The sequence below is a fragment of the Pseudorasbora parva genome, chromosome 4, assembly GCF_024679245.1.
Source record: "Pseudorasbora parva isolate DD20220531a chromosome 4, ASM2467924v1, whole genome shotgun sequence".
Lineage (NCBI taxonomy): Eukaryota > Metazoa > Chordata > Actinopteri > Cypriniformes > Gobionidae > Pseudorasbora > Pseudorasbora parva.
This window is the reverse complement of record NC_090175.1, coordinates 11,373,062-11,661,419: the sequence shown is the minus strand read 5'-3', so window position 1 is coordinate 11,661,419 and position 288,358 is coordinate 11,373,062. Positions and strand designations below refer to the sequence as shown.

The 288,358-nt window shown below is 38.4% G+C and overlaps 9 protein-coding genes and 3 long non-coding RNA genes across 21 annotated transcripts in view; 5 read left to right on the top strand and 7 right to left on the bottom strand.

The window, feature by feature from the left end:
• Positions 1-38,766: 38,766 nt before the first annotated feature.
• On the bottom strand, positions 38,767-41,898 carry LOC137073904 (uncharacterized). Of its 2 annotated transcripts, none has more exons than XR_010904819.1 (4): positions 41,761-41,898; positions 39,645-39,794; positions 39,211-39,310; positions 38,767-38,914 (listed from the first exon to the last, which is right to left on the bottom strand). It is a non-coding gene; the product is annotated as an uncharacterized lncRNA (long non-coding RNA). The 2 variants fall into 2 exon arrangements; XR_010904818.1 differs by having other exon boundaries at positions 39,246-39,310.
• On the top strand, positions 41,389-44,404 carry dand5 (DAN domain family, member 5). The gene is made up of 2 exons (XM_067442613.1): positions 41,389-42,017; positions 43,490-44,404. The coding sequence occupies exons 1-2, from the start codon at positions 41,538-41,540 to the stop codon at positions 43,760-43,762; spliced, it is 753 nt and encodes a 250-aa protein (XP_067298714.1). The 5' UTR covers positions 41,389-41,537; the 3' UTR covers positions 43,763-44,404.
• A 16,701-nt stretch (positions 44,405-61,105) lies between these two features.
• On the bottom strand, positions 61,106-79,183 carry LOC137072898 (uncharacterized). The gene is made up of 3 exons (XR_010904702.1): positions 79,045-79,183; positions 72,389-72,466; positions 61,106-61,770 (listed from the first exon to the last, which is right to left on the bottom strand). It is a non-coding gene; the product is annotated as an uncharacterized lncRNA (long non-coding RNA).
• LOC137072893 (nuclear factor 1 X-type-like) lies at positions 78,233-209,182 on the top strand. Of its 8 annotated transcripts, none has more exons than XM_067440888.1 (14): positions 78,246-79,449; positions 88,363-88,446; positions 134,053-134,584; positions 181,487-181,549; positions 182,945-183,019; positions 183,815-183,935; positions 184,063-184,098; positions 184,221-184,348; positions 185,975-186,055; positions 188,458-188,589; positions 193,266-193,435; positions 194,686-194,842; positions 199,822-199,913; positions 207,394-209,182. In XM_067440888.1, the coding sequence occupies exons 1-14, from the start codon at positions 79,447-79,449 to the stop codon at positions 207,406-207,408; spliced, it is 1,689 nt and encodes a 562-aa protein (XP_067296989.1). In that variant the 5' UTR covers positions 78,246-79,446; the 3' UTR covers positions 207,409-209,182. The 8 variants fall into 8 exon arrangements, with proteins under 8 accessions (XP_067296992.1, XP_067296995.1, XP_067296989.1 ...); XM_067440887.1 differs by having other exon boundaries at positions 199,819-199,913; XM_067440891.1 differs by lacking the exon at positions 188,458-188,589 and having other exon boundaries at positions 78,233-79,449; positions 199,819-199,913.
• A 5,137-nt stretch (positions 209,183-214,319) lies between these two features.
• Positions 214,320-221,365, bottom strand: rad23aa (RAD23 homolog A, nucleotide excision repair protein a). The gene is made up of 9 exons (XM_067440896.1): positions 221,105-221,365; positions 220,472-220,633; positions 220,195-220,382; positions 219,145-219,191; positions 218,865-218,992; positions 218,686-218,761; positions 216,734-216,864; positions 216,493-216,660; positions 214,320-215,952 (listed from the first exon to the last, which is right to left on the bottom strand). The coding sequence occupies exons 1-9, from the start codon at positions 221,168-221,170 to the stop codon at positions 215,839-215,841; spliced, it is 1,080 nt and encodes a 359-aa protein (XP_067296997.1). The 5' UTR covers positions 221,171-221,365; the 3' UTR covers positions 214,320-215,838.
• A 226-nt stretch (positions 221,366-221,591) lies between these two features.
• On the top strand, positions 221,592-226,164 carry rnf11a (ring finger protein 11a). The gene is made up of 3 exons (XM_067440898.1): positions 221,592-222,078; positions 224,006-224,175; positions 224,264-226,164. The coding sequence occupies exons 1-3, from the start codon at positions 221,980-221,982 to the stop codon at positions 224,433-224,435; spliced, it is 441 nt and encodes a 146-aa protein (XP_067296999.1). The 5' UTR covers positions 221,592-221,979; the 3' UTR covers positions 224,436-226,164.
• Positions 226,165-226,494: 330 nt separating this feature from the next.
• get3 (guided entry of tail-anchored proteins factor 3, ATPase) lies at positions 226,495-234,372 on the top strand. The gene is made up of 7 exons (XM_067440897.1): positions 226,495-226,678; positions 227,407-227,554; positions 228,295-228,443; positions 230,088-230,238; positions 230,674-230,781; positions 230,872-231,069; positions 232,817-234,372. The coding sequence occupies exons 1-7, from the start codon at positions 226,536-226,538 to the stop codon at positions 232,943-232,945; spliced, it is 1,026 nt and encodes a 341-aa protein (XP_067296998.1). The 5' UTR covers positions 226,495-226,535; the 3' UTR covers positions 232,946-234,372.
• Positions 234,373-241,468: 7,096 nt separating this feature from the next.
• On the top strand, positions 241,469-255,142 carry best2 (bestrophin 2). The gene is made up of 10 exons (XM_067440904.1): positions 241,469-241,884; positions 246,090-246,295; positions 246,380-246,474; positions 247,776-248,009; positions 250,718-250,872; positions 250,979-251,056; positions 251,135-251,287; positions 251,471-251,551; positions 251,638-251,792; positions 254,170-255,142. Exons 2-10 carry the CDS (start codon positions 246,144-246,146, stop codon positions 254,873-254,875), a joined length of 1,809 nt encoding a protein of 602 aa, XP_067297005.1. The 5' UTR covers positions 241,469-241,884; positions 246,090-246,143; the 3' UTR covers positions 254,876-255,142.
• Positions 255,143-255,529: 387 nt separating this feature from the next.
• On the bottom strand, positions 255,530-258,874 carry LOC137072907 (uncharacterized). Its single transcript, XR_010904704.1, has 3 exons — positions 258,752-258,874; positions 257,700-257,826; positions 255,530-257,358 (listed from the first exon to the last, which is right to left on the bottom strand). It is a non-coding gene; the product is annotated as an uncharacterized lncRNA (long non-coding RNA).
• A 1,703-nt stretch (positions 258,875-260,577) lies between these two features.
• Positions 260,578-278,338, bottom strand: rab3da (RAB3D, member RAS oncogene family, a). Its single transcript, XM_067440886.1, has 5 exons — positions 278,074-278,338; positions 275,862-276,098; positions 265,595-265,713; positions 264,270-264,394; positions 260,578-262,222 (listed from the first exon to the last, which is right to left on the bottom strand). The coding sequence occupies exons 2-5, from the start codon at positions 276,096-276,098 to the stop codon at positions 262,035-262,037; spliced, it is 669 nt and encodes a 222-aa protein (XP_067296987.1). The 5' UTR covers positions 278,074-278,338; the 3' UTR covers positions 260,578-262,034.
• A 1,438-nt stretch (positions 278,339-279,776) lies between these two features.
• On the bottom strand, positions 279,777-284,803 carry pld6 (phospholipase D family, member 6). 2 transcript variants are annotated; one of them, XM_067442611.1, is made up of 4 exons: positions 284,567-284,803; positions 283,616-283,794; positions 283,309-283,532; positions 279,777-280,537 (listed from the first exon to the last, which is right to left on the bottom strand). In XM_067442611.1, exons 1-4 carry the CDS (start codon positions 284,603-284,605, stop codon positions 280,284-280,286), a joined length of 696 nt encoding a protein of 231 aa, XP_067298712.1. In that variant the 5' UTR covers positions 284,606-284,803; the 3' UTR covers positions 279,777-280,283. The 2 variants fall into 2 exon arrangements, with proteins under 2 accessions (XP_067298712.1, XP_067298713.1); XM_067442612.1 differs by lacking the exon at positions 284,567-284,803 and adding an exon at positions 284,424-284,535.
• A 2,109-nt stretch (positions 284,804-286,912) lies between these two features.
• Positions 286,913-288,358, bottom strand: part of cnn1a (calponin 1, basic, smooth muscle, a) — a 9,895-nt gene continuing 8,449 nt past the window's right edge. Inside the window, exons 7-8 of the mRNA XM_067442609.1 lie at positions 287,288-287,434; positions 286,913-287,155 (exon numbers count right to left, since the gene is read on the bottom strand). Of these exons, the coding sequence (XP_067298710.1) occupies positions 286,943-287,155; positions 287,288-287,434 (360 nt within the window). The 3' untranslated portion in view covers positions 286,913-286,942. The remainder of the gene's footprint in view (positions 287,156-287,287; positions 287,435-288,358) is intronic.

Sequence of the window (288,358 nt, the reverse complement as noted above, 5' to 3'; positions counted from 1 at the left end):
CATGAGATTTTCTGTCCAATCAAATGCTCTCTAGAATCTGAAGCTCCGCCCCCTGCATTATAAACAGACGCTGCAGCTAAAATCAGTCTTCCACACGTTTCCACACTTTTGGAATCACCTTTTTCACACGTTTACTATTTTCTACATGGTGAATGGCACACAGTGCACTATAATGGGGATAGGGAATGATTCAGATAGTGTAAATATGCTTTCCATTGGGGTGAATGAGGCCTGGTTTCATGTTAGTGTCATGCGAAACGGCACAGCGTCACTCTGCTCCGGTCCAGAGACACGATAGCACAGAGCGGATCAAAAGATTGAGTCAGCACAGACCAGAAAACATAAAAAGAGATATGTTTTTAAAGAGATATGGAGGAGATGATGTTGAGAAAAGGTTTAGAGATTAGGAGGAAACCGCGGCTTTAACGAGCTCAGCGGCTCTGGCCGAGCTGTGGTATAAACTAAACGCTATTGGCTATTTTAAAAAAAAAGGGGAGGGGCTGTTTGATACGTCTCGCCCACTCTTATTTCCCTTTTTGTTATTTTAAAGAGAAGCTATTATTAGTGTGTTTGGTTGCTGTTTGAGCATAAAAAAGGTCTGCAAAGTTACAAAACACAAAGTCACTCTGATGGGAGTCATTCTCTATATCGGGTGCACGCTGTTTCTGAACTCCCTGAAACGCCTCTGTTGGAGTCTTGCATTTTTTTACCAGTAACGAACACGTCCTTATCAAAGATTGTAAATAAAAAATATGGACGTGGTGTCTGTGACGTCACTCATAGGATTTCCGAAAAGCCGTTCTGAAGCTTAAAGTAGAGACGAGCTGGACGTCGCCATCTTGTGAGCGAGTCAAAATGGCCAAAAGGGCGGGATTTGGGCAGAGCTGAGGTGACGCAATAGGCTTGTTCAACTTCACCCAGCGATGCGCAGACCGATCAGCGGCGGACTTAAAGCAGTGCATGCCGGTTAGAAATTTTGTCCGACTTGAGACAGCGCCGACAGCATGTGACTGTGACATATGTCAACCAAGTACCGCGAGAACGATTCGAGAGCAGCCGGCTGATGCAGCCGCTGCAGATTCTCAAGGGGGACTGCAGGAGGCTGCACAAGCTCTGATGACCACACAGCTGATCCACGATTGGCCGATTCGCTGTATAACAGTGATCACGTGCGTTTCGTGTTTATTCTAAAAACGTATGTCACGCTAATGCTCACAAATCATTTATTTATAACAGTAAAACCTCTTTTCATGTAGTCGCGATGTTATATTGTCATGTTTATCAAACTAAAACTGATCAAAACCATTGACACCACTTCATTGATAGTGTAGGTTTATATGTTGAACTTTAATCTTGTCCAAATAGACGCTTTATTAATCAGTATATAAAGTTTTGGATGAATATATCATTTGAAACATCTGTGTATTTGAGAAATATTGCATTTATTTAACTTTAGCTGTGATAAAGTTTGCAAACGCAGTGCAAGCGTCACCACGGGAGGTAGAAAGTGTCCGACTTCACGTCTCCGTTTACAGCTCCTCCCCGCCTGCCCTCGGCTACTCTCGCCGATCGCATGCATCCAGCCGCAGCCGATGTCGAACACACCTAATGACTACGGCAGATAAATGGCTATCCACCTGCCACTCAAAGTAACCACGGCCTTAATTATGCAGAACTTTAAGGCTTTATATAACGTAAATGAATGAGTTATAAAAAAAATCACCCCCTCACAGTTGTCATGAAGGTCAAAATTAGCTGTATGGGCCAAAACCACAATTTGTACCAGGCTGTAAACATGTTTTTTTTTTTCTGCTGTAAAGTTGGGAATTTTATTATGGGGCTCAATGAGATTCTGCTCCCTTCTGGAGCCTGTCCTTAGTGGCCAGTTGAGGAATTGCAGTTTAAATTACTTGCGTATTTGCTTCAAGAGAGATCGCGGGAGGTTGCCGCTTGGTCATAATATTCTTTATTCCTGCCCAAGGCATAGGCGAATAAAGGGTTGAGGCGTGGTTGAGTTAGTTGGTGTGTTAAACTTGCGGTTATGTTAAGGGGCGGGACATTTCCTGCACATGCTGGTAACGATTGTCCAATCATAACACACTGTTTCAGCCGACCAATCAGAGTACATTGCGCTTTTTGCAAGGAGGCGCTTCATAGAGACAGGAACTAAACTGAGCGCTACTGACAGACTGGGAAGAAAGGAGCCGCAAGAATGGAGAATATGTGAAAAATAAATGTTTTTTTGAACGTTGAATTATGAAAAATCTTTTAGAATATCCCGAAAACAATATCAATACTTTATAAAAGGGTATAATCGGTCCTCTATTAATATGTTTCGGTCAGAGGTTTTAATTTGTAATTGTCATGTGTTTAGAAAAAAAATCTTAATTTTAGGAATTGTATGTGTTTTAAAAAAATGAGAAATCAAAAGGGCTTTGGGTTCACTTCCAGCAGTACATGAAGTTTATCACTGCTGTGTTTGCCTGTCTGTATGTTGTTTGGGAAAATGGAGACGTCGAACAATTATGGTCGAATTTGAGTGAACAAACACGGGCTTGAGAGCGACCTCTGCGTGCTCCCTCCACAGACATGGTAAAGTCGACGTAAGACTCATCCCTACATAATTCATCCTTGAGACTGGAAGACAAACCGACAGTGACAGTGAGCAATTGTTTAGAGCACAGTCGTGCTATGTTTGTGACCAACAACATGCCTACAGCATCTGACAAGCGCTGGCAACACGCCTTATAGAGAATGACAGACGGCACAAAAAACCTCCGACTCTTCACTACGTCAGTCTGCGTGTCACCACCACCTCCTTAATGAAGGGTACATAGCAGTTCTGACAGCCTGCTGGGTGATGTTTACAACCTTTAAAATGGTAATTTCTTCCATCGTTTTGTTAACCCTTGTAATTACCTCTAACCAGTTGGGTACTATTGTCTTGTCGAGGCTTGCAATTTTAGTCTCTGGAAAGCCTGTGGTGGAAAACTGAGGTAGATCTTATTTTTCCCAAACTGAGGATGTAGTCTAGAACAATCTTTCCACCATTTTCTGTGTACTTTAAAAGTAGTTTTTAACCCTCTCAGCCTGAAGTATATGAAACAGGATGTTTGTTTCTCCAGACGCCTTCCTTATCTTATACATTTATCCGGCAAGGATGCAATAAATTAATGAAAACTCATAGTTACGACATTAATAATGTGACAGAAGATTTATATTTCAAATGCCGTTCTATTCATTTCAAATGCCGTTCTGAAAAAATGTATCACGGTTTCTACAAAAATATTACTCTGCAAAATCATTGATGATTATATTATACACTGTAATTTTTTTTGTTGGTTCAACTTAGAGAAGTAAGTAACCTGGTTGCCTTAAAATTGTAAGTTTATTAAAATAAAAAATTTGAGTTGATACAATGAAGGAAATTGTTTTAATACATAGAAACTCAAAATATTATTGTATCTGAACCACAAAATGTGATAAATCATGAAAATTGCACTATTTGGCATGTTTCACTGCGTCATCACAAATAAAACACACACAATTACCCAATATGCTTACAAAACCGTTTAATAATATTTGAATAAAGGTTGTCGATTCTCAAAAATGATCATTGTATTAACTCAAAATTTTAATTTCAGTGAACTCAAAATTTTAAGGCAACCAGGTAACTTATTTTTAAAATATTGTTTTACAGTGTACATATAATCTTGAGTCCATTTGATGTAAAACATAAATTCAATAATAAATCCATTTTAAATGGCATTATTATCTGGTTTATCTTTATAAGAAAAGAATGAAAATACATAGATGCTATGATATTTTTGTAATTTGTCACAAACACATTGTGTGGGGAACACATATTCTGTATTATTGTGTTGTACAGTTGTGTAGCATCCATTCAGCTAAAACATATTTACAAATAGTTTAAGACAACCCAATGAACGGACATAAACGTCTGTTCCTCACAACCTCGTTTTAATTTGCCTAAATGAAATGACATTCTCCCTGATTGGATCCATGAAGGCTTGGCACGTTTGACTCGAGCAGTAATTTACAGCAGTAATGTTAGGTCGGCGATGTTGTGACTCAATCATTTTCTCAACCCCCACCACCCTTGTCTCAAAGGTTTTGACGGGAAACGGGCGTGTTTTTATTTGCCTTTTTTTGGCTATATGAAGAGCAGAGCTGGGTTAGCCAGTTTAGTAGATGTTTGTCTGTAGACGTCTCTGGGTCCGTGTCTAATTTTCACTGCTGGCCTGTAGAGAGCTGGACTGGGTGTGCACAAAGTGTCCCTTTGTTCCTCAGTTTCTTTTGGGATTTATGTGTAAAGTAGTATTTCGTCAAGATGGAAAAATAAGAGCGCATTCAAGACCAGATTAATGTTTTGCAAGTTTTGAGTTGAATTCCCATTAATCATTGCCAAACTACTTTTCATGGCAGCTGCTTCCTTACCCTGTAACTCACATTTTAAATAGGTGACTGTCAATAAATAACTTATTAGTGGTGTTTGGATAATTATTATTGCTCGTACTTAGGGTTGAGGATTTAAACAAGAAACTTTATATGTAAAAGTCAAATGTAAAAATGGCATATACTGGGTTTGTGACTAACTATGAAGGCAAACTGCTATGAAGTAGGGTTATCAAATGTACCGGTATACCAATGCTCTTGTTTGTGTGTGTTTGAGTGGTCTCTGACCCTCAAAGGTTTCTATTTACAGTGTGTTTTTACAAGCGTTGAGAATTGTAACCAATCACCATCATAGGCTTATCTGTTGAGCACATGAACGCAGTGGCCAATCAGAGGGGCTAGTAGCAAGTTAGTCAGAATCCACTTAAAGGCACAGTATGTAAGATATTTATATTAAAAACCACTGGAAAAGTGTTCAATATTTTGTTGACTTGTGTACTTACATTATCCCAAATGTTTCCAATAATTTGTAAATCCAGAGAAATAACCCATTATAACCAGGACATGGCCCGTGTCCGTGTCGCCTTTCAATGACATCAAACCAGCGTTACCCTCGATTTCCTGTTTTCTTTTGTAGAGACGTATCATTGTTATACAGCTTAACACAGTCATTATTATTGTACTTGTACATTACTTGGTTTCTTGGTTTACCATGAGTACCATGTTTTACCATGCCTAATATCCATCTAGCTCTCTGCAGTGCGAACAAGTGTGTCGCTGTCGAACTACTGCACAGAGTAGCATTACAACAAAACTTTCAACATACTCAAATATATCTAGTATGATAAAACAGTGCTGTGTTACCTCACATATGCATGAGTGGTAGTGTTGTCTGCGGCATAATAAAAGCTCCGCTGCTCTCGGGTCGTGTGAAGACTACAACTCTTTTTTTGAATAAGCGACCTCTAGCGGCGAAAATTACATATTGTGCCTTTAAAACTGCAAAACACGTTTTATTTTGTTCAACACAAGCTGAATGTTTGATTCCTTTCATTATAACCAACAAAGTGCGAAAGTGCAAAGCATTTCACGCATGATACGGCATTTTACAAACACAGTGCTCAAGTTAAAAGAACTTTAAAAAAATGCATCTCAAGACCCTGCGCCTTTTTCCGTTCCACTGACCTGTGTCTGTATGAACCGGCCCTATAGAGGGAGAGCTATTTTCTTACTTTATTACCCATTCACAATCTGAGAACAGTTTATGCAGTTTACAGTTTATAAAGTTGTTTTTCATGCTGCTAAGTACATTGCAAAGTTTCTGGATTGACAACCATATTGCAATGAATGACCAAGAGAGGGGAAATGACATTGATGTCAATGAAGGCCTTTCTGAGCCATTCAGCAAAAGTATCTTCATTTGTGTTCCTCCGGAGGTCTTACGGGTGTTGAACGACATTAAGGTAAGTAATTAATGAGAGAATTTTCATTTTGGGGGAACTAACCCTTTAAGACAGCCATAGTAGTTATTTCAGAGTACTGTAAAATTACTACACTGTAAAAAAACATTTGTTGGTTTTTGTTGGTTTAACTTAAAAAAGTAAGTAACCTGGTTGCCTTAAAATTGAGTTTACTGAAATAAAAAATTTGAGTTGATACAATGAAGGAAATTTGTTTAATAAATAGAAACTCGAAATATTATTGTTTCTGAACCACATAAAAAAATTGATAAATCATGAAAATAGCACAATTTGGCATGTTTCACTGCGTCATCACAAATAAAACACACACAATTACCCACTATGCTTACAAAATCTTTTAATAATATTTTAATAAAGGTTGTCGAATCTCAAAAATGTTCAATGTATTCAAAATTCACTGAGCTCAAAATTTTAAGGCAACCAGGTAACTTTATTTCTAAATATTTTTTTATTGGGGGACGATACAAAGTGGGACAAAATTAAGTACTTGTTTTTAAAAACAAAATTGATACAGAGAACTGCAAGGTTTTACTTGGGACCAAGTCTGACTACTGACTACTGTGACAACCCAAAAATGTATTACTAATAGATCCGCATGTATAGCATAGAGACGTCAAGCGTTACGGTGAAACCAGATCGCTCATTAGAACGCAATAATTACACTTTTCCAGCCACATTGAATTGGATGAAATGAGTGTTTGTTTATGCAGGTTGCATGGTGTGTTTGTGAAACTGGAAGGGATTTGGTATATGGCAACTTTTTATCCCAGTAATGACATCATTTCTGGGGCAGTGTGATGATTATGACGGGCTTTAATAATTATAGACAATAATCTTCTCTTATGCTTCATCATTCTCTTAAGATTAGATGGTACTGTATGTTCATTAATAATTGTACTGATAATAGTAGTAATAATAATACAATTTATTATTATTATTATTACAAAATAAAATCTAAAACAATATTACGATTACACTGTAAAACTAAAAATCTATTAATTTAAGAAAATAATAATAATAGTAATTTTACAGTACTCTGAAATAACTACTAATATTTATGGATGTCTTAGGCCCCGATCACACAGAACGCGTTTTTGCAGCGAGAGGCGCCTTTTTTGAATGGATTTCGGTTGGCAGAGAGCGTTATACGCGCTGCTTTTGCGCTCCGGGCGCCTCGCGTTTTAACCGCCTGCTGCACCTCGCGTTTTTGAAGGAGCACTCTGAGCGCATGAAGTTGAAAAAAAGTCAACTCTGAGCGGAAAAGCGCCCGACGTCATCACGTTTATTTTCTGTTGCCCAATCGAATGAATGGAGAGGTGATCTTCCGTTGTAGTGACCGTTACATTGATTAGATTGACAGGACAGCTGATTCGGGGGTTTCCTAGCAACATTAAAAAAAAACTGCAGCGCACTGCTCTTTTCTGAATGAAAAAACGCCAACCAAAAAGGCAGTGCAGTGTGCCCCACGTTTTCGAACATGAAAAACGCGTTCGGTGTGATCAGGGCCTTAAAGGGTTAGTTCACCCAAAAATTAAAATTCTCTCATTAGGGTAAGTAATTAATGTCGTTCAACACCCGTAAGACCTCCAGAGGAACACAAATGAAGATATTTTTGTTGAATGGCTCAGAAAGGCCTTCATTGACACCAATGTCATTTCCTCTCTCAAGACCCATAAAGGCACTGAAGACGTGGTTACAAAAGTAGTTTTTTTGCGCACAAAAAATATTCTCATGACTTCATAAAATGATTATAGAGTCGCTGTAGTGAGACAGTTCTCAGGTCTTGAGAGAGGAAATGACATTGGTGTCAATGAAGGCCTTTCTGAGCCATCGGATTTCAACACTAATATCTTCATCTGTGTCTGAAGATGAACGGAGGTCTGACGGGTGTCCAACGACATGAGGGTGAGGAATTAATGACAGAATTTTCATTTTTGGGTGAACTAACCCTTTAATCTCTTGATTTTCAAACATTAATCTATCAATCTTTATGAATGTTATTAGTGTCCCAAATTCAGAGCAGATGCTGAGATGACCCATCTTGAAAGTAAGGCATTATTCATGCACACAAGATCTTACTGAGGCCTTGGGGATTGCTTAAATCTTTAATCCTATATGAGCAACAGCAGAAGTGAAGTCAGAAAGTATGTGACTGGTTTCTCTGACCTCTGGATCATCTCCTGGATGTGTCCGTGACCCCTCGTTGCCTTTCCCAATGTTTGTATTTCTCAAATCTCACCTCCTGTCGGGCCAGACAATGGCGTTTTCAGGGAAGAGAGTTCTTCTCTCCTGCTCCTTCTGAGGAAATGTTTATGTTGTGTCTTGCTCTTGCATGGGGTTTTCCAGTCTAGATGGGCTATTTCGGTCAGATAAACAGTGAGGTGTGGGTGGGATCGCTGGAGAGTAGCACCCACGCGCACGGCCTAGGGAGGTGAGGGAACAACATCAGGACATGAACCAACATGGGTGAGACATTACAGAATGTGCAAAAATAGACACGTTTCCATTCCACCTCAAGGTGCCCTCAGGCCGGAAATTACCGGATAGACTCTCCAAGGACACCGCCAGATGAAACAATACAGCAGAGAATGGGAGGATAAAAGAAACCCAGACAGGTTAATACCAACTTTTTACCTTTTAAAAAAAAAAAAAAAATACAGCTCTTAAACGTCTTTGTATTGTTACAATGTTTGTAAGGCCTGTATGTAAATGTTTACAATGTTTACTTTTTCTCCATGTTTCTTGGACTGAGAAATTCATGTTTATTTGAAAGCTCCAGGGCTTTCATGAAAACTACAGGTTATACTTCCGCATTTTTGTCAGACAGTCAGATCGGCTGAGGGCTATCAACAGAAGAGTTATTATAAAGGGTAGGTTTATCACTGAAAATTACATCATATTAAATCTACTCTTTAAAAAGCATAACTGGCAGAATGACAGATGTTTCTGTTCTCCCTGCATTTGGCCTAAACACACTGTGTTTGTGGGCATCCAGTTTGATACAAACAGAGGTTTTTCATATTGTCCGTTGCGGTTTTCTCTCAGTATGTACAGTTCTTTGCAGCTTTTAGCCACCTTTATACACTGAGCTGTATCCTTCACTGGAAACCAAAAGACTGCTAAAATGGCTAAACGTTCACCCTTTCAATTCTTGCACCCAGCAACATACTATACAAACAAGTCGACATACTATTATGACTAAAAGTTTGCTGAGGAGTATTTCCTTCTAAAGCAAGCCGCTTTTTGTTAAGTGTATCCATAGCAGGCTGGTGGGAGTGGCCTTAGATGGTAACATGCCCAGTGCATTATGGGTGATGAAGTTTTCCTACCTACAGTGCCCTCTGTTAATACTGGCACCCTTGGTATGAGAAAAGCTGGCTGAAAAAATAAATCTGCATTTTTTTTTATCCTTATGATCTTTTATTCAAAAAAAAATTCTAACCTTTCATTGACGTAAAACAATTGAAAGTGTGGGGGGGGGGGGGGGGGGGAATCACATTATGAAATACATGTTTTTCTCAAATGCATGTTGGCCACAATTATTTGTACCCCTAGATTTTTTTATGAGTATATCTGTTTATATAAAAATATAAAAAATATAAACGTAAAAAATGTTTATTCCCATTCATATTTACATTTTTTGTCCAGCCATGACCATAATCATTCACCACAATGTGTAAAACTAAAGGATAAAGTTCTGATGTGCAGCAAAAGATTCTTGAGCTTCACAAAATAAAAAATAGCTAAAGCATTGAAAATCTCCATTTCCACCATCAGGGCAAAAATGAGAAGATCCAATGAACTAAAGATGTTACGAATCTGCTTGAAAGAAGACGCGTGTCTTGTCCTAATGCACGAGAGAAGGAGAGTTGAGTGGACAAAGACTCTCCAATGATCACAGATGGAGAACTGCAGAGATTAGTTGAGTTTTAGGGTCAGAAAGCCATACATTTTTTTGATCAAACAGCCCCTACATCACCACATGTTGTTTGGGAGGGTTTCAAGAAAAATCATCCTTGCTCATCCAAAAATAAACTCCAGCATATTCATTTGTCAGACACGACTGGAACTTCAAACGGGACCGGATTCTGTGGTCAGATGAAACTAAATAGGGCTTTTTGGCAGCAAACCCACCAAATGGGTTTGTACCCACATTTGGATCTTTAATGTTGCGGGCCTATTTTTTTGCTGGAGGTCCTGGACATCTTGTTCAGACGCATGGTATCATGGATTCAAGCAAATATAAACAGATAAAAAAATCAAACCTGACGGCCCCTGCTAGAAATCTTATGGTTTGATCGTCCTTCAGGACAACAATCCTAAACACACATCAAAATCAACACAAAAATGTGTCACTGAGCAAAAAAAGAAGCTTCTGCGATGACCGTCCCAGAGTCTCTGCGGAGATTTTGTATGGAGGAATGGTCTCAGATCTCTGGTCAGATGTTCTCCAAACTCATCATGCGCTATAGGAGAAGACTCAGAGCTGTTATCTTGGCCAAAAAACGTGAACCAGAGAAAAACATTTATTTCATTATGAGATTTTCTCCCCTGTTCTAATTGTTTTACTTCATTGAAAGGTTAAAATGTTAGCTTTTTTAATGAATGAAATATCAAAAGGATAAACATTGTTGAATAACTTTCACAGCCGCCTTTGCTCATAATTATTAAAGGTGCCAATATTAGTGGAGGGCTCTGTATCTGGAAGGGAAGACTTCGAGCAGTCTTTTTTCTCTAGCACTGATTTTTTGTTTTGCCTTCTGTATAGGCAGCCATGTTTTATTGAAAGCCCATTTACCCAACTATAATGTAGAAAAACTAATACTTTTAAAAAGATTTTGCATTGTTCAATTACATACTGACATTGTAACAATACAAAGCTGGTTGAAAATCTGCAAGCTTCTCCTTTAAATGTTCATTAAGTAGGAAAATATGCTGTAGTTTTTTAATTTAGAAAAATGACCTCATTAACTTTAAGTGCTTTAAGTTACCTTTTAATTACATTTAATTGAATTGAATTTTCTCAAATATGTTCTTATACCCGATTAATTTAAACTGCCACCTTTTAGAAAGTTGATGAAACCAAAATGTGTTAATTTGAGTTATGTGGTGTTTTTAACAACTCCATTTAAGTGGCAATTATGTTTCCAACCAGAAATGTAGTCTATGTATCTAAACAAAAGTCAGTGTAATGTTATAATCTGAGTTATTATTTTGTTTTTACAGTGACTTCAATAGAAACCTGTTGGAGGCGTCTGAGTGCATCCGTGACCGTCAGCGCCTTCTTTAGAGGTGTTTACACGCGGGATTATGGTTTTATCCCTGCATGTGATGATGAGCATTATGAACGTGTCATGATTTATCAATCTAATGTCTCAATCTCTTTCTCTGGCTCGGTGTGTCTTGCACACTCCTGAAGGACGGCCAGCCTGAGGAATGCTGGTGTGGCTGTCTGCCGTCGCTCCACTCGGACGCTTCGAGTGTGTGTGTGTGTGTGTGTGTGAGAGAGAGAGAGAGAGAGAGTGCGTGGATTTCTGTTTTGCACCACTGGACAGCACTGTACTGTATGTCTGAGCTTCACAGCCCAGAAACACACCTGCTTATCCATTATAACACGCATGTATGGGGGCAGCAACACTGAGCTGAATTATGAGGCTGTTGTAGAGCTGCTTATCTGAATGACATTCATTTCATGATTGAAGCATATTATTGTCCTGTTTGAGCCGGATCTCACGAAAATGCGTATAAATAGTACGAGTTTGCAATCTCGTGGAATGTATACGGCAAAATGAGTTTTGGCGTGCGTATGGTACGCGGTTTTTCGCGTGCATATGAGACGCACTTTATGGCGTATTATACATATGAACCCCCCACCCCACCACCCTAAACCTACCCAAGAGCGTGTCATATGCACGCCATAAAGTGCGTCTCATATGCACGCAAAAAACCGCGTACCATACGCACGCCAAAACTCATTTTGGCGTATACATTCCACGAGATTGCAAACTCGTACTATTTATACGCATGACCATTCAGGTCTCCAATTGAAAATGTTCTAGTGACTGATCACATTTACATTGTTCAGTTAGCCAAATCGAATTTCTGTGAATTAAATTGCTAGCCTAGAAATCTAGATGCACCCTAGCGGCAGCAAATTTAATCTGCCGAGTGTCATCTAGCAACTCTTAATACCCTTCTGAGCTGTATTCCCCTAACCCTTGCCGGGCCAATCACATCGTGTATAGAGTCGGTGGGCGGGGCCATAATGACGACGGCCGAGTTGCGTTTGCGTGCTTCTAGTTAACACAGAAACTGGCGAACGGCGGCGGTCTTTTGAATCAGCTTTGACCGCGACTCTGGAAGACTTGGAGTTAAGCTTTTCTCTGAGAAAAGAACAAAGAACGGCACTGAAGTCATTCTTAAAAAGGGAAGATGTGTTCAGAGTTTAGCCGACCGGATACGGCGACTGTTTAATCAGTCAGCGAGCTCTGGTTGGTGTAGCGCTATCCAATCGCGTGCGGAGGGAGTTTGAAAGACAACCGTTTATCCCGCCCCTCGGATTGAGCTGTCAATGGTGAGTTTCCAGACCAAACATCTTGATGTGGGTCTGGCTTGTCAGGCTATTAAATTGCATCAATTTGGGCCAACTTAAATATTTAAATTCATCAGTCACTAGAACATTTTCAATTGGAGACATTTTTTTAAATGTTTGTTTTATAGTGTCTGATCTGTATTGTATCAAACACTATATAAATAAATGTGACTTGACTCAGACTAGGGTCAAATATTGACCAATATTTTTATTTATTTTTTAATAAAATGTGTATTTATTTTATTTCATTTCATTACGTTTTTTTTTTTTTATATCCGATCATTTATATTTCATTATTTACATGTATTTTTATTTTTTATATAGCACAGCATTTATATTTTTAATTTCATTATTTACAGCACCTTTTGTATTTAAGTTTATTAGATTTGACTGAACCACTGACAACATTGGACAACACAATGTGTTTTATACGGCTAGAAAAAAAACCATATCAGTCCAATTAATAAAAAAGTCAGACACGTTAGATGTGTGCTTGTGTATTTGGGTCTTCCTGAGAGTGCCAGTGTGTGTGCATCTCTGTGTGTGTGTGTGTGTGTGTGTGTGTGTGTGTGTGTGTGTGTGTGTGTGTGTGTGTGTGTGTGTGTGTGTGGTAAAGTTTAACAAGGTCACCATTTTACTGACTCAGGAATTATAAAATGACACACCCTATTACTGACAAGACAATGATGCTTCAAGCCTTTCATCTCACACACACGCACACGCACACGCACACACACTTCCTGACATCTTTGAAGACTCAGCACAGTGTTTGATTGGTATTCAGTCCCTCAGTAGAGCACCGCCTGCGAGGTCTTCAAGCTTACAGACCCGAGCATCCTCACATCGTGTCTATTTTCATATTCAGTATATAAATATATCTGATGTTCATCTGCAAGGCAGCACTGTATTGATATGGCTCAAACTTTCTTTAGATACGTTTTCTTCAGCAGTAGATTTAGGCTTATCTGCTTAAATAAGTCAGGTCAAACCTTATCTTATCTATTTTTGTGAATGTTATAGTTTTAAAGAATTTGAAGGTAAAAGTCTTCCTCTGACTTGCTTTATTAAATGTTCAGTGTGAGAGAATGTACACTGAAACTGCTCGAAGGCAAGGTTATGTGTTTGATTCCCAGGAATGCAATAACTGATAATAATAAAGTACCTTAATGCAATGTAAGTTTCTTTAGATTACTAAAGACATGTTTAAAGGTGCACTATGTAAAAAAATTTCAGTAAAATATCCAAAACCAAGGTTATATATTTTGTTCAGTTGAGTAGGCTACTCACAATATCTCAACTGTTTCCAACTATTTGTAAATTGTGAGAAAATTGCCATTTTAACCAAGGAGCCGGGACATCTGAGGGAGTCGCCTGTCAATGGCGTCGTATCTGTATCTGCGTTACCCTTGATGTACACTTTTATTCTGCAGAAACGCTTTACTCTTAAGCCTAGTTGCACGATTTTCAAACTCGTCGGGTCACTGCTCTTTTCACACTGCATGACTATCTGGGGTATCATTCAGTCACTGCTGTGTTCACACTGCACGATGGTTTGACGACAGAGGAGTTCACACTGCATGACTGAACAGGAGGAAGAGTCCCCGACAACTCTCTCTCTCTCCGGTGCGCAAACTACGTTTCCCAACTACACGTGCGATGTGACAAGTAAACAATTCGGGATCACACGTGCGTCAGACCGGAGTTATCGCGCGAGACTTGGAATTGTTATTAAAAACTGCATAAAGTTTGCATGTGTGCTGATTTGTGGAGAAAAAGAAAACAATAATTTTGTAATGTGCTGCTGCTGTGGCTGGATGTGCAAATGTTTGGCCTTTGTTTCTGTTTGATAGAATTGTAAATATATCTATTAAAATACTGATATTCTGCTCTAGAACTCCTCCCTGAACCTCCCGCTGCCCTGTATCTCACTCTTTCATTGGCTGTCGGTCATCGGCGATGTCATTTTTAGTCAGAACGCTGTTCACACAGCAGGAGTTTCAATCACCGACAGCTCCAGATATTTAGCATGCCAAATATCTCGCCGGTGTCGGCGACTCGTCGGCGATTCTCTCTGATCGTGTCTTTAATTATTCACACTGCGTGATTGTCACTCACGTGCACGAGCACCGATTAGCCTATGATCTCGGGCATTTGTCGGCGATTTCGCAAAACCTGTCGGCGACTCAAAATCGGGGCAAAAATCGGGCAGTGTGAACTAGGCTTAAGGCAGTGTGAACAAGAGTCACAGTAGCTGCTGAGCGAACACACAGAATAACGTCATAACATCATTTATTACACGGCTCTGTGAAATACTTGATTCTGATTGGTCAATCGCGCATTCCAGGGGTACATTATTCCCAGATAACACCCGCCATCCGGGTACTACGAGTTATCTTGACCGGTACTACTTCTATCTTGTGGCTTAAACAGCCATGGGTTACAATGGAAGACTTCAAGGCAGGTTTTCTTTATAAAGTTTTAAATATAGATATTTTTCTTACACAAACGCATCGATTCGAATCAGAAGGCCTCTATTAACCCATCGGAGTCGTGTGGAGCACGTTATTTGTTGGACAGCTGCATTTTTTATGGACTTCAAAAACAACTACAACTACTGTTTAGATTAACGTTAGCCTGAACTTTTTAAATACAACTCCAATTGTATTTGTCTGAAAGAAGAATGTCATCTACACCTATGATAACTTGAGGGTGAGAAAACCATAAGCTTGGTTTCATTTTTGGGTGAACTAACCCTTTCAGCATTCATTTTCAACATTTAGCAGCAGTAGATAAAGGCTTAAAGCAGTTTGGAACTGTTCTTTGCGGAAGCTTTGTGTAAGAGCTAATAAAATAGTTAATCTCAAGACAATATTTTGTGTCTAATTTATTTGAGACTAGTAGCTGTGTAATAAGCGGGAGAATGTACACCCAGCCGGTTGTTATCGCAGAATAAACCCAGATGGAGTGATCAGGACCCTGACGCGAAGCGGAGGGTGTATTAATCTCTTACTTAATACACACTTAAATGAATCTAATGTGATGAACAGAGCTGTGTTACCTCACACTCATGACCGGAAAAGCGTAAATGGCGCCGGCGACTTTGGCATAATAAAAGTCCCGCTGCTTGCGAGGCGTGTGTCGTTCATCTCATTAACAATCGCTCCAGCGGCCGTGCTCAGCTCCTCAACACTCGGTCCTGCTCTGCTTCACTACAGTAACGTTAATAATCACATCCATCAACATGATTTCTGCCCGAGTCCTATCCCGATGCTTTTCCACCCGCTGTGAGGTGAAGACCACACGTCCAAAGATTCTGCGCTCAAACTTATCGTCATCAAACTACGCCTTTGTTTTAAATAGGCGACCACTATAGTGTGCTACATAGTGCAGTTTTAAGTGTCAATAGTGTTAAAAATATTTAAATGTTTGCCATTCAAAATCTAATTGCCTTCAGACCAGAGTCCTTATATATGTAGCTATGTTGTATTTTTGTATTATTTATTTATTTATTTATTTGTTTATTTGTTTGTTTGTTTGTTTGTTTGTTTGTTTGTTTGTTTGTTTATTTATTTATTTATTTATTTATTTATTTATTTATTTATTTATTTATTTATTTATTTATTTATTTATTTATTTATTTATTTATTTATTTATTTATTTATTTATTTATTTATTTATTTATTTATTTATTTATTTATTTATTTATTTATTTATTTATTTATTTATTTATTTATTTATTTATTTATTTATTTATTTATTTATTTATTTATTTATTTATTTATTTATTTATTTATTTATTTATTTATTTATTTATATTGCGGGGTTAATAGATTAATAATCTTATTGTCTTCAGACCAGAGTCAAATTGTTTTGTTTTGTTCTTTTTTTTTGTTCCACAGTTGCCTTTTCTAAGAAATGTAAAAATTAAAAATTTAAGTTTCTAAATAAGTGATTTCTTTCTGATTCAACATTTTATTTACACACAGCCAAAGCCTAAAAACGAAAGGGATAGTTCATTCTGTCATTAATTACTCACACTCATGTTGTTCCAAACCTGTAAGACTTTCATTCATCTTCAAAACACAAGATCTTTTAATGAAATCTGAGGGCTTTCTGTCCCTCTATCGACAGTCTCTACCACTTTAACGCTTCAAAAAGTTCAGAAAGAGATCGATCCATATGAATTTAGCGGTTTAGTCCAAATTTACAGAAAAGACACGATCGCTTTATATGATGAACAGATGGATTTAGGCATTAGTTTTATGATCTCTTTATGAAGTTTTTAAAGTGTCAAAGTGGTTGCGTACACTGCAAAAAAATGCTTTTCTTACTTAATATTTTTGTCTTGTTTCTAGTCCAAACATCTAAAAATTCTTAAGACAAGATGATTTTGCTTACCCCACTGGCAGATTATTTAGCTTATTTTAAGCAAAAAAACTCTCTTAATTTTTAGTTATTTTTTCCCAAAACAAGACAATAATTTGTCTAGTAAATGTTTCTTAATGTCTTGCAGGTTTGGAACAACAAAAGAGTGAGTAACTAATGACACAAGTTTCATTTTTACTTGAACTAAGCTTAGCACTGTTTTCAAAGCCATTGCTGGTTGTGGTGCTTTGGGTTGGCATTGTTTTCATATGTGTAATAAACTTGACTGATGTTGGCACCATGTGATTCCTCTGTCACACATCCTCAGTTAAACATTGGCCGTGTGCGTCTCCACCAAGGACAGCTCAGTTTGACACAAGAGGTGCGACCCAGACGTGATTGGCCAAGTCACATGTCCCACTGAAGCTCTGAAGCTCAGGTCAAGTCAAATCTGACAAAAGCTTTATGGGGTTGGGTTGAAACGAGCGAGCACTGTACACAACAGATGCTCATTAAAAAAAATCACAGTAAGCCATTGTATGCTGCATTTAATTGTTCAGCGATTAAATGCTAAATGTTTAATCTCTGATGGGCGGGAGGAAAATATATAACACGTTTTGTTCATTTTTGGTTCAAGCCACACCTGCGGATTGCTAAATAATGGAGATTAATTACAAACAAATATTTAATCATTTCAAAGAATCAAAAGACAAAGCAGAAATCTACCAAACAATCTGTTTCATTTCTAACTTCTCTCCTTGTTTGGCGTGTACATCTTTCCAGAATTGTGTTTGCTTTGTATCTTTTATAGTCCTCTTTATCTCACACGCCGGGGTTATTCTTAACACAGTTTGGACGCTGCATACATACAATATTGTGAAAGTTGCTTATACAAGTCATTTTTCATTGAAAATGTTCTTTAGGTTTATACATTCAACTTAAGTAGAGCTAATTTAAGTATGGAAACAATATCTTGTATTTCTAATGTCACACAGATACTATTTATCTAACAGTGTAAATGTTTTTTCATAGATAAAAATTGACAGATGGATTTTAGGAAAGGTGGGCCCCTTAATGGTTCTTCATATTTGGGGGTCCTTAAAACCCCTGATTTAAGTTATACATGAAGATTATTATTCACCAAGACTGCAAGTGCAGGCAGATTATATCACATTGAGTCGGTGCTCATCCAAACGCTGCCGGTTCAAGTCGGATCCTCTTTTCGTAACAGGATAACAGGAGAAAACCCTATTCATCTCTAATGTACATGAGAATATGAACTCAAGACAATTCACATGTAAATTTCATAATTTTTCTCACCGAAAGCGTGATTCATCTGTGACTCGTTTTCAATCAGAGTGACTTGAGTCGCACTCTCTGGTCAGGACAGGTGACAACAAGTTCAAAAAAGCCCCCCCATCAGATATCCTGTTTCATTTATGAATGTAAATCTTATTGGATTTTTTCCCCCGTTTCAGAGTAACCTTTTGATAAACCTCTGAAGGAACGGTTCGTCTGATTAATAAATAATAATCATTTAAAAACTGAAATGGTGTCCAAATGACCACAGTGATTTTTCAAATATAATTTAAACATGGAAATAAATAAAACAAACTCTGTTCACTGATGTTCAGTTAGCTGGTAATTCAGTGTTATTTTCATAATAAAATAAGTTAAAGTGTCATTTTAAAATCGAGAATGGATTTTAATTGGTGTAGGTGAACGGAGAAGTGTGTGAGAAGAACAAAGAGGCCGTAGACGTTTAGTGTTAATGACATTGATGAGGCCGGACGGCTCACACAATCTTACACACAACTGCTGAATCAGTGCTAGTGTCTCTGACCAGAGACCGCGAGGGACACACACACACTCTCTCAGACATATCTCCAGATTCATTGACTCCTTTTTATAGTAAAGTATAACCACAGAAATTTGATTTGTTCAAACTCAATTTTTTGCAGTTGAGAAAATGTCAATCGAATACTAATAAACTTGACTGATGTTGGCGCCATGTGATTCCTCTATCACACATCCTCAGTTGAACATTGGCAAGGTCTTGTAACAAGTTGAAGGATTATATATATATATAATGCTAATTTTATATATGAGCAATTTGCTCATATTTATAAATTGAACAATTTTTATATTTTAACAATGTATATACACTCTAAAAAATGCTGGGTTAAAAACAACCCAAGTTGGGTTGAAAATGCACCAACCCAACAATTGGGTTGTTTTAACCCAATGGTTGAGTTGTTCTTACCCAGCAATTGGGTTGTCTTAAGCAACATTTAACCCAACCACTGGGTTAAAACAACTCAACCATTGGGTTAAAACAACTCAACCATTGGGTTAAAACAACTCAACCACTGGGTTAAAACAACTCAACCATTGGGTTAAAACAACCCAATTGTTGGGTTGGTGCATTTTCAACCCAACTTGGGTTGTTTTTAACCCAGCATTTTTTAGAGTGTATTGAGCAATCTGAGCTCCAGTCTTGTACTCTCTGGAGACTGGAGCTCAGATTGCTCAATATAAAAATTGTTAAAATAGCCAGCCTTCGCTCCTCACGTGCATCAATGAGCCTCGGCCGCCCATGACCCTGTGGCCGGTTCTCCTCTGTTCCTCTTGGAGCACTTTTGATAGACACTGACCACTGCAGACCGGGAACAGCCCACAAGAGCTGCAGTTTTGGAGATGCTCTGACCCAGTCGTCCAGCCATCACAATTTGGCCCTTGTCAAACTCGCTCAAATCCTTACGCTTGCCCATTTAACTCATCACATCAACAAAATACTAATTTGCATCATAAAGTGATGAAGAGATAATCTGTGTTATTCATTTCACCTTATGTGTGTTATATATATATATATATATATATATATATATATATATATATATATATATATATATATATATATATATATATATACAATATACTGTAAAAAATCTTTTATAAAAAAAGTTACCTGGTTGCCTTAATTTTGAGTTACTACAATGAACATTTTTTGAGATTCGACAACCTTTATTCAAATATTATTAAAAGATTTTGTAAGCATATTGGGTAATTGTGTGTGTTTTATTTGTGATGACGCAGTGAAACATGCCAAATTGTGCCGTTTTCATGATTTATCACATTTTTGATGTGGTTCATATACAATAATATTTTGAGTTTCTATTTATTAAACAAATTTCCTTCATTCTATCAACTCAAGTTTTTTAATTTAAATAAACTCAACATTTTAAGGCAACTAGGTTACTTACTTTTTTAAGTTAAACCAACAAAAACCAAAAATATTTTTTTACAGTGTATTTATATATATATATATATATATATATATATATATATATATATATATATATATATATATATATATATATATATATATATATATATATATATATATATACACAGACCAGTCAGGGTGCCCATGCTGACCCCTGTCCACTGCCGAAAGTGCCGACCAGTTCTGATGCTTCAAGTCTGGACTTGTGTATGGATCCTTTCCTTACGCTGTTAGGTTACTCACACACTGACGTTATTGATTACAAGGCAGTTTGTGATGTCAGAAACACTTACAATTTCAAACCGTTTTCGAGCGTTTTTGTTTTCGGTTCACTGCAGTTTTAAAGAGAAAATACACAACAATGGTGGTGACTTTGCACATGGTTTGTCTTAAAACATATTTAAAAAAAAATACACATAGACATATAAACCACAAAAAAACACAGGTGGAAACTTGTCAGCACAGATGTCCCCTCTCGTTCCACTTGTGTAATTGATGAATCTCCACAGGATATTGTGCCACTTAAACATTTTGCGTTAAAGTTATAAGCAGGAAACAGTGGGTGTTTGGGCATGTCGGACAGGTTCAACCTTCATACCTGTGTAGGTGTGATCTTTTTAATTGTTCCCACTGCAGTTTAACTGGTTCAGTTAGAAAAGCCAGGAGTATGTTATGAAAATAACTTAATTTCGTGGAATTCCAAACATTTGCTTTCTCAAAACAGAGATCGTAGAAAATAAACCGTCTTTCCTGGAATCTGCTCACATCTGAAGAACATCACTGACACAATCACGATCTAGAGCTGAACAGAAACTAGACAACAATTTACATTTCTGTGCTGCCACACTGTAGAAAAATTGTTGTTTTTTGTTGGTTTAACTTAAAAAAGTAAGTAACCTCGTTGCCTTAAAATTTTGAGTTTATTGAAATAAAAAATTTGAGTTGATACAATGAAGGAAATTGGTTTAATAAACAGAAACTCAAAATATTATTGTATCTGAACCACATAAAAAATTTGATAAATCATGAAAACGGCACAATTTGGCATGTTTCACTGCGTCATCAGAAATAACACACACAATTACCCAATATGCTTACAAACTCTTTTAATAATATTTTAATGAAGGTTGTCGAATCTCAAAAAATGTTCACTGTATTAACTCAAAATGTTAATTTCAATGAACTCTAAATTAAGGCAACCAGGTAACTTATTTTTCTAAATATTTTTTTACAGTGCATTTGCCCCAATAGAAAAACAAAAATCCACAATTTTGACACAAAACAATTCCCAAAAGAGTATAAAAATATCAAACAATTTATTACGTTGGTGTGCCTTCTCTTTGTCTGCTATAGTTTGATCCAGTTTTTGATTATTATTTCGTTGACCTGTTGTCTCATTCTTATCTCATTAGTGACTGTGTATTTATACTCCCTGTTCTGTCCAGTTTTTTGTTCTGTCTATGTCAGACACGAGGTGTGTTAATCTGTTTCCATGAGGTTTTCCTCGGCCTGTTCTGTGAGTTTTAGATTATCTTCTCCTGCTTTGTGTGCTTAATTCTGAGCAACCACCCGTGACAGTTGGTCAGAGGAAGAAAAAGGTCAAACTTGCCATCACTCCCTCAGCTAAACACTTACACAACAGCATTAACCAGTTCTCTGTAATTCAACAAGTTTCAATAGCCGTTCCATCTCTATTGTGACGTATATCCGAGTGAAGCGGCTTCTTGAACAAGAACGAGTGTAGGGCGGGACTTCATTTTGTCCATCGGTAATTGATGGGATGGTCGTGGGTTTGCTATTGGTCGATCTCATGTGAGTGTCAGTTTTCCCCACCCTCATCATTGGAGAAGAATAGAGCGGAAAGAGGGAGGGGAAGTTATTTTTGTTAAAGTTTATGAGGCACTTGCATAAAAGAGAAAATATTGGATGTATTTATAACGCTATACTTTTTGTTTTATTACCTAAATTCACAATGAAATCAAAATGGACAATTCTTTTTTTCTCTCTTTTTTATTTAATACTGCAGTACAACACCTACATTTTCCAGTTGGCCCATTCAATTGGGTCTAAAATAGCAAATTACTAGCTTTATATATATATATATTCAGCACTAAAGAAAATCTTAATAAATCAAATAATATGAATGCACTTCATATATATATTAATGTGATCAGTCACTAGAAAATGTTCAATTGGGGCCTGAATTTTTTTTACAGTGTATCCTCCATCTAAAATAGCAAATGAATAGCTTTATCGTGTTAATAAGGACTGATCTTTGGGATGCCAAGGTGGGATGTCATGTCCTCCTGGGGCCTTTTATAGGCGAGGTCATGTGATGCAGTGCTCCGGGGACGCCCGTGGGTGTGTGTGTGTGTGTGTGTGCGAGGAGGATGCTGGGCCACTGCTGTCAGTTCACATCACCACACCGCTCCGGACACATGGGACGGGGGGATGCTGAGCCTGCGGTTCCCCAGCTGCAGTGAGGGGCCTCTGGGGCGCAGAGCGGCTCATGCCCCCCTCTGGAAGCCTCGGGGCTGGATGACTAGGAAACATCTTGCAGTGTCTCTTCGTATCTTGATTCTTCTTCGGTGGTGTTTGTGGTGAAAAGAGTGCTGTGTACTGACATTTTTACACAGCAATATTTGGAAAACGATCATATCATTGCCATATGTTCTGGCTCACTTTTTTCCCTTCACAGCAAAAAAAGTATATTTGTTTTATTTTCCTGTTAAAATATCTCGAAATCCTTAAAAAAATTTTTTTTGCTACAATGTTGTAGTCTTTGATTTTTTAGATGTTTTCACCAGGACACAAGTGTTATTAAACTTATTAATGAGTGATTTGTAGTGCAGGTGATATGACAAAAACAAAAAACAAACAAAAAAAAACATGTAAAATATTTACTGTGTTTTGTTGAAGCACTATGAACAGATATTTGGTAGAAAATAAATAAACATATTACAATTAAAAATGCACAAAATTCTGTATAACATCAATGCAATAGGCTACTAATATTATATTATAAATTGTAAAAATGCAAAAAAGTTAAAAATACAATAAATACTGTGTGGAACAGATATTTTCTTGAAAAAATACACAAAATTCAACGCAACACACTAATATTATACTGATTTAAAAAATAATCGAATAAAAAAAATAAAGTTATTCTGAATTATAATAATAATGTTGAAACCCTGGTTCCACACAACAGTGTGGCCTTCTGTCGCCCACGCTCTTCAACATACAGCGAATCATGAGCGAGGCTCTAGAGGACCTCATTTTGGAGGAAGAAACATCATAATCTCCAATGTGCAGACGACACTGATGGACTATAGTTGGTAGTGAAGCTGAGCTGGCCGCCCTAAAATGAAGCATCTTTTAGATTTGGCATGGGGATAAGCGCTGAAAAGACGAAGGTAATGACAAATAGGGACAAGTTTGAAGTCAGACGACAGGACCTGATGGAAACTGTGAGTCATTTCAAATAATATGGGGTCAAAACAGCAAGAACTTTTAGGAAGAACAGCGCAAACAACATCACCTATGTCAAAACTGAGGCCTGTATGGAGATACAATAATATTAGCTCTCCAAGTTCCAATATGCCTATGAGTCCTGAAAAAAAGGAAACCGTGAGAAACATCATTAGGCGTGAAATAGGCAAGTACGAAGACCTCCTGGAATGGTACGGACATTTACAGTTTTTGGAAGTGAAAAACAAGTCGTTGTAATTTACAATGAAAAAACGTAAATTGACATTCCCAGAATTCCCTGCATGACACTTCCCATTTGATGTATTTTACTATTTCAATAGGTTTGTTAGTTAATAAAATACGGTTATTTACTGTAAATTTAACAAAATTGTGTAACACCTAATATGTCGCTACCATATTTGTTTTACTGTAAAGTTCTGGCAACCACAGCTGCCGGTTATTTACTGTAAATATAACAAAATTGTGTAAAACCTAATATGTCGCTACCGTATTTGTTTTAGGGTAAAGTTCTGGCAACCACCACTGCTGGTTATTTACTGTAAATTTTACAGTGAATTTTTTTTTTTTACAGTGATGTTCAACAGAGCAGCGACCCGACCACGCCAGGTCGTGGGACTGATGATGATGATTATATCGTACCTTTTGAATAACTAAATACATTTTTTAAATACAATAAATAATGTTCCAATTTTGATGGCAGCGGATCTGTCACTGTTTAGACCTCGCTTATCTCAGGATTGTTTCTCTCACAGAGAGTTTGGCCAAGAAGGGCATCAGCAGCCGAATGAAAACAAACATAAACACTGAAACGGATTCTATGATTTAACGACTTGCTTACACAAGTCACAACTGAATCCCATTACCTCAGTCTCGGCTGAACTTCTGGTTACAAACATAAGCACAATCCAGTTTTAGCCGGCTAAAGTTACAAAACGTATTAACACATTATATTTCTGCAGAAATGATCCCGGCATTATCCAGTAAGATCTGCGTTTGATCCATCAAGCTGCCCGCAGCCCTCACATGGCTCGCATGCAACAAATGACGCTCTGCGTGGCATGCTTATTTAATCCTGCCAATCACATGATGTGGCCATTAGCTTTGATCTCATATATATATATATATATATATATATATATATATACTGAAACTAAAACCAAAATCATATTTAATGGACACTTTAGCCCTTCTCTTAGAAAAAACTAAGCACAAATATGGATGCGAATCCTGCTGTCAGGGTTATGTCTGTTTAGTTTCATTGTGTTATGGTTTGGTTCCTTGTGTTCCTTGGTCATAGTTTCTGATTAATCCCGCACCTGTTTCTGTTCTGGTAAATGAACTCTCCCAAGGCCTCGGGGTTGGTACACAGGACGATGCAGGAAAACGTTTTCCTTTGCGTACAGACGACAAGTCGAACAAATACACATAGACAATAACAGTATCATGTTTAAAAACCTGCAGTTTGAAACCTGTTGAAAAAGGTGCCATTTAAACAGCCCCTAAGTTTCCCTGGTTCTTTGTCCGGTATTGTCTATGGTTTAACATGCTTGTGTTCTCCTGAATTTTATTTTTTAAATAGGATTCATTATTAAAGACTGTTTATTTCTTTGAATGCGTTGAATGACCAAACATGTGACACCTGCACTCAGGGACGAATTTTCATCATTTCAAATAAAATGCTTTCTACATTTAATGTTTACACCTTCATCAAAAGTGACTTGCATTGTTTTCAAGGTATACATTTTTCATCAGCCCATACAAACCAATGACCTTGCCGTTGTTTTAGCTGCAATATGTTTGATTTGGAAAACGTTTTAACTAACGACAACAACTGGAAAATCATGGTCAATGACGTAAACTAAAGCCTAAAGAGTGCTGCAGGGATGAGATATTTCTGAGATATATATACAGGTCCTTCTCAAAAAATTAGCATACTGTGATAAAGTTCATTCTTTTGCATAATGTAATGATAAAAATTGAACTTTAATATATTTTAGATTCATTGCACACCAACTGAAATATTTCAGGTGTTTTATTGTTTTAATACTGTTAACGGTTCTCTAAACGAGCGATTAATCTAATCATCTGAATCAACTAATTAACTCTAAACACCTGCAAAAGATTCCTGAAAACTCCCAGCCTGGTTCATTACTCAAAACCGCAATCATGGGAAATACTGCCGACCTGACTGCTGTCCAGAAGGCCATCATTGACACCCTCAAGCGAGAGGGGAAGACACAGAAAGAAATTTCTGAACGAATAGGCTGTTCCCAGAGTGCTGTATCAAGGCACCTCAGTGGGAAGTCTGTGGAAAGGAAAAAGTGTGGCAAAAAACGCTGCACAACGAGAAGAGGTGAGCGGACCCTGAGGAAGATTGTGGAGAAGGACCGATTCCAGACCTTGGGGGACCTGCGGGAGCAGTGGACTGAGTCTGGAGTAGAAACATCCAGAGCCACCGTGCACAGGCGTGTGCAGGAAATGGGCTACAGGCGCCGCATTCCCCAGGTCAAGACACTTTTGGGCTACAGAGAAGCAGCACTGGACTGTTGCTCAAATTTTGCATGTCATTCGGAAATCAAGATGCCAGAGTCTGGAGGAAGACTGGGGAGAAGGGAATGCCAAAATGCCTGAAGTCCAGTGTCAAGTACCCACAGTCAGTGATGGTCTGGGGTGCCATGTCAGCTGCTGGTGTTGGTCCACTGTGTTTTATCAAGGGCAGGGTCAATGCAGCTATCAGGAGATTTTGGAGCACTTCATGCTTCCATCTGCTGAAAAGCTTTATGGAGATGAAGATTTCATTTTTCAGCACGACCTGGCACCTGCTCACAGTGCCAAAACCACTGGTAAATGGTTTACTGACCATGGTATTACTGTGCTCAATTGGCCTGCCAACTCTCCTGACCTGAACCCCATAGAGAATCTGTGGGATATTGTGAAGAGAAAGTTGAGAGACTCAAGACCCAACACTCTGGATGAGCTTAAGGCCGCTATCGAATCATCCTGGGCCTCCATAACACCTCAGCAGTGCCACAGGCTGATCGCCTCCATGCCACGCCGCACTGAAGCAGTCATTTCTGCAAAAGGATTCCCGACCAAGTATTGAGTGCATAACTGACCATAATTATTTGAAGGTTGACTTTTTTTTAATTAAAGACACTTTTCTTTTATTGGTCGGATGAAATATGCTAATTTCTTTAGATTTTTGGGTTTTCATGAGCTGTATGCCAAAATCATCAGTATTAAAACAATAAAAGACCTGAAATATTTCAGTTGGTGTTTAATGAATCTAAAATATATGAAAATTTAATTTTTATCATTACATTATGGAAAATAATGAACTTTTATCACATTTGCTAATTTTTTGTGAAGGACCTGTATATATATTATATGTAAGATGCACATAGAGAGCATGCTAATTTGCATCTTAAGTCCCTAGAAAGGCTTTTACAGAAAAAGCTCTTGCCCTTGTGTGGTTCTGCGGTAGTCACCCATAACCTGCTGTACTCCTGGTGGTTCAACTATTATCATTCATCAACTCTTTATCAGTTAATATAGAACCAGTGGTGCCTCATTGTGCAAACATGTAAAAAATGTAAACAATTTAAAACTACATTCACGTTTAAAGTGACACAAAGTGACGACTCCATTTGCTTCTTTAAAATTGCGCTCTTAAAAATGAAGGTTATTGGCATCAATGGTTCCACGAAGAACCTTTAACATCCATAGAACCATACAGTTAAATAAAAGGTTCTTTAGTGGAAAACTCATTACACACAAAAAAACTAAAACTAAAAAATCATTCTTATATGGCATCACTGCAAAAAACAAACAAACAAACAAAAAAATACCTTTTGAAACCTTTATTTTTAAGAGTGTGTTTTAGATGAAGTGTCTTTAGCAGATGACAGCAGATGTGTAAACTACTATTTCATATGCATAATCTTCAACATCTAGGCAACAATGAGGCAAATCATTTAGAAACAAACTAAAAAGCAACGGGCCTAATACTGAGCCTTGAGGTACGCCCATTTCAAGATATTATATATCTTAAGCCCAGTTCAAGATATTTTATGTTTTATCCTACAACATAAAATATCTGTCTTACAAAAAAATAAATATTATATCTTGAAAACTGGTTGCTACAACAGCGGTTATCAGGGACATTCACTGTCGAACAGGAAAACTCACTAGTCTGCTATCACAGTTCAAAAGAGGAAGTTTGGGTTTATTTGTGAAGATTACAATGATGAACAGGACATCTAAGAATCATAAACTTTTGCTGATCAAAGAACTTATTTTCTGCATAAATCCAAAAGCCAATGGAAAATCCTATTGGGTATTTGTCGAGGGAACCAGAGTGATACGAACTTCTGGGTGGGCCTACAAAAATAGGTCATCACTGCAGCGCACTCTTGGCTTTTTGGGTCCTTCGATATGTCCCCTTCCTAACTGCCAGCTTCAATGTCCATATAAGAAGGAAAGGAAAAAGCCATTTCATTTCAACAAAACTCAGTTCTTTAAAGGTGCACTATGCAACTTTCCGTCCACTGGAGGGCGCCTATTCACAACAAAGGAGTAGTTTGATGACGCAAAGTGTGAGCGCAGCATCTTGGGACATGTGGTCTTCACCTCACAGCCGGTGGAAAATAGGACTCGGGCAGAAATCACGTTCATGCATGCGGTTATTAACGTTACTGTAGTGAAGCAGAGCAGGACCGAGTGTTGTGGAGCTGAGCACGGCCGCTGGAGTGATTGTTAAACAAATACCCGCCTCGCGAACACCGGGACTTTTATTATGAAGCGTCGGGACACAGTCACCGGGCGCCTATTCTGATCCGCTCTTCCGGTTATGATTATGCAGCTCTGTTTATCATATTAGATACATTTAAGTGTGTTGAAAATGATGTTATGACGTTACTCCGTGCGTTCACTTGTTCACACTGAGAGTAAAGCGCTCCTGCCAAATAAAACCCGAAACCGAGGGTAGCGCAGATATGACGCGATTGACAGGCGACTCCCTCAAACGCTATACTGAAACGTCCCGGTCCTTAGTTAAAATCGCAATTTTCTCACAATTTACAAATAGTTGAAAACATTTGGGATATTTTAGGTACTCAACTGAACAAAATATATAACACTGGCCTAGTGGTTTTTGGATATTTTACTGCAAAAATACTACATAGTGCACCTTTAATTAAGTTAGTTCTTCGAATTAATGTGATCACTAACTAATCAGTTGTCATCCAGTGTTTTGGCTTGCTGGTCCAACAAACCTACAAACAAGATCTTGTTGGTCTTACTCAATGCTGTCGACGGTGGTGATGATGAATGGATAACGTGCTTTACAGTATTTGCGTGTGTTACGGCTGCCCGGAGGGCGAAATTGTTCCGCGAATGGAGGTTCGAATAACTTGCAGCACATACACATATGAATCAATGTGGGGGGAGGGGTTCTTTTCCAATTTATTGCTCTCGCCAATCTAGTTTCAGTGCTCTTATGACCTCATGTCTAGGAAAGGGTTGTTGTTTTCTGCTGTCTGCCTCTCTCTCTCTCTCTCTCTCTCTCTCTCTCTCTCTCTCTCTCTCTCTCTCTCTCTCTCCCTCTCTCTCTCTCTCTCTCTCTCTCTCTCTCACACACACACACACACACACACACACACATAGATCTAATCTTACGGTCATGTGTCATGTACGGTAATACGTGGGCATGTTGGCACACTTCCAGACTGCTTGTTTTATTTTTATGCATTCTACCAGTCAAACATCTGGACACGCCTCCTTTATATTTTTTATTTTATTTTCTACATTTTAGTGGACTACAAATGGTAGAGTTATTGGTAGAGTAATTTCAGTTATTTAGAGGCCAAAAATATTATACAAATGAAAATGCATATTCTTCTTTGTACATTTTTTAAAAAGTATTATTATTTTTTTTAATGTTTTTTTAAAATAATCATATGTACACTACCATTCAAAAAATTGGGGTCTGTAAGATTTTTTTGAACACTTAAAATTTTAAACATTATTAAAAAAAATTAAATAATAGTTTTTTTAAATAATGGTAAAGTTTTCTATTTAAATATATTTTAATTTGTAATGTATTCTTGTGATTGTGATATGCTGATTTGCTGTTCAAGAAACATTTATGATTATTATCAATGTTGAAAAAAAGTTGTGCTGCTTCATTTCTAATATGAATATAAAGTTATAAAGGACAGACTGCATTTGAAATAACACTTCTGACAATTTAAAAGAGTGAAAAAAGAGCCCGAACAGCATCTCAAACAATTTTAAGACTACAAAAAAACTGGTGCTGTATGTCATATATGTTTATATGACTGCACATCGTTGTAAGCGCACGCCTACTCCCTCTTTGTTTTCTGTTTTGACAGTAGTGTTGACAGTAAGCTGTCAGTAAACAGAGTAGGCGATGAACAGAAAGTAATTTGTTCGACAATGAATCCTTTTGAGTGTCAGTAGGAATTACAGCCAGACTCAACCGGTGTAAAAGTGTGAGTGCGAGTAACAAACAATGATCTGTCGGAAAACTTGATTCTGATTGGCTGGAAGGTGTGCAGTTATGAAACTGTTTAAAGCACAGGTAGTTCCAAGTCAGTTGAATCATCATTTTTAATGCGCTGTTTACTCTTTGAAACACACACACACACACACACACACACGTATACGTCACTCAGAGGTCGCGCTGCGCACACACAGAAACATTCAGGAGCAGACACCTGTTATCAACGCTGCCCCTCAACTTTTATTAATAAAATAGCTTCACTACTGAATCATTACATTATATTTCTAAGCAACGAGGGGTTATACATCACTGTTTTGCAGATTAATTGTTAATAGAGAGAGAGAGAGAGAGAGAGAGAGAGAGAGAGAGAGAGAGAGAGAGAGAGAGAGAGAGAGAGAGAGAGAGAGAGAGACGCTGCTAAACAGACTCCGATTCAACTCCGATTCTCTCTCTCTCTCTCTCTCTCTCTCTCTCTCTAAGTTGCCAAAGCTGGAAAATGGTCATGGTATAAGAGGAACATAGAAAACACCCAACAGATCCGTTCTAATGACTAGACTTTCTTCCCCAAGAACAAGAAAGCACTGAGACTTGTCAGATGCTGAAGTCTACATTAAATCAAAACTGAGACTGTTTACTTTAATCTTTTAAGTCTAGTTATGCCCATTAAACAGTTTTCTTTTTTGGTTCGGTAAGGGTTGTGGTGGTATCTAGTAAAGTCTGGTTTAGAAAACATCAGTTCACAATGTTTTTATAGTGCTGGATGAGTTATTTGTGACCTATCCATCCATACATATCCATCATATTTTCCGAATATAAACTGATTGTCTGTCTTTGCATTAGTTATGATGTTGCTCGATCATCTGTCTCTAAATTAATTGCCCAAAAAACTCGATTCTGGAATTCTCAGTCAGTTTTCCCACATTTGTTGTCTGGGAAACAGGAATATGGTGGAGAGGTCAAAGGTTAGGCATGCTGAGGGAGGGAGTGACACTCCACCTCAAAACCACATTGACACTTACTGAAAATTTTGCACAATTCTGCCTCCTCCCTGTATTGTCTATAAAAGAGACACAGAGAGAAGTACCACTTTTATTTTCAGGAAGGAAGCACATCTGTGGAACTGTAACAGAGACAGAAAAGCGGAATCTGTCAGGAACACTTAAATATAGATGCCCTTCGTTCCCAAAACACGCACATACGCCCACGTCTATGCCGCTTCTACAAAACATCAGTCTCCTAGAAATTACACAAATAAAGCACTACAACGACTACTGTGATTACATCAGTGCAAGACCTCAGCAATTAAATATGAGATCTCTGTAGATCATAATACATAATCATCATCAATCTTACAATATTTTTTTAAGTGGGTTGCACAAAAAAACTATCAAAAGTGCTCCAAGGAAGGAACAGTGTTGAACCGGCCACAGGGTCATGGGCGGCCGAGGCTCATTGATGCATGTGAGGAGCGAAGGCTGGCCTGTGTGGTCCGATCAAACAGACAAGCTACTGGAGCTCAAATTAATGCTGGTTCTGATCGAAAGGTGTCAGAATACACAGAGCATCTCAGTTTGTTGCGTATGGGGCTGCATAGGAGGACCAGTCAGGGTGCCCACGCTGACCCCTGACCCCGCCGAAAGCCCCAACAGTGGCACGTGAGGCTCAGAACTGGACCACGGGGCAACGGAAGAAGGCGGCCTGGTCTGAGGAATCACGTTTTCTTTTACATTACGTGGATGGCCGGGTGTGTGTGTCGCTTACCTGGGGAACACATCGCCCCAGGATGCACTTTGGGAAGAAGGCGAGCCGGCGGAGGCAGTGTGATGCTTAGGGCAATGTTCTGCTGGGAAACCTTGGGTCCTGCCATCCATGTGGATGTTACTTTGACACGCTCCACCTACCTAAGCATTGTTGCAGACCATGTGCAGCCTTTCATGGAAACGGTGTTCCTGGTGGCTGTGGCTCTTCCAGCAGATAATGCTCCTGTCACAAAGCACAAATGCTTCAGAAATGGTTTGTGGAGCACAATAACGAGTTTGAGGTGTGACTTGTCCTCCAAATTCCCCAGATCTCAATCCAATCGAGCATCTGTGGGATGTGCTGAACAAACAAGGCCCCACCTTACAGGACTTAAACTCGCAACTTACAGGACTTAAAGGATCTGCTGCTAACATCTTGGTTCCAGAGACCACAGCACACCTTCAGGGGTCTAGTGGAGTCCAGGCCTCGACGGGTCAGGGCTATTTTGGCTGCTAAAGGGAAACCAACACAATATTAGATCATAATGTTATGCCTGATCGGTGTACATAAAAATTATTACTTTTATTCAGCAAGGATGCGTTAAAGTGACAGTAAAGACATTTATAATGTCACAAAAGATTTTATTTTTCAATTTAAATTTAAACTAAATGCCATTCAACTTTCTATTTATTCAAAAACGGTCTCACTGTTTCCACAAAAATATAAAGTAGTTTTCAACATATAATACAGCTTTGATCACAGGAATAAATTACATTTTAAAATAAATTCAAATATACACTCTCAGAAAAAAAGGTACAGTTCTGTCACTGGGGCGGTCCCCGGCCTAAGGTACAAAAGTGAAAAGGTACATCTTTGTACCTTACTAACCCCTAAATGGCACATATTATTACCTTAAAGGTGCCAGAATGAGTTGAAGCTATGTTAAATTGTTCTCTGATATCTACATAGAGGGTATTTGGCTTATTTAAGGGCAAAAATGTCCAGATACGGTTTTACAGGTCCATTTACAACCCTATAAATTGTCCCTAGGATGTAATGCTCTGTTTTTGCCTTATTTGGAAGAGTCATAGAGTCAAGAGTCTGGAATATTTCACAATATTCGTGTTTTACTGTATTATTGGTGAAATAAATGCAGCTTTGGTGAGTATAACACACGTCATCTAACAACATTAATACATCTTAGCCACCCCAAACATTTTGAATGGTAGTTTATCTTAAGTTTATTACAATATACGCACATTTTTCAGTGATTAAGCTCATATAGTAGCACTTTGTATACATTAAACTATTTTTAGCAAAGAATTTCTATATTGAGGAAATGAATTTACTTTTTGAACTGTAGCACCAAATGATTAATCTCTCACCATCATTCACTCATTAACCATTTCAGTCATATCCAACAATTTTATGGGCCACCATGTGGGATTTTCTTGGTGATAATTCTCATAACTTACCATAACATGGTTTGGGATTCACATTTACACCTATGGACATTTTTTTTTTCTTAAAGTCACCTATACTGTATGTTTTTGGTTTGGGGTGGCAGACACAGCCAACATGTTCTCCGCGCACAGAGGTGCACACCATTATAGTGCATATCAAAATAGTTTTATATTGATGTGGTCATGCCAGACCTCACAATTTCCACATAGATGTTCTTTGTTGAATCACATCAAAGTGAGCCGCCCTACACCGTAGAGCCAGGAGACATGCCACCACAGAATTTCCCACTCCTGCGTGTAAAGAGTCAGACGTCTAATGGCTTGTTGTGTCTGAGTCCATCCGATAGACAGTTACAGTCTGTTTACTCTAAAGCACTGATAAGAGCATCCAGACGGCAAAAATTAGCCTGTACTTAAGAGCGTATTGATAAGAGAAAAACTGAGACAGGGTAAAAAAGTTGAAGGGGTGAGTGTGTGTGTTTGAGCATGTATTTGTGAAATATGAGGACACAAATGTGTATAATGACATGGGTATGACAGGTATTACAAGGAGAGGGTGACTTATGAGGACATTGGCCATGTCCCCACTTTTCAAAATGCTTATAAATCACACAGGATGAGTTTTTTTGAGAAAGTAAAAATGCAGAATGTTTCCTGTGATGGGTAGGTTTAGGGGTAGGGGCAGTGTAAGGGGATAGAAAATACGGTTTGTACGGTATAAAAACCGTTACGCCTATTGAATGTCCCCATATGTCACAAGAACAAACGTGTGTGTGTGTGCGTGTGTGAAAGCAAATACTTGGCTGAAATTAAAGCTGCGAGTTTTTTGAAGTAATTGCTGACTGACTGACTGACAGACAGACAGGTACACAAAGAGTCAGCGTTGTTCGGGGTTGTTTGCAGACAAACAGGTGTCGTTTCGACTAGACACCTTGCAGGCTGTCTAGTCTGCCGGGGCTGGGCGACAGTTAAACACAACAGTGGAGAGAAAGTGTAATGCTCAAGTCCACATACAAAGACACACCCACGGCCACATCCACACACAGACACACGCACATTCACTCCAAAACACCCGTCCACAGGAAAACATCGGTAATTGTGCATGTAAACAGTTCAATAATAGAAATGAAGAAGTGGCAGTGTTTCTGTGTGAAAAAGAGATACGGGTATGATGTTTACTTGCACGAAAACCACTCTTAAATCACTGTGTGGAAACAATGATGTGTGTTTATGTAGGATTATGTGAGTTGCTGCTTTATAATGGCTAGCTTGGCGCAACACCACACACAGATTAAAGACAACAGTGGAAAAAAAAAAACTTACATTTCTGTAGAAACAAAGGGGGGTGAGAGACCTTCACATGGGGTCCTTCCTCACTAATGAAACTAATGATTTCTGAAACAGCAAAACCACACACAGGCTTATGGGTAATTCTCACATTGCTCACATGCGCTGTGTAAGCCATCAGGTATGTAACTGTTTGGTGTGACTGAACCAATGCATCTCTGTGGTGGTGAGCAAATGTAGTAATTCAGTCATTTTTTCCCCATTCTTTTTCGTCTAGGGCTCCGTAGGCCATTTATTTCTATTTTTGTTTTTAACAAGAAGAAAAAAGATATCATCACTCATGTGCTGTTTTCATTGATTTGGGCTTGCAATTAAATGTATAATACTAGTAAAGAACATATAAGTAATGCTTCAGTCATTCACAGTCATTATAAAATGGTTAGTTCCAGGCCTTGATACTGATTGGTCAATAGTTTTTCTCAAAATAAAAAGGTTTTCTAAAACCCGTAGCAACATAAACATACGTTTGATTTTATCGCTATTATTATCATGTGAGAGAGAGATTGAGTGACCAAGTTTATTTGCTGCATTCAAGATTTAGCATATTCCTTAAGGTCATGTTTTATAAGTAAAGGCTTTCTGTGTCCTTAAAGTGACAGTGCTCATTTGTCAGTTGTGTCTTGTTCACACAAGTTTTAGTCTTTAAATATGAAAGTCTTTGCTAATGAGTGATTTGCTCATTAAGACAGTCTTTGCCACCTTCTAATGCGATGAACTTTTATATACACCGATCAGGCATAATATTATGATCTAATATTGTGTTGGTTTCCCTTTTGCTGCCAAAACAGCCCAGACCCGTCGAGACTCCACTAGACCCCTGAAGGTGTGCTGTGGTATCTGGCACCAAGATGTTAGCAGAGGATCCTTTAAGTCCTTTAAGTTGCGAGGTGGGGCATTGTTTGTTCAGCGCATCCCGCAGATGCTCGATTGGATTGAGATCTGGGGAATTTGGAGGACAAGTCACACCTCAAACTCATTATTGTGCTCCTCAAACCATTCCTGAAGCATTTGTGCTTTGTGGCAGGAGCATTATCTGCTGAAAGAGCCACAGCAACAGGAACACCGTTTCCATGAAAGGCTGCACATGGTCTGCAACAATGCTTAGGTAGGTGGAGCGTGTCAAAGTAACATCCACATGGATGGCAGGACCCAAGGTTTCCCAGAAGAACATTGCCCAAAGCATCACACTGCCTCCGCCGGCTCGCCTTCTTCCCAGAGTGCATCCTGGGGCGATGTGTTCCCCAGGTAAGTGATGCACACACACCCGGCCATCCACGAGATGCAAAAGAAAACGTGATTCATCCGACCAGGCCACCCTCTTCCATTTCTCCGTGATCTCACGCGACACGGTTGGGGCTTTCGGCGGGGTCAGGGGTCAGCATGGGCACCCTGACTGCTCTGTAACTATGCCGCCCCAAACACATCAAACTGAGATGCTCTGTGAATTCTGACACCTTTCTATCAGAACCAGCTTTTACTTCTAAAACAATTTGATCGGACCACACGAGCCAGCCTTCACTCCCCATGTGCATCAATGAGCCTTGGCCGCCCATGACTCTGTGGCCGGTTCTCCACTGTTCCTTTCTTGGACCACTTTTGATAGATAGGTTTTATAAACAGTTAAGGGGTTTATAACCCCCCCTACCCCCCCCCCCCCCCCAAATTCACTGTAAACAATGGCTTCTCAGGACTTATTGCTTTCACAGTGAGGAAAATGGTGGGATTATGAGAAGACCTTTCAAAACTTTATTTTTGTCTTGTCTATTAAACCAAACGTGTTTCTTTTTTCAATTCAAATTCCAAAAGGTGTACAAAGATAAAATTATATGTTACTTTCAGTCCAATTTGAACTTCAGACGTTTCGCGTTTCTTCTCGGCTTAGCAGCGGACCCTTGTGGTGACTCTTTGTAAGTGCTCGTCCTTATTTTTACCTTAAATATATATATTTTTTAAATCGGCTAAATATATATTGAACAGATATTTCTTAATACAGCTCTCAATGAAACTTAATCTAATTCACAGTAAGAATATTTGCAGACCACAAATTTTGGTTGAGACGTCTAGTAACTAATCTACTCATCTCCAAAAGCTTTTACTCATTTGAAAACACTCACTGACTCACTGAATAAAAAAAGTGTTCTTGTATGTTCTAGATGCAGAAATAGGCTGCTGGTCATGTGAAAGTTTGATTACCACAGATAAAGACAGCGGCGTTTTGTGTTTTGGTTTGTTGACAAACGGGGCTGAAGATTTGAGTAGATTTTCACTAATGATTATGTTTTTAAGCAAATATTAAAATAATAATAATCACAGAAGAGACTGAATGAAGTCTCTTCAAATGTCCCACATAAGATGAGTTCCAAGAAATGTGTCTGTAAGCCTCACCTCATTTCCCCTCATGTGACAGTATACACACACATACACAAATACTCAATCGTGTGCACTAAGTGGTTTGTGGTCAGCAGTTGATAAATAAATATGTTGCAGTCTTCAGATGAGCAGGGGAGAGTTGCATACGCCTCACACGCATACTTTACTGGCATGAAAAAATCCATTCCTAAGAACACCCTGTTTTTGTTCTCATCTTTCCTGTGAAGTTCTTAGAATTGCCAAACCAGCCGCAAACAGGCCTACAACTTTCACACCGTTCACCACCTCTAATAAAGAGCATTTGACCTCAAGCCCATTTCCTGCTGTGCAAATTGTAATAATTATTTTATATTTTCGGTGGCCTGGACATGGGAATAGTGTTTATGAATGTTGTGCAGTGCTGACATATACACTGTAAAAAAAAAATGTTGTTTTTTGTTGGTTTAACTTTTAAAAAAAAGTAAGTAACCTGGTTGCCTTAAATTTTTGAGTTTGTTGAAATTAAAAATTTAAGTTGATACAATGAAGGAAATTTGTTTAATAAGTAGAAACTCAAAATATTTTTGTATCTGAACCACATAAAAAATTTGATAAATCATGAAAATTGCACTATTTGTCATGTTTCACTGCATCATCAGAAATAAAACGCACACAATTACCCAATATGCTTACAAAATCTTTTATTAATATTTTAATAAAGGTTGTCGAATCTCAAAAAAATGTTCATTGTATTAACTCAAAATTTTAATTTCAATGAACTCAAAATTTTAAGGCAACCAGGTGACTTATTTTCTATTAATTTTTTACAGTGTAGAAGAACCATTTTTGATTCCCTTTCAGAACAGTTCTTAAAGGGATAAATCCCCCAAAAATGAAAATGTGATGTTTGTCTGCTTACCCAGGGGATCCAAGATGTTTGTTTCTTCAGTAGAACACAAATGAAGATTTTTAACTCAACCGTTGTTCGTATAATGCATGTCAATGGGGTGTATTTCTATGAGAGTAAAAAACACAGACATACAAATCCATATTAAACCCTGCGGCTCGTGGCGACACATTGATGTCTCAAGACACGAAACGATCGGTTTCTGCGAAAAACTGAACAGTATTTGTTATTTTTTTACCTCATATCAGACGAATCTCATCTATTACCCAGCACCATTACTTCCGCCGAAGGTCAAAAAACTGGCGCGATCATAGATGTATTTACATAGATGCCTCATTCGACCGTAAAGGCACTAATGAGGAATCTATAAATATGTCTATGATCACATCTGTATTTTGACCGAAGTAATGGCGAATGGGAATACAAGATGAGATTCGCCTGATATGAGGTAAAAAATACCATACTGTTGAGTTTCTTGCAGAAAGCAATCGTTTCGTGTCTTAATGTGTCATCAATGTGTCGTCACGAGCAGCAGGGTTTAATATAGATTCATATGTCTGTGTTTTTTACTCTCATATTACACCCCATTAACATGAATTATACGAGCAACGGTTAAAAATCTTCATTTGTGTTCTACTGAAGAAAAAAACATCTTGGATGCCCTGGGGGTCAGCAGATAAACATCAAATTTTCATTTTTGTGTGAACTATCCCTTTAAGAGAACCATTGTTTCTGAGTGTGAAGAGCATTTAAATAATCCAAAGAACATTTAATGGAAAGATTCCATGGATGTTAACTTGCCAGTATAGGACCTTTATTTTTAAGAGTGCATGTGTTTTCACGTGTTTGCGTTGTGGTGTGTGTATGTGCTCTGGTCAGCATCTCTTCTCTTCTGTTCTCTAAATCCTCCTCTGTGTTTCTCTCTCTCCAGCACAATACCAGCACCAGTTGCCCTGCAGGGTCACATACACATAAAAAAGGGTTTTACTCGATGGATACGGGACAATGTGCTCAGGGGAACAGAGAACACAGGAGACGAGAACAGTGTGGTGAGTGAAGAGAAAAATCTATACTGATTGATATAAGCTATACATTATAATGCAAGAATGTGCACAGTCCCAAGCCTATCTAATATCCTCAGCAGGTACGACAGGGAAAAAAAGGTTAATGTTGGTTGCAAAAGTTTTTCTATATGGCTTAAATGACAGAAAAATGCATTTTCCCTTGTAGATAAGCCAAGGACATTTACCTCTTGTTCTGAATAAATGAATAAATGACCAGGACCTCAGCTTTTGGTGACTGTATTTTTCTGTTTAAGGTCACTGGCTCCACCTTGAGGCATCCTGTAACTGCAATAGAAAAGTAGTATGGCATCCAAACTGAGTATAAGGGAATCCGAGTGAGTTGCATGCATGGATAGATAAAACATGTCCAAATAATAAATTCAGACAAAATTAAAAGAGCACACTTCTCTTTTTCCAGATCTCAGAGACCAAAGTCGGATGTCAGCCGACATCACAAGGATGAAAATTATATAACAAATGCATGGCATAGTATGGTCAGTGTGTGTGTGTGTGTGTGTGTGTGTGTGTGTGTGTGTGTGTGTGTGTGTGTGTGTGTGTGTGTGTGTGTGTGTGTGTGTGTGTGTGTGTGTGTGTGTGTGTGTGTGTGATCCGCATCAACCTTTTGGCCTTGTCATTCTCAGACCGCAGCGCTCCATCAGATATCAGAGGCTGAAGCTTCTGGAGATCTCATCCATCCTCAGTCCTTCCTGGCTCAACAGAGAGAGTCTGCGTCACTCAGGAGGACCCGTCTCTGCAAGGACAAACCAATCTAAGAAGAAAAAAAGGACAAACCAATCTAAGAAGAAGAAAAAAAGGACAAACCAATCTAAGAAGAAGAAAAAAAGGACAAACCAATCTAAGAAAGGAACTTTGTTCCAAATTAGGAGGCATATTGGGAATTGAAGCGACCCATAGTCACTGGCTCCCCCTGCTGGATACTGAATGTGTATGCATGCGCAATTATGCACAGGTCTGGATGTCAAAATCTTGATATAAAGGTGCTCGAGACAGTTAATGGTCTTCTGAACTTTTATTTTAAGCACATTTTCAGAAACTCACTAAAAGAATGTATGCACGCACTCTCTGACCAAAAACAAAGTTTTGCCAGATGTAGTGTAGCCTATTATTTTTCATATATAAATTGAAACCTGTATTTTTGTTTATTTGTCATAATAATAAATGTAAAAGGTTATAACTTTTTTTCGTTCACTTTTTTAAACTTTTGCTCTTCAGCAGCAATTGTCTCTAAAAAGAGACTAACCTTAAGTCTGCGCTTCAAAGCATTCAATGTTTATGACAGTTTTAGTTGGAAATGCCATTTCAGGTCCATGCTCAATAAACAAACAAACAAACAAACAAATGAATAAATGAATAAATAAATAAATAAATAAATGAATGAATGAATGAATGAATGAATGAATGAATGAATGAATAAATAAATAAATAAATAAATAAATAAATAAATAAATAAATAAATAAATAGGCTACTGGATAAATCTGAATTAGGCCTAGTAGTAACATAAAATCCCCTAAAATAGGGCTTAAAAAGGGCTTATAAGATATTGTATAGAAAAAAAAATAGAATATATATATATATATATTTCACATATAATGAAACTAATCGTTTCATTGAAATAATAAAAGAAAAAAATCGGTCTTTTTGGACCGACATGCGAACAGAGGGTTAAAATAAAGCTCCTGCTTGTTCCCTTGGGAAAGTTTTTTCCAACGGGATTATTTAAGGTCGTAGATTATGATTCAGACTATACTTGTCATACAGTGTCACTTAAGGTAGGAAACACTTAACACCTGAGCTCAACATCTGACAGATTGAACTTCAGGTGAGCAAAGCCTTCAGAAGCCGTGAGAAAGAAACCTTTTTATTAGCCATAAACACATAAGAAAGTGATTATTGTGGTTAATCGTTTTTCATTGTGAAATGAATAACAAAAAGTCTTCCTGTTTTACAATAGAAATAAATCATGTCTTGGACATTTATGGACATTTATATGTGATTTTTCTGTTCCTTTTAAAACGATAAAAAAATGTCACTTTGGTTAAAAAACAGCATCTATTGATGCAACTGAAAGTGTTAAATAATGAGCAAAATAAAAATGTACTGCTAAATGTGAAAATCACACAATGGCAGCATTTCCTCAGCTCCTCAGGCGTGATATGAAGAGATGAGATGAAAGGTGCACTTGTCACAACCTCCCGAAAACACACCTGTCCCTCACAGCCATTATCTGAGCCTTCCTGCCTCAGTACAATAGCTTTACTCGCACTAATAATAAAGCAATGATGGCCAGGCATGAAAGAACCCGCTGAGAGTATAAAGGGTCAGCTCTGGCCTTATGTCCACAACGACAGCAAGGTGACCCTACGGAACCTTGAACCGCGAGATTATTCAAAAAGCGAGTTTTTCTTGAGCTAAATCGATTTGAGGTCAACCTTGTAGGCTACCAACTAGGGTACAATATTATATTATTCTGCAAAAAAACAAAACAAAAAAATGACCAGCTTTTTTATCCTGTTGTCAGTGGTCACTTTGGCCGGCGCTTTCCCTCGCAGCGCCTTTCAGCGGGACTTTCTCCGACATCACATCGCGAAAGATTTCGAGTCCTCCGCGAATGGACCGGACGAACCGATTCGGGGATCTGTCAGAGTTGTCAAACTGAGCCCTCATTTTCTGCGACGGGCCGCCGCCGGTAGTCATGTGCCGTCCAAAAACTCACCGAGTCGAGGCGCGTTTCCCGCTTTCTTGGCCCTCGGACGTCCTGGTCAGTCAGGCCTGGCCCATAACAAACCTGCGGCCCTGCTTCCTCCTCCGGTGAGCGCGAGCAGCACCGGCGCGGACGCGAGGAGGAAACTGGGGATCGAGATGTGGCAGAAAGTGACGCACAAAGGCGAGCGAAGCAAAGAGGCCGTGGCGCTGCGCGTCAACCCCAAAGACATGACCAAACAGAGCTGTGGCACGGTGCCCTTCACACAGGTGAGTTCAGGACTGCGCGGGGAAATGCTTTTGACAACAACGTCAGACACAGTTTTATTTTTAAGTGATTTTACATGCGTGACATGAAATGGGCCTGTGTGACGTCATATACACTCAGAAAAAAGGTACAGTTCTGTCACTGGGGCGGTAGGCCTAGGGTATACAAAAGTGAAAAGGTAGGCATCATCTTTGTACCTTACTCACCCCTAAATGGTAGCCTACATAAAAGGTAGGCCTACATATCAGTAGGCTACTTTAAGAGTGCGTATTAGTAGCCTAGTAGGCTACCTTTCCCGTTTTGTACATTAGGGTAGCCTAGCCTACCGCCACAGTGACAGCAATGTACTTTTTTTCTGATAGTGTGGGCTTAAAAAATAAAAACGTAGGCTAATAGGTAATTTTCTGCCAGTAGCCTACATTATCCAGTAATTTTACGGAAATTTCCGGTAACCCTTAAAACACAAACTAATGCAATGTGTAATTTCTACAGGTAAAACGTCTGTGAAAAAAAACAAAAAAAAACAAAACGGAACAAAAACAATTCCTTCATATTTTAGTAGCCTACATTGTGCCCTATTTTTACAATTTTGTATTGCATTTTAAATGTTGGTTTAATGTTTTCATTTTATCTCTGTAAAGCACTTTGAGGCAAAGGCTTGTGCTATTTAAATAAAGATGCTTGATTGCTTGCTACATATAAAAATAAACGTTATGGGTCTCAGGATATAACCTATATTTTTCAACCACAAAAAATAGCTAGGCCTATATGGTATACAACACAGTACTAGTTCAATGTAATTGCTGTCTTCAAGATTTAAGTAAAACAAAAGTAGGCTAGTGTAAAAGTGACAACATGCACATGTGTGACCATTTTGATTTATATTTCTGATAAAGAAATGTGAAATCTCTGATAGCCTACTGTTAAAATACGAATACATTTTTAGACAACAGGGGATAGGCTATAGATAATTTATGAATATGCTATATATATATATATATATATATATATATATATATATATATATATATATATATATATATATATATATATATATATATGTGTGCAAGGTCCAATTAATAAACATTAAGAATGACCATTGATCACACTTTACAGACTAATTGCACAGTTTTAAATTCAAACCTAAAATGCAATTTAGCTTGACAGCACAATGCGTTGTACTGAAGAGAAAATAATAATTTAGGCTATTCATACGAACGACATGACAGTGGGTAGTAATAATAATAATAATAACCTTTATCAACGTACAAATCATTATTAATAAACTTGGCTGAATCTTTTTGACTTCAGTCAATCTTAATCTTGATTTTTAGTTGTTTTAGCTTTTTTTTTTTTTGTCGAATTTTAATGCTTACTTTGTCTTATTTTAAATAATGTGAAGTCACCTCGAGGCCCCCATATGGGCCCCTTGAGAAATGTGTATTACATGTTTGTTTGTATGCACCGTTCGCAGCGCATAACGGAGGACGGCTGTGAGACGGTGACCGTTCACAATCACCTCTGCTTCGGTCAGTGCAGCTCCATGTTCGTCCCGTCCAGCGGAGAGGCTCGTGCACAAGGAGCGCCGTGCACGCGCTGCGGCCCCTCCAAATCGCGCTCTGTGCTCGTGCCGCTGCGCTGCGGGAAAGAGGTGCGGGAGAGGCGCGTCATGGTGGTCGAGGAGTGCAAATGCGAAACCAGCAGCGAAGAGGTCAAAGTGCAGAACACAGAAAAGTTTCATTTATAACCGACACGTTTTCATTTTAAACATGTATTATAATATTAGTACGCTCACCAATGGTGTGTGTGTGTGTGTGTGTGTGTGTGTGTGTGTGTGTGTGTGTGTGTGTGTGTGTGTGTGTGTGTGTGTGTGTGTGTGTGTGTGTGTGTTTGAGGAGTATTCCATAAATGTGAGAGATTTGTGTTGTTGTGTGTCTGATAAGTGTTCAACACGAGCCCCTGTGACTGCAGGGAAATGTTTCTGTAAACTACCGTCTGATATTCAGCGGTATATCTTTGTGTTAACTGTAATGACGATGCTGTTCATCATTTAATTTTTTTTAAAGGATGCAGCGAATTTATGGCTGTGTAATGTCACATTTTTACCAGTATGTGTCGCTGTTGCATGCCAATTAATTCAGCAATGCATTTCACTTTAGTTCAACCTGCTATACATAAAGAATAGAGTGAAATGGGGTAAATTGGACCATTTATGACATTGAGATGACTGTCAAAGGTGGCACAGTTTACTTGAATATAACAAATATAGAAGTTATTTGTTGTTATTTTTTATTTAAGTGGCAATATAAATTTCATAGAAAATAACAGTTTTGCATTGGCTAATAAAAAAAATATGTGAAATCAATAAAACAACTGAAAGAAAAACCCATATCAGCCTGCATGTCTTTTTGTTTAAATGTCTCCTAATGCTTTACAAGCAAAAACATTCAACTAATGTATGAACATTGTTCTCATAAAGAGACATTTATTGCTGATTAATAGCCTATATATTATTTTATAAAATTCAGCGTTGTCACCATTGGAATAAATTACATTTTATAATATAAATGATTCATTATAATAATATTTCACAATATTACAGTTTCGTATTGGTCAGACACTGCAAACCAGAATAAGTTGGCAAAACTAAAATAAAAAAAAGGAAAAAAATTTTTTTTTTGAGGCATTCAGTTAAATTAAAAAAAACGTCAGTTAAGAAATTCAGTTAATTGAAAATTACCATCGCACACGTGTTGGTAATAGATAGATAGGAAAGAGGATAAACAAATCTCAAAATCTCAAAAATAAAAGGATGAGATATTCATCATTGAGCGTGATTATAATCAATGGTTCCCTGAAATGATGGGCCATGTTATCTTTTTAAATATGATGGAGTTTGAGAAATACATGCCTGATGGAGGTCATGAGACCAAACGTAATAAAAAGTTTTGGATATTTTCTGTAGCGTTGATAGTGTGCAGCTTTTATTTTTAAGTTAAGAAATTCAATGTTTAAGTAAACAGAACTGGCAGATTTTTCTGTTGTACTCATGCATTTTAATTTCTTGGCTTGACATATATTTCACTTAAAATAAATCTTAATTTAAAAAAAAGTGGAAACGTGGCTAGCTTTAATAGCTAATTCAATAAATGATAACTTGTTGATTATTAAAACACAATGCTTCGATCGCATTAACAAAGCAATTATATAACAATTTAATGTTAGCATTATTATTACTCTCCTTTTCCAGTGTCATGGCAAAGCATGCTGGGATATAGAAATCTCAGCCTAGTTTCAGTTTATTTTAAGTTTATCTAAATTAAAAGAAACTAGTTTATACAACTCAATACAATGAAACAGTTCAGATTACTTAAAATGCTTCAGTGAATTCAAAACAAGAAGATTGTATATACTCATAAAAGTTAATTTTAAGAAATAATGTTTAATGTAAAGGAGTTCACCCAAAAATGAAAATGAACCCATGATTTACTTGCCCTCAAGTCAGGTGTGAAGACGTTCTTCTAGAGTGAATACTGTAAAGTGGGACACTTTCTAATACTTTACCTTCTGCATCATTTTTTATTATGATCCAAATGTCTTAGCCCCTCATATGAAACTATTTTGAATAGCTTAAGAGCTCTACTATACTATACAATAAAAAAGAAAATAACGTTAACCACAGAATGGGTGACTCTTCCTTAACCACACATTGACCCCAGGCCACATTTTTCCAGGCGTTACTGTCAAACTGGGACACCTTTATTGGCAAAATATGTGATGTGTCATAGCCATAGATTTTTTTTTTAATTATCACATACTTGCTTATGATGATCTCAGTGTTGATTTTTATTAATGGAAGCATATACATGTAAATATGTAAATTATAAGGCTTAACTGAAGCTTAAGCTTAACTGTCCCACTTTACCCATTGTCCCACTTTACCAGTATTCAACCTATACAATCAGTGTTGTATATATAAAAAAACACAATTAATATATATGTATATATAATTGTGTGTATATTTTGGCTAATCCAAGCACTATATTGGCAGTGAATGGCTGTTTTGAAGTTTCCTTTTTGGGTGAAGTATCCCTTTAAGTTTACCCTACTCAAAGCAAATCATTTTGAGCATCAGGGTTTACAGTGCATGGGGAGCTGAATAAGAGATTATTAAAAGTATCTTAATGATTCCATATTTCCATATATCCTGGAAATTAATTAATTAAAGGGTGCTACATCTAAGCGGGTAGATTTTAGAAAATAATATGTATTGATCTTCATTTTGCTAGTGTAAACGATCATATAGGCTAAGCAAGAACCTAATTCGCTGGATTAATTAGACTATCGTTTAACATCAAAATGCACTCGAGGTGTTTTTAGCCACTAATCAGTCTTTTCAGTAGTGTGGGAATCCCCATCTCTCCTATAGGACAGCTGCACTTAAGTCCGGAACGCGTCAGGGAAAAATAAAAGTTGTATTCATTACAACGATTTTCTGGCACCTGGCTGGAAGAAAAGGTCGAGTTTACTCATCCTATACGAAAAATCGCCCGGGGGAGAACAAGGGGGTGCTTCTTTACATCGGCTTGGCAGTCTGTCAAAACCGCTTCTTACTAAAATTTGCATTGCGCGCGAGATGCAGCTCACGAGCCTCCTCCTCCCCTCCACCAACTCTCGTGTGTTGTGTGGATTTTACTCGCATTTCTTATTTGTGCAATGTTAAGGGGATGAATAAAGTAAATCAATAATTTATTTTAAACCAAAGTGGTTCCATAACAGATGTGGAGCTTTTAATATAAGTCGCGAAACACTTTAGTTGCATCGAGGGCGCCGTTGCCATGGCAGAACTGCACGAGGCGGGGGCTTTCCCCCCCCTCTTCCTCTTATTTGTGCTCGCGCTTCACTCGTGCCAACAACCAGAGCTATGGGAAATATAACCACCGTCAGTATGCTCGTTAAAAGGTAGACAATGACAGCAACGCGAGCTGCTAAGTAAAGAGAAATGCGACATTAAAACTGCATTAGAGGAAAGCTGCGTGTGGATAGTGCAATCGCGAGACTGTGCAGACAACGCGTCGCGCGGGATTTGTTCACAGCAACTAGGGAAATTTTGTTGAAGCATTACAGCGACAACTTTATTTTATTTTTTATGTTTATTATTTGCATGCATATGTTTGAAAAAAAAAACAACTAGTAGCATAGGCTACAACTTGTCACTCAGCCCATCTTATTATGTCTGTTAAAGCCTGGTTTAATATGCAATCTCCCCACACGTGCCCAGCATTGCATATCTCCTGAGAGTGGACCAGTTGGACCTTTGCATATTAAACCTTCTTAATAATGTGGCACTGATTGAGGTCTTTGAAATGCGGACATGGGTCTGAAGCTGGTCCATGGGTGGATGGTGGATGGGTTGGACCTGACAGCTCTGAGTATGGTGATAGGGCTGCGTTCCTGCATGCCTCAGGGTCTTTAGTGTGAAATGCCAGGGTAAACTTAGAGATGGTGCGATTGCAATGACATGGATGTGGGCACGGGTGCCCAGGAGCAGCTGGGCAAGGTTGGCACATGATTGCCATTGGGAGTTTGTGCCGCAGGGCACCGCCAGCTTCCAGTGCTTCAGTTGTATCCTACAATTCTCCATTACAATTGTACATTAAGTTTCCTTCACTTCACGTCCAACTCGCAATATCAACAAAGCCCAGAGCAGCTGTAGGCCCATATAAAGCACACGCCTGCTGATGTGTGTCTTCATAAAAAGCAAAAAATGAACATTTGAAAAGCATTACTTTCATTTTCTAGAATATTCTGGTCTGCTTTTTTCACACTTTTACATAGTTTCTTTTTATAGCTTTATTATTGTATGTAAATCATTCTGAATAGGATTTGGTGGTGCAAAGTGCAAAGCATGCAGGGTTTTGTGCAGTGCTCATGGTATGTTTTTATAGCAAACTGCTCCTGGTATTAAAAGAAATTGAAGAAATGTGGATGAGAACAAATAATGCCATTGTTTTTTTTTCCGTTTCTTTTTCTTTCAGTGGAACACAAAAGGAATTGTTTTTTTTATGTATCTGGTTAAGCTCCAAAAATACACTAATAAAAAACACTGTAAAAGTATCATAAGGTATAGTAGTCTATGTCAGGGGTCTTCCGTCTTTTAGATGCCAGGGAATATACGCATCCCTTTGTCAGGGACACCCACTGTAAAAAATTATTGTTGGTTTTTGTTGGTTTAACTTAAAAAAGTAAGTAACCTCGTTGCCTTAAAATTTTGAGTTTAGTGAAATTAAAAATTTGAGTTGATACAATGAAGGAAATTTGTTTAATAAATAGAAACTCAAAATATTATTGTATCTGAACCACATAAAAAATGTGATAAATCATGAAAATTGCACTATTTGGCATGTTTCACTGCGTCATCAGAAATAAAACACACACAATTATCCAATACGCTTACAAAATCTTTTATTAATATTTTAATAAAGGTTGTCGAATCTTAAAAAATGTTCATTGTATTAACTCAAAATTTTAATTTCAATGAACTCAAAATTTTAAGGCAACCAGGTAACTTTTTTTCTAAATAACTTTTTACAGTGCATCCTAAAATGTACACTGTAAAAAATGTTCAATAAGTTATGACAATATATGTTTTTACATTGTTTTAACTCATCAAAGTAAGTTAAGAATTTTTTTAACTTGTTTTTATTAGTTATACAAGATGTAACTCATTTTTTAAAGTCAGTTTAACATAATTTAAGTGGAAATAACTTAAAAACATCCAAGTCGACTTAAAAACATTAAAAACATCCAAGTCGACTTAAAAACATTAAAAACATACAAGTCGATTATACTGCAAAAGTTCAAAATTAGCCTTTTTTTACAGTGTACTCTGATAAAAAATATTTTTACAGCTTGTTCTAATTGCTTAGTTAAAATGAGCTAAAGCAACACAATTGCTATACATTTTGTCCTAACGTAATTTGATTGTGTTCAATCCACTTAAATATAAGTCACACTGAAGGCAAACTCAACCCATTTGTGTTTTGTTATATGAATGATTTGTGTTGCATTAACTGAAACTGGGCGGGGCTTGTTAGTTCCCAGCATGCTGTGCATATGGCTAAACCAAGAGAGAGTAAAAGTGTTATTTTATATATTTTTGAGCAAGATGAGAAAGGGGGAGACTTGATTGTGTTTAATATTCAATTATGTAGGAATTATTAGAACAATTTTAATTACAATGGGTTACGAGTTTGGAGAAGAGTGGAGCATTTGCTTAGGCTAAAACAACTAATGTCATTATGGTTTTGTTGAGGGAGCTTTTATTACTTAGCATTTAAGATGCTAATGAGTTATTGAGCTACATGTTTGTTTTTATAATTCAGTTGTGTAACATTAAAATATAAAATATTGTAAGAATGAATATGTGATTTTGAATGCCTGAATCATAAATCAATTTGAAACGACTTAATTGGATCACTTAAAATGTATTCATTCCATGATGTTGAAGTTACATGAACAAATTATGTTTGTTTAACTTAATTGATTCATGTGGGACCGACGTACAAAATTAAATTATGTAAATCCAGCACACTTTTTTCCAGTGTATAAGGCACCTGTCTTTTATAAACACTCAATTTAAATATAAATTGTAAATCTAAAATCAGTTTCAGTTAAATTGTTATATATTTTGTTCTAATCAATGTAGCAATGTATTATTGTATTATTGATTTCTTGTTTATTTATTTAATTATTATAAAATATTAATATTTTGATTTATTATCAACATAATTGTTTATTTAATTTAATCTAATTTAATGTATTTAGCCTAATAGATTAATAACAAACTAATATATTTTTTATTTTAATCTAAATTTTGTTCTAGATTTTTCCACGGACTCGCTGTCACTCTGATCTAGGTGACCATACATGTTTTCTAAAGCCAATATAATAAAAAAAAATCTATTTTATGTGGCATAATTTTAACTCAAGCACTTAAAAGCATTTTTAATAAAATAAAATACACAGAGTCAGGTTCAGGAATATAAATCTTTCATGTGAACTGCAGTTTATGTTCATTTATAGAATACTTTTGAACTTTAAAGCCCCACTTGGCTACTTTTGCTCTCGGGGTCCCCCTACAGTTTGGAAAAAATAATGTCCTCAAATACTGTCGTAAGAGCTGTCCTCCTACAACAGGGGATGCCATCGCGCATGCATTTGTTGACATGACAGCCCTGATAGCCCTGAACTAGTGATGCGCGGTTCTTCTCATAACCCGCGGACCCCGTATGTCTATTTAATGGTCGCGGGTGCGCGGCGGGTTGTAAAAATATATACAGTGGTGCGGTGCGGCCAAATAACTTCATAAAAGCGTCCCGCGGGTCGGTGCAGCAGTTCCCCTGAACACTGCAGAAGGAGTTCGAGTTCTTCTGGCGTCGCGTGTGAAATGTCTTCATCCCAGGTAACGTTACAGTCAGTGGCATATGCTCCAGCATGTCATATGAATATAATTTCATGGGTTTTTTTTTTTTCAAACGCCAAATAATCACGATGCTCACGTTTACAAGCCAGCGTCATTATAGTAGTCTATTGGTTACCGTTTTACAGAATCTATATGATACTTCAGTTCAATGTTTGAGTGGTAGCTCACCGTAACAAGCATGACAGCATCGGTCGGGCACGCCTCCTTCAGCTCACGCCAACGAGCAAACCCTGGTCACATTTTGATCCTCGTCCTGCCTTTAATCCCATCATTTTTTCATTTCCTCTTATTGCTTTCCTCCAACAAAACCTTTTCTTTCTTATTTGTCTCTGCTGCTTCAGACATGACTATATTATCCGACGAACAAAGTTGGGCTCGCACGTCCGAATGTAAGGAAGTGTGTGTGTTGGTGGAAGTGACGTATATGCCGTAAAGCAGTCGAGTTTTGTAGTTCTTTTCTTTTTCTCGGGTTACTACCCGAAACCCGAAGTTTAAAAGTACGATTAAAAACGATACAGACCCCATCAGGCTATGGCAGACGTGTCATTCAACCTATTGTAAGTCGATTTATCATCACAAGAGTCTTAAAAAATATATTATGAAGGTTGAAAAGTTACCTAGTGCTGCTTTAAAGTTTATTTCTATTTCAATCTCATAGATGCACAAATGCATGTGCTTTCCTGTCCTGTTCTTTGACCTGTGGGATGTGTAAACATATTAATTAGACATTATAGATTAAAGCATGTGAGATGCAGGTGATGTCACATAACAACTCTAATTGCATTAATTAGGGTAATTAAGGCTAGACATTTGGCGAAAGCATCTTGTGTAGCCCTGCCTGATGTCATATTTTCCTGTCGTGCCATGTTTCAGAGCTCAGCGTCCATGTGTGCCGGTGTCTGCTGGCATCAGGATAACTGTGTTCATTTACCCTGAGAGAGCAGGAGACATAAGCTCTGTTCCAGCGCCTAGTGAGCGGCCTACGAAGACATCGTGTGTGCATTCCCAACACGAAAAGCTGTTCCAAAAGGTAGGTAGTGTAATCCTGCTGCCTTCTTAAAATCACCATGAATCAAAATGGACAAGTCTTGTTCTGTTTTGTAGTATTATTGTAGTATAACATTTTTTAGTATTTATTTTAAAAGGGGTGGTTCTGTGTTTTTTTTTTCTAGGCTTGGTTGTGTTTATGGGGCGCAGTATAACATGTCTTAATACTTTTTTTTTTAAACGCCGTATTCTCCCTTTATTCCCCACCGCTGTCTCCACTGTCCCCTGAACGGCTCGTCTGCTTCCTGCTTCTATGAAGCCCATTCCTCTGAAAAACGCAATGGTCTTAGATTGGTTAGATGGCCAAATGTAGTTTCCTGTATTTTTATTGGCTGAAGTGACAAGCACAGGTTGTCCGGAAACGCCGCGCCCCTCACCATTACGGGCTGAAGTCACGTCTGCGGAGACTAGCGAGGGTTAATGATGTCACCAACCCAGGAAGAAGCTTGTTGTAGTCCAAACCGGCCGTTTTTGTAGGCAATAAACTGCCGTAACTTTAAAAGACAATATCTCCGTTTGCATTGAACTTTCAGCGCTGTAGCTTTGCAGACACTGTTTATGCTCAAGCAGCAACATTACACACTCACTAAAGTTACAAAAGCGGAATCGCATGCAACCACTCCTTTAAAGGATATATTTGTGCACATAATGCTTTTAAAACTCAGGTTCCCTTGTAATCCTTCATCAATATATCTTGATAAAAATAACCCTCCCTCTTGCATCGACATCTCTTCTCTTCTCTGATGATGCGTTTACTGCCGTGAGGGCGGGGCAACCTGTCACTCATATGAGATCCACCAATAGCAAACCACGACCATCCAATCATTTCGCAAAGGACAAAATCATGCCCCGCCCTACATTTGTTCTTATTCCAGAAGCAGTTTCACTTGAATATACAACACAACAGGGGAAAAAAGACTATCGCAACTTCCATTTCATGCTGGCTTTTATGTATTCTTCAAAGGTAGGGTGATCCCATAATGCATTGCGATGAGCACAGAGAAAAATAAATAAAAAAATGATTGAATGAACAAAGTCCCTTTAAGACAAGTCATTTCACTGTGTGGTCATCTCTGAAACCCCTCTGGGCATAAAAGTGCAGCTCCTTTCTCATTGAATGTGAAAATGGTTGGAAATAAATGGTTTCTCCAAAACTGTTCGCCAAACTTATGATTAAATTTCATATTTACAAATCACCAATGAAATCTGACAACAGATGACGACAAAAAAAACGGTGTTTTAAAAGCTAATGTGCAATCCTAAACAACAGTGCCTGTTTCTATAGCAACTGATGCATGGGATGACTTTACTGATCAACTATTGGCTCTCTCATTCAGAAGGCGGGGCTTATATGCCACATTGGGGGTTGCACTTTCTCCCTTTCATAAGTAATAAGAGTGCACCATCTATCATGCTTATAACTAAACAATAAATATCTATTTTCTTTTAATATTTGAGTGTGTATATTTATGCTTAATAGAGAATTGCACATACAAACGGAAAACTGTATTCAAATCAGTTGTGATAAAATGTAGGAAGTAAACGGCAAGGCATTTTATAGGTTTGGGGACAGAGGCATATAAATGGACAGAAAAATATTTAGATTCTGGAGAGAAAAACTAGAGAAAGACAGTGGAGAAAGGATGAATTTCTTCCAGGAATGTATGCCAGGATTTAATGGGGAGAAGCTCATTATTTGTCTTTTCCCCAGCTTTCGAAACACATGGCTTTTGAGTGCACGAGGGGAAAGAGGAAGAGGAAATGGAGTTTTCTTTAAGAATTCATCACTCTCGGAGATGCAGGAAGTGCCCGCGGGAGCCATTTTGTTTCCCTAACTGTGCTGAGCGGAGTGCAGCGAAGAGAGAAAATCTGGGCACAGATGAGCAGGCGTGCTTTCTGAATGTCCCTGCGACTCCAGAGAGTCTCTAATTGATTTGGGACTTCACTTAGAGAGCGGTAGTGAGAGACACACCCGCAAGCTTTTAAACGTCTTCCGTTAAACATAACACGGATGCCGTGCAAAACTTTTTGAAAAGAGCTGTGAGTGTTTCAGTGTTACACTAACAAGCTACTCTGACTGCAGTAACCTTGTCGTCACTCTTAAAAACAAATAACTTAAAATCAAACAGAAAAATCTCTCTGAGAGATGAAGTGATAGAACTGGATGCTGTTTTGCTACCAGACAGAAAATAAAAGGTCTAAATGTTTGAAATGAAATGTTCGAGAGAGATTCTGGCCTGGGCTATTGCTGGATTTCATCCGCCCGCTGTGCCTCTCTCTGCTGGCCAGGCTAGAGTAATCGCTCCACCAGCCTTGCACTGTCTGCATGAAGATAAATGAGACAATTAGAGCTTCTCTGTTATCAATTACACATCCAGGACGGCTGTTTTACATCAAACACTGCAATTGCGATTCACCGCGAATCCAGATTCTTTTGTTCAGACTCCCATCGGGCACCGATCTAAACTGAGAATGCCAGTTTTAGGTAAATTGTTTTTTTGGACATTGTTATTGTATTTTCAGGGCCAATTTCAGATGTTTCAGGGTTTTTTGTGCTTTTGCTACTGCGATTGTCTAGAATTCAAACTCGCACACACACATGCACACAGAGAGTGTATACAGAAGTAGGAGAGGGGTCTCGGGCTAGAATTTAGGGGGTGCAGGTGGCGCTAAGCCGGTATATGGGCTCTGCCCGCTGTCCCTGCATGATGCCAGCGCACTTGCACACATACACACACATACACAGATGATGCCAATACCATCTGTCATCGGTGAGAACATCTGCAGCTCAAGGTGCCCTTGTCACCCATAGTTAAAGTAACGAGAGGGAGAGAGAAAATACAACTACAGATCTTATTAGGATCAACCAAAATGCAACTCAGCTGAAATAAACCTGCATCATGTTTTGGGAATTTCCATTTTCTTTTTTTGTGTTTACTGCGGGTATCAATTGCACCAATTCAACCCTGGTACATGTTATTGTAAGAAACATGACCAAACTAAATATTTTATTTTTTATGAATTATCCAAACAAAACTAAATGTCCCATACTAGGAAGCTTCTGAAAGCTTTTAAACGAATGTCACAAATTTTTCTAACAGGCTTTATAATATATGAAAATACACTCGCCTAAAGGATTATTAGGAACACCATACTAATACTGTGTTTGACCCCCTTTCGCCGTCAGAACGGCCTTAATTCTACGTGGCATTGATTCAACAAGGTGCTGAAAGCATTCTTTAGAAATGTTGGCCCATATTGATAGGATAGCATCTTGCAGTTGATGGAGATTTGTGGGATGCACATCCAGGGCACGAAGCTCCAGTTCCACCACATCCCAAAGATGCTCTATTGGGTTGAGATCTGGTGACTGTGGCGGCCATTTTAGTACAGTGAACTCTTGTCATGTTCAAGACACCAATTCGAAATGATTCGAGCTTTGTGACATGGTGCATTATCATGCTGGAAGTAGTCATCAGAGGATGGGTAGATGGTGGTCATAAAGGGATGGACATGGTCAGAAACAATGCTCAGGTAGGCCGTGGCATTTAACCGATGCCCAATTGGCACTAAGCGGCCTAAAGTGTGCCAAGAAAACATCCCCCACACCATTACACCACCACCACCCCCGTACAGTGGTAACAAGGCATGATGGATCCATGTTCTCATTCTGTTTACGCCAAATTCTGACTCTACCATCTGAATGTCTCAACAGAAATCGAGACTCATCAGACCAGGCAACATTTTTACAGTCTTCAACTGTCCAGTTTTGGTGAGCTTGTGCAAATTGTCGCCTCTTTTTCCTATTTGTAGTGGAGATGAGTGGTACCCGGTGGGGTCTTCTGCTGTTGTAGCCCATCCGCCTCAAGGTTGTGTGTGTTGTGGCTTCACAAATGCTTTGCTGCATACCTTGGTTGTAACAATAATAATGCGTTCGATTTATATAGCGCTTTTCAAGGCACTCAAAGCGCTTTACATAGAAGGGGGAATCTCCTCAATCACCACCAATGTGCAGCATCCACCTGGATGATGCGACGGCAGCCATATTGCGCCAGAACGCTCACCACACACCAGCTTATGGTGGAGAGGAGACCGAGTGATGAAGCCAATCAAGAGTGGTTATTTCAGTCAAAGTTGCTCTTCTATCAGCTTGAATCAGTCGGCCCATTCTCCTCTGACCTCGAGCATCAACAAGGCATTTTCGCCCACAGGACTGCCGCATACTGGATATTTTTCCCTTTTCACACCATACTTTCTAAACCCTAGAAATGGTTGTGTGTGAAAATCCCAGTAACTGAGCAGATTGTGAAATACTCAGACCGGCTCGTCTGGCACCAACAACCATGCCACGCTCAAAATTGCTTAAATCACCTTTCTTTCCCATTCTGACATTCAGTTTGGAGTTCAGGAGATTGTCTTGACCAGGACCACACCCCTAAATGCATTTAAGCAACTGCCATGTGATTGGTTGATCAGATAATTGCATTTATGAGAAATTGAACAGGTGTTCCTAATAAATAATGAAATAGATAAATAATCCTTTAGGTGAGTGTAGTAGGCTATTTTCGAGCCGTGACCGTGGGAGCAGGAACGTGTGATGTAGCCATGCACACTTAGACTGCCTCATTCTATTGTTTAATTGCTGAGGAGGACACTAGCCTACAAGGACTGGACTGGGAAGGACGCAGTCTCGGCATTTGCAGCCTTTGAGTGTTTCTCAGTTTGAGTTTTTCAGTTTGAGAAACACCCTTAGAGCAGTCGGGACGGATTTCCCGGGAAACTTCTTTCTTCAGAGATTAGTCTGTGCCTGTCATGATCGTAAATAAAGGTCACCTTTTACAGCGCATTTATGGTGTGGAGGAAGGTGTGGTAGTTGATTGAATATTATATATATATAAAGTGTGAGCTCACATACACTCTTAAAAAGAAATGTTCTTAAATATTTCTTTGGTGGGGTGTATGGTTCCATGAAGAACCTCTACAATATCCAAAGAACCTTTCCGTTGCACAAAGGTTCTTTGTAGTGCAGAAAGTTTCTTTAGATAATAGTTCTTTAAAGAACCTTTCACAAAATGGTTCTTTGGGGAACCAAAAATGGTTATTTTATGGCATCCCTGTGAAAACCCCTTTTTGGTTCTTCCTGGCACCTTTATTTTTAAGGGTGTAGGGCAGGCTAATTACCAAAACTATATGTTCCCCATAAGTAACTCTTTTCATGCTTTAACCACCAGAGGGCCGAACAGCTTTAAGCAATTAATACCTATAAATGTTATTATTAAAAAAATAAGATGAAAAAATGTTTTGTTTAATATAGCTCACTACTGGGGACAATTGATCTAATCAAAACAACAAAAATCATATGTAGCCTATTTTTCCTTTTAGACATACTTTAGCGTCTTTTTGATGGTTCTTTTAGATTATTTGTTCTGTTCTTTTTTTCTTTTCTTTTTTATAAACACAGATGGTTTCTTTTTCATCTTTCTATCTCACACACTGCTTCCCATCATATGACAGGTGCAGAACACACACACACACACACACACACACACACACACACACACACACACACACACACACACACACACACACACACACTATCAATGACATCCGTCTCCTGAGAATGACAGTAGTCAGGGGCATTAAGAGTCTGCCAGGCTGAGTTTGGCTCTGTAGTTTGAGTCTTTTGATAGAAACACCTGCAAGATGGCTGAGTTTATCTGTCTTTAATGCCTCTCCTGTCTTTGGCAGGGACTCTATAACACTTTGGAGACAAGAAAAACAGACGAGAGGGGGGTTTCTCTTATTCTGCTAAAGGTTAAGTGATCACGAACCGTGTGTGTGACAGGGTGTTTTAAGCCTGAATGCATCCACTCTCATATGTGCACCTCCTGATTAAGTGTGTACATGTTTTTGATATGTGTATGAAAGTGTGTGTGAGGCAGATGGCTGGGTAGCTCTGCCAGTCTATCAAATATATTCAGTGTTGGGTTCCATCTGTGACCCTGCATGCCAAAACCTGGCCTGACCCTAAATCTGTCTAGGTATAAACAAATATAGAAATGGCAATTATATATATATATATATATATATATATATATATATATATATATATATATATATATATATATATATATATATATATATATATATATATATAGGTTATATTTGTTTATGCCTAGACAGATTTAGGGTATTCATATATTATATTATATATAAGATATATAAGAATTATATAAGAAGAAGTTATATTAAGATAACTTATACTATTTCTTCATAAATGTTTCCCCCTAATAGGGTTCACCTTATTTTTACCTATTATTTTTATTATTATTATTATTATTATTATTATTATTATTATTATTATTATTATTATTATTATTTATTTTTTGTTCTGGACCCAGACTTTCAATCGTAAACTATACAAATCTATATAAAAATTGCATTAGGCTACATGTTTAAATATGACAATATTTATTTGTTTATATTTTTAAATTATTCACTTCAATTTTCAAATTTTCAATTGTCTTAATTTCCACCACATTGAATATTTTTTTTTTATTTTTTTTTATTTTTTTATATTTTGTTGGTGTTCTTTTTTATTAAGAAAAAAATGAATTGAACTGAAAATGTGTCTGGATTGAAACTATGTGTGAAGAAAACGAAAACAAACACTGTAAATATCACAAATAGCCTCTTTTTTTTACTGTGCATAATTTCCAGTCAAACTGTAGCCCAATTGTGCTAAATTATGAAAATAGGTTGAAAATATTAGCTATATAATTTGTAGGCCTATTTCCACATAGAAAAGGGTCAAAGAAACAAGTAAATATGAAACAAATCACTTGCTAACAGTATGATTCCTGACATGGAGGACTTTTAATTCTGAAGGTTATAAGCACATTACACGACGATATAGAAAAATAACAACATGTGTGAATAAAGTGTCACGTGACTGCGTCCTTTTCCGCGCGCCAGAGTTGCAGGTTGAGTCAACAGGTTCACCGGTAAGTGTTGAACTTTATTAGTCCATATTGCTCGCTTATATGCATTGTTTCCCCCGCAGTGCATCCTATCTGAGATCTGGCTAATGTCTACACTTTGTTGTTCACCTTTGTCGCTTTAATTCTGTTGCTGTTGTTGTGGAAAAAGCTCAAATGTGAGAACTGCTTGCAGTCAGGCTTCCTGACGATATCTAATCGATCAAAACTTTGTGCATCCTGTCTGGAAGAAGCTTTAACTTTTAAAATTGAATACCCTCTAACCTTTCTGTAATTAAAAGTTATGTACGAAACAAATAGAAGCTATCCCATGAATTATTATAGCCGAAAGCACCGAGTGTTGTATTAAATCCTTAAATACACTAGAGGGCGGCAGAGGCTATTTTGAAAATTAGGCGAAACATAACCTCTTCTCAATATATGATACTCCGACAAGTGTGCTTGCTTATTTTGTGTGAACAGATATGAGTACTTGTGAGCGACAGTTTTTATATCTATAATAGGCTATTTCACGATAGATTTGAGAATCGTGTTTTTACTGATGTCAACCGGTTCGTGTGAAGGGTTGGGTTCAGAGATGGGCATCAGCGAATAGAATCACCCTCCACTCTATAAAATTAGCATATATGAAACGTCATCACTAATATAATGAATTGTAATGAGTTTGGAGAGACCCAGTAGCTACTGTATGCATAAAAATAATCAATTTAAAACATTTACAATGTTCATGTTGTTAAGACACTGCAGGCAGATTCAAACTTTTTTAAATTGACATGTAAGGCAAGGCACGTCTATTTGTATAAATAAAATAAAATAAAATTATCAGATACACAAAAGTGGTCTGAAATAAAAATAAAACATCCATCAGTTTACAGTCTACATACATGTACCATCTTAATTAGAAGATGGTAAAATAGTTTCTCTTTGCAATAATTTTTTTGACCTCTGCAAATAAACAGAGAAAAGTGCACTCAAGCATGCTGTGTTGGTTCAATCCAACTCAAATATCAACAAACTCAACCGTTGGGGTTAAAATATTAATGATTTGTTTGTCCATATTTGACCCAAACATGGGTTGAAAGAAACAACTCAGTATTTTTTTTTTTTTTTTTAGAGTTAACAATATTCGATAAATAATTTAAAAGCATGTTGACAGAACACGAGCAGTGTGTTTTAGGTGAAAATGTTTATGGAAGTAGAAGAAATCTTGATATAACCCTGTAAAAGTTTAACAGTAAATGCAGACTAAGGTTTCTTTTTTTCAACATTCTGGGCATCTAGAGTGCCTGAGACTTAAAGGAACCTGGCATCGGTTTTTACAACACACACACACACACACACACACACACACACACACACACACACACACACACACACACACACACACACACACACACACACACACACACACACACACACAAACAATAGTTTGCTTTATAAGGTGCCCACCGATACCATGGCAACCCCCATGTTCTCAGCGAGAAAGGATACCGTATGCCAAATAAATGCCATGGTAACTTAAAAAAGAACAACATGTTGCCCGGCAACCTTTGAAAGTTATTAAGGGAAATAAGTGGGTACAGAGAAATTGATAGGGTGTTAAAAAGAGTCGGGGAGGGGGACGAGAAACAAACAGAGAAAGAAATCGGACATTTTAGTGTATCCTTTTTTGGGGGGCCAAATTAAAATCAGACCATGATTTAAATTTGTGAGGACACAATTACTCATTTGTGGTAATCAGCAAAGTTATTGTATGGGTATACATGTTTTGTCTGAGTTCGTAGCAGAGGCTCTCAGAGGTCTTGTCACTGCATATTTTGCTGAAATGTGCAATCAGGTGTTTTTGATGCATTGTAACACCTTGCTTAAAATCAGCTATATTTCATGTTAAGCAATTATTGTTGGTTTAACTTAAAAAAAAATTAAGTAACCTGACAAAAGAAAATGTGTTATAGTACGTGTGATATTATAAAGATATAAAACTCAGTCATTTGGCTTTCAGATGTCATTATAAGAAATCAGTCATTTTATTAAAGTAGTTTGAAAATAAAGATACAAACCATTTCAATATGTGTTTGAGTTCGTATTTTAGAACGATTTCCATTTTAATTTCCACGAAAGGATTTTTTTTTTTAATGATTATTTTTATTTTGTTGGTGTTCAAGGAAAAAACAGTGTCCGTGTGTTGAAACACACGATGGGTGAAGAAATCAAAGATAAATAAGGTAAATATCACAGATGAACATCATTTTTATTGTGTATAATTGAAACATTTCCTTTGGATTAATTAACAGCAGCCTTTTCTCTACACAATGTTCAATCAGACCATTTTCCGTTCATATAGAAGTTAATTTAGAGCTTTTAACAGTACAAGTTTGGAGATAGTAAGATTTTAATAAATAAAAAAAGAAATGAATACACTAAAAATGCTGGGTTAAACACAACCCAAGTTAGTTTAAAAATGGACAAACCCAGCGAATGGGTTGTTGAAGCATTTAACCCAACCGCTGGGTTAAAACATCCCAATTACTGTTGTTTTTTTGTTTTTTACCCGACTTGGGTTGTGTTTAACCCAGCATTTTATAAAGTGTACTTTTATTTAGCAACAGGGGCATTACATCGATTAATAATATGCATAACGTTACAAAATATTTATATTTTAAATACGTTAAGAATCCTGTAAAAAAAAAAATCTAACAAAAATATTGCGCAGCACAACTGTTTTCAACACTAATAATAGTCCTAAATGTTTTTTCATCATATCAGAATGATTTCTGAAGGATCGTGTGACACTGAAGACTGGAGGAATGATGCTGAAAATACAGATTTAATCACAGGAATAAATGACATTTTTAACATATATTACAATAGAAAACAGGTATTTTATATTGTAATAATATTTCACAATTTTTGTGATAATTTTTTTTATATTGTAATAATATTTCACAATTTTTTTGATAATTTTTCATCAAGCAGAAGAGATAAAAAAGTTTTTAAAAAATTCAAACCTTTTTAAAAAGTAAATAAATAAAAAATAGTAGATATGTTGTTGATGAATGTTTTCCCCCTTGTATTCACGTGGTGTTGTTCTGCTGACTGTAACTCTCACCCGTTGGTTAACTTTGTTCTTGTTCTTGCACTGATGTGCTTGGCCAACTCGTTCTTCCCGAAGCAGCAGTGAAGAAAGTGCATTTGTTGTGGTGTGATGATTGCTCGAGCTGATCGCTGGGGGAGCAATTTGAGCAGTAAGACAAAACCACAGCATGCTAATAAGAATGTAATTCCAACAAGACAGTAGATAAACACAATAAAGGGACTGTAATGTTTTGTTGGTAGGATTAGACAGTGTGCATTTCCAAAACTATATGTTTGTGTCTCTCTCTCTCTTTCTGTGTGTGTGTGTGTGTGTGTGTGTGTGTGCCTGTTGTTGTAGCTTTCCATATAGCCTGGAGTGATGTGGGCCTGGTGCCCGATCTCAGCTCTCTGTGTGTGTGTGTGTGTGTGTGTGTGTGTGTGTGTGTGTGTGTGTGTCCGTTGAGGCGCAGGCAGATTAGACCAGGAATTGCTGCCACAAAAGCGCCCTGTCTAGTGCTCTTTAATTCCTCTAAATTAGCACCTCGCGCCAGGCACTTTACACACTCGCACACACACACTGAGGCAGTGCCATGCTTTTAACTGCCTTGCTAATCACAGCGTCAACTAATAGTCTTTCTCTCACACTTTCCTCGCTCGCACACACACACACGCACACACACAGACAGACCCTCTCACACGTTTTCACTAACTCTTGGCGTCAGGAGTTTTGTTCGTCCTGTGAGACGCGGCTCTCAGTTAGCAGCTAATGTGAAGCTGATAGCGCCGGACGCTCTAATGCCCTTTAATTCACTTACCAGCGCTGAACCAACACAATACCTCTGCAACTACAACCAACCAAAGTCTCAGATCACTTTGTGTTAGGTGTCGATAAAAATGCGTCCTGCTGCAGGCGGGGTGTGAATCACTGCAGAGGCCGGTTTGGTGAATTTGGTTGTTTGTACTAATACTTGCAGGCCAGAGAGGGTACGTCCTGCTCAGCCACCGTCTGTGTCTGTCTGTCTGTCTGTCTGTCTGTCTGTCTGTCTGTCTGTCTGTCTGTCTGTCTGTCTGTCTGTCTGTCTATCTATCTATCTATCTATCTATCTATCTATCTATCTATCTATCTATCTATCTATCTATCTATCTATCTATCTATCTATCTATCTATCTATCTATCTATCTGTGTCTGATCTTTGATCTGATCTATTGTTTTGTCTGTCTGTCTGTCTCTCATTGATTTGATCTATTGTCTGTCATTGATTTGATCTATTGTCTGTCATTGATCTGATCTATTGTTTTGTCTGTCTGTCTGTCTGTCATTGATCTGATCTATTGTCTGTCTGTCTGTCCACCTATCTATCTATCTATCTATCTATCTATCTATCTATCTATCTATCTATCTATCTATCTATCTATCTATCTATCTATCTATCTATCTATCTATCTATCTATCTATCTATCTATCTATCTATCTATCTATCTATCTATCTATCTATCTGTCTGTCTGTCTTTCATTGATCTGATCTATCGTTTTGTCTGTCTGTCTGTCTGTCTGTCATTGATCTGATCTATCGTTTTGTCTGTCTGTCTGTCTTTGATCTGATCTATCGTTTTGTCTGTCTGTGTCCGTCCATCTATCTATCTATCTATCTATCTATCTATCTATCTATCTATCTATCTATCTATCTATCTATCTATCTATCTATCTATCTATCTATCTATCTATCTATCTATCTATCTATCTATCTATCTATCTGTCTGTCTGTCTGTCTGTCATTGATCTGATCTATCGTTTTGTCTGTCTGTCTGTCTGTCTGTCCGTCCGTCCGTCCGTCTGTCTGTAGTTGGTGCAGATGCTGAATATCCGCCAGTGTTTTTGCAGGGATCTAGATCAGTTGTTCAAGATGAATGTCCATGGACATACAATTAGAAACTGGAAAAACATGTATATCTCAAATTGTTTAGAAGAATAAGCAAAACCACATTTTATGTGCAAGGATCATCTTGTAGATAAATACATGCAGATATTTAAAAATGCCGTCAGGATAATATTATGTTTCTTTGAGTTCTTTATACCAACAGTTGGTGTGGATGCAGAGGTTTTAAGCACTGCCGCTTCAGTCTCAAATGTCACGTGTTGTTGGAGGTTTGTGCAGGGGTGTAACCTGTCCTTTACAGCCTCAGACTTGTTGCTGTGTGTGGTGTTATGGTGCATACATTTATTATATGTATAGTTCATATAGCTCTGCAGGTGCATGGCTCTTCCAAAGTCATGGATTGGATTCCCAGAAAACACAATCTGACAACATGCATGCCTTGAATCCATTGATGGTCGCACCTGCCATGTGAATAAATGTTTCTGTTTGCTTACTTTGAGTCTCAAATGTTTTTTAATTAAGTAAAAATTATTGTTGCTATTATCACCAGTAGTAATTCTGTGGAATTGCAAGACATTGTTGGTCATTTGACCTCAACATGGTGACCCCATGTAAGTTTTTTTATGCATTTGGGATGCAGATGCTTTTATGCAAAGCAACATGCATTGCATTTAAAATATATTTGACAATTTGATTATTTTTTAATGAGGAATAAGACAAAAAGGCACATTTAACTTCCTAAGTAATATTTGTGTGTGTGTGTGTGTGTGTGTGTGTGTGTGTGTGTGTGTGTGTAGCAGGCTGCATGCAGAGATCTATTCACTAATCCCCACTGTCCTCTGCATCTGCACACACACACACACACACACACACACACACACACACACACACACACACACACACACACACACACACACACACATACAGACAGTGTGCTATCTGGGGCAGCAGAAGGTCTGGGCATGAGTTTTGCACTGTTGGCATCACAGCCTGGGCACTGGCACTCATGAGACTGAGAGAAAGCTGGGTGTGGTGTGTGTGTGTCTTAGTATACTAATGAAATTAAGGGAGGTGGCAAGGAAAGAGACAAGATATATATACTATACCTAGCATATACATACTAAAGCACAGTTCATGACAAGTGGCTGGGACGAGAGTAAGATTGTAAAGGGATTGATTAGCTGGTTGAGGGACAGTAATACAACAGCACCAATCATTTCTGTCACAGTTCGACTGGTATTTGTAATCTCTCCCTATCTAAGAGGGCAGATGCCCAGGTCATCCGGCAACAGCTGGCTCTCCATGTGCTGTGACCAAGTGTTGGAGGGTCCGTTTGTGTGTGTGTTTTCAGCAAGTCATCATAAATATTCATTGTCTCATTGAAATTTTATTGCCAAATGATTCTCACTAATGCCAAAGAATTAACACTCCGTTGTTTTTGTCCTCATGCTCTCCTCTGTAGCTCTTTTTTATTTCTATTATAACAAAGCTTTTTATGCATCACTATTATAAATTTAACTATATATGATAATTACATAAGCTGAATATTCAACTGGATTGCATATATCAATATTTGGTGAGAAAAGCCATCAGTAGAGACGGTAGAGACTAAAGTGCAAAATAAAAACGCATCGGACGTCAATTATTATTTTTATTGTGGCGTGAGCACACAATAAATGAGGTTTTTAGATGTATTTTATATAGTGTAATATTCTACTTTATTAGGGTATTGTTATTGTCCTAGATTATAAAGAGCCTTTGTATAGCCAAAATTTGATTCAGTACAGCTCCAGTTTGATTAAAGTCCAGAAAAACGATCATTTCTCAACATTCTTTCTAATGGTACGTGACGTTTCAGACATCTTGGAAGATTTATTTTCCTTTGACTCTCGCTGTCAAGAATTCATAAAGTAGAACTCAATACAGTGATGCTGATGTAACAGGTATGACTCCTTCTGAAAGTCTGATCGATATGAATCACTTCAATCAGGGCCAGATGGTGAACTGAAAAGAAAACAGCTGAAGCTCACAGAACAGAGATGAGAAACGGAGTAAGAACCCGAGAGAAGACAACAGAATCGAAACCTGTAAAAGACAGATGGGGAGAGAGAACAGAAAGGCAAAACAAAAGATGTAAAGGCCAAGAATGATAAGAGAAGAGAGACAGGTAGAATAAGAAAGACAAAGAAAAACAGGCGGTGAAGACCAATTCATCAGGCTTGAATGAAACAGGACGTCATCCAAAAATTGAAGAAGTGTTTCGAACAAAAGCCTCCCAGTCAGGAGTCGCAAACTCAACAAAACCTTAGCTATAAAATGGCTTTATTAAACGAATTCACACCAAGTCCTGCGCTTCAAAGCTTCAGTCAGCCAAGAGTAAAACAGCCGTGTGTACACTGTGTGCCCTTGAGTCAAATCTGAATAATGGCTGATGAATAATAGTTGAAAGTAAAACAGAAAGACATTGGGACAAAACAGATCTTCTTTGTCAACGTCTTTTTGTTTGTTTGTAATTGGAATTGTTTTATTCGTCTGAGGCTTTTGAATAGATTTCAGACCACATTCAGGTTTCAAAGAAACTTTTTAATGTCATTTTTTTTTCACCATTTAAAATAGCTGTGGTGTTAAGTTAGACAAAACCAAACATGTTTGTAATTGGTCTTTCTTTTATGTGTATTATAACATTGTATGTGTGAATGAGACTCTCACTTCGATTCATCTTTCTAGAGTCCTTCCAATCCCTACATAAATCTGACCCCAGAATACATTACACACACCACAGCACTGTGGCCGTCCCGCATCCAGAGATCCTGTTTCACACGCCAACGAGCCCCTAGCATCTGCCCGAATGCCCTCGGGCTCGGCTCCGAAACGCCCCAAAGAGCCAAAGTCAGCGCCCTCGACTTTTCTACTGCGACCGGATCGGTGGCGTCCACCCAGGAGTCCGACCTCTGAGGCTTCCAGAAATGAGGACGCATGAGACAATGAGGACGCGTGTTATCGGCAAACAATTGGTTTGTTGGTCAACCCCGTGCGATTAGACCAGAAGGAGGCAGGAAAATTTATAAGCACTGAGACACTTAAAAAAATTCATTTAACTGTCCGCAGTGGCGTACAATGGTTAGCTGTGTTTGGCTGCTGTGCTTTCGCTGTAAGTAAAGGACACGAGTTAGCCTGTCGCCTGAAGAGCAGCCAGGCATGTGCAGTGACCCTAGGCGGATATCCGGCCAAACGCCACGGGCAGTGTGCTCAGCTGATAAGGTCACTTTGCGGTGATCCAGTACAACAGAACATGATTTGGCTTTTAAGGAACGTCGTTTATGTGGAGTTGCTGGTGGTCCAGGCATACCTAATCACAGACAGGCCTCGGGTGAAGATTGAACTTTACCATGATTACAGTGGGAGATGTATGAGATGCACCTGGTCTTCAGCTGGTTGAAGATCTTCCCCTGCGGTGATAGAGGCCAACTCAGAATTCAGCACGACCCCGGTTACCTCCACAAAAACCCAAAAGGCTTTTTCCACTAGCTTTTGGATTATTGCGGAAAATAAGCTCTGTGATCAGCAAAAGTTAATGACTCTTAGACACAATTTTCATCATGACAATCTTTACGACTTTAATGAAATTTGAAGCCTAAATATACAATTGGCAAAAGTAAAAAGTTGAAAGTACACTTTCAGAAAAAAAGGTACATTTCTGTCACTGGGGTGGTACCCTAATGTACAAAACCAAAAAGGTACTACTATGTACCTTTAAGGTACTATTACACACTCCTAAAGTACAGATATGTACCTTTAAGGTACTATTACACACTCCTAAAGTACTGATATGTACCTTTAAGGTACTATTACACACTCCTAAAGTACTGATATGTACCTTTAAGGTACTATTACACACTCCTAAAGTACAGATATGTACCTTTAAGGTACTATTACACACTCCTAAAGTACTGATATGTACCTTTAAGGTACTATTACACACCCCTAAAGTACAGATATGTACCTTTAAGGTACTATTACACACTCCTAAAGTACAGATATGTACCTTTAAGGTACTATTACACACTCCTAAAGTACAGATATGTACCTTTAAGGTACTATTACACACTCCTAAAGTACAGATATGTACCTTTAAGGTACTATTACACACTCCTAAAGTACAGATATGTACCTTTAAGGTACTAATACACACTCCTAAAGTACTGATATGTACCTTTAAGGTACTATTACACACTCCTAAAGTACAGATATGTACCTTTAAGGTACTAATACACACTCCTAAAGTACTGATATGTACCTTTAAGGTACTAATACACACTCTTAAAGTACTGATATGTACCTTTAAGGTACTAACATGTACCTTTTAGGGGTGAGTAAGGTACAAAGATGGACCTTTTCCCTTTTGTACCTTAGGGTACCACCCAAGTGACAGCACTGTACCTTTTTGAGAGTGTATAGCATGGCTTCAACGTAATCATCATTAAACTTTTCAGTTTTAATTTTTAAAAAAAAGTTTTCAATGAAAGTGTGAGATGGAATAGTTTGCAAGACCACGATTATAAACAATGAGGCTAGATGTGAAAGCGGACAAGTGAGTAGAGGAGTTTACCCGTTTAACGCTTAATATCCCTGTCAAACTCTGTCTACTCTTTAGACACTTATTAACAACTGCCTTTCTCAAGACAAGTAAAAGCCTTAAAAAAATGACTGATGTATTTTATGCCATAGAATAAAACACAAGAATATATTGAGCGTGTGTTCACCATAGACCTTACTTCAGGCATTTAACCAAAATCCCATTGGCCTCAAGATGAAGAATGCTAGTTTCCAGGTTTTTCTTTTTATCTGCTCTTTTATGAGTACTGTGAACTCAGACATACTGTTTTTTTAACCTATAGTAGGGAAGTATGTGATTTCACAGTCATCTCTGCAGCATTAGATAGCGTTACACGTCAACTTTTCGACACCAGATGCTCAGTTAAGGTTAGATGAATGCAAAAACTAAGTGCACTACAGTGCTATACAATTTAATAGTGAAAACTGTTCAACAATAATAATGTCCTTGTTGTTCATAGGGGATTATTTCACTATTTGCTTACGTAATTGCACAGGAACATGGACACTGCAATGGAAAGTCTGACCTGAAATTTGAAACAACAAATTGAAACATTATTTTCAGAGGGTTTTTCTGAGGCCCTCGTAGAGGTGTTTGTAGGAAAATTTGCCCTGTGGTTAAAGCAGACTGTGTGGGAAACAGACGTGTTAAAGCAAAGAGAGATTATTAAATGAAGGGATGTGTGTGAGTAAGTAGGAAAAAAATGTTTAATGTCTTTGTGGCTATGAAAGAAATAGGAAGAGATTTGGACACAAATTTCGGCCATTGGATCAACAAGAGCATTGATATATTTTGGGAGCTGGGCTTGACATTCCCACACCCAAAGTGCGCGCACATAAAGCTGCCTCTCAGGGCTGAATTTAGTTATTTTTCGCTGCTTAAACAGTCAAATAAACATAATGTCAAATCAGTCAGTTATGTTTTAAGTCTAAACAGTTGAGAAAGAAAACGCATGTGTAACGGTATAATGGGTAAGTTCGTCAGCTCTTAAAGTGACAGCAGCCTAATATACCTGCTGCCAAATTATGAGATAATATAGAAAAATATTTATATGGCAGTTTTTCCCCATGGCATTAATGTCAAAATTGTGGCTATACACTGTAAAAGATTTTTGTTGGTTTAACTCAAAAAAGTAAGTAACCTGGTTGCCTTAATTTTGAAAATAAAAAATTTGAGTTGACACAATGAAGGAAATGTGTTTAATAAATAGAAACTCAAAATATTATTGTATCTGAACCACATAAAAAAATTGATAAATTATGAAAACAGCACTATTTGGCATGTTTCACTGCGTCATCACAAATAAAACGCAATTACCCAATATGCTTACAAAATCTTTTAATAATATTTTAATAAAGGTTGTCGAGTTTAAAAAATGTTCATTGTATTAACTCAAAATTTTAATTTCAATGAACTCTAAAGTCACAGCATTGAACCTTTTATTCTTCATCATAATCCTTCTTTGACATATAGGCTAATACTGGAAGAGACTTCCTTTTTTTTTTGTGGCGTTTGACTAAAAAACAGTCGCCATGTCAGTGTGCACGTTGAGGCTCGGGTCACGTACGCCAAAAGCACTGTCTTCCAGATTGTTGTAGAAAAGGATTCTGCATAAAGATATGTTATCCGCACCGAAACGGCCTCACTGTGGTCTGTGGCTTTGCCAGAGTCTGTGGGCTGACGGGCAAATCTACAGCTATCAGACCACGGGGCCTGTGGTGGTTAACTGGAGATAAATGAACCGCTCACCACACCCCTCACTAAACTACCACACACACTGCTGCCGGTCATCTGAGCTGATGATGCTTTGAGGAGAAAATTCAGGCGAAACTATAAGTGCAATTCTTTTTTAAAGGTTTATTGTGCCTTGAGGACAAAATATTAGTAATATGATGTGGTTGAATCCATTGCTGAGTCCTGAATTAAACTATAAACTGATGTTGATATAGCAGGATGTGTGTGAGTGACATGTCCAGCAGGGAATTATAATCGAATGTGCCAGAGCTGTCTTAAATCCATTTGCACTTTCTCAAAATGTTCCCTTTTAGATGAGAAAATGTTAAGAGCAGCAGTCGAAGCCAAGACTTGCATTCTTGCCACTTTGTTGCTTGGGAGTAACTGTGTTTTTCTTGTTTTTTTTCTGGCTCGCCCTCTCTCTTTTCCGGCTACTATTTCTCTTCAAAGTGAACAGCAGAAGAACCGTTACAGAATACCAAGAAAAGAAGTGGCAGGAAAAAAAAAAAAAACGAGAGAATGTTTTGTAATTCAAAACTACATTTAGAGAGCCAGATTAAAACAAGAGAAGAGGCTCATATGGCAGTTTTCCTCTATCTGTCACAAACTGAAAAAAAAGGTCACACATCAGGAGCCAGCAGATGAAGTCATGTAGTAATTTTACAGCCATTACAGCCCAAGTTAGGTTGAAAATTAACAAACATGCAATGGGGTTGTTTTAGCCCAGACCCCAGAGGTTTGGGTTGTTTTAGCCCAGACCCCAGAGGTTTGGGTTGTTTTAGCCCAGAGGTTTGGGTTGTTTTAACCCAGAGGTTTGGGTTGTTTTAGCCCAGACCCCAGAGGTTTGGGTTGTTTTAGCCCAGAGGTTTGGGTTGTTTTAACCCAGAGGTTTGGGTTGTTTTAGCCCAGAGGTTTGGGTTGTTTTAACCCAGAGGTTTGGGTTGTTTTAGCCCAAAGGTTTGGGTTGTTTTAGCCCAGACCCCAGAGGTTTGGGTTGTTTTAGCCCAGAGGTTTGGGTTGTTTTAACCCAGAGGTTGGGTTGTTTTAGCCCAGAGGTTTGGGTTGTTTTAGCCCAGAGGTTTGGGTTGTTTTAACCCAGAGGTTGGGTTGTTTTAGCCCAGAGGTTTGGGTTGTTTTAGCCCAGAGGTTTGGGTTGTTTTAGCCCAGAGGTTTGGGTTGTTTTAGCCCAGAGGTTTGGGTTGTTTTAGCCCAGAGGTTTGGGTTGTTTTAACCCAGAGGTTTGGGTTGTTTTAGCCCAGAGGTTTGGGTTGTTTTAGCCCAGACCCCAGAGGTTTGGGTTGTTTTAGCCCAGACCCCAGAGGTTTGGGTTGTTTTAGCCCAGAGGTTTGGGTTGTTTTAGCCCAGAGGTTTGGGTTGTTTTAGCCCAGAGGTTTGAGTTGTTTTAACCCAGAGGTTTGAGTTGTTTTAACCCAGAGGTTTGGGTTGTTTTAACCCAGAGGTTTGGGTTGTTTTAGCCCAGAGGTTTGGGTTGTTTTAGCCCAGAGGTTTGGGTTGTTTTAGCCCAGAGGTTTGGGTTGTTTTAACCCAGAGGTTTGGGTTGTTTTAGCCCAAAGGTTTGGGTTGTTTTAGCCCAGAGGTTTGGGTTGTTTTAGCCCAGACCCCAGAGGTTTGGGTTGTTTTAGCCCAGACCCCAGAGGTTTGGGTTGTTTTAGCCCAGAGGTTTGGGTTGTTTTAGCCCAGAGGTTTGGGTTGTTTTAGCCCAGAGGTTTGAGTTGTTTTAACCCAGAGGTTTGAGTTGTTTTAACCCAGAGGTTTGGGTTGTTTTAGCCCAGAGGTTTGGGTTGTTTTAACCCAGCGGTTGGGTTATTTTAAGCAAACATAAACATAACCCATAATTATTATTATTAGAAACAACCGAATTCCTGGGTTAAAACAACCCAATCGCTGTGTTTGTATATAATTAGATAATTAAAAAGAGAAGTAATAATATGTAAAAACAATTTCCTCACTTTAAGAAATCTGACACAGATGAAAATAATAATTTATAATGTTTTATATTTTTAATTATTAATAATGTATTATTTTAATGTTTATGATCTGTTCTCTGGATTATACACACAAACAAAAATTCTGTGTTGTTTCCACCCATGTTTGGGTCAAATATGGTGGGTTTTTCCACATTTGCCCCATTGGTCGAAACAAATTTTGTGTGTAATTATAATTTTGTAAATAAAAAGTGATCAGGAGCAGAAATCTCTGCATAATCACGTTTTCTTTTGGAATTTCTTATTTTTTGTGTAGTTCTGTACATTGGAGTGTTTATGTTGCATGTATTTGTTACACTGATAGGTGACAATGTGTTTTTAATATTGAAGATAACATCAGTCTTCAGATGCTATAACAAACAGAATGTAATGGGTTAATAGGTTGTATATAATGTAATTTAATGACGTGTGTGTGTGTGTGTGTGTGTGTGTGTGTGTGTGTGTGTGTGTGTGTGTGTGTGTGTGTGTGTGTGTGTGTGTGTGTGTGTGTGTGTGTGTGTGTGTGTGTGTGTGTGTGCAGTTACACTTGTTCATACCTGAGCGCATCTCAGTGACTCCTAATTTTTGATAAATCAAGGATGGCCCACTTAACCAGACCAGCTGGCCCATTGTACCTGAAAAGAAGTGTCAAGAGTGCATGATCTCAGAAAATGTTTCTTGTTATGTAGGCTACCTTTAAACAACACATTATATCAACTGTATTCAAACTGAACTATTATAGCTGGACCTTAAATTTTAAAAAAGCAATAAAGGGGGAAAAAGTGTCCCACTTTTCCTGCATGCATTCACGCATAAATACTGTTCCACTCAGTCAGGTCAGATGCACAGTCAGTAGCCTACAGGTTTCCACAGCAGTGTTTTCAACTGTAGTTTATTACAGCTGATGTCTTGTCTTCTGTCAGCTATTAAAACAGCGTGGTACAGCCTACGCTGCATTGCGGTCACATTAAGAGGTCCTGTGGCGAGCAGGGTAGCGCTTGACTCTCATTAACTTTAACCGGGATTTCAGTGATGCTGAACCTGCACCGGTCTCGCTCTCGCTCGCGCTGTGCGAGCGCAATTAACGGCCAGTTCGATTCGCTCCAAACGCGACCTGGAGCGCATTATTCGATCGTTAAAGCGAGGTTTACTGCGGGTTCTAATGGTTCCGTGTGAACAACAGCCAATGGGGAAGATTTCTCACAGGAGCTGCAGTGAGAAGTTTTGCTTTGAGCTCCGTCAGTCACTCGCATCGGCATAACCGTTCCACAGATCTCGATTACAAGCTGATAAAGACGCTTTTGGATGATCAAAGCAGGCTGGAGTATATCCTCGGTAGCTGTGTGTGTTCATTTTACACGTCCTCGTAGTTAGCTGAAAGTAATTATTTAGGCGAATTCAACGTTTAAACCCCCCAAACGACACAATTATCATTGGCCTGTGTAAGAGAATATTTTCCAGGAGATTCGATGGTTGCAGAACTGTGCATGCGTGTCGTTTTATTGGATTGTTATAATAAATGCAGATAGCCTAATTATGATGGGTACATGGAATACCCAGTATAACATAGTCTACCATATTTTATTATAGCAAGATAAAGCACTGTTTTTGTTGAAAATGCTTTTTTTTTATTGGTCACGTGAATTCATAATTTCACATGTATTATGAACAAAAAAAATGAATGAAATTAAATTTAAGTAATTTTGGTAAAATACATTGATTCATAAAATGCAAAAAAAATTTTTTAGCCTATTGGATTTATTCAATTGATTAAATTGTTCTTTCTTCAATAATAATAATAATAATAATAATAATAATAATAATAATAATAATAATAATGATAAATATAGCTGCAAGCAGCCATTATCGGGGCCAAGCGCAAAGAAGAAGACAAGACATGCCAGCATGGCTGGAAGTCTCAAGCCAACTGCAACAATGAGCCATTAAGGACCTATTAAGTTGATTTTAGACAAAATAGCAGTCAAATTTTAAATACAGTCAATAATAATCGTTTAATGGTTTATCACTTTCGACCAATAGGTGTCACTGTTACGAAACTGATGTGGTTTAGTCAGATTGAGATGACAATGACACATGCAAAGTTTGGTGTCAATATGTCAAAGCATTGCAGAGATACAGCCTCAAGAGTAATTTTTGCATCATGGCTCAACTCTGTTGCAGTGGTATATGAAAACTGTTTTGTCTATCAATCCGAAATCCATAACTATTTGTCAGCATGGTCTGAAGACGATACGGATCAATTTTGGTGAAAATCTGACAAACGGTCTAGGATGAGTTTGAAAAAGTAGGTTTTTAACAAATAACAAGACGGAGGACAGATAGGTTTGCAAAATATGGCACAATTGGTATCCATGTTCTCGGCATGAGCCATTGACTGTATTATGACCAGTTTCATTACAATGGGTTAATTTAATCAAAAGTTATTCGCATTTCTGTACATTTTATTACAACTTTTGACCACAAGGTGGCGCTACCCCGAAACTTTTTGAGTATCTTCAGGACATGGAGCGGAAGACACATACCGAGTTTTGTAACGATACACTAGTGCATTCTTAAATTATAGCATTAGCATTTTAAACCGTAATACTGCATTGAAGTCAATGGGAATTTCATGTTTTGTTTTATTATAGCGCCACCAAGAGGCACAATCCCACCAATTTTTTTATGTGTCCTCGTAGTGAGCCCATACATATGTGTGTCAAGTTTGGTGAAAATATTTCATTTTGTTTTGGAGTTATAGACATTTATATGAAAAAACACGTAAAAAATGACTGACACCTGACTTTGATTGGATTTTACTACCCCTTACTATCAATATTTTGAGATTTGGGCATTAGCGTATAGCTATCGACCTATGTTTCCGAACTTCTGAGGCTGGTTTCGTCTCGATCGGACTAGCGGTTTCGAAGATATCAGCAAATGTTTTTTAAGCACTAAATTACAACTCTGCGCAAACCATATGCCGAAACCTGGCAAGTCTGGTATCGTTGGAGTCGGCAAGGATTCAGGAGACCAAAAAACACACTCCCATCAAAATATGTCAACCACACCCAAAGTTATAAGCGTTTGAAAAAAAAAATTCTCCACTAGGTGGCGCTGTTTCGAAACTTCTCAGGCTACTTCAGGGCATCGTGGTGATGACCCATACCAAGTTTCATAACAATCTGTTCATGCGTTCATAAAATACAGCATTTTTGCACATAATTCAAAATGGCCGACATCCAAAATGGCCGACATGGTAAAATTGGATATCAGTCGACTCGGCATGACGCCCTGAATCTAATGAGACCAATTTTATGATTTTTGGATAAACGGTTCAGAAGTTATAAGGCAAAATAGGCATTTTTCGTATCTCCGGACAGGTAGGTGGCGCTGCGCCGAAACGCTGCATGTTGCTTCAAGTCATGCTTGTGATGACATGTACCAAGGTTGGTTTGAATACGATAAAGCGTTGCGGAGATATAGCCTTTAGTGTGTTTTTGCAACCTCCACGTAAAATTTGTTTGTGCGTTTATTGAAAACGATTGGACGAATCAACTTGAATTCCATAACTTTTTGTCAACATGCTCTGAAGATGATCTGTTTCAATTTTCGTGAAAATCGGAGCAACGGCCTAGGAGGAGTTCGAAAAAGTAGGTTTTTCAGAAAATTCAAAATGGCGGGAAAATTTGCATACCGGAAAATGACATCATAGGGTGAAATCGAATCGGCTTGAGCCAAGGAATCCGATGAAAAAAGAATTTTGTTTCTAGCCCTTAGGGGTCAAAAGTTATAAGCATAAATATGAGTGAAACTTTGGACAGGTGGTGGCGCTAGAGGGATTGAGTTAGAGGCACCAAATTTGCTATAGTGACAGCTCAGACTGGCCTCTATGAGTGTGCCAAATTTCACAACTTTTTACCATACGGTTCTATGGGCTGCCAGAGACTCCTATGGCGGAAGAAGAAGAAGAAGAAGAAGAAGAAGAAGAAGAAGAAGCAGAATAATAATAATAGGAACACTAACAATTTCAATAGGTGCCTCCGCACCTTCGGTGCTTGGCCCCTAATTACCAATAGGCCTACAGATGCGCAACAGTGCTATTGCTATTTTGTATCATTAATTTCCATAGCCTATAGGTTATTACACAATATTTAAAATGTGAAATTCATGGTTTTCAAATTCAGCACTGAATGAGAATATATTTTACAATATCATTATTATTATTAGGCCTATAAAATCATGTAATCCGTTTTGCAATACGAATAGTTTATTTTAGTTTCGCTAAACTTGTGTTTAATTAAAACGACTCATTCTATAATTACTCATTAAGTCCCATGCAGGCCATTTAGCTTTGCTATTCGTTAAAACGATCAGAAATGTTTTAAAACAGAATTAGAAGGCTATAGGCTACTTAATAAACTAACGAAATCAATGTTGGTCAATAACGAAAGATCAAACAAATGAATGAAACAATACATTTATACGGAAAAGCATTATTAGGGCTAAATGAATGCCAAAGATTTTATTTTTCACAAAGCAACGCGTTTATTTTATATTTCACACGCACAATCAGAGCATGCAGATGTAAGTTGAATAAAATATTATGAAATGCAAAATATTTTATTTTATTTTGATCAGTTATCAGTTCAGTTATTTTTTTAAAAGAATATCTGGCAGGTGGGTAAAACTGGAAAATATATGCGAGTCGAGACGCTTATTTTAAAACGTAGGCTATAGCTAATAATAATAATAATAATAATTATAATAATTATTACTATAGCCTATTATGCATGTATCTATTAAGATATAATGTATAGCATCATCTGGCCAAAACAACAGGAACAAAATTCTTCAACGTGTTATTTATCCTATCATTATTAATGAACATTTAATAGTCCTTTTTATATCCCCATGTCTTAATATACACAAAAAAAGAAAAGAAGTCTAAATGTTTAAATAGTCTAAATACAAGAGACAGAAAATGAGGCACTATATCCGCGCGTGTATCGGTCATTCAGTTATTTATCTTTTATTTGATCAAAAACGTTTAAAATGTTAGCTTAAAAGAATTATTATAAGCTAGGCTATATTAACATTATATACAGTAATGTCAAAAAATTAGACCCTGCTGTTTTTTTTGTTTTGAATTTTAAGTGAAGATTAGCCAGAGTCAGGCCTATTTTCCCAAATCATTATTTTGGGGACATTATTAAGAATTAGAAATGTAGTCCAGTAACGGGTGTAAGAGGTTATAATAGAGAGTTATAATTTTGGAGGGTTCTGGAAATATGATGTTCAACATGATCTCAATTTCTATCAATGTTTAGGCTATATGTTTTAATCATAATTTACATCTATATGGCTCTTTGCATCGGTTAGTCACTGTAAATATGTATATATAGCCTACTATTATATCTGATAAGAACAAGTCTAAAGAAATGTATATGCGAGTCACTTATCAGGTCTACTGGACCATCGGGGATAAACTTTGAAACCTTTTCTGAGTAGGCTACATGCAATCTTATTTTATTCAGAATAACTGTAATGTGATGCTGCACCTTGTTTTCCTTTTTCGTACATTGGGAGGTCGTGATGATGCGTTTCTTGTATTATTGATGGGCTTTTGGTGCCGTTTCAGATGTAACCGAATCAGAGGGATGGCACGAGACACCGGCCCTCAGCGGGACACCGGCTGAACCGGATCATCATACCGTGGTAGCCTACCGCCTATCCTCTTGTAAGGAGGACTAAGCGCTTCCCTGGCTTTTCTGATTCCACTGCCTTTAAATTTCGTGACTTGACCGTGCAGCCTACCCCACAAAAAGGATTTGGAAGGTCCCGAAGTAGGCAGTTTTTTTGTCCACATAAAGTGTAGGCTACAGAGAAAATGAAAATATCTCACAAGAAAGATCCTTTACGTTTGACTTAATACACATGTGATCTAAGCGTTATTTTTAATAGGTGGAATAGTTCTTTTTTTTGGCTAACAGTTTAAGGCTAACAGTCAGTGGGAGTGGGAGCAAAAAACAAAAATATGATTCGATATAGCACTGTTTATTTTATGGCTGTATAATTATTTTAGCATAGCGTGTATTTATATGCTATAATATTTTATTTGTAGCCTTTATAGACGATTCATTAAACATAATTATTGTAAATCTATAGGCTATAAGTGAATGCTTGTGTTCATGATAAGGATCTTCAACAACATTTGAAACAACGTTCCAATAACCATTTTGTATTTATTTATTTAGTAGCTAATTACGCACTTGTATATTCTTCACGTGATGAGGTAACCATAGCAACAGCTGATCGATAACGGACGGTACATCAACGCAACCAACATAAGTATGGCCTACTGTCATATTTACCACGTTATTGTATATTTACACATCATAGGCCTACAACAAAAATTGAACGTGTTTTGTTTAAAGCGTCTAATGTATCTTAACAGTTAGACAACTGCGCTAGGGGCGCCAAAAGACAATTTGGGTTGCGCAAGCCGAACCTCAGCGCCCAGAATATTACAGACAGAAAGTCTTGATAAAATGTCGACCCCCCCTCCTGAAACTCAGGGAATAATTCGCGCGCTGATCATCAGTCGGCTATCGCGGGCAAGATAGACCGCATGGAATTTTTGTACTTCTTGCACTTTTGCTCGTCTTCTATTCAAGTTCTTTCTTTTTTTTACGCGTCGTCGGTCTATCCGTGTGTACCGTCTGGCTCGGTGTTCAGTAATCCGCGCAGTCCATGATTTTCCCACAGCCCTGCTAATGCCCCAAAGCTGCAGCTGCCACACCGGCCGGCCGCGGAGCGCCACACGCTGCCAGTTGCTACATTGATCAATAATTTACCAGCTCGACGCCTCCCCGACCCGCTACCCCGGTGCAGCTTCGGGTCGACTGAGGCGACAACAAGATATTTAATCACGCGGAGGGGACATTTACTCTCCCGTGCTTTTAAACGCAGCAGTATTAGCCAACAGGCAAGATCCCTTCGGTGCGTCTACGGATTAGACTGTCGCAATGTGCACTGCTCGTGTTGGTGACTGACTGCGACGGCATTTGAGGACGCCTCTCGCTTTCATCTGTCCGGGAACAGCGGGGGTCCCGTTATGGTGCGGACAGTCGGAGGGTCGAAAGAGGGAGATGCAGTCAAGACAAACAGGCACTGACTTCAGGACATAAAGACGACGAAAAAAAACACTCACATTCACGCAGAACGTCTTCATACAAGAGGTACACCGGCGCTCGCGGAGCATTTCAACCGCGCTTGTGAATTCTCCGGTCGGTGCTGACAGCGAGGCTCCATCGCTCGACCGATGACAGCAGCAGAAACATATTAAAGAGGGAACAGTTCGCAGTATACGAGCAGTGGCCGGGGACGTCGATAATCCATCGTTCCGTAAAGTGCCAGAGAACGCTTTACTTTTACAGACGGAACGAACTCTGGGAAGCAGCCCGACTTGTTGAGTTCTTTTTTCGCTTCCGGTATCACCGAAGAAACCGACTGCTGGTGCACCCGCTCCCTCTCCTCTCCTTTTTTTTGGACGCTGAAGGTTTTAAAGAAAAATGGGCTTTTGAGGAGAGCTGGCAAATTCCCCTGAACTACAATGGTACGTGCTATGAGAATCAATATCTTTCCCACTGTTTTCAGAAATCTTAGCCAACATATTTCAAATGTCAAAGAGCTGTTCAGAATTTTTTTAAACCACAAAGATAGTTAAATATATATTTGTATCGCTCCTCTTTTATACAGTAGCTATGCTAATATATATTATAATATTATGTAGCTGTTTGGAAAGTGCTGTGAAATACCAAAAACACTTTATTTTGATTTTAGTTTTTTTCCCTTCATGTCAGCAGTTTAATAATAATAATAATAATAATAATAATAATAATAATTATTATTATTATTATTATTATTATTATTACATTTTTTAATAATCTTTATTATTATTATTGCTCCAGATATAAAAAACAAGCTATATATGTGCATGGACTATTTATACATCATCTGAAAGCTGATGTACAGCTTTCCATTGATGTATGGTTTGTCAAGATATGTCAATATTTGGATGAGATGCAACTATTTGAAAATCTGTAATATGAAGTTTGCAAAAAAAAAATCTAAATATTGAAAAATGTGCATTTAAAGTTGTCTAAATGAAGTATTTTATATATATAATGTTGACATTTACAAGTTATCTTCATGTAGCATGATCTTAACTTAATATCCTAAGGGTTTTTGGCATAAAAGAAAATTGATAATTTTGACATATGAATATTGTTGGCTATTGCCACAAATATACCCGTTTGACTTGAGACTGGTTGTGTGGTCCTGAGTCACATATTAGGCAATAAAAAAGCCCCTCTTAAATCAGTGTAACAGGAACAGGTGTGTTTTTTTTTTTTTTTTTTTTTTTTGCTTTAGGGTCAGAATGTACTTGAATATTAATTTTTATTCAAAAGCCATCATCTCTCCAAAATCAACATCTAAACTGAAGCAGACAGCGTCTAAATCCACACGCTCAGTTCTGGCCTTATTAAACTGGTTTTAAAGAGGATTATATTTATGGAGCAAAAGGTTTTTTATTTTATTTATTAATTAATACAAGTTCGCAAGACTATATTATTATATATTAGGTGTGTGTGTGTGTGTGTGTGTATATATATATATATATATATATATATATATATATATATATATATATATATATATATATATATATATATATATATATATATATATTTAATGATATATATTATATAGATTAAATATGTTTAATCTTTCATCTTTAAAATAAGACATCATCCGCCAGAAGAAAACTGCTAAGATGTATATCACTATCATGTGATTATATAAGTAAAAGAGAAACCTTTAATTGTGATTTTTTTTTTTTTTTTTTCTTTCTTCCTTCATAGACTTTCAGGTGTGAGATAGAAACCGAAGTGCGTTCAGATGAGTAACTTCATTTCCAGTTATTTGTTAGTTTAGGATTCATATGCTCTAGTAATTGTGTCTGAGTAAATATTTGCACAGCAAGCACATTAGGCCGTGTTTAGATAGGGAATTCTGTTCTTGAAGTCAGTCCTTAAATGTGAGATTGACAGGCCTTTGCAGGCTGAAGGGGTTGGATCTGAATACGAAACGCCACATTTGCCTGCAGCAAGCATTTTTTCATCATGACAAATCTTTTCAAAGCGATGAACATCCTCTTCAGCCAAGCGCACCTGTGAGATCTACGCAATAAAAGCAATGCAAAGTTGTTCTCCGCGAACGAGGTCAAGCAGTCAAGTCAGATTAAAGCGTCTGGATGGCGCACACACACACACACACTGAACTCGCTCAGACCAGCCTTTTTAATGCATTTTGCAAACCTGCATTCGCCGAACTTGGTTGTGGAGACTCTGCTTCGGCTGTGAATTCCAGAACCGTCTTTTCTAGATTGACTGGATGCCAGGGTTGCCATGGATGCGGTGGCCTGCTGTGATTGGTGGACTGCTGCATGAACTTGTTTCTGGGTGTAAACTTCTCATGGGAGGACTTTTTTGTGTTTGTGGCATCTGTGTTGGCACATGAGATTCCATAACGCAAAGCCACCTACACACACTGTTATTCAGCCCGTGTTGAACATGTGCAAACGAACGCTAAAACACACCTGCACACACTCACACACACAAGTGTAATAGATGCACCTGGAGCGCCCGCAGAGGTCCTTACCAGCACGTTACGGAGAAGACGAGCCGCGCAAGGGGAGATCAGAGGTGCAAACCGCGTTTGGCGTGAGCCAGAAAACTCATGTCAAAACCCCAAACAGAGCTTTAATAATTAGCAGCCGCTCGTTCTTTCCAGATTCTCTCCATCCCTCTCGTTCTCCTTCTGCTATTGCCTCTGAGATGCTGGTGTGAAAAATCACATTTTTCCAACAGTTCTCCCTGAGGTGCTACTGGCAGACACACAGAGAAAGGACGCTTCATCCTTTTATATAGCATTCGCTCTCTCGTTCCTCCTTTTTTTTTTACTCTCTCTGTCTCTTTTGATGCGGTTGCCATAGAGGACAGGTTTATATGCGGGCTGATTTGGCTCAGGATTGCCAGCTAGTAAATCATAATGATAAAAAAACAATGGTGCTAATAGTAATTGCTGTGTCGTTTGGAGACAAACAAAAGACAAAGAAAAAGGGGTGAAAAAAGGAAAAATCAGTGGGACCTGTGCTGATTGTTCTTGGGCCAGCTGGTTTTTGAATGTGTGGAGGACAGCCAGGTGTGTGTGTGTGTGTGTGAGTGGGAATATTCTGCGTAAAGTTAGCAGATACATTTGTGAATGAATAACTGCATTGCTGTCCATGTGAATTAATGTTCTTGTCTTTAGGAATTTTGTGAAAGAGCTAGGGCTGGTCTGTATGACGATATATATCATTACCACAGTATAAAATTGTCCATCCTCGTTTTTTTTTTGCTATATTTTGCAGTATGTAAATATAAAGCAGAGAGATGACCTAAAGAACCTAAAGACAAGCTTTCCTGTAGCTCAAACAGTAGAGCGTGGCGCTAGCAATGCCAAGGTCATGGGTTCGATTCCCAGGCAGAGCAAGAATTGACAAAAAATGTGTACCTTAAAATGTAAGTCGCTTTGGATAAAAGCGTCTGCCAAATGCATAAATGTAAAAATGTAATTCAGATGAAATGCATGAAGAATAAAAAGAGTGGGATGTGCTTAATCTTAAAAAAGAGTTACAAGCTCAATATATCCTGAAAGTGAACTTGTGCTGACTGCCAAAGAGAGCGCGCGCACAGAAAGCTGCCTCTCTCAAAAGGCAAGCGTGAATTTGGAATATTCTTTATTAAACACATTCATATTTTATTAAACATTTATTAAACACAAACAATAAACGGTGAGAAAGAACAGAAAGCCGCATCTCAACCTGTGATCACGAATTCAGTTCTTTTTCACTAATTGCGCTTGAACGGTCGAATACACACACAATCGTCTAAATGCCCAGTGTTGGTGGTGACGCATTTACGTAATCAGATTACTTTTTCAAGTAATTCGGAAAGTAACGCATTACTTTTAAAATTCACAACAAAATATATTTTTAAATAAGTAACACAAGTTGTTTTTGTTTTACCATTTATTAACTGACAGCTCCGTTGGGCCAATTTTGAGGAATCATAAGTGCAGAGGCATTGTGTGTGTGTGTGTGTGTGTGTGTAAACATTAGGGTTATTGTAGTTTTAGCATAAGCACGCGTTTACTTGCACAAAATTAGGAACATTTTTATATTCCTCAAAATGAATACAATCAGCCAAATGCAATATCAGAATACTATGCAAACCTTTAGTGATTAAATGTTAAATAAAAAAAATAAATACACAAAAATGCTGGGTTGCTTTGACCAAATGTTGGGTCAAATATGGAATAACCTAGCAATTAGGTTGTTTTAACATTGGCTTGTTTTAACCCTGCGGTTGGGTTAAATATTTGCTTAAGACAATCCAATCACTGGGTTTAAACAGACTAATTGCTGGGTTAGTCCATATTTGACCCAACATTGGGTTTTTATTTTTTATTTTTTTAGAGTGTAACAACATTTTAGGCATTAAATCTCACTTTATTGACCAATGTCTTGCTGCTGACCTTGGATGATTTAATTAAACCATAAGGAAAAAATGACTAGATTTTTTTGTTTTTATTTTATTTATAAGTGTTAACCTTTTGCCTCCTGAATCCCTTGGCAGAACAAGCTGAAAGGTTTGAGCTGCGCTTTCTACTGTACACACGTGAATTAGCATTTTTTTCTTAAGTCTGAGGCGTATTTATTTCAATGTTGGTGTGAAAGGTTTTTTTTTTACACACACACACACACACACACACACACACACACACACACACACACACACACACACACACACACACACACACACACACACACACACACACACACACACACACACACTAGTTAGTACTTTTTAGGGAGTAACGCAATATTGTAATGCATCAATTTTAAAGTAACTTTCCCCAACACTGTAAATGGCCAGCATGTGGAGAATCCGTGTGTTTGGTCTTAAAGTGACAGTAGGATAATATATAACACTTCAAAAAAACATTTCTGTGCTAATTCTAACTGTAAGCTAAATAAACCTGTTGTAACTTTATTTGTTTAATTCATATTTTTGTTGTGTTCCTTTGTCATATTGTCTGTAATTTGCACAATTTGTCTTATTTGTAAAAACAGAAATAAAGATAAAACACAAAATAACTATATCATATGTATCACTATTAATTATTAATTGTATTATTATTAAGTTATTAAGTATTAACCCCCCCCCCCCCCCCCCCCCGTCACCCCTACACTCTAAAAAATTCTGGGTAAAAACAACCCAATGTTGGGTCAAATATGGACTAACCCAGCAATTGGGTTGTCTTAAGTAAATATTTAACCCAACCGCAGGATTAAAACAACCCAATTGCTGGGTTAGCCCATATTTGACCCAATATTTGGTTAAAACAACCCAGCATTTTTTAGAGTGTAGAAAGAGTTTAACTCTATATAACTTTGGTGTGTAATTTCAGCTTGCTGGGGAAAGATGTGCTATTACTTTGTTTTAAGGATCTAAGCCTTAAAAAGTTTTTTGTCCATAAAATGTGGGCCTAAATTGTGTACAGGTTCTAGAACAACACAAGATTGAGTGAATGACCAAATTTTGAGCAACCCACCCTACTGCATAGCTGCACATTACCGATTTAGCATGAACAATCAACACTCAAATTTCCCTTGAAAATGTTAGTCTAGTTTAAAGGTAAAGTGTGTAATTTTGGATCTGCTTCAAACATGATTGGCTTAACCAGTGATGTGAGTTTGGGGGCGGGACTACAATTCAAACAATAGTCGATGAGAGTTCGAAAGTAGTGTGAAACAGTCATTCATTTTGCAGTTCTGCAAATTATGCTCTACGTTAACAACACAAGACTCTAAAACTCCAGACCACAAACGTGTGTGTGTGTGTGTGAGAGAGAGAGAGAGACAGCGAGAGCGAGAGAGAGAGAAACTTCAGATTTCAGGAATTTAACCACTTAAGCATTCCACTAAACCACAAACGTATTGCCATATGCCTCCAACCCATATACACCTCTCTCTCTCTCACCCCCATATATGGAGGAAACCCCCTCATTTGATTCCGTTATTCCCACCAATTAAACATTTTAAACAAAGAGCTCTATTTATCGGTGAGAGCGAGGAAACTTGTCGTAATTAACACATTTACATACATCTCCATTGACTCCAATTAGGTCAGAGGCTCCCAGAGCCGCTTTGAAATGTCCCTCTTTTCTCTGAGCGCTTCGCCTCTAAAATGTTAATTAAGAAGAGGCTTGAGATTCTGGCTGAGGGCTGGCCATATGGACCCTGCATATGCTCCATATGCATACAGCCCATATATAATTAATAGATCGTTACAGAAAAATGAGAGCTTTTTGGAGGCGAAGACGAAGCTGAAGGTTCCTCCTCACAAAATGAGGATAATAGTGAAATTCAGAGTTCCTCCAGGTGCCAACATAGACTTCTGTTCTCCATCTGTGGACAAGACAAATGAACGGATGATCTCAGCACCGCGAAATACGACCGAGTTGAGTTTGTTCAGCTGGCTCGTGCGACCTGGCCTCGCCGGCGGCTTTGATTTGCTGGTTTATCTTAAAGAGTTGAGAGTCGAGTCAATTAAATGCAGAGAAATCGGATGAGTAAGTGGAACGTTTTCCATTTTCTGCTTCGGTTCAGAGCGATGGGAGCAGTTGGAAAGAACACATGGTGAAATCTGGTTAGCTGATTTCCTGGAACATGAGAGTAATCAATACCCTGAAACTAAACAAAAGTAAACACTTGAGTCAATCAATACCTAAAATCCGCATAAAGAAATCCAACTGAGGACATTCAGAGTTTATGTCAGCCATTTTGACATTTGTGGAAGTGTTTTCAAACCTTCCGATTGCGTCAAGGCTCAAACTTTTTTTTTTTTTGCTAGACCTTTGGTTAATGTTCTTTGAGCGACAGTCGTGTTTTTCAAGAAGAGCCGGAGAGCTTCTCAAAGCATCGGTGGAACACTCACCTGCTATTCACTGCCCCATAAAATGCTCCTTCCCACAACTTTCCCTCTACGGCTCTTCTGTTTTCAACACATTTCTCAGAGCGGCGAGAGCCGTGAACTTTCCTCTGAGAAACGTGTGCTTTTTAATCGTTCTCTTTAATTATGAAAATGCATGTTTATGTTCTAATAAAGCCAATCAGCAATTGTTCCCCGCTTGAATGAGATTTTAGCGCGCTGTAGCTAAGACCCTATAAAAGTGAGGGAAAATTGGGAAAGCTAATGTTTCATTGGGTGGATATGAATAGGCTTTGTTATTCACCACTGCCCGAGTCTAGTGCCAATGCCTGGGACTTATTATGAGCAAACCGTGTGTGCGTATGTGCTGGAGTGGATGTTGATATGCATTTATGCACACAAACGTGCATTTGTGGTTAGTTTATTGTTCATATTTGAACATTATTAGTGTGTGTGTGTGTGTGTGTGTGTGTGTGTAGATGGTTGTTGCATGAGGTCCTGGTTGGCTCACTGGAAACCTGCTGTGGTTTGTGAAATCCTGACTTTCAGCCTTTCAAATGGTTATTTTTCTTTTCTTTTCATGGAGTTGTAGGTGAGGTGTTCAACACTTTATACCTTAGAGACTTCTTTTCTTAAAACGCATTTGCAATAAATGTCCATCCATGAGCCATGCATCATATATCAAGTTCATTCACAAAAGGCTCCAGACATATTATTTATCATCATTTATACTCCTATTGATAACTACAAGTGACTCAAGAGCAAGCGTATGTATTGTTTTTTTATTTTGTATAAATCTTGAAACAATAACCACTTTCTTACCTAATGCATAAAAACACATTGCATTGCATGAAACGCATCATAATAATCATATGCAGTCAACTTCAACAATGTCAGCGCTGGCTTTTGGAAGTTGGGCTGAAGTCCAGTAGGCTAGTGAGTGCCTTCAGAATCATCTCAGTAAGGCTAGTTTTCAGATTTGATAGGGTGGTTGCATATTAATATAGATATTACTGTATTTTTGAATGTTTAATATAGTTTGAGCTACCGTTTATTAATAAATGTTTATGGTATTTTATATAATGTTTAGTGATTATGTTTTCTCAACCCATATCAAAAATCTTACAAGAAAATATGGTTAGACTTTATGGTAACACTTTATTTCAGTGTCCTTGTTACATATGTTACATGTACAATAACAGTAAATTATGCATAATTACATGCAACTAACCCTCAGCCAAACCCTAATCCTACCCAAACTCTATAGTAAAGTACATGTAGTTCATTAATATCACTCAGTACTTAAATATATAATTACACCGTAACAATGACACCTTAAAATAAAATGTAACCCCCTTGATTTTAAGGTGACATAGTTACAGTAAAATGAATTAATTAACTACGTACACTTACTATAGAGTTGGGTTTGGTTTAGGGTTAGTTACTTGTAATTATGCATAATTTACACACACACAAAAATACTGTTTCAGTAGTTTAGTTCACTGTGTAACTTCCTGTTTTCTTTGCTACTTTTTAAAATTATTATTTATTATTAATTTTTTCATTGTACTCACAGAAAAGTTCAGAGCCCCTAAAGGGACATAATAATGGAAATCAGAAGAGAAGCTTTTGCTTTCTTTCGTGCGAGCGCAAAACATTCGCGCCATGAAAAAAAAGCATTGACTTATTATTTTTTCTCCCATCTCATGTTTTTTTTTTTTATTATATCCCTTTAGGGGCTCTGTAGTTAAGCATGTTGTGTGTAGCTTGCAGTTCTTTCTAGTAATTAAAGTTTGAATCTGGGATTGGAAAACTGAGCCTGAACCAGCAGTTACAGGCAGAGCTGTTCTGGATCAATCAGAGTTCAACACACTGTCAGAAAAAAGGTACATTTCCGTCACTGGGGCAGTACCCTAAGATACAAAACTTAAAGTTACTAATATGTACCTTTAAGGGACTGATTTGCACTTCTAAAGTACTGATATGTACCTTTTAAGGTACTAATATGTACCATTTAGGGGTGAGTAAGGTACAAAGATGGACCTTTTCCCTTTTGTACCTTAGGGTACCGCCCCAGTGACAGCACTGTACCTTTTTTTTCTGACAGTGCAGAAAATATGCACATCCTTCCTGTGACCAAAGCTAAGCTTTACAAAATCTCCACCTATGGTAATTACGCTGGTGTCTATTTCACCTTCAGACATGAGAGACTGGTTTATTCAAGAATTAAACACAAATGAAACATGGAGAAGCAATACGAGTTCAAACCATGTGACCGATTGAGGTATGCGCCACTAAAGTTTCATGTCTCAGGTTTTGTGATGGAGCTCTTTGACAGGTTTTCTGATAGACGTTTGTTTTCTTGTATGACCCTGTGACCATGTATGACTTCAACATTTGCTCTGTCTATGTTTTGTGTTGGATTACAGGCCACAGAATCGTATCTGGTGCATGAAGGTCCCCATCGAGCCCCGGGCATCTCAGAGTGTTTCCTAGTGCCTGAATCCTACAGGGTACAAGCTATTTTTCCAGTGTTTTCTGTCTGTCTGTCTGTATTGTTGTTGTTCATTTTATTTGTTTCTTTTTTTCTATAAAATGACTAACACGATGAACTGAACTTTGATTTCTTTCTCATGGCTGATGTAATGAATCTGCTCTCAGGCCAAACTGAGTTGGACTTCAGATTGTGATAAGATGAGTTGGAATCAGTTAAGCAAACTTTGATAGAGCAGAGATATAATCTATCCAGGTCTAAAAATAAAGGTTCTTTATCAAAAGAATCTTTCCATTTCACAAAAGGTACGTATTTGGAACCTCTAAAAGGTTCCATATAGAACCCTTTTTAAATGCCAAAAGGGTTATTTCTTGTCATTATAGAACCTTTTAGCATAAAAAGTTCTTTGCAGTTGACTTTGGACTTGATTTTTAGAACCTTTTTAGCATTAAAAGATCTTTGGAGTTAACCTTTTATGCTAAAAATGTTCTATAATGACAAGAAAGAACCCTTTTGACACTTAAAAAGCGTTCTATATAGAACCTTTTATAGGGGTTCCACATACACAGTGCTGATAGAACCTTTTATGGTTCTATATAGAACCTTTTCTTCTAAAAGTGTATAGTGGAAATATGGAATTTTGATTATTAAAATAAGAAAAATTGGTTCTTTAAAACTATTTACTGAAAGGTGTTCAATGCCTTCCGATTTTTTTAATGTTATATAGCCTGTGAAGCATCTGAAAAGCCTTTTTCAAGAGAACGGCGTGTATGTATGCATCATAAATCTCATCATCCGTTTATGATCTCATGTGCTGCGTTTATATGGTAAGATGGTGGTTAGCGTTGAGAGGAATGCCGAGTTTATGTGGAGAAGCAGCTGCAGGAATTATCTACATAAAATATCATCAGGATTATTTAACTGCCATCCACGAGGGAAGGGCATAAAGCAAAGTGTGTGTGTTTGTGTTGGGCTAAAACCACACACACCGACTATATCGCTCGCATATGGTTCTCTTATGTGAGTTTTAATGGAACTTTTAGCTGCTGCAACCGCAACCCGACCGTGGATCTGCTTAACAAAGAACTGGGTGTGCGTGTGCGCGCGTGTGTGTGTGTGTGTGTGTGTGTGCGCGTGCACGTATGTGTATTAGTATGTGTGTGAAAGTATGCATGCGCTGAAAGCAGAATCGTTTTCATGCTATTTCGTAGAGTAATGGCTGCGAGGTCTGTGTGAAGCACGAAGACTGTGGTTTTGGATTCGTGCCTTTTGATGTTGTAATGCCAACCTTTGTGCCCTTTCTCTGACCTCCCTCTTAACTCTTAATGTCAGTGTTTTTCTTGTTGTTGTAATTATGGGCTGTTTTGCAGATGCGGATTAAAAACATACTGTGTAAGATCTCGGAAAGTTTATGTAGGTTTATGGGTTGCCTCTAACTGTATTGAGGCCTAAAACCTTATTTATAGCTGTTCTTTACCATTAGGCCAAGGTGAACGAACAGCATCTATAAAAAATAAAATAAAAAAAGATTGGGAACTGTTTATGTGCGCTCATTGCATCTCAAGCAGGTCTGACATCAGACTATGGGCATGGTTACGCGATAACGATGTACTACAAACGGATGTTTTTTGTTTGCATTTTTCCGCCTACAAGCGACAACGTTGTAAAAACGATCCCCGCTCACATGGATCCGCAAACATTTCTAAAATCGCTGTATTATTCATGCCAGGCCAGTAGATGGCAGTATCACTTTGTAAAGAAACACTGTGTCAATAGACTGAACACGCAATACGCACATACGTTTTCCACATACATACAACAACTTTGTCAAAACGATCCCCGTTTAAATGGATCCGCGAAAATGACTGAAATTGCTGTATTATTCATGCCAGGCCAGTAGATGGCGATGCCACTTTGTAAAGAAACACTACGTGTCAATAGACTGAACGTGTAATAATTATAATAATTAATAATTTGTTACATTTATATGGCGCTTTTCTAGGCACTCAGAGCCATACCTGTCAAGTATCCCGCTTTGGCCGGGAAAGTCCCGTATTTTACCTTTCTTTCCCGCCGTCCTCCCGTATTAGTATTTTCCCGTAAATCTCCCGTGTTTTAAACTGCGTTATTAAAAAATAATAATACCGGTGTAAAAAAACTAAAACATTTCCAATCTGAGCTCTGTAACTAGCCTCGCGATAACTGCCATCTGCAATAGCCTACAGTACTGACAGATGGCCGTTGTCGCGAGGTTAGTGTGAAAAACAAAAAACAAAACAGACGGATGATGGACGTAACGATAGAGACGGAAGGCACTCCTGCCAAAAAACCTAAACCCTTGTGTAAATACCGTGATCAATGGGACAGCGAATGTAATATTCTGAAGAGAAGCAGGTGGGGGACAGTCACGCGTTTTGTACGTTTTGTAACTGCGACTTCAGCATCTCACACCCGCATCATGCGCGACAGCGGAAGATCTTTTAAAGTGACAGTAACCACTTATAATGACAATACAAGAACAAAAGTAATTGCTCACTAAATATGCTCTGCTCTTGACTAAATAACTTCAGTACCTTTAATAAGGATTAATCTATATATAATTAATAACTTATGCAGTGCAAATTGATAACAATTTATGTATATATCCTACTTGTTAAGTTGTTATACAGGTAGGAAGAGCACAGGTACAAATAAAATGTATTATTATGGGTTTATGTGAGGATTTATGCCCCACGAAAATAGCTTCACTGGTTTCAGTGCTGGTAATTCACTTTGAATCCCGTTTTCAAAAGTTTGCATTTCCAGGCTCCCATAATGCTGTTCTCTTGTATATTAACGGCTAAAATGTCGTTTTGTATATTAACGTCTCTCATATATAAATGTCTCTTGTATATTAACGGCTAAAACCTGTAAATGTCCCCTCAAGTAGGTCCAACATTATCAGACTACGGGTGCTTTCACACTATAGCACTTTTGGTGCGCACCCGATTGATGCCAGAGTTTGGTTCGTTTAGATGAAGTGAACGTTATCTTCAGAACTCAGGTGCGCACCCGCGAACCGTACCCGAATCCGCTTAAAAAGGTGGTCTGGGGATTGGTTCATATGAACTCTGGTATGGTTCGCTGCTGATGTGAACACAATCGTACTATTCGTTTTGCCACCATCTCGCTCACCGTCATTACCAAGCAATGGGGTAAACAGCTGCTGCTTTGATGACGCAAACGCACCCCGGTTTTGGACCCAAATAATATGAACACAGACCGGTAGGGGTAAGGGGGAGCAATCGAACTCTGGTTCGGTCCACAACGATGCACTAAAAATGGAAGCATTCATCCTTTTTGTCTTTCATTTACATGACGATGAAATGTTCACTGTTCATGCGGATCTGCAAAAACCACTAAAAACGCTGCATTATTATTTATGCTAGGCCAGTAGATGGCGATGTCACTTTGCGCCTAAAGACAGAATACGCGTGATGTCACCGTTTTCACAAATTCATTTTTTTGTAGTTTACACAGAGAGGATAACTGTATCATTTTCAAAAACATTCACTTTTAAATCGGGTTTTAAAAGTTCGCATTTTCAAGCGCTCAAAACTGTTGTTGTAAATAAGCGGCCAAATGCATAAAACGTTTTTTTTTAGTTGCTATCTGAAATTAGTGTCATCTAAATGGCCCTTAAATCTATTCAAATTCCGAGCATGAGGGAGAGATTTAAATTATAGAAAATATTTCTCTTCAAAAATCAACATCCTGGTCAAATCCGTTTTCTCAACCTGCAGCGGTCATTTCTAAAACAATTGGTTACCTAAAACTCCATCGTCTGTTTCCCCAGATGTTGGTTAAGCTTTGTGCTGGATTAAGTTTGTAGTGCTGAATTAAATTGTGCAGTAATTGGTAAGTCTCCTTTGTGGTGTTGGCTTAAGCGATCTATGAGAAAGGAGTCCTAATAAAAGAGCAAGATAATCTGCCTCTTAAAGTTTGACAGCAGAGGCACAGCAGAGTTTCACGGCTGGAGAAGGTGCAAGATAAGCATAGTTGAGCGTGCTGCTAGGCAGCCCGGGCGCTGTGGTTTGCCACAAAACAGATGTGGATTTAGAAGACCACCCTGCAATACTGCGACGCAGGACTGGGGCCTATAGATGAGTCATAGAAGAAGAGAGTGGGGGTTACTTAACGTCCATTACCTGATTAAAGTCATGATTGCAGTGCTATTGCATGCGGGGGAAAAAACATATTGCATCACACATTGTAAATGTTTAAAAGGCCATTGACAGAAATAATGCAGCCAGTCAATCCTGCTGTCATTGGTCAAACTTTGCATATTTAGGGTGAATTCAGGTTAACTGGATAAATTCACCCCAATTTGGGATTGCCCTGATTCCAAAAGCTTTGATTATTTTTAAGGTTTGTGTTTAACGTTTTCAATGGCCAATTTTGGCCAAATGCACTTTTATGACAACAAAATTGCTCACCCCTGATTCACCAAGAAAAAAAAAGAATAAGCTATAGCCTTGTCATTATTTATTGACAAGGCTGGTGAAAGATTTTGGAGATGAAATAAGTGGAAAAACCACTCACCTGGCAATATTGATCTATAATAAATATGTAGCAATAGTTAATGATAGTGTTGAACTGCTGTTCTGCTTATTCATGGATGTATTTACCCAACTCGTGTTGGCCATTTCATCTTCCCTATCACTAATGGATAGGCTGTCTTTTGCACAGTTGTAGAGAATCAGAGAGCGAAGGGGGAGAGCAAGAAGGAGAGAAAAGTTTTTTTTTTCTTCCTAAAGTTTGAGCTTTCACTTTCTGCCTTCGAGGCGGGGTTAGCGGCGAGAGCAGCATGGAGTAGGCGAAAGGGGGACGGCGAGCTATTGCAATGCAGCAACGCGGCGAACTTCCACTCAACTTCAAAACGCGATTCATTTCCCGCCTCTGAGATAACTATGTACTCTCCGTACTGCTTGACACAGGTAAAATGCATTCATTTAATTAATCGCTCGTGTCTGTGTGTCCGGATGCTGCATTGTAGAACCGTTGCCGTGTCTTGTCTTCTGTGTTGCTGCTCAATAAATGCATTTCAAGTTATGCATTGGGCTTTTTAAAACATTATTTTCATGCGCGGGTTTATTCCCGGCTCCCAGCTCGCGCGCGGTGTCGTTTCGGAACTCTTCTCGTGCGATTCATTGCACATGGGATCGAAGAGAAAATGGCGCTTCTCCCAAATCTATTTTATATAAAAGGAGATGGGTTTGACCCGAGAGGGACGCGCGACTAGTATAGTAAACTGCTCATATTTTAGACGTCAAACTATAAAACGTTATGGTAAAAATAAGTTGTTTTCTCAAGCTGGGATGTTTCAGGACAACAGCTCCCGTGCATGAAGTTCTCCGCGCCCGAGTTCAGACACACGGAGTGACATTGATCTACCTGTCCCGAGTGAGAAATATTTGCCAAATCGGTTAAATAATCCTTTCAGGGGGTTGTTTGGTTCTCCTGCAATTGTTAAGTTAATTTTATTAAGACGGGGGAGAATATAAAACAAATATTAATAGCCTATTAAAACGCGTTTACTTCTGACTGGTCCCCATGCAAGAAATGTTTTGTTGACGTTACGCAATAGGCTATTGTGCATATAGCCTAAAATTATAATATGCTATTTAAAAACCTGTTCGAAGTTTTGTAGTTCACCATGTTGATTCATAATGAACATTTTTATTTTTATGTGATTACTTTATGTGAAGCGAGTAAATGCGCACTGGCCTTGGCTGTTTTTATTCAGTAAGATCTCGTTGTTTCTAAAACACATAAAACATTAACATAGCGATACACTTTTTATGATTAGCCTATAGTGCAATTCAATTATTTCCTTAAAAAGTTCTGTGCCAGTCTATTGTAGGCCGAGGATCAATGCATGTCATTTTGATCTAAATTAGCCTATCTGTCAACAGTCTTAGAAAAAAAATATGATTCTCTTTCTCTAATGTCTACTGTATTACCTAACACTTGGCAAAATGTCAGACATTTGCAGTTATACAAAATATTGCATTAAACGCTCTTATAGGTCACAACAAAAACTTTGCTCTGATTTGCTCTTTATCTTGCGGCTGTAAGTAGGTTTATTTGTTGGCCACAGAAAATATATAATGCTCTCCGATATGAATCAGTGTTTAATATGCTAGTAGACCCTTATGTTAATACAAATGTCCGTTTTTGACACTTGATGCCCTTTTGATATAGTCGGCGAGCAGTAGGCCAATTATTTCTTTCTCAAGAAGCATTGTGTTCTTCAACGATGGGTGTAATTTATTAAATAATTCAAAAGTAAATTGAAAATGTATTTGCAGTCGTGTGCCATGTATGCGCGCGGGGGCTTGTTTTTGTGCTTCACGCAGCTTGAAGGAACCGGGTGGAATCTCGTCCCCCGTCCTCGCGCGCGCCGTTTGGCCCGGTTTTGTGGCAGTCTCTCTTTCTGGCTCTTAAATATTCCTCTGTAGCAGACATCGACAGGTCTCTAAAATAACTTATTTGGGGTGAGGCATAAATAATTGAATTCCCCAAAGCTAATAGGCGTAGGCCTACCTAAACTTATTCTCTCTCGTGCTTATGATTTCTGTCTTTCTTCAAGGCTATTTCTTAATTTTTAGAGGATTTTGCCATTGGCTTCAATTTCTTGGCTGCAAACAGACCTTTCTTTCTCTTTTCCCCCAGACTGGGTCACGCCAATCCAAGACGTGTCTAAAATAAAATCTCCCTTTCTCTCATTTTGCATTGTTGACGGCTCTTGTTTTTGTGGCGTATGATTGTGTCCTTGCTCATTACATTTTAAAGCAACTGTCAAACTAGGCTATGCACTTTTTTTTCTTCCAATGTAAAGAAGGCCTGAACGGCAGGCCGTGTGTAAAGTGCCTGCATTATTTTTGAAGAAGCATTTGTGTTCTTTAAAAGATGTGTCTATTTTTATTTAGTAATACTAAAGAAGGTGGTTAATGTTTTTGCAGTCCTGTGCCATTTTATTAGATATACTCGAAGCGCTTCCTCTGCTTCGCGCGGCCTATGTCGGTTCAGGCGCGCGCTTTCTAGTCGAACTGGTAGGCTCGTTTTTCCCCTGCATTTTTCCTAGTCTTATGGTGTCTTAAGAACAACACGTACATTTTTTGGAAAACGTTTTTTTGTTGTTGTTGGTGTTGAATATTTACTTAGCTAGCACTTTCGCACCCGTCATTGTTTGAAAATTTCAATATTTGCTCTGCAGTGTGCATTCGGCGAAGAGGGCGAAAGAGATCCAGTTAAGAGTGAAAAGTAAACAACATGGGTCAGTGGCATATAGCTGATGTCCGAGATAAAAAAAAAAAAAAAAAAAAAAAGGTTTCATCTTTTATTAATGTAGGCTAGTTTAAATGGCAGGTGCTTAAAACGTAGGCTATTTTTTATTCACGTTGGAACATAGCCTATTTTCAATAAATATAGGTTAAATATTTGAAAATATATATGTATGTTAAATATATGTATGTGGATATTTTATACAGCATATAGATATAAAATATTTTATGAGTACAAATATTTAAAGGTTATTCTGCTTGACCTGAACTTTTGCCCATTCAAGGTCAAATTCTGTGATTTTTCTCTCTGTTTTATGGTTTTGCTATGACAAGAAAATGGCTGCACACGGACTTTGATTAGCAGACAGCATTTTTGAAGATATTAATTTTTTTTGTAAATGCATGTAGCCTACTCATTTTTAAGGAAATAATAATAAATATGTCAAAATACAATTGTACATTTTTTCCCATATTAAATGTTTTTTTTCCATAGTGCAAAAAATAAAATATTTAAATTTTGAGGCAAAAAAAAACGTTTGTTTGGAAAAGCATGTTCTCCCAGGAGCTGATATTATTAATTTGCATTATGTGTAATTATTATTGTCGATGAAGCAGTGTCGAGTGTGAGACGTGTGTGTTTTAGACGCACAGTGCATGCGAGCACTAAAGGCCACAGCTTTATCACACACACCTCGTCTAGCTCGTCTTAAATCTTTCTGCCTGTGTTGGCATGAGCTCGGCTGTGATTTTGATCTCGGCGATAAAAGTGTCTTCAAACCTGCAATCGCGCCACGTCGAGCGTGTGTTAAAGGAATCCCTCCTTTGTCTCTTGTGGCTTCAGATGCGGATTCAGATTGTAGGCTGGATAAATCTTGCGGCAGGCCACGTTTACGTGGAGTCAAAACTTGGGTGAGGTTTGGCGGTTTATGGGACGTTTGTGCCTTCAGAGAAGATGCAGACAGGATACCTAATGCATGGTAATTCCACCAGCGTGGATGTTCTCGAGCCCCCACACTCTCTTACCCTGTCCGGTCGTTTGTTTTGCCGTCTTTCTTATTTAATTATGGTAAATTATTAAAACAAACGAGGGCGCATACGGCGCGGAAACAAATGTAAACAATAACTAATGAATTATTAACGTTGATAAAAGGTTTTCTGGAATGGACGGACAGGTGGGGAATCTCATGCTTCATACGTAATGGAAGTTAAGCACGGGTTGCCAAATGTGCCGGGGTGCAACATGTCGTTTGGGGAGTCTAAGGGCCTCAGTTGGGGCTTCGCACACATCTCAGGACAAGGGTTAGCATTAAGTTTTAATGCTTTTTGAATGTTCTTATATTTAAGGACATTGGGGGTTTAGCCCTGAGTCATGATTTAGCAATTAGGCTACACTTTAATATGATATATTTGTAATATGATATATTTATTTTTACACATGTAAGAAAAGAGGCAGATATTTTTTTGTGTGTTGATACTGAGTCAATATCATTTTAATAAACCACCGTTTACAATATAGTGCTAGATTTATGCATGTTGAATAATGGAAACATTTGTTCACAGAGCGGATGAGAACTTGTACTTATTTCAAAGTCTTGATTGTTTCTTCTTAAAATGTGCCCATCTCTACATTATTTTCAAAATGAGTTTCTGTTGAATGATCACCAACATATTGCAGCATTGTCTTTCCCAGTTCTCTGCCATGATTTTTTTGATGGATATTGTATTGTTTATATTGTGGATATTAGGGGTGGGCGATATGACCAGATTTTTATTTCACGATATGGAACATTTTAATTCATAATAGCTATCATGATATAGTTATTTTGTGTGATTTGATCTACATACAAACAGTAGGACAAATATAGCAAAATTGAATCAGACTAATTCAGTTTTTCATTAACACGCAGTTAGAATTAGTACACAATATAATAATCAAATGTAAAAAATAAAATATTGCATAGTCTGTATGAATTAAATAGAAATGCATTCTTATTAAAGCTAAAAAGTTAATCAGTCTAGGGCCTTTTTTTCTCTTTTTTTTTTTGTTTGATTCACATTAATGATAGAAATTATTAGGCTGCTGTCGCTTTAAGACCAAACGCACAGATCCATTAGACTGATACACATCTGGTTTGCACCCTGCTGTTTACTTTCACCTGAGGCATAACCGGCTGTGTTTACATGATCCATATGATGTACTGTAAAAATGTAGGTCTCCAATTGAACATTTTCTAGAGACTGATCACATCTAATTTTTTCAGTTGGCCAGATAGAATTTCTGTAAATTGATGCAATTTAATTCACAGAAGTTCAATTTGGCCAACTTATACATTTAGATGTGATCAGTCTCTAGAAAATGGGCAATTGGAGACCTACATTTTTTTTTACAGTGTGGGCATTTAGACATAATCACGTGTATTTGACTATTCAAGCGCATTAAGACATAAAAGAGAACTCGTCTTTCTACAGTGTCAATAGTGATATATATCAAAGTCATTTCCTATTCCACTTTGTTCACTGACTGTTAAAGGTGCACTATGTATCTTTTCCGTGCGCTAGAGGTCGCCTATTCAAAACAAAGGCATAGTTTGATGACGGTAAGTTTGAGCGCAGAATCTTAGGACATGCGGTCTTCATCTCACAGCCGGTGGAAAAGCATCGGGATAGGACTCGGGCAGAAATCATGCTCTTGGATGCGATTATTAACGTTACTGTAGTGAAGCAGAGCAGGGTCAAGTGTTGAGGAGCTGAGCACGGCCGCTGGAGCGATTGTTAATGAGATGAACGACACACGCCTCACGAACAGGCTGCTGTGACACTTGGTACACATTGCAGTAAGAGTAAAGCGCTTCTGCAAAATAAAACCAGAAACCGATTTTCCACGATTTACAAATAGTTGGAAACATTTGGGATAGTGTAAGTACTCAACTCAACAAAATATATAACACTGGGCTGGCTTAATGTTTTTTTTTTTGACAATGTACTAAAAAAAAATATTACATAGTGCATCTTTACCTACACTGCTTGAGGGATTTGATTTTGACCAAACAGACAATTAATCTGGCATGTGCTGTCAGATTGTTTGGTTCACTTGGACTGAAGTGCTGCTTTTGCCAAGCCTCACTCTTTTATAAACGTAACAGGGCAATTTAACGATAACGACACATGCTGTTTTCTTGCCCTGTCTACCGTTATTGACTTTCCCCTTTTAGTAAGGCTCTTTTTGGGACATGGCTCTGAGGGAAGAGGACATTGCGTCAAACAAGAACATCAACTGCTCTTTCCTCCAGTTTTCTTGCTCCGCCTGTCAGGGAAATCAATGAAACGGGAGGCTGTAACTGGGAGAAAGTGTAAGGGAAAATACTTTCAGAAAGCAGGAGAAGAACAGGTTGGGACCGAGGCAGCAGCCCTGGGGAACACCATTCAATCTTCATCATTTCTGTATGGAAAAAACATATACTCTTAAAAAAACAACAACGAAGCTATAAAATGTCAAACTCAATAAAAACGCCTGACTGTAAACACTTGTGTGCCCCAAGGGTGCTGCTGTTCACCTGAACCTGTTCTTGATTACGCGGAAGCAAATAAATCATCAGATCAACTATAGCATCAGCCGAGCTTACAAACAGCATTACCGCAAGGTCTTTGTCAGGTCTCTAGTTCCAATCAGAATGGTGCAAACTGTTTAATAGCTTCAGTTTTATAATGCATGAGTCATTTTAAAAAAAGATGCAAAGGTGTTCCTCCCTTGCAGCCCAGCATGACCCTTCTGCGGTTCTGCTGGCATTACTGTTTTCGTGTGGTTACGATATGCAAAGTTACATTATATTTATGTTCCTGGCAGACACAGTCTTACCCAAACCTTTTAGAAGAAAATACAAGTCCTGTGTTTTAGCTGGCGCAGCTCAAGTGCTACGATAAAACCTCAGGTTCTAAAAAGAACAAACATTTACACTCTTAAAAATGGTTCCACGAAGAACCTTTAACATCCGTGGAACCTTTCAATTGCAAAAGTTCTTCACACTAAGAGAAAAAAATGGTTCTTTTGAGAACTGTTCCATGAAAGGTTCTTTATGGAATCAAAAATGTGTCCAAAAGTAGTGGCATTCGTGCAATGTAAACCCTAACGCTCAAAATAAGGAATTGGTTTGAGTAGAGCCAACTCAAATTGAACAGATACGGTCAAGCTAACTGACTTTTATGGGTATTTAGAACTTTCTTTTTCTTTTGAGTTCTCCAAACTGACACATTTGAAGTAATCCTGAATTCTTTCATTGTTTTGAGTTTTATGAACTTGTTTCCTTTAATTTATACTAACACAAACTGGGGTGACCATTACATTAAAGGCAAAAAAAAAGGTTTTTATTTTTTTGAGTTTTGCAAACTTATTTGGGCTTACAGTGTGGGAGAAAAAAAAAACCCTTTGGAAACTTTTTGTACGCAGAGCTGAACAGATGATATCTTGCATGAATACCAGTATGATAGTTACTCATCTGCTTTCCCTCAGTCTCTCTGTCTGTGCTTTACTTTTTAATCTTTGTTCCTTCATCTCCATCATCCGCCTCTTATTAACCGTCAGCTGTAGTTTTGTAGTTGCCGTGGAGATCATACAGTATATGCACACGCAACACACTTTGCTCATTATTTTCCTCATAATCACTTTGCTTAGCACAAGTGTGTAACAATGCAGTCTTTCACAGCGGCGACCGCACTCTTGAATATGTCTTCTCTCTTGATGCTCTTTTAAAGAGAACCAGCGTTCTGGCCCGGTGCTCTTGTAATTCACTAAAGTTGTGTGTCTTTTACTGGCCAGAAATAACCGAGTTCCATGAGAAGGAGATGGTCATATTGAGTCCAGCACAAGCATATGGTTTTCCTGCTTTTATGCTAGATCAACCTTTTTTCTTTACTGTTCATAATTTAACTTTAGGGTGAAAGACCTCAAGGTGAGTGAACATGCACGCCTTGAGACCAGGGGATCTGGCTGTTGCACATAGTGGATAAAGACACGTTTGGTTTCCTTTTTGCTTTGTTGATTTGTGTTGTGTTGTGTTGTGTTTTGTTGTTTTGTGTTGTTGTGTTTTGTTTTGTGTTGTGTTTTGTTTTTGTGTTGTGTTGTGTTTTGTGTGTTGTGTTTTGTTTTGTTTTGTTTTGTTGTTTTGTGTTGTTGTGTTTTGTTTTTGTCTTGTGTTTTGTGTGTTTTGTTTTGTTTTGTTGTTTTTTGTTGTGTTGTGTTGTTTTGTTTTTGTCTTGTTTTGTTTTTGTGTTGTGTTGTGTTTTGTGTGTTTTGTTTTGTTGTTTTTTGTTGTGTTGTTGTGTTTTGTTTTGTTTTTGTGTTGTTTTGTGTTGTGTTGTGTTTTGTGTTTTGTTTTGTTGTTTTGTTTTTGTGCTGTGTTGTGTTTTGTGTTGTGTTTTGTTGTGTTGTTTTGTTTTGTGTTGTGTTGTGTTGTGTTTTGTTGTTTTGATGTTTTGTTGTTTAGTGTTGTGTTTTGTTTTGTTGTTTTGATGTTTTGTTGTTTAGTGTTGTGTTGTGTTTTGTTGTGTTGTGTTTTGTTTTGTTGTTTTGATGTTTTGTTGTTTAGTGTTGTGTTGTGTTTTGTTTTGTTTTGATGTTTTGTGTTGTGTTGTGTTTTGTTGTTTTGATGTTTTGTTGTTTAGTGTTGTGTTGTGTTTTGTTTTGTTTTGATGTTTTGTGTTGTGTTGTGTTTTGTTGTTTTGATGTTTTGTTGTTTAGTGTTGTGTTGTGTTGTTGTGTTGTGTTTTGTTTTGTTTTGATGTTTTGTGTTGTGTTGTGTTTTGTTGTTTTGATGTTTTGTTGTTTAGTGTTGTGTTGTGTTTTGTTTTGTTTTGATGTTTTGTGTTGTGTTGTGTTTTGTTGTTTTGATGTTTTGTTGTTTAGTGTTGTGTTGTGTTTTGTTTTGTTTTGATGTTTTGTGTTGTGTTGTGTTGTTGTTTTGATGTTTTGTTGTTTAGTGTTGTGTTGTGTTGTGTTGTTGTGTTGTGTTGTGTTTTGTTTTGTTTTGATGTTGTGTTTTGTTGTTTTGTTTGTTTTGAAATGTGCCATTCAAAACGTAAATGTCTTCAGACCAGGGTCAGATATTGTCCAAGATCATTCATTCATTCATTCATTCATTCATTCATTCATTCATTCATTCATTCATTCATTCATTCATTCATTCATTCATTCATTCCAGTTAACTTTTTACTTTATTCCTTTTCATTCCTGTTTATTCTCTCTTATTTATTTTATTGTATTTAAAAAAAAAAAGTTTCCATTCCTTTTTATTCCTGTTTATTTCATTCTTAAGACCAGGGGCAGATATTGACCAGTGTTCTTTTCTTCTTTTCTTTGCTTTGCTTTGCTTTTATTTTATATTTTTTCATTTTATTCCTGTTTTTTCTATTTTATTAACTTTAATGTAATATTTTATTTTCCATTACTTTTAATTAATGTTTATTTACTTTTTAAAAATATTTTTTATTTTATTGCTTTTATTTATTTATTTATTTATTTATTTATTTATTTATTTATTTTTAATTTCATTCCTTCTATTATATTCTGTTCTGTTCTGTTTTATTCTATTCCTCTGAGGGTGCAGGCTGCTCCTCAGTAATATTTTGTATCACAGTGTGGGCCTTTAGGACGGCAACTAACCATGAAATGAGAAAGAAAAGTCCAAGAGCTACAAAGGGGTTTTGTAAAGGGCTTTCAGATGACGGCGTGTGTGTGAGTATGTTTGACGAGCATGTTACTCTCTATGTAGGTGATAAATGGAGGGTTTAGAGCAAGTGTTTATAGTAGCACAGTAGCTGAAGAGGCCTGCTGTACCCATGGGCCTAAGACACTCAAGGGCAATTATTTCTGTCCTACAGTCTGTGTGTGTGTGTGTGTGTGTGTGTGTGTGTGTGTGTGTGTGTGTGTGTGTGTGTGTGTGTGTGTGTGTGTGTGTGTGTGTGTGTGTGTGTGTGTGTGTGTGTGCTTCCTGAATACACTCGTCTCAAACATCAGTTGGCATCTATGACCACAGCTCTGACACTCTGGTTATATTTTGAGTAGAGGTTGGTGCTGTGAACTGTATCGAATATGCAGATGGTAATAAAGTAGGTTCAGCTTTTTTGTTTTCAACCTTGCATACATCTAAAAAACTCTCATGGACGCAAATTCTTTTCTCCGTTGCTGTGGCTGTCGGTTGCTCCCCATATTGTTGTTTGGCCTTTGGAATGGATCATGTGGAGCAGCGGCGAACTGGTGCTCGCTGGGGAAAAACTGACAACAAACCTTAACATTGCAGTATTTGAACCTGATATCCTCCATAGAGGAAAAAGAGAAAAAGAGTTAAAAGGTGAATATGTTTGCTTGAGGACAGATGATTTTTGTACTTTGTTAGGAACTATGCAGCACTCTATGCACAGATCTTCCCAAAGTCGTGCAGAATTTTGCATTACTTTGCTATGAGCGCTGAACTGCGATACCCATGAGTGCTGTGATCTTGGGAAAAATAGAGCAATTAGTCTTTTCTGTCGTTTATGCAAACATTCCACTGTAGTGACTGCTGAATGTACACACACTCCAGGCTCTTGCCGTTTGTGAAGGTATAGTGGGGTCTAAAAGCGGTATAGCTAGATTTAGGAATTGATTACAATCTATCAATCCGTCAAAAAAAAAAATATTTCCACAGATCTAGTGAACTCGCTTGCCGTCTGCTACCTACATAGGCAGCTGCCTTCTAAGACAGCATGCTAACTGAAATGGAAATCTCATAAGTGAATGATTTGGGATACTCTACATAGGCAGCTACACAACACTTTATCCAAAAAACACTCCTTGTGCAAATGTGTGTTTTCAGTAGCAATTAGCATGAGCATGTTGCCAAAATAGACAATGGCTAAAACATTTTTATTGATAGTTTTCCTTTAAAAACAACATTTACCTTGCTTGAATGAAATTCATTAACAAATTGTTAAAAATACACACTCAAGAATGCTTCTGATCACCAAGGCTGCATTTAATTGATTTAAAAAATCTGTAAAATCAGTATTACTATGAAATATTATTAGGGGCCAAGCACCGAAGGTGCGGAGGCACCTATTGAAATCGTTAGTGTTCCTATTATTATTATTCTGCTTCTTCCGCCATAGGAGTCTCTGGCAGCCCATAGAACCGTATGGTAAAAAGTTGTGAAATTTGGCACACTCATAGAGGCCAGTCTGAGCTGTCACTATAGCAAATTTGGTGCCTCTAACTCAATCCCTCTAGCGCCACCACCTGTCCAAAGTTTCACTCATATTTATGCTTATAACTTTTGACCCCTAAGGGCTAGAAACAAAATTCTTTTTTCATCGGATTCCTTGGCTCAAGCCGATTCGATTTCACCCTATGATGTCATTTTCCGGTATGCAAATTTTCCCGCCATTTTGAATTTTCTGAAAAACCTACTTTTTCGAACTCCTCCTAGGCCGTTGCTCCGATTTTCACGAAAATTGAAACAGATCATCTTCAGAGCATGTTGACAAAAAGTTATGGAATTCAAGTTGATTCGTCCAATCGTTTTCAATAAACGCACAAACAAATTTTACGTGGAGGTTGCAAAAACACACTAAAGGCTATATCTCCGCAACGCTTTATCGTATTCAAATCAACCTTGGTACATGTCATCACAAGCATGACTTGAAGCAACATGCAGCGTTTCGGCGCAGCGCCACCTACCTGTCCGGAGATACGAAAAATGCCTATTTTGGCTTATAACTTCTGAACCGTTTATCCAAAAATCATAAAATTGGTCTCATTAGATTCAGGGCGTCATGCCGAGTCGACTGATATCCAATTTTACCATGTCGGCCATTTTGGATGTCGGCCATTTTGAATTATGTGCAAAAATGCTGTATTTTATGAACGCATGAACAGATTGTTATGAAACTTGGTATGGGTCATCACCACGATGCCCTGAAGTAGCCTGAGAAGTTTCGAAACAGCGCCACCTAGTGGAGAATTCTTTTTTTCAAACGCTTATAACTTTGGGTGTGGTTGACATATTTTAATGGGAGTGTGTTTTTTGGTCTCCTGAATCCTTGCCGACTCCAACGATACCAGACTTGCCAGGTTTCGGCATATGGTTTGCGCAGAGTTGTAATTTAGTGCTTAAAAAACATTTGCTGATATCTTCGAAACCGCTAGTCCGATCGAGACGAAACCAGCCTCAGAAGTTCGGAAACATAGGTCGATAGCTATACGCTAATGCCCAAATCTCAAAATATTGATAGTAAGGGGTAGTAAAATCCAATCAAAGTCAGGTGTCAGTCATTTTTTACGTGTTTTTTCATATAAATGTCTATAACTCCAAAACAAAATGAAATATTTTCACCAAACTTGACACACATATGTATGGGCTCACTACGAGGACACATAAAAAAATTGGTGGGATTGTGCCTCTTGGTGGCGCTATAATAAAACAAAACATGAAATTCCCATTGACTTCAATGCAGTATTACGGTTTAAAATGCTAATGCTATAATTTAAGAATGCACTAGTGTATCGTTACAAAACTCGGTATGTGTCTTCCGCTCTATGTCCCGAAGATATTCAAAAAGTTTCGGGGCAGCGCCACCTTGTGGTCAAAAGTTGTAATAAAATGTACAAAAATGCTAATAACTTTTGATTAAATTAGCCTATTGTAATGAGACTGGTCATAATACATTCATTGGCTCATGCCGAGAAGATAGATACCAATTTTGCCATATTTTGCAAACATATCTGTGCTCCATCTTGTTATTTGTTAAAAATCTACTTTTTCAAACTCATCCTAGACCGTTTGTCCGATTTTCACCAAAATTGATCCGTATCGTCTTCAGACCATGCTGACAAATACTTATGGATTTCGGATTGATAGACAAAACAGTTTTCATATACCACTGCAACAGAGTTGAGCCATGATGCAAAAATTACTCTTGAGGCTGTATCTCTGCAATGCTTTGACATATTGACACCAAACTTTGCATGTGTCATTGTCATCTCAATCTGACTAAACCACATCAGTTTCGTAACAGTGACACCTATTGGTCGAAAGTGATAAACCATTAAACCATTATTATTGACTGTATTTAAAATTTGACTGCTATTTTGCCTAAAATCAACTTAATAGGTCCTTAATGGCTCATTGTTGCAGTTGGCTTGAGACTTCCAGCCATGCTGGCATGTCTTGTCTTCTTCTTTGCGCTTGGCCCCGATAATGGCTGCTTGCAGCTATATTTACAATTTAAAATAAGAGTTTTCTATTTGAATACATTATAAAATGTAATTTATTTCTGTGATCAAAGCTGAATTTTCAGCATCATTCCTCCAGTCTTCAGTGTCACATGATCCTTCAGAAATAATTCTGATATCATTTGATGCTCAAGAAACATTTATGATTATTATCAATGCTGAAAAAAGTTGTGCTTCTTATTATCTTTGTGTAAAACGTGATACATTTTCTCCCAGAATTCTCTGATGAATAAAAAGTTCAATAAAACTAGAAATAAAATTATAACATTATAAACGTCTTGACTGTTGATTTTAAATCCCAGTCTACATTGGTTTTGTTACAGGGCCCATTCATTAACGTTCAGAACTTCATACAGTGGCTGTGTTAGTTGTGATATATTTTGCTGTCATCAGCACCACTTCAGAGCAGGCGACGTGTGAGAACTGTGGCGCTGCAAGCATGTGTTGTTTGACCGAGGAGCATTCTGTAATCCAGCGTAATCTGGCTCAGGTCTATTAGCGATTAATTGATTGTGATATCTAATCTGAATGTACTATTATTTATGATGGTTATCATTGAAATTGCCCGTAATGGCAGATAATTATGGCCAGATGTGGTCAATCTTAGATTAGTTTTTAAAGTCAACACACATTACAGTAAACCATTGCAGATGTGTAATATCCACACACCCCCTCCCGCTTAATCTAAGCATCATGTTTGTGGAATGCAAGAACATGCGCAACTCCACTCTCTCCTAACCTCAAGTGAAAGAGATTACCCCTCGCACACACACACACGCACACACACAGAGACACACACACAGTCAAACACACGCACACACACACACACACTCGATCATTAGATCACTCACACTCACTCGATCACTCAGTCGATCACTCACTCACTCACTCACTCGATCACTCACTCACTCACTCGATCACTCACTCACTCACACACACACTCTCACACTCACTCACTCGGTCACTCACTCAATCACTCACTCACACACACACACACACTCACTCACTCACTCACTCACTCACTCACTCACTCACTCACTCACTCACTCGATCACTCACTCACTTGATCACTCACTCACTCACTCACTCACTCGATCACTCACTCACTTGATCACTCACTCACTCACTCACTCACTCGATCACTCACTCACTTGATCACTCACTCACTCACTCACTCACTCACTCACTCACTCACTCACTCACTCGATCACTCACTCACTCACTCACTCACACACACGCTCTCACACTCACTCACTCACTCACTCACTCACTCACTCACTCACTCACTCACTCACACACACACACACTCTCACACTCACTCACTCGGTCACTCACTCACTCAGTCACACACACACTCTCACACTCACTCACACACATACACTCACTCACTCGCTCACTCACTCGATCACTCACTCGCTCACTCACTCGATCACTCACTCACTCACTCACTCGATCACTCTCACACTCACTCACACACACTCTCACACTCACTCACACACACTCTCACACTCCCTCACTCGGTCACTCAATCACTCACTCACTCACTCACTCAATCACTCACTCACTCACTCACACACACACACACACACACACACACACACACACACACACACACACACACACACACTCTCACTCACTCACTCGATCACTCAATCACTCAGTCACACACACACTCACTCACTCACTCACTCGATCACTCACTCGATCACTCACTCACTCACTCGATCACTTACTCACTCACTCACACATACACTCACTCACTCACTCGTTTACACACTCACTCAGTCACTCACTCAGTCACTCTCACTCACTCACTCACTCACTCGTTTACACACTCACTCAGTCACTCACACTCACTCACTCACTCACTCAATCACTCACTCACTCGCTCACACTCACTCACTCACTCAGTCACTCGATCACACTCACTCGATCACTCACTTACTCACTTGATCACACTCACTCACTTGATCACACTCACTCACTCACTCACTCGATCACACTTGATCTCTCATTCAATCACTCACTCGATCACACTCGATCTCTCATTCAATCACTCACTCGATCACACTCGATCTCTCATTCAATCACTCACTCGATCACTCACTCACTCACTCACTCACTCACTCACTCACTCACTCACTCGATCACTCACTCACTCACTCACTCACTCGATCACTCGGTCACTCACTCGGCCACTCACTCGATCACTCACTAACTCGATCACTCACTCGGTCACTCGATCACTCACTCACTCGATCACTCACTCACTCAATCACTCACTCGATCACACTCGATCTCTCATTCAATCACTCAGTCGATCTCTCATTCAATCACTCAGTCGATCACTCAGTCGATCACTCAGTCGATCACTCACTCGATCACTCACTCGATCACTCACTCGATCACTCACTCACTCACTCGATCACTCACTCGGTCACTCACTCGATCACTTAGTCGATCACTCAGTCGATCACTCAGTCGATCACTCACTCACTTGATCACTCACTCGGTCACTCACTCGATCACTCAGTCGGTCACTCAATCGATCACTCAGTCGGTCACTCAATCGATCACTCATTCACTCGATCACTCACTCGATCACTCACTCGATCACTCACTTGATCACTCACTCGATCACTCACTCGATCACTCAGTCGGTCACTCAATCGATCACTCACTCGATCACTCACTCGATCACTCACTCGATCACTCAGTCGGTCACTCAAACGATCAATCATTCACTCGATCACTCACTCGATCACTCACTCGATCACTCACTCGATCACTCACTCACTCGATCACTCACTCACTCGATCACTCACTCACTCGATCACTCACTCACTCGATCACTCACTCACTCACTCACTCACTCACTCACTCACTCACTCACTCACTCACTCACTCACTCACTCACTCACTCACTCACTCACTCACTCACTCACATTGTTATATAGTGTCAATGTGGGCAGATCAGTAATATAGTTGAATATTTAATGCAAAACTTTGCACAGTTTCTCATTGCATGCAGCTATGTATTGTGTTCTTTTCATGCCAGTAAAGTGCATCTCTTCATAGTCTTGACATAGCCTTCAGCTGCTGATCTTAGATCAGTTAGGTGATGTGTTTGATAGTGGGTTTAGGGTTGTAAAGCTGGTCGCAGATCAGCATAAGTGTCACCGTCAAACTGTAGATTTAGGGAGGTATGTGGTGAAAAGGGAGGCATGGTGGTTTTTAAACGATTGGAGAGAGCGATGGTGGGTTTTAAACGAGTTCAGGGAGGGATGGTGGTTTTTAAAGGCGTGGAGGAGGTGATGTTTATTGACTTACGAACCGCTGCAGCCATAGAGTGTTATTTGGAAGAATGGCTGGCAGGGATCCAGAGACGGAGGGGGCCGGAGAGGGACGCTGCACATTTGTATGTGCACGTGTGCTTTAACACATAACACTAATCATGTTTCTTAAGCAGAAACGAGACCTGGGTTAATGTTAAAAAAGAGAAAAGTAGAGAAAAACAATCTCCCATAATCCCCTAGTGTTAAACAGATGTTTATTTTGTTGTAGGGTGTTATAAATGGGTGCAGGAGAAGTGGTGCCTGTTTCCTTATAGGGAACATTTACACGGTTTAACTGTTACTCTCTCACACACAATTGCTCTGTTCCAATGAGCTGTCTATGTAGCCAGTATTTTAGGGTATCATAAAGTGCACCCAACACTAAAGCTGTTCCGAAAGGGTAGATACTATATTCTCTTCTGGCTTAATTTTAAGTGAAGGTTCTTTATTGGCATCAATGCTTCCACGAAGAACCTTTAACATTCATGGAATCTTTCCATTGCAAAAAATGTTCTTTTTGGATCATTCAGTTCTTCACATAAAAATGGCTCTTTTAAGAACTGCTCACTGAAAGATTCTTTGGGGAACCCAAAGTGGTTATTCTGTGGCATTGTTACAAAAATCTCCTCAAGGAACCTTCATTTGTAATGAGTAACGAGTCCATCCGTCCAAGATGGCGGACAATATGAGAAGACTGTTGATTTATAAACATGTTTGCAATTCATTCAATACAGAAAAATATTGACTTATTAGTATTTTGCCTAATATGTGTGTTCTGTATATTTGCATACATATTAGAGTTCTACACCAATAGCTTAGCAAGCCCTGTTGAAATCATTTGAGAGCTCTTGCTTGTGTTGAGCGGTTCAGATCAGTGAGTTATGAGGTTGCATTTCAGTTCAGTCCCTATGTAGACAGCAAGGCAGATCACTATGATTTGGAAGTCTGTTTTTCTTCCTCACTGTGTGCTGTGCATATTCATAAATCTCATTCATTCACTGTGAAGTTCTCAGACATACTGAGATGTGTGCGGACGCCACTTGGCAAACGAGTTAAATTTCTGTCAAAGTGGTTTAAATAAATAACAAATTCTGCAGACACAAAATACAGTTGCAGTTGATTTCCACAATTTGCAAAATAATACACAGCTGTTTATTTTCTTTACTCTTTTCCCTTTGGAAGTATAGGATTCATGATTCGTCAAAGCACAAAATCATCACAGAAGAGTCTGCAGGCAACTCAAACCAGATTTGTTGGTAAACTACTACACGTTGTGACAATTAAAATGATGAATTGTAATTTCTGTTTATGAAAGTGAGCTAATCAGAGCACATCTGTAAACAGATGACTGCTGTCAGTGTTATTGCCCATCTAAACTCATAAAAACAAAAGAGTAGTTGATAAAAATCATAAGATTTATACAGCTGATCTATTATTCTTTCACATGCAGTGGGCAGTGTATTTCAACAGCGTAAAAGCCTAGCATATAGCATCTTAAAGGTGCAGTGTATGATGTGACTGACAGAGAGTTCCAGATGTAAAAATCCCATTAATTTTCTCCATAGAGGAATGGATTTTTAATGCTAACTTAAAGTGAGTTTAAGGAAAATTCTGTCATAATTTCCTCACCTTCAAGTTGTTCCAAACCTGTATGAGTTTCTTTCTTCTGCCGAACATAAAAGAGGATATTTTGAAGAATGTTTGTATCCAAACAGTTGATGGACCCATTGACTTCCATAGTATTTTTTTTTCCCAAATATGGAAGTCAGTGGTGTCCATCAACCATTTAGTTCCCCATATCTTTTGTGTTCAGCTGAAGAAAGAAGTTCATACAGAATTTTCTCTTTTCATTTTTTGGGCAAACTATACTTTTAAGCTTTAAAGACTGCCCTATTGTGAGCTATGAGGTTGTTAATCGATGGTTTATGCTTTTGTTGAAGCCCTACGGCCACATTATTTGCAACTAGAGCTGTCAATCAGTTTATTATTAATCACGATTAATTACATATTTATTCACGATTAATCACATGATTGTCACGAGTTAACTCGTGATTAATCGCAACTCAATTGCACATTTTTATCAGTTCTAAATGTACCTTAAATTAATATGTTTTAAAGTTTTTAATACTCTAATCAACATGGGTATGGACAAATATGCATGCTTTATGCAAATGTATGTTTATTATTAGTGAAACCATACTCAACAGAGCACTAAGACTAGACATGCATCAAAGGTCATCGACGTTTTTCAAAGAACTTGTTCATGTCTCTTAAAGCCGGGGACACAACTAACGACTGTTAGGCAGATTATGGATGGAATTTGGTTATACGATTGATCATGCTCAAACGCGCTGAATCCGGGACAGTTTGGCGTTCAGACACTGTTTACAGTCGGTATGAAAAATAGTATCTTGTCGTCCACTCAAAGATTTTATTAAACAATATTTATTTTAATTTGTTTACAGTTTAATATTTCCGACTGGCGCAGCCGGTTATGCTGAGCAGAGGGGTTCCCTGTCAAACAGCATTTTTGTAATATTATCAAATACAGTCTTTTTGATGTTCCTTTTGTACTAATTCATAAGTCAACATTTTAAGTTAACTATTTTAGGCTATTTATTTTGTGCTGCAGACAGAAAAATGTGAAACTGTATTCTGTAAAAATCCAGAATAAGCAGTGATTTCTTACACTTGCTTTTTGTAGCTTTTTTACACTGGCAGTTTAGTTCAGAACGGGGCAAGGTTCGCGTGAAAAATTGGTAATGTGAAAGCTGTCATGCGGACCTGGGAGCGCACCAGGGTACCGAGCCGAAGACGAAGAGGGGCTCTGAGTTCGGTCACACTCGAATTGTGCTGCGATCCGGATGAACAGTGTGAGAAACACGAACTCGGGTGCGCTCTTGTTCAGAAAAGTAACATGCGCATTCATTTAGGCCGATTGTAATGCATTTAGTTTAATAAAACACATTGATGTTTGGCATTGATGATTTACCTTGGATGCGAGCAAGAGCAAGCCCTGCAGTGCATTCCCAATTATGGGCTAGACCACGGGTCAAACAGAAAATGCGTGCTGCATTAATCGTGCGTTAATAAAAGTAGTACCATTAAAATTTATTTGCATTAATGCATTATTAACACTGTAATTTTTACAGGCCTATTTGTAACATATTTTGAAATATTTTTTAATAGAATTTTTGCTGGCGGAAAACTACAATACCCATGATTCTGCACAAAAATCTCCACCAATCAGTGAACTGCGGCAAGTAAATTGCGTCAAGAAGAGTCTGCCTACGCTCTCAAACTACTTAAGTATTTCTATATATACAATAAAAACGTAAAATTGCTTCTATGTACATACTCAACACCTTTAAATCAGTAGTTTTAATTCTTCTGCATTGTTTTTAATCCGATTGTCATTCGCAATGCTTCATGGGATTGTAGTTTTTCTCTCACTAAACACATTAAGCTTAAATCAAAGTTTGTAGCGACGTGGTTCACCTCATAACTGGTTGGTTTGGTTCATGGCTTATAACTTTTACTTTTTGAAATCGCTATGCTGGAAATAATGAAGTGGGCGTGCACTGTTGGGTCATAAATTGGGGGCGGGACTACCTGTTTGTTTGACCAATAGCAGATGGAGATGGTGTTCAGGCAACAGCCATTGTTGCAGTTCTATTAAGTGTTTCTAGGGGTTCAGAAATCACATACTTCCGAGCAGTTTTATTGAATTATCAGACACCGCAGCCATCAAATGCTTCTTCCAGTGTTTTTTTATGCAGTAAAATGGCCTCAGTCAATCAGGTCCGCGGCGGTGGTGTGACTCGGGCCTTGTGGCACAGTGCCAGCTTCCAGCCTCACTCCCGTGATATGTGTGTTTAGACTGGCTTTCACTGAGGTGGTAAAATCCAGACCTTAACCTGAAGGCAGAGCACAGTCAGTCCTCTGAGTTATGCCAGCCTTTCACCAATGCCGCCCACCACAGGAAAGAGAGAGGGGCAGTATTTAAAGGCTTGCTCGAAATGTTTTGGCAGGGATGTAATCGTGATCTTGGCATTGAATGCAGGCTCAGTCTAAGGAACTGGGTCATGTTCGGGTTAGCACTTTTGCAGCGTCTGCTCGCATACTCTCAGAGAATTACTAAATGAGCTCAATATCTGGCAGCGCTTGACAATGCTTATCGTTACTCTTTGAGTCGCCCGTCAAGGAGCAGAGTTTAATGTGCGTTTTATGATTCGCTGAGGAGTTCATGATGATGTCATCAGCTCATTAATACTGGCGTTGGATCAGTTGATTCATGAGCGTTTCGTAACAGATAGAGATCCTTGGTGGAGGGATGTTCTAGGATCAGTAAAATATGTTACAGAGTAATTCTGCAGCCAACGTCAGACGTAAAGCATTAGCAAGAGCCTGGGTGCTAGTTTACCTGTACGATAAAGAGCTTTTGGAGGCCACCTTTTTTCTTTTATTATGTTAACATGTTGTCCTTATCTCCTCCATTGGAAGCCCATGTTATTCAGTGTGTACAGACTCGATGGCACGGATGCTCAAATTACACCGCTCGGGGGTCACTTTGAGAAAATGCACTGTGAATAAAATGACCTTATAATTCACTTGGCTTTTATTGAGACTGGATGCTTGTGGCCTTGTTTTCGGAAGTATTTTTCTCCTTAGGGATTTAAAAAAGATCAAGTCCTTAAGCCATGAACCAAACCAACAAACTCTGAGATTAATCATGATGAAGTAAAAGAAAGTATTTTTGAAAAACGGGAAGAAGTCATTAACTGTAACTGAATTAAAAATGATGGTGCAGTGATATAAACGTATTGACTAATGGTCATTCATTATAAATAAAACACATATTCCAAAATATGCAAATGAGTGGACATCACTGCTAAGCTTTTTGGTTGCACTTTTTGGTTTCCATTGAAACAAGACTTCTTTTATTGATGGACTACGAGTAGAGTGGTTTTTCACTGGGATTTGGCTACTAAATATATATAAGCCAATAAATATGAATTAAACATTTCTATAAAATTGGTGTATATATATAATAATTGCTTATCTCTGAGCTCATTGTTGGTCTGTTTTGAAAGTTTTATGTTAAATCAATGAAAAGAGATTGAATTTGTACTTGTGGAATCTGTGGAATTTGTACTTCTGACTTAGCCTGACAAGCCAGACCCACATCAAGATCAAGGTGTTTGGTCAGGAAACTCACCTTTGGCAGGGCTTAATCCGAGGGGCGGGATAAACGGCTGTCTTTCAAACTTTCGCCGTATCCGGTCTGCAGAACTCAGAACACATCTTCTTTTTTTAAAGATTGATTTCAGTGCCGTTCTTTTTCAAAAGAAAGCTTAACTCCAAGCCTTCCAAAATCATGGCCAAAGCCGTTTCGAAACAGAAGTTCGCCAACTTCTTTGTTTACAAGTAGCACGCAACTCTGCCGTCATTATGTTAAGCACCGCCCACCAACTCTATACACGATGTGATTGGCCTGACCAGAGTTTGGTTTTTCCAGCTCGCAAGCCAACGAAGAGTTTTTTTATTCAGTATTGCCAACTTGTCATATTTTTTTATCATCAAAAATGTACACTCTTAAAAATAAACATACTTTATTGGCAATGATAGAACTTTTAAAATTCACAAAATCTTGTACAAAAAATGTTTATAGGTTCCAAAATATTTTTTTGTTTTTTTTGCAGCTATGCCATAGAAGAAACACTTCACTTTGGTTCCACAAAGAACCTATCAGTGAACTGTTCTTAAAAGATCTTTTTTTTTTCTTAGTGTGAAGAAAATTTTAATAATCGAATAACTTTTTAAATGAAAATGTTCCAGACATATTAGACGTTCTTCATGGAACCAGAGATGCCAATATAGAACCTTTATTTATAAGATGCTATAGTGGGGATATAATGGGGGTTTCATCAGATTGTTATAATGTTCTCTTTTAAAGGTGCAGTAAGTGATTTCTAAGAATCGTTGTCCTCAAGGTCCTAAAGCCCTTGTCTAATCAGTGATATTCCTGCAAACATTTGTCTTTTTGTAATGTCTCTCAGCCATCTCTCTATCTACAGTCTTTCTTAAAATCTCCCTCTTGCTCACTCTCTCTCCTCCCCCATCATGAATGGACACACCCCCTACTGCTGATTGGCTTGTGTTGTGGGGCTCAGTCCGATCCGCTTTCCGTTTCTCAGTAATCTCTTACTGCACTTTTAAGAACCGGTCACTGAAGGGTTCTTTTGGAAACCCAAAATATCTCTTCTATGGTAATGCTGCAAAACCTCCTTTTGCAATAGTGTAGGTCAGTTTGTAATAGACATCTTCATTTTCAGAACAGTGTCATCAACCATGTAATCATGCAATCAATCATGCAAATATGCAGTATACTATCAAAATTGATGTGTACATTGCAAAACTTTTAAAAGAACACGGCAACTTTTTGGCTCATTTTATTTACTGGATCCCCAGAATTAAATTAATCTGTCTGACGCACCCACCGCTAGCCTAGCTTAGCACAAAGACTGGAGGTAAATGGCTCCATCTAGCCCAACTGCTCAATAAGGGACAAAATAACGCCAACATTTTCCTATTTACATCTTGTGACGTGTATAGTAACATTGTGTACTAAGACCAAGATTTTCTAGACCGATATAGCTAGGGACTATACTCTCATTCCTGCGTAATAATACAGGACCTTTGCTGCGTACCATAGGTGCAGCGGCGCAATAATATTACGCAGCGCTTGAAGATAGACTTAGAGTTATGGCACGCACGGAGATGAGAATGGTGTGTATGGACTTATCTAAATCTGGGGGATCCAGTGAATAAGCTAATGTCCTAAAAAGTCAGCATGTTCCTTTAACCCATCTACAATGCAAATGGCACAGCATGCGTTCAGAGAGGATGTTACAATAGATTGCTTGTCTATTTATTGTGCTTTGTATTATTTTGCATGATACAAATCAGACTGCGACTGTTCAAAATGTAACTAAAACGTAATTTCTTTTTACAGTATGATGTAAATTCAGATCTTCACTGCCCATCAGCAGACATAAATCATTCTGTTCCTGTATTTTTTCCCCCTTCAATCTTGATTTCCAGTCGTAATTGCACTAACTGGAGCTAGTGTGAGTGTTTTCTTTCATTGTATCTGAGAGGTAAGGCCTCGGGTAGAAGCATTGATATGCACATATTGGATTTCTTAAGGGGATGCAAAGGAATGTTAACCATATTATCCCACTTAGAGGCTCTTCAGGTTGCCAAGTCCTGTCTTTGGATCTGAGGAACTTGGGCCTGCCGAAAATCTCAGCATTGTGCTTGCCGTCCCTCACTGGTCTTCTCTGTGGTCCCAGTCCTTTGGAATGCATCTGAATTGTACGGTTGCCAGATATTATCAGTCTCATCAATGTCTCATGCTCCTAAAATTCACCTTGCAGGATTTAGGTATTTTGTTCATCTTATCTTTGCAAGTCAGGAACTCAGAAACAAAACACTGTGCTTCATGTCTGTTAAGGGGCCGGGACCGGGCGTCGTGTAATTTTTACTCCCCAATTCTGTCCTCTGGCATGCGTCCATTGCCACACCCCATCAGCATTTAAAGAAGTTGTTGTACGGTTGTTGATTTTCAGCTCTGGAACGCAAAGTGCTGTGAATGTACGGGGTAAAATCCCACAAAGGGCTCAACGGAAGAAACCGGATCAGACCCTTGGGCACTGCGGCGAAGAACTTCTCTGTTCTCCAAACTGGACAAATTGTGCATTGAGCGTCTCGAGCAGGCCCTTAATGGAAAATAACCTAAAAATGAAAATTACTTTATCATTTACTAACCCCTAATGTTTTATTAAAACTTATTTCTTAATAAATTTTTTTTTTATATATTTATATATATAAACATACATTTCACTTCTCTTTAGCATACAATGTATTCCACTGAAGAAGTGGTTTGGATTGACTTAGAATTGTCATAAATCATGAGTATTCACTTTTTGTGTGAACTATTCCTTTAAGTTTATTATAGAAGGGTTGTGTTTCGGTTAACCAATGTCGAGTCAGCCACACCAAGCTAGCATTTTTCTCAAGTCCAGAGAGACCCAGAGAGAGATTCTTCCTTTTCGCAATTTCACTTTTCCCCACATAAATCCACCCCTTTGTTTGATATGATATTGAAGGGATAGTTCACCCAAAAAAGACAGAGAAATTATAGAAATTTCATTTTGGGGTGAACTGTCCCTTTAAGAGTTAAGTCTTGCACATGCAGCTATAGAATTGCTGTTTGTGCGCATGCGGTATCATCATCCTCCCGGCAGTATGAAAAATCATAAAGCTGCATAATTAGTCCTGAATTTGTTTGCAGAAAAGTAAGCGGGCCAACTCTTTTTATTTATATTTTATGACTGTACCTTCTCACAGGTGTCAGGGCCACGAGACCTGAGCAAACACGCAGGCCAGTGCAGCCAAATGGAGGTCAGGTTAGCGTGTGCACTGGATTTATATCTCTGTGCTCTGGAGAGAAACTCTGGTTCCAAAGACAAGATGGAGGAAGAGGCAGTGCTGTAAAATTACTCTCTAAACTGCTTATACTCGTCTGTAAGCGTTTCTGTGCATTCTTAAAAACCTCATAGCTTCGTTTTTACTTTGTGTAAAACTAGCTACCTTCATTCGCTCTTCAACGCCTAACCTGTTAAACTTTTAAAAATAAACGTCCCAAAAAGAGTTTTCACTGCAGTGCCAAACCATGTTTAGTTCCTCAAAGAACCTTTTAGTAAAAAGTTCTTAAAAGAACAATTTTTTCTTAGTTTGAAGATATTTTAAACAATTTGTTATATAAAGAACACTGTAAAAGTCGACAAAAAACAAAACCAATAGTATAGGTCTAAATGCAGAACTTGCAGATTTTTATTTTGTAACATTTGAATATTTGAGTAAGCTAATTCATTTAACTTAAAAATATCATGTAATCTCACATTTAATCCTTAATCTTACACACACACACACACACACACACACACACACACACACACACACGCACACGCACACACACACACACTGCCCCTAAACCTACCCATCACACGAAACATTCTGCATTTTTACTTTCTCAAAAAAACTCATCCTGTATGATTTATAAGCATTTTGAAAAGTGGGGACATGGCCTATGTCCTCATATTTCACCCTCTCCTTGTAATACCCATGTCATTTTACACATTTGTGTCCTCATATGTCACAAAAACATGCCCACAAACACACACACACACACACAAAGCCTGCTGGGAAACTGAAACCAGCCCAGTATTGGTTAAATTTAACTTAGTCTAAATTCAAAGAGAAAAGTTCATAAATCTAAAAACCATTAAACAATTCGGATTACTTAAAATGTGTCAAAAAGTTCTCAATACTAGTTAGTTTGTTTGAAGTAATCTGTTTAATTTGAGTTGTCTTTATAAATAGGACCGTAGATGCCAGTAAAGAGCCTTTATTTTTAGGAGTCATTCAATTTTTATTAGTCATTCAGTTTGTGCTAACATCATGATACCTTTTTCTTCGTGATTTGACTTGATTGATAAAATCATAAAACTATCACACAGATTTAAAATAAATGGATGAACTCGAGCCGTACTGGGATATCATTTTCTTGGCTTGGACAATAGGGGCCGAACAACCTCAGATTTCTTTAAGTCAACTTTTAGGTGCTTTAAGTTGAGTCGGCTTCAGCTAATTGCCGATGACGCCATTAATAAAAATACTAGAGATGGGAATACTATCCAACATGGCATGCCACAATTTGCAACTAGATGCTAAAGTTTGTGAACTCAAACTCGGATCGCCCTGTGTACAGCTGCAGCAAATGTCACAATGCTGCCCACGCGCTATTGCTCTGACATAACAGCTTATTTTTTCAGTTATTTTGTCTTTGGGTTGTTATATTTCTTATTGATTTCTGCTCGTCCTAATCCAAATACAGATAAAGTAGCACATTAAAACTGAATGAGAGAGCGAGTACCTGTGTGAATGTATCTGACCTGTCTGTGCAGCGACCCTACTAATAGTAAAGCTGTGGGCTTTCGTTCAAAAACATAAAGCATCATATGCTAGCAATTTTCAGTTTATAATCTTTTTTTGTTGTTGTAAATTTTATTTAAGCAGATTTTTTGTATACACAAGTGCCAGTTTATAATATATTTTATTGATAACTCACAGAACAGCGCTGAAGTGTCTGTGCTCCTGAATATTTTTGTGCGCGAGCAATCTGCATGAACGAGCTACTGTCTGTGTGTGTCTGTCTGTGTGTGTGTGTGTGTGTGTGTGTGTGTGTGTGTTAGCAGCACATTAGTTTAGAAAAGCGATTAACTCTTAAATGCATGAATGTTTCGCCAATCATTATTACATATTCGGGTCTTTAGTGACCCGGCTCTATAGCTAATATGGCTGGATCTCTGACTGTTGATAATATAAAACTCTCCTGATATTAGAGTAACAATTACAGAAGAATAAAATGAAGCATATTTAGCTACCTTTTGGAGCTTGGAAGGGTTCAGTTTGAGCAGATGTTTTAAACCATCGTCACTGTCCTCGTCAGAGCTCAGTTCCCAGAACATTCAGCATCTGCCTCATATTCACATCTCAGACATATTCTCAAAACTATCATTTTCAACATCTTCAAAATCAATATTTTATCGCTAACAGCTTCTTCACCAGATCCACCATCAAGTGACAGTGACACTCATATTTGATTGCGTTCATTCAGTAAATGAGCCATTTCGAGTTTTGCTGATGATACTATCTATCCTTTTGTTTTCTGTCTGCTGAGTGACGTCACGTCATCATTGTGTATCAGTTATTGCTACCTTGTGAAATGAATGGGATTGCACTTATTCACTCATCAAAGATTAAATTATTGTGCAAAAAAATACAAATACTTACACTGTTACGCACCTCAGGTCGATAGCGTCCCTTAATTATTTATTTTTTTACAAAAAATAAGTGTGAAAACAGGCCTTATTTAATAATTGTATTTTTTTCTTAGATTGTTTATAATGAATTGATTGAAGAATACTAAGATGGTTGATGTCTAACTTGAGGAGCAGGGGTAGTGAATGACGTCAGGGTAGACCCAAGGAATAGTAGAGCATTGGAGTATGCATTTATTTATCATTTTAACTCATGGAAACATGGAAAGAGAGCATTAAAGTGGTTTTAAAATATTTCTTATCCTTTATCCAAAATTGTTTTATTGTAATTTATAGGAAAATCTTAACTTGGATCAGGCTACATCCGAAATCACATATTTTTAGTAAGCGAAAAACCTTTTGTAACAAGTATGTTCAGTGGGACCTTTTTAGTTACACCCAGCATCAACGTTTTATTTTAGATCAACTAGAAACAAATGTACACATTTTTATTTTTAAATTCAAGTCAATGACAATTGGCTGAAGCCAGAGCCAATGGCGTAAGCCTTTGTGCGCAAAGACCCCACCCCTTTTTGGTGGTTCTGTCCACTTTTGGAGATCCCGGGTAGTAGCAATACCTACTTACGGTTAATGCGTCATATTAGAGCATTATAGTCGACATGTTGACTAGTCTGTGTGACCTCTAGTGAAAAACCATCTAGAATTAAACCAGACGACCTACCTCACTGCCAGGGTCAAGTTTTGCCTGGGTAAGCACGCTCACATTTTCTTCAGACAATGTATTCATTTAGCCTTTTTGTAGCTTATGCTTTTCTTTTGTACATTTAGTCGCTGTCTCTCTTGCTTCTGTCCCTCCTGTAGGTTTGAGATGGAGAGAGCACAGATGAGGTGACGTCTATGGAGAGAGAGGCTCTCTGTGGCTCTCTAAAAGGCAGCTGTGTCAGATCTTATTCCCACTTACTAGTTTTCCAAGCTCTAGCAAGCTTTTTTGAGTGGATGATGATGATGACGAAGACGATGTGGTTGTCATGTAGAGAAGAACTCCAATTTCTTAATTAATTTATTTTTGTTTCTATAAGCAGGCAGAGTAAGCAAACAAGCAAAGAACTTGGAAGTTTTGAGAAGAACGCTAATACAGTTACAAAGACAGTGCCAGTAAATACAAAAAACAACTCTCTCTCTCTCTCCCACTTATGAACACACACACACACACATTCTTACCCCAGCTGCAGCGCACACACACACATTCCCTAACCCTGGATTAAGCTTACTATAATGGGAAAGCCCTCAGTGCATGCAGTGTTGCCCTCTCATTACCACTGCACCTGTCCTGAACTGACAGAACTAATGCCGGACAGCACTTAATGAGAGAAAGCGGCTGACAGATGAGACAAATACTGACACAGAGAGACGGAAAGAGTCAGAAATGAAACAAAAACCATTTCTGAGCTTGTAATGTCATGCAGCAATCAAAGTTTCATCTTTCCGTTCAAAAGTTTAAGGTCTGTAAGATTTTTTTAGATGTCTCACTAAAGCTGCAGTTATTCGACAAACATACTGTGGAAACCGTGAAACATTAAAAACTCCATGAGAAGTTTATGGAGTTAATTTTAATTTTATGGCATATTTTTAAATATCTAATGTGAAAATGTATTCCTGTGATAAAACCATATTTGTTTAGCTTTATTATTCAAGTCTTCAGTGTCACGTGATCCTTCAGATCTCGTTTTGATTATATTATTATACAAATTGTATCAGCCAGGACAATTAATCAGCTTTTTTTTTTTAGATCATTAGCGTTCCAAAATCAACTGATAGCCTTCAATTGTCTCAAAAACTATCAATAATCAATAGTAAATATTGTATTTATTCCAAATCAACAATGTTTCTTATGGAGTTTTTAAATGGTATTATTTATATATATATATATTGATTATTAGATCTAAGATACTGGCATCATTTATTGCAAACCTCCCATAGAAACCGCTAATTGTTAATAAATCATTCTTAAGTGATTAAGTCAAAACTCTTTAACCGGTCTCTCTTTCTATCACATACTCGTAAGCTCACTCCTACATCAGCTCTATTGTCTCCGTAACAAATGCTTTCATCATAGGCTTTGTAGTACATGTGTGAGCGTGTCATGCTCATGCGGCTAGTGGCCATTCACTGTCACCTTTGCCATTGTAATGTAATTACATCCAGTCATCACAGAGCGTGCGTGCGAGACCGGTGAGTTCATTTGTGTTTTGTGTTTGTGTTGTTGATCTAGCTCTTGCACGGCTATAGTCATGCAGAAAAGTAGTGGACTAGTCAGCGAGCCAATGTTTACCTTATGGAAATGCTGCCGTGCTGCTGGAGAGTGGATCTGCACACAGCTGAGATGTACAAATCAAGTCATATGGCCTTGGAAGTGGGAAAGTCCTTGTTCCCAGTAGGGACTTTTAACTGGAACGTCCCCTCAAGTGGGAATTGCGAATGAGAACCTCAGTGGAAGCAACCCCGACTTCAGAATCCAATTTGCTCAGCGTATCAACTGTAGTGATAGCAAAGTCCCTTTAAGTCAAGTCGTTTCACTCGGCGGCCATCTTTGAAACTTCTCTTGGGCATGCAAGTGCAGCTCCTATCTCTGTGAATGGGGAAACATCAAATTCTCCAAAACTGTGTGCCAAGCTTACGATTACATTTCATATTTGAAATCACCAATGAAATATGACAACAACTGTCTCGTAAATTTTTTCTCTGAACACTTTTTTCAGCCTGGACAAAGCTAATGCACATGTGCAGTCCTAAACAGGTGTCTTATAACACTGCCTGTTTCTATAGCAACCGGAGCTTCTAACGGCAGCCGCAGTGACACGATGACTATATTAATCAATGATTGGCTCTTTAATTTTCTAAGGCGGGGCTTATTCGCCATATTGGCGTTGCACTTTCTCCCGTTCATAAGTAATCGGAGTGCACCGTCTTCATACAAAGTCTCTGGTGATAGTACTGTATATCGTTATATATTTATATTTGTATATATGTACAGCTCTGGAAAAACTTAAGAGACCACTTAACATTGAGAAATCAATGCTAAGTGGTCTCTTAATTTATTTCCAGAGTTGTATATCCTTTTGTGTGTGTTTTGGGCCTAAAATGAACAGGTGCCAAATGCGAGTAAAATCAGCGTTGGCAAGTATATCTCGCCAGCTGACTTGCAACATTTTTATTTATTCTAACAATTCATGAACATGAACAACACTCGGGACAATTGGCGGGCCAGGGCTTCATCTTCATGAGAGTTTAAACTTTGACAATATTCAAGAACATTTGAAAAGGAGCTCATTTCATTACTGTGTGTAAAGTTTTGCGTGTGCAAACATCTAAAAACACTCGCCCAGAAATCCCCTTCTCTGTCTTCTTGCGAATACGAAACTAAGCTCAGTCACATCGTCTTGCTCTTGAGCGGACAAATTCACACAATCATGTCGAAACATAGCGAGTATCCTAGTTGGTTGTGTCTTAAGTGAACGTAAACAGTTGAGAAAGTAAACGTGTATCAGTATATTGGATCTGTGCATTCGTTCTTAAAGTGATAGTAGCCTAATATTCCTGCTGCTGTCTGTGTAATAAAACAACAATGGACAAAGCAAATATGACTCGCTGATCTTGACTAAATAACTTTTGTAACTTTAATAAGGATTAATTAATAAGGAAGTTTAATTTATACAGTGTAGGTATGCCGTATTCATTTTAGATTTGCTTACTTATTACATTTCTGTACCTAAACCATAAAAAGCAATGTTTATTTATTTTGCATCGTTGTTGTTGGAATTATTTGTGCTTATGCTAAATTCATTAGTCTGTGCCAACTAGAAGTTCATGACAGAACTTAGTATTTATACACAGATCTGGCATAGCATTATGACCACCATGGGCACCCTAACTGGACTACAAACTGAGATGCTCTGTGTATTCTGACACCTTTCTATCAGAACCAGCATTAACTTCATGAGCAATCTGAGCTCCAGTAGCTCGTCTGTTTGATTGGACCACACACGAGCCAGCCTTCACTCCCCACGAGCATCAATGAGCCTCGGCCGCCCATGACCCTGTGGCCGGTTCTCCACTGTTCCTCTTGGAGCACTTTTGATAGACACTGACCACTGCAGACCGGGAACAGCCCACAAGAGCTGCAGTTTAGGAGATGCTCTGACCCAGTTGTCTAGCCGTCACAATTTGGCCCTTGTCAAATTCGCTCAAATCCTTACGCTTGCCCATTTTTCCTGCTTCTAACACATCAACTTTGAGGACAAAATGTTCACTTGCTGCCTAATATATCCCACTTACTAACAGGTGCCGTGATGATGAGCTGTTCATTAGTATTCATTTCACCTGTCAGTGCTCATAATGTTATGCCTGATCACTGTATATATATATATTACTTATTTACTTGATACGTCATACCCACTAACTGACATCAGAAATTTGTGAACATGCATATTACAATTTTAAAATAGTAAATATTTAATGCCCAAGGCTTTCAGCTGACAAAAAACGTTTGTGAATCCCTGCCTTAAAATTTTGCTTAAAATTGGATGTGCATGTAAGAGAAAAGTGTGTGTGTGTGTGTGTGTGCGTGTGTGTGTGTGTGTGTGTGTGTGTGTGTGTGTGTGTGTTTGTTTACACTCGAGCTGTTAGTGGAGTGTTTGTGGGTATTTAGTGTATGTTTGTCAGTTTGATCTTTGCAAAATTACTGTAAACGCTTGTAAATTAAATTGCCCTGAATGAATGTGTTAATGAAGAAGTTCTCAAGGAGGTGTAATAGTGACATAATACAACAATACAGACTGGTGAGGAAGGGGAATATCCTCCGTGAATATGGTGAGGCATGAAGATGTGTCATGTGAGACAGAACATTTTGATAGTATAAAAAAAATGGAGTGAAAGAAATGTAGAAAATTAGTGGTAAGTGCACAGGGAAAAAAGACAATTGACATGACTAATGTGGAGCAAGACAGAGACAGAGTTCAGGAGAAAGATGGAAAGAGAGATAGAGTGGCAGAAAGACAGGAGGTGGTGGGTGGGTGCCTGATTTGCATAAAGGGTAGGGCACGATGCCCAGTTTAGGAGAAGGGTTGGCACCTCGCCTCTCGGAGTGGCGGAGGTAAAAGAAAAGAATGCGAATAAAAGCGAGGGTGGAGGGGTGCGTGTTGGAGAGCTCAGAACATCTCTAGTTTAAACCTGGCACTTGGCACGGGAGTTGTTGAAATATCAACCATAATTACACTACAGTTATTTACAGGTTGTGATAGATGCATATGCGGTAACTGAACTTCCTCATGACTGAGAATCAGTATCAGGGGGATTCTAGGCTTTCGGTTTTATATCATTTGCAAACCAGACGGCAACAATGATAAAGCTCTTCCATGTAAATAAGAATTTGTGTATGTTCTGTTGTGGGCAACTGACTGTGATAGAGGCTTTTGTTTGAGGTTTTTTATGTGTGCACTGTGTAGCTCCGCCCACAGTCGAATCTCATTTACGTTGATGAATTTGATTTTTGGTTGTTTTATTCATTATTCTTTATTTTATGCTTATTTACAGTCTTGCTTGAGAACCGATGCCTTGGGTCTCCACCACAGTACTTCATTTAATGAACCTCACAGACTAAGGTGGGGACTCAGAGTGAGATAAGACTGCTAGAATTAGTTCAACTCATCCATTCATCCATTCATCTCGTTGGGTTAAAAAGCTCAAATATGGACAAACGCAACTGTTGGGTTAAAAATGTAATCCAATAGTCAGGTTTGTCTAGCCTGACAAACCAGACCCACATCAAGATGTTTGGTCTGGAAACTCCCCATTGACGGCTCAATCCGAGGGGCGGATAAACGGTTGTCTTTCAAACTCCCTCCGCACGCGAAAGGATAGCGCTACACCAACCAGAGCAACGAAGGTGAAGCAGAGCTCGTTGACAGATTAAACTTTCGACTTATCCGGTTGGCAGACCTCAGAACACATCTTCCCATCTAAAGAATGACTTCAGTGCCGTTCTTTGTTCTTTTCTCAGAGAAACGCTTAACTCCAAGTCACGGTCAAAGCTGATTCTTTAGCCAGTTTATATGTTTACTAGAAGCACTCGCAACTTGGCCGTCATTATATTAAGCCCCGCCCACCGACTCTATACACGATGTGATTGGCCCGACCAGAGTTTGGTGTTTACAGCTCAGAAGGGTATTGAGAGTTGCTAGACGACACTCGCGGCAAATTTTGCTGCTGCTAGGGTTCGTCCAAATTTCTAGGCTAGGGTTTTTCCACATTTGACCCAAATTAGGGTTGAAAAAACCCAGCATTTTTTAGAGTGTAGGGAATGATATGGCCTGAAATTCCATAATATTTTTTAATCAAATTATCAGTGAAAATATTAATTGTGTAAATGCATTTCATAGAACCCCATTCCAAAGTTGTGGAAAGGAACAACTGTAAAATTTAGAGACAGTTGTGAAGGTCAACTCAAGACCTCTTTGATAAAGTGTAGCTATTAAATTGTCTGATGAAGAGCCACTTGGCTCCAAACATCACCTGTGGTGAGAACATGAAATAAATCTCTCTCTCTCTCTCTCTCTCTCTCTCTCTCTCTCTCTCTCTCTCTCTCTCTCTCTCTCTCTCTCGCACACACACAAACACACACCGAGCTCACAGTAGGCAGTATGAATATTTAGGGCAGTCGGAGCGGTTGTATTCAGTCGTTGCGTAAGCGGCGCAGTGCTGTGGTGTCACGCCGCGCTCGTCTCGGTATTTTTTTCCAGTTTACACTTGACCAGTCTCCCGAGCCCGACTGATCTCACCGGCCGCCGCAGAGACACGACAAGCGAGGCCACACTCTGATCCACCGACCCATTTAATAGGTGTAGCCTATAGAAATCAGTGTGTCATTCTTACAGCTAAAGGATTATGAATGTGCATGTAATTGACAGAATGACACCTGAACGGAAGAACAAACGGGACAACTGATATCCAAATCATTTATAAATGAATAATAATATTAATAATAATATTAAATTCAATTTGCGTGTGGGGTTCGATATTTTCGTGAATTTATTTATTATTATTTTATTGTATTTTTTATTTTGCTAAGCCGAGGATATCTTTTGGCGCCCGCCCATGTTAGTCAAATGTCTAGGCCTACTAGCTTGATTTTTTTTTTCCTAGCAAAAAACATTTTTTTTTTGTGACGTAAATCTGCAAAGTGATACATAATAAGAGTTATTTTTTAGGATCCTCAAGCAGCCTACTGTTGCTATGGTTACTGGTTTACCGCCAGGTGAAAATACTCGATTTGAGTAACTTTTGTGGTAACACTGAATCATAGCAAAGAAAAAAGAAAAGAAAATGTACACACTCATAGGCTGTGTGTGTGTGTGTGTGTGTGTGTGTGTGTGTGTGTGTGTGTGTGTGTGTGTGTGTGTGTGTGTGTGTGTGTGTGTGTGTGTTTGTGTGTGTGTGTGTATGTGTGAAACGTGTACTATTTAGACTGCCGACGTTTTGTTTTGATCCGTTCATGGTTCTGCTAATCTCAGGAACCTCAAACGGTGCCTCAGATATTTTTATTAGCTTTATCTTCTCTGTACTAGCTACTTAGCTACTTACCCGCGGAACTGAACTCACTTCAATTACTCCCGGGTTTTTAAACGTATTGGAAACGTGTCAGTTTATAAAACAGAATAAATTGCACACAAAGCACAATAGCTCTCTAAAACGGTTTTCTGTTTTGGTAAGTAAATACATTTTCATTTATTTGATCATCAGGTTACAGGCTTTGGATTAAAGTAAATTAGGTTACGAGCTGCTTGCTTTTTTTTTCTTGTAGGCTTTGTGTGGAAATATGTTTCTTGTTTGCACTATATGGTAGGCTAAATGTTATTCATATGAGAGACAAGTTATAACTTGATGCATGGCAAACCGACCTATTCTGCATTTCTCCCAGTTTAGGCTATAGATTAAACATTGATGAGCTGTTTTGCTTCGTTTTAAAATGTGTTAAAATATATTTGAATTGTTTGTCATTATAAATGGATAAGTTAGTCATCAAACGGGGCATAAAAGTTGTTTAGCTAATAAAAAGTTAAATTGTCTAAACTAATGTCGGGTTATTCGAATAATAGTTAAAAAATATATGACGGTGTAAAAATAACAGCTCTATTTTTTTAAACGACAGTCTCTTAATTTCAAAACTGATTTGGCAGTGCACTCAATTTAAGAAATTGCTTATTTAATTCTGTGTCTTGATAAAATAAAATGAATCCTTTTTGTATTTATAACATATGGGACAGGAGATTAAATACTGAATTTAAATTAATTAAATTAATGTATTTAGATTTTTTCCCCCCAGTTATTTATTAAGCTTACGCTCCCAAATAATACGATAGCCTATTCGGCTGGCTCCTCAATTCTCGGAAAATAGCCTATGTTGTAGGCCTGTTTTCTTTATTACTGTATGCGATTTCTTATTTTTTCTTATTTTTTTCATTCTTGTAGGCTACGTTAAAACTATAGTCTAGAGAAAAATAATAATTTCATATGTAAATTGGTGGTGTTCTGTAGCCTAGTTTTTATACGAATAGGCTATATTTTGGCCATTTTATATAAGGAAGTGCTCTTATCTCCTGTTGTTAAACATTTCCTTATATTTTCGGGGACCAAAAAAATATTTTTTTCAAGCAACATTACCTATAATTCATGTCAGATGCCTGCGCTTCCTCTCGCGCATCAGCCGCGCGAGTGTCTTCACTCCACCCGCAGCCTTTTTTTCTGTCTCGCGCCAGTATGATGGAGATGGAGATGGAGCTCGAGCTCCCGCCAGAGTGTTTGAAAAAACAACAAAAAAACAAAAACCTTGGCGGTTTACACCTGCGTTGTCGTAGGATGTTAAGTTAGCCAGATCGATACAGTTGAAGAAAATGGAAAATAACAAAATAAATTTGTCTTAAACGAACAGACGGCCAAAGCTATGCTGTAAGCCCCATATTTACAAGGAACCATTTTATGTCATTATTCGCCTTGAATCTCATCCAGAATTGTTATTTTTGTTCTGTGTAATTTTTTTTTAAATAAAAAAGGTACCTTTGAGTCATTAAGCCTCATGTTACTCAGTGAGGTGGGCCAAACTTAGAGTGTTATTGTCTTTACATTAGCTACACTAAAAGGGCAAAACTAAAACTGTCAAAAATGGTAATGTACATTTGATGAGCCCCCAGTCACAAAAATCCCCCAAAACATCATTCATTTGGACTGGAGTAGAAATTTGATTCATAAATGTGCTTTAGGGCACTTAACTTTGATGGGCTTTGTGTATATACCTCATGTGTGGTGTAAGAGTAACAGGCAATTTCAGCACCGATTCTGTAAATAGTGTGTGTGTGTGTGTGTGTGTGTGTGCTGGCGAGTTTTCTTTTCACTATCTCAGCCTTTTTCTCTCTTTCTCTGGAAGAAGTAGGCCTTGCTATACAGACAAAAACACACAAGCAGTACGCAGCAGAGCGAGACAGCCTTTCGTAGAAATCTTGCTTTTTTTGTTTGCCTCTCTTTCTCAAACTTTTTTTTTATCTTCCTCTGCCGCTCTTCTTTTTTTCTTGGGTAAAACAAAGGGCGCTGTTTAGAGAGGAGAGTGTCATACAAAGATAAGATAGGCTGTGGCATAAAAGAGTTTGAATAAGGTCATTCGGCAATGAACAAATCCGGCGAGCTTGCAGGAGAACATGAGCAAACTCCGTTTAATATACCGTTTATGGTTTGCATACTAATGTAGCCCCATGATAACAACACAAAGTTCATGCTGTCATATTAAAAGTCATCCAAAGTTATGTCAGATTGGATGCGATCCTTCAACCAATAATTCAAGCAAGAACAATGAATTTGTTACTGACACCTTTCCCCCCAAGGCCGTTTAATGTAGACACTTTCAAACTCTTTGTTTGGAGACATGGAAATTATTTCATAAAAATAGACAGAAAATCCATGTAGTCTGTCAAACTAAATCAGAGACATGCTGCAACAACATACAATGATTCCAGTTTTGCATAGCCTACAAAATGTACGCAAAACAATTTACCAAGACACCTTGTTCTGTAATATAAATTCTGTTGAACTTTCCTTTAATTGTATTGAGAACCTTTAATTTGGTTGGAGTTATGCAAAGGGAGTTGTTAGCCAGTGGAACATTTACAAATAAAATGACACACAGACCCGAGGCTTTGTTAGGAAACATTGGGTTTACATAGCAGGCGCTTACTGGCAACTGCAAAATAGTGTGCAGTGAGTTGCTGTGAGAAGGAGGCTGCTTCACCCGGTGGTCTCGGCCAGGCCTGATGGTCGCCCTAAGGTGTCGCGTAGCCATGAGAGAGTGGCATATGTTGCATAAACTCATTGTAGGGATTAAGCCAGATTTAATCACTTGATATGTGAATCTGCCCAAGCTAGCGATTTCCCTGGCTCTATAACAGATCATTGGAAACAGGGGTTGACCAACCTTTGAATTCATTTAATGTTTGATGCAGGATTTAATCAGTGAATGTTGTGTGCGATACACTACGGCTCGGGCCAGTGTGGGAGAGTTTCAGGCTGGTTGATGTTGTGACCAGTGTTGTTGAAATTGAGAGATTGATTTGCCGCAGTCTTGGACACGCAAGTTACACTGTAAAAAAATTTGGTTGGTTTTTGTTTGTTTAACTTAAAAAAGTAAGTAAACTGGTTGCCTTAACATTTTGAGTTCATTGAAATTAAAAATTTGAGTTGATACAATGAAGGAAATTTGTTTAATACATAGAAACTCAAAATATTATTGTATCTGAACCACATAAAAAATGTGATAAATCATGAAAACAGCACCATTTGTCATGTTTCACTGCGTCATCAGAAATAAAACACACAATTACCCAATATGCTTACAAAATCTTTTAATAAAATTTTAATAAAGGTTGTTGAATCTCAAAAAAAAAAAAAATCATTGTATTAACTCAATTTTAATTTCAATGAACTCAAAATGTTAAGGCAACCAGGTAACTTTTTTATCTATCTATCTATCTATCTATCTATCTATCTATCTATCTATCTATCTATCTATCTATCTATCTATCTATCTATCTATCTATCTATCTATCTATCTATCTATCTATCTACACTGTAAAAACATTTAAAAAAATAAGTCACCTGGTTGCCTTAATTTTGAGTTCATTGAAAGTAATTTTTTTTGTTAATACAATGAACATTTTTGAGAAATGACAACCTTTATATTATTAAAAGATTTTGTAAGCATATTGGGTAATTGTGTGTGTTTTATTTGTGATGACGCAGTGAAACATGCCAAATTGTGCCGTTTTCATGATTTATCACATTTCTTATGTGGTTCTGATACAATATTTTGAGTTTCTATTTATTAAACCAATTTTCTTCATTGTATCAACTACATTTTTTAATTTCAATAAACCCAAAATTTTAAGCCAACCAGGTTACTTACTTTTTTAAGTTAAACCAACAATATTTTTTTACAGTGTATATATAAATTAAAATTATACTTAAAATGCATTTTTTTGTGGTTGGACAAGAGTGCTGTCATGGTGTTGCGTCTTGTAAGCGGTATATGAACTCTTTTTATTATGCATTATAAGGAAATTCTTTTAAAGATGACACTAATAATACGATCTTTTAATAGTAAAACCTTTTTAGTAGGGAATACCATTGGTGATTGAAAAAAACAAAACGTAACTTCTCTATTTAATGTGTCAAAGTGTTTGTATCTGATGCTGACATGTCTTCAAATAAAGTTTAAAGAGAGAGAGAGAGAGAGAGAGAGAGAGTGTGTGTTGTTCTGCTGTGGACTCGGCCTCTCTCTTTGCTCTTTGTTTGTGTGGCTAGTCTGAAGGCAGCTGCTGGTCTGAAGCGTCTGCTGGGACTTCTGGCCCGCTCGTTCACACGCCGCTCAATGGAGGGAGGGGACGGGGCAAACGGGGACACTGCTGTGCGTCCGCTCGCTCGATGGAGGAGATGGCAAGCGGATGAAAATGGCAAAAGTGCATGTGTGCATCTGAGTGCAATTCTTGAGGACAAGAGGGGGAAAATGGAGGTAAATTGGGGTGGGAATGGAATACGGGCGGCGCCGCTGATTGGCGCATGTTAAATTAATGTGCTCTGGACTTTGCAGTTGCACAAGATAGGAACTTGTTAATTTGGCAAAGTAAGGAGCCAACCCACTGACCGAACCTTACACTATCTCCCCCCTCGCTCTCGCTCCGTCTCTTTCACCCTCCCTCCATCCCCGCCTCCCTCCCATTCAGCCCTTCAAGCGTGCGTATTGGCTGAGCGATCGGGCACCCGGTGCCAAATAGGTGGGCTCAGCTTCGCGCTGGCACACTCTGAGGCAATGGATAGGAAAAGAGCATGGAGAGGAAGAGAGAGATAGAGTTGGAGAGGAAAAAGGGGAAAAAAAGAAGCTTCTATCGGGTTTGCCAGCGGTCGTACGCGCTCTTCCAACATTGATTCGGTTCTCTCGTTTTTTTTTTTTTTTGTGCTCTCCATTCGCTCCTCTCTACCCCCCTCTCTGTCTCTCTCTCTTTCTCTCTGTCTATCTCCCATTCTCTGTCTATCTCTCGCTCTCTGTGAGTCGAATGCAGAGCACGCATATCTGAACAAACACCACTTACTGCTTTGCCAAACATTTTTTCTCTTTGTTGCGGTATTTGTGTATTTATTTGTGTACGTTTTTTCTCTAACAGTGAGTACAATACTTTTTGATTCCGAGCAGTTTCGTCGTCCGCCGTCTGTGCTCATATGTAATTTGTATTTTATTTATTTTCATTTTTGGTGACTGGCAAAATCCCCATTTTTTTTTTGGCTAACTTTTTTCCCCCTTTCATTCCCCCCTTTCTGTTTTGTGAAGGCTATTAAATATTTCTCTCTTGTTTTTCTATCTCCAGAGCTATGCCACTGTTTGGCTCATCCAAGATTTTCTGAATTTTTTCCTCTTAAACGACTGGACATTTTTATAAAATTTTTCCTTTTTGGAAATCTTTTAAATTGCTTACCTTGATAATCTTGTGCATCGACAAACACTATATATCTATACACTAATAACCGGGGCTTGTAATGTCGAGTTGAGTGGCGAGAAGACATTTCACTTGTTTTTTTTTCACTCCATATCGGCCGGCAGGGTTTATGATGAAAGTGCAGAATGGTAACTATTTTTATTTGTCTGTTTCTCTGCATGTTTTGTCTGTGGCGTTCCGTGTCTGTGTCTGTGTGGCGATGTAGTTTGGATCAGGACGTGCGGTAGCAGGGGTTGGTTGTGCGGTTTGGCACACGCGGCAGTGAGCAGCTGTTAGGGACTCTTTACGCCTGTCCCTCAAAAACATCATTGTCTGTTTTGAACTGAGGAAAGGATCTCTTGAAAGCCAACAGTGTCTCAGTAAAACAAGAGAAATGTAAAAGAAAAAAAGTGAGGTTACAATTTAGTAAAAATGTTCTTCATGGAATGTCTATAGTTTCATGACACTTTGTTAGGAATTTTTAATTACCTTGCTGTATTTATATTAATGAGATGCTTATGTCGGATGTTTGTCCGTGTGTGTGTGTGTGTGTGTGTGTGTGTGTGTTTGTGGTCCTCGCAAACACGCGCTCATACATTTCCCGTACCTTCCTTGGCAGAGCGTCGCCGCTCTCGTTCGGCTCATGCTCCGCAATTCTAACGTCTTCTCCCCTTCCCTCCTCTCCTCTCCCCTGCTTCCCGTCTCTCCCTCCCTTTCTCCGTCCCTCCAGGATGAATTCCATCCCTTCATCGAGGCTCTCCTCCCGCACGTGCGGGCTTTCTCCTACACCTGGTTCAACCTGCAGGCCCGCAAGCGCAAGTACTTCAAAAAGCACGAGAAGCGCATGTCCAAGGACGAGGAGCGCGCCGTCAAAGACGAACTCCTGGGCGAGAAGCCCGAGATCAAGCAGAAGTGGGCGTCGCGGCTCCTGGCCAAATTGCGCAAGGACATCCGGCCGGAGTTCCGCGAAGACTTCGTGCTCACCATCACGGGGAAGAAGCCACCGTGCTGCGTGCTGTCCAACCCCGACCAGAAGGGCAAGATCAGGCGCATCGACTGCCTGCGACAGGCCGACAAGGTTTGGCGCCTGGACCTGGTGATGGTGATCCTGTTTAAGGGAAGCCCGCTGGAGAGCACGGACGGGGAAAGGCTGGTCAAGTCTCCGCAATGCTCCAACCACAGCCTGTGCGTGCAGCCGCACCACATCGGAGTGTCCGTCAAGGAGCTGGACCTGTACCTGGCCTACTTCGTCCACATGCCAGGTCAGTGGGTTACGCTCTCTTTCTCTGTCCTATCGCAGCTGAACGTGTTTATTTAAGAGGGGTCAGAATTCAGGGTAAGGTGACACCCCCCACATAATCATCATCACATCCAGCACACGTATAAAGACTTGCTCTGAGCGTCTGTGTTCTGCAGCCAGAGCCGAAATTACACTTCAGATCAGGGTTCCCACGGTCATGGAAAAATCTGGGAATAGTTGTGATTTGTAGGCATGATAAACTCATTTTAGAAATCATGCAAATGTATGTATTTGGTTTGTATAATCTCTCTGGTTATGCTCTGTGTGGAAGAAATCCTATCAGACTACATTCAATTGTGCTTTTTTTGTTGTTGAGACTAATAAGGTTGTTTAAAAATATTAATTCGACAGATTAAAACCTGGCTTTCAGAATTGGTAAAACATATTAATTCAGTACTCAACCGGAATAATGGATGCGTATTAATTGGGATCTCTGCAGAAATGTGACTAGTCTAGAAAAAAATCGAATGCATTTCTGCCCTTTTTGCGATGTTTTATTGTTTATAATATTGTTTATTTTGTTTTGTGATGGTGCTTCAAATAGCGTACATAGTGTATTGGTTGTATTCGCATGAAAACACGAAGCGGCCAGCCTTTTCAATTCTTCAGTGCCATCCTGCTCTCTCATTTGGCAGTGTGTTTTAGAGTCGTATCATTTTAGCTTGTGTGTGTTTGTGTGTGTGTATTCATGGATAAGTTACTAGCTCAGTCTCATACACTCATTGCCAAACACTGTTTCTGACACGGCTAACACTCTCTCTGACGCACACAAGATCGGCCAAACGCTCTCAGGCCAACATCTCCGTAATACTGTGATTACAAATGTGCTTTTCCTCTTGCCTTCTCTCTTTTTTGCTGTTGCTGCTAATTCATTTCACTTTTATAGTACAGCAAACGAACCACAATTGAAAAGATCTGGCCTGTTTTCAGTTCAAAACATTAAAACGGCTATTAACAAAACGTTAGCAGCCGCAGATTTCTGCCTGTCTTTCAGTCTCTCTGTCAGCGCACGCACCGCTTCAGTCTGTGCCCAGCAGGGTTGGCCGCCGCACTGCCCGTTCAAAATGTTTGCTGCTGTACTGCGGTCTTATCTTATCAGGCTAATTCCAGTGTGCACTGCCGCTTTTATCAGGCTCCAAATAGCCCCGGTGGAGACTGGCACCCTGCGGGGCAGCCGTGCAGGATCCCGGGGCCATGGCATCCTGTGCCAGAGCTCAGGGGGCCTTTCTCAACCCCAGGCGCACACAGTCTCCATGTGCTGCTCTGGTTGAGGGCACTTTTTAGCCATCGTCTTAATTTTGTTCTTGATTAAAATTGTGCATTCCGAACTAAAACCACAATTATCCTAATTTGAAATTAGGATTTGTCGTGCTTGCCAAGCGGTATATCTGCGTTCTCTGTATTGAAAGCTATGGTTCAGCCTTTTTATATTGAATTTGTTCGTGTCACTTTGTGTTTATTTTGTCCTTGTGATTGTTTATTCGCAGCACAAACCCTTTGTTTATCATTATTAAACGTGGCCTTCATTGTCACGTTCTCAAATCGAGGATTCCTCTTTTGTGCCCATAAGAAAGCAAGAGAGAACAAGAGAAAGGACAGCTTCGGGAGTCGCTACAGTAATTGCTCTAGTTGGCACTATTGCAATGCCTTTGGTGCGGGAGGATGCGTGTGTGTGTTCTTGTATACATTTTTTATGAGGACACTTTCTGTGTCCTTGTAAACCAAATGGCTTAAAAATACTAAACAGTGTTTTTTAATTAAAAAAGCCAAAATTTCGGGTAGAGATGGGTAGGGTTAGTGTAAGGTGATAGAATATACAGTACAATAAATACACAAACTATATTTTATATACAGTGTAAAAACCATTACACCTTTGGAGAGTACCTGCAAACCACATATATAAGTGTGTGTGTGTGTGTGTGTGTGTGTGTGTGTGTGTGTGTGTGTGTGTGTGTGTGTGTGTGTGTGTGTGTATAACTATGAGTGTGTAAAATCAGTTATGTTTTTTTTTTTTTTTTTTTTTTTTGTCTCTCTTTTTCAACTATCTTTAACCGCTCACTTAAAAAAAAATGTTGTTCAGCACTTCACTAAGCTACACTGATTTTCTTTCTTGTTATCGCTGTGATAGGTTGCTGGAGAGTTTGACTTTTTCTTTAACTTGCTAGTGAGACTAATAAAGTGGATCGTCAGAGTTTGAACCCAGGCCCGAATCTTTAACCGCTACCCAGGTTTTCGGGATCTGACTCGAAAATGTTCCATGTTTCAGTAAATTTAGGCTGATTCTTTGTCTTAGGATGAAGTGCGAAATGAAAAGTTTATTTAAGACTCTAAGTAATAATCCAGGTGTATTGGAGGTAAATGTGTTTTAAATGTGTTTCCATTAGGATTGGTGATTATGGGGAAAGTCATCCTAATGGAGGGAAGTGGCTTTTGGGAAAAGAGAATATTAATTTTATATGCAGGGCTGTATTGTTAGTGCTGCTAATGTATCGTTATTATGGGAACATCATTTAAACTTTTCCCTGCTTTAACACCCCACACAGGAAATTTGATATTTAACCGCTGAAAAAGTGTGAAAAATGTGCTTTATGCCATTTTATGCGTTTAACTGCAGCTCTTTAGAAATAAAAATGCCTGTTAAATTTAGGAGAAAAATCTGAGCTAGTGGATTTATTGTTTTTTGCTAAATCATTTATGCTATATAATTTTTGTGTTGTTTTAATAACTTATTATTACACAGCTAATACATTCTTGTTTCTTATTTTCTTTAGATAATGCTTTTTTGAGTCATATTTTCTAATAATGTTTTAAAAAAATAAGAGCGAGCAGTAGTGATTCCTCTCTGTCTGGATGCGGCATTGTGGGAGTGTTTTGTTTGGAAATGAAATGTTTGGAATAGCTGTTAAACAGATTATTTCAGCAGTCGTCATTCACTTCGAGCCAGTGTACATAACGCGTCTCTCTTTCTTTCATCGCTCTTTCTGCTTCCAAGTGCCTCCTCTGTCTTTCTTTGTCTCCGTCACTCTTCTTGTCTTCCTGGCTCCTTCTGAAAGTCTGATAGACTGCTGAAATGGCAGGAAAGTCCACCTCCTTGGGTCACAGGTCAGCTTGCACTGGTCTTTTTAAAATATTTTTATGTGTAGAGAATCGCCTCGCATCATTTCCCGTGATCCTACATTTCTCTTATATTTAGGGCTGCACTCGGCTGTGAATCACATGGGGGTTTTTTTTTGGGGGGGGGGGGGGGGGGGGATTTTCTTGACAATTTTTGTTGTGATTTTTAAGACTCCATGCTTGATTCATTCCAGTGGATTTGTTCAAGAAAGACGTGAAGTATAACTGTAGAGCTCTTTCTCAGCTCTCTACTCACCGGAGACATTTATGGGCTTTTTAAGAGCACAAAGGAAGGATTGTAAAAGTGAAAGACATTAACAAACAAACCAGTGTCAGCTGAATGAGCACCTGCTTTTAAACTCCACAGGAGGGACAGACGGAGAAAGAAAAGTAAAAAACTGAACAGAAATTACAGAAAAAGAGGCAAATGTTTTCTCTTCTCAGTTGCTGGTCTTTCTTAAGTTTTTTTGTTGTGCATTAGTGTCAAGCATGAAATCTGTCTGTCTAGCTCTATATTTATAATACATCTCAGATTATTTTGCTGATGATTTAACAATTTAAAACTGAATATCAATCCTACCTTATCCTAAAACATGCAATATGAAGGATCTAGAGATATTTTTTAATATTGTATAACATTTTTTATTGTGGTTAGTTCGGTTCATTTTTGTCAATCAGTTCAAATTTGTTTATGCATTTATTTACTTATTTGTTTATGCAGTCCATATAAATATGCTTCATTGATTCATATGAATGAAAAAAAAAAGTTTTTTCAGAGCAAATAACTGTGTGTGTGTGTGTGTGTGTGTGTGTATATATATATATATATATATATATATATATATATATATATATATATAATTTAAACAATTTTGTCAGATATGCTGAAATATTATCATAATGCTGAAAGGTTTTAAACTAAAAAGCAGAAAAGTGTTTGCATGTATCTAGAGAGTAAAAAATAAAATAAATAAATATATATATATATATATATATATATATAGAGAGAGAGAGAGAGAGAGAGAGAGAGAGAGAGTAATGTGGCCCACTCACAACGACTCTGGTTACGAGTCAGAGAACACAATGCCGAGCTCAGTAACAGCACAGGCCTACTCATTACACACACACACACACACACACACACACACACACACACACACACACACACACACACACACACACACACACACACACAAACACACACACACACACACACACACACACACACACACACACACACACACACACACACACACACACACACACACACACAACGGCCGTGGAAAGCCGAGCCATAACTCAAATCTATAGGAGTAGAAGTTCTGCATTAGTGCTGTTAGATTGAATTCTCATGGAGCTCATTAGATAAAACCTCTTTAGAAAGAGGAGAAAGGGATGATCAAGATCGCCGAGGGGCGAGAGAGAGGGAGACGGAGAAAAGGCGAGGGAACGGGGGCAGCCTCGTCTGCCATTTTTTGGCACCCTGTACGGTGAGCTCTATGTAGAAGGTGCCAGAACCTCATCGCTGCCAACCTCTCTCCCTCTGATCCTTTCTTCCTCTCCCTCTCCCTCTCTTTTCACCCATTCTCTGCGTCTCTCTCGGGGGGCTCAACCCCAGCGTCGCCCCCCGCCGTCTTAATACGTCCTCCTATTTTCAGCTCAACAGTTACGTCAATTATTTTTTTATACAATTAGATTTTCGTTTTGCATATTTGCATGGACATGTGCGGGGACGTGGCACTCGTCTGCTTTTTTTTTTTTTCTTGATCAACTTTGTTCCTTAACTGTCTTCCATTTAATTTTAGAAGCGCTGGCAGTTTCAACCATCTCATTAAAGGGTTAGTTCACCCAAAAAGGAAAATTCTGTCATTAATTCCTCACCCTAATGTCGTTGGACACCCGTCAGACCTCCGTTCATCTTCAGACACAGATGAAGATATTAGTGTTGAAATCCGATGGCTCAGAAAGGCCTTCATTGACACCAATGTCATTTCCTCTCTCAAGACCCATAAAGGCACTGAAGACGTCAATACAAAGCCCATCTCACTACAGTGGCTCTACAATCATTTATGAAGCCATGAGAATAGTTTTTGTGCGCTAAAAACGAAATAATGACTTATATAATGATTTCAAAACAAAGCGTCAAACCGTTATGAATCAGCGAATCGAATCCTAAATCGATACACTGATTCATAACCGTTTCAAAACTGATTCAAAACTTTGTTTTGGCCCATTAAATATCTTCATTTGTGTTCTGAAGATGAACAGAGGTCTTACGGGTGTGGAACCACATTAGGTTGAGTCATTAATGACAGAAGTTACATTTTTGGGTGAACTAACCCTTTAATAGGATTTGAAATCTGGACTCTGATTAAACTTAGAGTTTCTGGTTCCTAAATGATTCCTTTTCCTTTTGAAGAAACCACTCTTTCAAAAAATATTATTAATTATCGAATAATTAGCAATAGTGTATGAGTTTATATACTATACATACTATTGTAACAGGTTCTGAAGGCGACTTGCAGTTCAGTAAGTGAGTCAGTTCGTTCATTTCGACTGATTCACTGAAAGGAGTCATTAGACTGAATCAAACTGATAACCATGGCTTTGTGAGTGTTTGTGAACAATTCATTCAAGGTGTGCTTAGTCATTTTTGTAGCAATGTTCATATGTATTTTTTTGTCTGATTCTACTGAATCATATTTTATTAATTGCAAAAAGAAGCTTTGAAATCACTGATCACACTAGTAAGCTGAAATAATTCATTTCATGTAAAGAAGTGATGGTTACCGAGATGATCTCAAAATGCCAGCCCCATGATACCTTTAACATTCTCCAAGCTCCATGTTAAATGAAATGCTTTTATTTGATCACTTATATGACCGAAGTCTTCATCTCATGCAAATTAACATTTAGTACAGTTTTTTTTTTTTTTTGTGGAAAACTTTTTAAGCCCGCTGTTGTAAATCGATTCATGTTTGTTCATTTCTCATTAAAAAACCCGCCCACCACACATCTTTCAGTATAATCTGAGCCGTTTCTCAAAGGTCAGTTTCTGTCTGTCTCTCAAGGGCTTCGCGACTCCAGACTTGTCCTCTTCCGACAGAAACTCAGCGGCCGCTTGTCTTCATCAGCGAAAGGCAGAGCCGTCATAGAGAATAAATTCTTGCCGGTGTTTCGCACCACATGTGGAAGAGAGAGAAGGTGTCGTGTTTTTTTGGAGCTCCTAGTAAGGGAAAACGCTTGACAAGCACAACAGAAACGCAGCGAATCAATTCTGGCATGTGTTTGTGTGTAAGGGAATAGGCCTGGAAAGCAGTTTGGACACAGATCTAGGCCGTCCGTCTCGTTGAGCGGGAAAGAACGCCGAGAACAAGGGATGAAACCGGAGAGAAAACGGCAAGGAACAGGGGGATGGGATAACAAGGGAAAGAAAAGCTGTTGTGTGTGTGTGCGTTTCATAATAAGAGTGTGAAAAATAGGCCTGTAAAGGAGAGTGTGTAAAGCTTCATGGCTCTCAGCTCCAGAAAGCCCCATTCATCAGACGGGAGCATCTTCCCGCTCTTAAAACAATGAAAGGCAAACCCCCCCCGTTCAGTCGAAGCTGAGGAGAGTCTGTCGTTTGTTTACAGAGATAACAGGATAAACGAGAGAAAGAGAGAGTGCGAGAAATAAAGTGTGTGTTTTTTGTGTGCCGAGACAGAGGGCCCCTGTATGCCACCGGATGAAGTGATGGTGGGATAGCGCATGATTAGTATGTTAATAGGCAAATATAAAGTGTTTGTGTGTCTGTGTGTGTTTGCATTAGATCACCCCGGCCCTTATACATATGCATCAACATACAGAAGCGTTTTTGTTTGTGCACATGGGTGTGTTGGGCTGTGTGTGTGCTTAATTGTGAGTTCACATAGGCGAATCGGTGTGTATTTGCATACGTACATGTTTCGGCATACATTTGAGAGCGCGTGTGTGTGTCTGTACTCAGGCCTTTGGCACCTGTTGGTGTATGTGGTGTTCAGATTTCTGATTTTGGTTTCTTTTGCTAGCCTGACAAGACCTTTTCTGTCTACTAACTTTGTTGAAAAAGGCTTTAGTTACGTCACAGCCTTCAAAGGTGATTTTGACACTTTCTGATTGGCTGTCGGGGGAGGGACTTTCTCATTGTAGAGAGCGTTTGATTGGACAATGTAGTGCAGGATAATCATCAATGGTTTATTTTCCTGGAAGAGAAAAGATGTTTTTTGCACATTTTAAAACTGTTATATCGTTTAGACTTTGTTTTAATGTGTCCTTGTTACACATCTAACATGTATTTACTATAGTAATAACTATAAATTATGCATAATTACATGCAATAATCCTAAACCAAACCCTAGGAAGTACATGGGTTATTCTATAATTGCAGGTGTATGTGTCTGCAGTTTTCAAATAGTTATATTTTTAAACTATTTAAATAATTTGTTACTCCTTGTCATGGATCACAAGATGCACAGGGCATAAAAATATAATATTTTCTGTTAAAAAGTGTCTTATATAGCTGAAAATCATGACTTCTTCTTGTCTAAATTAGTCAGTGTATTTTTTTCCATCATTGTGTAATCAAAATATTTAATTTTACTTTCCTTTTTATAATATTGCATTTATGTTATTTAGAAAAGCCCTAACTCTACACCATTAAATTGTTTAAAAATAACTTTTATCTTTTAAAATTGTGTGTGTTCAATTGTCTGTTTCAATATAATTGTCAATTCTGTTACCGTACCATACTTTGCCTTTAAAATGGTGGAAGTGTTTTTCTGAAAACTATGTCAGACACAGGAAATGATGTCACTTTCCCTCACCGATATAAGATCGGAAGGACTGAACGGTACAGTATGTGTGCTCTCTCTCTGAGGAAATATTTTAATCTAAAGAGTTATTTTGTAAAATGTCAAAATTGGTAACACAATATCAAAAGGAAAACAGAAACGTGTGGAAATTTTGGCTAAAAAATGTATAAAATGGTCAACTCTGTTACCAAGGTAGAGTAACAGTGTTGACCTGACCGTGTGTAACAGAGTTGACAAACAATGCTATAAAGAAATCAGTTTTTTCATTAAAAGTTAAAAAAGGAAGTAACTTCTGTTCGGCAAGCTCTGAATTATTAATATTGAATATGTTTTCAATAAGATACTGAAAAAAAATCTGTTAATAAGCAGTTTTTTCCCTCAACTTTTTAAATGCAAAATGTCTCTTGAGTTATAGAATCACTCAGATGTAGTTATTTACAGCACCGTGTCATTGTTACATGTACTTACCACAGTAATAACAGTAAATTATGCATAATTACATGCAGCTAACTCTCAACCAAACCCTAATCCTACCATAACCCTGTAGTGAGTACTTGTAGTTAATTAATATTACTCAGTAATTAAATATGTTATTACACTGTGACAACGATACCTTGTTATAAATAAAGTCTAACCTTAATTACTATTACTTAGTACTTAAATAAGTACTTAGAAAAATAAATTGTGTAACTGAGACTTCTTACAGCACTGCAGGTTATTGCCCTTATTTGTTTCGTTGCTTCTATTGCTCTCCCCTTTTTGTAAGTCGCTTTGGATAAAAGCGTCTGCGACATGATGTATAATGACACTGTAACAGGGAGTTTCAAATAAAGTGTAATCGTTATATCTGCAATTTTATTTTTGTTAAAACTTAAATTATTAGCATGTACGTGTGCTGATATACCTCAAACATTACGGTTTTCTGACCGTCCATGTCTTCATCATATACATTTTCCAACACCGCATCCCTAAAGTATTAAACATTTGTTGTTTTTTGCTTTATTGTCAACTTTGATCACTTTAGAGTTAAAAAACAAACATACTGATTTTCACCATAAAGTCTGTAACAGAGTTTTCAAAAAAATTCTGTGGTGACAGCAGTCCCACACAAACACATGCTCCGCCTCCACAGTCCATTGGCAGTGATGGGATTGGCTCCGATTTAGGCTGGTGTCATGGCAACCAAAAAACCCAACATACCTTGTCTGGGCTCCGTTCAGGGTTCTATAAGGAGTTCACAGGGCCAAATGCTGCGATAGACATCATTTCTCTCAGATGGGTTTTTAAGGGTAATATCTTAAGTAGCACATCAGTAAGAAGGAGAGGGAGAGAGAAATATACATTTACAAATATAGAGAGGGAGGATTTGAGCGTCACGCATATTTATGTAGCATGGCTAGTTGCCCAGAGCTGCCTCCTACACGTGAGAAAGAAAAGAGAGCGTGTCCATAATAAACGACTGTACAGTTCTCTATTTTGAACCGCGCCATTCGTCTCGCATGAATATTCAGCTGCATGCATATGATTTGCAATCTTTCTGTCACATTAAAAACCCTGCAGCTATGAAGGAAATATCCATCTGTAGGCCACGTTCAGTCTCAGAGCCAAACTAATACCACCTTACGCTATTCACACCAGCCCTCTGGATCTGATCAGAGCTCAGGAACATTTATTTATTTCTCTTTTGCAATCTTTCTCCTTTTGCAACCCCTCTCAGTCTCGCTGGCACTGGGACGTTTACACACACACACACACACACACACACACACACACACACACACACACACACACACACACACACACACACACACACACACACACACACACACACACACACACACACAGCCCCTAAACCTACCCATCACAGGAAACATTCTGCATTTTTACTTTCTAAAAAAACTCCTCCTGTATGATTTATTAGCATTTTGAAAAGTGGGGACATGGCCAATGTCCTCATATTTCACCCTCTCCTTGTAATACCTGTCATACCCATGTCATAATACACATTTGTGTCCTCATATTTCACAAAAACATGTTTGTGTTTGTGTGTGTTTGCATTAGATCACCCCCCCCCCCACACACACACACACACACATATTGTGCAAACAAAGATAGTGGTTTTGTATGGCACAGTTCAAGGATTTTATTTGGTTTTCTGTAACTGCAAACAAATTTGAATATCTGCTCTATCCGTTTAAAGCCAAATATTCTTGCTGACCAGAAACCTCTCGAATGATTTGTTAAATTGTACAGTTGTATCGCCTGTGCATAATTGTGTGTATATGAACAGTAAGTGAGGGAGACTACAGTAATATTTATACAGTGATATTTAGCATAAACACTGTTATGTGTCTGTATACATAAAGACCTTTGGGTGGTCCCCAAAATGGTGAATTGAGCTTTTACCGTCCTCGTGGAGACGTTTACAGTGTATGCATGCAGGGGATCTGCTCAGGGAATTTTAGCATTACAGTATGACGTTAAATGATGCTGAGCAATGTTTAAGCAAGCCACACACGCATGCACACGCAGAATATTTCACATCTGGCAGGGTGCATGTGTTAGTCTTATTTGCAGAATGCACTCAAACGTTCTGGTCACAGGCCTCTCTTTTGCACGTGTGTTTAGAAAGGACAGAAGATTAATGCTGCACATTTTATTACACCATTTATATATTTCACTCTCTGGCCTATAGATCATAAAGACTTTATATAAATATGACTGGGCAACATTATTATGTCTTTACAGTAAAAACCGTAATATTGTGAAAAATTGTTTTGTATTTGAAGGTATTGTCATTTATTCCTGTGATCAAAGCTGATTTTTCAGCATCAATATTCCATGTCACATTTCCTTCATAAATCATTCTAATATGCTGATATGATTACTTATTATAATCAAAATTGAAACGAGTTAATATTTTTTTGAAACATAGTCAACAAATATATATCCCTTAAATGCATGCCTCGGGTCTTTATCGACCCGGGATATAATTCACTACCCTCCTCCTCATTCATTTTTTAAAGTTAAACATCAGCCATTTTAGTATTCCTCAATCAATTCATTGTAAACAATATAACAAGAAAAAAACATAAAATTGTAAAAGAATGCCTGTTTTCACATAAAAAAATGTTATAGGGTCGCTAGCGACCCAAAGTGTGTATCAGTCTATGTGTATTTTTTTCTGCACAGCAATAATTGAATCTTTGAGTGCAATTCACATTTATTCCACAAGGTGACAATGTCCACACGATGGTGACGTGACGTTGCATTCAGACAGAAAACAAAAGAACACTCTAAAAAATGCTGGGTTAAAAATAACCCAAGTTGGGTTGAAAATGGACAAACCCAGAATTTGGGTTGTTTTAATGGGTCCATTTACTAGGGTTCAAACAACGCAATTTCTGGGTTTGTTCATTTTCAACCCAACTTGTTTTTTTTTAGAGTGAATAGGAAGTATCATCAACAAAACTTGAAATGGCTCATATGAGTGGCCATGTTAGCTATAGAGCTGGGTCACTAAAGGCCCGAATATGTAATAATGTCTGGCAAAACATTCATGCATTTAACTATTTCCCCGCCAAACACAGAATTTTCGGTGTTTTCATTGTTATATGTGGGGGGCGCTAGTACACATCTTCTGAATGAGTACAGAATCTCCTGATCAAAACATAGGCGAAGAAGACACAAAAAAACAAGCAATCATATGTAAGCAGATGCATATGTAAAATAACACGATCATCAACATTAAACATCATATGAATCAAAACTACCTAATGTTAGTGAATGAAATGTGGGCCCAGGATGAGCTACAGGACTGTGAAGCATTAGGGGTGTTGATGGACTCGATCTCCTCCATCTGTGTTTGATCATCGCTCTGAATCTGATCTGGAGTCAGTCTTTCACAAAAACTTGATTTTCTCAACTTTTGGTTCAAAATGTTGCTTTTTTAAATGAAACTTACCCATATTCAAGTGTTGATAAAAAAGGAATGAATGAAGCTTGACTAAAACAAGGTTTTTATTTGTTTAAAAGCAGAGGGCCTGCTTTTTCTTTTGATATATGGCATGCTCAGATATTCATACAACAGAATATATGGGCCATTCATTTTTTTATAGAAGTAAAAAAAAGAACAAAATAAATATTTTTAACAACTGTGTGTGTGTGTGCGTGTGTGTGTGTGCACGTGTGTGTGTGCGTGTGTGTGTGTGTGTGCGTGTGTGTAGTCCCAAATTTCACCTCTAGTCTTGGAGTGGATCCCTTGATTAAAGGAAGTGAAAGTGTTTCAACACATACGGACAAAATGCAAGCGTGATATCTGGATCATGTGTGTACATGCTGCGTGTGTGTGTCTGTGTTTTTGACTTCTTGCGTGTGTATGTTTGTGTCTGCGAGTGTTTTTGTGTCTGTACTGATTAGGATTAACTGCCTTTTTATCTTCAGCCCTCTTAATCTCTCTCTGTCACCTTCTCTCTAGAGTTTTTCCTCTCTTTCACACATACTCAGACGTTTGATGTGCTCTATCACACAGGTGCGTGTGCATGATTTGATGTGTGTGTGTGTGTGTGTGTGTGAAGAGCTTATTGCAGAGCCCACAGGTGTTCTGTGTAAGTAGACTTGGGTCATTTAAGGTTGGCATAGTTTATGAGGAGGGTGTGCCTTTATTCAGCGAGCTAATATTGAACTTGAGCATGAAACAAAACAAATAAAACATGCATATCCTTTTAATGGATGTTTTGATAGATTGTATTGAATTATAGACGGTTTCAACGGTAACAACATAAACAAACGCTACTGCGCATGCGCGCTTTTGTGGCCCAAACTTAACTTCCGGTAGACATCAATAACACCAGAGGATGCGTTATCTTTCTTATGCGTTAGCATCTTTAATTTTGATTGTGCACCATTATCTTAATGTATAGATTTTTTTTTGTTTCAGCATGTTTATTATAAATAATATCCCACTTATGTCTTTAATATAGAGTGGGAAAACGCCCCACTTTAAGGGTAGGTCACCCAAAACTGAAAATCCTGTCATTCATTACTCACCGTCACGTTGATCCCAGAGTTTCCGCTAGAAAAAAATGGTGCCGGTCAAAGTGACCGGCAGAGGTTTCGTTTTCCGGACATTTTGATGATATGCCGGTCAAAAACTCCTGAAAGCAGTTTATGTAACTTAAAAAAAATGACCATGTTTATTAGCCGAACTTTCAAATAGACGGAAAAAAAACATGAACGTCCGATTGGCGTCAATCAACCAATTTTTTTAACTTATAGGCGTAATTTGCGGGTGGGACAGGTGGGACATGTACCACTTTTTTTAAAACATCTTGCTTCACGGATTAACCTAACTAATACAAACAATGCAGTTCAATGCAGCAAACGCGGCTCATGCAGTCTTCACACAGACGAGCGCTTTAATCTAACGCTTAACGCCGGTGCAGAGACTTTCTGTTTGTTCCGGTCAGATCGCGAAACAAAACGCACAAAAACTGTTCCTGCTCTTGATGTAGCTACAACCACTGATGGTATTCGGTTTTGATGAGAGAAAAAATAGACCACGAGGGCAGATTAGAAACGAGAACTTCTGACAAGTTTAACAGACTAGACCAGTGATTAAGCAAAGTGTGCAAATCTATTTGCCTTTATTCACGTGAAAAATCTTTAGATGCAATAATTAAACGCAATTAATAAATTTAATTATAAACTCAGTATGTCTCATTTAGTTGGTAACATTTAAATTGGCCACAGTGTGAAATGACAAAATCATATAATAGAATATAACAGTATACTGATAACTGTAAGCAGGTACGCACTACAAGATGTTTTTGAAATCATTAGAGAAAACGACAAAATTACTTATTCACAAAATTACGTGTGTGAATAAGTGCTGTTTAAAATGTGCTTGCACCCGATCATATTCAGTAGAAGGTAAAAAAAAAAAAAAAAAAAATCCCTTAAACTTTAACATCCCGCTCATGCCCATCGCCGTGATCATCTGTATCCAGCTGGTTGTTTACCGTGTGAGTTCTGAACACTGCACCATGTGCTTATTTAAATCTTTTCGTTTCTACACATATTAGGCTACATATTCCTCATGTCTGAGGCGAGCCTGCCGAGTTTCAGTTGGAGACGCGCTTCAGTTCATGATGAAAGCGATGGCTTCCGCGACCTAGTCTACTTATTTATTTCTTATTAATTAAATACATGCAATTAACCGAAGAACCCTTTATTAAAATTAAGAGACAATTTGTACAAAAACGAAAGAAAGGCTTTTTACAAAACAAAACTTAATATTAAACTAAATATAACCACCAAAATCATTTCTGACCCACTCGCATCTTTGCACTTATAGCCTATCATAATCAGATGAAATCTAAAAATAATATTATAATATTTAAACATAAATATGAAGAAAAAAAACATTGTTTAATGGCTACAACAAGTATAGTAAGCTACAGATTTATGTCATGTCTGAGCTGGATTTGAACGAACATAATTTTACCGGTGGGTTCACAGTAGCCTATATAAATGCATATGCGCACTCGCCTTTCAATTATGCAATGCGTCGGCATAACATGTTTCTTTGTTTCATAATATAAGAATAATGTTGGGAAACTTGTGTCATGTGCTCTCTGCTTGATTTTTAATATTTATATCATGTTAACCAAGAATAGTACGTCAAAATGTATTTCTACTGAGTAGTGCGCCATACAAACAGACACAGACCGGAAGTTAACTTCGGGCCAGGCGCGTAACCGTAGCAACGCGCGTGCGTTCGATGAAACCGTCTATAAAAAAAGAAAACATTACATATCCATTCATCCAAGTTTATCTTAAAGTGCCAATTTTAAAGTGCTTTGTTTATCTATCTCAAACATTATTATGAGAGCTATTGCATATTTCTTTGCGGGTTCTAGAAGATTAAAAGGTATAGCGCAGTACTCTTCAGTTTCCAGAACATTAAACTGAGGGTTCTAGAACATTATACTGAGAGTTCTATTATTGAGAGTTCTACACTGAGAGCTGTATCACATGACTTAAAGGGCTCTATCATGATATTATGAGGGTTCTAGAACATTAAATTCACTCAAAAAAATGGTTCAGGCCCTTCATAGATATGACACATTTCAATTATGTTCACTTTACTTAAACATATCTAATTTTGATAAAATTTAATTTTATTGTGTTCAGTCAACCTAATATATTTAAAACTGAAGTTTACCTAATTAATTTGTGTTAAAACTACATGAAATATTTGTGTTGCCATAACTAACTGGGCAGTAGATCTATAGTTCCCAGCATGCTTTGCAAGGGACTAAATTATGAGAGTAAATTTAGGGATTAAAGTGTAAATTTGTGTGTTTTTCTGAAAAGGGAAAGTGTTGTTAGTTAATGTAAGTGTTTAATGTTCAGTTATGTTGGACATTTAGAGGAGTTTCTGTAATGTTTTTTAATTCTGCGGTTACCATTATGCTGAAGAGCGGCGCCTGGGCTTAGGCTGTGGGCACTCAGTGATCTATACTAATATCAGGAGTTACACCAGCCTTTTATTAAATTTTCATTATATACATTGTGTATGATGATGAAGGTTTGACACGTTCAAAAAAGTAATGTTATAAGTATAAAAATATAATTGAAACATAATTGTATTTGATTAAATTGAGTTGGACCGTCTCAATTACATTGTCCATAATTGAGTTTGACCAACTTAATTACATTTCATTGCATGAATTAGATTTTTATGATTTGGGGCTACACATATTTATTGGATGGAAAACCTGCCCTCAATTAAATTGAGTTTGTCCAATGAGTAATTTTTTTGAGTCTAGAACATTATTGCGGAGAGCTATAGCATGCTACTTTAAGGGTTCTACAACACACACAAAACATGACTTGTTGAATTTACTTAAAAAAGATGCGTGAAGTGGTTGCACACAACTATATTGAGCAATTTTTAGATATAACAATTTAGTTATATGAACAAAAAAAATTCAAGTAAAGCTGACAAAATGTCCTTGAGTTAATACAAACCATTTAAATTTGTCACTGTTACATAATATTTATATGTGCAGTTTACTTAATAAGGTTATTTTAAATGTATAAAAGCTTATTATGTAAGATGAACACACTGGTCAATTTAATTTAACTTAAAAACTTTTAAATAGCAACATTTTAGAAATAAAATGCAAAAATATTTAATTGAGAGCTGGAATTCCATCCAATGAGTTTGTGCCCACAGTGTAAACACAGGCACCACTCTTCTGCATAATGGGAACCACAAAATTACAGAAACTCCTCTAAATGTCCAACATAACAGAACATTAAACACTAACATAAACTAACAACACTTTTCCTTTACAGAAAAACACATGTAATACCACTTAAAGGGGGTGAAACTCTGAGTTTCAGCCAATCTCATATCAGTCTTGAGTACCTATAGAGTAGTATTGCATCCTTCATATCTCCAAAAAGTCTTTAGTTTTATTATATTTATAAAAGAAAGATAGGCTGTACCGAGTCTTTCCGGAAAAAACTGAGCGCCTGGAGGCGTATCGTGTGGGCGGAGCTAAAGAATCACGAGTGCGTGCAGCTACAGCATGAGAGCGCCTGAAAGTGGTGATGTCCTCAAGCATGAAGAAGAAAACAGCTATCAATCAGATTCAACTAATACAGATATGATCCAGAATCATCCGGAGGCTGAAATAAATTCAACAGGAGAAACGGCAACAGCAGGACGTCCGTCTCTGTGGTATGTACTGTATTTAGTGGCCTGTTAACATTTGTGTGTGTTTACTCGCAGTTTATGAGGACATGATTCGGTTTATGGACTGTTGTATGCGACTAAACCTTAGCAGTAGCAAGCAAAACGGTTTACTAGTGTAACGTTTTACATAGAACAACAATGGAGTAACCGTTAGCGCATTTGAATGACGAAGCACGCTTTGTAAGAACGCTAGGTTTATGTTTGGGTGGTTTTCCAATAAACAAACTGACACCTATAGTGGTCAGCTAAACAAATGTATTTAAACACACACCATAGATCGCATGCTCCATTGATAAATTAACTTACGTTATACGCGATCGTGTTGTTTACTGATGTTTACTTACGCGGTGATAGCCAACAACAGACATTTGAAGCAGTTTTACTCACCGCCTGCTTCTAAAGCACGACAGTGAACCTTTATCGCTGGGACCGCTCCGTCAAAAACACACTTCTTGTTGATTTCGTGAAGTTCTGTAACAGCAGTGACCGTGGAGATCCATTTTTGCGACGCGACTGAAGCGTGATGTTGTGACGCTTCCCGTCATTTCTGCGTTCAAATAAGTTCAAATGCAGCGCTGCCTTCCTGGAATGCAATGCGGACGTGTTAAAGCCGCTTGACGTCACCCATAGGAATAAAGTGGAGTGCGGCGCGACAGAAGTGTTGCACGGATGAGTGGATTGCAGCTGAGAGCAGTGTTTATGGGCGTGCATTTGCTCTCTCGCCTTAGTCACACGCGCGCACCCTTCTGGGAGAAGCGGCCCATACAAGAACATTCCGACCCGTTGACGTCAAGCGGACCCATACTCGGAAAAAACTCTCCGAAACTTGTGAGAAACCGGAAGGAGTATTTTTGACACAGAAATACTTCATCAAACATCCAACTTAGTTTTTGAAACTTTTTCCATCTGAAGGATGGGAATCCCCCCCCCCCCTTTAAATCCCTAAATTTACTCTCCTAAAGCAGTCCCATGCAAAGCATGCTGGGAACTACAGATCCACTGCCCAATTAGTTATGTCAACACAAACATTTAATGTAGTTTTAACACAAATGAATTAAGTGAACTTTAAAACAGTTTTAAATATATTAGGTTGATTGAACACAATTGAATTAAGTGGAGACAAAATTAGATATCTTTAAGTAAAGTGGACTTCATACTAATTTATTTCGAGTGCAGAGCTGTAACACATGACTCTGAGGACTTTAGAATGGTATTCTGAGGGTTCTAGAACATTAAACTGTATGTTCTAGAACAGTGGTTTTCAAACCTGTCCTGGAGGACACCCAGCCCTGCACATTTTGTATGTCTCCTTCATCTAACACACCTGATTCAACTCATGGGCTCATTAGTAGAGCCTGCAAGACCTGAAGTGGGTGTGCCAAATGTGGGAGACATATAAAATGTGCAGGGCTGGGGGTCCTCCAGGACAGGTTTGAAAACCACTGTTCTAAAACACTGAGTGCTGTGCAATAGCATGTAACATTACTCTTGAGAATTCTAGCAGTGAGAGTTCTAGAACATTATTATGAGAGCTATAGCATGTTACTTTATCAGTGCTATAACATTGAGTAGAACATAGCTTTGCTTTTAGGGTTCTAGATCATTTTTCTGAGAGTTCTAGCAGTGAGATTTCTAGAGCATCACTCTATGATACCTAGCACATTATTCTGAGAGTTCTAGAACATTACAAAACATGGTCCTGGGAGTTTCTAGAACACTCTAAAATATGATTGAGTTCTAGAGGTCAAGTTGAGTTCTCAGATGGGATGAGTGCGAGCATTGACTGTGTGTGTGACTGCAGCTGTCACTAGAACATGCTCTGTGTGTGTGTGTGTGTGTGTGTGTGTGTGTGTGTGCGTGCGTGAACTCAAGCATGTGAGAACCTCAATATTCTTTAGTAACAGCAGAGGTGATGGACTTTAATCCAGTGTTTGATCACACTGATCTGAGTGAGGAATTCTGAGAGCAGAACACACACACACACACACCATCCCTCTGAATATTAACAAGTCATGGCTTGACATGGAAGTCAGACAGAGAAAGAGTGAATTGTAAGATCGAATGCAAGGGTTAAAGATTTGATGAGAGAAATCAGAGACCGAATTAAGAAGGGTAGAGAATGTGACGAGCACTAGTGTCAAAGGAAAGCGCTGTGTGTGTGTGTGTGTGTGTGTGTGTGTGTGTCTGTGTGTGGGTTTTCTAAGGTCACAGTGCAGAATATCACACTGGAATGTGGAATGCTGAAACACTGCCAACACAAGCACATCAACTACACACACACACACACACACACACACACACACACACACACACACACACACACACACACACACACACACACACACACACACACACACACTGTACTCGCTCTCTCCACTCCCCTCTCTTGACTCAGTCATTTGTGTTATGAAAAGTGCTTTAGTATGTGCATTATGTCCGGGCTGAGAGCTCTGTATACGTTATACATTAGACACAGTGTATCATACACACACACTGGATCAAACCTTGTGTCAGCCACATGCTCACATTGAGAGAGCCCGGGACTGCTCTTCATTTACAATATTTCTCTCTCTGCTGTTTGTTTACTTTGCAGGTAAATCAGATGGTGTACACACACACACACACACACACACACATTTGTTTGATGTTCTCCAAGGGCTCTGGAGACTCGCTGTATTTTTTCTTCTTCCCAATGGCACAAGCACAAAATTTTGTGGTATAAAAACAGCAGAGAGCGCCTTTAAAAAATAAGGAGAAATGAAGGAAACGGTAAAAAAGTGGCTTCTCCTGCCAAGAAAATGTTCCATGAGCCCTTAATGTTATAGCCAAGGAGGAATACAAGTCAGAAGGCACATTTGCAATCGATTTAGTATTCACAGAGCGAGCTGTGAAGCAGAACGTCTCTGGACAGGTAGGAAAGGTACGAAGGATTAAAGAGAGACCGAAACGATTTACTAATACTAAATGATTTTACTATACTTTACCAGTGTGTGTGTGTGTGTGTGTGTGTGTGTGTGTGTGTGTGTGTGTGTGTGTGTGTGTGTGTGTGTGTGTGTGTGTGTGTGTGTGTGTGTGTGTGTGTAAGAGTCTTATCTATAAAGATAACTTCAGTCCGTATGTCCTTTTGTTTTTATGATTTATGATTAAATGTACACTATTAGTCAAATATTTGGATACAAACACTTTATTATAAAAATTATAATAAGTCTATCTATCTATCTATCTATCTATCTATCTATCTATCTATCTATCTATCTATCTATCTATCTATCTATCTATCTATCTATCTATCTATCTATCTATCTATCTATCTATCTATCTGTCCTTATGTCCGTCTGTCCATCTATCCATCTATCCATCTATCTATCTATCTATCTATCTATCTATCTATCTATCTATCTATCTATCTATCTAATCGTGACATTTTTGTCTTTGAACGAAGTTGTTCTGGTCACCAAGGCTGCATTTATTTGATCGAAATACAGTAAAAATAGTAATATTGTGAAATATCATTCCATATTTAAAATTACTGTTTTCTATGTGAATATATGTTAAAATGTCATTTATCCCTGTGATCTGTATTTTCAGCATCATTCCTCCAGTCTTCAGTGTCTCATGATCCTTCAGAAATCATTCTGATATGAGGATTTGATGCTTAAGAAACATTAATGACTTTTTTACCGATATTGAAAACAGTTGTCCTGCTTCAAATATTTTTTTTGTGGAAACCATGACTCTTTTTTCAGAGATTTCTTTGATGAATAGAACATTCAAAAGCAGCATTTATTTTAAACAGATATTTTTTTAATATTATAAATATCTTTTGATCTGTGTGAAAAATCCTGAATGTTGAATTTTCATTCCTTTAAAAAACAAATAATCTTGCTGACCCCAAACGTTTGAACGCTAGTGTGTATTTATAGTCTGTAATGTAAGCACAGTTTATTTTTCTTATATTGGCTCACACTTCTTCAAGCATATAGCTTCTGACTGGTGTTACGCATGTGTAAGTGTTGCGTGTGTGTGTGTGTGTGTGTGTGTTTGAATGTGTGCGGTGGTGACGTGTTCTCCCCGTATGTTCAGCATGATGAAGATTTTCCATACAGGATCGTCGGATAGCTCCACATCTGAGAAAACGATTCTTTCCATGTGCTCTCTCTCTCTCACTCTTTCTCGCGCTCGCTGTCTTTATGTTTCCGTACCTGTGTGTGTGCATATGTGTGTGTGATTGTGGGTGTACTCGCTGTAGGCGGTTCTTAACCAGCAGGGGACCGCTGGCACCAAAGGGGCTCCTTGTTTGGTCTAAGATTGATTCTTACAGTTCGTATATATGTTTATGTGAGTGTGTGTGTGTGTGAATGTGTGTGTGTGTGTGTGTGTGTGTGTGTGTGTGTGTGTGTGTAAGAGAGAGTATGGTATTGCTGCAGAAGATAGTGATTGTGCTTTGGCCATTCCCAGATGAGAGTAATTTATACCTGCTCAGAAGCTTTGCGGGGTCCAATGAAATCAACGGAGGGGGAGACATCTGAGAGGAAATATAGCAAAGTATAACCTACAGCCCGTTTATTTCTATATAACACGGCGCTTTCATTTTTTTCTGCTTGGGCTAAGAGCTTGGAAAATATGACTGGGAGGATGGAAAGAAGAGCGTTATAATGTACAGTGAAAGAAAGAACGAGAGAAACTCCATGCAGGATACAAATAAATAAAGCCTCTCTCGTTGAGAACAGTTAAAACTCAACTACCTAAAAAGTTGAGTTTTGTGTTAAAGTAACTTTGTTTTTCATATTTTAGGAGGCATAATTGTCATTTCTCTAACTTTATCCACCTTTTTTAAGATTGATTTTCCTTAAAGCTGGCTTCTCAAACTTATGGAAGCTTGTTTCCGTCACACAACACTTTTTTTTTTTTTTTTTTAATATAATCGTGACTTTTTATCTCACAATTTTGAGTTTACATATCTCTGAAAAGCGAGTTATAAAGGCAGAATTGTGAGATATAAACTTGCAATTCTGACTTTTCTTGCAATTCCGACTTTATAAAGTTGCAATTGTGAGAAAAATAGTCAAAATCGCAAAATATAATAGAGTCATAATCAGAATTACGAGGGGGAATAAAGTCTTGATTACCTTTTTAAATGTTTATTCTGTGGCGGAAAAACGCTTCCATACAAACTTATCTGCATGTCATGTGACGAATAACTAACATCTGATAACTTCGCCTTCTCAAATGATTGAAATATTAATCTCAGCTGTAAATTTTACAGTAGCTTTTTTTGCAGTTCAAGAAGCTTGGCTACAAAATTCTACACAGCAGCTGAAATCCATTTTAAAACCATGTAATATACACTGATAAGCACCATGATAATGCAGGAGGAAAAAGAGGAGAATCATATCTGCATGGAGAATCATAAAGAAGTTCATCACAAGTAGCTTTTCCAGAAGCTGAATTATATTAGTTTACAGAAAATGCATGTCATGCAAACACAAAACACCATCATTCTAACACATTGATCCAATAAACATTCTTTAAACAACAAAAATGTAACATAAAACCAAACACAATCATATGTGCAAAGAAATGATTTGAACAAAATACATTCGAACGTTTCACAGAGGGAATTCTGGGAATGTTGCTTTACATTCTTTTACACTGTAAAAAAAAATGTTGGTTTTTGTTGATACAATGATATACTATTGATAAAATTTGAGTTGATACAATGAAGGGAATTTGTTTAATAAATAGAAACTCAAAATATTATTGTATCTGAACTGCATAAAAAATGTGATATATCATGAAAATAGCATTATTTGGCATGTTTCACTGCGTCATCAGAAATAAAACACACACAATTACCCAATACGCTTACAAAATCTTTTAATAATATTTTAATAAAGGTTGTCGAATCTCAAAAAAATTTCATTGTATTAACTCAAAATTTTAATTTCAATGAACTCAACATTTTAAGGCAACCAGGTAACTTATTTTCTAAAAAGTTTTTACAGTGTGTGAATTATCATTTCATTTGTTCTCCTTTACTTTTTAAGAAACTTTACATGAAATAAAATGTTTCTTGATTTTTTTTTTTTTTTTTTTTTTTTTGTCTGGTTACATTTTCCCCCTACACGTTAAAAAATATTTAAAAAATAAGTTACCTGGTTGCCTTAAAATTTTGAGTTCATTGAAATTAAAAATGTGAGTTAATACAATGAAATTTTTTGGGAGAATCGACAACCTTTATTCAAATATTATTAAAAGATTTTGTATTATTAAAAGTGTATTGGGTAATTGTGTGTGTTTTATTTGTGATGACGCAGCCAAATTGATTGATTTATCACATTTTTTATGTGGTTCAGATACAATAATATTTTGAGTTTATATTTATTAAACCAGTTTCCTTCATTGTATCAACTCAAATTTTTAATTTCAATAAACTCAAAATTTTAAGGCAACCAGGTTACTTACTTTTTTAAGTTAAACCAACATTTTTTTTACAGTGTATATGTATGGTACGGAAACCCATTGACAGTGTTTTTTTTTTGTTTTGTTTATAAAGTATTTTACAGCTAAAATTATATATATATATATATATATATATATATATATATATATATATATATATATATATATATATATATATACACATTTTTTTTTTATAGGTTAATGGGGTATGGCTGCTGTAAAGCATGTAATACTGCCTTAGAATGTAATTATACTACCAACCTTTTTTAACAGGCTTTGAGTCTGGAGTGAAGCCTTAAAGTAATGTCTACGTAGGCAGCCCAAAGGGTCTGGAAAAGAGCCACACTGTAAACAAACAGGACGAGGACAACGGGCCTGAACACGAGTGTGAGGGTCTGCCGGCTTTAATCAGGACAAGTGTGTGTGTGTGTGTGTGTGTGTGTGTGTGTGTGTGTGTGTGTGTGTCTGTCTTAGTGTCACTGATGACTGGCAGTGTCATCCTTCCCAACACAAGATGTCTTTCTCTGGACTGTGCCGTCCACCAGTCACACATTCGTGTCGTTTGTTTTCATTGCAGCACATTTCTCACCGTCCTCGTCTGCAGTGACATCATATGCAAAGCAGCCTCAATCCCTTTTCCCTTTCACAGATTTACCCTCTTTTGCCTTTAAAAATCTGCTGTCAGGATTTAATAAAGACACGCAGGGAAAAGGCGTGGACAGGGTTTTTTTTGCGGAGGACTTTATTGCACATGCATTTGTGGGAGATTCCCTTTCAGACGCAACATTGAAGGGAGGAGAGTATTTAAATTAATCATGCAAGGTGATTTACTAAAGTTTGCACTTGTCACTTTACTGGTATTAGCTGCATTATTTGACAACCTAAAAAAGCGTGTCTTAAACCAATTTGCGCTGCTCTTGGATGATTGCGCTGGTCATTATGGAAATGATCCGGCTGCGTCTGTGTTGTTTCATTTGCACAACGTGCAAAACTGGCCCAATTTACCTGAGGGTCAGTATTTTTTTTTAAATTTTTTTTTTAAATGGTAACACTTCATTTTAATGTGACATATAGTTAGACATGTACTTACTATATTAATGACAGTAAATTATGTAGAAATTACAAGTAACTAACCATAAACCAAAACTGCAACTATTGTAAATACATGTAGTCAATTAATATTACTCAGTACTCAGCGTTTGAGTAAGTACAATGTAACTACGTCACGTCAAGTCTAACCAAAGAAATTACTTTTTTTTACAGCAAGGATGCATATGTAATGTGAATAAACTAGATTTCAAACAAATGCTGTTCTTTTGATCAAATAATCCTGAAATACCACAGTTCCCACAGAATATTTCAATAGGAAATATTGATAATATTGATAGGATAATATTTCACAATAGCACAGTTTTTACTGTATTTTTGATCAAATAAATTCAGTCTCGGTGAGCGGAAGACACTCATCAAAAACCTTTAAAAAAATCCTACCGACTGCAAACTTTCGAACATGAACGTTTAGTGTATGTTGTTAAACGTCCCATCCCTAAACGGGACCTGTCAAATTCAACGGATGATTTTACTTTGTGTTAAATTTAGCTGATGAATTGCATGTTAACATGTTAATTTCACAGCAAAACGTACACGTTGGATGCTTCTGGAAGTGTATTCTTCTAAACCACACAGTAATTAGCGCTAATGTTCTGAGGGGAAAGACTTCTTGTCCTCTGGAGACTGATATAATTACACAGAGCTGTGGGTAATTAAATATTACGAACAAACGTGTTGATCTCTGCTTACTTCACAGACTATCAGAGCTCCTGAGAAGAGGAGTTAACTCCTTATGTATCTTAAAATAATTCAATTATCCTTTGAAATATGTCCCGGTCTGCATGGGTGACATTCATCTAAAACGAGCTTCAGAGGGCAATTCGGAGGCCATGTTAGATGTCTGCGAGCTCCTGATAATTTATAAACAAGATGCAAGTACAGCTGTCCACTTCCTGCTCAATTTCCAGATTGGCTTAAACCCTTTTAACAGACTGTACTACCGTATTCATTAGGATGCATTATGATATTGCTCCCATTTTCGTCTCCACAATGCAGTCCCGGTAGCTAGAAGCCGTCGTTTTGTCCTTCCCTCAGTGAAAGTGTAATGCTGGAAACCAGTTGGAGCGTGTTTTTTCGGGTCCTGGATTCCCGAGGCCAGTCTGTGGATTATGCGGTGCGGTGCTGTGTTAGTGTGAAAGTAATCCCTGCTCTTGTTTGAGGAGTGTTTCCTTGGGGGCTACTGAAGCATGTCGTGGGGTCAGAGGTTAATACAACAGCACGTGTCAGGGTCATGCAGACGTGTTAACAATAACAAGCAGAAGGTCAAAGGTTAAAATAGCTGTTAGGCATGGCAGCTGTGTGAGTGCGCGCATTCACAATAGGATAATTACTACTTGTCAGAGTTTTACAAGCTTTGACTAGTAGATTTATACATTTTTTTGAAGAAAAGCTGTGTAAAACTTGATGAAGTGATGAATGATGAAGTGTTGCCTTGCGGTAGTCTAGAATAGGTGGTTGCTAAGCAGTTCTGGGCTGTTGCTAGGTGGTCAGCTCCTCCATCATTGTAAGTCTTTTGCCGATTTTTTTAGTTTTTTTATCCATCCGGCAGGCGACTATTGTACGTTTGATTGTTTAGAAGTTTTCAGACTTTTTGATAGTCTTTCAGTTCGAAGGAACGAAGCTATGTATTTATAAAGAAAACATTTTTTTATGCAAAATATTATTTGGAAGAATTACTTTTTATTATGTTGACACTGTTTTTCCTACCCAGCAGGAACTGAGTGCTGTTATATAGAATTATAGATCTGAAGAGAAAAACAAAAATATTGCTGTAAAAATAATGACATGGGATTTCCAAGCAGTCCTTAGATGGCAGAATAAATGTGTAACACATTTGTATTATTTATTTAATTGTTTAATAAAAAAAAAAAAAAAAAAAAAAAAAAAAAATTATTTCTTATTATTTCAATTATTTTAATATTTATTAATTTAAATGTATTTATTTTAATTAAAAAAAGTTTAATACATTTTTTTTTAAAGCTTTTATGCCAAACAATGTGAATTTATGTGTATATGTGTGTGTGTGTGTGTGTGTGTGTGTGTGTGTGTGTGTGTGTGTGTGTGTGTGTGTGTGTGTGTGTGTGTGTGTGTGTGCTGTATGTGTGTATGTATACATATATACACATATGTAAGGAAGGGTAAGATATTCACAGATTCGCACTGGTGCATTGGCATAAAAATTAACAATGCGAGGCATCGGTTTAAAAAAAGAGGCATTTAAATCATGATGCCTCCTTTTTAACACCTTTGCATGAGGAAAAACATACCATATTGTACCATATTGAATTGCAGAAATATATATATATATATATATATATATATTTTTTTTTTTTCTTCCCCCATTGCATTGAATCGCATTTGTGTTAAATCAGATCGCACTGCTTCGTAATAGGTGTGAATTTTATTGCATCGGCAGCGGCTTCATGTATCTTTAATGTATCATTAACAATGCATGGAGATGCGTATCGCATCGGGCTTAGTTATGGAGATGCACATTCCTAATATATATATATATATATATATATATATATATATATATATATATATATATATATATATATATATATACACTGTAAAAAATTATTTAAAAAATAACTTACCTGGTTGCCTTAAATTTTGAGTACATTGAAATAAATTAATTTTCAATTTATGAGTTTCAATTTTTTTGAGTTAATACGATGAACATTTTTGAGAATTGCCAACCTTTATTCAAATATTATTAAAAGATTTTGTAAACATATTGGGTAATTGTGTTTTATTTGTGATGATGCAGTGAAACATGCCAAATTGTGCTATTTTCATGATTTGTCACATTTTTTATGTGGTTCAAATACAATAATATTTTGAGTTTCTATTTATTAAACTAAGTTCCTTCATTGTATCAACTCAAAATTTAAGGCAACCAGGTTACTTACTTTTTTAAGTTAAACCAACAATTTTTTTTACAGTGTATTATATATATATATATATATATATATATATATATATATATATATATATATATATATATATATATATATATATATATATATATATATATATATATATAATTTCTTTGAACTTTTTTGCTGAACCCTTAGCAGTGACTTGTGGCCTAGTTTGAAAATTATTTGAGGCATAATTCATGTCCGTAGCCCAACAGGTGAACAATGTGGTTTATTATGGTTTATTATTTATATTTCAAAATATCCTCTTTCTCTCACACAGCCCTGGTCTCAAAGTTCTGTTCTGTCTCTGCTCGCATTTATCTTTGCGAATAATATTTATTTGTTTTAATTTCTTCAGGGATTCATGTGTATTTTGGCTTGATGTAGAACATCCGTATCTCTGTCTAGTCTCTCCGTTTTCTCTCTTTTTATGTGTTTGTAATATGTTGCGGCTCAGATTAAAAACAGATTTCTCAAGGGCCTCCACTAGACAAGACATTAAACATACACACACACACACACACACACACACACACTCACTCTCTCTCCCATAATTGCACAGTGTGTCTCAGCTTAGTGCCAGTGGTTTGGCATTAGCTTTAAGCTGCATGTGTGTTTTAAAAGTGCCAACATGCCCAGTGTTATTTTTTCTGTATATCCTCTCAATCCTCCCAAATGATAGACTCCACCACAATCACGTAAAGTGTGTGTGTGTGTGCTACCATTCAGTCTTACCTAACTGTGTTAGGATGTTATTTAGGTTGAGCTCTGATTGATTGAGATTTGGTTTGTTATGCAACTAAATCCCCCATTAAGAGACTAAACACTCTAACCTTTTGACCTCGCACACACACACACTCGATCTCACAAACGTTTCAGAACCAGAACCCTGCACATCCAGATAAGCAGTCGATTTACACAGGCCCAAAACATCTCAAAAATCACAGTTTTAGGGGCAAAAGTGCTCCGGTCGTGTAATGTCTCATCTGTAAAGATGCTTAGTGTCCCATGAGAGATCAGTGGGATCAGTCAGTTGTGTGTATAAAGCGTCAGTCAAGAATTGATTGTGGCAGATTTAGGGGTTTTACAGGTGTAAGGCCAACACATATTCAACACAAGAATGTGAACACACAGTGAAGATAAACACGCTTGATTGCACATGTTCTGAAATGTCCGACTGCATTTATGCAAACGCTGTTGTGTTGCATTCTTGAAGTGCCTCAAGTGGCTCTATAACAACAGTGTGGATTAATTTGCATCATCTTTTATGGCTAGTTTGCTCTGTCAAGTCCACAAGTTAGTCAAATTTTGAACATTTAAAAAGGTACTTTACTTCCACAACAATGAAAAACAAGTTGAGCAGATCGTACAATGTTATACTAGTATGTTCTTGGAAAAATACCATCACATTTTAGTTTTGTGGATTGTTAGTTTGAATTTTATTTCATGACCACATTTCCATTTCCAAATATTTGCACAATTTTCTTTGGACTGGCCAGAGTTTTAACAGACCACAGTTTTAGGATTAATTAATACAATTTTATGTTAATTTATTTCAGTTTCTGAATATGTTTTTAGCGCAGTTGATATGCAATTATATGGCTGATGTGTATAAGAGAGTGATAACGTGTGTGTTGCATTGTGAGAAACAAGTGTGTGGGGAGGAATCATGAGATTTCTATTTGCTGTATTGTAAGTGTGTGTTTGTCCAAGATGAAACATGAAAGGAAAAGAATGAGTGTGAGATTTGGACGTGTTGAGAGACTTCTGTGGTCTTGCTATTGGCAGACAAATGTTTTCATTTGTCTACTCGCACTGCAATAATATAACCATAACTAGAAAGAGAGAGAGAGAGTTGGCTGAAGAAGTCATTAGATATATGAGTGCCAGGGAACTGTCTTTTCTCATCCTCCTGTATTCATTTATTTATTTTACCATCACTCTAAACATGCTATCCTAACTGAAGTAGTAGGCTACTCTACATGTTACTAATGAACTGCAGATAACTACAGTTAAGCTGTATGTCGGAGGGGGGGGGGACATGTTTTTATTTTTTTATTCAGATTACTCGGCTGTAAAGTTGCTTGTGCAACATAATGTAACAAACCCAGTTAGAGCACATTACTTGAGGTAATTGCAAAATTCACACTCATGGGTCTATATATCACATAATAGTCGCTTCAACCCGCAGACATAGAAAACAACCCGCGGAAAAAAACGCAGACTTGGCAACACAGTGCAGTTGAGTTCTGTTGACATTTGACAACTAGTGTTATGCGTTGCTTCGTTGCTCTGATTGGTTGTAGGTCTATCCAATTGAGGTCTTTCCTGGTTCGGTTGAAACACGCCCCATAATCACAGCCCAATGGAGCTAGCCTGACAAGCCTGACAAGCCAGACCCACATCAAGATGTTTGGTCTGGAAACTCACCATAGACAGCTCAATCTGAGGGGCGGATAAACGGTTGTCTTTCAAACTCCCTCTGCACGCGATAGGATAGCGCTACACCAACCGGAGCAACGACGGTGAAGGGGAGCTAGCTGACTGATTAAACATTCGCCGTATCCGGTCGGCTAAACTCCGAACACATCTTCCCTTTTTAAGAATGACTTCAGTGCCGCTCTTTGTTCTTTTCTCAGAGGAAAGCTTAACTCCAAGTCTTCCGGAGGCGCGGGCAGAGCTGATTCGAAAGACCGCCGCCGTTCGCCAGTTTCTGTGTTTACTAGAAGCACGCAAACGCAACTCGGCCGTCGTCATTATGGCCCCGCCCGACGACTCTATACACGATGTGATTGGGCCGTCCAGATTCTGAGGAATACAGCTCAGATAGGAATTGAGAGTTGCTAGACCACACTTGCGGGCAAATTAAATTTGCTGCCGCTAGGGTGCGTCTAGATTTCTAGGCTACAATGGAGCAGTTTCAGACTCATATTCTGACTGGAATTGAGTATGACCACGTCAGGCTAATTGCTTGTGCAACATAATGTAACAAACCCAGTTAGAGCACATTACTTGAGGTAATTGTGCAGCATTACAAATAGCTGTGTTGTAAAGTAGTTAAAGCTACAATATGTACTTTTTCTCCTCTAGAGGTCGCTTATTAAAAACAAAGGCGTAGCCTGATGACGTCGGGGAGCTTTTATTATGCCGCAGACGACACTTCCGCTTTTTCTAGTCTTGCTTTTTGGGGTAACGCAGTGCAGTTTTATCATATTAGATACATTTGAGTATGGCGGCGACTCTGAGACACTTGTTTAAGCTGCAGTGAGCTAGATGGATATTAGGCATGGTAAAACTCATGGTAAACTCGTGGTAAACCAGACTGTGTTGAGCTGTATAACAATGATTAGTTTTCTGTCAATGAATGTATTCAAACAGTTGCTCACCTGTCTCATAAAACACATAATATAATAAACCGTCTTTGGTGTTTCAATGGTTTCTACTAAATAAAACCGGAAATTGAGGGTAACGCAAATATGATGTCATTGACAGGCGACGCACAGAAAAGGTAAATGTCCTGGTTAAAATTGCTTATTTCTCTGGATTTAATAATTCTTGGAAACATTTGGGATAATGTCAGTACACAAGTCAACAAAATATGCCATTTTAATCCAAAATGTATATTTTAATCCAAAAATCTTACATACTGTGCCTTTAAGTTAGTAACATACCACATTGTTCTTCAAAGAAAAGAGTGAAAGAAAAGGTTGTAATGTTTTGACTTGTTTCTCTACTCTTGTGTCACTTCCAGTGAATATTTCATTGAAGAGAGAGAGAGTGTCATTAAAGCATGTCAGCCGCCAGGGCTATGAGGCAGAACCCACATTAAAGATCTTCTCAAGCAGCAGTAAGCAAGCGTGACCGGCCTATTAAAGCAACACACTCAAACACATCTACTGGATCAGGGCACTGACACATAGACTGTGTGTAACATTTGTGTGTGATGGGGCATCAAAGAGTCTGGAGGAAGTGCATCATGGGGTGCTGTCAACACAGACACATGCTCCTGCTCTTGCTCTCTCTCTCTCTCTCTCTCTCTCTCTCTCTCTCTCTCTCTCTCTCTCTCTCTCTCTCTCTCTCTCTCTCTCTCTCTCTCTCTCTCTCTCTCTCTCTCTCTCTCTCTCTCTCTCTCTCTCTCTCTCTCTCTCTCTCCCTCACACACACACACACACACACACACACACACACACACACACACACACATTTGTTTTTGTGACATATGGGGACATTCCACAGACGTAATGGTTTTTATACTGTACAAACCGTATTTCCTATCCCCTTACACAGCCCCTGCCCCTAAACCTACCCATCTCTCTCTCACACACACACACACACACACACACACACACACACACACACACACACACACACACACACACACACACACACACACACACACACACACACACACTGCCCCTAAACCTACCCATCACTGGAAACATTCTGCAATTTTACTTTCTCAAAAAAACTCATCCTGTATGATTTATAAGCATTTGGAAAAGTGGGGACATGGCCAATGTCCTCATATTTCACCCTCTCCTTGTAATACCCGTGTCATTATACACATTTGTGTCCTCATATGTCACAAAAACATGCCCAAACACACGCACACGTTAGGTTTTTGTGAATTGTGGGGACTTTCCATAGGCGTAATGGATTTTATACCGTACAAACCTTATTTTCTAAGGTTTGTACAAACCTACTGCCCCTGCCCCTAAACCTACCCATCACAGGAAACATTCTGCATTTAATTCTGTATAAGCAAGTACATACACATACACACACATTGTGTTTTCATGTTTTATGGGGACTATCCATAGACATAATGATTTTTATACTGTACAAACGGTATATTCTCTCCCCTACCCCTAAACCTACCTATCACACAATACTTTCTGCATTTTTACTGTTTAAAAAAACATCACAAAGTCTGATTTATAAGCTGTTTTCCTCAAGGGGACCACAAAAGTCCCCACAAGGACATGGACTTCTGGTATTTATTGCCATCCTTGTGGTGACATTTTATACCCATAACGTAGGATATACCTGAACCACACACACACACACACACACACACACACACACACACACACACACACACACACACACGTCACATTCAGGTCAGTGAGGATACAGTTCCTGCTTCCTCTTGTCTCAAACAATGGGAGCTTTATTACTGCCCAGAAATATTTAGAGAAGAGAGAGTTTATTCAAAAACGTGTGTGCTTACCACATACAGACTTATAGCATACAAGTAAACCTTTTCAATAACACTTTCTTCCTTGTTATTTGCTCTTTTTCCTAAATATTTTTCCTCAGGCATTAGAAACTGCCATTCAAAATTTTGCAGTCTGGAATATATTTTTTTAAACAAGTCTCAGTTTTAAAAAAACCCAAGAACAAACAAGTATTTGATCAGATATACAGTAAAAATAGTCATATTTTGAAATACTGTTTTCTATTTGAATATACTTAAAAATAAAATGTATGACTGTGATAGAAAAACTGAATTTTCTGCATCATTACTCCAGTCTTCAGTGTCACATGATCCTTCAGAAATCATGCTAAATATTTTTGTGTAAACCATAATTTTTTTTCTTTAATGACCATTCAAAAGAACAGCATTTATTTAAATTAGTAATCTTTTGTAGCATTATAAATGTCTTTACCGTCACTTTTGATCAATTTAATGCATCCTTGCTGGAAAAAACTATTAATTTACAGCCGAGCCCTTTTAAATGAACACATTTATTTTTGTTGTTTGTTCATTCATTCCCTTGAGGACCCACTCAAACTCTGAAGCTATTATTCTGTACATCTGTATTATGTCTGTGCTGCTCCTTTTAATTCACTATCTCAGTTCAGATGAATGCTCTAGTATCTGGGGCTGAAACCGTTTTCTAAATAAAATCAGTACAAATAAATCATGAAAATGAGCCATTGTAAAATGAGCCATATTTCAGGAAAGGCGATTTGCACCCTAAAGCGATTTTCCTAAAGAGATTACTAGGCTGGCCATGTTCTATTGTCGATAGTTTATCTGCAGACAAAAACAATCACACTATTCATCCTAGAATCTGATCTGATGCTGCTGTGTGCAGTAACAGTGACGGACGCAACACACATATTTATTTAGTCATCGGTTTCTCGGACTGCTTTGCTATTCTAAGATGATTACTGTGTCTACATGTGCATGAATTTGTAGTGCTTTAGGCATATTTGTATAATTTTATCCATATATTTATCCTTTCCAGAACTGTAAGGCTCTTACACTGGCAGGGTAGCATTTGGGGATGAGTTGAGTAATCACATGCACCACCCATCAAAGTATGTTTTGTAGGCCTGTATTTAGCAGCGTGCTTGTGACCGCAAGGTATTACGGTATTTTATAGCTAAACCTACAGCAGATCAGCAGCTACAAGCCATCAAGTATTAGACTGACTGGAGAGATAAAGCCCAAATACGCTCACACAGACTCAGCCTGACCCAAGTGCACATTTGCCAGGGCAAAATGAACGGGATAATGATGTAAAAGAGCTGGGTATCTGTCCCAGCCATCCCAGCATGCACTGGTGCGGGTCCCCGGGGAGTCTTGAGACATTAGTGAGGTAAAGAGAAAGACGTGCAGGAGAAATTAAGTGCGAATTCAGTTCTAAACGTGTTAATGGCTTCCAGCTGCTCTTATCGGAGAACCAGAGGAGCTTTCGAGATTCCATGGCTCGGGATCGGGATTTTGTTCTTGAACGTACTGTCCTGTTATTCAGCAGAGATGCCAAACGGAGTAATTAACTTGTAGAATGTAATTACCTCAACTCAAAGCTAATGAGAAGATGATGAATCCTTGCTGGCCAGCTAAACGCGTTCCAAAGCACATTTTCTAACAGTCCTGTACCGAAATCTAAAGCGACTTCACATGTACAGACTCCTCAGCTTCCTCAAAATGATGCAACTGATCATCTTAAGCTGGGTTTTCAGAAGCACTGCGAGTTTTAGTATAATCCTGGATACAAAAATATTAAGCAGCACACCTGTTTTCAACATGGATAATAATCAGAAATCATTTTATGAGGATCATGTGTTAGTAATATGTGCAATAAACCAATCAGAGTCGTGTGCTGCTGCGCGTCCTTGTGTGTGTAATAAGCAGAGTGTATGCGTGTTGTGCACCCACAATATGCACATATTACTAACGCGGCCTTTAAATAACACACAAAAAATACTGCGGTATTGACTTTAGATCAGGTTTTTGTTGGTCAAAGACACAGTCGTTTTCAGTTGCCCCAAAATAGCAACGGTTCAACAATGCGCCTGATCACTTTCAGACGAGCACGCCCATGAGCGAACAGATGGGTGCGAGTGCATTTGATATTTAAACGACGTGGCGCTGGATGTGAAAATGATAACTGCAGCAAACTGAAACTAGCAAAAAAAAAAAAAACACTTAGTCTGCCATTGCATTGCACCCGGATGTATGATAGGGCCCTAAATCTGTTCCATCTCCATGCAGCATTTATTATCTGGCATTATTGTCTGACCCGGGTTCGAACTGAAAACTGCTACCGAGAGTTTCTGTTCTGACATTTTCATTCAGTGAGATGAGATTGTCACCAGAGCATGAGCTCTTGAAGCTCCGCCCTCTTTTTGAAAGGGGGCTGGAGGCACTGGCTCATTTGCATTTAAAGGGATGCATACAAAAACGCCACCGTTTTGCTCGCCCCCAAAAAAGTATTTTGAGCTAAAACTCCCACATACACACTCTGGGGACATCATTGACTTCTTCGTTGACTCTTTCGCCTTCAGAACGGCCTTAATTCTACGTGGCATTGATTCAACAAGGTGGTGAAAGCATTCGTTAGAAATGTTGGCCCATATTGATAGGATAGCATCTTGCAGTTGATGGAGATTTGTGGGATGCACATCCAGGGCACGAAGCTCCCGTTCCACCACATCCCAAAGATGCTATATTGGGTTGAGATCTGGTGACTGTGGCGGCCATTTTAGTACAGTGAGCTCATTGACATGTTCAAGAAACCACTTTGAAATGATTTGAGCTTTGTGACATGGTGCATTATCCTGCTGGACGTAGCCATCAGAGGATGGGTACATGTGGTCATAAAGGGATGGACATGGTCAGAAACAATGCTCAGGTAGGCCGTGGCATTTAAACGATGCCCAACTGGCACTAAGGGGCCTAAAGTGTGCCAAGAAAACATCCCCCACACCATTACACCACCACCACCACCAGCCTGCACAGTGGTAACAAGGCATGATGGATCCATGTTCTCATTCTATTTACACCAAATTATGACTCTACCATCTGAATGTCTCAACAGAAATCGAGACTCATCAGACCAGGCAACATTTTTCCAGTCTTCAACTGTCCAGTTTTTGTGAGCTTGTGCAAATTGTCGCCTCTTTTTCCTATTTGTAGTGGAGATGAGTGGTACCCGGTGGGGCCTTCTGCTGTTGTAGCCCATCCGCCTCAAGGTTGTGTGTGTTGTGGCTTCACAAATGCTTTGCTGCATACCTCGGTTGTAGTGAGTGGTTATTTCAGTCAAAGTTGCTCTTCTATCAGCTTGAATCAGTCGGCCCATTCTCCTCTGACCTCTAGCATCAACAAGGCATTTTCTCCCACAGGACTGCCGCATAATGGATGTTTTTCTCTTTTCACACCATTCTTTTTAAACCCTAGAAATGGTTGTGTGTGAAAATCCCAGTAACTGAGCAGATTGTGAAATACTCAGACCGGCCCATCTGGCACCAACAACCATGCCACTCTCAAAATTGCTTAAATCACCTTTCTTTTCCATTCTGACATTCAGTTTGGAGTTCAGGAGATTGTCTTGACCAGGATCACACCCCTAAATGCATTGAAGCAACTGCCATGTGATTGGTTGATTAGATAAATTGAACAGGTGTTCCTAATAATCCTTTAGGTGAGTGTATATTACATCTTATAAAAAAGGGCATAATGGGTTCCCTTTAAAATTTGTAAGTAGACTATAAAAAATCTTCCTGACCCCAGATGTTTGAACTGTAGTGTAGCAATAAATGGACCAAAGAATCCATACCCAACAATACGACAATATTTAAGTTGAGCCACTGAATGGTGGACACTTGACCATCACAACCTTTCAAGCATCAGACAAGCCCTGTGTTTCTCTCTCTCTTGCCATCTGATTTCACTTATCTGGCAGTTTCTGTCTGAAAGGATACTGATGGCCTAATAATCCCACTTTCCTGCAATTATCTATTTTTTTTCCTCCCTCTCATTCCATCTTCAGTCCTTCCCCCCTACCCCTCTCTCTCTCTCGTCAACCCTTGATGAAAAGGGGGAAGTGTGTGGGACGCTTTTTCTTAACAGTGAGTGTGTGACTGAATTCCTGCACTCTGTGAGAATCTGCAGATGTCGGTGGGGCCGATCACAACGCCACAAAAATACTAGTCCTTGAAAAGAACAGGGGAGAGGAAAAAGGAGAGGAAGAAAACGAGGGAAAACCCAGCGTCTCGGCCGCAGGGTATGTGCGTTTGCTGCCAGTGAGGTGAACGCCACCCAACTAAAACAGAAAACTAAATCACTAAGCAAATGTTTAGATGTCTGAGCTGCATCTGGTGTTGCGAGCTGAAGGGTTGGACTCCTGCTTCTAGTAGCTGTAAAGAAATCAAATCACATGCATCAGATCAAATTAAGGAATACGGGTGAACTCTGGCAGCATTAAAGGAATAGTTCATCCAAAAAAAAAATGAAAGTTCGGTCATTATTTACTTACACTTATGTTGTTCCAAACCTTTTAGCTGTTCAAATGATATATTTTGATGTAGTTCATAGTGACCTTATCGGTCAAAAAATCACCAAAAAAGTAAGGTCCAGTACCATTCAGAAGGATTTTTCAGAATCAGAATGAGCTTTATTGCCAAGCTTCCACAGACAGAATGACACTGACAAGACATATACATAAATATATTAATTAATAAAACAAGTTTTAGAAATGTTGAATGTTCAGCATTACTCCAGTCTTCAGTGTCACATGATACTTGAGAAATTATTCTAATATTGTTCCGTTCCGTTCTGTCTACTGCTCAATCAATTATCAATGTTGAAACAGTTGTTCTGCTTAATATAGAAAAGAATGTTTAAAATAATTAGATTTATCTGTAATATAACTTTTTTGTAACATTATAAATGCCTCTAGTGTCACTTTTGACATCAATCTGATCCATACTTTCCATGCTCTGTTTGTAGCAATCAATCTTTTAGAAGTCGTCATGCTCTGGAAAGCAATGTTTAATGATAAATATGGCTGGCGGTGCATGACATCTGGGCTTGTAGGTGTTACTGGGAGGCGGTGTGTCCCGCTCACCCCGAGGGCTGCTGAGGGCGGGAATAGAGCCGGTTCATTTGAGGTTATTGTGATTTGCTTCATGCCAGATGATAGACAGCACCTGCCTCCCAGCTGTGCTCCGCTGGCCCGAGAGTCACGGAGTTGATGCATCTGTGGCCCGTTTCAGGACGGAGCAGATGCCTCCTCCTCTATTCCTCACGTTAAACATGAACCTCACTTCCTGCTCGCCTCTGGGTGGGGGAGAACGGATTATTAGTAGGAAAAAAAACACATATAGTGTGAAAATATTGTTACAATTTACAATTGCAACAATTAGTATTTTTGTTACATTATGAATATATTTAGTCATTTTTTTCAAAATAATGCATCCTTGCTGAATTAAAATATTAATGCCTTTTTTTCCAAAGAAACCCTCACAAAAACTGACCCTAAATTTTTGATCTTTGATAAACCCAGTAAGGATACCAGAATATGTTTTTAGCTTTGCAGTGAATCATTTATGTAAAGGTTTTAACAAAAATGCAAGATTAATTTGGTAACACTTTATTTTAAGATTCAGCTATTAACTAGTTGCTTATTATCATGCATATTACTGGGATATTGTCTGTGTATTAGTACTCATAAAGCACATATTAATGCCTTATTCTGCATGACCTTATTCTACATCCCTTAATCCTACCCAATACCTAAACTTAAATGCTACAAAAACTACCGTACTAATTATTAATAAGCAGTAAATTAGGAGTTTATTGAGGCAAAAGTCATAGTTAATAGTGAATATGTTCCCCATACTAAAGTGTTACCATTCATATTTAAACAAAACACTGGCCCAACAACTACAAAGTAGGCTCATCATTATGCCTCAATTCTCTTTGTGTGATGTGAGCGAATCCGTGAAACGGAGGTGTGTGTTGCTCTCGCCTCTTTTGCATATTTTTGTAGCAGGTCAAACGGGTAAACCGCGTGCATCAGTGTTTCTTGAGCGCCGTCACTGTCCCAGGTTCAGGAATCGCTCCTGCATCCCGGACACTCGTATACTGGGGAGTCAATCCCACATTTTAATAAGGTTTTCACTTCCAAAACTTTGCAGTGCGTACGTGGCTTTTGTTTCTAACTGCAGACTCCCTCTGATTCAACCTCTCTCTCTTTCTCTCTCTTCCAACGTTTCCCCCTTTTTCCACATAAAGCTGTTTTTCATAAACTAGCCTGGAATAGCAGTCCCTGAGGCCGAGGCCTGAAACACTAGCTCTCTCTGAGCTTTCTCTCTCTCTCTGTGTGTGTGTGTGTGTGTGTGGAGGCTGAAACACTAGACTTTTCTGAGCTGCTGCCAAACAGATGCAGTCACTTGCAGTTCCACTAGAGAAACCTTCATGGCTCTTTCGCTCTCGTTCTCTTTATTTCTCTGCATCTCGAACCCTCGTGTCTGTGACGGATTCTCAGAGGATGAGGGTTTGCTGCATTCTGATCACTCTACAGCTCTGTAAATATTAGTCGTCCTTACAAAACCAGTTAGATGTTATTTTTGGTGTTCATTATAGCAAAAACCTTAATCCTCAGATTGAAATTAAAACTGTCTTCACCTGGCCTTACTGTGAAGAATTAAGATGGAAAAAAGATGATATTTTGAAGAATGTTTTTAACAAAGCAAATAGAGCAACCATTCACTACCATAGTATTATTTTTCCCCTACTATGGTAGTGAATGGTTGCTCTATCTACTTTATTACAAACATTCTTCAAAATATCCTCTTTTGTGTCCAGCAGAAGAAAGAAACTCGTACAGGTTTGGAGCAACATGAGGGTGAGTAAATGATGACAGAATTAAAAAAATGTGGGTGAACTATCCCTTTAAACAAGGCTTCTTGTGCTATTTGCTGCAGCTAAATTTGAGAGCACACCTTCTCAGTACAAACCGTAATACATCCAAACATGAATCTTGACTATATTGTTTGTGATTGTGGCTTCAGTATAAACATACTTTGAAATTATTGGAATTAATATTAGAACGTTCTCTATTTTGGCTTTTAAGAGAAGCTTCTTAAGATTTTACCAGTGGAGTGTGTTATATATTATTTGTATTATTTCTAATGAAATGCGAACAGAAACAAAGCGTGATTTTAAACATTATCGTGATTCCCTTTTTTATTATCTCTATAACAATGCCTTTGCAACCCTCTAGCATTGTGGCGCCAAGTTTTTTAAACATTACTCATATTTTTTTAAATCTAGTTTAGCATGCTGTCAGTTTTTAGTTGGTTTTCTGTCATTTGGAAGGGCTCTGTAGGCCTCCGCTGAAGCCTGGGACTGTCCTACTCCACCTTCCCCAGACGGGCTGCCTCATGTCAGGCAGTGCTCGAGAGGAGAAGGTCCAGATCGACATCAAGAGCCGGTAGCCTGTCAACAACCAATTATTAGTGCTGCGCCGAACAGCAAATCTAGATGGGACAAGCTCCCCTTCAAGCTCCTTATCTCATTTAATAAGATAAGAGCCAAACCACACACACACACACACACACGGAGCTCAGGACAGCACAGATCAGCCAGTCATTAAACTCTGACCCGTGTCTGCACTCCCTCGTCGAGATGTGTGTTGTGTATGTTTATGCTCAGATGTTTGCTTGTTTTTAGGAGCGCTGAGGATTCTGGGAAAAGCTTATTGGATCCTCTAATCATGTACTGAGGTTTATTAGTGCGGTAGCGCTAAAGGATCATACCGATAAGCGCATAAACTCGCACGCATGCATGAATGCATGTTGCCCCACTTTCTAGTTTTATACAACATGGATAAACTCATGCCAAGCCTTCAAAGATGCGCATCCATGCGAAATTCTTCCCCTGTCCAGCTGCCACGAATGACGGCTCCGTGACCCTCGGTGACCTCCGACGACCGCCCGACCCGCTGCTGAACACACACTCATGACATCATTGAGCATCTGTGCGCTTCAACGACACAATACACAAAGAACTGAGGGGGGTGGAGAGTTTGGATCGGAACCCCGATATTTCATTGGCCTTTACATTTGGTTTCCAGCTCTGTGATTGGCTAGAAAAGGAACCCGACCTTCCACATGCAAGCATGTTGGGTTTCTGGCTCCGTGACTTGAGGGCCAAAGTGCATGTGTGTTCATGTATCAGTGTGTGTCTTCTGTCTGTTATTCTGTTTGTTCTCCTCCTCTATTAGTTGTCTGTTCGCTCTGTTCTCTTTGTCTAGATGTATGTTGTGTACTCCTCTCTTCTCTTCACTTTCCTTGGCAACAGATCCCGTCTGCCTTCCCCCTCCTAATTCTCTCTCCCGGCTTTTTTGGCAGAACCTTCTGTTCCCAGACCTCCTTCAGGCTCTTTCACTTTGTATCACTTTCTTTCTCTTTCTGTGGCACAAAGTGGCATTTTTACATCACATGATCAGTTCCGTGGATCTCTGTAGCACTGTCCAAAAATATTTTGGCATTTTCTGAAGAGCAAGAGTGGTGCTGCTGTATGCAAAACTCACCGCTTTGATGCTAGTGTGTTGTAAGCATTGAAAAGTTTGGGGCGTTTCTTCAAATATCTACTTTTATTTAGCAAGGATGCATTAAATTGATACAAATTGAATCAAAAGTGTGTGTTTCAGGTATTCCCTACGCTATGGGGACAACATCTTCCTCACAAAGATTTTTTGGTCCCCATGAGGAAAACGGCTTATAAGTCTTATCATGTCAAATCATATGTAAAAATGCTGAAAGCATTTTTAGGTTTAGATTTGGGTAGGTTTAGATTTAGTGTAGGTGAAGAATATATAGTTTGTACGGTATAAAAAACATTACGCCTATCTAACGTCCCCATAAAACATAGGAACCCAACGTGTGTGTGTGTGTGTGTGTGTGTGTGTGTTATACCTGGTATCCTGTGCAGCCCTTCACACACTGAACTATTGTGAAGCCTATTTAACAGTCACATCCTGTCTGGGTCACAGGGTGTTCTGAGGACACACACTCACACACACATACGCACAAATGGATTCACATCCTGCTGCATCTCCACGGATTCAGCCTTAGGTAGTAAGTCTGAGGAGCGTTATCAGTGTTTTTCTCTGTTTGTGTTGCATAAGAGTGTGTTTATGATGTAATTTATTGGCCTTGGGCTGTGTGGAGAAAGACAACCACAGCGATCAAACCACAAGTGTCAACAAACGGTGTTTATTTTTATTGACACTGAAAGGTGATGTTTGTTGATGTGAAATTACACACCTGTGACTGCCCTGAAATGGCCCAAATCACATCACCTGCTGTCTCTTAAAGCTCTGGGGCTTTTCTCTCCAATGTTTGCATGCCTGGTGTCCTCACTGTCCTCCGGAGCCCCCTACTGGACACAGAATAGACTTCATCCTCAGGAAATCATGACCAGGTCACGCTGAATGGCGGAAACCAAAGGGAAAAAAAGCATGATGATATCTTCTTTTTCAAAATTATGAGGAAATTAAGAATATTTCTCAACTGAAGGGTTCAGTATTGGACATTCAGTTGCAAATAAATATCATTCTCAATTAAATATAATATTTAATATGTATAATATGGGCTATATTAATATAGAATTATCAAGAAAATATGATTTTGTACACTACTGTTCAAAAGATTGGGGTTGGTAACATTTTTTTAAAATTATTATTATTGTATTTGAAAGTCTCGTATGCTCACCAAGTCTTCATTTGATCAAAATTTCAGTTAAACAGTAATATTGTAACATGTTTAAATATATATATGTGTGTGTGTGTGTGTGTGTGTGTGTGTGTGTGTGTGTTTAAAATGTAATTTATTCCTGTGCTCATTCCGATAGGATTATTTGATACTCAAGCAACATTTATTATTTATTTATTCCATTTATTATTATTCATCTTAATCATTTTTGTGGAAACTCCTATCTATCTATCTATCTATCTATCTATCTATCTATCTATCTATCTATCTATCTATCTATCTATCTATCTATCTATCTATCTATCTATCTATCTATCTATCTATCTATCTATCTATCTATCTATCTATCTATCTATCTATCTATCTATCTATCTATATATATGTAAAGTTCAGCCTTACACAGTATATATATATATATATATAATATGTACACATATGTTTTTTTATTTGCATAGAAAATTATACACACTACTTTTCATGTACATTAAATTAATCAAAAATGACTGTGTGTGTGTGTGTGTGTGTGTGTGTGTGTGTGTGTGTGTGTGTGTGTGTGTGTGTGTGTGTGTGTGTGTGTGTGTGTGTGTGTGTGTGTGTGTGTGTGTGTGTGTGTGTAATTCTTGAATTTGAGTTAAAATTGACCTTGGCAGGCTTTTACAATAGAATATAACTGAAAAAAGTATAATAGTAAAAAGTAGAGCAGAATAGAATAGTTACTCAAAACAATTATGATCGGTCTTTAGGTGAGTTATCATTTCTATAGTATTTTGAGAAACACAGTGTGATTATTATTCGACCATCTCAATCCTCCTCTGTCTGTCTTTGTGGACGAGTGTCCTCCTGGGATTCCTTTGAGATCTGATGTGCCCATCCAGTCAAAAGCTTATAAAGAGCCCACATCACATGTCTTCAATAGCCAGGGTGAATCGCTCTGGTGTGAGTGTGTGTTAAAGCTATTTATGTCAGCACACTGATGGAGATGCTTGGATTTATGTGTGAAAGATGCCTATTTTTATTTTTTATTTTTGCTCTCAAATCTTGTGTTTATGTGTCTCTTTCTTCATTCTTCTCTCTCTCTCGTTCTGTGTGTGTGTGTGTGTGTGTGTGTGTGTGTGTGTGTGTGTGTGTGTGTGTGTGTGTGTGTGTGTTGGCAGACTCTGGCTGCAGACGGGCACACAGATGGGTGACAGGCTGTGCCGAAACCAATCTCACACACCTGCTCCTTCATACACCGACTTACACATGCATACATAGAAAAATGTACACACGCAAATGCACATAGAAAAACAGCTTGCTTTTAATGAAATAACCTCACAAATGAGTTTACATTCGCTGAGCTGCTCCCTAAAGCTCTTCATGTGTAAGTGCAGACAGATGTTTGTCTCGGATGACTCTGTGACTCCCGAGCATCTGTAATCCAGCGCGCGCGCTCGCAGTCAAACAGCCCAGCGCCGCACATCTACACGCATGTCCTCCAGCTATGAGATATTTCTCATCGTGACACTGAGCTCAGGATGAGAAATAAATAATTAGAGCTGAAAGGGAGCCGGAGAATGATGACTATTGGCTGATAAATGAGTGCGGAGAGCCGCGGAGTGAGAAGGCGGAGGGGATTAGGGCGCTTTGGAACACTTTAAGAGCATTATAGATTAAAAAAAGGTCAGAATGTTTAGCAACATAATGCTAAACCTCTTAAGCGAAACCCAACTGCACGCTGATAAACGGGGACAGAGGGAGGGGGCGAAGAAAAAGTGGCTGTATGGGGTTTAACATCTGTTTGGGTCAGAGAGAGAACTGTTTAAAAGACACAGAGAGTCCTTTTTAGACACAAACACGCACGCACCTAAAGTCTCAATCTCGTCATTATAAATGATAATAAAACGGACATGTAAGGTAAAAACGTGCTTCCATTTGACAGCTGCAGGGATGAAGTTTTAACATATAATTCTGTTCTTCTCACGCAAAGCTGTCAAATGACAAACTGATATGGTCTACCTTTATAAATCCTTTAGCTGTGTTTTTAGGATAAGCTTATCTTCAAAAATCACATAAGAGAGAAATGTTTGGGGTAAAAATAAAACAAAGTATACTTCTTTAATTCGGCATGGATGCATTAAATCTACACTGGGAGGTATATGACCATCCAGTGAATAATAGTTTCTGTTCCTCTCAATTCTGATTTCGTTTTAACTCCTACGGTGGCCGATTTAGTCCAAAATTAACATGGCAATCCCCCTCTTCACATTCGACAAGGTGCCATCGAGTGTTAAAACGCGAAAGCCGAATCTTGAATTTACGGGTATGTCCCTCTGGGGCTAATGTACTTTCAAGATGGAGGGGCAACATGGCGACCGGCATTCGAACCCCTCACCCGTATGTATTGTCAATGGCATATTATAAACTTACAAGAATACTTTATTACTTGAAAGAAGTAAATATACATTAATGAGCACATATATTTTTGAAAGAACTAAGTGTTTTTAGCTAAGAATAAACTAAAAAAGTTACACAGTGTAGCTTTAAATTGACCAAAAGAGACAGTAAAGACATGTAATCCTAAATAATATATATATGAAATAAATACTGCTGTATTGAACTTTGTGTTTTATTGAAAGTGACGCTGAAGACTGGAGTAATGCTGAAAATTCAGATCACAGGAATAAATGACATTTTACAATATAACCAGTTATTTTAAATTGTAATAATATCTCAAATGATTACTGTATTTTGTATCTAATATATGCAGCCTTGGTGAGCAGAAGAGACTTCTTTCACTAACATTAAACAAATTACCAACCCCATACTTTTGAATAGTAAAATGTTGGATTGTTTCAACCCAAATTATATTTTAAACATTTAAACCAACTGTTGAGTTTGTCTGTATTTGACCCAAACATGGGTTAACACAACCCAGCATTATTTAGAGTGTAGTGTATATTTAAAAAAGTTGGGGTGCATGTTTCACTAACCTGAAACATTAAAGAAAAATGTATTAAAAAGGTATCTCCCCCCTTCGGTTGTGTTCTACCTCATAAAGCTGCTCTAGATGAACAGTACATACTGTATGGACATTATTTGTGTGTGTGTTGAAGTCAGTCTGCACTGATCTGTGTGCATGTGTGACACTGTGTGAAAAGATCACAAATATTCTGCCCTCGTCTACAGTACATTGACAATAGATCATAGAAGTTCAATGACAGTCCCTTTATTATTAGCTCAACTTCATGTTGTTACATGTTCACTGTCAGAAAAAAAGGTACATTTCTATCACTGGGGCGGTACCCTAAGGTACAAAACCAAAAAGGTACTAATATGTACCTTTAAGGTTCTACTATGTACCTTTAAGGTACTAATATGCACTCTTAAAGTACTGATATGTACCTTTTACGGTACTAATACGTACCATTTAGGGGTGAGTAAGGTACAAAGATGTACCTTTTCACTTTTGTACCTTAGGGTACCGCCCCAGTGACAGCACTGTACCTTTTTTTCTGAGAGTGTGTTCTTCCTTAACACAACAGGTGAAATTTTGAAGAACATCCTAGCTGCTCTTTTCTGTATATTTACACTGTTAGAAAAAAAGGTACATTTCTGTCACTGGGGTGGTACTCTAAGGTACAAAACCGAAAAGGTACTACTATGTACCTTTAAGGTACTAACACGCACTCCTAAAGTACTGATATGTACCTTTTAAGGTATTAATATGTACCATTTAGGGATGAGTAAGGTACAAAGATTTACCTTTTCACTTTTGTACTTTAGGGCACCACCCCAGTGACAGCTCTGTACCTTTTTCTGTGTAGGTGTGACGGCTGCTTTCAAGCTCCAGAATGACAAAAAGTGACGCTTTAGAAAGCATCGAACGCCAGGGCTTCTTTCGAATCCGTAACGAATTAAAATGGAAGCTGTTCCTCGTGTCTCCAGAACTCAGCACGCATTGAGACTGAATGACGGTCGCTGATCGTATCGTCCTCCCTTTCGCTGTCAGTCTGAGCATCACTGAGCTCAAACGGGACTGGGATGCTGTATGCCGTGTGAAACACAACCTACTGTACACATTTTCCAGCCGTCTTCATGGGTTTGGGCCTATGTTTATCCTGTGTGTATGTGTGTGTGTCGTCAGCTAGCAGGAATGTGTGTACACCGCCAATACTAAGATGGCTGCCAAAGACTAAAATGGCTGCCAGGACTCCAGAAAAAGAGAAAGAGAGAGAGAGAGAGACAGAGATGGAGACATGCTAAAAGGAGAGAAAAGAGACCGTCTCGCTCTTTCTCCTCCGTTTAGTCTGCTGTTCTTTTGTTAGTGCGAGTGTATTTGCCCTAATCTCTACACACTCTATCAAATCGCGCTGGCATGGGCCAGTGTGTTCCCTTATCACCCACAACCGCCCGATAAACACCTCCGCAAACACACATGCACGCGCAGCCTGCCATAAACTGTGCTGATAACGCACACTTTCATGCATATGTACTCAGACACTCGTCTCTCGTTTTCTCTCGTGTTCACACAGCTTGAAAATATCGGCTCACAATGCTGTTGCGTCCAAACATCACTGAACGGTCCAATTCGAACAGCAATAAGTGAATATGAAGCATTTTCTGCCATTTCAATGCATCTTTTTCTTTTTGTCTCATTGCAGAATCTGGCCAATCAGACAATTCCAGTCAACAAGGAGACTCGGACATCAAACCCCCGCCAAACGGTGAGACTTATTCACTATTATACTCTACCGTTCAAAAGTTTGGGGTCGGTCTCTTTTGCTCACCAAGACTGCATTTATTTGAGCAAAAATACAGTAGAATTAGTACTGTTTAAAATAACAGTTTATCAATTGAATATTTGTTAAAATGTCATTTATTTCTGTGATCTGAATTTTCAGCATCATTCCTCCAGTCTTCAGTGTCACATGATCCTTCAGAAATCATTCTGATATGAGGATTTGATGCTAAAGAAACATTTATGATTATTATAAATGTTGAAAACAGTGTGCTGCTTTGTGAAAACCCTGATACATTTTTCTAGGATTCTTTAATGATTAAGAACAGCATTTATTTGAAATATACATCTACAGTCTTTCCTCTCACATTTGACCGATGTAATGCATCATTGCTTAATTTATTTATTTTAAATAAAAAAATCTTACTGACCCTAAACTTTTGAATGGTAGTGCTACAGTAATATCACATAAGCAAGAGTGTTAGAATGGAAACAATTTGCTCAGTATTAAAGGGATAGTTCACCCAAAAATGAAAATGTGGCGTTTATCTGCTTACCCCCAGGGCATCCAAGATATCGGTTTCTTTGGTAATTCGGTAGAACACAAATGAAGATTTTTTTTTTTAACTCCAACCGTTGCTGTGTGCCAGTCATAATGCATGTGAATGGGTAACAACTCTATGAGAGCAAAAAATAAATAAAATGCTTAGACAACGTGCACAAAAACCCTGCTGCTCGTGACGACACACTCTCATGTCTTAAGACACAAAACGATCGGTTTCTGTGAGAAACCCAACAGTATTTTTGTTATTATTATTTGGTTTTTTTTCCATATCCATTATTTTTTCCATTTACCTCATATCCAAATAAATCTATGATCGCGCAATTTTGACCTTATCAGACGGAAGTAATAGCTGATGGGAACACTAGATGAGATTCGTCTGGATATGAGGTAAAAATAAAATAAAAAATACTGTTGTGTTTCTCACAGAAACCAATCAGTTCGTGTCTTAAGACATCAATGTGTCGTCATGAGCAGCAGGGTTTTTGTGCACGTTGTCTAGCATGTTTTTTTATTTACTCTCATAGAGTTGTTACCTATTCACATGCATTAGTACCGACACACAGCAACGGTTGAAGTTATAAATCTTAATTTGTGTTCTACTGAAGAAACTAACACACCTACATCTTGGATGCCCTAGGGGTAAGCAGATAAACACCACATTTTCATTTTTGGGTGAACTATCCCTTTAACTTCTTATTTGTATAAGTAACGCATTATAGTCTGATGCTTGATGCATGTGGTACTGGTCTCTTAAATATGCTGTTATCACAGAGCCCAGGTTCCAGTTGAGTGAGGCATGTGTTTACCTCTCTGCAGGACATCTGAGTTTTCAGGACTGCTTTGTGACTTCAGGGGTGTGGAACGTAGCCGAGCTGGTACGAGTGTCTCAGAGTAAGTACTGTAACACACACCACTTCTTGAATCGGCAACAAATACTGTATTTACCTTAGTTGTGTTGCTCGATTCATGAATAATTCGTTTAACTGTTGCGGTTCTTATAAATGAATCAGTGAAACCGAACGGACTGAATCAGAAGAGTCACTGATCTAAATCATGTAATGAATCAATCAGAATATAAGGGATAAGGGTTTGGTGCATGTAATTGTGCATAATTTACTGTTATTATTACTATGGTAAGTACATGTAACAGACACTGTAAAATAAAGTGTTATCTAATTTAGTTGTTTTTTTGTAATTTTTTATATTTTTTATATGTCGATACATTTTAATAAATTTTTAAATACCTTTTTTTTACTACTTTAAGTCAAACTAAATGAAAATGAGGAATGCTTCCTTGGCAAATAGCTGAAATGAAATAGCTTTTTATATATATCAGATTGTTTATAATATTTCACGTAGCAATTTTTTAAAAGTTTTAGTTAACAGTACTTCAAAAAAGTAATGCTGATGCTTAGCAAGTTCTAAGGTCGGCACACTCAGAAAAAAAGGTGCAAAAGCTGTTATCCTTTCAAAAGGTACTAATACAGACCCTTTAAGGGTAAAAAAGAAGCGATGTATCTTTTGAAAGGGTACCGCCCCAGTGACATTGAGAGTCTAGGAAATGCATCTTACATTAATTTAGCATAAATAGATTAGTAACTTCTCTCTCGGTTCGATTTCTAAGTCTTCCAGTTCAGATTTTTCGTTTCAAAAGTTCAATCTTCAGCATTTTCATCTCTTCCGCAGCGCCAGTTGCAACAGCATCAGGTCCTAATTTCTCACTTGCGGATCTGGAAAGTCCCAGTTACTACAATATCAACCAAGTAGCGCTCGGCAGACGCTCGCTTGCCTCTCCTCCATCCACAAGGTGAACACACACACACACACATACCTGCTGTTTGTGTCTGATTCAGTGTCTGATTTGATCTGTCTCGCTCTCCTTTTTGTCCTTCCTTCTGTTTTCCTCCTTGTCTGTCGTTCTTCTTGCGCTGTAGGTCTGAGGTGGAGCTGTACGCCAGTCTTCCTCGGAGGTACTCAGTCTGTCACAGTCTTCGACATCTCTGCATCTTTTCTGTGTTTCTCTCTGCCTGTCTTTAGGAATCTCTCACAGGGGCATCGAAAAACCTCTCGATCTGTCTTTCTCTCTCTTCAGCTCTAATAAGCGTAAGTCTATAGATGACAGTGAGATGGAGAGTCCTGTTGATGACGTCTTCTACTCCAGTCGTTCTCCGGCCGGCACCAGCTCCCAGTCCAGTGGCTGGCCAAATGATGTTGATGCAGGTGAGCGTCGCATTTACACACACATACGGCTTTTACACTGAAGCAGTGCTGATGCCTGAGTCTAGTCTCGGACCAGCCCACATTTCCACTAACTTGAGAGCAGAACAATGGAACTGATTAAAAAAGTTATGACAAAGTTATTATAAAATTAGATTAGAAGTTAGATGACTATTTTGTAAAATAAGTTTATGTAACTTTTCCGTCTATCAGAAGTCGCCTATTCAAAACAAAGGCGTAGTTTGATGACGGTAAGTTTGAGCGCAAAATCTTGGGGCATGTGATCTTCATCTCACAGCCGGTGGAAAAGCATCGGGATAGGACTCGGGCAGAAATCATGTTGATGGATGTGATTATTAACGTTACTGTAGTGAAGCAGAGCAGGACCGAGTGTTGAGGAGCTGAGCACGGCCGCTGGAGCGATTGTTAATGAGATGAACGACACACACCTCGCGAGCAGCGGGACTTTTATTATGCCACAGTCGCCGAAGCCATTTCTGCTTTTCTGGTCATGAGTATGAAGTAACACAGCTCTGTTTATCATATTAGATACATTTAAGTGTGTATTAAGTGATGTTATGACGTTACTCTTTGTGTTCGCTCAGCGGCTGCTGTGACTCTTGTTCACACTGCTCAGAGTAAAGCATTTCTGCAAAATAAAACCGGAAACCGAGGGTAACGCAGATATGACGCAATTGTCAGGCGACTCCCTCAGACGTCCCAGCTCCTTGGTTAAAATAGCAATTTTCTCACGATTTACAAATAGTTGGGATATTGTAAGTACTCAACTGAACAATATATATAACACTGGCCTGGTGGTGTTTAGATATTTTACTGCAAAAATATTTCTGTGCATTCACTCAGCGGCTCTGAGACAATATTCAAAACAAAGGCGTAGCTTGAAGACGCCTTGATTTTGCGGCGCTTTTATTTTATTCACGACGCTTCCGCTTCTTTCGCTCGTGTATGTGAGGTAACAGCTCTGTTTTATCATATTAGATACATTTGAGTGTGTTGAAAATGATGTTATAATGCTACTCGGTGCGTTCACTCAGAGGCTCTGAGACACTTATTCACACTGCAGTGAGCGAGATGGATATAAACCAGATTTAAACAATGAGACTAAGACTAATAAGACTACACGAATGTATCCAAACAGTTGCTCACCTGTCTAATAAAACACATTATATATTAAAGCATCTTTGATGTTTCGAGGGTATGTGAGTAGGATGTCAGCGGTCCGTGTCCTGGTTAAAATCACTCATAATGTAAGTACACAAGTACACAGAATATATAACATTGTTCTAGTGGTTTTTGGATATTTTAATCCAGAAATCCTGCATAATGTGTCTTTAATAAAAACGACAACCCTATAAATTGTAGTTGATCTAGAATCTATTTTCCATGAGTTCAGTCAAACTAAAACTTACACATAGTGTAAACCTTCAGGTCAGCCACTGACATCATAGCAGTTTGTGTCTTAAGGCAGTCAATGAGCACGTCTCAAAGAGCAAAGGCGGTTTTTGGGTTCAGTGGAAATTGGGCAAGACTGGGCACCAGCACCGTGTCGGTGGAAAAGGCACTAAACACACCATGACCTTCTTTCGTGCTAACAATTCTCTTCTCCAGTTGCAGTACAGCACCATTTGACGAGTGTTCAAGAGAGGAAGATAAAACATGAGAATGATGGCGTGCAGTTTCCATACCATGGTTAGAATACACACTACACACACTTGCACATGTACACAAGCAGTGGAAGAAGACAGGTTAGTATCAGGACCAGACAGGACACTAGTGCATCAGGTGTCAACCACAAAGCAGAATATATTTTTTTACCCATGTTATTGATGTTTAACATCGTTAAAGTCACTTTTAATGATAATCTTCAATGTTATTCAGAATTATATGAGAGGTTAAGTGTCAATGAAGCATGCTTTAGCCTTGATAATGTGCTTTTGGGGTACGTTAGACACTAAACTAAATGATCGCATAATTACACAATCAGCAAGTAGTGTTGGAAGAACCCAGATGGGACAGTCGAAGTCAGAGCAACACACACACACACACACACACACACACACACACACACACACACACACACACACACACATACACAAACAAACACTTAGAAAAGGCACAACACAGGTGCACCTTCTGTCCATGCATTTAACACACACACACACACACACACACACACACACACACACACACACACACACACACACACACACTCTCAGTCTGTGTTCTGGTCCCAGATGGCTCCTGCGTGTATCTACAGTAGTGGGAGACATCTGCTCTGCGTTTGTGTGTGAATGTCATAATCAGAAAGCAATGCTTTTCCCTCCATTTTCCCCAAAGATAAAATAAATAAAAAAACTAGCCAACTTTAGTTTTTGTGCATGTTTTTGCGCTGTGAATATTGGAATCTATTTTTAAAGTGCATCAAATTGTAATTTCAAAAGAACCAGGAGGCGAGAGTGTGTTGTGTGCATGTGTACACATTTCGTGATAAATATACATATACAGACTTAACACTTTCACATGCATTTGCACACTCCCACACACACGGGTGTTCTCTCTGGCACACACACACACACACACATACACGCATGCGAGAACAAGCACACTCAAAAGTGCAGTGAGAAGGGGGAATTAAGCTGAAATGGGATTTAATGCCTTGTAATGTAGAGAGGAAAAAATAGCATTAAACTGAAGTTCAAGTGTGTGTATGTGTATGAGTAATGCTAAGCAATGGGTGCCAGGAGGACGGTGTGTGTGTATGTGTGTGTGTGTGTGTGTGTTCTTTGGTTATCTTCCAATTATGAGCCATCCCTGCTCTGTTATCACTTTCTCCTGCAATTTCTCACCTTTTCATGTTATTTTCATCTCTCTTTCATCTTTCTGGTGATGGATTGAACCAGTTGAGGTGTTGCTAATTTAATAGTTAAGGAACACTTACAGAAGACTACGGTTTGGTGGTATGACGCTATATACACTGTGCGAAGGTAGAAATGTGTCAACGTTTATACTGCTACAGGCTATATTTGCATGGCTATTTGTGGAAAGGACTGCTTTACATTATTTACACATTAAAGTCGGCAAAGAAATGTGCAGGAATGTGAAAATATAAAGCAGGACATGAACCAAACAAGCCAAGACGAGGAGTAACTTGTTTAGTGAAGCTGAATACAGTTGAATGGTCGCAACTTGTTCGCAGGTGTGTGTATTTGGGCTATTTTACAGGATGGCTCATCCAGATTTTAGAGTCAGAACTATCGTTTTAATAATATTAATTCTGCAGTTTTTAAGTCTTTTACCTCAGGTGTTCTTGCACTGATAAAATTTATTATTCATTTTTGTAATAAGAAAGTATAATAATAATATTGAACTTGTTGATAAAGTTTCAAATGAATAGGGAAAATAATCAAATATGCTTGTAGCTTTTATCAGAATTGCGAGATATAAACTCACAATTGTGACTTTTTTATTAGAGTTGCGAGTTTTCTGACTTTATTTCTCAGAATAGTGGGATATAGACTCGTAAATCTGAGGGGGAAAAGCACTTTTTTCACTGTTTTTTGGAGTTCATAACTCAATTGTGAGTTTATATCTCATTATTCAGAGAAATAAAGTCAGAATTGTATGTTGTAAAGTCAGAATTGTATGTTGTAAAGTCAGAATTGTATGTTGTAAAGTCAGAATTGTAAGTTTATATCTGGCAATTCTGACTTTGATACAATTCTTTAAATTGTGAGATAAAAAGGCGCAATTATCTTTTTAAAATGTTTTATTCTGTGGCAGAAACAAGCTTCCCAAAAAAGTAGACTACTAAACATTTTTGTTAAAATTCTTGCAAAAATAACCAGTATATAGTAAAAAAGTTTTCGGTCATACCGCCCATTTTGATTTGTTCCATTCGTCAGCATAGCTGGTATTAAAATGAGAAGAAACAAGTGAACAGGCTCATTTAGTTTGTCATAAATCAGCCCCCTCCCATCAAAAATCAAAACGGCTCCTTTAAGTTAGTTAGTTGAGCTAGTCAGCGAGTGTTTGATTGGTGTGTGTGCTGTGCCCTGCTGCTGTTGTTGTTGTTGACGTGTGGTTTCTGGCAGGGCTGTCCTCTCCTGGGTCTCTAAAGAAGCCAGCGGGGAAATTCGATTTCAGCGCCCTGTCAGCACAGACGAGGTCCCCCCGAATGGCCTTCACACACCACCCGCTGCCCATGCTGGCAGGCGTGAGACCAGGTGAGACAGACACACTCCAGCAGGGAGAGAGAGAGAGAGCGAGAGAGAGAGAGAGAGAGAGAGAGAGAGAGAGAGAGAGAGAGAATGGAGGGGGAAAGGAGGGATTTGAAGGATTAGATTGCAGCGTAGGCTTCTGATTGGTCCAAAAGTCCTATCATAGCACCACACTAGTCCAAAATTGCCCTCAGTGGCATCTGATTGGCTCTTAACAGTGGCGAGTTATTGATGGAGACCTCTGATTGGCTGGGCAGAGAGACAGAGAGAGTAAGAAGCTGCCACAGTTCATGAACGACACCATCCATCCATGTACCCTCTTGCTCTCCATCTTTTCCTCTCTTCTCTCACCATCATTTCATCCACAGCTTTTCCCTCCATTTTCAAGTGTGTGTGGTGGAAATGTCCTCATGTTTCTTTAAATGTGTAACCTACGTTGTATTCATTTTAAAGGGTTAGTTCACCCAAAAATGAAATTGATGTCATTAATGACTCTCCCTAATGTCGCTCCTCACCCGTAAGACCTCCGTTCATTTTCAGAGCACAGTTTAAGATATTTTAGATTTTAGTCCATATGAGACATCAGTGGGTTAATCAGAATCTCTTGAAGCATCGAAAATACATTTTGGTACAAAAATATCAAAAACTACGACTTTATTCAGCATTGTCTTCTCTTCCCCGAATCGTTCAATGATTTGGATCGCCAATGTCACGTGATTTCAGCAGTTTGACACCAGTCTGAATCATTGATCGATTCACTGATTCACAACCGTTTGAATCTTTATTTGAGGTTTGAAAACGAACCCGGAAGAGGCGACAATGCTGAACAAAGTCGTAGTTTTTGTTATTTTTGGACCAAAATGTATGTTCGATGCTTCAAGAGACTCTGATTAACCCACTGATGTCTCATATGGAGTACTGTGAAGATGTTTTTATTCCCTTTCTGGACATGGACAGTATAGTGTGCATACACTTGTATACGCTCTCGGACTAAATATAAAATATCTTAAACTGTGTGTGAAGATGAACGGAGGTCTTACAGGTGAGGAACGACATTAGGGTGAGGAGTTATAGACATCAATTAAATTTTCGGGTGAACTAACCCTTTAAGCGAATTAAATGTGTTACTGTATGTAGAAACCACGTCACAGATGTTCTGTGAAATCTCACATACTGTGCAGTTTAAAACTCTTGCTTGGGTTGGGGCCAAGTATCGATTCTTATCTGATTTGAATGAATTTCATTAATTCTTTGACCATTGTGGACGAAAACCACACTTAAATACAGTACTCGAAAAGTGTTTCCCGCACCATTATTTAGCTGTATGCACCTCTACTAAAATCTACAATGTGAAAAATACAACATGAGCAGGGTAGTTCAATTCACAAACGAATAACCCTAACTTATCAATCAGCTCAGAGCAGTTGGACTAACAGATGTCTAAATGACTAAAAGAATCCATAAGGAATTGTTAAACGAATCAGAACCAGAATCCATACTGAAGGTATTCGATTTAATGCAACATTTTCACCATTTCCAAGACATTTGTGAAGAATGGTGCTCATTTAATCCTTAAAGAAGAGTTTGCAGAGTTGAGTTCTTGATTCGCTCATATTGTTCTCATTTCAAACATTCACATTTCAACTTCCTTGTGAATCACTAGAGACTATTCGCGGTTGAAGAAAAGAGAAGGAGAGAGATGGAGACACAAATGGGAGAGGCCATGAGGGAATGTTTAGAAAGCTTCCAATGCGTAACAGATGCGTGACCAAGAGAATCGTATAAAAACTGTACGTTTCGCTCTCTCCGTTTTTAAAATTAGCCAGCGAGCATGTTGCTTGTTATACAGGCATGCTGTCATTCATATTGGCACAGGACAAAATGTGAAGGAGAGCGTGTGTATGTGGGGGATGATGCTCTTATCGGGCTCTTCTTGGCAGGCGTGTTCGGAGCGCCGTGAAAATCCCGATGATATTCAGAGGCATTAAGACTGCTCTCTCACAGGCCACTCGAAACGTCTCCGTTCCCACCCAAAGGAGAGCGCTTCAAAGCTCCCTCCCGTGTTCTCCCTGACGTCCCGGATGTTTAATCCCATCCGATGGCCCTGGGAAATCGGCGAATTCCTATCCGTCCGGGTCCGACTGCAGCCGGCGAGGCCTAATCAAGTAAAGGTCAGCGGGGCCGAGAGCGGCAGCTTTAAATGGATTATACGTGCGTGTGATTGTGGAAGTTTTTCTCCGGCAGACGCTTCTGGTTAGAATGTTTATGCAGAGTCGAGACAGTGGAAAAAGCAAGGTCTGCGTTAGGCCGGGGAAAGAGGGCAGAATGCGTGCACATGAGAGAGACTGTCTCGCTGCCGTTCCTAATGCGTTTGTGTGAGTTATGGATGGATGTTGGCCGCTGTGGTGAAAGAGATACTGTGGTTTGCTTTTGTGAGCGATGAATAACTCTTGTGGAGATTGAGAAGATACCGTTTTTTGTTTGTGTGTGTGAGGGCGTTTATGAGTGCATTTGTGTGTGTGTGTGTGTGTGTGTGTGTGTGTGTGTGTGTGTGTGTGTGTGTGTGTGTGTGTGTGTGTGTGTGTGTGTGTGTGTGTGTGTGTGTGTGTGTGTGTGTGTGTGTGTGTGTGTGTGTGTGTGTGTGTGTGTGTGTGTGTGTGTGTGTGTTTGTTGGCACCCTATAGCGCCTGGCTTCTGCCAAGTACCTAATGAGATTAAGAACCACCAAAAAAAAAAGAAAGACTAGAGAAAAAGAGGGAGTTAGAGATAGACAAAAAAGAGGGACAGGATGAGATAGATAAAGAGGAAAGAGAGGATGGTGAAAATGGCATTTAAAGAAACAGTATATCCAAAAATGAATTTACTCATCCCCATGTCTTTACCGAACCTGTGTGACTTATTTTTCTTGCGTGGATGACGTAAGATTCAGCAGTAAAAGGGACTAAGTAGTAAAAGGAGTAAATTCATACAAATGATTTCTATCTTTTGAACTTTCTTTTCATCCACTAATGCTGCAAATATAAACAAATAGATAACGTTTTCAGCAAACATGAAGTGAAACAACATTGATAATAATAATCAGTTTCCTGAGCATCATATACACTTAACCCCTTAAGTGTCACTGGCCCACCGGTGGGCCCATTTGCCACTGCATGTTTAAAACAATATATCCTATATTTATCCTGATCTGGATAAATTTGTTGACACACTATATATCATTCGAAAGCTTATGAACGCAAGATTCATCCTGTGCAAACCGTTTTGAAATCGGACCTCACGTTACCACGGAAGCGGTGCTCTAAATTATTCTAGCGGGCTCCTCCCCAAGTGGCGTCGTCATGTTTCATATTTATTTAACTACTTTATAATAAAAACCTTTTCTAATCTTGACAAAACGCATATCGTCGGAAAGGTCTGAGTCTCACGGTTCTATATCTGCAAACTGTTTTGTGATATTTACACAAAAATATATACATTTGACACAGGAAATTGCATTTAAAAAAATCAATGGAATTTCAATGACACCCGGTGGGTATTTGTGGTACAACGCCTAAACAAAACCTCATGGGAACTTCAATTTTTGTGATATCAACTTCAAATTTGGAACACAAATTAATTAGACATATGGCTTTGATTTGATAGTAATTTTAGAGTACACATTATTTTGTAACATATATTTTATATTAAATATTAAGTATCTAGTACAGTATAATTGATTTACAGTACATTTAAACTTCCATAACTTTTTTATACTTTAATTCTTTTAATTTTTGATTTCACTTGAGCAATACTCTGCTGACTGTCTTCTTTAAAATGAGACCAAACTTATGTCTATATTCCAAAGCATTCTTGAATTGCAACCATTTTGGAAGTTTGGATAGTGAATTTTCATGCATATTTTCAAAAAGGGGGGTGACACTTAAATTATTCAAACAAAAATATATATATTAGTAGTAGTAGTAGTAATTTTTAGTAATTAGTTTTATATATATATATATATATATATATATATATATATATATATATATATATATATATATATATATATATTTAAGGAAAAAATGAATGAATTAGTTTTTTTTCTTACTAATGGGTGCAGGACACTATAGTTCATTTATGTAATTGAGGATAGCAAAATAAAGTAAACTGTGCCATATTTTACCCAAAAATTCTTCATACAGTGAACTACCAGGAAAATTGATTTTAAAAAATTGCCGCCCAAATTATTTTAGATGCTTTGACCTGACCATGTTTTGCTTTCAAGTGTTTTTTCTTTAATTGCTCATTTATATTTTACACCACAGACTAAACAAAATGAAGCACTGCAAAATGTTACAGTATTTTAATGAAATAAATGCAGCCTTGGTGAGCAGAAGATACTTTCTGACCCCAAACTTTTGAATAGCAGCATATATTTCCATTAAAATTTTAATTAATTTATTGAGAATATTTGTCGTACTTGGTCTAAAGGCACCATCTGTAATAAACAAATGAGATTTAAAGATTTAAATTTAAACACACACACACACACACACACACACACACACACACACACACACACACACACACACACACACACACACACACACACACACACACACACACAAACAAATGCTAATATAACTAATGTATCTCACACACATATCGCTCACTCTTTCTTTCTTTCTTTCTCTCTTTCTCAGGGAGTCCGCGTGCCTCAGCCTCTGCCCTTCATTTCCCTGCTCCCTCCATCATCCAGCAGTCCAGTCCATATTTCACCCACCCCACCATCCGCTATCACCACCATCAGGACCCGCTCAAAGAGTTCGTCCAGTTCGTCTGTGCTGACGGCTCGGGGCAACCGGGGGCACAGGTAACACACACGCACACACACACAACATCATCACGATTCAAACAGCACCAGTGGACAGGACACACACACAACACTGACACACATCTCTGCTAAAGTCCCTCTCTCTTTCTCTTTTCTTCCTTTCTCTTTCTCTCCATTATCTAACACCTGACAGTCTCCGTTTTTCATGTTTTGAGTTTGATTTCATCCTCTCATTCCTTATAAAGTGTCATGAAACACTAAAATATATTTTTCAAAACAGATGTGGTCGTGCTAAACAATGATTGCATGTTACATTTTTAAAATTATGGGTTCATCGTGTGGATGTGTTCACAACCTGAAAATGATGTAAAAAGTGTTGCAGGACACATTATCAACCATATCAGTTTAGTCATTAAACATCTGTTCTCTTTGCACCACTGCCAAGCTTAAAAAAATGTATATATTCCCAAAATAACAGGAAACTTAATTTATGAAAATCACAAAAAGGCATAATAAATATAATCTATTCAACCTGTGTATGTTATCTCAAGTCATACCATAAAACGTTTGTGTTATTCACTGACAATATCTTGCCCTTTAATCATCTTTTTTGTGATTAAACGCGGGAACACACGTGTTGGTGTGTCTGAGATTCAGTGACGGTTTTCATTAAATCTGCTCCACATGAAAAGCTATTGTTTCTTCACAAGCCTTGAAATATAGTGCTGCTCATATCATATTAACTACTGTTATGATGCTTTGATGTCCTTTTCAGAGCACCATTCACTTTTATTATATGAAATATACAAAAATAATAATAATAATTTGTAATAATTTAATTATTATATAACGATAATAATAATAATAAAAAATAATAAAAAAGTAAATTATATAAACATTAAATATAAGCCGTATGTAGGTTGGAGAGAATTGCAAAGCCTGCCTTTTTTTGTATTATTAATAAAATGCAGTAACATTAAAAACTCAAAACTGCAAATCTGAATTGGAAAGGCGGAGATTAGCAAAAGTTCAGTTGGTGAAATAGATGTAAGTTGGACCGCAGTTTTATCCTCTTTCAAAACTGATCCGAACTTAAATTGTTATATGACACTTTAATAACTCAGTGTATGTGTGTATGTTTATTACGTTTTCAATGTCTTTGTACGTTTGTAACACTCCAATCTCACTTTTGTGATTGCACGCCTCCACATTTCTGTATCTGTGTGTGTGTGCGTGCGCCTCTTTCACCCCCTCACCATCTGTATGTGTGTGTGTGTGTGTATCTGCAGCCTAACGGGAGCGGTCAGAACAAACTGCCCGGCTCCTTCTTACTGCCACCTCCTCCTCCTCCGGTAGCGCGGCCGGTGCCGATGCCCCTCCCCCTGTCCGAGCACAAACCCAGCCACACACACCCCGAGAGCGGAGTCGGCTCCCCGGCCTCGCCCTGTAAGTGTCCCGCTCAAGCACCAGACCCACCAGAGCCCTCGAAATCGCCCCATTACCGCTGCGCTGAAAACAACTCATACATTTTTGGAGTGACAGGGCCACGATTTGTGACTATTTGGGCCAAAGCATACCCTACGCAAGTAGACAAACGCAGACAGTTCTAGCTACACACGTTTATTTCCGCCTGTCGCTGCGTTCCCAAAAATGTTCAGAGCGCATAGCGAGCATTTGCTTAAAACATCGGCTGCTATGGTCCGTTTTCTCTAAACTGTTTACGTTCATATCTAGCTATCTGGATAATAAAATAAAAGGTTTAGTGTTACCGATATTTTAAGGAAACTCTAGCGCCCCCTTGAGTATTGAAATGTTAACGCAACAATAACACACACTAATACGTGCGGTACCAGACTAAGCATTCCTGTCTGTATTTGCATACTTGCGTAAAGTATATTTCTGGCTTTAGATGCCCTGCTCTCTTCCATCTGACTTTTTTCTTTGTTCATTTTCCTCATTCAATTCCCTTTTCATCCTGCTTTTTCACTTATTTATCCGATTGCAATCAGTCACAGACTTTTGCAATTGAATGGGGATGGAGACACTTAGCTGTCTCTCATTGGCTGAAACAAAGCAGAAAAAAAGCCAATCATTCCCATAGATCAGCCTCCCTCCTCATCGCTCTCACTTTTCATTTTTCTTTCTTTCCTTTCTTCCTTCAAGAGATCAAATTCAGGGCAGCTGGCATGGACTCCAAACAAACAAACAAACAAAAAAATGACGCCCCACATTAAGCGCCTTTCTTTCCATTGACACATCAAGATAAATACAAAGAGGAAATGTGTGTAGACGTGCAGGTGAAGGGATTTGTGATGTGTCTGGCAGTGTGTGAGAGCGGGCGGCACTGGGTTGTGGGTCTTTGCTTGGGATGTGTGTGTGTCGGGTGCTGTCAGCAGGGCGGGTGGGCAAAAGGAGGAGCCTGGTCGAGCGAAACCTTTCAGGAGACCATCCCTTCTTTTCTCCATTTCTCACACATGAATGTTCTTTTTCTCACTGTGTTTCTCATTCGTTCATTTCATATCTATGGAATTGGTGTATCGGTCTCAACCTGTCGTATCCCTCCATTTTTACATTTTTTTTTACCTTCCATCTTTCGGTGCTTTTACACACAACTGCCTTTTTCAGTCATATTTCAGACAAACACACACACACACACACACACACACACACACACACACACACACACACACACACACACACACACACACTCAGTTTCATTAACACCTCTTATCTCATGGAGTCCACTCCGCACAACTGCCCTGAATTTGAATTTGAAAGTTTTTTGTTTTTTTTAAATTCAACTGAATGTTTTATTTCTTTATTTTTTCCGCATTTAAATCATCCTGTCTATTTTACACAACTGCCCTGAATTTGACATTTGAATCTGGAAGTGAATTTCCGAATGTTTGAATTTGAACTTTTAAACACAAAATGTGTATTTTTTCCCATTGATATCCTCCCTCCTGCTTCACACAACTGCCGTGAATTTGACTTTTAAATTTGAAAGCCCAATTCATTTTTGAATGTATTTATTTTTTGCATTCAAATCCTCCCTTCCAAAATGCCGTTTAATCCACAACAGCCATTTACTGAAAACCTTTAGCACTTATTGACCAGGCAAATATAGTTATAATGGCTCCAATGAAAATATACATTTTCTATAAATCGGTTAATGAATAAATAAATGTAATTTCTGCACAACCAGCAGCACAAGACTGAATTGAAAAATGATTTCTTGATGAATTGAAAAGTGCTCAACCTGTCTGCCATTGGTCCAAGGACTATAATACCCAGAGAAATCTATCCATTAGCATTCCCATTCATCTCAGTGGCAGTTCTTTGGCTGGCGCGCTTCCTTATGTTTGATTATGGGTTCTCAATGCCAAGCCCTTCAATATTGACTATCCTGAGCTGAGCCATTAAAGGCAGCAGAAGGCAAACTGGAGGTAACCAGCCAAACCTTGACTCTTGACTCCTTGATTTGAGTGGGACCGCATTTTTTGGACCCCCTGCCCCCCTTTTTGAATGTATTAGCAGTTCTGAGCTCTTACTATTCAATTCTGTATTTGTATTATTAATTTTCAGGAATTGTGTAGTTGTTATTTAAGTTATATTTATTATACATTTTGTTATTTAATTATATACAAAGTTAAATTATGTAGTTAAACTATTTAAGTTGAATTGATATAACCCTAAACACAACCGTTGGTAACCCTCCTGAAATATTTAACCTAACTTGTTTCAATATATGAGGCCCTATATGCAGGTTTTAAGTTCAGTTTTGATGGAAAGAAAGACCGTAAGTTATTTTTCAATGAAGACGCAAGATATTTTCTTCACAAGCTGCTGTTCGTCGTGGCTCTGTGCCCAACTTAAAGTGCAGTAAACAGTAAAACTGTTTGTGCTTCAAACTAGTGTGTTTATTACTACATAAATAAGTTAAAACAATACAAAAACAAATACCACTTTATGACGTCAATCACCGAAATGAACAGTTTTTGCACCGCTAAAATAACGGGAGATGCCTGCATATGATAACGAATACCTTGAACATTCAATTTTAGGTTACACTTCATTTTAAGGTGATGTTGTTACATTGTACTTACTCAAATAAGTAATTTTATTTTACTACAATTTTACTACAATAATATTACTACGTGTACTTACTATAGAGTTACAGTTAGGGTTTGGTTTAGGCAGTGCTTGAAGTGGAAAAAATGAAGTGCCGGTACTCCCATGGGGCATTTCTTTGCAAAATAGTCAAGTTGGTTGATAACATAACCGCAATAAAGTAGCCCATAGTTAACAACTTGTACAAAGTGCCATGGGAAGTCAAAGAATCTTTACTTCAAATGTTCTTATACTGATTATAATTTTAAAATCCTGTTATCTATTTGAATATCTGAAAGCCTGCATTTCACTAGTGTCTGTTGTTTTTAGCAGCACACATTTTACACATGGGGGAAACCAATAGTTTAGTCAATAATTCAAGAGGAGCCAGACTTTAAAGTTCTTGATTCTCACTTATGAAAAGGTAACATAGTTCTTGTAATCGTTTAACATTGCATTTGTTACAATAAGGATATAATTACATGTAATTATGTAGGCCTAACAGATTATCTATTATAAATTCTACAACAATTTAGTCAAAATTGACCACAATAAATGTGATCATGAGTACTTTAAAAAGCTTTCTTGGTGCAGGATGATGTTTTCCCCTCTTTTCATCAGTCTTTTTAGTGGCTGTTTTAGATAGATGTTCGACTTTCTCAGTAACATTCCCAATATAACTCAAATGGATTTCATATTTTATCAGTGACGTGAAAGGAGCGGCTTGCGTAAATCATATTGCATTTTTGGAGTGCATTGTTGAATGCGCCTACGATGATTTGCACGACACTCATGCTGAATGAAACAGTTGGGCTTCAGTCGTATTGAGCAGATATTTGATCCGTTTAGTTCGTACAGCTTAAAATCTCAAAATGCACGATGTATATAATTAATTTATAGCCTGACTCTTTGTTTTGGAGCAAGTACCAGCAGCATATGAGAAGTGCCGGTACACAAGAAAAAGTGAGGGTGTGCGCTACAGAATACCGGCCCACTTCGAGCACTGGGTTTAGGTTAGTTATTTGTAATTATCATAGACTGTAAAAAAATATGGATGAAGTGTCAGTGACGTCACCTGTAGGTTTCTGAAGAGCATTTTTGAAGCCTTATGTGGGCCGTCGCCATCTTGGAATCACCGCGCGTCCCTCCCGGATAACTGAAAATGGGCAAAGAGCCGGGACGTGGGTGGAGCTGAGGTGCCTGGTTTCTGAAACCACGCCCACCTAGCTCGACCATAGCGTCAGTCCACCTGTCACTCAAGTGCCCACGAACTTAATTATGCAGAACTTTAAGGCTTAATATAATTTAAATGGGTGAGTTATAATAAAACAAATCACCCCATCACAGTTATCACGAAGGGCAAAATAAACTATATCGACCAAAACCACTTTTTGTACCAAGCTGTAAACACATTTTTTTTTTTTGGCTGTAAAGTTGGGTGTTTTAAAATGGGGGGAGGTACAGATTTGACTCCCTTTGGAGCCTGTCTCTAGTGGCCAGTCGATGAATTGCAGTTTTAGTCACGTCCATGTTGGCTTCTAGAGAGACGGGAGGTTGTCACTTGGTAATTATGCATAATTTGCTGTTTAATAGCTATAATAATGTAGTAATGTGTAACTATGTCATCATAAAATTAAGCGTTACCCAAATTTAAAATGGTCACACCTGCTCTTACGTTAAATAGGAGTTGGAAAGGTAATACAAATTTAATAATTCCATACACTGTACTTTTTTTTGTTGGTTTAACTTAAAAAGGTAAGTAACCTGGTTGCCTTAAAATTTTGATGCATGTTGATACAATGAAGCAAATTGGTTTAATAAATAGAAACTGAAATATTATTGTATCTGAACCACATAAAAATGTGATAAATCATGAAAATAGCACTGTTTTACTGCGTCATCACAAATAAAACACACACAAATACCCAATATGCTTACAAAATGTTTAATTTTTAATTTCAAAGAACTCAAAATTCTACGGCAACCATGTAACTTGTTTTTAAAATATTTTTTTAAATTGTATGGGTGTAGTCTTTGCATCGGTTTGTTTTCGATTTAATTCAGGTCTCCTCGGTTGGAGTAGAATTGACTAGGTGCTGCTATCACAAACTATTGTCCTAGTGCAGGAGTATAATATTGCTTGGTTCACTCAAACAAACAGATTGCCATTGTATATAGTGCCAATAGTGCACACTTCAAGCCACATGTTTATTGCATTTTAGTGCCAGTAATTAAAAAATTAGCTTGACATTTTTACAATACAAGGAGAAAAATCCCAGCTGTAAATGCTGACAGACGTGTGTGTGTCCCAGCAGCATACCCAGCGCCAGGCTCCACAGCTTCCAACAGGTTTGTCGGCATCGGATCACGGGACAACAACTTTCTGAACATCCCACAGCAGACTCAGGTACATAGAAACACACACACACACACACACACACACACTCACACACACACACACACACACACACACACACACACACACACACACACACACACACACACACACACACAGGTTTGCTTTAGGGACACATGTGGAGTGCTGCTGATTATCCTAGCACAGACAGTATGTGTATAAACAAACGGGAAACATGTTTACAGTAAATACACTTTCTATTGAAGCTTAGCAGGCAAGCGCGGAGCATTTTGCCCATTTTGATTTCACTTCAACACGCATATGAGTTGCACATTTCTGGGTTTAAACCCTCGGGCCTGCATGTCTGGTAGGCTCCTAATGAAAGTGTGTTTACTGTAAACCCATGTCCTGTTTGTTTATACATACTGAGGGATGAGTCTGTAGTAATCGGCATCATGTTAAAGATGCGGCACATAGACATTAGGTTGAAAATACCCCCAGAATATTCCTTTAAATTGAAAATAGCAGGCGGTTCAGTCCGTCCATCAATCATGTGTTTTCGATCAGCGAGTTAAGTGCGTGTGGTTGGTAGCAGTCAGCGGCTCTCTGGGGGTTTGCTGAGGGACACGCTGCTCATGTCAAATGGATTTTGTGGCCGTGTTCCCACTCGCACCAGCTACAAAAACCACAAGCACTACCAATGAGACCATACACATGGAAACAATCATTTCCTCCTCCTCCTCACTGACTCCAAAACCAAATGTCTTATGATTCATCAGATTTATTATGTAAGTAAGTATGGCGTTACATTGTCCTCTTCTTTGTATCGTAAATCCCCTACACATTGACACGCTTGCAGGGTCCAAAACATACTGCAGACTTTTTACTGCATCTGTTATTGGTGGGTGAATTTAGGACATTTACCAGCAGTGAAAGTCTGCTTTGCAATACTTTTCGTAAGATTTCATACACTGCCGTTCAAAAGTTTGATGCGTTTTTAAAATAAAAACAGTAATATTGTGAAATATTATTACTATTTAAAAGAACAGTTTTCTATTTAAATGTATTGTAAAATGTAATTTATTTCTTTGATCAAAGCTGTATTTTCAGCATCATTCCTCCAGTCTTCAGTGTCACATGATCCTTCAGAAATCATTCTGATATGAGGATTTGATGCCCAAGAAACATTTATGATTATTATCAATGTAAACAGTTGTTCTGCTTAATATTCTGGGGGAAAAAACAACTTTTTTGACATTTGATGAATAGAAAGTAAAAAAAAACAGCATTTATTTGAGATATAAATCTTTAGTAACATTATAAATGTCTTTAGTCTCACTTTTTATCAATTTAATGCATCCTTGCTGAATAAAATTATAAAGGCTTTATTTTTTTTAAACTTACTGACCCAAACTTTATTAAATATATAAATATATATATTTTATATATATAAATATATATATATTTTAGTGGGAAAAAATAATCGTGATTATCGCATCCAAAATAAAGGTTTATGTTTACATAATATATGTGTGTACTGTGTGCAATTATTATATATATATATATATATATATATATATATATATATATATAGACGCATGCATGTATATATTTAGGAAATCTATGTTATATTTTAATTAGGGCTGGGCAAGTTAACCCGTTATTATCGCGTTAACACATTTAACACCGACAATTATTTTATCACGCATTAATGTAGTCATTTATTATTATATTAAAAACCCGTTGCTCACTGCCTCTGAATACACATACAGACAAACCATGTTCACAGGAGAATACAGCGCTGTCTGTAAGCCAAGGGCTTGGCATTCTTTGTCTGGGACAAATAAAATATTAAAATAACCAGAAACGCAAGAATGATTCAGATTTTTTGTTGTTGTTGTTTTTATTATATTCAATGTAAACAGCGATTGATGAGTGTATCTCTGTCTCTGCTACGTTAACAAGTCGCGTTGAGGCTCGCGCTGCCCGTCTCTTTGTGAGAGACATTCGTAAATAAATCAAAACAAGTGAGCAGCAATATAAACTCACAGAAGAAACATACTGGGGTAAAACTGAGCTTTTAGTAATTGTTGATATTTATGATTTATGATATTGTTAAAGGGTTAGTTCACCCAAAAATGAAAATTATGTCATTAATTACTCACCCTCATGTGGTTGGACACCTGTAACATCTTCGTTCATCTTCAGTACACAAATGAAGATATTTTTGTTGAAAGCTGATGGCTGAGAAAGGCTTCAGAAAGGCCTCCATTGGCATTCAGTACATTTCGACTGACCCACTCACAAGACCCATAAAAGGCACTAAAGACTTCGTTACAAAGTCCATCTCACTACAGTGGCTGTACAATAATTTTACAATGCGACGAAAATAGTTATTGTGTGCAATTAACCCTTAAATGCATAACTGTTTCACCAAACATTCTTACATATTCGGGGTCGTTAGCGACCCGGATCTGTATTTAACATGGATAGACCTGTACCTGTCGCGATAATATATAAAACTCCTGATGTTAGAGTAACACTTACAGAAGAATAAAATAAAACCTATTTCGTTACTACCTTTTGGAGCTTGGAAGGATTCAGTTTGAGAAGATGTTTAATGCAATCATCTGTCCTCGTCAGAGTTCGTTTGCCAGTGTATTCAGCATCTGCCTCATATTCGGGATCTCCAGCATATTCTCCAAACTCATTTTCAATGTCTTCAAAATCAATATTTTGATCACTGACAGCTTCTTGAGCACATCCATCATCAAGAGACAGTGACACTAACATATGATTGTGTTTAGTACTTGCTAGCCATTTCAAGTTTTAGAGATTATAATGATTATTGTTTTGTTTTCTGTCAGAGGTAACTATGAGTGAAACGTCACTTCATCATTGCATATCAGACATTGTCAACTTGTGGAATAAAGGTGAATTGCGGCCTATTTCGTCCTTATAGATTAATTTATCATTGTGCAAAAAAAATATACGTACAATCCTACACACCTCGGGTCGTTAGCGACCCCATACAATTTTGACAAAAAACTAGTGAAAAAACAGGCATTCAATTATAATTCTATTATTTTTTTTCTTGTTATATTGTTTAAAATGGATTGATTGAGGAAAACTAAGAAGGTTGATGTCTAACTTTTAAAAAAATGAGGAGCAGGGTAGTGAATGACATCTCGGGTCGCTAACTATATTGGGGAAAAAACCTACATTGCGATATTGTTTTCCTGCGATATATATTACGATATTATAGCAATTTCACCAGATGAATTGAATAGCTCTATTTGTAAAGAATTAATAATTCTAGGATGATTGGGGTGATTTTGTTGAGGAGTAAATCTGCATAGAAAATAATAAACAAATCACAAGCATAGATAAATACAATAGAACAGAGATCTAAAGAAATGGCTTTGTGTTTTTTAGGTAAACCTAACAGTATTCAAGTACAATGATTGATTAATGAAATATAGATTAACAGTATTCACTATGTAAATAAAATATAATTGATATAATTCATTAATACAATTTATCTTTGTTAAAGCCACAAAAGGGATTTCATCTTTCTCTTTTGTTGTTTGATTAACATTGGTGACACAAACAGCTGCTGGTATATTAGGCTGCTGTCACTTTAAGACCAATGAATGGATCCAATAAAATGATACGCATCCGTTTTCTTTCTTAATTGTTTACAACACATAACCGACTGTCTTTACGGCAATACTTGCTGAGGCTTAAGTTTGCGTGTCCGTTTAAGGATGAGAAAGAGATTTCTGTGTGCATGTCTTGCACTTGATATTTAAACTGACAGGACTTAAAAGCACATGCAAATGATACAGTTTTGCTCTATGATGGTTCAACTTTGTAATTAATCCGCGATTCATGGATCAACTACGGTCCTGCGATGTGACTATTGCAATATCGATGCTAGAAATGATGTATATCGTTAATGTATATGTCCTTATAGCTTTGGAATTATGTAATGACAGCACAGATTAATGTGCAGCTCTATTATATATGAGATTAGTCAGTCTAAACGCCGCCTGTCACAAAAACTGTAAACCCATTGTGAATTTGTTCCTCATTGCAAAGAATATTCCACATATGTGCCGCCACATGGAGTTCTGCAGGGACAAAAGTCTGATGAATCCTAGTAAACCTCTGTTTGAAACATTTCAACTGAGGCAAAAAGTTTAGCTCGACTTTAACTCTCAGTGTGGGCCGTCTTTAACTTACTGACTGGCGAGTTATACAGTTTTTACATATTCCGGATGGATGTGCTGTGACGGACTGAGCATTAATCTAGCTCACATGTGTTAAAAGTACTTTTAACATGCAGATCTATGCAAGAGAGAAAGTCTGACAAAGGGGAGCGAGAGCGAGAGCGAGAGAGGGTCACGTCCCGACTGTCTGGTTGCCCTCAGCAACCAGACATGATGTCATAGGTAGTTTTACATGAACTTCAACAGGAGGGAACTTAAGAAAAAGGATGGACACTATTGGCGATGAAAAGATCAAATGGGTCCCACAGGGATCCACAGATTTTAGAAGTTCAATTAATAACTCCAAACATCAATAAGTCTTGTTTTTCTCTTCAGATACCATCATTGTTGGTTTAACCATTTGTTTTGCCAGGGGAAGCAGTGACGTAAACACAGCGACATTGAGCTCTCTGAGCTGGTCTGTGGTATGAGCGTTCAGAAGTGTGTCCACTGGACTCTAGTGGTTATTCTGGGAACTGTCACACCGATAGAAACGTCACACTTTAGACAAATGAACAATGAAAATTCTGTCAGTGTATTGTTCGCATGGACTGTACTTGCCTTCATGTCATTCCAAAACCACATGACTTTCTGCCTGAAAACAGGAAAAATGTAAAAAAAAAGACTGGAAAAGTGTTTTATGTACACTACCTTTAAATGGTTTGGGGTTGGCGAGTTTTTTGGATGTTTTTGACATGTCAAAATGTTTTTGACATGTCCCTTACTGTTGACATGTCTTCTTTGATGTTTTTTAGAAGTCTCGCCAAGGGCCAAGGCTAGTAATATTGTGAAATAATATTACAATTTAAAATAGTTATAAATATATTTTCAGCATCATTCCTCCAGTCTTCAGCGTCACATGATCCTTCAGAAATCATTCAGATATGAGGATTTATTATGAGTGTTGGAAAAAAATTTTTTTCATAACCTGTGATACTTTTTTATGATACTTTGATGAATAAAAAGGAAAAAAAAAAATACTAATATACACTATACAACAATATACACTACTGGTCAGTAATTTGGGGTCAGTCTTTTTTTCTTCTTCTTTTTTTTTTAAATGTATCAATAATTGTATTCAGCAAGGATGTGTTAAATTGATGAAATTTGAGATTAAAGGAGATTTATATTATTTGAAAATGTTTTTATTTTGAATAAATGCAGTTCTTTTCAACCTTTTATTCATCAAATATATTAGGCAGCAGAACTGTTTCCAACACTCAATAATAAATCCTCATGTCCTAATGATTTCTGAAGGATCATGAGACACTCACGAGGAATGATGCTGAAAATTCAGCTTTGCATCACAGAAATAAATGATCATTTTTGAAAACCAAAATTTTTAAATTGTAATAATATATCACAATATTAAATAAAAAAAATCTGTATTTTTGATCAAATAAATGCAGGCTTGATGAGCAGAAGACACTTCTTTCATAAAACATAAAACAAAATAGTAATGTGTCCAAACGTTTGGCCTGTTCTATATAATATAATTTTTGAAAGCCTGACTACAAAAACAAAAGACTTACCATTAAAAGCAATGTCTTATTATAATTGTATGTAGCCTATATGACAGACTTGAGCTGCACATGTTGACTTAACACTTAGAAACTGATTCCAATCATATTTCAAGTCATTCAAAACCTTCATGGCGAACAGTGCATATCTGAAGCGTCTCAGCTGAAGGAAATAATACATTTATCGGCTTTAATATATTGGATATATGTTCTTATCGGGAACATGTATCGGCCGATCCCGATGCCAATATGGTGGCTGATATATCGTGCATCCCTATTATGAATACCTTCATAATGCCTTATACATAAAGGCTTGAAGTGTTACTGAAACCTTTTGTAACATTATAAATGTTTTTGTCAAGAAAACAAGTGAAGCAAGTTCTTTTTGTGAAGAATTTAATGCTTCCTTGCTGAATACAATTCTTTAAAAAAAATAAAAATAAAATGACCCCCAATGTTTTGAATGTTGTAATTACATTTAAGTAATGATTTGCTGAAAACCCTCCGCTGTAGCCGTTTCCGTCTCTAATCTCATGTCAGTCTATGTATATTCAGATATTGTACATTTGTAACGGCAAACAAAATTCAGCTAAATTTTACCTTTATGTTCCACGGAAGTGAGAAAGTCCTGGGTTTTGAATGACATGGGTGTGAGTAAAACTGACATTTTCATTTATCATGAGTTGGTTAGAAATCCTAGATGTTAGGCAGGAATGTGAGACTGAACTAAGGTTTATTTAGAGTGTGTTCACACTTTGTTTGATTGGATTAAAGCGAACCCCAGTGCGATTGCTCTGTTAGCGTGGTTCATTTAAATAAGCAAGAACGCTGACATCTGAACCCGGGTGTGCACCAAACAAGAGGAAAACATGGGTCTGGATTCGCTTCCAAACGAAATCTGGAGCGGTTCGACTGAAATATGAACGTAAGACAGACAGACCAAAGACATTTTTCTCATCATAGTTGTGATCATTGTACAGGCGTCAGAATGGCATTTCCTCGCAGCAGATCTTCGTTTGTGTGTTTGATGGAGGTTTTGACTCCTTTACACATTTTATAAGCTCTTCAAGAGTTCTCAGCTTGTCAAAATACCATCATATGTAGGCTACACACGTACAAGTGCATTTATCACACAGCATTGTTTTGGATGTTTGATAAGTTCCCTCTTAAAGGCAATACGTCATAAAAGCCGCCCATCAGGTTGTGAACTATGTCTTTAGGTTTGGTATCTTTAAGTGTTAAAATGGCCATCTGAGTGCTAAGCAAACTAAATTAGACCGGATAAACCCAGCCTGATCTGCCGGCGATTTGATTTCGACGCAGCCTGGAAACCTGTGGATTCATTTCTACTGCTTATGTTACACTTTTGCAGCAACCAATCACAGACTGAATCCACCTGGCGCGCTTAACATGAGGACAAATAGAGAAGCGATGGGTCGGTGCCCGTTGATCACGCCTCTTGTGGTCTGATTGGTTGAAGGACTATCCAATTGCGTACAGAGTCATTTGAATAATGCTCGTTTATCATGCCTCTTATGCAGTAGAAAATACAGAGCAGACTCCCCAGACCAATGTTCAATCTTAAATTGAGCTTGGTCTGGTGATAGCCTGATACTAAATGTTTTTTTTTCCATCTGGACCAAATGAACCATGTGAACCGAACTACCAAGTGTGAACACAGCCTTAGTTTGTGTCGGTTGAATTTTTATTGTGACTCACCTTCATTTCCTTTTCTTACAGTCGTGGTTCCTTTGACAAGACTTTTCATGAACACAGACAAAAATCCACAATGAAAACTGGAAATGGAGTCACGAAGCTAAGTATGGAACTTTCCCACATGCCCCCTGTAAAGTCTCACTCTCACACACGCACAAACACACACAAATACACACACATTTCCCGAAACGCTGGCAAATCTGGAAAACTTCAGCATTACCCTGCCAGTCTGGAGAGTTTGGAGAACCATCCAAAGGACTCTCCGCGTCTTTGCCGTGTTCCTGAGGCATCCAGCACATTGACCAATCCCGTTGACCTTTTTTAAATTTGTTCATACATCCGCCAGTCATACGCCATGGTGAGGAAAATCCATTTCTTCCCAGTCAGAACATTATTTGGAAGTTGAACTCATCGAAAAGGGACATTTGAAATGAAACCTGGATGATGTTAATCGCGGACGCATGTGATTGGATGGAGAGACTCGGCGGGAGCCTCTGATTGGCTCCGGATCGGCTGATCTTAGAGACGCCCTCCAGTGCAGTGTGAACTCGACATCCTCTCGCGGTTTACCCATTGACAAGCAATAGACTGTGAGCGAAACAACAGATAACACTAACCGTGTGCAATTCACCTAAACGTATGCACTATATATGATTAATGATAAGGGATGACAGATGCTTTGGCCTTAGATTTGCGATGTGGAAGCTACATGTGTCTAAGGTAAAACACACAGCATAGCAATAGAGCACGCAAACACACATCACAGCACCATACAGACCACTGACGACAGGAATGGGAAGGGTCAAGCACGAGTGACCTGAATGTCAAGCTTGTGGCTCAAAGATCATTTTTCATTTTGTAGTGTTTATGAATCAAAAGGCCAGTGATTTGAGTCAAAAAATCGATCGATTCGAATGATCCAGAGGGTTTTGCCGCATCCATCGATCAAACCGAGTGCTTACGCATCGATATCCGACAGTCGGCCCTCACCACAAGGGCTTCTTCCGCTTTACTTTGCGTTTGGTTTTGCAGTACATTTTTTTTTGGGTGGATGTCATAAAAACTTTCCAAGTCATATTTCACCCTGAAATCCCCAAAAAAGTAATTGTATTGTACAAAAAATAAAACAGAAATATGATGATTTAATTCATTAAAAATTTAAATTACCCCTCCCCCAAATAAAAATAAAACAATTAAATATAAAATCTCATCACCATAATGCATAAATTCTCATCTACTTCTCATGATCATGTTATAATGCAAAACATTTTGTTCATTAAATAATGATTACAATTTGCTTACTTATGGATGAAAATGTGCGTCGTTTTCACAGTGCAAAATATCTCATGATCCAAAAATAGGCTTTTTTTCCCCCTCCAAATTGACTTGGACATGTTATTGCGACATTCGCCCTTTCACTTGTGTTTGTTTTCTGGTTTTGCGCGATTTTAGTTTGCATAACGTAGCCGCTCCGCGGATCGGACCGCATGTTGAATTGTGCTTTCCGAAGTGTTTTTTGTTTTGTTTTTAGAATAACAGATTAAGAACAAACGGACAATCTCTAGTTTCCCTCTTCGAGATTCAGTAACCGGATGTTTGGGGTCGCTAATACGTCGACAGTGCTCGGCCCTTCCTACCGATCGCATTCTCCATCACTTTACAGTTCGTTCATAACTTTCTCATCTCAGCTCAGTTTTTTGTTTCGGTTCACCGGTTCAGCCTGACTCGCAAGACAATCTACGTACGGCTGCCGTTTCATTTAGCCTATCAGTACAGTGGTACACACACACACACACACACACACATGCAAACATTGCACTATGACACACACCTACATTGTTAAAGGACAAAGGGAAGTCTTTAAACTCAAACCCTTCTATTTACAGTATGCAAGTGTACATCATATTTTAATTTTAGATGCACTCAAAACAGAAAATGTCATTTTCAATACAAACACTAGAAACCACTGACCTCACTAAATAACTGGACTGCCTGGCTGTCAATCACACGTCAGGGACTCTGATTGGCTGAGAGCTGACGATTTCATCATCCACTTGAAACACATCAAAGTGCCTCAGTGTCCCCTTTACATGCAATTCAGGGTCTTCACTTCATGTATAAGCTACATAAAGTATGTACAATATGTATCATGGGCTTAGCAAACAACATATGAACAACTGCAAACATCATATTTATAGATATATGTTATCCAGAACATATCATACTGTGTATATATATATATGGACATATGTATAGTTCTTCCGCTGTGAAATTAGCTCTACGGCAGTCTAGTTATTTTCTGATCTTTACCCCGAGTCAGTGAGGTGATCGGAAAAATGTCCAAACATGTTAAACCCTCAAACGTCAGAAGCGCAGGTGTCGAATCGGGTCAGTGCGGACAGATCAAGAACAGACACAAACACACCTTCAGAACAGAAACATATGTATCAGTTTCCTGTTGAAAAGTGTTATTATTGAGAGAAAAAAAGTTCTATGTGGACTGAGCCGTGTGCAATGTGTTGGGTAGATATCTGTGTTTGTCTTCAGATTTTTAAGAAAGCGAAGCAAGTGAAAAAAAGACAAAAAAAAGACAAAAAAAGAGGAGAAAAGCTGAAGTCTGCGAGCTCCTGGACTCTAAACACGAGGGCCACAAAAAGAATCCCAGTCTTTGTAAGCGTTGGGGAATTTCATTTTCATTTTTCATTTATCTTTTTTTAATGTTTTATTTGTAAGCTTTTGTTTTTAAACTATTTCAGGGGTGGGGCTGAAGGAACGATTTTACAAAAGCAAATGTATTACGACAAAAAAGAAAAGAAAATACTGGTGCTTCTGTTACTCATAAGCGAATAATACCACACCAGAACGACTGTTTCTGATGAGACGACTCTCTACTCTCTCTTCTTCTCTTTTGTATTCACTAAGGGGGTTCAGTTTATATATATATATATATATATATATATATATATATATAATATTATTGGTTCTGACAAAAGGCATTTTACAACAACCTTAAGAAAGCAGTGCCCCTTCTTCCTCCTTTAAATGTCCAGGTAAATTCTGCGATCAAGTCATGTCGGAAAGATCGAGTTTATGAGTTCAACGTCGTTACGAGTGGAACACATGGAGCAAAGAACTGATGCAGGGTCTGAACTTGCCAGTAAATTTGCTGTTTTTATTTTAATTTACAAAGGTTGCATATACAAAATACAGTAGTATTGCACAATTGTGAAATCATTTATAATGATTAAGTTCGCTGCAACTTCATAAATTTAATAAAAGCAAAAACACACCTGAGACACATTCTTTATTCGTCATTTTGTAGAAATAGTTGAATTAACTAGAAATATCTGAATTAAATACAAGTTTCCTAGTCTCAAGTCGTATTACTATTGCGAAAATTGGAAATGATTTTGATACCAAAGTTTCTGAGTTGTGCGAGCCATAAACTTTAAATATGGTGGACGGGAGATTGCTGCTGTGACAGCCATTTTAGTTTTTTCCACAACACACCTACATCATCTCGTCTTGCCATTGAAGTCCTAATGAAATCAAAATATACTTTGATAGCACATATTAAAGGTCTTAGGGTGAACAATTAAAGATTGTCGCTGCAATCTTTAATCAAAATGTGAAAAGTAACTTCCGGTCTGGAATGGCGTTCCCTTTCCGACGACGGCAGTTAGTCGGCTTGGGTTTAAAAATGCTTAACCGCACCCCTCCAGCCGTTAGCCTGCTATGAGCAAGAGATGGATTTAAAGTAGTGCTTATTTAGCCTACATATGTCAACATGTTTGTTTTTTACACAGCGAAAAAAGCATTTATTTGACCAAAATTCCCAAAGAGTCAGCAATGGGATGCTACATTTTTATTCTAAATGAAATATCTTAAATACATTCTGGCATTAATAAGATTCACCCAAGAATATATCCTCCATGATTCATATTCTTTCCGACAACAAAGCACTTCTTGCCTATGAATTGGGAAAATCGTATTAAAGCCAAAACGATATTTAGCATCCCATTCATTGACAACCATAAACCATCAGTCATCACACTAGTCAGCTTGCTGACGATACTGGAATTTCGGTCAAATACAAGCTATTTCCGCTTTGTAAAATACATACAATACGCTTCAAATGATTATTCATACATGTAAATATGCACTATTTTAACGACAACACAAGGCTATGTAAAAGTTGTGGAAAAAATGAATAAAGTATACCAGTCGCAGCAGCAATCGTTCTCCCCTCCGCCATGTTTATGGCATGCCCATCTCGAGAAATTGGGTCATAAAATGATCCCTGAGCGTCCAATCTCCGACTAGGAGACTCGTAATTACGATAATCCCGATAGCACGTAAAGGAAGCATAAATACAACCTTGTGTATTTTTTAGGTAAATAAGATACAGCGCCGTCATGTTCCGACCAAAGTGATTCGAACTCACATGACGTCATAATTACAGCTTGCCCGGAGGACTTGAATGCACCAAAACGCCAGATAAATATGCAGAAAAGCATGTCTTGTTTGGAGGAACGGCCATTATTAAGTATCGAGATCAAGAAAACACTAGACTAGAGGGTTCGTCACAAGCAAGCGGTTCACATTCGCTCCCAATCTCGGATTGATTTAGGTGAGATCGTGTTGATGTAAACGTGAGTAGGGTTTTGTTAGTCGTAGTTTAGAGCACACGTGGTTCAGGGCAGTAAAAATCAGTGCGCCGCGGCCGCCCCGTATGGTCCTGGAAACACTTCCTGTATGTAAATGAGCTCCCATAGTGTTCGTGCTGTAGTGTATAGGTGAGCATTTAAAGGTTGTCCCATTCAAAGTGCCTTTTGTTCACAGACACCATCTTGTAAATGATGAACACCCGTCTTTCCTTCTCCTGAGCTTTCTCAAGCCGTATACACAGTATATAGTACTTCACAAAAATGGATGTGATTTCGTTCTTTTTATTGTACAATGATGGATAAAAAAAGTTAAAAGGCAAAAAAAAAAACATGGGTCCCTTTCTCTCTGTACCTCTGTCTTTATCGGTCTCTCGCTCTTGGCACTGTAGATGTCTATCCTTATCTTTCCTCCCTCTCCCTTCTTTGATGAAAAATGTTGAACCTCTTTTTCTCTTGAGCAAGATGTTGTAAACTCTAATGTTATATCCCTGTCTGTATGCTTCACATGTTTATATCATACACATCTCTCCCTTGGGTAAAACGCAGCGGGCTCTGATTGGAAACGGACCCGGGACTGTCCCGCTGACCCCCACCTGAGTCTTGGAAAGCGGTGCGGTCCTGGGTACCAGATATGTTTTGGCTGAAGTTGGAGAGCACTGGACCAGGGGATGCGCAACAGCCCTGTCATGCTTGTTTGTCTTATATTTATTTCAGTTATATTCGTAAAAGTCGCATTGGTAATTAAAGCACCTTTATAGTGGTTGTTTGAGACTAGCTGCTTAAAGAACTTCACTGATGATTTGCACCTTATGCACGGATTTAATCAGGAGACATGATGCACTAAGAATAATGCCAAGCATTGATCCAGATGTGGCGGCAGCTTCGTTGTCAGGTGGCATGTTCAGTTCCAGCTGTAAGTTCAAAAGCAGATGTGCAGTTTTGCAAGCAACATATGAGTCATTATAGCAGATTTTTCAGCAGTGAACAATTTTTGGAGGAAATAGCACAGATGCATAAAGGCCTGGTAACACCAAGGACAATAACTTTAACATTTATCATTAATGATTATAATAAAATTGTAATAATCATTCTAATTCTATGTGAATAGTGGAGTCCACACTCCAACGATAATGACACAGGGACACAGTGTGTGACCCCCCCCCCCCCCTCCCTCCCCCCCCGACCCACATTACCCACTGACAGCCAATCAGATTTCATCCTGCCTCAAAAAGCTTGAGCATTTAACTCAGCAGACACAAAACTGCAGCTCACGCTTTAATAAACAGACTGTTATCGTATGGAGGGTCAATAGTGCCAAAACGGTCGGCCCATTTTAGTTCCACGGCTGCGATACGCTGCGTTTTCCTGGCAACCTGTGCTGGCAAAATACTATTTGGTAAATTAGCCGCACGTTATATCGCACAGACCAAAACAACAAAAGACATTCTGACACCGAATGCACATTTTGAACTGAAACAACTGACTAGCATTGCTTTTCAGAGAAACACGTATGTGAACTTAGCATGTTTCCTTAATATCTGCAAACATATGGTATTTGAATGCTTTAGTACAATCAAAAACTTAGATATAGCACCTTTAAGACATTAGTTGTGGCCCTTTTGGCCTTCCATACTTAACAGACAATTACACGTTAAAAGAGTAATTTCAAACGTTTTGGCCTTTTTGTCCTTCCATATTAATATTAGTTGGCATTAATGCTATAGTCGTCGTTCTTGCTGTGAACAGGCCTTAATTTAGGGTTGCATGAGCCAGTCGAACAACTGCCATTGAGATGCTAGTGTCCCTTTAGACCAGTGTCATCTAAATGAAACTAATCCATTGTTAATGTTTAAATTTCATCTAGTTTTACATGCACTGGTTAGGTTACCCAACTGTTTTCTTGTGAGTCAGTAGCACCAAAATCAGTATTATCGATCATCTCTCATCTATACTTTTTATTAGTCGCATTTATTTATTCAGAATCTGCCCCGACTCGCTCGTGCACATGTATTGCCTATTTAAATATCTAACCGGATTGTGTCTCTGCTGCCGACGTGTTTTTGATTCGCTTGCGTTAAGGTTTATCCAGCGCCTCTGATCCAGTGCTCTCCATCAAACCCGGAGCCCTTGGCAATCTGCATGTGTTATTTACAGATTCTTTTCCATTATAAAAAACTAAAACGTTTGTAAAGAGCAGCACCTGATTGAATAAATGATGTTCTTGACTGTACAAAGATCCTGGTATAGGTTTGTTTCATGACGAGAAATCACCACCACTCAAGATTGTTCTTTGCAATAAGATTTTATTGATCCCAGGAGAATTGAAGCTATAGTAAATCAAACTATTAATTACTAATAAACAGGCCCACATGAAATCTGCGTCCACACATTTCCACCACATTTCATTATTAAAGAATTTGATTATACACTATTCAGCCAGTAATAAAAGCATAATACTCAGTCGCATTTTACACGTTTTAAAGCCATTCCTCAGATTTCATGTAGGCTTGCTGATAAGTAGACAAAAGTGTTGTCTGGCAGTTTGGCTACTACATTATAAAGGAGCATTTCTTTGCTATGAGTGAAGATGATGGTGAATTGCTGGCGAAGGCTCTTTCCGTCTGCCGATCCGGCTGAAGGAGGTGAACGTTACTTTACGTCAAATAAATCAATGGAGGAACCCATTATCAGCTGTACATTGATGTGCTTCAAGAAAATCTCTTTTTGACAGGACTCAAGAATCTGGCAGTACAACGTATCATCATGCTGGAACAGGTCTCTGCTGTTTGCTTGTGAACTGCATTGAGCTTTAGTGTGCCAAAAAACACCTTTTTGTTGCTGTATAAAGGTACAGTTTGGTCCTCTTATGGAAGAAAATCTAAGTCTAAGGTCTATGGAAAATGATCCCTAGTTATACTCGTGACCTTTGTTTCATAGTTCTGATAAGCTAACGAGAGTTTAAATAAGAAGCTTTTAAAGTCAACATGAAATTGACGACATTTTTAAAAGCACGGTCTTGTGCGAGATGTGTAAATGTACGGTATTCGGTACAATGTTTCATCAAAACAACTTGTCAGACGAGATAGAAAAAAAAGCCAAATTTTTCACCTCATTTTTCCGGTTGCAAATGCATCAGATTACAGAAGCGGAAGAGTCTGCGGCTGTCATTTCATGTTGACTCTAATTTTTTTACATTTCATGACATCAGTGTACATTCAAACGATCCTCACTCAGATTATGATATCCCACACAATATGGATTAATTTACAAAACAGCATCAATTCAGGTCATTCGTGTTGCTGAGAATGTTATAGAAATGCTATCGGTTCCACTACTTGTTTCATATATTTTACTGCTGTCATCCTTTATAGGTGTGTGCTGGGAAAAATACAGAAATAGCTCTTGGTTTTAGAGAAATATATAAAATCCTCCATTAGACACATTATTAGTCCTTTTCCCAACTAAAAACAAGCAAGCAAATGCGTATGCCTACCGCTAACCTCCTCAGAGCCTGTAATACTACTATGAGAGCGTTTGCTTTCAATTGATGCTGATTTAGTCAAATATTCCCTAAGGAAACGCGCACAAACGTGCAAGCACACCCCTTCAACATGCTAGAGTGCATTCAATTCAACCCAAATGCCGTCAATTCCATTGGAATTTGTTCACCGTGTGATCCAGCCCGTCCCCAACCAGACTGCCAGTCTGCCCCATGACCTGTAAACTCAAAGAAATAATGTCCCGAGTAGATGCAGTGCTTGTGTGGTGGCGGGGGAAGGGGCACGTGGGCTCTCCGCGACTCTCATTCGTCCTCGAAATTCTGATTTAGCAAGAAGTTGGCGGCCAGGTTCTCGTTCTTCTCGCAGGCAAAGTATGCCTGGACCGCCAGAGCTTCTGAGAACCCCAGGGCTTTTAACTGAAACGGAAACACGGACGCTTTAGATTATTCGGTTCCGGTCTGTGTGACACAGGGTTATTACAGATCACTAAAACCATTACTAAACTACATCACTAAAACGAAAACTGTTTGCATTTAGATGTTTTCTATGTGAATATATTTTAAGATGTCATCTGAGTTTTCAGCATCATTCCTCCGCAGTCTTCAGTGTCACATGATCCTTCAGAAATCATTCTGATATCCTTTATATTATCATCAATGCTGAAAATGGAGCTTTGATCATAATAAATTACATTTCAAAATGTATATTCAAATAGGAAACAGTTCTTTTAACTTGTAATACTATTTCACAATATTACAGTTTTAACTGTATTTTTTAATCAAATAAATGCAGCCTTGGTGTCTTTCAAAAGAATTAAAAAAATGTTTGACAGTGTATACTGACATTAATATATATATATAGCAACAACAACAACAAAAAATCTAATCTACTGAGGTTATTTCGGCGAAGAACCATAATAAAGCGGTTCCTCTGACTGCTCCGTGGCATTCACTCACCCTCTCGATGGCTTCTTTCTCCTGTTGCGTCACTTGGATGTAACTCTCGGGCGCTGCCTCGTCACCGATAGCACCCAGGTCTCCAAACTCCGCCCCCTCTCCGGCCTCGCCCTCGCCCACCGGTGCGTTCAACATCTGGATGAAGAGCTCCTGATGTTGGCTGATTTGCTGTCAGTGAAACACGATCACAGTGAGTAGGCTTCACCGCATGCACAAACTGACTGAAGTGAAGCGTGCTCACCTGCAGTAGTTCGGGGTTCTCCTGGCCCAGCTGTTGCAGGAGGGCCGGCAGTAAAGCCGGGTTCTGCTGGATCACCTGCCTCATGCTCTGGAACTGCGGCTGAGATCGCAGGAACTCCAGAGGGTTCTCGCCTAAACCAACATCAAACATCTTTATGGTAGAGCGGCCGTATATTGAATACTGAGGGTTATTATAGTTAAAGGTGCATTTTATAGAGGTGGACAGTAACTAAATACATTTACTTGAGTATTGTACTTAAGTTCACTTTTTTGAGTATCTACTTGAATATTTTTTTTTTCTGGAAACTTATGACTTTTACGTCACTACATTTGGAAGACAAATATTGCAAGTTTTACTCCACTACATTCCTATCAAGGTCCTTAAAGTCGTTTCGGTAATGGCTTTGAAAGTCAGTGGATTTTCTTCTTTAAAAGGTGTTTGGGTTTTTGCAGAAATTTGCATTGTGTGCATTTATACAACAAAAATAAAATAATCCGTTGACATAAAAAATACATTTCCTTTTAATACTTAAGTACTTTAAAAAACAAATATTTCTGTACTTTTACTTAAGTACAAATCTGTTTTTACAACTTTCACTTTTAACGGAGTAATATTTGGCTAGTAGTACTTTTACTCAAGTAATGAAGTTGTGAAAATTCTATCAATAATTCCTTACCCTAATGTCGTTCGACACCAGTAAGATCTTTGTTCATCTTCAGACACAGATGAAGATATTAGTGTTGAACTCCGATGGCTCAGAAAGGCCTTCATTGACACCAATGTCATTTCCTCTCTCAAGACCCATAAAGGCACTAAAGACGTCTCACTACAGCGGCTCTACAATCATTTTATTAACATATTCATAACAGTTCGACACTTTGTTTTGAAATCGGCCCAGTTTTTTTCACAAAAACTTTTTGCCGCTTCATGAATGATTGTAGAGCCGCTGAAGTGAGATGGGCTTTGTAACGACGTCTTTAGTGCCTTTATGGGTCTAGAGAGAGGAAATGACATTGGTGTCAATGAAGGCCTTTCTGAGCCATCGGATTTCAACACTAATATCTTCATCTGTATCTGAAGATGAACGGAGGTCTGACGGGTGTCCAACGACATGAGGGAGAGGAAATAATGACAGAATTTACATTTTTGGGTGAACTAACCCTTTAAACCTTTAAAAAAGTTTTACTATTGGTCCTTTACAATTTCTATTTCAAATAAACGCTGTTCTTTTTTTTTACTTTGTTCATTAAAAAATATCTTGAAAAAAAATTCCCCTAAAATATTAACAGGCTTTTTCTGCAGGTAAATTTAAGACTTTCAGACTAAATAAGGATAAGTTAAGGAGTAAGTTGAAGGGAACACAATACATCAATATGTTAGGAATGTAAATGTCTATTGAGAAACACATGAGTTGTATTAGCAACACTTCAGATTTTGTAAAATACAAATTCCAGCAGATATCCCGTACTATTCAATTCATTTTACAAAAAAAAAAAAGAAATCTTGAAATCGCTCTGCTCACAAAAATCAAAATACATGCAACATTTAATGTCATGTCTTATTATTTCCGCTGTGATTTAAACCCTATCAAAGGCCTTCATTCGTGTAAAGATGATTAAGATGTTTTAATAGCCAGGTTCCACAGACAGGGCTTAGATTAAGTCAGGATTAGGCCTTAGTTCATTTAGGGCATTTGAGTAGTTTTTATAAACATGCCTTAGAAAAAAAAAACATTTGAGACAAAACAACGGCACTGACATATTTTAAGATATGCTTTCAGTTAAAACAGCTCAAACGTGCATTTTAGTCTGGGACGAGCTTAAGCCTCGTCTTTGAAACCAGGGGTGAAAGCCTGTAAGACCCCCCACACATTAAAAAGTGTAGAGTGAGATTCTTGAAATGAGGTTCCTCTCACTGGAAAGAAAGCAAATTTATTTGAGTTGGCGGCTCACCTTCAGTGGGCTGTGTGTCTGTGGGCAGCTGGACTGGAGCAGGACGGGTCTCCTGCACCGGGACAGTAGGGATCCCCTGAAACAGCACACATCATCACACTCAGATTCACAAACATGTAATGTTCGTAAAAACAAGCACAAGAATAAAAAAAAAAAGAGCTTAAGGAAGCCACACTCACATTGAGCAGATACTCCACCGCGCGGTGAGGGTTGTTATAACTGGCCTTGAGCGCAGCCACCACTTTATCCCTCTCATAGCCCATAGACATGATATTTGTGAGCATGGCGTCGTACTCTTGACCTGTAACTACATAACACACATGCATGAACATCTGAGAGAGAGAGAGACTCAGTTGTAGTCTCAACAGTTTTCCCAAAGCTTTTTAATGAACGTTTCTTTACACATTTGCTGCACATGAGACCAGAAGAGCATTGGTCTCAGCTTGATCTTCTAATTACCTAATGTTGAAGACGCATCTTCCCCATCAGCCACCATACCTGTGCGGCTGCAAAACACACAAAATTAGATTATATATCGCACAGCGACAAACAATAATGTCACCGCAAAATCAAAACAGACAATCTTTGATTTATTGAATGGATTTGTTGTAATTCATGTGTCCTCATAACCTTTTATCAAAATAACTTCCCCTCCCTCTTGCAGTGACTTCTCTGGTTACATGTTTACCGCCGTGAGCGGCGGGGCAGCCTGTCACTCACATGAAATTGGCCAATGACAAACCACAACCATCCAATCAATTCCCCATGGACAAAATAAAGCCCCGCCCTACATTTGTTCTTATTCGAGAAGCCGTTTGACATCACAATAGACAAAAAATGTATATCGCAACTTCTGTCTCATTCTGAGAGCACAAAATATAAAATTATGCGCAACACGCACAATCCCACAGTGAAATTCAAACCCTGTAACACCAACAATATTCAACCCGGAGTACATGAAACAAGTGAGTGAGTGTGTGAGTGAAGGCGGGTTTGTGTGAGAGAGACACACGATATGAGCTGCTCTCTTTCCTTCTCTATTCTGCGGAAAATTAGTATTGGAAGCATTTCTGATATTTCATTAACTATGTATTAAAAAATCTATATTTTTGACACCACTAAACTGCACTTAGTTCATTATTTCAGGTGCATTTTTAAAACACTACAATATAAAATGTATATATTATATATAAAATTCAGCTCGACAAAGGGGCTAGTATGAGTGACTGTGTTACACACACCTGCTGAAACGAGTTTTAATGCCAAGCCCTGATTAGAATTTTAAAATACATTTCAAATATTAATATAAATATAAATTAAATAACCATGTGGTAATATCTATTTTGGATAATACAGTCAAATAAATAATTAACCAAAGTACTTCATGAACTATTTTCTTCAGTTTTTATTTTGAACTCGATGGACTAAAATCTCACTCGCATGAGAATATTGTGAAGCAGTTGCAAATATATATGCAGAATTTCTGAGAGGAATCATGGTTAGTCTCACTCGTCAGGGCTCTGTGCAGGAGAGACGGTTGCAGGCGGGTCGTCCGAACGCTCGTCACTGAGGATAGGGATGGCTGCAGGGGCCGGAGGAGGAGGAGGAGGAGGAGGAGGAGAGGAGGAAGAAGAAGAAGGTACAGCGATGGATTTGGGTGGTTCTGTGGGTGTGACGGATGGTCCTGCTGCTTTTGTCTGGATGGAGACAAAAATAAATAAATTAGTCTGATATTTTTAACTACATGATTAATTTCCAATTCTGATGTCAATTGAACATTTCTGACCTTTGACACCATCACCACCACAAAGTTCTTCTCGTCTATTTTGTACTCCTTGATGGGTGTGTCATCCTGCAGGATTTTCCCAGCATAGATGAGCTTCTGTCCTGCTACTGGAAAACTGTCTCTGCCCTTCTCAGCCTCAATCTTTTCTTTTAATGCCTTCACCTGATGCAAACCAATATTATAATGGTTCAAATCATACGTTTACATCAATAAGACAGCAATACAATGTATTTTAAATAACAAACATCCTCTGATATAATTTTATTGATATGACACTATATATACACAACATTAATAATACATGCATGTGTGCATTTTTAATTCTATAACGTTACTGTAAAATACAAACTTGAGAAACTATCTATGAAGAGTTGCATTTATTTACACTAACGTTACCCAAATACAGAGACATCTATCTATCTATCTATCTATCTATCTATCTATCTATCTATCTATCTATCTATCTATCGCCCAGTTGATCCCCAATGAATCATAAATGAATTAACGTTTTAAACTGGCCCATTGACATATTTCTTCGCTCAAAATACTCTGCTGTCGTGTATATTCATCCACCCAGATTACTTTTACTGGCTGTTAACGTGTTTAAATGCGCATAAATAAAGGCGTAAATACCGTCTGGTCATCGTCGATGTCTATTTGAATGGTCTGCTGCTGCAAAGTCTTCAGTGTGATCTGCATGACTGCTCTGCCTTGGTCCTCTTCTTTCTTCTTGATTCGGGACCTTTGCACACTTTTATATCCCAAGGAAATGTTTGGTTTTGGAAGCGAGGGACAGTTAACAAGCGTTTAGAAATGTAGCACTCTAGCTAACAAGCTAAAAACACGCCTGTCAGGAGCGCTGCGTCATTTTCTTCGGTGGTGATTTGGAAAGTGAAGCTGCGCTGAAGAAGGTGTTCTGACCACACTGACATCCTTCGGACACGAAGGGAATGACAGTTTGAATGCCGGAACCGAAAATAAGATATTTTGGGAACATTAAAAAACATGTATTTATCGAACAGTGTTAGATATACAAAATCTAAACGGGCTTCCTTATGTTTCCCAATATTTTGTTTCATTCTCAGCTTTCTGTGCAGGAACTACATTACCCACAATACACAGATTAACTGACTTCCGGTCTAAGAGTTTGTAAACAATGAAAGGAGATATGGAGTCGTCAAGAGGTCTTAGCTAAAAATATTGCCCTGTACAGGCCATAATAAATGCATATTATATGTCATGCATGCCGGGCGCACCTGTGAGGAGTAAACCAACCGGGAACTGTACGTTTACCAGGATTCCAGCTTTTTAAAACATATTTTTTGTGCGTGAAAAAACCCCGGACCGTTTGCTGGCGAGGCGTTTGTTTTTCTACATACTAGACAGACATCAGACACAACGGGCTGCAGAAAAGGCAACCCGTGACCAGAACAGAAGCCTGACGCGTCTTTTAAAGGCTACATAGACGTGAATTTGGAGGGATTGTTGTGCCGTTTAGGGTCAGCCCAATGGGGAACTGTCTGTCTTCTCAAGGCGCCGATGATCTGTCCTTGCTGAACGAGTCCGAGGGGGCGAGTCTGCCCGGAGAGCCTCCGCCACCCTACCAGGTGTGTTTAAAAACAACCACAACACTGTCCCACCGAAAGCCGTTCAGCTGCTCACAATACAGTCTGACTATATTAGACGAGCTCAGATTGTTTAATAATGTATGGTAGTAATAGCAATGACTATGTGATCTTGATCTACAGGAACAGGAAAAGTTTGCTGTTGGCAGGGTTTTGAGAAAAGCAGTTGGTCATCATACTACAGTAGATTTAATAATTGCGCTTCATCGATTGTGACATCTGACTGTGAAAACGATTGTTTTGGACGCTTTGGTACTACTATGGCATCCTAGAATATAAATACCATATTGAGATATGATTAAAGAAGTTAAATCAATATAGAAGAAATACTTCCTTGAAGTGCAACACATCTATACTCATTTCTTTATCAATACAAAACTTGCGACATTTACGTGACTAATTTACACTGTACAGTTTTTAAAATTGTATTTACTTTGATGCACCCAAAACATTAACACTTTACTTTAGTGTCCTTGTTACACATATACATGTACTTACTGGAGTGATAACAGTAAGTTATTTGTGCTGTCAAATTGTGTTTATTTAATATACAGTTTAATATACAGTTTATTTAATATACATATACATGTTGCACTGTCGTTTTGACAGCACTTTAGATTACACATAATTACATGCAAACCTTATAGTTAAGTGCATGTTGTTTATTAATTTTCTCAATACTTATAATTATAACCGTCACAACAAGACAAAAGAACACAAATCAACAATAAAAAATACATATTGATTTGAACGTAAAAACGTTTGGGCATTCATTACATTAATATGAAAAACTTTAGAATGTGTATGTTTTTTTATTTTTTATTTTTTTTAAGTTTACTGTTTTGTGTTCCGATCTTAAAGGGATAGTTCACCTAAAAATGAAAATGTGATATTTATCTGCTTACCCCCAGGGCAACCAAGATGTAGGTGTGTTTGTTTCTTCAGTAGAACACAAATGAAGATTTTTAACTCCAAGCGTTACTCATATAATGCATGTAAATAGGGTGTATTTCTATGAGAGTAAAAAACACAGACACACAAATCCATATTAAACCCTGTGGCTTGTGGCGACACATTGATGTCTTAAGACAGGAAACGCTCGGTTTCGGTGAGAAATTTTATGTTATTTTCGTCTGATATGAGGTAAAAAAAAACAGAAATGCTGTTTGGATTCTCGCATGCACCGATCGTTTCGTGTCTTAAGACATCAATGTGTTGCCGCGAGCCCCAGAGTTTAATATGGATTGGTATGTCTGTGTTTTTTACTCTCAAGAGTGGCTCTCATAGAAAAACGCCCCATTGACATGCATTATACAACGATATAGTTAAAAATATTAATTTGTACTGAGTATTAGTAATTAACTACATTTACCTACTATATGGTTAGGGTTAGGAATGAGGGTTCGTTTAGGGTTAGTTGCATGTAAATATGCATAATTTATTGTATTATTACAGTAACTACATGTAACACGTAACTACACTGTAAAATGTTACTGTTTTTTTGTTGTTAACCCTGACAAGAGTAACATTTTGCTAAAATAATTAAAAGGTTAATGATAAAATTTAGTTTTTCAGAAAAGTTTGAGTTTTGTAAATAGTGATAACAATATCACAGGGTTTTAAATGTAAAGCTTTGACAAAAATCTGGCATGTCCATTTTAATGTCAATCAAAAAAGAGACTAAAAGGGCAATAAAAAAGAAAGCGCAGAAAGTACATTAATCATATAGGATGATAAAGGATAGTGTGGATAAATATATGTTATTCCCTTTATTTTGTCACACTGTGGAATTAATACTTTGAAAGATGCTGCCTCGTAGACATGTCCCTCATCCATTCCTCCTGTTTCTGTGTGCTCTAACCACACGTGGGCTTTATTAACGATGTGCTCAAACACTCGTGACCCCCAGGAGCGGGTGCAGGTGCCAGTTTACCATCCCACGCCCAGTCAGACGCGCCTGGCCACTCAGCTGACGGAGGAGGAGCAGGTCCGTATCGCTCAGCGCATCGGCCTCATCCAACACCTGCCCCGTGGGATCTTCGACCCGGGCTCAGAACCCTCCGACAAGAAGATCAAAGAGTGTGTGGTATCCTGGGAACGTCCAAATACGTGTGTAAAACTGATTTTGCTTGCATGATGTAAAAATGTTTGCCATCTGCCCCCCCAGGTGTGTGATCTGCATGATGGACTTTGAGTACGGCGACCCGATCCGGTTCCTGCCCTGCATGCACATCTATCACGTGGACTGCATTGACGCCTGGCTCATGCGCTCCTTCACCTGCCCTTCCTGTATGGAGCCCGTCGACGCCGCGCTGCTGTCTTCCTACGAGACAAACTGAGAGTGCCTGCACATACCGTGGGACATGCCAATCATAATGCAATGAACACGCTGAGGACGGTAGAATGAACGAACAAAGGTGTGTGTTGATCCTGTAAAAAAACAGGATCCAGTGTTAAATTTAAGAGGCCTGTCACTTGCATGTCAAAGAGCTTTACGAACACATATACATGTAATTGGTGTCAAAGTGAAGTTTAGCAAAACGAAAAAACACTGAAGCATCTCTAATGAAGATAGTGTTTTAAGGGCCAATTTAAGGAGAGTTCAAATATATCAATTGTGTACTTTTTCTTTCCATTCTAACCGAGTTCATTAAATGTGCAATATATGCGAGAGGTACTCGCCTCCCTCCGATTGGACATGAAACCCGCCCGTCGCCAAAATTCCGCCAATGAGATTGTCCCTTCCTGAATTTGACCCGTCCGGTGGGCGGAGTGTTATTTCTGCAGGCTGTGAATGTGCCTTTCAAGGCTCTGAAATATAATGCTGAAAAACTTTCATTACATGAGCAAATCTGATTTACAACAGAACATGTGCCATGATCATGTTTTTGTTCTTACTTAGAAGCTTGTGATGCACTAACAGGTGTTTGAGGAGGTAGTTTTACTTTTTTTTTCTCTCTAGGATTTTCTCCGTTCTCTGTCCCTGATCACTATGGATGGGTGCATCCAAATAGCTTGATAAATGACCAGTGTGTCGTGATACGTCGTTTTGTGTTCGTAATGGGCTCGGTGATGAGGTTGTTTATTGGTAGACTCTGAGTTTTGCCTTGTCAGCTGCTGTTTTCCAGGTTCTGGGATGTAAGTTGCCTTTTTACACTGGTTTTTGGATCATCTTTACTCTAAATGCTTGTTTTTTAGGTGTTGCGTGTTGGATCCTGTATGTCCCCATTTAGCTTCGCCTTGACATTGCCTTTGGATAGAACTGTGGGGACCGTATTTAGACATTTTCTTTCTTTATTTTCAAAGAGAATAATAATGATACAATCTCCAAACTTTTTGCACCTTTCAAATGTTGCCGACTGAAAGTCGACAATTACAGTGAAGGCTTTATAGTTATTTCTTGTTGTTTTCCTGATTAGTGCAAACTGAAATGAAAAGAAATTAGTACATGCTTCAGTCATTTTTAATACTGTTCATAATGTCTTTTCTGTATGTTAGCTGAATATATGACCTTATGCCTGTCCCTGGTTTGAGTTGCTTGTGCAAAAAGGAAGATTTTAACCTTTTTTTTTGTTTGTTGGTTGGTTTGCTCAGTTATCGTGCTGGATTAATCATGTCATTCAGACTGAACAGTGTTTGGCCACAAAATATTTCCTCCTGCTCAAGCTTCCCTTTGTATCTTTGTACTGACTCATTGTGACTTAAAATGTGATTAAATTGCAAGAACAGCATCTGAAAATCTTGAAATCTACATGTACTGCTCTTTCATATTGGATGATTTACTTAATTTTCTTCCCCATTGTTTGATTCAGAATTTAAAATGTAGCTTTAGCACAATACAAATGTAAAAATAAACGTAATAAATATGTGAAGTACAATCATCACTACATTATATTTTGTTTCACAATAAAATGAATTACATTTTTAAAAAAAAGTTGCTTGGTGCCATACAAATGTACATTTGCCAACAAAATATATCGGACATGCTATTAAATGATCTGTTTTGTTCATGTGCAATACTGGCACAAGAGTAGGATTATAACAATAAAGGTTGCCAAATTCTTCAAAGTACTGTGTGATTCTGTCTTCCACATACACAAATGAACAATACACGAGAGAACATTTAAACGTATTTAGCCACTACTATTACTCGTCCAAAATTCGATATTACTATTAGAAGTGTATTTACATTTCATACAAATGAGAAATATATCTAAATGATCACTTCTGGAATATTCTTTTTCAATGAAAAGTTGTTGGTCCAGCCCGGCTGAGTCATCAGCGTAATCAGCAGACTTCCGTTCGAAACTGTTCGCCCTTTTCTGGCCATTTTGGATCTAATGCCTGTCCATTCAAGTGCGTTGTTTCCGCTGTTGCGGAGCCAAAATGGCGGAGTGTTGCGGTTGCCTCTGGTGTATTCCAACTGACTTGAGAGCAAGATGGCAGCTTCTGTGGAAGACGAGTTTGAAGATGCGCCTGATGTAGAGCCTTTAGAGCCGACATTAAAGAATATCATAGAGCAGAAATCACTCAAATGGATCTTCGTCGGGGGTAAAGGTGGCGTGGGCAAAACAACATGCAGGTGGGTGAATAAACGTTAGGGTTTTACAGTTGAGGCTGTTAGCTGTCAGTGCTGCTTTAGCTGTAACACATCAACACCAGATTATTCATACATATCTGCTTTTATACTGTATTAAACTACAGGTTTAAAAGCGCTGAAACTGTGTAAAAAAACAAACAAATAAATATCTAATTATATTCTACCCGCAACCAAGCTTAAGTCAAAATAGTAATTTCTAATATTTTAGAAAAATACGTCGCGTGTAAGTTAGTTTTTTAAAAACCTCTTTCCTTGTGAATAATAATTATTCTTCGTAATAATTCATTAATAATTTATTCAGATACCACACATATACAGGTTGATGAATGAAAGTGGGTGGTATTAGCCATCTGAGCAACTCGTATTTAGATGTCTTCTGCCACCTATTCAGCCACTTTAATCATGAAATAGTATGTGATTTCACTGCAACAGGTGTTTATAAACGGCATGATTCAAAAACTGTTCTTATTTTCTTAATTTTTTTTCCTGGTTGACCATCAATAATTAAGTTCTCTTGTCATTTTTGTATTGACTTGCTGTAGGAAACATGCATGATTTTGCTGAAAAAAAATCAGCCAAGACTTGCCAAATCAATATTGAGAGTTTGTCTCTAATATAAAGTAATGTCATTGATTTTTTTCCCCTCCTTCTCTAGATGTGAAGAATAGGTTATCCAGAATAAGTGTTATTTTTGGCTTGTTGTGTTGCAGCTGCAGTCTGGCGGTTCAGTTGGCGGCTGTGAGAGAGAGTGTCCTCATCATATCCACAGATCCAGCGCACAACATCTCGGATGCCTTCGACCAGAAGTTCTCCAAGGTGCCCACCAAAGTCAAGGGCTACGACAACCTCTTTGCCATGGTGCGTTATCATATCAACCATATATTTTCACTGAATACAATCTGTACACTAAAAACAGCAGCTTTACATTCACCAGCATCACTTCTTCAGTCCATATACACAACAATGTTATAGGGATAGTTCACCCAAAATTTTTAAACCAATGAGTTCATTCTCGTGTTAACCAGCATGTTCTTGCTGAAGCTCAACCAGTGAGGTTCATTATCATGGTATGCAGCACGTTTGAGCTTAAGAACCAATGAGGCACATTTGAGCTTCTAATGTTTTGTGATGAATATGTACATAAAACATAAAACTATTGAAACAGTTTTGATTGAAGAGACAGAAATCTCTTCAAAATTTGTGTTCTTAAGATGAACAAAAATCTTAAGAGTTTGTAACGACATGAAGGTAAATGATAACATTACATTTTTCTCTGAAAAGCAGTGTCACATTTATACCTCTATCTATTAAACTGATTAGTTTTGTTAACTAGTTTTGCCCAGCTCTACATGTCATCTGAAATTGAGACACATACCACATGCTTAAACTCGTGTGTGATTCACATCAGGAACTTGTGCTGTTCTTGCCAAATAAAATAAAAACAGAAAGACTGTGATGTTGCTGCAAGAAGAAGACTGATATGAAACCAGGGTTGCTTTACAGAAACTATATATTATTATCTGGTTTAATGGCCCCTGTTTGAGATTTAGTTTATCATGCTGTTGTTTAAAATCAATTTAATCTCTCCCTTCCTGTAGGAGATCGACCCCAGTCTTGGTGTGGCTGAGCTGCCAGATGAGTTCTTTGAGGAGGACAACATGCTCAGTATGGGGAAGAAGATGATGCAGGAAGCCATGAGTGCTTTTCCCGGCATCGATGAGGCCATGAGCTACGCAGAGGTCATGAGGTCAGATATGTACAGTATCATGTGTTGAACTTAATCCATTATAATATTTTCAAAATCTTTCATCTTTCGAAAAGCTTTTGTCACTTGGGGTTTTTACGCCAGATGAGATTTAGCTTTCATTTTCTCCATCTGCATTTCAAACAGTTTTTCAATAGAGCGCTGTAAGTCATGAATGAAAATCAAGCTCCAAAATGAATCGCCTATCTTCAAAGAAACATCTGTAGAAAGAATCAGATAGAGGTGAAAGTGTGCGCTTAACATCTTTCATGGGGGAAAGAACTACTGTAAATTACATAATTCAGTTTACAAACAGACCTCCGATCTAAATACAGAACTCTGGCTTTCTTTGCCGTTTTGTGCAGTACCATTGTTTCACATCTAAATGGCATTGTTTTCACATCTAGATATATATATATATATAAAATATATCATGTTATAATGTATTTAAAATTATTAGTAACTTATTCATCTATCTAAAATATTTGATGCTCACGTGCCACTGTTGGCGCTTTCGGTGGTGGACAGGGTTCAGCATGGGCACTTTAACTGGTCTGCTGCTATGCAGCCCCATACACAAACTGCGATGCTCTGTGTGTTCTGACACCTTTCTATCAGAACCAGCGTTAACTTCTTGAGCAATTTGAGCTCCAGTTAGCCTAGAAATCTAGACGCATCCTAACTGCAAATGTAATTTGCAGCCAGTGCATCTAGCACCTGTTTGTTGGCTTGCAAGCTGTTAAAACCAAACTCTGGTCAGGCCAATCACATCGTGTATAGAGTTGGAGGGCGGGGCTTAACATAATGACGGCAGAGTTGCGTGCTTAAAAGCAAAGAAGCTGGCGAACGGCTGTCTTTCGAATTGGTTTTGGCAGCGACTCTGAAAAGACTTGGAGTTCAGCTTTTCTCTGAGAAAAGATAAAAGAACGGCACTTCAAAGAAAGATGGGAAGATGTGTTCGGAGTTTTGCCGACTGGATACAGCGAAAGTTTCATCTGTCAACTAGCTCCGCTTCACCTTATTCTATTGCGTGCAGAGGGATTTTGAAAGACAACCATTTATCCCGCTTCTCGGATTGAGCCCTGCCAATGGGGAGTTCCCAGATCTTGATGTGGGTCTGGCTTTTCAGGCTGAGCTCAGGTAGCTCGTCTGTTTGATCGGACCACACGGGCCAGCCTTCGCTCCTCACGTGCATCAATGAGCCTCGGCCGCCCATGACCCTGTGGCCGGTTCTCCACTGTTCCTCTTGGAGCACTTTTGATAGACACTGACCACTGCAGACCGGGAACAGCCCACAAGAGCTGCAGTTTAGGAGATGCTCTGACCCAGTCGTCCAGCCATCAATATTTGGCCCTTGTCAAACTCACTCAAATGCTTACGCTCGGCCATTTTCCCTGCTTCTAACACATCAACTTTGAGGAAAAAATGTTCACTTGCTGCCTAATATATCCCACTCACTAACAGGTCCCGTGATGAAGACATAACCAGTGTTATTCACTTGACCTCTCAGTGCTCATAATGTTATGTCTGATCAGTTTTTTTATAATATGAGAAATCATTATTATTAATAATAAAAATGTTTGTGTGTGTATTTACACACATTACGTTTTCTCTCATTCTCATCTGTGTCATTTTCTTCTTCTGCAGGTTAGTGAAAGGCATGAATTTTTCAGTGGTGGTGTTTGACACGGCCCCGACGGGACACACACTGCGTCTGCTCAACTTCCCTACCATCGTGGAGCGAGGACTGGGCCGCCTCATGCAGATCAAGAACCAGATCAGCCCCTTCATCTCACAGGTATCAGCACTGCATTCTGGGAAATGGGATATTTGTAAAATAGTGTCATGTGGAGAAATTCCATACTGGGGAAAAAGTCTGTATTTTAAAACTACAATTTAAAGGGGTGGTTCTGTGTTTTTTTTCTAGGCTTGGTTGTGTTTGAGGCGCAGTATAACATGTCTTAATACTTCTTTATTCTTTTTTAACGCCGTATTTTTCTTATATTTGACCTTTATTCCACACCGCTGTCTCCACTGTGCTTTGAACGGCTCCTCTGCTTCCTGCTTCTATGAAGCCCATCCCTCTGAAAAACGCAATGGTCTTAGATTGGTTAGATGGCCAAATGTAGTTTCCTGTATTTTTATTGGCTGAAGGATTGAGTTTAATTTAGTTGATTGAGTTAAAATTGAGTTAAATATAAGCTCTAAGTGTAGTTCTGTCAAATCATTGCAGATGTGTAACATGTTGGGCCTGGGAGACATGAATGCAGATCAGCTGGCGTCTAAACTGGAGGAGACGCTGCCTGTCATCCGCTCCGTCAGCGAGCAGTTTAAGGACCCGGTGAGTGTCACATCACAGTAGTCCCTGCTAATGCCTGGACAGATGTTCTATAACTAACTGTAATGTTGATTCCTGTCATGATGCATACAGGAGCAGACGACGTTTATCTGCGTGTGCATCGCAGAGTTCCTGTCTCTGTACGAGACGGAGCGTTTGATTCAGGAGCTGGCCAAGTGTCGCATCGACACGCATAACATTATCGTCAACCAGCTGGTTTTCCCCGACAACGAGCGGCCCTGCAAGATGTGTGAAGCCCGACACAAGATCCAGTCCAAGTATCTGGACCAGGTGTGTGTTTGGGACAAGTTATGACAAGTGACGTATAATGGCATGTCATTTATATGGGGCCGAAACCTGTGTCTAGATTCAGTTACGCTTTACAAGAAGTAACATGCTAACACGTGGAGCACTGTAATCGGTTTAAAAGTCCAATCCGAATGAAAATGCTCTATATCAACTCCTCAATCGGAATAAAAATGCCCAAACCGAATGAAATTGTAATCGGTTTGAGAGGGGTGGGATAAACCTTTTCATTAACCGATCAAACGAAAAATGTAACCATGTAATCGACCTGACCGGATTACTTTTCAGTGTGCGTCCTTATGACGCGATACACAGCGCGCGCCTTCACCACTGACCGCGCGCCGCGCTCACACACAGGCTTATAGTGTTGAGAGGAAAGTACATTTTTCTGAGGGGTAAACTTTCTATTTCATTAGAAGTAGATGATGTTGGCATAATGACACGGACATAGCCTGGCTACATCCTCTCATCTTGACAGCGTTTGTCCCAGGCACTTTTTACTTCAACTGTGCCCGACAGAAGAATAAATTTTTTTTCTGAGATGATTACACTTTACAACAAATAAAGAGCTTTTATAAAGCGTTTATAAAACCGTATAAGTCCTGGTGGCCGTTGAGAGTTGCTATGGCATCCGTGAACACATTTCAGCTGCTGGAGAGGACAGCGTGGACATTTCTGATGCGGCAGACAAACTGCTCTGTGCGGTCTCGTGTAAACAGTCCACTAAATTTTTCAATCAGAATTATTTTAATCGGAATGACAAAAAAAGTGTGCATGTAAACGTGGCTAATGAATTATACTTTAGTAAATGCTGAGATAAACATTAAGATCTAATGCGTTATTAAGATCAAAGTTGTGTGTGTTAACATCAGTTAATGCACTGTGAAATAACATGAACATTTTTAATAACTTAATAAAAGATTAATTAATGATGTAGTTCCGGTCAGTTACTATAGTAACTGTTGTCAGTGAACGCTTTAGTAAAGTGTAACCAGTTAAATGTATTTTAAAATATGTATTTCTTGAGACTTATGATTAAGATAATTTTCTTTTCTTTTCAATCGTATTTTTTCATTTATGCTTTTCCCCTTTCCTTGTTTTTTTCTTTCCATTTCCTTCACACCTCTCCCTTCTCTTCTTCTTTTTCCTGCATACATTTTCTTTCTTTTTCTCCCTTCCTCTCCTTTTTTATCTTCCTATGTATACCTTCCCCTTTATTCTTTGTTTTCTTCCTCTTTCTTTTGATTTTCCTTTTTTGTACTTTACCTTATTTACTTTTCCTTTCTTTTTCTTTATATGTTTCTTAATTATTTAAAATATTCCTCCTCTCTATTTTCACCTTCCATCTGTTTTCTTCCTCTTTCCTTCATGCTTTTCCTTTTCTATTTTTTTTTTAACTTTTAACCTTTCCTTTTCTCACTTCTTTTCCTGTTTTTCTTATTCTTTTTTCATCTGTACTTTTACCTCTTCCCTTTTCTTTATACTTTTCCACAATTTTTGTTTATATGTTTCTTAATTATTTAAAATATTCCTCCTCTCTAATTTCCCCTTGCATTTGTTTTCTTCCTCTTATTTTATACTTTTCTTTTTCTCATTTTTGCACCTTACCTTTTCCTTTTCTCTTTCCGTCTCACTTTTTTCCTCTATGTATTTCTTTTCCTTTCTTTTCTCTTTGCATTTCCTTTCCTCTTCACGTTCTCTCTCTCTCTCTCTCTCTCTCTCTCTCTCTCAGATGGAGGATTTATATGAAGATTTCCACATAATAAAGTTGCCTCTGCTGCCTCACGAGGTCCGAGGAGCGGACAAGGTCAACACTTTCTCCAAGCAGCTGCTGGAGCCCTACAGCCCCCCCAAGAAGTGACTTAAAGCATTTCCACGGATCAAACGCACACCATCGCATCCCTCCTCCTCTGCTCGTCTCTGATACATGCATCCCTCTGTCTCTCCACTCTCTCTGATTTTCTGGTCATGTATTCCGCCATGTTGCTCCAATGATCCGTAATGAATGTCGGCCGAGAGTTAAGCGGCCTGCTTAGAAACATGAAACAGTCTTGATGGATTATGTTGCTTTGTGATGATGGTGTTTGTATTTAAGCATAAGAAAAGCACTCATTCCTGATGTGTGTTCAAGAAAGGAGATTCAAATTGATATTGCCGCAGGAATGTACATCAGTTCGACTCTGATTCAGCAGTTGAACGGGAGTAGTATCATTACAAATGTCTGTCACTAATTCAGTTTAACCTGCACATCTGATTTAGGGTCAGTGAATGATACCATAAAAATTCTGGTCAGTCTTAATAGACTTTATATTGGTTCCTGAGCTGGTCAGTTAGTAGTGTTAATTTAGAGGGTCCAACTTAGGCAGATTATACATATTTTAGTTAGTTGTTAAAAAGGGATAGTTCACTCCCCCCCCAATAAAGGAAAGATTATTTTGTCATTATATAATCACCCTCATGTCGTTCCAAACCCTAGGGTTTTTTATGGGTTAAAATGCAAAACGGGGAGATATGTTGTGGCACTACTTGATTGTGTATGTAAATACTATTGCCCGGGCAAAATGTGGACTGCATGAAGTTTGTCACGACAAGGATGTGTCAATAATGACAGAATTTTCATTTCTGGATGAACTATCCTTTAAATTTATATTTTCAGCGAAACAAACTGTATTTACCGTGTACAAACATTGTGATTCAATATAGCTAATTTAATTTTTGCCGTTAGTTAAAGTGATGTATTTATATAGACTTGCGATGATTAAGATCATTTTCTGTTCAGATCTTCTATAACATTTATTTAAGCGACGTTCGTTTCTGGTTTTGAGTTGTGAAGCACACCGTGAAGATGCGCTCCGTTCTCTTTTTTTCTTTGCTCTTCTCTTCTCCTCCTCGTCATTTGGCATTCATTTTCGCATGCATCTACAGGAACACACTTGCACCCTACAAGGAGGTCAGATGCAAAAACACTGCAACCTGCCAGGCCAGACCACAATATCAACCTACACACCACGCTGGTTATGACGGCTTTAGGTGTGTTTTCCTGCTTTTATCATCCTGTGATTTCACAGCATGTGGGCTTATAGTTCATGAAGCGCAGGGGCAAGAAGTCACAAACCTGATAGTATATCAGACCGAGAGATTGGGATCTTTATCAGTCATCAGTCAGTTTTCCTGAAGTTTCTTTCTTCATTCTCTTATAACTAGTTATTGCCTTTCCAAAATTTGGCTTCTTTTTGCAGAAGCACACTTGAGTTTCAAAGCAAATAAAACACTTCTCCATCTACTGCAGCAGGTGTTTCTGTCTGTTTCTTTTTTTTGTTTTTATATATGAATACAAATATTGTGTGTTATACCAAGGCTAATTGTCCATGCAGACATTGTACATCACTAAACTACAGCAGTGGCACGTTGAACACACTATGAGTTAAGGGGCTCATTGCACAAAACTAGGATAAGGGATTAAACCGGGATATCTTGGTGATCTTGTCCTCTGTATACAAAATTTAGTAGGCTACACCGCTGTCATGAAAGCACACTCACACCAAGAACGATAACGAAAGATAACTATATTAGTGGATAAATTGAGACAGGGTCACCAAGATATCCCGGCTTAATCACTTATCCTAGTTTAATTTTAATTGCAGTAAACTGGTATACGTTTGTTTCATAAAGGTTAGCACCAAACCATTGATGATGAGAATTTATTGACACTACAATTTAAAAGTTTAGGTTTGTAAGATTTCTTTAAAACATCTTTTTATTGTGAAATAGTACAATGTAAAATTACTGTTTTTGATTTTAAATATATTGTTGTGGAAATTGCTGTGAATAACAAGCGACAACTTCTCACGTTGAGCACATGAGTGTCTCGTTTAATAACAACCAAAAACACAACACACGTCCAACCCCCCAAGTGGGTGTTGACCAACGTCAAAAGTCAACGAGCAACAGACAAACTTAAAGGGACCACAAAACCTGAACAGTACTGTGTTAATCCTCGGCAGTATATAGAACCATATTTAATAACAAGGGTGAATTATGTACGTCTCATTCACTACACACGTCCCCCCAGAATTCACCATAAGAAAAAACAAAAACAAAAAGAAAGTCAACGGGGAGGTGGGCGTATCAAACGGCCGCAACGGCTGCGCTGTACAGGGGGTCGGGAGCACTCTTCTGCATCCGGAGGCGGGGCATAAGGTATGGGGAGCTTAGAAGGGGGGGAAACAAAGGGCTGGGGCAAAACAGGAGGCCGTCCACGTCGAGGGGGTTGAGCCAGGTCAATAGGCCTGTCCACATCCAAGTGAGCGGGTTTAAGGCGGTCAATAGAGAGTCTCTCTGGTTTACCGCCCCTGTCCACCACAAAATGTTTGTTCCCTGTCTCCAGAACCCGGAATGGGCCCTCGTAGGGCGGGCGTAGCGGACCCCTGTGAGCATCATGGCGAATAAAAACATAGCCAGCTGCCTGAAGTCCAGCAGGAATGTGTGACTGAGGGAGGCCATGCCGAGAAGTAGGGACGGGTGAGAAAAGCCTTGCCTTGTCCAGTAAAGTAGACCGCTGGAGGGTAGCAGACCAAGGAACTGTGGTGCTAGGCACAAAATCCCCTGGCACCCGCAGCGGCTGTCCATAAACGAGCTCCGCAGATGAGGAATGAAGGTCCTCTTTAGGCGCAGTTCTGATGCCTAGCATCACCCACGGAAGCTTGTCGACCCAGTTACTGTCTTTGAGGCTGGCACGCAGAGCAGCCTTCATCGACCTATGAAAGCGTTCACACAGTCCGTTAGCCTGCGGGTGATACGCGGTAGTGCGGTGGAGTTTAACTCCCAGGCTCTGAGCGACAGCATGCCAAAGCTCAGACGTGAACTGCGCTCCTCGGTCAGAGGAAATGTCTGAAGGCGTGCCGAAACGGGCAACCCAGGTGCCAATGAATGCACGTGTCATGTCGATTGACGCCACTGACGTCAGTGGTACAGCCTCAGGCCAGCGGGTTGTCCTATCCACCATAGTTAACAGGTGTGTGAAACCATGAGATGAGGGCAATGGACCGACCAGGTCTACATTTACGTGGTCAAAACGTCTTTCTGGAACTGGGAACGACTCTAGCGGGGCTTTAGTGTGGCGGTGTACTTTGGCCCGTTGGCACTCAACACAAGTGTTAGCCCAGTTTCTAACATCCTTCTTTAGGCCGTGCCAAACAAACTTTGCTGCAACCAGTTTCTGTGATGCTTTTGAACCTGGGTGGGAGAGACCATGGATGGCATCAAAAACTTGTCGTCTCCATCCAGAGGGGACGACCGGCCGCGGACTTCCTGTAGAGACGTCACACAGGAGCGTGGTGCCAGCATCACCAAAAACAACTTCCTCAATCTGCAGCCCCGTAGCTGAGGTCCTCAGGAGTTGTACACCTGGGTCTGTGGTCTGAGTCATCGCCATGCTGTTATAATCCAAACCGAGATGGACTGCCCCAGCCACAGCACGTGATAGGCAGTCTGCCACATGGTTGTTCTTGCCGGCAACATGCTGCAAGTCTGTGGTGAACTCGGAAATGTAGGAAAGATGGCGCTGCTGGCGAGCGGACCACGGCTCGGCCACCTTGGCCATAGCGAAAGTTAGCGGTTTGTGGTCCACAAAAGCAGTGAAATGTCGGCCTTCCAGCAGGGAACGAAAGTGTCTGATGGCGAGGTAGAGACCCAGGAGCTCCCGGTCGAAAGTGCTATATTTCCGCTCGCAGGGACGTAGCTGGCGGCTAAAGAAAGCCAGTGGTTGCCAGGCCCCGCTTAACCACTGCTCGTAGACGGCACCGACAGCATAGTCTGAGGCGTCCGAGGTGATGGCGATGGGGGCTGTAGGAGAGGGATGCGCTAGCATTGTGGCGTTCGCTAGCGCTGCCTTAGTGGCAGCAAAAGCCTTGATTCTGCTCTCAGTCCAGTCCACGGCGTGCTTGGGTTTACCTTTCAAGGCCTCGTGTAAGGGCTGCATGAGCTGAGCGGCTCGAGGAATGAAGCGATGGTAAAAATTTACCATGCCGAGGAACTCCTGCAGCGATTTGACCGTGAGCGGGCGTGGGAACTGTGTTACTGCCTCCACCTTTGATGGAAGAGGGACTGCCCCTTCCTTAGTGACTCTGTGCCCGAGGAAATCAATGGTGGAGAGACCGAACTGGCACTTGGCTGGGTTGACGATAAGGCCATGTTGGCTAAGTCGTTCAAAAAGGGTTCGGAGGTGAGCCAAGTGCTGAGACTTAGATGTGCTAGCTACTAGGATGTCGTCCAAGTACACGAAAAGGAAAGGCAGGTCCCGCAAAACAGAGTCCATGAGGCGTTGAAAAGATTGGGCAGCGTTCTTAAGGCCGAAAGGCATGCGCAGGAACTCAAAAAGACCAAACGGCGTGATCACTGCCGTTTTGGGAACGTCCCGTGGATGAACTGGCACCTGATGATATCCCCGTACGAGGTCCACCTTCGAAAATATCACCATACCAGCCAGGTGTGCTGAAAAATCCTGTATGTTGGGGACTGGGTATCGGTCAGGTGCTGTTGCCTCATTAAGCCGCCTGTAGTCGCCACATGGGCGCCATCCACCGGCAGGTTTAGGGACAATGTGAAGGGGTGGTGCCCACGGGCTGTCGGATCGGCGGACTATTCCCAGGCGTTCCATGTTTGTAAACTCGGCCTTTGCGACGGCAAGCTTGGTCGGGTCGAGGCGTCGAGCACGGGCGTAGACGGGTGGGCCAGTGGTGGTTAGATGGTGCTCCACACCGTGTTTCACTGCTGATGCAGAGAAAGTGGGCTGAGTGAGGGCTGGGAAACTGGCTAGTAGACGGTGGAAATCATCAGAAACTGAAAGCGTGCTAGACAGTCGCATAGAGTCAGCCCTGCTGAGCGTGCACGTATAAGAGCAAAATGTGACCGCGTCAATCAAACGGCTGTTTTTAACATCCACCAAGAGTCCATGCGCACACAAAAAATCGGACCCAAGGAGGGGAAAAGCGACCTTAGCTGTGACAAAGTCCCAGCCGAAATGTTGTCCTCCAAAACACAATTCGACGTACCTTGTGCCATATGTGCGGATCAGGCTACCATTGGCAGCTTCCAAAGGGGGGCCATGGCTGTCAGTCACCATGTCTAAACGGGATGTAGGCAGGACGCTCCTCTGTGCTCCCGTGTCACACAGAAAACGTCGTCCAGAGACGCTGTCGCGGATGAAAAGCAGCCTGCCTACGCGGCCGACGCTCATGGCCACTACTGAGCGCCGGCCCTGGCGTTTCCCGACCCGCCGAAACTGCATGGTGGGCGACATTTGTTGGCCTTGTTTCCGAACTTCGCATGGTAGAAACATAAGCCTGATGGTTGTTGAGAGCCAGAAAACTGTTGTCGACGAGGAATTGTGGCAGCAATAAGTGTGGACTCATCTCGCGTTGCCGAAGCGATGTGCGCAGGAAAAAATGTGGACTCACAATGTCCCTGACTCGCCAGGAAAAACTTATCAGCCTCCTCGGCTAATTTCCTACACTCAGTAATTGTGGTGTTAGCTAGAGCAGCTCTCACTTGGGGAGGCAGCTGCCGCAGAAAAAGATGGGTGAAAAGAAAATCGGGTCTGTGCTCACCTAAAAGATCCAGCATACGATCCATGAGCTCGGACGGTTTGCTGTCACCCAGTCCTTGAAGGGAGAAAAGCCTGTTGGCTCTCTCAGTGTCTGACAGTTCAAATGTTTTCAATAAGTGGGCTTTGAGCGCTATATACTTGTCAGTTGCTGGAGGATTTGTAAGAAGGCTCACCACTCTGGATGCTGTTGTACTTCCGAGAGCAGACACAACATAGTAGTATTTAGTTGTATCCGCGGTGATCTCACGCAACGCGAATTGCGCTTCGGTCTGAGCGAACCATGCCGAAGCTGACGTTTCCCAGAATTCGGGGAGTTTAAGAGTGACGGCGTTCGCGGTCATGGTAGTGTCGTTTCTCTGGATACGTCCAGCAGACAAAAAACGGGGTCACCAGTGTGGAAATTGCTGTGAATAACAAGCGACAACTTCTCACGTTGAGCACATGAGTGTCTCGTTTAATAACAACCAAAAACACAACACACGTCCAACCCCCCAAGTGGGTGTTGACCAACGTCAAAAGTCAACGAGCAACAGACAAACTTAAAGGGACCACAAAACCTGAACAGTACTGTGTTAATCCTCGGCAGTATATAGAACCATATTTAATAACAAGGGTGAATTATGTACGTCTCATTCACTACATTGTAAAATTTAATTTATTCCTGTGATCTGTATTTTCTGCGTCATTCCTCAAGTTTTCAGTGTCACATGATCCTTCAGAAATCATTCTGATATGATGATCTGATGAAACATTTATGATTATTATTATCAATGTAGAAAACATGCTGCATTCTTTAATGAAAAAACAGCAAAACAGAATTTTGGTGTATGAATCGAATTACTGTTCAGTTTAATGCGTCTTTGCTGAATTTAACTATTATTATTTACAAAAAAACAACAACTTTTAAATGTACTTTTTGTGGAAAAGCTACATTTTTAAGAAATCAAATGAAAAAATGACGTGGAGTTAGTCTAAAAATGCTTTTTTTTTTTTTTTTTTTTTTTGTCTGTAGGCTACTAATAACTTGCACTTCAGTTTTTTCCTCAAATCTATTGTATGGATCTAAGAAACTAGCAACATACATTTATGATTGTTTTAGTGGCATTCTGTGAATATCTACACATTTTTTCACTTTTTTTTGCAGGAAATTAGTTTTCATTACACATAAGCTCCCTATTGTGACATCCCTGTTGATTGATCGATGGATGGATGGATGGATGGATGGATGGTTTGCTATTGGTGGATCTCATGTGAGTGACAGGTTGCTCCACTCTTATAGAGCTTGCAAGAGGGAGGGAAGTTAAAGATCAGGTGTCACAGGAAATAAAAATGTAGATAATTTAGTCATTTATAATTAATACGGAAATATTTCATAAAAAAGAAAAATTGTACATTTGAATTTCATGGTGACTTTAAGCACTCAAAGTGGAGTCTAGAGACACGTGCTGGCATGTTTTCTGCAGAGGCCACAGCGGCCACCTTTCATCCCGGACAAAAACAAGACCCCCATAGTGCAGAACAATGGTTTCTGTCACAGGTGTTCAGAAGGTTAAGAGAGAGAAGAGGGATCAGACAGACTATTTGCTCCTGTCTAAGATGCGTTACAACTTAACCTGTCACATAAATTCAGTAGGATCGTCGGCTCGATGTAGGCTACATCATGGTAAGTTTAATCTACATTCTGCGTTAATGGCTTAGCGTGCAACTTTCTGAAAAGTTCTGTTTGGTTGAGACTGTGTCTGAAATGCCGGCCTGTCGCTCTTTATCCATCAGGGCCATGAGGCGCAGTGGGAGTCTTCACTAACGAGCAGGCCACGGATTTACCCCGGGGCTCCGGCCGGACCAGTCCACGCACCGCTGGAGGAACGCAATGGAGATTTAGCACATCAAAGACCGCCACATTACTACTGTCTGTCTTTATGCAACAGCAACACCAAAGATTAGACACGGAGAAACTAGTTGTCGAATATTCATTAGGTTTTGTGTGTTCTTTATAGTTAATATTGGTTATAGATAATGTGAACCATGAGGAAAAGAAGCGTGCGAAAAGAGATGCCTTTGTTTGGTATATGAAGTACAATTAACAAAACTTCTTTAACAAAGAAAAAACTTCCACAATATCTGCCTTTTAAACATTGTATAGGCTGTTTAAATGATTTGTAGTCGTTTAACAATTAATGAAACGGCATAAATTGATATCAAAACATTGGTTTGTGCTGTTCTAATGAAATTTGTAAAATTACAAAATATAAAGCACATGGGACAACTTTTGTAAAAAATTGCCTGTTTCAGTTACTTAAACTTTCATTTACCTCTTTTAGATTTTGATTAAAGAACATAATTCACAACAACAAAACTTTGTTTGAAATAAGAAATAATTAAAAAGTTAACAAACTTGAAAAAAAAAAAAAATCTGCCACAACAGATCTGTATTAAAATATTTGATTTAATAGTTAAACAATTGTATCATCAAATAATTGCTTTGGCCTGTTGTATGAATTGTGAATTGTGTAAAACTACAATATATAAAACACGAGACACCTTTCAGTTATAAATAACCTTTCACTTGTTAGATATCCAAGAAAAAGGAAAAAAAAATAGTATTATACTAATGTTTAACATAATCTGCAACAAAAATGTAATGCTTTGAGAGTTACGAACACTATCCTTTAAAAAAAAAAAAATATATATATATATATATATATATATATATATATATATATATATATATATATATATTTAATACCTACATTTTGGCAAAAATGTCAGATAGAACCTTATAAAACCAAGGTGACAATTTGTGCAAGTTTTCATCCAAAACCTGATTGTTGTTATAGCGTGTGACAACTTGCCCCGTTCTTGCCTGCGCATTCCCACATACTGTACAGTTACACATGTTTGTAAGGTGTTCTTGAGTTTTTGCAGAGAGGAAATACTGTGTTTGTTTGCTATTTGTGTCATTTTTGGATATAGTATAATCCTTATGGTAGACGTCAGTGAGTCTGGGAGAGATGCAGAGATGATTCCTCAGTTAAAGTCCCACCTCCTGATGGAGGAGGCGCGTTTGACCCGATGCAGAGATCTCAAGCCCCTGTCAGAACATAGGAAACGACAGAAACACACACAGCTCCTCTGGAACATCTTGTGAAAATATGCAGTGAATTATTTTACTCCTCTGAGGCTGAGGAGAAGAGGTAAGAACACAGTTTCATTTAGACATTTGCTTACATAAAGTTCATTTTAGTCATTTATTATTATTTATTGTTATACATTTATTGCAATACTGAGTATACAATATTGTGTGTGTATGTGTGTGTATATATATATATATATATATATATATATATATATATAAAGGAAATGTTGGAAATAGAATAACAGGCTGCGGCAGAAATGCTTTTGCGTTTGTTTCTCATGCGAAATCTCGTGGAAAAATAAACACCTGTGGCAGTTGAGCATGTTTTTCTGGGAACGGTGCGTTTATACCCACATTCACCTGCCTCTGTGTTTTAGATGACAAAGCACTTGTCCCATGGGATCCACAGCAGGATATCAGACACATCCTGACATCCTGATCCTCTACCAAACACATAAAAAAACTCAAAAAGAATACCAAATAAAAATCCCATAGTCAATTTTAGCCCTTATTAGACTGAAGGAGGCAGAAATGCGCATCCCAAACATGTCAAATCGTTATATAATATGCAATGGACACTTTTGGATATACAGTAGACTAGTCTTTAATAATACCTAAATTATGTAAATTAAAATCAAATATATAATTTATTTATAATATTATTTAGAAACCTCTTATTTGCTGTTTTAGCAAATATGCACATTTTTATTTTGAAACAAATACACTCACCTAAAGGATTATTAGGAAATTGTTATTGTTAAATTTCTCATTAATGCAATTATCTAATCAGCTAATCACATGCCAGTGTCTTCAATGCATTTATGGGTGTGGTCCTGGTCAAGACAATCTCCTGAACTCCAAACTGAATGTCAGAATAGGAAAGAAAGGTGATTTAAGCAATTTTGAGCGTGGCATGGTTGTTGGTGCCAGACGGGCCGGTCTGAGTATTTCACAATCTGCTCAGTTACTGGGATTTTCACACACAACCATTTCTAGGGTTTAAAAAGAATGGTGTGAAAAGAGAAAAACATCCAGTATGCGGCAGTCCTGTGGGTGAAAATGCCTTGTTGATGCTCGAGGTCAGAGGAGAATGGGCCGACTGATTCAAGCTGATAGAAGAGCAACTTTGACTGAAATAACCACTCACTACAACCGAGGTATGCAGCAAAGCATTTGTGAAGCCACAACACGCACAACCTTGAGGCAGATGGGCTACAACAGCAGAAGACCCCACCGGGTACCACTCATCTCCAATACAAATAGGAAAAAGAGGCGACAATTTGCACAAGCTCACCAAAATTGGACAATTGAAGACTGGACAAATTTTGCCTGGTCTGATGAGTCTCGATTTCTGTTGAGACTTTCAGATGGTAGAGTCAGAATTTGGCGTAAACAGAATGAGAACATGGATCCATCTCACCTTGTTACCACTGTGCAGGCTGGTGGTGGTGGTGTAATGGTGTGGGGGATGTTTTCTTGCCACACTTTAGGCCCCTTAGTGCCAATTGGGCATCGTTTAAATGCCACGGCCTACCTGAGCATTGTTTCTGACCATGTCCATCCCTTTATGACCCCATGTACCCATCCTCTGATGGCTACTTCCAGCAGGATAATGCACCATGTCACAAAGCTCGAATCATTTCAAATTGGTTTCTTGAACATGACAAGAGTTCACTGAACTAAAATGGCTGCCACAGTCACCAGATCTCAACCCAATAGAGCATCTTTGGGATGTGGTGGAACGGGAGCTTCGTGTCCTGGATGTGCATCCCACAAATCTCCATCAACTGCAAGATGCTGTCCTATCAATATGGGCCAACATTTCTAACGAATGCTTTCAGCACCTTGTTGATTCAATGCCACGTAGAATTAAGGCAGTTCTGAAGGCGAAAGGGGGTCAACACAGTATTAGTATGGTCTTCCTAATAAGCATATTTGCTAAAACGGCAAAAAAGATTTCCTTATGAAGAAGAAAGTTGGTTTAGAAATAAAATGTCTTGTTCGAAAAGTACTGATTATTAAGATAAAAGCTATTTTGGGGGCCTATAATGACTGCTTATAATTACACATTAAAAGCTCAGCTATTGCATATTAGTCTGGGGGTGAAAAAACTGCTATTAAGTTGACCCTTAACCCATAGCCTTTAACCTACTCATGCCACCAAACCTGTGCCTTACCCATATCCCACCTCAATAGCAGCACAAGTGTTTGCATTAAAACATGATCAACACAATAAGTACATTGTATCTAACAACTGTTTTTTTTAATGTAAGTACATGGTAGTAAAAGGGATATAAATCACATAAAAATGAAAACTGACCCATGATTTTCCTCTTTCAGAAGAGCACAATCTGAGTTATATTAAAAAAATGTCCTGGCTCTTCCAAGCTTTATGGGAGTGAATCGGGGTTGAGCTTTTGAAGCCCAAAAAAGTGCATCTATCCATTGTACAGTTCAGTTTCATCGTACGTTTCATACAGCTCCAGGAGGTAAATAAAGGCCATCTGAAGCATTTGTGTTAGAAATATATCAATATTTATAACTTTATAAACTATAATCACTGGCTTCCGGTAATGGCCGTACATGAGTCGAGTTCTGGAGGAAGAGTGACCTCTGACCCGACGCTTTGACCTATTAACGAGTGCGGAAGCATACAGTCACGAATTAGAAGTCTAAATTAAGACTTTTTAAAGAGAAATGTTGGAGGAGCTTGAGTCTGTTTGAACCGCGAGCGGTGTCTAACTCACCTAAGCTTCGCCTACATCCTACGTCATGCGTCAGGTCAGAGGTCACCCTTCCACCAGAACTAGACTAGTGTACGCAGGGCCGGATCTACCGTATGACAAAAACTGCTTTTAAAGAAAATGGAAAAAATACATTAAACACTGTGATGTCAAATTTTATATTGTGGCTTTATATGTGATCATATACTTGCATATTATTAAAACTTTACCCAAATCAAGCTCAAATGAAGTTAGGGAGTTTTTGTCCAGTGAATGTCTTATTTCGTCATTAGACCGGCGGCATCTGAGGCAGTGAGTCCATCACATCAAGTTTTCATCAGCTTAAAGGTTATGAAGATTATTGTAGCTGTTGATATGTGGGTGCTCGTTGTTCTCCGCGTTTTTCTGTTGTTGATTTTAGAATGCCTATGCTTAAATCTGTTACCGGAAGCCAGTAAATTAGAGATTATAAAGTTATAAATATGGATTTTTTTCTTACACAAACGTATTGATTCGCTTCAGAAGGCCTTTATTAACACATTGGCACCCTGAGGAGTACTTTTATGATAGATGGATGCACTTTTTTGGGCTTCAAAATCTAGGGTACCATTCATTCCCATTATAAAGCTTGGAAGAGGATGGCTTGAGGGTGAGTAAATCATGGGATAATTTACCTTTTAGGGTGAAGTATCCCTTTAAAGTCACCTAATATAAAGTCTGATCTTGTCTTTACTGTGCTGTGCTTCTGGATACATTAAAGGGGTACTTCAGCGCCGGGAAGATGAATCTGTATTTAAACTGGGTCATTAATGCAGTAGAAATGTGAAATTGTTTTTGAATTTGGTGTCTTCTAGACAGAGAAAAGACAGAACATGTATTTTTGTCCCATGGGGATGAAAGACTACAATTCCCAGAATGCTTCGCTACCCTGTGAGGCCATTCCCAACACCACCAACTTCATTACTGTGACTGAGTTAGAGGAGACACTACAATTAAAAACTGAACGTGTCTGTTCAATATAATGAGTGAGTCACCGCGCGAGTATCACAGCTCTGGGCACTAACTGCACGAGTGATGAGAGCTGAGGTAATCGCGACTACACTCGCGGCATACATTCACAACGCGAGTTCAGTCTGGCGCGTTTCAGTTCATGCCTTTGCAAGCTTAACTTTCATAGAAATTAATTTGAGAAGTTGAAAGACTTACATTGCTCACCATAGCTCCGTTTAAATGAGTGCCTGTAGCTGCCAGCTGAGCTCTGAGTGTGATCTCCATCCCTCATGCGCGGGTTCAAAACATGCGGAAATGGCTCCCTCTGCTGGCTGTAGTCTTTAGCCTCTGGAGAAACATTCCTCCTATGATGCAAAAATCGTCAATTTGCATCATAGGAGGAATTTTTCCAGAAATAAAATGCATAAATCTCTTGTCTCAGGTGGATATGAGGGGGGAAAGCACAATAATTTGAATATACTCCAGGGTTTCTACTGATACAAAGCCATATGCTAATCGCTGAAGTAACCCTTTAATCTTGTCTTTTAAGTCTTGTTATTTTCCAGTCCGCTGCACAGTTTGTGCGGGGCGTCAGTGGTGCGTGATGACCGTCACTTACACCGCCAGAGTGGCCAACGCGCGATTCTGCGGCTTCTCCAAACTACTGCTGGCCTGGAGGGGAAGCATCTATAAAGTTCTGTACAAAGAGTTTCTGGCTTTCTTCGCTATGTACACAGCAATCAGCATCACATACAGGTGTGTGTGTGTGTACTTGTGCTAATATCTCATCTCATGTTTGGATCGAGAGGCACATTTTATCTACATCCTTTTCTTTGGCAGATTCTTCCTTGTGGACGATCAGAAGAGATACTTTGAAAAGCTTTCCATTTACTGCAACCACTATGCCAGTCTCATCCCAATGTCTTTCGTATTAGGTACGTACGCCCCAGGACAGCATAACCACTTAATTCAGTGAGTATTGAATGTTTTAACATCATCAGATGAATAAATATCCCTCATTATGCAATTTTATGCTTGTGATTTAATTTACACTACCGGCCAAAAGTTAGGGATTGATAATATCTTAAACACTTGTCTTTCATTTCTCATGCTGTAATATTATTGCACATTGAAATGTCTATTTCTATGTGAATATTTTGTAAAATGTAATGTATTTCTGTGATCTGAATTTTCAGCATCCTTACTCCAGTCTTCAGTGTCACATGATTCTTCAGAAATCATTCTGATATGATTATAACTGATCATTTTTCCTCCCAGGATATTTTGATTAAGAGAAAGTTTAAAAGAACAGCATTTATTTGAAAGCTGTGTAAAAGTGTAAAACCCATTACTGCCATTGATCAATTTAACCCGGTGTAGTCAGTGAAAAAATACTAAAAAAAATGTTTAGTGAAATTATATATATATTAATTTGATAATTGTATGTAATATTTAGTTTTTTAGGAGATTTTATGGTACTAACTTATATTTATGTGGTTGTTATGATACATATATGAAAAGATAATTTCCAACTTAAACTATCATAAATCGTGTTTTGGAACACAGACTCAAGTTTGTTCTCTTTTTAAAGACGACACTTGGCAGATTATTGCTAAAAGTTTTAAAAAGTTAACTTGAAAAATGTGTAAACATTTTTTTTTTACATTTATTGTTATATAAATGTACAAAAATACCATTTAAAAAAAATGTATATGAAAAATATATTTTCCAAGATACGTCTTACTTTAATATTGTAAAAATCTAAAGCCATAAATCTAAACCAGTTTTGCTCCAAATTTGAGGTTTATATCTCAAAAAATGAGCTTTCAGTAAGATTTTCTTTGCTGTGTAGCACCAAACATTTTCACTAGATGAAATTCGTCTCCCATTCATTTTCAAACAATACAAGTATTATTTTTTTTCCAGAATTTTTTAAAACATGTCCATGTTAGTGTGTGTGTGTCTGTGTGTTCGCACAGCAAGTGCATAAACCTTTACCATGTTTCATACGAGATGAAGTAAAAATGTGGCCAGAAATGACCAAACTGCACCAGGGGGTTAATGATTTATTGCTGAATGAAATAAAATAAATTAATTATAACAAAATAGTCTTACTGACGGAATTATTAAATGAGGTTTATCTTTTCTCATAAAGCATTGGATGATAATGTCAATAGGTTAAAGGGATTTTAGCATATTACAAGCATACAAAAAAAACCCTCTTTATATTACACAGGGTTTTACGTGACATTAATAGTGAATCGCTGGTGGAATCAGTACACCTCCATCCCGCTGCCGGACAGGATCATGTGCACGCTCTCTGGCGGCGTGCAGGGCGGGGACGAGCACGGCAGGTTACTGCGACGCACGCTGATGCGCTACGCCAGTCTGTCCGCGCTCCTGATCCTGCGCTCCGTCAGCACAGCCGTGTTCAAGAGATTCCCTACCATGGATCACGTAGTTGAAGCAGGTAACATGAGTTTACAACATTAACGCACTAGCAAGCATCCAGAATAAGCCTTCAGCTAATCCACACCTGCACACTAGGTGGCGCAACCTACTACCGTCTTTGACAACTGAGAAGAAGGATCACTTGTTTGTTGGCGCATATCACCACAAGGCACACAAACTGTTAAGAAGCCCAGAAAAAAAAATTAAATAAGATATTAAACTTACCAGTTATTCCTTTTTTCAGCGATTCCTTGCCACTGTTGCCACATAACTTCATATTCATAACAAGGGTTGTGTCTGAAATCGCCCCCTAAACTCTCATTCACTCTTCACTGCATTACTCCACTAATATAGTCCACTTGAGGGAGTGAGTGAATTGGGACACGGTAGGAAGAGTTAGTGCTGGCTGTTTAATAATCATTTCAAATTTGGCAAACTGGCAGCTCCAGTAGTAATGGAAATATTTATCTTGAACTGTCATGGAAACAAGCATGTAAAATCCTTATTAAACTATTCAATAATCATTTAAAAATGAATTTATACCTTTATGATATTACGCTGTACCCACATTGGTCCAGCGGTTTGGAAGATGTATAGATGGATGATGTTTCCCACAATGTTTTCAGACATCACTACAAATGGCTATCCCCTCAAATGGTGACCTATTTAAGGATATAGGGGCCGATTTCGGACACAGCCAACAACTCAACATCCGTTCTCTTCTGTCTCCTGGAATACTTTTCTTCTGTTTTTACACTGGTCTTCAAAACAGCTTTCTGTGCTAGCGTCACCATTCTCACCATTTTGTGCAACAGCAACGGCCCCACATGCCAGTGCCATGTGATCTAAAGCTCAAATCTAATTGGACGGGCCGTTTAACTGTAGGATGACAGTGGAAAATATAACTTTTGTCGCGTTGCAGTTAATCATGCATTTGCGCTCCGTGTGAAAGGCCCTTTACGTGCTGTAAAATACCTGTTACATTTCAGATCATGACACTTAATTGTTAGTAGTGGTGGTAGAAGGAGCTGTTTTTGTTGTTGTTACACAAGGGTTTAAAGCTGAGTTTATAACACAGTTCTGACTTTATTTCTCGCAATTTTAACTTCATCCTGCTGACAAAGATGAAATTATACATTTTGTGATACAGACACATCCTTTCGTCCACAAATTAGGCATCCCTTACTTAGAAGAGATATAAATTCAGAGAAGAAAAGCCAGAATTTTTAGAGGGGAATTCTGAGAAAGTCACATTTGTGAGATGTTAGTACAACTGTCGGTAGGGCTGGGCGATAAAACGATAACGATAATTATCACGATATAATTTTCTCGATAAAACGATAACAACAGTTCGATAAATTCTCGATATAATGCTTACGCGCTATGCGTAATGCTGTGCATGCGTATTGCAGACCGGGCTTCAGGGTGCTGCACGTGCTGCTGTTTACAGTCAGTGACTGACAGGCTTGGGGGATCGGAGTGAAGTGGAGCAATAAAAATGAGTGATAGTGAAGAAAACTCAGTGCTCACGACCAGCTCGGAGGACACAGATATCGTTGACAAGTTAGTTCGCTCAACTTCAGTGGTTTGGAGATATTTTGGCGATCCATCCGACATAAAACAGAGCGACATACGTGGACTGCTTGCTTATCATAGGTTCACGTTCACCACACGGAATTTAATTATTAAAGGATCGTGCTTCTTCGAAGTTCTTCCATATAACATTGAGCCCAGCACAGCGGTAAATCTACATTAACTACATTCACACACAGGCTTATTACCTTGTTAGTTGCGGTGGGTGACTTACAACAAGCTAACACTAACTGTACCAAACTATAATCACTAAAACATCGGACTTGTACACGATCGCTATCATAATTATTTGTCTTTGGTGATGTATTAATGACTCAGCATCACCTGTATCAAAAGAGAAATAATGTCATCCGACTTTAAAATGAATAAAATAGACTAGACAGCCCTTACTGGAGATCCACAAATACTGAACTTTGCTCTCTCCCTCCTCTTGCGACCAGCCCACTGTCGGTGAGGTGTGTGTGTGTGTGTGTGTGTGTGTGTGTCGGTGAGATGTGCGTGTGTGTGTCGGTGAGAGAGAGATGCACAGTGGACCATTTTATTTGCCCGTTTGCATTTTTAGTGTTTTACTATGATATTATTGATATACAGTGTAGAGTAAAAAAAAATGCTGACCAAAAATAAGATTTTAATAAATAAATCTACCTTAGTTTTAATAAATTGTTCACCTGTTTGGGAAGTGTTTGTCATGTTTTGACAATAAAGGATAGTTTAAAACCACAGTTAACTGTCTGTTTTCTACATATTTAACTCAGGAGCAAAAATATGCCTTTAAATTTTAAAGAAATAAAGATGTTACATTTATCGTGATATTTATCGATATCGACTGATATGGAAAATTATATTGTGATAATTATTTTATGCCATATCGCCCAGCCCTAACTGTCGGGAATAAAATTAGGAATTGTGAGAAATGAAATCAGAATTATGCATTATAAACTTGCATTTCTGAGGGGGGAAAAGTCAGATTTCAGATGGGGAAAATCGGAAGGGCAAGATGCTAAACCTGCCAGATATAAACTCAAAAAAGTCAAAAGTGAGATGATAAAATAATTTTTTTAAATTACTTTTGTTTTATTCTCTGGTGGAAACTAACCTCCATAGAAAAATTGAATAACTGCAGTCTGTTTATAGGTTTTATGACGAGAGAAGAGCGTAAGAAGTTTGAGAGTTTACACTCACCCTATAATAAGTACTGGATCCCGTGTGTGTGGTTCACTAACCTGACCGCAGTCGCCCGCTGTGAGGGCAGAATCAAAGATGATAACACTTATAAACTTCTATTGGAGGTAACTACATTCAAAAGATCTCGCAGGTTTTACACGATAGTAAGAACACTATAATTCAATTCTAGAGATTTGATTCCTAGTGTAAAACCTAGTGTTGTTTTTGCAGGAGCTGAATGATTTCAGAGGGAAGTGCAGCATGCTTTTTCACTACGACATGATCAGCATACCGTTGGTCTACACACAGGTCAGATAAGACGACAAGAGACTGAAAGGGTTTCATGGCGTGTGCTGGAATATGAATGTATCTTTGTTTTAATCTCAGGTTGTGACTCTGGCAGTGTACAGTTTCTTCCTCGTGTGTCTGATTGGTCGTCAGTTTCTCGACCCGGGTCAGGGTTACCCAGGTCACGACCTTGACCTTTACGTCCCCATCTTTACCCTTCTGCAGTTCTTTTTCTATGCTGGCTGGTTGAAGGTCAGGAATCACAATCCCTAATATCATTTTAATATGAATTAGATGCCCCATTTTTACATATGACCCACAAGTGTAAATGTCTCTTTAAAACACAAAGCCAGAAGGATCTCTCCATGGCTAATTTAAACAATACCAGTATTAGCCATTACTATTTTTATTTCTATTTTTCTCATTATTTCTCAGGTGGCAGAACAGCTCATAAATCCATTTGGAGAGGATGATGATGACTTTGAGTCCAACTGGTTGATAGATAGAAACTTCCAGGTGCTACTTGCTCATATATTCTGTTTGTCTTTGATTCGTTTCACACAGTCACTATTGATACATTTCTCTCTGTATGTGTTTAAAAGGTGTCTATGATGGCGGTGGATGAGATGTATGGAGATTTGCCCATGATGGAGAGAGATCGTTACTGGAATGATTCGAATCCTCGTCCGCCGTACACAGCCGCCACTCTTTTCGTGCTGCGTAAACCCTCGTTCCAAGGCTCCACCTTCGACATGGCGTCAGTGCTCACCAAACACACATCCACTCATCTTCTCAGACCAGACAGTTTACTGTACAACTCATGACCTTCAAACATACAGTCTTTACTGGTAAATTACCGGTAAGAGATCATGTGTGAACAGGAGCTTTTCAAAATACCGGTAATTGGGTTCAGGCAATTTATCAGTAAGGGAAGTTGTAACATTACCAGCAAATTACCCGTATGATGCCGTGGGTGAAGATTATCGTTGTGAGCGTGAAGTCAGAACGCGCTGACGTAAGAAGTCTGCCAGTCATAAAAAATGTATGAAGATGATGCGATGTGACTCCACCCTGTTTACATAAAAAAAGTTGCAGGGGGAGACGATATCATGGAAAGTCCACAAGTCAGGACTCCAACTCAGGGCTCCCGAAAGTGCAGCAGTGCAATTATGTCTACGCACTAACCAGCATCAGTTTGATCAACATAAGAACCTCATTTTGTAAGAAACACGGTGGGAACCGAATCCGACGGCAAACAATCCAGCTGTCAGAGTCTGTTCCCCAGTCCCCATGACGTTATTCTAACGTTCCCCTTCAAATGGTATTTCTACGATCCCCTTCAAATGTTATTTCAACGTTCCCCCCCGAGCGTTATCATAACATGGATACTAAGCAGAGGATTGTGGGAAGCACACCTCGTCGCTAAGAGGAGGAAGAAAAGCAGGTGAAAGAGAGGAGGCCGGTATCAGGAAAAGTCCACGTGCCAGGACTCGAACTCGGGTCTCACAAATTCTAATGTTTCCCTCCAAATGTTACTCTGTTTCCCACCGAACGTTATTCTGTTGTTCCCATCTTAACGTTATTCCAATGTTCCTCTCCGAACGGTATTATAACATTGAGCAGTGGATCGTGGGAAGCACACACCTCATCGGTAAGAGTAGTTAAAAAGTAGGAGAAAGTATCAGGAAAAGTATACCTGATAAAAGTATACCTGGTACCTTATTTTGGAAACCCAAACTCGGGTTTCCAAAATTCGAACGTTCCCCTCTAAGCGTTAATTTAACGTTCCCCCCTGAATGTTATTCTTATGTGGATGCTAAGCAGAGGATTGTGTGAAGCACACACCTCATCGGCAAGAGGAGTTTCAGTGTTTCTATGTAAATATGTGCTAGATGGACATTGATGGCATAGATGGCAGCTTTTTCAAAGTCGCTCTCGAGACCCAGCTTACGTTCGTCTTTACTGCGGCTCTGAAGTTGAATACTAATATGTGTGTCTGTTGTTTTTGAAAGCAAAACACGCATTCTGTTTGCTCAAACCCTTATGCCTGTCACTCGGACATCAAAAATGTTGTCAAATACAGATTTGAAACTAAAGTGCTTCTCTTCATTCAGATGACTGACATCGCAGAATTTACCGGTATTTTGGTGCCGACGTGTGAATGGTCTCTTACTGGTAAAAAGCCAAACTGGCATTGCTTGTGTGAACCACATATTTGTGTATTTCTGGTAATTTTACGGTAATTTACCGGGAATGATGTGTGAAAAGATAACATGGTGGATTACAGTCATAAATATAGCTGATACTCATTTATGATTTGATACTCATGCTACTTATTAATTATGATTATGAATAGTGGTTTATATATTTATAGTACATTTTTGGTTTCTTTTTTTAAAAATGAAAAATTTCTTTTTTAATTAATACTTATTTTCTATCACTTTAATACAATTAAATTGATAGAAAAAAGTACAAAAGTAAAGACAAACAATCTGTTATTTTGAGAAAAAAATATGAAACAAATTCAGCTTTAAACACGAATAAATTACATTTCACTATATTTTACAATAGAAAACAGCTATTTTGTAATGATTTCCCAATATTACTGTTGTTATTGTATTTCAATCAAATATATGCTGCCTTGATGAGCACACTGTAAAAAAATGTTGGCTTAAATTAAGGAACTTGGTTGCCTTAAAATGTTGAGTTAATACAATGAAGGAAATTGGTTTAATAAATAGAAAATATTATTGTATCTGAACCACATAAATAAATAAAAAATGTGATAAATCATGAAAATGTGGCAGGTTTTCACTGCATTATTACAAATAAAACAATCACGCAATATGCTTACAACATCTTTGAATACTATTTGAATAAAGGGTGTTGTCAATTTTAAAAAATGTTCATTGTATTAACTCAACTTTTGTAATTTCAATGAACTCAAAATTTTAAGGCAACCAGATAATATTTAAAAAAAAAATTTTTTTACAGTGCAGAAGAGAACTCTTTCAAAAACATTATAAAGTATTATCAACTCTAAACTGCCGAAGGCTAATGTAAAAGAACTTATTTGTTCATTTATCACTTCATCAATCATTTTGTTTATTTTTGTTGACATTTAAAATCCCCAGAATTCCAAAAGAGGAGATGCACTTCCAGCCTCTGCAGGAGATTGCGGAGAACCTGGAGGAGTCTGTGACGCGGAACCACAACCTGGCCCTCTTCAACCGGCTCTTCGGCTCCGCCCCCTCTCCCACAGGCTTCATGGGCGGAGCCTTACGCCGCACTTCGGCCCAGCTGCAGCGTTTGACGCGCTCCATCAGTCCGGATCCCTCCTTGTCTGAAGCGGAGGATGAGGAAGAGGAGAGCGCGGGCGGCTCCATACTGTCTGGATTGGACACCACACAGAGCACCATCTGCAGCTGCGGAGGGCTCATCAGCACCTGTCCTCCGCTGTCAGGTCTGGCAGATGGAAGAGGTGAAGAGGAAGACGAGAAGATGGTGGAGAAACACTCACTAGTGCCAAAAATCCCACTGCCCACAGCGCAGGGGTCATCAGGGAGGAAGAGTCCTCTCGCTCTGGGACGAGTCAAGCCTAATTTCTGTTCCTCAAATACCACCAACCGCTCTGTACCCGACTTGTACTCTTTCCAGCCTATCCGAGACCCGGCAAAGGTCATGACACCGAAACCGAATCCACCCAATAGCAAAGTGGAAGCAGTGTCTTTACTGACCGTCCCATCACTTGAAGTCTCAGCATTGCCGGAGAATTCGGAAAGAGAGCAGATGCTGGCAGATTCACAGTGGATGCCTTCTAATGGTCAAAGTCAAGTGTAGGGTCAGAGGTCACAGGGTCGAGTACACTGTAAAAGAATCCAACTTTGTTTTGTATGACAAATTCTGCTTTTAAAGTTTATTCAACTATTTAACATGAAAAAAGTTAAAGCAGCACTGGGTAACTTTTGCCCTCTGGGTCTCCCTACAGTTGGGAAAAAATAATGTCCTCAACTACTGTCGTAAGCTCTGTCATCCTACAACAGGGGATGCCATCGCGCGTGCATTTGTTGACATGACAACCCTGATAGCCCTGAACTAGTAATGCATGGGTCTCATAACCCGCGGACCCCGTATGTCTAATTAATGGTCGCGGGTGCGCGGCGTGTTGTAAAAATATATGCAGTGGTGCGGGGCGGGCCAAATAACTTCATAAAAGCGGCACCGCGGGTTAGTGCAGCACTAACAGTTCCCCTGAACACTGCAAGAGGAGTTCACATGCAGGTGTTCTTCGGCGTCGCGTGTGAAATGTCTTCATCCCAGGTACAGTCAGTGGCATGTTTCAGCATGTCATATGAATATAATTTCATGGGTTTTATTTTTTTCAAACGCCAAATAATCACGATGCTCACGTTTTCAGCGTCATTATATAGATTCTGTAAAACGGTAACCAATAGACTACTATAATACTTCAATCCAGTGTTTGCGTAGTAGGTAATCACCTTAACAAGCAGGACAGCATCGGTCGGGCACGCCTCCTTCAGCTCACGCCAACGAGCAAACGCTGGTCACATGTTGATCCTCGTCCTGCCTTTAATCCCATCACTTTTTCATTTCCTCTTGTGTGTGTTGGTGGAAGTGACGTACATGCTGTAAAGCAGTCGAATTTTGTAGTTCTTTTTGTTCTCAGGTTACTACCCGAACCCCGAAGTTTAAAAGTACGATTAAAACGATACAGACCCCATCAGGCTATGGCAGACGTGTCATTCAACCTGTTGTAAGTCGATGTATCATCACAAGAGTCATGAAAATATATTATGGTTGAAAAGTACCTAGTGCTACTTTAAGTTAACTCAAGTTTGTACAACTATTGACCCTAAGTTAAAAAATGTTCTGCAGCTGGTTGCCTTAAACTTTTAAAGGGGTGGTTGCATGCGATTTGACTTTTTTAACTTTAGTTAGTGTGTAATGTTGCTGCTTGAGCATAAACAGTATCTGCAAAGTTCAATGCAAGCAGAGATATTGTCTTGTAAAGTTACGGCAGTTTATTGCTTACAAAATCGGCCGGTTTGGACTACAGCGAGCTTCTTCCTGGGTTGGTGACATCATAAACCCTCGCTAGTCTCCGCAGACGTGACTTCAGCCAGTAATGGTGAGGGGCGCGGCGTTTCTGGACAACCTGTGCTTGGCACTTCAGCCAATAAAAATACAGGAAACTACATTTGGCCATCTAACCAATCTAAGACCATTGCGTTTTTCAGAGGGATGGGCTTCATAGAAGCAGAAAGCAGACGAGCCGTTCAAAGCACAGTGGAGACAGCGGTGTGGAATAAAGGTCAAATATAAGAAAAATACAGCGTTAAAAAAAAAGAAGAAGTATTAAGACATGTTATACTGTGCCTCAAACACAACCAAGCCTAGAAAAAAAACAGAACCACCCCTTTAAAATTTTTTAATTACATTTTTTTTAACAGTAAGGTCAAATATTTGAGCAACATGACTGCTTTTATATTGATACATCCGAACAGAAATTTGGGATGTAATTTTGCAGATTATTTTTTAGTTTTATTTTTTAGATTCTTCTGAAAGTGAATGCTGTGATAAAGTAATCATGTGACACCATTGATAATCAGCACTGAAAATGATCGTTTTTTTCTAGTTTCTTGAAAATAGAGTGAATGTCTACATAAAACGGCAGCATGTGGTAAATAAGAAATATAGTTTTCTCTGTTGAATATATAACAATAATGTGAAAGAATACAGTATGACACAGGCAATGCTCTTATGAATATGAATAATAGAGTTCAGATGATTATTAGGGTTGATGCTGTATGTGCTGTTGGAAATCATCCGTATGTTGGGTTGTATCGCAGACTGGTGATGCTTATTAAAATAAAGTGCAATGTAAAAAAAACAACAGAAAATAAAAACATGCAGTAAGAAGCACATAAATGAGTTTTTATATTTCCACACCAGTTTTTAAATTTCCACACATTCATAAAAAGTTTGTGTGTTAGGGGATAACAGTTTATGACCCAAGACCAGTTTTGAAGAATGAAGACCAAGAGTCAGGAGTGTAATTAATTAAAGAACATTTCCTGGAGAAAAGTTTGCAGTTTTACAGCAGAAGCCGGCTTCAAGTCTCACGAGGAGTTTGTAGGCCACGCTCCCATACTGACCCTCGTACATACAATTTCTCAACAGGTCTACTCGTATCAAGGTCTAGCCATATCATTACTCACGATTTGGATTCTTATTTCAGTATCTGCACCCTTTAAGTGTCCCAAGCATTTGTAGACATTCAGGGAAATTACCATGGCGGAAATCTGGAAAACAGGGTTGAAGTTGATTATAGATATAATAAATCAAGAACTGATCGCTGTTTTAAAAAACAAGGCTCTTTGAAAACACTCATCCCTGCTGTAATATATTAAAATATGAGATAACTGATTAAAAACTTGATCCAGAAAACAAACTAAAAAGACAATTTTCCACTTTCTAACTGTTCAAAATGTGGGAAGGTCAAGGGCCACATATTACCTTTAAATCCCAGAAAGGGGATCATTTGCATTCAACAGCAGATAAATACGTTCTAAAACAAGATTAGCTTCATGAAAATAATATTTGTGATCTTTTTGCTTTGTTTTTGGTTATGATGACGTAGTACCTGTTCTTTAGCTTCATATTTTCCACGTTTTCACATCTGGACCGCAGCATTGTGTGGGATTTACAGTTTTCTTTGCAAAGGTTGAATTTGTGAAGTCATCATAGTCTTTGTATCCACAGCAGTTCAGCTAAAATGTGTGAAAATGAACATTGTTATATATTTATTAGAAGGAACACAGCTGGCATTCATGACTGTCTTACCCTGTCCATATTTTTATTCCATATGTTTGAAGGCTCTTGGTCATAGTTTTTCTTGCTACTACTTTGCTCTCTAAGCTGCTTAAGCTCTTTTTTTTCTGTTAACCAGAAAAGGAAGCATTTGAAAAAAAAGCAAACTAATGGGAGACAGGTTGCCAGCTAACAAATTTTGTTTCCCAGAACATTGTTTTTGGTTAGCCAGGAAAGTTTTCTTGATGGACGCAGAAGGTTTGTTTTAATCTAACATTACTTTAACAGTTAACAGGCATTAAATTCATAATCTTGCAATTTGATTCTGATCTTGATTCATTTGGATAATAATCTAACAATAACCAATATAGGGAACATTCTGTACAATTTATTTTTTAGTTTATTTACAAATACCCAGCCTGCAATGTTCTTTGAACGTTATTTCATGGTTGTAAAAAAACAACAACTTAAAAATAACCAATATATGGAACATTGAGAATTATATTTTTTAGGTTATTTTAAAAAAACACCAGCCTGCAGCATTCTGGGGACGATAGCAAAATAATAACCTTAACATAACCATTAGGGGATGTTCTATATGTTATTTTTAGGTTAGCTTGTTAAAAATAACCAATCTGCAGCATTCTGGGAGCGTTGTTTTATGGTTGCAAAATAATAACCTACAAATAATCATTATAGGGAACATTGGTTCCCAGTTTAAAATAACCTAAAAATAACAAATACAAACATTATGGGAAAGTTCAGTGTTTGCTGGATGGTTGGAACAGGGTAACGGGTAATAGTAGTCATTCATTCATTGGGCCCAAGAATTTTAAAACATGTCCCCAACTCAGTGAATCTCGAGTATTTACACCGTATACTTACAACGAAGAAGCAGAGGAAGGTGAGCAAACTTTAAACGTCCTTTCTTCATGTTTCTGTAGGTCTGTGGTAAAACAACAACACCAACAAAACCTTTGAAGTTCGACAGATAGCGATAGTGAGCTTCTAGAACAATTAGATCCTTTAGTTTACACTTTAGCCTAAGCGTTTTTTAATCGCTTTGGATATAATGAACAGAAGACCTGACGACCATTTATTAACATTTATCAGACTCTTCTACAGCTGCCTCGTTGCTGTTTATATTTTAAATCGCTTCCAGTGTCGGTGTTATACTCGTTTGAGCCACTAGAGGACCCTCTGCTGCCATAGACAACTCAACCGCAGTGTGGGGTCAGATTGATTGGGCAGATTTTCCTTTAGGCCTATTATAATTTCTTTTATTGCAGAACTTTCTGATCTTATATGTATGTTACATACATATAAGATCAAAAATTAACAACATATTTAAGGGATAACAGTTTTGGATTTTCATAATTAAATATAATCTTTGAGAATGAAGGTGTGAAAAATAAAATAACTTAATTCGGACCAACAATTATTGGTTATATTACAATCACAAAATATATGGGCAGTTGTTTCTTCAACAAAACTACGAAAAGAACACGTTTCATCAATATCTTAATATTTAGAAATAGATGAGTTAACAGGATAGATCTTATGAAGGATTTTATAATAAATTTCCTTAACTTTGTTGGAAACAATGGACCATTTTTCACAGACAATTGTTATATATGTGCAACCAATAATCTTACATTTACTTTATAAAAATCATTAAAGATTTATGAGCAAAAATGACTTGGAAAAAAATGTCTGAACTATCAATAAGAAGACCAGAAGGCATGAAACAGATAGTGTAAAACAGGTTTTTCAGCAAAGTTTTGGTCATATAAATAATGTATAGGCCCTAGTAATTTGTGTATTAAATATGATACAGTAGTCTATAATATATTCATAAATAGGCATTATGCTTATTGTTCAACAGAATATTACAACGAATGTTTAATTTGTAGTAAAATGCATTGCCAAGAAATGAGACACACACACACACACACAGTAATCAGATTACTTACTAGTAAAGTAATGCATGACTTAAAATTTAAAACAAAATGTCTCAGTTACTTTATCAAATAAGTAACACAAGTTACTTTGTTATTCCATTTATTGACTGACAGCTCTCTTGTTCTAATGTTGAGACTAATTGTATGTGTGGAGTCATCTTGTGTAAACATGATGGTTATTGTAGTTCTAGGCGAAATATACAAATATGCAAAAGTATTGTAATGCTTTACTTTTCTTAAAAAAATTACTAAGTAACACAATCAGTTACTTTTTATGGGTGTAACACAATATTGCAATGCATTATTTTTCAAAGTAACATTGAGAAATCCATGTTACGTGGTCTCTTATTTTTTTCCAGAGTTGTATATATAAATAATAATCACACCTGCCAATTCCAGTCTCGACCTGAAGGTAAAGACAAATCTTTTGATTTTATCAGGTTACAGTGTTGGGGTAATCAGTGATTGATTTGGTCTATAAATAAAAAATATGAATTAAATTTTTTATATATATATATATATATATATATATATATATATATATTAGGGCTGTCAATAGATTTGTTTTTTTTTTTTAAATCGCGATTAATCGCATCCTTATTATGAAATTAAGCAGTCGCCGTTTATCTTATTAAACATATTCATTTAGTCATAATTTGCTATAACTAAAGTAACCATTACACAAAACTGTATTTTCTGCAAGCTTCAAGGATCACTGGAGACTCCAAAAGAAAACCAAATAACCAAATATAAGGAGTATATAATTCTATAATATAATCAATTCAAATTTGTACGCACCTAAGTACCCATGAAAAAAAAAAACATTACTAAAGAACTTTTACAGAATTCATCATTGTGTATAGTAAGTGTAGAGAGCAACAACATTGAGATTGTTTTCATTTTAAACATGTTATGTAAAATGGACACCAACAGTGGGTACGGGAGTATCAGAACTGGACCAGTGTGATGCTTTGGGCAATGTGCCCTACCACAAAGCAAAAATGGTTCAGGATTGGTTTGAGGAGCACAACAATGAGTTTGAGGTGTTGATTTGGCCTCCACATTCCCCAGATCTGAATCCAATCGAGCATCTGTGGGATGTGCTGAACAAACAAGTCCGATCCACAGAGGCCCTACCTCACAACTTACATGATTTAAAGGATCTGCTGCTAACATCTTGGTGCCAGATCCCACAGCACACAGGTCTAGTGGAGGCCATGCCTCAGCGGGTCAGGGCTGGTTTGGCACCAAAGGATCATGTTATGCCTGATCAGTGTATATACCCACGCACATAATTATTGATATTCTAATAACATGCATAAAAGACAGTCTACATAAAAACACCACAATGCTCTGGACTCAACCATATTAATTACATTTAAATTGATGTGACGTTTCTAGGCCTTCTTTTGTCCAGCCTCAACTTTTCGTTAACCTATTTTAAACCATCTGTGTGGTTTCCTGACCCAAGCATGACCATTTACAGACTTTAACGCAGAGATTAAGTCACAGGAACAAGTGCTTAGTAATTTCAGGATCTCCTTTAGTGTCCACAGCGAAATTTATTGCATTAAAAGCAAATGCCAAAGACAAATATAATCTGACTTGAGGACATAATTTGAAACAAGTAACAGAAACTATGACGTTTTACAATCACATTGACTGGATATTTCCAGTCCTAAAATGTTTTATCACCTATATTAAAGTAAAACATAATCTGCCATCCATTAAAATAATCCATATACATTTCAAAGCTACTTCACACTGACGACCAAATGCTTTTTATCTGAGCATGATGTAAACACACACTGGAGCAGTTGGAAAAGGTTGAGACTTTGGCAAGTGAATTTCGGATTCATGCTCTGCAGTTTCATGCAGTATTTTCCTGGCTGTTCTCATCATGATATCACAGTTCAATGTCTTAGCAGCCACACATCACGCTAAGGGAACCCCGTCCCATTTCATTCAATCCCTGAGGGGCCTGTTTATGTAACTGAAATGTTGATTATTCATTTTAAAGGGCTTATGCCAAATTTGTACTGTTTGGGTGGCATTTTACCATACTATGTACGCTGGCTGTACGCTTAAAAGAGTTTCTCTTCTGGTGTACGTGTGTGTAAGAGAGAGGGGGCGGGGAGGTGTGTGTGTGTGTGTGCATGTGTGTGAATGTTTGCCTTCAAGTATGAGTGTTTGTTGAGAGAGGATCATTAACATCCACAGCCGCTCTGTCCATCAGGGGGCGTGTCTTGCAGACTCGGGCCTTTGTGATTGGTTAAGATGCTGGGGTCTCCGTCCAAACTCTCGTTCATTTTGTCACAGATGATGTCGACCAGCCGCTCAAACACCTGCTTGACATTAATGTTATCCTTGGCACTTGCCTCGAAAAACTGGAAGCCTGCAAAAAGACAGCAGAGAAAAAGAGAAGAGGAGACATCTTGGGTTATACACATGAAAATTAAATCATATGAAATTAAATAATATTTGATTTGGTTTATAAAAATGCTATTTTACAAGCAGAATAAAAACATTCCACACATATAATTAGTGGCTGGCCAATATTTGACATTAAAGGGACAGTTCACCCAAAAATGAAAATTATCCCATGATTTACTCACCCTCAAGTCATACTAGGTGTTTAAGACATTTTTTCCTGTAAAGTTTTAAATATGGACATTTTTCTTACACAAACGCACCACTTCATTTGAGGAGGCCTTTTTTAACCCCCCGAAGCAGTGTGGAGCAGTTATATGATGGATAGATGCACTTTTATGGACTTCAAAAACGAGACAACAATTCACTGCCATTATAAAGCGTCTGAAAGAAGAATGTCATATACATCTAGGATGACTTGAGGGCGAGTAAATCATGGGATAATTTTCATTTTGGATAACGTAGCCCTTTAATTAATTTTTTTTTGGCCGCTGAGAGTTAGAAGCGAGACTTTTATTTTGACAGATACAAAGAAGCTTCCCATTCTCAATCTTAATTAGTTTATTGCCTTTAATGAAATATTGGAGCAAATTCATGCCGACTTCAACAGTACTAATAAATGAAACTCAACGTCGGAAATAAGCTTTTAAACACTTATTAAAATATCTAATAAACATTAAATGCCAAAAAACCTCACAAACATCTGGAACATCTAGCTGTTTGATCCTCTAGTTTTCCCAAATCAATGTTTCTATATAAAGTGCTGCCCCTACCCTTAATAAAAGTTGATGTTTCTAACCCGGTGGGGACTTCAACCTGAATGCAGACTGACTCATGTGACTATGGGGACTTAAATTGAGGTCCCCATGATGAAACAAGCTTATAAATCAAACAGATGTAAAAAGGCAGAAAGTACATCAAATCTATAGTATATCAAATCAACCACTACATATAATGTCATAACTCATTGTATCTAACATCTATTGAGCAATAAATGTCAATGCACACCCTCTGAGCAACACGCTTGCTTTCTGTGCTTTGAAAGGCCTGTATCATTCATCGCATTTATTTTCTGTCTTTTCTTCTGTCTAAATAAAGCTCTGCCTACAGCACAGAGGAAACTCAGAGGGTGCCGTGCCATGCACAGGGTCCAAAATGAACACTCGGCAAGAGCCGGAGGAGAGTACAGCTTGGCTTTAAAATGGTTAAAAAATTAAAAATCTGTCATTTTTCAACTTAAAGCTACACTGTGTGATATTTTCCCCCGTCTAGTGGTGTAAAGGTATATGACCCTCCAGTGAATAATAGTTTCTGTTCCTCTCAATTCTGATTTCATTTTAACTCCTACGGTGGCCGATTTAGTCCAAGATTAACATGGCTTCCAGTTCGACCTCGTCCATGAGTGCCATCGAGTGTTAAAACGCAAAAGGCGAAGCTTGAATTTACGGGTATGTCCCTCTTTGGCTAATGTACTTTCACGATGAAGGGGCAACATGGCGACCGGGCATTCGAACCCCTCACCCGTATGTATTTTCAATGGCATATTATAAACTTACAAGATTACTTGAAAGAAGTAATTATACATTAATGAGCACATATATTTTGAAAGAACTAAGTGTTTTTAGCCAAGAGTAAACTAAAAAAGTTACACTGTGTAGCTTTAACATGTCACCCCAAATGTTTTTTAATTTTATGTGGAACAAAGAAGAATGTATTTTTGAAGAATATCCATGCAACCAAATGTCATAATGGAAATGGATGGGGACTGGGTCTGTAAAACTACAAAATAACAAGAAATGCACAATCGTTATAAAAGAAGCATTTACTTCTACATAAACAACAAATGCATAATAGCATAGCCAGTTAAATTTGTTTTGCCAGTAAAATTCCCCTACAATTAAGAGGGATTGCAAACAGAAAGTTAATTCTGGACTCTTGCATGCTCAAGTCTTTATTTACAGGCTCATGTGTGTGTGTGTGTGGCTGATGTTTTCTGTTGTCCTGTAACATGCCTAGCTCATTAGCCAGTCTCTGCCCGTCCTCTCTGGCCACCAGTCTGTCGTCCTCCAGATCACATTTGTTCCCCACCAGAATCACCTGAGCATTGTCCCATGAGTATGTTTTAATCTGAGTTGCCCTGGAAAACACACACATTCAGTCAATTTTGAACAGACAAGCTAAAAAAAAAAAAAAACTGCTTGTGAGCATTAAACTCTGAGGCTGTTATTATGAATGAATGAGGCATTTCAACAAGGAACACTGGACATTGCAATCACTCTCACTTTCTGTTACTATCTAGGTTCTTGTTGTTTTATCTTTTAACTGTTAACACTCCAGAAATTTACTTCAGCATATGATATATAGTTTAATTATTCATAATTTCAGATACAGTATTTTAAAAATTTATATCATGTGCTTTTTTCAAAAATAAGTTTTTCATAATAATATGCTGCATTTATGAATGATGCCTATTTGACGAATCATGCATTTCCAAAGCACGATTTTCCGATTGGATAACCCTTTCAGATTGATTACTTTTTTCTGTCTGGATCAGGCAAGTGGCAAGGGGAAATAGGGGAACTGATTGAAAATTAATATGGCGGTAGGAATTGATCAAGATAAAAACACAATTACTTAAACACCGCATAAGCACCACCCACTGGCTGTTGGTTGGCATTTGTGAAATTTCCTCTATTATTATGAAAAAAAAAATATATATTCTTTGGAAAAACTTTATTTGGAAATGCATGATTCATCAAATAGGCGTCATTTGTAAATGCAGTATATTAATACAAAAAACGTCTTTTTGAAAAAGCGCATTAAATAATGAAAAAAATTATTTTTAAACATAATAGCGTGTGTGAGGAGGTAAGTGTGAAATATATTAAACAATTTCATGTAATTTTACAAAATAAATAGACACATGTATTTATTTAATTAATTATCTAATTAATATTTAATTAAATGAATTATCTAATTAATAAATACATTATTTAATTATTTCAGAATGAACTGTTACATTTAATTGTTGTTTTATTGAATTCATTATTTATTGAATTATTTAATTTTGAGTAATTTGGTCCTCCATACTATATAGCGTGTGTGGAAGAGGTAATTGTGAAATATATTAAACAATTTCATGTAATTTTACCAAATAAAGATACATTTATTTATTTAATTAATATTTAATGAAATAATTAATTATTTAATTATTGCAGAATAAACTGGTACATTTAATTGTTGTATTCATTATTTATTGAATTATTTCATTTTGAGTAATTTGGTCCTCCATAACTTTAGCATGATCCATGTGGGACTATAAATAAAGAAAACTCACCAGTCCTGCACGGCGTAGAAGGATTCTTGGTTAGTGATGTCATACATCAGTAGAAAGCCCATGGCCCCTCTGTAGTACGCTGTGGTTATGGTTCGGTACCTCTCCTGTCCTGCTGTGTCCTGAGAAACAACATACAAGCCATATATCCTAAATATAGCCATTAAACACATTTTATTTATCTAAGCATTGAAGAAAATTATGTGTTTAATAATGGTTTTAATGCTCGCTTCCTCAGAAAGGAGGGATCACAACTTCCCTAATTACATTGTTAGTAAACTTAATGGGCAAATAAAAAGTGCATTAAAAATCACAGCAATATTAACAATGTTAGAGCATTTTATATCGACAGCAAAGTTAATGCAAACATCTTGCATTTTTATAATTTCTGTTAATGTAAGTCTAAGAGTAAAAAAAGGGGGGAAAAACAACTTAATTATTCAAGTTAATGCAATGCAAATGAAAAAGTCTGAGGTTAAGAGGTTAACAGCCATGGTAATCTGGTAACTAGGCGACGTTTGATTAGTTTCCATGATAGTGAAAAGCCTTGACTTGATTTAAAATGCTCTGACCTCACCTATGAAGGTTCCCATGGTAACTCTTGGTTTGGGCAGCTGCTAGAGGGTTGTATATATATATATTGTGCATGTATTGTATTTTAGGGGAAGAACTGAATGGAAACTAATGGGAGCTTAACAAAAGCCTCAGCCCCTTCTTTCAACAGAGATAAGATGTGCTAACTGCAACACACACACACACACACACACACGTTTGTTTTTGTGACATATGGGGACATTCAATAGGCGTAATGGTTTTTATACCGTACTAACCGTATTTTCTACCCCCCTACACTGCCCCTGCCCCCTAAACCTACCCATCACAGGAAACATTCTGCATTTTTACTTTCTCAAAAAATAATCCTGTATGATTTCACATTTTGAAAAGTGGGGACATGGCCAATGTCCTCATATTTCACACTCTCCTTGTCATACCCATGTCATTTTACACATTGGTATCCTATATGTCACAAAAACATGCCCACACACACACACACACACTTTACAATAAAGACAAATGAACCATTTCTGGCAATACAATCTTACATGCTTCATTCTGATCCGAAGGCAACCTTTAAAGTCAGGAAATGTCACTGCAATGATTCTTCAATGTGCATGACTGTGCCAATACAGCAGTTAAATCTACAGAGCACTGTGATGACTAATCCAAAGTAATGTGTAATATTTGCTCTTCCTTCATCGTGCAATGCCTCAAATTACATTCGCCCTTGCCTTTTAAATGATGAACACCTCCTTTAAGTAAACAGGAGAGAGAGAGAGAGAGCGAGTACAGGCAAACGTGAACACGCACATAATGTACATGGTACTTTCAACAAATTTACGGTACACTTTAGAGTCCTGAGATTTTATAAAAAGCACCAAAGGCACAAAAAGGCATTTTATATTTTATTTTTTATTACAGAATGTTAATGCAAACTATTATATAGCATAAAATAAGCTCTTAAAATAAGGACTTGTTCCATCTCAGAGGTCTTGACCTGAATCTAACAATTAAATTCATGGATAAATGTCATTAATTTGGCAAAATCTGTTCTGAATCCACATTCTACTAACTCTGGCTCTGTTTACACCTGGAATTAAGGTGCGTTTTGGTCAATAGGATCACAAGTAGATGAGGGAGACATTCCCATTTACACCTAGAGTTTTAATCTAAATATTTTCAACTTCTTGAAAACTTCCACTTTGAACTTCTGTCCTGATTTCTTCGGAAGTAGGGTCTATGTGTGGGTAAATGTATGTTTTTTTTCAGATCTTTCCATCTAATAGATAAAATAAGCTCACGCAATTTACATACGAACGCGATGAAAAACACACAGAGAGCAGCAGCTTTCGTTTCTGCTCTGACAGTCACGAGACCAGCCGAACACATTTAGTGCGAGTTAGAAATCAGGAATGGTGAGAGAACATTGTGCTTGGTACTTTTTTCACCTTCAAACAGAAGATCTCATAATGTTAACGCATTAGATAAGTAGGCGGAGAATAGACAGTCTTTTGTGGCTGTTCAAACACATTCGATCACATGAGGGTTTACACCATGAAAGCGATTTCGACTACCTCTGAAAATGGTCGAAAGCGGACAAGCTCAGAAACGTTTAGACCCCGTTTACACCTGTATATGGTTTCGTCGTCCACTTGTGAGCTGATCAACCAAAATGCATCTTCATTCCAGGTGTAAACAGGGCCTAAGTAACTTCGCAACTACATGTCAACTACCAGTCAGTAGATATTAGACTGTCTGCTTAATATCTGCTAGCACTTTATTCTGATGATCCCTCAACAGATATTCTACTGACTATATGTCAACTTATTCTACTAACCTGAACCGTGACCTACAAATAAGTTAGTTGGCATGTAGCTGCAAAGTTACTATACTTAGCAGAATGTGTAAAGTGTAACCGAAAGTCAAATAAACATGATTGTATAGAGATAGCAACACAAACACCATTTGATTAGTTGACTTCATACTCACTGCTATAGAAACAGTCAACAATACATGACTGATTATTAACTAAACATCTCCAAACACTTAGTAAAGAGCAATGTGGCTCCTCCCCACCCACTAAATAAACCACACACATGTACACATCACAAGGCTTGGACTGCGCCCTGGGATCTTGACAACTGAAGAGGGCCTTTATTGAAACCAACATTAGGGAGAATTTAATGCAATGGCTGTCTTCAGGTAGAGCCGGGGAAAACAGTGCAATGCCAAAAGCAAATAATAAAATGCAACTAACCATATAATCAATATAGTTAATAATTAAGATTGGTTCTGGTTTAGTTCTGACAGACTAAATTGACTGTGATTGAGAGAAATCATAAGAAATACTGAAAAGAAAACATGGTGAGGCTACTGCTGCTGAGCAAATAAGACTTGCTCTGCTAAACTTCAAGATCATATGATGCTGCTGCCAGACCAAAGAGACGCTGTAGCAGATATAGACAGGTGGTGCTGGGGAGGAGGAGGGCTTCAGACTGAACTCCATCTAGCTGGACTAGAAAATACAGCCAAGAGTATTAGAAGCGACTGAATCAGAGGCACGCAAGTTCTCGATTGAAAAAAAACCCTATACCAAATGGTATTTAAAATACATTTCATACAAGTATAGTAAAAATCATTTGACTTATTTACTGACGTATTGCTGGAGACTTGTAGTCTGGATGCAAGCCGAACTCATTGTTCTTCGGGGGGAAAAAATGTGTTATTTTGGCAAGGTCGCCTGCTAAAATTCACATTCCTGGGTCTATATATCACATAATTGTTTATTGTTTGTTTTGTTGCTAGGCAACGTGGGGGAGAGGACGCTGGCGTTGTCTGTTCGCCGCTTCTCCACCCACAAATCATGTTAATGTACTATTAGATTTAGATTTTATTTTATTTCCTTATGTTTGTGACTAGTCTAATAGTCAGAGCTACAATTGGGACTGTTGCTGATTGCTGGCAGCCACTGAGAGGACGTTGTTTGTCGTTTCGCCGTTTTCAACCGCTTCTCTAATGTTTATGTTTGAATTGCTGCGGTTGGTTCTGGTTTGGAAGACATTTGATGTTTCTCGCCGCGGCTGCTCACTGGTGGTCTCCCTTGGGCTTAAGCTGCATGGTGGCTTAAGTTTGCACCGGGCTAGCGTCATCCGGGCCATCGTCATCCGGCATGATGTTGGGATGTTCCGCTTCTCGGCTGCGCCGCTGTTCCGTCCTGCATTGCGGCCGTGGAGCGGCTTGGACTTCTGCGCCGACCCCGGTGTGTCCACAGAAGTACGCGGAAAAATGTTCTGCGGCGATCCCCATCGTTTGAATCGTCACGAAGACCCATCATCTGGTCTTCAGCTGTCGTGCCTCAACGATGTCATCGAGACACTGCCGCTGGGAGAAATCTGAAACATGGAGTGGACCACAGCGTGCTGCGGAGCTAACAGAGACTTCCACCATCAGCTGTTTTCTGTTCACCATCAGCTCTGTTTCTGTTCACCATCAGCTCTGTTTCTGTTCACCATCAGCTCTGTTTCTGTTCACCATCAGCTCTGTTTCTGTTCACCATCAGCTCTGTTTCTGTTCACCATCAGCTCTGTTTCTGTTCACCATCAGCTCTGTTTCTGTTCACCATCAGCTCTGTTTCTGTTCACCATCAGCTCTGTTTCTGTTCACCATCAGCTCTGTTTCTGTTCACCATCAGCTCTGCTTCTGTTCACCATCAGCTCTGTTTCTGTTCACCATCAGCTCTGTTTCTGTTCTGTTTTCTGTGTTGGTTGATTGTTTGTAGTATTCTATATTTTTACTTGTTATTAATTTTTTTTGTTATTTTTCCCCCCTTTGTTGCACTTTGAGATTCTTTAGAATGAAAAAGTGCATTATAAATAAAATCTATTATTATTATTATTATTATTATAATTGAGGTCGCTACAACCCGCGGACATAGAAGTAACACGCAGGAAAACCGCAGACCTGGCAACACAGTGCAATTAAGCTCTGTTGACATTTGCATAGGCAGTAAAAGAAATGGACAGAGCGTTCCCATTGACGTCTACGGCGAAAGAATGAAGTCAACCTAGGGGCACTCACTTCCTGATGGCTGAGCGAACTGCGCAGGCTCAGACTGAGCTTGAGGACGTAGATGTGACGTGAGCCTCCTGTCGGACAGCTGTAGGTCTTCTAGTAGATGTGGAAAGTGAAAGCTGAATCACGTCTCCCTTGACTTTATCAGACTTTATGTCTCCACGTCCCCCCGACTGCCTCATAGACAGTAAAAGATTGCCTGCGAGCGTCTCCTCAGGTCTATACGGTAATTTCTCAACTGTGCGACAGGGTCACGTTGGTTATGACGCAATCGTTAGCCTATTTTTACAAAAACAGTTTCTGCGGGGCGATAGTGTAAGATACAAGGTAATGGAGCCTTTTATACATTGTCGTGTTTCTTTATAAATAAACAATGGACAAATGGAGTCTTTAAACGCCTCTGATGTAAAGTTATTCACTGTCAAAGTGACTCAAAAATGAATGGGAGTCAATGGGATGCTAACAGCAGGTGATGGCTTGGTTAGCAATGGCAGCCCCTAGGGGTGGAACGCTTTCCGAGCGCTAGATTACCCCCTTGGACATTTGACAATGCGTCGCTTTGTTGCTCTGATTGGTTGTAGGTCTATCCAATTAATGTCTTTCCTGGTTCGGTTGAAACACGCCCCATAATCACAGCCCAATGGAGCAGTTTCAGACTCATATTCTGACTAGAACTGAGTATGACCACGTCAGGCTAAGAGACTTGCTGATATAAATATTATAATTAGACTTTATTTGTAGTACTTCTTTATTGCACAATGCACATTTCTTAATATTAAGCTTAAAATGAGTTTTAATATCACTATTATATGGTGACTGTAAATATCAGTCTATAAATGCAAGATATTTAAAGTGTACCTAAAGTATACTTGCAATAGTTCCATTTTAGCAGTATTAAATATACACTAAGTGCAAGTAGCAATATATTCTATTAACCCTTCACACAGAAAAAAAGGGTGTCAAAATTATACCTTTAGGTACAACATCTTGTTGCTGGGGCAGTAAACTTAAAAGAACATCTTTGTACAACTTTGTACTCTTAAAAGGTGCATATTAGTACCTTTGAGTACAAATGCGTACCTTAAGGTACTACTATGAACCTTTTTGTGGTAAAAATGGTACAAAGATGTCCTTTTAAGGGTACTGCCTCAGCGACAAGATGTTATACCCCTAAAGGTACAATTTTGACACCCTTTTTTTCTGTGTTTGTGTAAATAGTAGTTATACTACTTGTACTTATAAATAGTGGCAGATACTATTTACATCTCAGTGTTGTTGTACATTAAATGGTATGCAATGATAACAGAGTAAATTATAATATTTATTACAATTATAAAATGGAATTTCATATTATTGGGACAATAAATCCTCTTATGCCTACCCATAACTACTTTATTATTAAACACACTTTTGACACGATTCCCACTTTTTTAATATTTTCTTAATTTTTATTGAAAATAAATGCTTTTCCGATCTGATATGTGATGGGAAAATGGAATAGGGCAATGGCAAAGGGCGGATTAAAACGCATGTTTTTTAAAATTTTCTTTTTTACTTTTTTTGCACTCATACTTGCGTATATATTTAGTTGGACCACAGCACTTCTTCTAAAGTGCATTTAGTACAAACTTAGTTTAAGTACAAATTTAGCAGACTTTAAGTATATCAGTTTAGTATAGTAAAATTGCAGGGTATTTATATTAAGTATATACATATGTTACTGTATTTTTATTATGGTTTGATATATTTATTTTTCACTAGGGTTTCATGACTGAACTTGGTATCTAGACTACATTAAGTATGGATTCTCATTTAATCACAATTTCATGCAATGTGATGCGATGCAAATGCGTTTTTGTTCAATAAACGTTTGTATGGTAAACATTTTTAGTAGCACATTGGGTTGCCACTTGATATCCAGTGTAAAATATGCGTCCTGAAGCTAAACCAGATGAGAATCTCTGATCTAATGTATGATAAAGCATCAGCGTAATATGATACTAATACAACAATTGGGACTGCACCATCAGCTGTGCATCAGCCTTGACATGACAATTTCCCTTCGGCCTTTCTAATCAATATACTTACAATTTTCCCTTGGCGGATAGTAAAATAACTCAAGGCAATAATACTCAGGGTATATTAAGAAAGCAGAATATCATCTGACTTGATGGTGAACTTTATTGACTTGGGCTAGCAAGCAACTACCTAAAACATCCTAGCAACCACATGTGCTAAAAAATATTCAGAGTAATACCATAGAAATCACAGTAATGTCCTGGCAACTTATCTACAATCCTAGCTTTGGGTACACAAGTTTTGCACATGCAAAGTAAAAAAAAAAGTTAGTTACTAGATTATATTCTAGTCAGTCTCAGATTACTGGAGGCAGCGGAGAGTTGTTCTTTGGTGGGTTATCAGCACACAAGTGCATTCTGGGAAAATTCTGCTCAACACCCCTGAGATGTTCTCACCCACTTCCTCTCATCAGCAGAAAGTGCTGTCGCTTCCCCTGTCGAGGAAGGCAGCGGCTGTGAACTGCCCCACAACCATATCAACAACAAAAAATACAATGTCAAGACAAAGGAATTTCACAGTATTTAACTAAGTTAGAACAACACGTATGCAGCCACAAAAACACACACCAGATCGTAAATAATTCTTTGGCAGCAATGGGCCAAGTATTGATTCAATTAGTGATTCAGTGCAGAAGGCAGATGGATGCCGGTCTGGAGGATGGTCAAAAAAGCACAACCAATTTGATTTTATGGCTTTTATTTTCTCAAGGTTCACTCAAAGTGGATTTAGCCCTATGTGTGTGTGCTCCACAAATAATGCATCAAATGATGGGGCCATCTGGATGTTTTGTAACATTAACCATCATTGCTGACACACACCAGTGAAACACACGCACACCGGCACGTACGCGCGCAGGCACACACACACATACACACACACCTCCACCTACTTTATCTTGATCAAAGTATCACTAAGTCATACTGACACATGGTTAGTGGATCCTCTTTTCACAACATTTGACTTTGGCAATAACAACTAACAAGTCTTTCTTTTCTGGCTTAAACTGTAAAATATGAATAATAACAGATTTTAAAGCATTACATGTATTCCTTCAATACACCTGTAATGAAACCGAATGTATTTAAACTCTGGCAACTAAAAGCATTGCACCAAAGACTCACATACCCAGACTATAGAGCACAACAATCAGGTTTCAAAAGTAAAAATCATATTCATTTTCTCCATAGGGGATTTTATTTTCAACGATCATTTACAAACATTTAAAGACTGCTCTACTGAATGCAATATGAGGTTGATAATTGATGGAAGGGCCTATCCTGACAAGCCAGACCCACATCAAGATGTTTGGTCTGGAAACTCACCATTGACGGCTCAATCCAAGGGGCGGATAAACGGTTGTCTTTCAAACTCCCTCTGCACGCGATAGGATAGCGCTACACCAACCAGAACAACGAAGGTGAAGCAGAGCTCGTTGATAGATTAAACATTCACCGTATCCGGTCGGCTAAACTCCGAACACATCTTCCCTTTTTAAGAATGACTTCAGTGCCGTTCTTTGTTCTTTTCTCAGAGAAAAGCTTAACAAGTCTTCCAGAGTCGCGGACAAAGCTGATTCGAAAGACCGGCGCTGTTCGCCAGTTTCTGTGTTTACTAGAAGCATGAAAACGTAACTCGGTCGTCGTCATTATGGCCCCGCCCACCGACTCTATACACGATGTGATTGGCCCGGCAAGAGTTTGGCGTTTACAGCTCAGAAGGGTATTGAGAGTTGCTAGACGACACTCGCGGGCAGATTAAATTTGCTGCCGCTAGGGTGCGTCTAGATCTCTAGGCTATGAAGGGCCTATATGTTTTTTTTTTTAAAAGTCATCAGTTCACGTTATTTCAACCTATTTTTTAAATAATCATCTTTAATGGTGGAATTTGCTGTTGAAAATCTACATAATCCTTAATTCTACAGAGAAGTCTCCACCAATCAGAAAATGTCCATTGCATTCGCACTTCTGAATCTCTGCCGAAGTATTAGGTCATCTAGGTACTTTTCGCCTACACTTTTATGAGTCCTGTGAATTCTGACATACTTTTTTTTGTCACATACTGTTTTTCTACTATATAATTGGGAAGTATGCGATTTCAGATGCAGCCTCAGTCTCCAAACACACTCAAAATACAATATTTTTATACGCATATATACAATATAAAATGTATCTGTTGTTTAAATTCAAATATGCAATGCTTCACGGGATTGTACCCTCAATAAAGACTTTAGTATTTTAGGGGGCATTTAGATGACTAAAACGGAAAACTTTTTATGGCCGTTCATTTACACGACAATGGCGTTTTGGAGGGCCTGAAACACAAACTTTTTATAAAAACGGGATATAAAATGCAAGTTTTTTGAAAACGATTCCGTTATTGTCTCTGTGTAAACTTCAAAAACATAAATTTGTAAAAAACAGTGTTGTTATCATAGACAGTAAAAGAAATGGACACAGCGACCCCATAGACTTCAACGGCGTAAAGTGAAGTCAATTAGAAGCACTCACTTCCTGATGGCTGAGCGAACTGCGCAGGCTCAGACTGAGCTTGACGACTTAGATGTGATGTAAGCAACCTGTCTGACTGCTGTAAGTCTTCTAGTAGTTGTGGAAAGTGAAATCTGAATCACGTTGTTTAAATGTTTTATCCCGTTGCTTTTGGCTCTCTATGGGCTTCTCCCCATGCTTCTCCTTTGACTTTATTGGACTTTATGTCTCCACGTTAAAGATTGCCTCCGAGCATCTCCTATCTATACAGTAATTTATCTGCTGTTGGTTATGACGCAATCGTTAGCCTATTTTTACAAAAACAGCTTCTACGGGGCGATAGTGTAAGATACAATGTAATGGAGCCTTTTATGCATTGTCGTGTTTCTTTAGAAATAAACAATGGACAAATGGAGTCTTTAAACGCCTCTGATGTAAAGTTGTTTACTGTCAAAGTGACGCAAAAATGAATGGGAGTCAATGGGATGCTAACAGCAGGTGATGGCTTGGTTAGCAATGGCCCCCATGGATGGTACGCTTTCTGAGTGCTAGATTACCGTCTTGGTTGTTATGCGCATGAGAATTACGTGTTCAGTCTAAAGGCGCGTAGTGTCATCGCCATCTACTGGCCTGGCATGATTAAAACAGCGTTTTTTGTCGTTTTGTGAACATGGATAGTTTTGACAATGCTGTCGCCAGTATGCAAAAAAAAAAAAAACTTTGTTTTTAGTACATCGTTGTTGTGTAAACATACCCTTAGTATCAATTTCAATCAAATTTCATAATAAAGTTTGTACTGTTGTGATACACCTCAAAGCCTTGAAACCAAAGTATGCGAAACTTGCCCCCTTAGAGAGGGGAAAACACCTGACTCGTCTAAAGCATTCAGCCACAGTTTTGTTCTTATGTGCTATTTAAGTGGCAGGTATCTAAAATAGTTAACACCACAATGATATACCATTGAAGAAAAAACAAATTCAAAATATGGCACACCATTTTTAGTCTTGACTTTGTATGAACAAATACTACCATCATCATTAAGCCACAAAATATAATCCAATATCTTCCACACTCACCCATATCTGCAGTTTGACCCTTTTCTCATTGCGGTAAACCGTTTTGACTTTGAAGTCGATGCCGACTGTGCTGACGAACGCAGAGGTGAAGGAGTCGTCGGCGTAACGGAACAGAAAACTCGTTTTTCCAACGCTGCTGTTGCCAATGATGAGGAGCTTGAACATGTAGTCAAAATTCTGATCGGCCACGTCCTTCTGCACCTGCGTCTGAGGACGGGTATCATTAGCCGACGCCATCTAGAGGGGTGGAGGGAAAGAGAAAATGTAAGACAGACAAGCTAACTATATATAGTCACCATTTACAATTAAGGTTAATAATGAAGGTCGTCTAACCATCCAACAAATCTAAACAAAAGAAAACCACCTTCATATGTTGGGCCCTAAAAATACACCCTTTTGCTCATTTTTGCTGGGTACACACGGTTTTTAAATTCGTTGGATCGCTGTTCTTCCCACACTGCACGACTGTCTCGGGGCTGCTTTGTGCACATTATACAGCATTTTTTAATCGGAACAGTCGCCGACAACTCTGTCGTCTAGTCTAGTCTACAAACTAGGTTTCACAACCAAACAAGTGTACTGAGATAGGCCTAAAGGAAATAAAATCAAAGGTAAGGCTGGAGTTATATTGTATATTATGTAGTCTGAGCTGAACCCGGCTCACTTTCTCCGACAAGCGGATGCAATGAGACCTGTTTTCCTACTGTTTATTTGACGTTTGGCATAAAGCCCATTTCCAGGTAGACCACATTTAACACTGTATGACAGTTTGCAGACAGATCCAGGATTTACCTCAGGCATTCGTCGGCAATTTCCTCAACACTGTCTGCTAGTGATAATCGGGGTTAATATAGTGCAGCGATTCCCCCGCCCGGCATTAGGTGAAGCTCAGTTGATACTCTGTCATATGTAGTTAAAGTATTCTTCCAGCTCTGTCATCCATCTCGCTTTCTTTCTTTGGGCATCAGACATGCTGAGTGAGGATCTTCCCTTGATTCAGAGCCATTACAGCAGACCAGCTCTAATGCACCAGCTCACCAGATCAGCACAATCCATTCTGGCCACTTTAGTACTTAAAGTAGGAAGCGAATAGAATAGAATAGAATAGTATTTTTATGGTCCTTTTGAGCTTGACACACAATATATCGGCCACCATATTGATATTGGCCAATGTTAATTCTTACTGTTTTCATTATCGGCCTGATAAATTTGGTAAGTAATGCATTACTTCATTCAGCTGAGACACCTCAGATGTGCACTGTTCACAATGATGGTTTTCAATTGCTTGAAATATGATTTGAATCACTTTTAAAAAAGGAAAATATGTGCAACATGTGCAGCTGCAAGTCTGTCATAAAGGCAACGTAAAATTATAATGAAAACAATATAATGATGTGTTTATGACCTGGCTTTTAATGTGGAGATTTTTTTTTTTTTTTGTAATCAGGCTCTCAAAAAGTATATCAAAATTTGGATTTAGATTTATCAGCCAATATATCAGTTAGGATATGAAATATATAAAGAATAAACAGTATCAGCCAAAATGTTCATATCAATGAATCCCTGTTAAAATGCCGTTTTAAGTCTTGGTGTTCCACAGACAAAACACAATGGATGAGCAAATAATGACATTCATGGTGATTGGGACATGTTTTGCCCTTGGGAAAAGTGTCCTGGTCAACCTGAATTCCCAATTATTTCCATAAACAGCCATTTCCTTATAACAAAAACGAAATAAACTTTCCTGAACAAGTAGTCTATTAACATCCTGCTCAAGCAAATGAGAAAGAGGTGATCACACCAACACCTGTAAAATGACCTGAAGAGGGAGTTACCAGGATATGACACACCTTATGAATGAACATGATGCTGATGTTCCACTGCAATTTGAAGTAAAATGACATGAAAGCCCTTTAGCACATTAAGAGGAAATTACAAGTTTTATCTGATGCTGGTCGACAAAAACAGCAGCGCACACCCTAATGTAAACTATGAAATCTGCCAAACACAGCATCTGTACACATTCAGAAAATCTTCATATGACCATGTCATCAATAACTGAATAATGTGGTTGAAAGGGAATGGGGGTATTAGAAACGGCTCCAGTCGTGTTTCCATATGGACATCTTCCGCGTTTCTCTCTACTGTAAACGACTAACAAAAAATGCCTATCCTTCGGGCAAAAAACAACAACCATAAATGGGTGACTAACCTTATCCGGCTCTTCTTAGAGGTGTTTATTTTATTCTATAAAGTTGATGTTGCGTTTTTCCTCAGCTGGTTCCGGACGTCCAGTTTTCGCAGGACTAGTTTCACTTTTCCCGCAAAACACACTGGAAATGGTCCACTTACTCGCCTTATCGGTTTAAAACCCAACAATTCCCTTCCCGTCAGATGGGCGTTGCAAAACCAGAAGCCGTGATGCCTGCAGCGACCTGGCTGTCGACCAGTTTTTATTTGTGCTGACGGCTCGTGGAAACGGCAGCGGCTGTTTCCAGATCAGCCAGCGGCCCTGGCGAGCGTCCAGCCTGCACTTACGGAGCAACCAATCAACAGGTCCCCTGCCAGCCACTCAGCATTATTATCTTACACACATACGGGTCATTCTGTGAAACGGGTGCCCTTAGCATTCTCAAAATGTGAAAGGGTGGGGGGAGTAAATAACTGTTTTAAAATCGAGTTTTACAGTTTTACAAGATTTAGGGCCAATGTCATGAATATACTAGAAAGAGATTTTAACGCTAATATAGGCTATTACGAATGCCCATGGTGTTTGTTTACTAAATATTATTCGGAACTAGACAATATGGGTAAAATATCTCTGAAGTATATTCCCATTATTATTATTTTTTTTTAGCACACCAGGGTAATAACTAGGAGCAGCTAATGACCACAATGAGTAAAACTAAAGTTCTGATGTGCAGCAAAATATTGTTGAGCTTCACAAAATCGAAAATAGCTAAAGCATTGAAAATCTCCATTTCCACCCTCAGAGCAAAAATTAAGAAGATCCAATAAACTAAAGATGTTATGAATCTGCCTGCAGATGCACGAGAGAAGGAGAGTTTGAGTGGACAAAGACTCTCCAATGATCACAGATGGAGATCTTCAGAGATTAGTTAGGGTCATAAAGCCATAAAAAATTTATCAAACAACCCCTACATCATCTGCTTTTGAGGAGAGTTTCAATTTATATATATATATATATATATATATATATATATATATATATATATATATATATATATATATATATATATATATATATATTTTTTTTTTACTGGAGGTCTTGGACATCTTGTCACCTCAGATACATGATGAGCACAAAATGAAGCTTCTGCGATGACTGTCCCAGTTCCTCTAAATCTGACCTGAACCCTAGAAAATGTGTGGCTGAACTGAAGAGAAGAAGCACCAACATGTATATAGGCCTGTATATTGAAATAGACAGTATATTTTAAATACTAAATGGCATCTTTTTATGAATGAAGGCCAGTATCACTGAAGCCTTCTAATACTGCTACTGATGTCTCTATGAAATCGATTTTTTTTTAAACATTAATGATAGGCATTCAATAACAGTATAATTAAAATCTATCCATTTTAACATTTATTAGGCTTTAAAAAACATATTTTAATTTAAGTGAACTTAAAACACAAACCCAGTATAAATGTAATTTATCTCTGGCCTATATATACAATCAATATACAGAAATGTAATAAAGTTATCAGTTGTTAAAGATTTACAGTCTTAACTGCATAAATTATAAAAAGATCTCACACAAACACACACTATATATATATATATATACATTTATTTAAAAAAAGTATCAACTAATTACTGTATGAGCTGCTAATGAAAACTAATGCAAATCGAGTAAAATATTTATTTTAATAAATCCATTGAGTACGTTAAGTCACTTTTTATCTTTGTTTTATTTAGATGTATTTATTTTAATGTAATATTCTGGTACATAGTTACAGAAACAAGCTTATCTAAAATCTCAGATGAGGAACACAAAGGCCGAGCACCATCAGGAATTGAGCAATCAAAGGCATGGCTATGAAACACTCACAGGTTTCAGCTTGCTTTACACACTATGTTTTTACAAGCAGAGCTATGGGTGCTATTTTATTTGAACTAGTTTTTACTTGGGGTACATCTTTTAAAAAAATAAATAATAATAATAATTATATATTGAACTTAATATGAAATTTGCTATAAAAAACACTTTTCATAAAAACTTGAATGGAAAACATCTAAAGGTGTTGAGATTGCCATGAAGACAAACAGTCAGAAAAAAAAAGCTTTTAACTTTTTAAAAGCAATCCAACAAGTAAAATAAACTATGCAACCTTAAGGTAATAAAAAAAAAAAAAGAGTAAACGTGAAGCCCTATATATTCACTTAACCTTCCAGGTCTATTTGCTTATCAGCCCGTTTGTGGTTTGAGGTTTGTGATTGGCTGGATTATTGGCCTCCCACAGCTTCTGGAACTCCTGCTTATAGGGCTGTACGAGCTCCGGCTCCTCGGTGACCATGACGTTTTCTTTGTTGCTCTGGACTGCTGTTAGGGTCCAGTTGAGGGAGCCAGTGATCAATTTCTTGCCATCCACTAATGCAAACTTATGGTGCATATGAACAGCTGTGCTCATCTCGTGCCTCACACAGATGCCTGTAAAAGAGATGACAAAAAATGAAAACAGATGGGAAACTATCAATTAGCTCCAACTGCACTTGCAAATTAACAACAGATGTGATTTATAAACATCTGTCAAACCCGCCATGTGTGGATCCCTAGATCCTTTAATTCTGCACGAATGCATCAGGCAGTGAGTTACACAGCCCGCAGTCGCTTGCATAAGTTAGAGCAGTGTGTGCTGAAATAACAGAGGTTGAGCCAGACAGAACATAGGTATAAATGAGTTTTACCACTTGCAACAGTCGTACACGTTCTGACTATAAATCATTTCATATTACATAACAACTGTGTGAAGACAGGCCCATACTAAATACAATAATGAGGTTTTTAACATTTTTTGAAATTCTGGATAAGAAATAAGAAAACATCTATAAATTCTTTTTTAAAAATCAGAGACATTTCTGTTGGTATTTATTTTTTTTAAAGTAATGCTCAGGACTAATATAACTTCTTCTTTGGTTTAGAAGAGTATTTCACACAGACACACATACAGTATATACAGATACACCAAAACATTATGAACACCTTTCCAGCCGTGGCTCATCTGTATTGGTAGGTGGGGCAGAGCTCCACCAAAACATTCATCCAAACATAGACCTCTATATACACTGAATTAATAATAAATTGTAAATGTATTCATAATTATGCAACAAATATTTTTAAAGAGTTAGGTCACTCAAAAATGTACTCACCCTAAAGTCATCCTAGGTGCATATGACGTTCTTCTTTCAGACGAATAAAATCGAAGTTATATTAAAAACGCTTCCAACAAGCTTGCATGTCACGTGAAAAATATGTGCTGGTTCTATTTCAAGAATGCATGCGTTTTCGGCGCGGCTCGAGCAGCGCGTCATGCAGGCATTGTGCAAGGCAAGCTCTAACCTGTTAACATTGGAGCCGAAATTAAAACGCTCAAGCCATGCAGACAGTAATCCAATTAGCTTGTAGTCCAGTGTGTTTACAGTCAGTGATGATTTGGGGTGCCATGTCATCTACTGGTGTTGGTCCACTTTTATCAAGTCCAAAGTCAACGCAGTCATCTAAAAGGAGATTTTAGAGTATTTCAAGCTTTATGGAAACGAGAAACGCTGAACCAAACAATACAGATGACCTGAAAGCTGCTATCAAAGCAACCTGGGCTTTAATAACCTCAGCAGTGCCACATGCCGATTGCCTCAATGTCACGCCACATTGATACAGTAATTTGTGCGAAACAAGATCCGACCAAGTATTGAGTGCATCATATGCTTTTCAGAATTCGACAATTTTTGTATTGTACATACATTTTTTGAGCTGTTAGCCATTATATATATAAAAAATAAAATAAAAATAAATAAATAAATAATAATTATATATATATAAAATATTAATTTGTATTTTACTTTATATCTAATAAATCTAGAATATATGAAACTTTTACTTTTTGAATTAAATTACAAAAACAATTTTTCCATGATATTCAAATTGTTTTGAGATACACCTGAATATTAGCCTAGAAATCTAGACGCATCCTAGTGGCAGCAAATCTAATTTGCCCGCGAGTGTCGTCCAGCAACTCTCAATACACTTCTGAGCTGTATTCCCCTAACTCATGCCGGGCCAATCACATCGTGTATAGAATCGGCACTGAAGTCATTCTTAAAAAGGGAAGATGTGTTCTGAGTTTTGCCTTCGTTGCTCTGGTTGGTTGTAGCACTATCCTATCGCATGCAGAGGGAGTTTGAAAGACAACCGTTTATCCGCCCCTCGGATTGAGCCGTCAATGGTAAGTTTCCAGACCAAACATCTTGATGTGGGTCTAGCTTGTCAGGGTATTATCAGCCTGCTCCCTCTAGAGTTTCATGACTTAACTATATTCAGGTAGCCTGACAAGCTAGACCCACATCAAGATGTTTGGTCTGGAAACTTACCATTGACGGCTCAATCCGAGGGGCGGATAAACGGTTGTCTTTCAAACTCCCTCTGCACGCGATAGGATAGCGCTACAACCAACCAGAGCAATGAAGGTGAAACAAAGCTTGTTGATAGATTAAACATTCGCCGTATCCGGTCAGCTAAACTCCGAACACATCTTCCCTTTTTAAGAATGACTTCAGTGCCGTTCTTTGTTCTTTTCTCAGAGGAAAGCTTAACTCCAAGTCTTCCAGAGTCGCGGTCAAAGCTGATTCGAAAGACCGCCACCGTTCGCCAGTTTCTGTGTTTACTAGAAGCGCGCAAACGCAACTCGGTCGTCGTCATTATGGCCCCGCCCACTGACTCTATACACGATGTGATTGGCCCGGCAAGAGTTTGAAGGGTATTGAGAGTTGCTAGACAACACTTGCGGGCAGATTAGATTTGCTGCCGCTAGGGTACGTCTAGATTTCTAGGCTAGGCTGATAAGTCTTTTACTTCCAATCTGCGATCAATTATATAGTTACATGGCACAAACTGATTGGCCTCTGCTGATCCTGAAGCCATTGAGATTGCTTGCTCAACAATTAAATAGTCTGGTTCAATGTTCGCTGTTAACTGTAAACTGGTCCTGCAGCAGCTAATTCCTCTAAACCCCTTCACCTCCCCAGCTCCACCTGGTTAGACCAGCTAGAGGATTTATGTATGATTATGTATGAAGTCCATACTTGCTCTGCAACAACAGCATAGCAGGTCTAGTCCTCTAAGACCAAATGCATTAATATTGCTATATTCATTATCATCCCAATTTTTTTGTTGTTGTCATGACTGAAATATATACATACACACACCTGCCTTACGGAGGGTGCCGATCTGAGATCCAGTGATGGTCATGTAGTCTCTGTCCGTAACAACTCGTACAATGACCCCCTGTTTGTGCAGGAGGAGAATCGCCCTACTCAGCTCCATGTGAGAGAAGGAGAATACACACAGGTCCAGTGACCTACGCGCGGACAGGAGATGCTCGAGGAGCCTGGAGAAGGACGTCTCATCGCCATGCGGAAGGGGACATGCACTGAGGGACGAGATAAAGCAGAGAAATTAGGTTTTTTAAACACATTATTACAGAAAAAGATTAGAAAAAGTGGACAAAACTACCAGGGTAAACATCTATTGCGTGAGAACAGGTGTTCGACACAGACATGGGGTGCAGGAAAGAACAGGACTTCTTTCAGGGGCCCACGAGAGACTCTCAGACGCCGCTTCAGCCAGTCCACCCCCAGAACAAAAGCTACGGCTCCCAGCCCTAACACTTTCATCAGCTCTTTAAATGACATCTGAGAATACACACATAAGTAAGAGTAAGAACGGATTAGAAAAGTAAAGCAGCGTTGTATTGCACTTTAGGAACAAAAAAGTATTAGACACCGTAGCCTACATTACTGGAATTCTGTTCTATTGTTTCATTAGCCACATAGGGCCTACAGTTGGCTAATGTTTCCAAGTTAACCCAACTTGGGACCATAAACCACTAAGTCATAATCGCAAATCGGGCCTGTCATCGAGGGACAGATAATGAACACCCATACTAATTTTAAACCATGCATAATAAATTATTACAAATTATTACACTAAAATAGTTGTTTGTGATCGGTCAGAGTCATTCTGTCTTCTCAATATAATTCAACTCAAAACAATTTGTGAGATTTCATTCATTCATTTTGGACAGTATTATATGCGAAATCGGGTGCACTCGCCAGTGACAAATAATAGCTCATTAACGTTATACAAAAATAGGTGACCAGATTGACGTGGGTGACCAATGAGGAGAGAATTCCAGAAGTTTGTGTAATATTTTGGAGCGTTAATATAATTAAATTATATTTTTTGCAGGCTAAATGCTAATCTCCAAAATGTTACAATTAGGTCAACAGATGTAGTTTTCATAAACGGCCAAGGAACGTACAACGTGTTTCAATGTTGTTTAACTGAAGCTAACTGCAAACGCAGAAACTCCAATTTAACGCGCGTGGTCGCCTTAGCATATTTGTCATTGCAGGTACGAATTACTTTTATACCACAAAATGTGAGAATGTTTTGATATAATACCTGTTTGGACATGTCTGCCGAAATCAAGTGACAGCACATGCACGGTGCCACGGTCGGTTCGTGAACGAATCGTTCTTGTGAGTTGGATCTGTTCAGTGAATCGGTTGAACATGGTCACCAAACGGCACAAATTGTTATTGCGTCACGGCGTAAAATAATCACTGAATCTTTTTTCTTTCTTTCTTTCTTTTTTTCCTCTCATGGGGTTCTTTGAAACTGTTACAATGCATGAGTAGGACTTTATGGTAGGACCTCACATCACAAAATTGGCAAATCTGTTCCCTCCCCTTACCTTTTGTGTCAGTGGCTCCCCCTACCAGCTGAAGGTTTGCGATACAACAAATTCATTCACTGATTTCAGAGTAAAAAAAAAATAGAGGACACGTTAACTGGGTCGTTGTTTATTGTCTATTATAAAAAACACGGTAGATATTGTATTCAGAATGCAGTAAAGTAAATTCGAGAGTAGCTATTCTAAAGAAAAGTGCCTAAAATAGCCTACCATAAAATCGTGTTTTTGGAAATGGTACCACATGGACAATTCTAACTCCATACTCTCTCAAGAACCTTAGAGTATGTTTTTCAATATAATCATTCAATATTATGGTATTAAAGTCAGTTCTATCACTGTAACATGTAACTGTCAGTAGATTTTTAAGGATGTCCTAATACAAAACAGTGTAGAACTAAGACAACCAATATGAGTTACTACTCAGAGTAAGATTTCTCTTTAATGCTATTCTACCCTTTGAGCATTTTTTTAAACAAACTAATTAGATATGCAGTTGCAAAGGAATCTTGGTTTCCTTCTGCTGAGACATTTTAAACACTACATTTTTGGCCAGAAGATGTCACAATTCTCATAAGCAGACATGCAAACACAGGCTGAAAAGATCAAATGTGTGTCAAATGCTTCCACACTTTCCTCTACACATTGCATCACTTCCTTAAAACTTACACAAGTGGTGTATATTCTGAACAGACATCAGCATGCATCAGTGTGAATGATTAAACCTCTTTTTCTCTAAAGGTATGCAAATTTTAAAACAATTACAACAAATGAGTCAATACTTCATCAATCCTTCATACAATTTACGAGGTTGGACGTGGGAATATCCCAAATGAAATGTCCCACATCAGACTTCCAGGCAATCAGATGTTAGAGCTGAAGCACAACCAAAACAATGTTATTCTGCAAAATGCAAGCAGTTTTTTAACCGATGGAGGGCCAAAAAATAGATAAAGTCAAATAAAATAAAAAAAATACACTATACCTTTAATGACCCTAAAGAATAACAATTATTAACTGATGACAAGGGACCAAATGTGAGGGACAAATGTGACCCTGCTTCAGAACAATAACAAAACCATTTTATGCTTTCATTACCTTAGTATCAACATGTTCATTGTTGTTTAAAACTTAGTCATTTTTCTACATCATAAGAGATGTGAGTGAACACAAAGTTTCTCGGGTGAAGAATGCAAAAGCATTAAAAAAATTTTTTCCCCATCTCATATTTTTTTCCATCACCATTTAGAGGCTCACTAGTAATCCAGACTTGGTTATTTGAAAAAGTATGTATCTGAATCAGAATGATTTGATCCAGTTTAGCTTTGAAAAACCAGCACTAAGTTTTTCACTTACTTTTTTCACTAAGTAAAATGGATTACCTAATCACGGATAGCAAAATATGGGATTTCCAAATTCAGACCATTCTAATTCAGATTAAACTTTTCAAACAACTGGCCCCTGAATTAAAAATAAGATTTCACTTCTACTGTTCTATTAAATTTTGGTAGGGTACATGGTTTTCACTATTAGATGGACAGCCTAATTGATATATAGCCTAATTCAGATGGGCTACAGGTCATTTTTATGGTAGCCTATGCCAAAAAGTGATTATTTTAAAATGTGACCATTGGTACATTTTACTAGTATTAACCATAATTTCAATACAAACATTTAAAAGTCAAAAATATGCAGTATGAAAATTAAAATTACATCATCTTCATCAAACAGCCTCTTTCCAAAAGGTAAATCTTGAAAAAGGGAGGGTCGTCTTATATTTGGAACAATATGGGTACATACAATGTTAAGGTATATATATATATATATATTAAAAAAAGGTAAACAGTTAATATGCCGTATAAGGCAAAATATGTCTGATCCATAATGAAGCACCTAAACCAGTTGATTTGGAGTTAGAAGATTTTGGTAGATGACCCCTTTTAAACTGATCAGAGAGCAGCTTGTTTTTTCTAATTAAGGAGAGAAAATGCATCCCTACATCATCCACGTAAAGATTTAATTTAGATAAGCTGGTCTGAGATCAGGAGAAAGGGACATTGTCTAACAATGCTGAATACCAAAGTGCATTAATTAAGGAAATCCATGCCGTCTTGCTCATTAGGCTTGGCGCAGTATTTGCGGTCGTACACTAGACGAGAGCCTCCCATTGGAGTGAGGCCGCTCTGGGACGCCACTTTGTTGGTTCCCATCTGCAGAGACACTGTTGTCATGTCCACCGGGTCTAGATTCACGTTCTTCTCTGTCACTTGTCTTGCCGTACCAAGGGCAAACATTCCAGCCTACAACAGGACAAAGACGTAGTTAATATTAAATATATTGTAATCACAACAGTTCTGGAACTTTCAAGACATATCATTTATTATAGCTCGTCTCATAATTACAGCGATTTTTAATGCAGCATGTGCCCTCACCATACTGGCACATTTGTTTGTGCCCATTTGGAGGTTTATAGTTGATCGATCCGTGGGTTTCTCCATGCCTATATTGGGATCGTAGAGATGCCGTCTGGTTCCATAAGAGGTCATGCCCTTTTGGCTGGCAAATTTATTGGAGCCCATCTGCGAATCAGATGAGAATTTGATCAAAAAGACAGAAAAGACATTTATAAAGTTATAAAATATTTTGACGTCAATTTTATGAGCGTTCGATTCATCAAATATTCCTGAATATTTTCAGCTGTGATAATAATAAGAAATGTTTCTTGATCAGCATATTAAAATGATTTCTGATGGATCATGTGACACTTCTAAAGATTCAGCTCTGCCATCACATGAATAAATACAAATTTAAACAAAATTCTTATAAATATATATTTTAAAATATATTGAAATGGAAAACAGCTATTTAAAATTTCACTATATTACCGAATTTACTTCTTAAAAAAAGAAAAAAGAAAGAAAAATGTTACCACTTTAGGTAGTAAAGTACTATTCTACAGTAGTAACGACAACAAATAACTTTACAAATACATGTCGACTAACTCTAGTAGACTGTTATGTTAGGGTTAGGTGTTAAAGGGATTGTTCACTCAAAAATGAAAATTACACCATGATTTACTCACCTTCAAGCCATCCTAGGAGTACATTACATTTTTCTTAAAAAGACTAGTCAATTCGCTTCGGAGGCCTTTATTAACCCCCCAGGGCTCTATAGATTACTTTGATAATGGATGCACATTTTGGGGCTTCAAATGATATAATGCTTAGCAGATATTAAGCAGAAAGTCTGCTAATATTCTAATGAGAGTTAGTTGACATGTAGTTGCAAAGTTACTTTAGAATGTCTAAAGTGGACTATTAAAATAAAATGTTACCTATGTGTTCATTGTCTTTGCTACATAGCTACAGAAGCAGAGACTGCGTTATGTCCATATCAAACGCAACTGTAATTCCAATAGTTCATTTACATACTCTTGATCTTTGTCTAGTTTAGACTAATTTCCATTTCTGTGTAATTGCATGTTAAGTTTTTTTCTTTTTCTT

Coding starts and splice junctions, on each gene's coding strand:
- dand5 (XM_067442613.1), top strand. CDS start 41,538: ATGACCAGCTTTTTTATCCTGTTGTCAGTGGTCACTTTGGCCGGCGCT. Junction 42,018..43,489: donor GCACGGTGCCCTTCACACAG/GTGAGTTCAGGA, acceptor CACCGTTCGCAG/CGCATAACGGAGGACGGCTG.
- LOC137072893 (XM_067440887.1), top strand. Junction 183,936..184,062: donor GCCTCTCCTCCATCCACAAG/GTGAACACACAC, acceptor CTTGCGCTGTAG/GTCTGAGGTGGAGCTGTACG. Junction 186,056..188,457: donor CGTGCAGTTTCCATACCATG/GTTAGAATACAC, acceptor GGTTTCTGGCAG/GGCTGTCCTCTCCTGGGTCT.
- rad23aa (XM_067440896.1), bottom strand. CDS start 221,170: ATGCAGATCACACTGAAGACTTTGCAGCAGCAGACCATTCAAATAGAC. Junction 220,634..221,104: donor ACATCGACGATGACCAGACG/GTATTTACGCCT, acceptor GGTTTGCATCAG/GTGAAGGCATTAAAAGAAAA. Junction 219,192..220,194: donor CCTGCACAGAGCCCTGACGA/GTGAGACTAACC, acceptor TGTGTTTTGCAG/CCGCACAGGTATGGTGGCTG.
- rnf11a (XM_067440898.1), top strand. CDS start 221,980: ATGGGGAACTGTCTGTCTTCTCAAGGCGCCGATGATCTGTCCTTGCTG. Junction 222,079..224,005: donor AGCCTCCGCCACCCTACCAG/GTGTGTTTAAAA, acceptor CGTGACCCCCAG/GAGCGGGTGCAGGTGCCAGT. Junction 224,176..224,263: donor TCCGACAAGAAGATCAAAGA/GTGTGTGGTATC, acceptor CTGCCCCCCCAG/GTGTGTGATCTGCATGATGG.
- get3 (XM_067440897.1), top strand. CDS start 226,536: ATGGCAGCTTCTGTGGAAGACGAGTTTGAAGATGCGCCTGATGTAGAG. Junction 228,444..230,087: donor AGCTACGCAGAGGTCATGAG/GTCAGATATGTA, acceptor CTTCTTCTGCAG/GTTAGTGAAAGGCATGAATT. Junction 231,070..232,816: donor AGTCCAAGTATCTGGACCAG/GTGTGTGTTTGG, acceptor TCTCTCTCTCAG/ATGGAGGATTTATATGAAGA.
- best2 (XM_067440904.1), top strand. CDS start 246,144: ATGACCGTCACTTACACCGCCAGAGTGGCCAACGCGCGATTCTGCGGC. Junction 246,296..246,379: donor GCAATCAGCATCACATACAG/GTGTGTGTGTGT, acceptor TTTCTTTGGCAG/ATTCTTCCTTGTGGACGATC. Junction 246,475..247,775: donor CCCAATGTCTTTCGTATTAG/GTACGTACGCCC, acceptor TATATTACACAG/GGTTTTACGTGACATTAATA.
- rab3da (XM_067440886.1), bottom strand. CDS start 276,098: ATGGCGTCGGCTAATGATACCCGTCCTCAGACGCAGGTGCAGAAGGAC. Junction 265,714..275,861: donor GGGTCAAACTGCAGATATGG/GTGAGTGTGGAA, acceptor GTTGTTTCTCAG/GACACAGCAGGACAGGAGAG. Junction 262,223..264,269: donor GAGACTGGCTAATGAGCTAG/GCATGTTACAGG, acceptor GTCTTTTTGCAG/GCTTCCAGTTTTTCGAGGCA.
- pld6 (XM_067442611.1), bottom strand. CDS start 284,605: ATGTGCTGTCACTTGATTTCGGCAGACATGTCCAAACAG. Junction 283,533..283,615: donor CGCAATAGATGTTTACCCTG/GTAGTTTTGTCC, acceptor CTCGTCCCTCAG/TGCATGTCCCCTTCCGCATG. Junction 280,538..283,308: donor CGGCACCCTCCGTAAGGCAG/GTGTGTGTATGT, acceptor TCTCTTTTACAG/GCATCTGTGTGAGGCACGAG.